This window comes from Pagrus major, chromosome 5 (genome assembly GCF_040436345.1).
Source record: "Pagrus major chromosome 5, Pma_NU_1.0".
Lineage (NCBI taxonomy): Eukaryota > Metazoa > Chordata > Actinopteri > Spariformes > Sparidae > Pagrus > Pagrus major.
In genome coordinates, this window is record NC_133219.1 from 27,631,013 (window position 1) to 27,919,370 (window position 288,358).

The 288,358-nt window shown below is 40.2% G+C and overlaps 15 protein-coding genes across 21 annotated transcripts; 9 read left to right on the top strand and 6 right to left on the bottom strand.

Moving 5' to 3' along the window:
* Positions 1–1,875: 1,875 nt before the first annotated feature.
* sobpa (sine oculis binding protein homolog (Drosophila) a) lies at positions 1,876–39,999 on the bottom strand. Its single transcript, XM_073467298.1, is given in 9 exon segments — positions 1,876–3,912; positions 10,822–10,917; positions 21,607–21,630; positions 23,468–23,619; positions 27,062–27,155; positions 27,157–27,254; positions 27,812–28,021; positions 29,057–29,177; positions 39,904–39,999. Coding segments are annotated over 9 exon segments (2,928 nt in total).
* Positions 40,000–45,404: 5,405 nt separating this feature from the next.
* Positions 45,405–74,709, top strand: pdss2 (prenyl (decaprenyl) diphosphate synthase, subunit 2). Its single transcript, XM_073465407.1, has 8 exons — positions 45,405–45,875; positions 53,276–53,410; positions 59,212–59,410; positions 67,328–67,402; positions 68,570–68,743; positions 70,302–70,433; positions 71,110–71,145; positions 74,304–74,709. Exons 1-8 carry the CDS (start codon positions 45,628–45,630, stop codon positions 74,457–74,459), a joined length of 1,155 nt encoding a protein of 384 aa, XP_073321508.1. The 5' UTR covers positions 45,405–45,627; the 3' UTR covers positions 74,460–74,709.
* Positions 74,710–82,599: 7,890 nt separating this feature from the next.
* On the top strand, positions 82,600–87,039 carry bend3 (BEN domain containing 3). The gene is made up of 4 exons (XM_073466749.1): positions 82,600–82,740; positions 83,657–83,711; positions 83,983–84,161; positions 84,281–87,039. The coding sequence occupies exons 2-4, from the start codon at positions 83,660–83,662 to the stop codon at positions 86,510–86,512; spliced, it is 2,463 nt and encodes an 820-aa protein (XP_073322850.1). The 5' UTR covers positions 82,600–82,740; positions 83,657–83,659; the 3' UTR covers positions 86,513–87,039.
* Positions 87,040–87,323: 284 nt separating this feature from the next.
* Positions 87,324–89,747, bottom strand: mtres1 (mitochondrial transcription rescue factor 1). Its single transcript, XM_073466750.1, has 4 exons — positions 89,642–89,747; positions 88,198–88,654; positions 87,812–87,884; positions 87,324–87,702 (listed from the first exon to the last, which is right to left on the bottom strand). Exons 1-4 carry the CDS (start codon positions 89,658–89,660, stop codon positions 87,520–87,522), a joined length of 732 nt encoding a protein of 243 aa, XP_073322851.1. The 5' UTR covers positions 89,661–89,747; the 3' UTR covers positions 87,324–87,519.
* A 3,817-nt stretch (positions 89,748–93,564) lies between these two features.
* LOC140996732 (transmembrane protein 151B-like) lies at positions 93,565–95,609 on the bottom strand. Of its 2 annotated transcripts, XM_073467210.1 has the most exons (3): positions 95,532–95,609; positions 95,040–95,042; positions 93,565–94,974 (listed from the first exon to the last, which is right to left on the bottom strand). In XM_073467210.1, the coding sequence occupies exons 1-3, from the start codon at positions 95,607–95,609 to the stop codon at positions 93,565–93,567; spliced, it is 1,491 nt and encodes a 496-aa protein (XP_073323311.1). The 2 variants fall into 2 exon arrangements, with proteins under 2 accessions (XP_073323311.1, XP_073323312.1); XM_073467211.1 differs by lacking the exon at positions 95,040–95,042.
* A 6,799-nt stretch (positions 95,610–102,408) lies between these two features.
* Positions 102,409–109,786, top strand: utp25 (UTP25 small subunit processor component). Its single transcript, XM_073467252.1, has 12 exons — positions 102,409–102,557; positions 104,017–104,056; positions 104,165–104,348; positions 104,434–104,673; positions 104,842–104,930; positions 105,054–105,464; positions 105,891–106,107; positions 106,194–106,396; positions 106,655–106,837; positions 107,144–107,253; positions 108,006–108,251; positions 109,136–109,786. The coding sequence occupies exons 1-12, from the start codon at positions 102,457–102,459 to the stop codon at positions 109,389–109,391; spliced, it is 2,280 nt and encodes a 759-aa protein (XP_073323353.1). The 5' UTR covers positions 102,409–102,456; the 3' UTR covers positions 109,392–109,786.
* Positions 109,787–110,229: 443 nt separating this feature from the next.
* On the top strand, positions 110,230–122,675 carry LOC140996467 (b(0,+)-type amino acid transporter 1-like). The gene is made up of 6 exons (XM_073466885.1): positions 110,230–110,928; positions 121,210–121,343; positions 121,747–121,876; positions 121,970–122,094; positions 122,211–122,298; positions 122,391–122,675. Exons 1-6 carry the CDS (start codon positions 110,230–110,232, stop codon positions 122,619–122,621), a joined length of 1,407 nt encoding a protein of 468 aa, XP_073322986.1. The 3' UTR covers positions 122,622–122,675.
* A 4,958-nt stretch (positions 122,676–127,633) lies between these two features.
* On the top strand, positions 127,634–131,295 carry LOC140996757 (b(0,+)-type amino acid transporter 1-like). The gene is made up of 6 exons (XM_073467239.1): positions 127,634–128,350; positions 129,370–129,503; positions 130,367–130,496; positions 130,590–130,714; positions 130,831–130,918; positions 131,011–131,295. Exons 1-6 carry the CDS (start codon positions 127,634–127,636, stop codon positions 131,239–131,241), a joined length of 1,425 nt encoding a protein of 474 aa, XP_073323340.1. The 3' UTR covers positions 131,242–131,295.
* Positions 131,296–131,509: 214 nt separating this feature from the next.
* adprs (ADP-ribosylserine hydrolase) lies at positions 131,510–136,632 on the bottom strand. Its single transcript, XM_073467216.1, has 6 exons — positions 136,306–136,632; positions 135,473–135,569; positions 135,147–135,354; positions 133,135–133,322; positions 132,863–132,963; positions 131,510–132,519 (listed from the first exon to the last, which is right to left on the bottom strand). Exons 1-6 carry the CDS (start codon positions 136,490–136,492, stop codon positions 132,128–132,130), a joined length of 1,173 nt encoding a protein of 390 aa, XP_073323317.1. The 5' UTR covers positions 136,493–136,632; the 3' UTR covers positions 131,510–132,127.
* A 1,873-nt stretch (positions 136,633–138,505) lies between these two features.
* On the top strand, positions 138,506–161,580 carry LOC140995577 (zinc finger MYM-type protein 4). 3 transcript variants are annotated; one of them, XM_073465634.1, is made up of 29 exons: positions 138,506–138,641; positions 140,873–141,440; positions 142,928–142,980; positions 143,076–143,222; positions 143,381–143,444; positions 144,758–144,951; positions 145,088–145,212; positions 145,888–146,122; positions 146,290–146,505; positions 146,756–146,906; positions 147,164–147,279; positions 147,390–147,752; positions 148,352–148,502; positions 148,794–148,969; positions 149,143–149,320; positions 149,943–150,056; positions 150,329–150,372; positions 150,557–150,695; positions 155,950–156,095; positions 156,206–156,323; positions 156,479–156,736; positions 156,911–156,987; positions 157,234–157,366; positions 157,485–157,627; positions 157,747–157,861; positions 158,011–158,268; positions 158,474–158,585; positions 158,688–158,756; positions 158,889–161,580. In XM_073465634.1, the coding sequence occupies exons 2-29, from the start codon at positions 140,909–140,911 to the stop codon at positions 159,031–159,033; spliced, it is 4,572 nt and encodes a 1,523-aa protein (XP_073321735.1). In that variant the 5' UTR covers positions 138,506–138,641; positions 140,873–140,908; the 3' UTR covers positions 159,034–161,580. The 3 variants fall into 3 exon arrangements, with proteins under 3 accessions (XP_073321735.1, XP_073321733.1, XP_073321734.1); XM_073465632.1 differs by lacking the exon at positions 138,506–138,641 and adding an exon at positions 138,789–138,967; XM_073465633.1 differs by lacking the exon at positions 138,506–138,641 and adding an exon at positions 138,789–138,967 and having other exon boundaries at positions 157,488–157,627.
* Positions 161,581–163,114: 1,534 nt separating this feature from the next.
* LOC140995578 (tubulin beta-4B chain) lies at positions 163,115–166,743 on the bottom strand. Its single transcript, XM_073465635.1, has 7 exons — positions 166,617–166,743; positions 166,309–166,417; positions 165,524–165,634; positions 165,044–165,288; positions 164,602–164,924; positions 164,163–164,507; positions 163,115–164,012 (listed from the first exon to the last, which is right to left on the bottom strand). Exons 1-7 carry the CDS (start codon positions 166,671–166,673, stop codon positions 163,865–163,867), a joined length of 1,338 nt encoding a protein of 445 aa, XP_073321736.1. The 5' UTR covers positions 166,674–166,743; the 3' UTR covers positions 163,115–163,864.
* A 1,912-nt stretch (positions 166,744–168,655) lies between these two features.
* nrde2 (NRDE-2, necessary for RNA interference, domain containing) lies at positions 168,656–179,810 on the top strand. 2 transcript variants are annotated; one of them, XM_073467072.1, is made up of 19 exons: positions 168,656–168,731; positions 169,050–169,155; positions 169,835–170,044; positions 170,153–170,293; positions 170,487–170,752; positions 171,132–171,358; positions 172,159–172,383; positions 172,705–172,894; positions 173,120–173,253; positions 174,359–174,479; positions 174,591–174,763; positions 174,892–175,063; positions 175,190–175,410; positions 175,509–176,034; positions 177,225–177,640; positions 177,802–177,941; positions 178,286–178,427; positions 179,105–179,176; positions 179,381–179,810. In XM_073467072.1, the coding sequence occupies exons 1-19, from the start codon at positions 168,656–168,658 to the stop codon at positions 179,504–179,506; spliced, it is 3,684 nt and encodes a 1,227-aa protein (XP_073323173.1). In that variant the 3' UTR covers positions 179,507–179,810. The 2 variants fall into 2 exon arrangements, with proteins under 2 accessions (XP_073323173.1, XP_073323174.1); XM_073467073.1 differs by having other exon boundaries at positions 175,509–175,995.
* Positions 179,811–182,561: 2,751 nt separating this feature from the next.
* On the top strand, positions 182,562–189,927 carry calm1a (calmodulin 1a). Its single transcript, XM_073467313.1, has 6 exons — positions 182,562–182,682; positions 187,636–187,666; positions 187,795–187,938; positions 188,034–188,140; positions 188,388–188,523; positions 188,791–189,927. Exons 1-6 carry the CDS (start codon positions 182,680–182,682, stop codon positions 188,817–188,819), a joined length of 450 nt encoding a protein of 149 aa, XP_073323414.1. The 5' UTR covers positions 182,562–182,679; the 3' UTR covers positions 188,820–189,927.
* Positions 189,928–193,563: 3,636 nt separating this feature from the next.
* On the bottom strand, positions 193,564–218,661 carry ttc7b (tetratricopeptide repeat domain 7B). The gene is made up of 21 exons (XM_073467312.1): positions 218,534–218,661; positions 215,987–216,141; positions 215,824–215,899; positions 215,613–215,705; positions 214,811–214,974; positions 213,527–213,648; positions 212,772–212,850; positions 211,908–212,083; positions 211,659–211,722; positions 211,420–211,557; positions 210,997–211,185; positions 210,696–210,813; positions 210,279–210,336; positions 209,560–209,632; positions 209,223–209,383; positions 209,028–209,144; positions 207,076–207,173; positions 200,803–200,943; positions 198,456–198,658; positions 196,053–196,126; positions 193,564–195,566 (listed from the first exon to the last, which is right to left on the bottom strand). Exons 1-21 carry the CDS (start codon positions 218,652–218,654, stop codon positions 195,419–195,421), a joined length of 2,568 nt encoding a protein of 855 aa, XP_073323413.1. The 5' UTR covers positions 218,655–218,661; the 3' UTR covers positions 193,564–195,418.
* Positions 218,662–244,161: 25,500 nt separating this feature from the next.
* On the top strand, positions 244,162–253,517 carry LOC140996171 (uncharacterized). 3 transcript variants are annotated; one of them, XM_073466463.1, is made up of 7 exons: positions 244,162–244,303; positions 246,900–247,048; positions 247,736–247,788; positions 248,445–248,795; positions 248,891–248,959; positions 251,187–251,360; positions 251,468–253,517. In XM_073466463.1, the coding sequence occupies exons 3-7, from the start codon at positions 247,743–247,745 to the stop codon at positions 251,572–251,574; spliced, it is 747 nt and encodes a 248-aa protein (XP_073322564.1). In that variant the 5' UTR covers positions 244,162–244,303; positions 246,900–247,048; positions 247,736–247,742; the 3' UTR covers positions 251,575–253,517. The 3 variants fall into 3 exon arrangements, with proteins under 3 accessions (XP_073322564.1, XP_073322566.1, XP_073322565.1); XM_073466465.1 differs by lacking the exons at positions 251,187–251,360; positions 251,468–253,517 and adding an exon at positions 249,057–249,508 and having other exon boundaries at positions 244,165–244,303; XM_073466464.1 differs by lacking the exon at positions 247,736–247,788 and having other exon boundaries at positions 244,167–244,303.
* The last annotated feature ends 34,841 nt before the right edge of the window (positions 253,518–288,358 follow it).

A 288,358-nucleotide genomic window follows, 5' to 3' on the forward strand; every position in this document is an offset into this window, starting at 1 on the left:
GTCGTCGAAGGCGATTTGTGGTGCTGGTAGACTGGACGATGAGTGAGGACAGGAGAAATGTTTGTGTGTGTACATGTGCGGTGGTGTAGTTGGGAGAGGTGGGAATTGGAGGTGGGGGGTGGACAAGTGAGTGTCGTTGATGGCACTGTGGTCCTCAGAGCGTCCATCTGTGAAACAGAGTGGGAGGAGAATTAGACTGTGTCGCTGGGCGAGCAACCCCACGAGCAGGCAGCCCCAACTTTAATTTTAAGGGAGGTGGGAGAACAGGGGGTGTTGAGTTCAGAGCTCATACAAGGACCACACAAGAACAATTTTAGTGTTAAAAACACTGAGGATGAAAATGAAAAATATGCAGATTTTCAGCAGTGCTTCCTAATTTTTGGTTTACTCTCTTTGGTATATGTAATTAGTATCAGCTTGAGGACACCTCTTGGCAAATAAAGAATGAAATATTCAGCGTCTGCTTCTCTGGCAACATAAATCTTACATGATGTTTTAGATATTTCATCATGAATACCTTGTGATATTGCAGACAAGTGCAGAAGGTGAGATACAACAAGATACAGTTAACGGAACACTCTTCCTTATCAGTAATCAAAACCTGGGTTTCTTTAGATATCTGAAGGTTACAGTACATTTTCTCCATCACATCTATGATTCATTTCAGCTCCTTTTAGCAGTACTAACGGTGCATGGGGCTTGATTTCCATCTTTTGTCGTTATTAATTACTCTAATTCAGAGCACTCGCCTCATGTTACCACAACTTGAATTGGCCTTCAATTGCTCTTGAATAGAATTTCATTTAATTAACACCTCGAGGAGTGCATCATTAAATTTGTATTAATGTGCTGAATAAATCCCTTGTCAAGAACGACTTCCCATTTCTATTCTGAAGCTCGTGGAGGTAATCTGTCAGTCAAATTAAAGCAACAAGTAATCTTTCATGTTGCTGCACATTCTGAAGCGATGCGCCGGCTCATGGGGAAATATACATGTGTAAATTTTAGAAAATGTATGTGTTGACTACACGGCAAGAAATGTATTAAAACAAACAAACAAATGCACATGCATGATATCAATTATGCTGTCATTCATATTAATTTATTTGATAACCTAAAAACGTATAAACATTATAAAATATTTTAATGTAATAAACAAGTTGAGTTATGGTGTGTGTGTGCAGGACACTTTGAGAAATCCTGGCATATCCCCCTCCATACCCAGATGTATTAACGCCTCCTTTAAAGGTGTGCTTGATCACTTCATCTTTTTAAAAATGGGCTTCAAATCATGTCTTTTCCTGGTTCATTAACCCCTTCAAGAAGGAATCTATGCTCCAGGTGACATTCAAACACATCACTTGCACACCCTCTGTCATGGTGGATTTAAGGCTTGGGAACATGCATCCATGTTCTGTTTGGGTTATAGAAATTAAGCTGCTGCTTGTTTGACCTCTTCAATACTGTCTGTGGGAGGACACACTGCGTCTACCCTTGAATCAAGCATCCAATCGTGAAATTCTGATGAAGTGACCAGCCATATTGTGCGATTTAAAAATGATTATGCCACACTGGTCAGAACATAAATAAATGCCAGAATTTTTCAAATTTAAGAAATATTAAGATTCAGTAAGAATAGTAAACTACTCATTAAAGAACCCCTGTGGAAGTAAAGTAGATGAATTCAAAGAGTTTATAGATATACACTGGGGACTGAGAGACATTTGAGACATCAAAACTGACTGATTATTTGATGGGTATCCTACAGTGAATTACAAAATGTCACTGAATAAATCTATGTAAATCTGTACTAAAATACAGAGTGCACACAACTGCATGTAAGTGTTACTGAGAGCACAGTGGGGTGAACTCACCTCATTTGTTTTGATTGCGGATTCGCAGACACCTCCTCTTCAGTGGCGGCTCCAGCTCAGGGCTCCCAGCTGCTGATAAAGGTGCACTGATGGAGCAGGACAGGATGGCCGTCTTGTCAGCGCCGGGCTTTGGCACAGGCTGGATGACCACACAGCCTCCGGTAGACAGCAGCGGCAGGGCATAGGCGTGCTCACCATCCTCCAAGTTGGAGTCAGGGTCTGGCTTACCCTCCACTGTGTCTGCCATCTCATCTTGCACTGGGCCCCGCTTCCCTGCCTCCCAATCTCGAACCGAGCAATTGTTCTCTTTCAGTGCCTCACGCTCCAGCTCACCATTGGCTGGCTGCTCCTCTGCCTCTCCTCCTTCAACACTGTCTCCTCTTCGGTCAGGACAAGACTCAAAGGCAGAGGTGAGAAGCGAATGCCATCCTGTACCATTGACTATGACGTTACATGGGGCAGCAGGGTTAGTTTGGAGCTGGGGTAGGGGTTGGGGCTGGGTCTGTGCTGTGCTGGGTAAGGGCGGCGGGGTAACAGCGGAGATACAGGGATGTAGCTGGTTCACTGGAGGATCAGCATTGCGAGAAGGGCTGCTGTTGCTGGAGGGTGGGCCTGATGATTCCAGTGTGTTTAGGAGTGTGGCCCCTTCCAGCTCTGTAGCACTGAGGAGGCCTTGTGAGTGTGCCCCTTCCCCCCCATTATGACTACCTTTCCCTTCTCTCCCCAACCCAGCAACTGGTGGAGATCTTGGTTCAGCCTCTGCCTCTACTTTGACCTGGACCCCAGGTAGCATTCTCTGAATTACCTGCTGTTGGCATGGCCTCTGGCCCACAGTTAGATCAATCACCCCATCCATCAGTCCAGGGCCGCTGGTTAGACACAAGCTGCCCGAATTGTCCTCTGCCTTTACAGTCAAGTCCACCAGCCCTGTCCTGCGCACAGGAGAAAGATGCTCTCTACCAGGCTCGACTTTCTGCTCACCTCTGTCACCTCCAGATGACCCTGGAGAGTGGGGCCCAGAACCTGAAGCTTCAGAGGACTCTGGAGCACCATTGATGGAGCCACTTTTCTCCGTCTGGTCCCTAGAAGCTTTGGGGCTGAGGGGAATCGGGATTGGAATAGGGATTGGGACTGGGAGGGGCACAATGACAGGGTAAGGGACCAAGAGAGTTGGTGGGGGTACCAATGGAGCCAAGGATGGCATGCCGAAGTTCATCATTGGGGGTAGAGGAATGCGTCCATTGGGCATCATGTTGACTGGGGGGAAAGGGGGCAGGCCTGGCATGGGGATACCAGGGTGGGGGGGCATCATGCCAGGGTTGGGATTGGATGAGGGGTGGAGATGTGGGGACATCATTGGCCTGTGCATTGGGCTTGATGCCTGACCAATGGTCCTAGGAGGAGGTGGTGGACCAATACCAGGGATAATAGGGTTTGACAGGGGGCTATTTGGCCCCGCAGGGTGGCCAGAGGGGCGAAGAAATGGTGGACGCATCTGCTGCATCATTTGATGCTCCATGAACAGTGGCAGGGGCATGGGTCCTCGGGGTGTCATCACCATGGGGGGGCTGCCAGAGGGAATCCCAACAGGTGGGTGCAAAGAGGGAACAGGCGGAGGAGGAAGTGTGGGGCTCTCGTGGGGTCTGGGTGTGGGGATCTTGGCTGAGGAGGAGGAAGGGGAGCAGACAGCAGGAGTGTCTGAGGGTGAGTTTGCAGAAGAACTTGAAGGGGCCAATGCAGAAGTAGTGGAAGGCCCCCCTGGTGAGGGAGCTTTACGCCGGAGGTCCGTTAACGGCGATCCCCATGATTCAGGAGTGAGCAGCTGAACCCCTCCACCGCACTCCAGTTTACCCTCCCCACCAGCCCCATGTCCTGGGTTACACAGTGCTCCAGGAAGCGCAGCCTGGGTCTCCTTGTAAAAAATGTCCATCTTATATTGGTTCAGGCATTTGGCACTGCAGAACTGCAGCCTCCGCTCACCAGCACCAAAGTCCAGGTACTCCTTAGTGTGGCGAATATGTTTGCACCAGTCACACACCTGCAACAGAAAACAAACAGTACACATGCTGTATCAGCACCTGTCACCCTGCATACAAAAGTCTTCTAATTTGTTCTTGATGAAATACAACACAATCTTCTCTAAAGTGCCCTGAAAGCAGAAGCTCAGCCTCCATACCATCTGGAGATACACATTTAAAAAAGATTATTTCTAAGGAAACTGATTCTGTCTCTAAATACTTCAACAGACACTTAACTTTGAAGCTTGTATAACTGGACTTGCCTGTATTTGATTTATTAAATGTAGGTGTATGTTTGTGCACATCTTAATTGATGTGTTTTCTTCACTAAGAGGTAAACGTGCACCTGATTGCATTCTGCTGCTAAATGCTATTGAAGTGACTTTGTCTTTTCTGTCCTAACAAGGAATTCCCATTTACACCTTCTGTTGGCAATAAAGACACTCTCAGTCTCATTTAAGCACAGATCCCTGGGAGACTGATGAGACTGGCGCCCCAAGCAAAAGAAGACAAAAAGATTATTTCACAAAAAATGGGCCTCCACACTTGGTTTTGAAGCGTGTGCCAACTAGGACACATAGTTAAGCCAGTTAAAATGCTAGAAAGACACAGTATAATGTTATCCTAAAGAAATGATCAATACTGAATTACATGGAAAGTTTCAGCTTTCAAGCAATTTTGCTCCCATTTTGCTGCTCACCAGATCAGTAATGATCTGAGAAGGCTTTTTGACTGGTGTATTGATTTACTTTAAATCTATATCAGGTTTCAATCAGGATTGTCGCAACAGTTATTGCAGAAGTCTGTAATTTTGCCATTTAAGCTCTGAAGTTCACAAAAAAGTATAACCTTTGCTGAAATTTTCTAATTTCTATGGATGACTGGCTGAGCATACATGATATGACTATTTTGGTGACCACTCCAGTGCTGTAGGGCCTGCATATCATCAGATTACCTCTAACTGCTGCTTACTGTAGTTGCTGTTAGCGATTTAGCTTAGTTAGCTGTGCAGCTAGTGGTTCGGACAGGGAGCTTGGGACCAGGGTAGTGTTAGTGTTTGGACTGAGACAGGCCAGGGATAGCTGGTTAGCATGCTAACTTCAGTAGATATCTCTATAACACAAAATATAGACAATATACTCTCAAAATGGCTAATTCCTCACATTCTGTTGATAATTTTAGTTAACTTCTGTATGTTTTTAACTAAAAATCTTACATGTTGCCCCTTTAGGTTTCCATGTCTGTTTGATTATAAAGCAGGTCTAGATGCTAGATCAATACTCCAGAATATTAAAATGCTCAAGAAATGCAGACAGCCTATACTCGAAACTGCAACTTTAAACAAGCTGTCAGGACTTCTGTTATGTTGTGATAGCATAACTATACAGTCACCGCCCTCAGCCATGACCCCAGCATGGCCATAGTTGCAAAAACACCTGTGTAAACACGGTGGCGTTACCTGCTCAGGATTGTGAGAGCTGACTAATCAGCACAGACTGGGCTTTTTGGGTAGGAGTGCCTTAAAGAGACAGGCACTTAAACAATTTGTTCAGACAGAGGCCGAATAGAGGTGCTGCAGCAATGGTCTGGTATGAGAAGATACTGATTTTTTTAAAATACAAAAGCATGTAAAAATTTTCTTGTAGACACCCAAAACCTTAATGATAAATGTGATGTTTCAGTGTCAATTAAAATCAAAATGTGTTTCTCTCAGACTTTTTAACCAAGGATCTCTGTCAGTACTGCCATTTATGCAGTAATGGAACATGTATGGTACACATGCATATTGTCTAAGAGGACGGTCTACATACTATATTATGTTGAAAACAGCAATGTTTGTCAAACATAAAGCTGCCATTTTAGACCAGTGTTCAACAATGTTAAAAGTCTATTCATCCACTAGCAGTAGCTTCAAAAGACCAAAATACAATGCAGCCATGGCTTCCATCTTTCTGTGAAAAACAACTACCTTGGCACTACCTGGCACACCAACATAGTATTGCTCTCTTTCTCCCAAAAAATAGAGACTATGAATAAAGTGCTAGTATAAGGTCTGGACAATATGAACATCTAACAATATAACACCCCCAAATTCTTCTTGAAAAACTGCAATAGAACTGTGAACACTTCTCAAACCAAACTTGGGTGTGTATATGATAGTATAGTGTGTAAACTGACATCCAATCATTTTACGATAAATTGTCATTGCTCGTTTGTTTGATGGCTAGAGACAGCAGTAGACGTTTTCTTCACACTTCCAATGTCATTCTCTAATTCTGAAGTAATATGTTTTTTTGAAACTAATCCAAATCAATTATTGTGCTTTATGTATTACTTTAGCTATTAGGATCACATTTAGATGAACTTTTTTATTCATAACATTTCTAATCATATGTTGTGCATTGAGGCAGGATCCCCTCTGTATGCAGAGAGTCAACCAGAACTAGATCCACACATGAGGAGGCTAAACTGAAAACTTGTCCTTCTTACTCACTGCAGTGGCAACGATCCCAAAACACCCTGCCGCACTGTTTCATCACCGTTGTACACCTTTCCAGCACAAAAAGTGCAAATTTTCCTTTGGGAAGAAAATGAATGTGACCCTGGTAGAGCAGATAGCAGTGGGCGAGCCCTGAACACGGCGTTACTCGTCAGGCCACACACAGCTCACTCTGTCAGCTCTGGGAGGAGTGGCAGGTCCTCGCTGGAGATAATTAAGGCATTAATCAGTTGTCAGACCCCTCAACGACATCCATCCATCACACAGACCCTTAAGCCCCCCAGCTGAATGTTAATAAGTTGAGGGATGCGAACCGGAAGGTGGATAAACTCCTTTTGCACGCTGCATAGCAACATTAGTTTATTTGGCAGGATCCTGTCTGGCAGCAGCTGAAAGACAGCGGACTCACATGGGCTGTTTGGGCAGATGCACTGTAGCACTGGCCAGGATTTCAAAAGAATGCATTGCATGCTGTCCTGCAGCTGCTACACATGTAAAACATCAGGTTCTCTGCATAGATCATGTGTTTTACATCAGAGCGTCCGCTGCAAGGTGGAATGAATCAAGAAGAAGCATCTTTCAAAAGGTATAAAAGTTTTAAAAGGTGGATTGTGGTTCTGCATTTGTAATAAGTCCAAAGTCATTATGCAGTGAACTCAGGAGGAATGACATGCCGAAATGTAATGCAGGTGGAAATTCTGAAACAAGCATACGAATATAGCTCGGGACAAGCAGCTAGAGAACATGAGGATCCACAGCAAAAACAGATCAGAGGCTACTATGCTTAACCAGTACGCTGGTGGTGCTCAGATGTCAGTCCCTTGAATTCTACACGTTTTAACTGCCCATTTAGTCCTGGCTAATTCAATGAGCCATGACTGAGTAAAAGTCAAAAAGGTGCTCTGGCAAGTTGAGCTTGATAATGGTAGGCCCAGGATATTCTAAATAATAAATGTGCTGAAATTTTCCTCGACTCAGAAAGACAGATGGAGAGCACTTAACGACTTTCTGCACTGTGAGTGAAATTTCACTGCGCATTACGCTAATGGAGTTGTGCTTTTTTTTCCCCCGCTCTCCCTCTCGCTCTATCCCCACTCTGTACACAGATGTTTGCAGTTGAATGTAATTATGGTCATTTATTTCCATCGTGGCCAACGAACCAGTCCTGGTGGTGCAGTTTAACCATTTGCATTACAACAATTATCATGCTTCCAAACAAGTGCAATCACCTCAGCAGTCATCGTTTTCATCCCCCTCTCGCCCTCTGACCCAGCGACAAGGCCAGTGACATTTAAAAATCCCAAGATCAGGCAACAGCTCGTCTTAGTGTATAATTCGTTTACATTAACAAGTTAGGTGAGGTGTCTCTTCATTCTCAGGGGTTAAGGGTTTGGATGAAGAGTATAAAATTGCTGCAGCCACAGAGGTGAAGGAGTAGGTTGTGGACCAACAGGTTGCAGAGGAAGATGAGGAAGTTTCAGGCAGTGAAGAAGACGAAAGAGATTGCAGAGGATTTAGATAATGAAGAGGAGGAAGAGAAGGAGGCTGCAGAAGGTTAAGAGGCTGGAGGGATTGAGATGTTGCAGAGATTGTAAGGTTTCATTAGAGGCTGAAGTGGTTTTATATGGAGGAAGAAGAGGTTTCTAAGAATGAAGAGGGTTAAGCAGTTAAAGTGCATAAAGGGACAGGCTTGTATATCCCCCTGTTAAGGTCGATATGTGATGCTTTTGACACTTCTCAGATTGCCAGTATAATCACGCAGTGCAAAACACAAGGATTAAACCCACCAAAATGAACCAGGTGCTCGAAGCGAGCCACTCTCTTCGTTTTCGGTTAAGTCGTCTCTCACTCCAAACAATCTGCAGTAAAGTATCCACTCCCGACGATTTAAGTCAGTGATGTGAAGAAAGCAAACAGAAACACAGTGCTTGTTGCATTGTGGATTCAGTCCAAAAACTAGATTATGTAGCGAGAGACTGCTAGCGTAAAGCACCTGGTCCACTGGAGAAAGAAAACAGAATAAAGCTTCCACTAAAGTTTACACAAGAAAATTAAATTGTGGCATTGCTTAACAGACCATCTGCAACATGTGGACTCGTTACTATGATTGGCCAAAATATTAGCTTACACTGGCCTCATTTATTGAAATATCTATCATGATGGTTATAATTACCTGGCTTGTAAAAGGGGACTCATATCTGGCTCATATTATTTTCCACTGTTATACAGTATACTGCCTACACTGTGTGCTTGACTTCTTGATTCAGCCCAGTCACCAGGATAAAATGTTGTTACTTAACGTTTCTGCAAACCACTGATATGTTCACATTTGTGTGGTTCATAGGCTACATAACATACTGACATTTCAACAGATGTGTCATATCATCATCACATTACACGTCTGACTGTCATGTCTGGAGTTGGATGGATGGTGGTGGAGTTAGAGCTGACAAGGCTACGAAGCCAGTGACCTCAGGTCAAGACTGTGTTTCCACATTGGTAAGTGTCACACCACGTTTGTACCTACAAAAACTGATATTTTTAATCAGAAGTCAGGACATGTCCAGCCATGTTTGTCGCATCCAAAACAGGTATTTTACGACAAATCACGATGTTTTCCTAACCCTAACCAAGTGTTTTTGTGCCACAACCTAACCAGAGAACAAGCACAGCATTTCCACAACAGAAAATTGAAAACTGAACCTAAAGAAATGTAAAGTTTCAACATGGAGAAATTGAAAAAATTCAACATATCTGTGGTTTTGCAGAAACATACATTGAGAACATTTATTCTGCCGATTGGGTTGCTTCATTAAAACCTGAATGGAGCATGAAGAGTTTAAGCAGTAGCTCAAAGCCAAAGAAGACTAGCAGTACTCTCACTGTGAGGCCTGCCTCATCACAGCCAGCCATCACTATCAGTCATTATAGATGTGACATACAAAGGCCATTCACACTTGGCCAGGTGAAGCTCAATTGCGCTATATTTCACAGCACACACTCATGCACGCACAGTAAGTGAAATATATCCAGCTGTAAGAATGATGAGACAGACCTGGTGGATTGTGTTTGAATGTCACTGCAGCAGACTGGACCTCTCTGAGACCAAACATTCTGAAGGCCTATCTGTAGACATTTGGCTGTGTGGTGCATGTTTCCTTTGACATATTTTGTAAAATATGTTTTTCTTTCTTGCAGAGAGATAGATAAGTAGATCATTACCATTTTAACAGCTGTGAAGCTACAGTATGCAGCTGATTGGCATATTTCAGCATAAAGACCCGAAATGAGGAAGCAGCTAGCCTGTTCAAACAGAACAAAATCTGCTTATCTGCACTTTTAAGGTCAGCAATGAATGTTTTGGCCAATATTTCTTTATTATTATTATTATTATTATTATTATTATTATTATTATATAGTTTATTTCTTAATTTTTGTTCGTACAACTTTTAACAATTTAATGTATAAATATGTTTGAACTATGAACTATGTATATCCCCGTCCCCCCACCCATGATTACAGTCAGAGGGTACACAACTTAAACTATGCAAGGAAAGGCCACGACGTTGGACATGTGGAATAAGGCTGCCTCTGTTATAACAGACCTACTTGAGACAGAACATAAAATTGTACTGGTAATGTAAATCTAAAGTGAGATGGAAGGAGGGAAGGGGAAGATTAGGACGCCAGAGGTGAGTGGGGAAGGGGGGGAGGGTAGAAATGGGGTGAAAATGTAAGTGTATTGTAATTTGTTCTGTGAATTTGTAATAAAAAAACAACTGTTCACAAAAACGTAAGTAAATAAATAAATAAATAAGCTGTTTGGGGACTAGAACAGTACACCCTACAGGGTGCTAACATGCATAGAAACAAGCACAAGAGGAAAGCAGAAAAATGTGAACACTGAGACATATCAGGGATATTAAATGCTTCTTTTCCACAGCTACCAGTTGTCAACACTAATAAATAGTCTTTGTGAAAAATATACAATGCTAAAAAAAATATATAAATCCATACTATTCACCTTATGTTTACTATAAATGTGTTGTAATTACAATAATATAACAATTTTGATTTGTTTTTTGTACAAATCCCCAACAGATTTCATGTACAAGGAAAATGAGCAAAGCAAATGATAATGCATGAAAACAGTTTTGAAAAGCTTAACTTAAATGTTTGCAAAATTTATGAAAAACATGAGAGCTGCTGATGCACTGTCTTTTAATTTTAGGCTGACCTGATTCTGATGGTTGTTGTCTATCTTTACAGTAATGCCCCAAACAGAACCAGTCCACTGACATGTTAGTAAGAGTAAGAGTAAAATGACTTGAAAATTACACACTTATAACAAAAAACAACATCAAAACATATTTGTGCAGTATCCATCAAGCTTAAACTCTATCTGGTGTTAAATGGTTATGGTCCTTACAAGCACATCGCTGTTTGTCTTGAAGACAAGCCTGGGCGTGTCCTGAGTAAAGCTGTGCTGGGGTAATTTCCCACCGAGGCCATCGTCGTCTCTCGCCTGGGGGGAGAAATAATGGCTGCTTTTTACGAATGGACAAAATAAACAGGTGAACAGAGGCAACAAGGAAACTCAGAAATGGAAAACAACACTGAGAAAGATGAACAGAAATGGTGACTATAAAATGGGTGAACAGTCATTGGTTTGCGGACAAACCAATCAACAGGATTCTCTGCAACAAAACTGTGTGTGTGAATGTGTGTGCATGCATGTGTGTGGTTGAGGAGTCTGCAAGACATTTAGTTCAAACATTCAAAGTGCTGCCTACTAATACAGCAGTGCACGTTCAATCAGACGACCATTTATTTAAGATAAAAAGGGGAAATTTAACACATTTGAATAAAAGACTAATTAAGTAATATCATTCTACAGCAACACGAATGAGTGAAAATATCTGGAGGCTCCGAAATCTGTAAAAGGCCTCTTTTACAGATATTACACTGCCCTGTTAAAGTGCAGCGTTCAAAGCAGGAGCCAAAGCAAAACCTCTTCAGTCATAATTGTGTACAAGACAAGTAAACAAGTCATGTCAATGGCAACTCAATGGGAGGTTTAATACCTTATCTAAAGGGCCAGCACACCCACATTTTCCTGATTCTTGCTGATAAAACTTCTGGTCATGTTGAAGCAAGGTGTAAGAAACTACACGATTTCATCAACTCTTCTTTACACTTTCATGTAGGAAAAGCACAGGTGTTACTGATGACATTAATGATGGCTTATTTATACTGCATTCAATCTCAGCAGAATGAGAAGAACAGAAAAAAAACAGCAGTTATTCTGGCATGACTCCACTGCTAAGGTTGTAACCACACCAGACAATGTTAAACAGCCTAATTAGCTATAGCAGCGATTCATTATCACGTGAAACCATTTACAATCAAACAGTGTACTCTGTACCCTGTATAAAGTGACTGTGTCGACTACTGCTGAAACTGCCATCGTTGGTACACTGCAGCCATTTTGCCAACAGTTTATTGACAATTATTGCTATTCTAACCTGAGCACTTTGTTCGCAGTTCGTTCACAATTAAAACCAGACATAATAAAATTATGTATTGCTTGTTTTTAATTGGTTAAATCAATTGAATTAGACCATTTTGGCCCCGGTTTGCTTATACTTCTGTAGTTATATTCACTAATATCTTAGCTGTCAGAAGTTTCTGATATCTCCGGCTTGGAATAACAACTAAAAGTGACTTGGATGGCTCACTGACTCACAGTCTGAATGACAAGATCAAATCAATCAAATTAAGTGAAATTCCTGCATGGGTGAAAACTGAGTGTGGCCGCACGGTACAAATGGAGAAATTCATAGGCTATTTCAGGTCTGGCTTTAATTGGCAGGGCATTTCAAAATTGAATGAACTAAATTGAATTTTAGATTGTGGATCATGTTTGCGATTCAAAAGATTGTGATGTTATTTTTTTTTAGCCAGACAGCCCACAGTTAAAACAGGGTGGATAAAACCTCAACACAAAGAACAGAGTTATTTCCTGGGTACTTCCTGGACAATGTGATAGGTACTTTTTCTGAGAAACAGTTTCTGTTTCAGCAAACCCACAGCAAAACTACTGCTCCGCATCTACCAACACAAATCATGCAGACTATAACATCATGCTGCTGGTTTATGCTCTGACTTAGTTCAATACTCTGTATAATACATGGAGATTAATCTAACTATTATAGCTGTAAAAACATGAGGTGCTGGTTGACTGCTAATGTGACTTAATACTATTCTAAAAATGTGCTGCTTGTTAACGGTCAATATTTGAGAGAATTTGACAGTTACATAATGTGTTCTTGGATAAATAACAATTACATTAGGTAAACTAAGCATATATGTAATTTGCTCAAATAGTAGCTGTTGTGAATTGAATCCCCCATGCCTTAATATTACAATACAAAACTCCTTTAAGTGTTTCTACCAGCTGGAAAAGGAGCCACCTTCTCCTGCACTCTGTGAGTCATTCATTATGCGCAGTGTGAAAACTGAGGCAGTTGACGCTGTTATGCCAGGTGTGGACAATTTTGTTACAAAGAAGTTATTGGAAGAGCTTTGCCTGGCGCGATGCCAAATTGCTCCATTGTGTTTCATTAAATAAAATGCACTTTTATATAATACAGATTTCCGTGCGTAGAAAGTGGTTCATATCTGTTATCAGAAACGGAGCTTCAACCTCAATTAAGCATGTTCATCATGCCGTTTGCAGCCCCTCAAGATGACATTTCATACTGAGCCTATGCCACTGACAGGTGAGCCATTGGCCTGAGCAGCTCGCTTTCATATCATGTTCCCTTTAAATTGCTTGCTGCAACCTTTGATTTGTCATGGGTAATTTGGCCTCCAGCTCTGTTCATCTCTCGATGATACCAAAGGGCAATTCTGGTGTATATTTTACATTTTTTTGTCCAAAGACTGATTGACTTTGCCTCTCCTTCCATCTGCTTCCCTCACCTCCAGGTAGGGTTTCCCATTCCAAGCACGACATAAATCAAATACTGCTGTCTTGTGAAGAGCACTGTTATTTCTACAGAAGAGGATACAGTTAAGAATCTGACAAGAAACATTGTTCAGCACTGACATTTTACTACATAGATTTTTTGTTTTTATCTTTGTTATAAGGTTGCAGGAAACAAAACCAGAGATTATTGGGTCATGGTTATTTAGAAGCTGTCAGCGCACTAAATGAACAGTAGGTGCGGGCTGATCCATTTCAACTATGTTATGTCCCTCACACGCACAAACACACACATGTGTGCCATGTCAGACACACTGGAAGACAGGTAGACACACATGAACACACACGAATCTGGGCAGGCATTTGAGGACACACACACTCTCTCACACACACACACACACACACACAAAGATGCACCATTGTGCTATTATTCTGTCTCCAGTTTGTGCTCTGACCCTCTGGCCCTGCGCCAGTTCATTTGCATATTGTACTAATGAGGTGTTGGCACTGTGAACGAGGCGTGAGGCGCACACAGGGAGCCACACACAGATAAAGGAGATGGGATTAAGAGATAGATAGATAGATAGATAGATAGATAGATAGATAGACAGACAGACAGATAGATAGATAGATAGATAGATAGACTTTGTCATTGCATCTTAAACACAACCAAATTTTACGAATTAAATACTAAATATTACAAAAATAAATATATCAAAATCATCACTTTGCCTTAGCACACTGGGGAATTGCAGCTTTAGTGCCAGTTGTGTTACTTTGTTTAAAGGTGTTTTTTTTTTCTTATTGCCACTCCATCATGCCAGCAAACTGCATCTGCCACCCAGCTGAAGTTCCTTATAAGAACGACAGAGCAGGACATCGGCCGCCGAGCTCCCCTTTGGCGGCTCCACCGTCCTGAGGGGACGTCACACCAGCTGCCACCGCGCTAGCTTCCATCTGGGCACGGATACGTGTCCAGGTGTGTGTGCCCGTCACCTGCCAAAAGAGCTGCATCTTCTCAAAGAAAGACGCTCGCAGGCAGGCTTTCCAAATCCAAAGACAAACACAGACGAGCGCGGCAGAGCTCAACCCAAATCCTGAAATAAAGGTGCAGGCCTGGCACTATGCATACAACAGGCAAGAAAAACCTACTTTTCCAAAATAAAAGACAAGTCTGTCTCTATTTTTCCTGTTTTGAAAAGCCATCCCAACACCAGTTTAATTCTGCTTGCAGGAGAGATTTTCACACACATGCAAAATAATATTTTAAGATTACCAAGGCCATGATCTTTGTACTTCAATTTTGTGTGTGCACACACAAAACCTATGGGTTGTCTGGTAAGAGTACCAGTACTTTATGCCTCTATATAAGCATAAGTGTGATTGAAAAATGAATTGTGCTGCTTTGGAGAACTGTCTTTACAACAACCTATAGATCTTATAATATCTGAACATATTGCTATGGCTGTAAATTTGGTTTTAATCTAAATAAGAATGAGGCAGACCAATTTAATGAACTGAATGCCTTTTTTCAAAGGGAAATGGCAAATGGTATTCTCACTGTAAGTCACTGTTTGTGAATTTTGAATTGGCAAATTGTTCCTGGAACTTCACAAGGTTGCAAAGAGTATTTCCTTGCTTAAGGTCATCATCACAACACAACTGAAATATGGGATAAGAAAAAATGAAGCACATTCTTTACTCCACTTTATGTGCCAGTCTTGTTGATCACACCTACAAGTTTGACAAAAGACACAAAGGCATGCAAGTTCATGTGCGTGGCTCCACTTTTACAATCTCAACGCCTAGTTAGCCGGAGTTACTTTTGTCTTTATTTGAGCTGGATGGCTGGCAGCTATGAGATAATCACCTTCCTCTCTGTGCCCTGAAGCTGTGTCAGGCAGGCCTCAAGGCTTCCTAACCAGCAGTGCGCCTGAGCTGCAATATGCAGACACATTACACACTTCATCACGCACTCAAAATTTCCACAAGCAACTACATTCATACATGTACAAGCCAGAGTTACACACACACATGTACACATGTGTCTTTTCTCTTATTCATTTTGCGTGCGAGCCCTCCTCAGCAGCCAATGCGGATGCAAACTAAATTGCGGAGTGTTCGGAAGCAGGGCGGCAACCGCGGGGCTGTGTGTGGAGGAGACATTTGTGTGTGTGTGTGTGTGTGTGTGTGTGTGTGTGTGTGTGTGTGTGTGTGTGTGTGTGTGTCTGCATGTGTGTTTGAGGTGATGTGACATTTCTGGGCTGACATGAAGCGACACTCTGCCCCCTCGCGCCTGGAGGGAGCTCCCGGGGAAAGACACTGATGGAGGTCTGGGGTCTCCGGGGGGGAATTTCATGGTGTGAACAAAAAGCCCTGCGCTGCGGCAGAAAAGACCTGTAAAACACAAGCTGGAGTCTCCTCACTACCTGCTTCATGCTTTATTGAATGTTGTGGAGGCAGATGTCATGGTTCACATCTTTATTTGCATGATGTCTAAAGATATATATTATCAAGATATATTATATTGTAAAAATAAAATAACAATGCAATCCTTGTGTGTTTCTGGTTGTTTTTAATTTTTCAGGAAAAACATGATAAATCACCCTATTGTGACACATGATAAGCTGATTTTAACTTCTTTTCAACTGGATTTTGATTTAGTCTTTCTTCTATCTGCTTTCAAACACAACATACCAGTATACAGCAAGAGCAACATCTCATCACGATCAATGTTGCAGCAACAAACTTCTGCATGCAGCATTTGAAACCCAACCCTGAATGTGGACAACATGTGTTAGGCTGACTGACTCGATGAGAAAGCAAAGCATCCTCTCCCCTACACCTATCTGCCGCCGTGCTTCACCCTAACAGAGGGTAATTCATCACTGCTAATTGCCTAAGTTAATCTTGGCAGTGTGTCCAATGAGCAAGCATGTTTATCGGTGTTATGTGTGGGTGTAAAGAGCGAGAGAGCGAACGGCTGCGTATAAAAGTGTGACAGTTGAGCGGCTTCTACCTACAGCTGAAAGCAAAGCTCCACCCTGAAATTAAATTTCATTCACTTTAATCCCTCAAACTGTCTAAGATCGTAGCTGTTGTACATGGAAATTCTCACTGAACGTTCCCTTCAGTTGGGATCTTTCTGCTCAAACTGTTTTTTGCCAACCAGCAATACATGATAGGTTGCAGTGCATTACAAAAAGCTCCAAGCTATGTCTCTGAATCAATAGTGGCCAGTTAAAAGGAGAATACGAGTGAGCAGGCAGAGTGAGGTGACAGACAGAATAATTGAGTAGAGCGAGTGGAGAGGAAGCAGCACCTTCCATACAAACTAATCCTGAAGCTTAAGGCATACAGTAAACAGGCACATAAGTGATTAGCCCGAGTTAAACTATCAATCATCTTTCACCACACACAAACACACACTTCATAATATACTGTAGGGTTATGCAGAGATGTGAGAAAGTAGCGACCATAGTCACCCTAGGAGGGGATTGGGTTTCATGGATGAGGCAGCTGAAGATATTTCATGCAACATAATGCCAGAGCATTACCTCCCCCCCCCCAACACACACACACGCACACACACACACACACACACACACACCCCTTCCTCCCCCACGTCTCCTCTCTCCCTATCCAAAGTACACGCAGACATGAGATACTTTTTTCAGCCATGACAATTTTTTTTTTCTATTGGAAAAAAAAGAAAGCCTGCAGGCTGTGTTGTTGTGGCCAACCTTGTGGGTGCATGTGAAAAGAAACGTGGGTATCACTTACACAAATGGCCTGCATGAATGTGCGAGAGCCAGACAAAATATAGAATCTGAGCCGCTGTGGCAGTGTAGGCCTTTCCTGTGTTTGTGATGATGTGAACATGTGCATTCTGCTGATGGATGAAGAAAACATCCAACATGAGGCTGAGTGGCCTCTAACAGGAATGTGGATGGTATTAATTCTAAAAACTGTGTGTGATGTCCTCTTTATCTGTGCAAAAACATTGATGACATTTGTTAGACTGTATTTGTACATTTCTGCTCTGCTGAAGCATAAATCCAATAAAGGTGCTCTAGTTATGTAGCTCAAATCTCACACAACACATTCAACAATAATTAATGTCAATTTAGACCATCACATAGAGGATTGATAACGCTTAACTCTTAACACTGCTTGATTGTCTAATTTTGCCTACTAACTAATACTAACTTGTTAATTTCAGCCATAACTCAGCCATCTCGGCAGAACTGAATAGACCTTGTTTAATTTTTTTTGCAGAAAAATAAAAACTACAAATGAACTAAACGATTTATATAACTGTGTATGCATAAAGTTAGCGTCTTAGCTGTAACCCCGTTGTATCAGGTCACAAAGCCTGAAAATGTTCTTTTCCACATTGGTAAGCTAAAGACATTAGGTAGGCCTACAGACTAAGGCTTGCATTATAAGTAGGCCTGGATAGTGAACTGGCGAGTATCTAGTGAGTTTGTGAGAAGCTAATGAGTTAGTAAGAAGGCTAGCGTGTGAGTTAGTAAGTAGCTAGTGAGTTAGTGAGCAGGGTATTAAGTATATGAGTATATGAGTATACTTAAGTATTAAGTGGATGAGTTAGTCGGTAGACTAGTGAATTAGTAAGTAGATTGTGAGTTAGTAAGTTGGCAAGTGAGTAAGTAAGTTGGCAAGTTAATTAGAAAGTAGATTGTGATATAGTAAGTAGATTGTAAGTTAGTAAGTAGATTGTGACATAGTAAGTTGGCTAGTGAGTTAATAAGTAGATTGTGAGTTAGTAAGTAGATTAGTGAGTTAGTAAGTTGATTAGTGAGTTAGTAAGTAGACTAGTGAGTTAGTAAGTTAGTAAGTTGACTGGTGAGTCAGTAAGTAGACCAGTAAATTAGTAAGTAGATTGTGAATAAGTAAGTAGACTAGTGAGTTAGTAAGTAAATTGTGAGTTAGTAAGTAGATTAGTGAGTTAGTAAGTAGACTAGTAAGTAGACTAGTGAGTTATTAAATAGATTAGTGAGTTAGTAAGTAGATTATGAGTTAGTGAGTTGACTAGTAAATTAGTATGTAGATTGTGAGTTAGTAAGTAGATGAGTTAGTAAGTAGACTAGTAAATTAGTAAGTAGACTAGTGAGTTAGTAAGTTGATTAGTGAGTTAGTACGTAGATTGTGAGTAAGTAAGTTGACTAGTAAATTAGTAAATAGATTTTGAGTTAGTAAGTAGATTGTGAATTAGTAAGTAGATTCGTGAGTTAGTAAGTAGATTAGTGAGTTAGTACGTAGATTGTGAGTTAGTAAGTTGACTAGTAAATTAGTAAATAGATTGTGAGTTAGTAAGTAGATTGTGAATTAGTAAGTAGATTTGTGAGTTAGTAAGTAGATTAGCGAGTTAGTAAGTAGATTGTGAGTTAGTAAGTTGACTAGTAAATTAGTAAATAGATTGTGAATTAGTAAGTAGATTGTGAATTAGTAAGTAGATTCATGAGTTAGTAAGTAGACAAGTAAATTAGTAAGTAGACTAGTGAGTTAGTAAGTAGATTAGCGAGTTAGTAAGTAGATTGTGAGTTAGTAAGTTGACTAGTAAATTAGTAAATTGATTGTGAGTTAGTAAGTAGATTGTGAATTAGTAAGTAGATTAGTGAGTTAGTAAGTAGACAAGTAAATTAGTAAGTAGACTAGTGAGTTAGTAAGTAGATTAGTGAATTAGTAAGTAGATGATGAGTTAGTAAGTAGATTATGAGTTAGTAAATTGACTACTAAATTAGTAAGTAGATTGTGAGTTAGTAAGTAGATTGTGGATTAGTAAATAGATTAGTGAGTTATTAAGTAGACTAGTAAGTTAAGAAGTAGACTAGTGAGTTAATAAGTAGATTAGTGAGTTAGTAAATAGACTAGTGAGTTAGTAAGTAGATTAGTGAGTTAGTAAGTAGATTATGAGTTGGTAAGTAGACTATTAAATTAGTAAGTAGACTAGTGAGTTGGTAAATAGATTGTGAGTTAGTAAGTAGATTGTAAGTTAGTAAGTAGATTGCAAGTTAGCAAGTAGACTAGTGAGTTAAGTAAGTAGATTAGTGAGTTAGTAAGTAGATTGTGAGTGAGAACGTAGCTAGTGAGTTAGCAAGTAGCAAGTGACTTAGTATGTAGCGAGTGAGTTAGTACATAGCTTGTGATTTAATAAATAGGTATATAATAGTAATTAGCTAATGAGTCAGTTAGTATGCTAGCTAATGGGTTAGTAAGTGGCTTGAGTTAGTAAGTAGATTGTGAATTACTGAGTAGATTGTGAGTTAGCAGATAGCTTGTGAGTCAGTAAGTGGGCTAGTAAGTTAGTAAGTAGCTAGTAAGTTATTTAGTATGCTAGCTAGTGGGTTAGCACGTAGTTAGTTGTCTTTTATTAACATTAAGATTGGTTGGTTTGCTTGTGCCTCCTTCTGGCTGCCACATTGTCCTTAAAGTGAAGAGAGATGGCCTCTCTTCAGAGTTCTACCAACTCTTCACAGTATAGCTTCCCAGCACGAAATTATGGAAGCCCATTTCTGCCAATCTAAAGTTTGTTGATAATTCAGTACGTCACTTAGTAGCCTATTTATGACATAATATGTTGTTATCATAAAAAACAAACCATCGTAATAAAAACATTAGGTTAGTGGGTTTCCTTTTTGGCAGAAATGATACCACACATGATAGCTATGTCCTTCATTTCCAAGAGGCTGCCAGTCATCCTGATTGTGATTGTGATGTGTTTATAGTAATAATTTCAACATACATATTTTGTCACAGTGAAGGAGCGAAGTGTAAGCTATTGATACAAAGAGATACGAGAGCTACCTTTTTATGATTATTTTATTTTATTTATGTATTTATTTTAAAATTTTTACATGCATATATATGGATAACATGCTTCGTTACGCACTGCATGAAGTGGATCATTAAATCAAATTTTATTGTATAAAGCAACTGAATTAATAAACATAGTGTGTTTGAAGTAGCATAGTGACTGCTAATATTCACATGTTGCATTAAAGGATTATACCGTATCTAATTAAACAATAAAAATGTGCATTATTTGGGTATTTTGGAACTATTGGTTTATAGGTTCACTGGGATGGTGTGGCTCAGAGCTTGTAAGGTAAAAGATTTTCTCCAAGACTGATATGATCTAGCCTGTCACTTTGAAATTCAGACTTTTCTACAACTATAACTTGCATGAAGGGCTGTCAGCGCAGTGAGAGAACATGCTTTGAAATTTCTGTCAAAAGTCTGAGGCTGATTAATGGGGAGAGCACAGAGAAGTGGAAAGAGTAAAGCTGCATCTTTGTATTTTTTTCACGCAATTTTCTCACCACACTTCCGTCTAACTTCAATGCCATCATATTTCAGCTCCACTATCCATATTAAATGCCAGCCGTAAGGTCAGACCATAATGCAGACTTAACTAAGCTTGAAACAGATGTCACATCTGAACTAGACCAACTCCAAATGTGCATACAGGCATAATTTCAATTTTGTTAATTTCTCTTACTTTTCTCTTACACCTACTTTATATGTAAACCTATGAACTGCTTTTTATTTTTATTTAACGATAGACAAGGCTCTTAGATTCATAGCAGAGACCTTTGTTCACATCAGCTTTACATTTGATGTCATGTTTACAGCCTCTCTGATTGATCTCGGATTGATATGGAGCTGCCTTGTCAACTTTGTAGCGTGTCGGATGGCATAGACCCGTATTTACTTTTTTCTGACCTTCTCTGGAGCTCAGAGATCAAAATAAAACCAGTTCAAAAGCTGATTTTTGATCTGATATGAACCTCTATAGCTCTTGGAACTGTCACACTTTCTCCCACGAGGTTTCAACATGTCAAACTCTCCCTGTCATCTACAGGACCAGACAGATCATTTGTCATCATTTCAACATTAAGTACAATGAAAACTACAAACTTACTATAAAAAGTAAATGAGCTAAAATGTTAAGGTAGAAAATGAAAAACACATAGTATGAGCAACAGTACAGTAGACGCAAGGCTCAGCTTGATTCACATGCTTTGGGAAAAAGTGTCAGAAAACAAAAGAAACTGGATATCACTAACTGAAATGAACAGACATACTCTAAGTGCACCCCTGTCTTGTTCCTGCTCCAGTGCAGTGCTTGAAAAAGTGATTATGTTTAGATGAATAACTGACTTCAGGACAGACAAGCGGGAGAGTAAAACACATCATACTCACAGCGTAATTCCTTACATATCCCAGCTTTGGTACAAGAGAGAAAGGAGATTGTTTAACTACAGTCATCGGGGGGAAAATGAGAACACAATAACAACTTTGATGTTGCGTTTTAAGCACCACGTTGATCAAGTCATTTTGGAGTTTATTGCCTGAAGCTGTTTTTTTTTTTGTTGTTGTAAAATCCATGATTTATTTTTAAGGGTTTCTGGCTTTAATGTATTATGTATTACGCATTTTGTATTCAAGCCGAACCTGAAAAAGTAATGAGAGGGTTTTAACGTTGACATTTTTAAACAAGATTTTTAGTTAAAATGACCTTTCGATGTCTTGAGTCAGAATTAAGTGTAATAATTGCTGAAGCTACAAGAGATAAACCCCCTGCTCGCAGTATACAGACTATCAAAATGTCATGAAAATTCATTTAGCTCTGTCAGAAGCATAATATACTGCGTTTTTATATAGAGCTTACCGGATGATGTAACATTTTCTGGCAGCCATATTAGAGGCTCTCTGCTCTTGGCAATAACACAAATAGGCCTATAGGCCAGTAATTGCACATCTGAACCTTGCTACCCTACTGATAAGCCACAGTTTATTTGTGCTCTTTTTACACACAAAAAAATGAAAACTGCAAACTAAAATGACCAATTTTGTGTGTAAATAATGTTAGCATTTTTTCTAGTACACCATAGTAGCACATTAGCTAACCGTCAGTCTTACAAATCTTGTTTATCCATTAGTAAAGACAGACATTAGTTAACTGTACATCATAGGCAGCTACTCAGTGTGACCATTAAGATTGGTTGTTTTGCTAAATATTTTAGGTGGTTGTCTATAAATTAGGAAAACCTCTTTTTTATGCCTGAAATTAATGGAGAGCTCTAACAGTTCAGTCTGTGTATAGCGGTGCTCAATTTGGCTAACGCTACTGTGTACGCTAGATTTGGAAATAGCCTTTGACTTTGAGCCTGGTATCATGAAATTTTGTTAGTGTGTCTAAAAAAACAAGTAAGAAAATAGTTTCCCCTACAAACAGAGTAAAAAAATAAAGGATTTATGACTAGAGATAGGAAATAGGATATACAGTACACTAACATAGCACTGGAAAGGAGTGTTGTCAGGGTGGTAGAATGCAATTTATGTTAAAAAAAATGTTAAATTGTCATGTTCATTACAAGCATTTTATTTTTCCCCATTAACACAGCTTAACCATCTAACTTAACGCTAACTTTATTGAAAGTCATTTTACTTCCATAAACTGAAAGAAATAGTGCGCCATGTTGGGAAATACGTGTATTTATCCAAAAATCCTTACAAGTAACTTCCTGTGCAACAACAAATTATAGGTTTTAAATATCTGTTTGAGTTGTGGCAAATGAGATACATCACGTTGATTGTTAGCTTTAGACGTGTTCATATGGACAGATTTTTGAACTGGAACAGAGCTAGGCTAGCTGTTTCCACACAACCAGTCTTTGTGCTAACCTATGCTAGTCTCACCCCAACTGAAGCTGTGTACTTCACAGACAAACATCAGAATGCGATCATTCTTTTCATCTAACTCTTGAAAAAAAAAGCAAACAAGTGTATTTCCCAAACTGTCAAACTATTCCTCTAAATGTTTGAACCTTTTCAGCTGATGAAAACTCTGACAATAGCATCATGTCCAATTCAGGCTATTCTCAATAATCGTTCACCACATGGTAACCATAGATTTCACACTTACACATATTATCAGGATATATAGATTTGTTTCTTTATCACATGCAGTTGCCAGGAGATTTGTGGTATACTGTGTCTGCAAAGTCTCTAAAAGGTGTCATATCAAAGTGTCCAGCTGATAATAAGGAAGGAATTTTACCTTGTTTCTCTTAAAATAGGCTCTGCGGCAGGCAGCAAAGCACTTCTCACTGCAGAAGCTCTTCAGCTCGCTCCCCATGCTCAGAGAATAGCGTTTGACTCCGACCTTCTGGCACCAGGCGCACATGATCTGCACGTTGGATGCATCTTCATCTAGAAACAAACAACCGTCGGTGAAAGTGAGTTGGGATGGAGCTCAAGTTTCAGCATGTAATTTAATGAAGACAAACTACTACTCTTTCCTTATCAGATAATCATGACACCAATCATCTGAGAAGTAGTGTGTTTGAGGTTCCTTGACCATCCATTGAAATGAGACAGAACGTCTTACCCTTCAGTATAATCTTTATATTTTCCTTTTGAGGTCATACAACCACAAATGTGTCACGATTCTGGTGTCTCTGCTGCTTCACTTGGATTGAAAGCTAGCAGGCGAGGCCTCCGATTTGTTTTCATTCTAAAGTAAGGCAGCTGCGTTCATTATCTTTGTTGGTATTTTACCATCTATGGTGAAGAACCCAAAATATTTCCACAAACAATGACCCGCATGTCACAATTATCCTGGTTGTATTCCAAAAGCAAGAAAATAAGAAACCCTCTTTCAAAATCTTGTTGACATATGCAACAACCTTAGTGAATTACATTACATTACATTAATTACATTATCTCTTTTTAAACTACAGACGATAATCCTGGACATAAAGGCCCAGGTGTCATAAAGGCCCATTCCAAATACTTTTAAATTTGGGCCTTATTTTACAAGCCTAATATATAAGCGTCTTTTTCAAAAGATCCTTATTTGGTTTACTAGAGTTTCACATAATCATTAATAGCTGGAAATGCAAGAACTTTCATTCAACACTCAACCAACAGACTGTTAACCTTGTGGTACGTGTCTGATTCTGGTTACAGAATATGCTTCAGCAACAGGAACATCAATTATATTTAAATGTAAGTCTATGGTAGAGAATATCAACAAGCATGCAACGACCAGATGTATTAAACACAAGGACCAAAAGGCATTAACTCCGCTGATTCAGCCATGCTGCTGGGCTGGCTAAATCCGCTGAAGACTCAAGCCACAAAACCGCTGGAGGATTTATAATGAAGCCCTGCCATGGGTAAATGCAGCAGAACCGGATGAGCCAGGGACAAGGGAGGATGCCTGCTTGCGGCTGTGCTCTGTAGGTATTAGAGAACCTGAAGTGGACACAAGGATGTACTCTGATGATGCTGAGGGTTCACACAGGACACACAGAAGGTGTGGTCTCCCTGCTGATTACTACACCAGGTTCACAGAGAATTCTCATAGTTTTTGTAAGCCAGCAAATTCAAGAAGGTATTTGTAGGACAATTTAGACCACTTTACTCTGACTATGAAGTTACACAACTCTGACCTGATCTGAAGGTAACTCCACCCATCCATCTACCACTGCACACAGAGACACCAAGATCAGACCACTGTGTAATTTAGTTTTTTAGCTCTTGCTTTTTCATTCCCAAATTAGTCATGATGAGGGCACAGCAGAGAGAGAGACGAGGGAAAAGGAAAAAATTAAAAAAACATGAGGGGGAAAAGGAACCATAAATAAATAAATACATGTACATGTTTTTTTCCAGTGGCCCATAAGGACAGACTCATTAACAAACAAATATTTACATTATAGACAAGACTGGACATAAAGCGGAGCTTGGATGAAATAGAGTCATCGTCATACTGCTAAATTATGGCTGTGAGATGTTAATGAGACAATGAATTGCAAGGTGCCTGAAGATATTAACGGTCAAGTATAGAAAGTAAGTAGACAATGAATGAGCACAGTTAGGAATATGAATCAGTGATAATTAGTGGTTTTCTTTAAGAAATTCCAATATGAAAGTTTAAAATCATGTTATTGTAATTATGTATTATTATCAGCCCAAAAGTCATACTTGTGTCAAAGTAAAGATATTGTGTTAAAAGAGGCTATTACTTTGGTAACTGGTATCAAATGCACTTAAGTATCAAAAGTGCAAGTAGAAGTAAATTATACATATATTTATTTGTATACTGTATACTGTGTGTCCACCGTGTACCCATCCGGCTGATTATCGGATCTAATATTCAGCATTTTGCTGATTATTGAAATCATTGCTTGTTGATAAAATTAAGTAATTTAAAGTGTGTTACTCAGGAGTAACTAATGCTATCAAATAAATGTTGTGGAGTAAAAAACTAAATATTTGCTTCCAAAATGTAGTGTAGAGTATTAAGCAGCAGAAAAGTATCTCAAAATTATACTTGAGCACAGTAATTGAGTAAATGTACCGTATTACATTCCATTACTTATTTTTATGTAAATTTTTTAAAATTTAAGATATAAAATACAAAATATATGTAGAACTGAAATAGAAAAAAACATTATATTGCCAATAACAACTACTACAGTAGTTTTTGGCTGTCATGATATGTATGTGTTTAGGTGTTTAGGTTTATTTCTCAGTTAATGCTGAGTGCTAAATTCATGACCCGTGTGGGAAGGCAGCCTCAGGTTGTCCTTCCAAAAGACAAAGAGAAGGCTTTCTACAGAATAATTGTGGCTTTACGGGTCAAAATCTCTTTTGTCTCTTATGATTTATGGCTAGCCCTAAACAATCTCTGAGTAAATCTACAGCTGACCTCTGCACATCCCCTCTGGTGAGTGTGGGCAACAAATTATTTTTAACAGACCCTCAGTGACAGTGAAATGCCTCTTCTGTGGCAAACTGTGACTGCCGGTGATGAGCTGCGGGCTTTTAGTGCCGTCGCTGCTGCAATGAGAGAGATCCTCCGAGATTCCCTCCAGTATCTCCCAATTATCACATTATGACTATGCGGGTGTGAGGGTGAAAAAACGCAGGCCCATTAGTCTTTCACCCCTGCTCACCTCCTTATCACACGCTGGCCAGGCTTTTCACCTCTTGTTGAGCTTAATGGATCTACAGGGCCATCAGATTTTTAAGTACAAACTAACTCACAATTAAGGGAATAACTCCCCGGGGCCCTAAAGATAGCAACGTGGACCCAACATGCATATTTTATGTCTTTCCTCTCATCTGTGCTCCATCTCATTCCTATAGTCTCTCTGCCTTTTTCAGTCTATCTGGACTGTTGCCCACTGCAGTGATAGCAGACAAACTAGATTCATTCTGAGCTGGCTGGGTGGGTGGATCAGGGTTTGTACATTTCTTGGAATAATGTATGTACCACAGCGTAATAAACAGGATCGAAGGCCAACGTGAAATCACAACATCTTTCGCAGTGTCTCAACATTTTCATACAAAGAGACATCTTGAGTTGGAGTTGTTTTTGCCTTCCCAAATCCTGGCACCTCACAACAAGCCCATCTCAAAACACTCACATCTGCATGAAGGGGGGAAAAAACCCTGTCAGTAATTATGCAGCCTCCATACTAAATGCCACCATCATCCAGCGTACCTGCACCTCAAAAGGTCCTTTGTCGGATTCTGCGGGGCACATGAATAATTCAGCATATGTGTGAGGGTGGGGGGGGGCAAGTTGAAGGGGGTGTGGGCCGGGTGGTGGGTTGGTGCTGGGCTTTAAGTGGGACCACACCATCTGTTTCCCCGCCTAGGCAGGGCCAGCGGGGACTCCTCTTGGGCGATGCCAAGGCGGCTCGCTCCCTCCGCCGGGGCGTACCAACCTCCTGTGCCACAGCAGACGTAAGGGATAATGAAGCCCTCTGTCTGGCCAAGGAACGCGGACATTTCCTCAGAGAGTTGATGGGGTTATATTGACACTTGGGCAGGTGGAGGAAAACAAGGTGTACAGCAGGTAGCTAGCTCATTAGTCGCCTGTCCCTGCCTGGTTCGGAGGCTTTCAGGCCATCGCAAAGACAGAAAGTTTCCATGTTGCATAAACATTCAGTTTCCTGCTAAGTGCCGGAGAATAAGCAAGTAGGTTTAACTTTCTGTTCAGTTTCATCTGTCTGGAGAACAGCTGTGGATGAAGTCTCTGCCAGTTCTTCTACTTGGGTGTTTTGTGTGTGTGTGCGTGTGTGTATGTGCGTGTGTGTGTTTGTGGTTGAGCATTTGGGCGAATATATCAGCAATCTGCGATGGGCAGAAAATGACCTTGATCTTTTTGGAAATTTAAAATGTAGTATTGTTCAAACACACAAAGGGGTGAGTATTAACATCTGAAACTTTATGTACTGGCTCTGGAGGTCGACTTTTTTGTGCATTTAAGTATACTGTGAAACTGGATTTTGCTGCCAGATATTATTTTGAGGACTTGTATGAGCCTAAACTACTTTTCAGTCATCTACTATGAACTGTCTTTTCAAAAAGGTGCCGTGCTCCCTACCTGCAGGAGGCTTGATCAGTGGTGGGGGGATCATGGGGACTATGATGGGCAGGTTGCCATGTTCCTTGGTGCTGGGCGTGGAGGTGGACGGTGTGGTGGAGGGCTCTGTGACTCCGTTCCTGGAGGCTGGCAAAGACTGGGAGCTGTTGGCTCGATCAGGAGAGCCTTCGCCGCTCTCTGCTGAAGGTTGGATTTTTGGCAACAAGTTTTCTAGACAGGGGAAATTGAGCAAAATGAAACGTTACTGAACAACTGATGAGATGCTGTGGCACTCGCCACAAATCCTGTCATAATGTTTTTCAAGGTGGGCAAGGTTTAAATTTAAAGCCCCAAAATATTAGGGACTAAAAAAGCAACAGTAAAGGTTAAAGCTGCACTTAATTAATATTCCTTTATTAGCAGTGAATCAAATGAAAAAATGTAATGGGGTCCCTCAAGGAGACAAATCCACAGAGAATTATCATCCAATGCTGCACTGCCCATCAGAAGAAAAAAAAACCTTGAATAAACTGACTGATTGTAGAAAGACAAAGTTAGGGACTGTCTGGTGAACATCGCGTAATATTTAGCAGCTAATGAGTTGGATATTTCCTTCAGGACTTGGGCCCAATCCCAATACACCCCTTGCCCCTGCCATACCCTTCCCCTCCATTTTGCGCGATCATGGTTCAGGTGTCAGGTGATTCAGAATCTACAGGTTTGAAATGGGTGTACTCACATCACAAAGGAAATTCCCAACAGCGAGAAATGAAACATGTTTTCAAGTATTCATAATTTAGCAGACTTTGATCATTTGTCTGCCATGTTTATTTAAAAAAGGGTCTAGGCTTTAATTGTTTTTGGAGCAGGGAAATATGTGACATCAAAAATACAAAAGAAAGTTTAAGGCCTTAAACTTATACAACTTTGGCAGAAAGTGAGTTCAAGTAAGTGATGAGTTCATGGGGGGAGTGCCTACTTGTAATTAAAAGCTGTTTCAGAAATTAGGTATTTAAGGCCTTTAACACAATTATAATTAAGAGGTGTCACAATCATGTTTAACATAATGGATTAGCCACCATTTCATGATCCATTCATGAGCACTTAATATTTCTACTAATTTCATTACCTTTTCATGCAGCACATGATCCCATGGTGGATAATGAAGCAATTGAGAATGATGACTGCCGGGCCAGCCAGCCAAAAAATACACACATTTTTTAATAAATGAAAGAAAATGGTGCACTGTGTGTTAGAGTCCCATACCTTTGAGGACAGAGATGTGCTGCGGCGTCTCCCCTATGTCCAGGTTGTCAGAGTCTCTCAGCTCCACCTTGTCGTAACCGTACCAGCCCAGCAGCTCGTTCATGGTGTTCTCTGCAAAACTCTGCAAAACAAACAGTTGGCAAAGGTCTTCATACAAGAACCACTCTGACTTAAAGTGGACCTGCTTTGATGTAGACAATATCCTACTTGACTTGCAATTGTTGCACTGCAAGCTGTTACAGTAGTGATAAGCAGTGCTGTAGTAAATAAGTAGTTGCACGTGAAAGGTGAGTAACCTTTGAGAATATCACATAAAATATACATGTTACTCAAGCAAACATCTTTAACATTTGGAAACTATAAATGAGATTTGAGGTCACTTGTTATGAAAGCACATACAACAATCTGTTACTGCATTTGCTGTGCTTCTCCTGAGACCTTGACTTTAAGACTGCCTCCTTAGATTTGTCTACAAGACCGCATTTCTTCAACTAATTATCCAAACATATTGCCATGCGCCTCAATATCTAAAGCTGTTGCATGAGAAAACCACAATGTATTTTTTTCCTCCGGGTCTTATTCATAAGTGTAGGTCAACCTAATTGGGGCCAGCTCTGTCCAAATGCTGTCTTGTGTGTACCTAGACAAACTAATGGCCCCTAACACAGCACAATAAAAGAGGAGGATGATAGTAGAGTGTAATAAAGCCTCTGAAGGAATCGTATCACAGCACACTAACCAGCATAGAGATAATAATACAGTAGAATAAACCACAGCACAGTAAAGAAGACACAGTGAGATGAGGATTTGACTCATGAGGTTTTGATTCTTTTACAGATATTCCCACATCTCTCTTACGAAGTAGCACAGAGGTTAAATGGACCAGAGGGACCACCAATTTATGAGGCCCAAAGCTGAGACATCCAACAACAACATTTCAAAGGTTGCAGATAGTTTTTGTGTCAGGGCTGTTATTGAGCTATTCTATTGTTTCGTGAAAACAGAGATATTCTACTTCTTTATAATGATTGATATGGATGTATTTGCTTTATGGTAATCATTCATTCATTCATAGTTATCATTCTCAGTGGGTTTTGACCCCCAAAAGAAGCCCACTTACAAAAAAAAAGACCTGAACATACAGTACTGTTTTCCAATGTTGTTTCCACTTAAATAGCAATAGATTGTGCAGCATGAATTTGTAATGACTGACCAATCGCTGGGCTGAGAGTAACATCAATGTTCTCATCAAATCTCTGCAAGGAAGCGAATAAACCTGCTTCCCAAAACGTTGAACTATTGCCCTGAGTAGATTTTCGACATTTAAAGGTGTAATTTGTCAAATTCAGATATCTCTAAAATACAATACGCAGATGTCTTTGGCATAACGTCAACACTGTTGTTTCTTGACATTCTGTTGATAACGTTCTGGCCATTCTCACAGGTTGCTTCTTTAAAACTGAAACAGACAACTTTCTCCCCCTAGTGTTTCCAAGTGGTAGCCTATTAATGTTGAAGCCACTGTCGCAAAGACAGCTAGGTCTTTTCTGTTTTCCTCATGGTATCGACTACAAACAACACACGGTAAAACCTGAGCTTATTCATTCATTTACTCTTTACTTTACTAAAGAGACAAGAAAGCAGATGAAGTGAATAGTAAATAAGTAAACACAGTACACGACAAATAACAACAGTGCATTTCAGTGCACTAATCCATCATAGTGAACAACCAATCACAGTAAAAACACTAATATATGGTCAAATGATATTACAGCTGTCACTGAGCAGTAAATAACACGTAGCAAATATCATAATTCAGTAACAGTATGCCATTTCATGTCTTGTCACAGAGTGCCACCCAAGTTGCTTTGGGCAAGGTGGTGCCAACATTCTCCACCAGCACAGCAGTGCTGGTGGAGAATGTTGGCACCACCTTGCCCGAGAGTAGAGTGAGAGAGTTAATGCAGGTATGCAAAAATAAATAAAACTCTATGCAGGTGACACATAAAAGTACTTCCTCCATAACAGCTTCTCACAACACAGTCAATAAACACTGTACCCAAAACAAAAACATAACCCTGCTAATGCACACAGGCCATTATCACCACACACCTCTCAGCTGGAACATTCTGTGAAGCGTCTGTTCACTGAACCCTAAACTATGGTAAATGGTTCAGCTATCATTGGACTCGGAAACATAGATGAAAATGTTCTTTCTGGAAACAAACTATAGCATCAACTGAGGATGAATCAGCTGTAATTATCTGGTTTGTGTGATAAAATATTAGTCACAGGTCACTAAACTATAAGCTTACAGGAGACACTGGTCCTCCTTGTTCTTAAGTAATGTTTTCCACATACTGCTGCTGAATACATTTGTGAAAATATTTCTTATGATGATAAAGAAGTCAAGCGCATTTTTTTTTCTAAGCTAGACAGCTAGAATAATCATGTTACAGGCTCGTCCTGCTAAGGACAAACCCACTCGCCATGCAGTGATGTACTGTTCAGTACGCTGCTACCGAGTTGATCCACTCGTTGCCAATGGTGGGCTTGCTCCAGATCAAACTGACACGTTAGTCCAATCATTTATAGCAAGGTCAACTTCTACTTCTCTGTACGTTATCTCATGATGGCAGCAGTCGTCACTCATCAGTCACTTCATCAAGCAGTTAAAAGTCAATTACAAACAGCTCCTGTCGATATGTCAGAGCCGGAGCGATCATGTCGGAGTGGCTCAGCACCACCCAGCACATCTGACTCTTGACTGTAAGCTGATCTAAATTTAACAGCAAAATATACACACACACATCTGCAAAGAGTACGTGCATCTGAAGTTGTCTTGAAAGCTTTGCTATGTTCTGATGGAAAAAGTGCAAAAAGCACATTCAGATTGTGGTCTGACCTGATGTCCCCTTCTCTTTTAAAATATTTCCATCTTACACTTACATACAGCATAGCTAGCACCCGTATTTACTTTAAAGGTTCAGATTCATACTTTTATTTCGGGTGTCTACTAGAAAATGTTTGCATGTTCCAATGTTCAAAAAAACACAATATTTTTCTCGAACACTGCTGCAGCACCTCTATTCAACCTGGGAACGCTCCATTTTAGTGCCTGTCTCTTTAAGGCCTCTCTCTCAAAAAGCCCAGTCTAATCTGATTGGTCAGCTCTCACAGGCCTGAGGAGGTACTGCCCACGGTGTTTCTACATCAACTCTGCTGGTGCTTTTGCAACTACAGATGTGTTGGGGACATTTCTGAGAGGCAATGACTCGATAATTGTGACATCACAACCTTATGGAGGTTGTGACGGCTTGTTTGAAGGCACGGTTTCTAAACACGGCTTGTTCGCTTTTCTCCATGTATTGAGCATTTGTATACTTTCACATTATTTATATAGCACCAGGATCTGCTTTAATAACATGGACATGGGAATCTCAGTCTGTGGTGTTTTATACAAAGAGAGTGAGAGAGAGAAAAAAGTTTGAACTTGGCCGGCTGGAGATTGTTCACTCACTGCTGGAGGCAGGTCTGAAGTATTGATTCGTGATTTTCTGTGGGTGGAAAAGTGACTGTATCTGAATCCAGAATTTAATTTGGGCAAATAAAGTGCAACTACAAGGTCTCAGTCGTGATGGGTCTGATGTATTCTGGAGTATTCTCACAATAAAATACAACAGCTTTAAAAAAGGAAGAAATAAAAGTGTGGAATGGCTCATCCTATATGCAGACACAGTATGGAGCCCGCAGAGCCTGCAGACAACAGGTTGGTCCACTGAATCAACGACTTGATACAAATTCAATTAACAGAACACCAACACAAAGAGCAGTTTGGATATTGCTTACAGTGGTATTATAGTGAGAGAGATACAAGTGGGAATGAGCCCACACACACACACACACACACACTTGTTTAGACTGAGGCAGAAGTATCTCTTTGCATATTCGAGACAGTGTGGCACACGATAGGAGTGACAGGGGCAGATTTTCTCCTGCTTCATCAGCATATTCACTCTGTTTCTAAGCATTTTGGAGAGAAATTCATGATGTGTTGTATTTGTATCTGGAAGTAGTAGCGCTGCTCAAGGATCAGTTTTGCTTTGTTCAAACAAAGCATATAGTTTCTGCTATTCTTTGCAGAAGTGAATTTGTGAATAAGTGTGGAGGGACTCGGCCTTAATGCCGGTAAGGCATTATTAATGAAGAATGACAGGCGTTATTGATCTGCCTGTTATGAAACACCACTGTGGCAGCGTGGTCAATGAAAGTGCTCCGCACCTTTGCACGGTACAGGTCAATGATAGGTGAAGTCAAAGCACCATTTTTGTGGAGATGAGAACCCTGTATCTGCAGGATCATTTCAGTGCCTATCATGCGCAAACATTAACATCTGGAACTTAAGGTTAATGTCTGACAGTGTCAGCCTTCAACAAGGAAAGGATTCGCAGTGATTATTCACGGTAATTAAAGTCTAATCCAAACACTTATAATCTAAGCCTTTTTGTCACAGGGGTTTTTAAATGGTGGTAAAAGCAGTGAAGGCTGTTAATGAGGACAGCTCAAGTTTGCAGATGTGACAGCAGTGCTCGCTCTGCCTCAAGGTTCCTGGAAGTCAGATTTAGTACCACTTCCTGAGCGGAGCTAAAGTTAGGTTCTGACAGCTATATACACAACCATGTTTTTTCCATGGTGACACCCAGCGAACACATCTTAATAGCATTTTGCACCACATTAAGCAACAGAAACTTTAAACTATTTAAACTTTGGAGGCAGTTCAATGCATGCATACATGGGGGATCATATGAACTGGATACAAGAAATAGTCCACAGGTGTAGAATGGTGTTTCTGGGAGAGATTCTTTAAATAATTCTAATTAATTAGGTCAACAAAATGAATGATCTCTAAACAGAGAAGCAGATAATGCTCCAGAAGTTTTCTAATACAGTCACTGTATGTCGCATACATGGCCAACACATCTATTCTTAACTATTAACCAAAAAGTGACAATGCTCTGACAGACTCAAACATCGGCAAGTACCACTGTAGCAGTTAGTCAAGCTGTGAAGATGGAACCCAAATGAGTTGGAGTATAACCCAAGTACTCCTGAGTACAGCGGATGTAGCTGTAAAATAACCTCATCACAGTAGACAAAAACACAGCATCGCTCTGTCTTCCCTTCCTTCCTACCATCCTGTCCTCTGTGTCACCCTACTACTTTGAGAAAGTGGGAGTAATATTAAGAGTGGAATCTAATCCCAGTTGGCGGCTCATCAAAGCAGCGGCACCAACTTTGGCTCTGGGTGAGCTGTGGAGGAACAGAGAGGCAGCTACAGATGTCTATATGGTACACTGGGTGTATAGCCTTTTCATCTGGTTTAACAGACTAAATTTCTTTTTATCAGCTTTATTCAACACAAAGTCTTCTAAGAGAGTTGAACAGAACAGAGGTCAAAATGAATTGCAGTTTATGTTTGAAGCTGCCAAGAGATTTTTATTATGTATCAAGTCAGAGAAGTTCAAAAACTGCAACCTTTGTTAAAATGCATGGCCATGGGATGGTGACTTCAATGGGTCTGTCCATCTGTCTGTGCAAAACTCTGGCCCAGAGAACAACTTTCACAATTATTTTTGTTGAACCCTGGCCTTTTGTTTACCACCACCAACAAGTCAAAATGACACCTTCACCCATATTTTGGTCCATGACAGAGTAACCCTTCAAAAACGAAAGGCAGGAGCTATACAATTTGTAGTGGATATTCATGGTACCCAGAGAATTAATATAAACTTAAAAACGTTTTCTATAGAACCATCATCAGATCAGTAAGTCCACTTGTACACAAAACAGTATACACATCTAACTGACGGATTGCCGTGAAGTTTACTCAGCGCATTCATGCTCCCAAGAGTAAAGACCCTTTCCATTGTTGACACTCTATGAACTTTCCTCTAATGCCATTATCAGACTAGAATTTCATCCATGAAATTTACTGAGCACATTTCCCCCCCAAGATATCAGTGAGACTGTGCTCTCCCCTCTGATACCAACCTTGGAATAAACTTTAAATGTCTTTAACCCCACAGACGATAAGGCTCCCAGAATAGCAATTTCATCACCGTATTGGTTCATCCACTGGTATTGTGGTAAGGGTGGTGATGAATATTGCAGCCTGCAGGGGTCACGGCAGGCTTTACATGTGTAGTCTGATTTTGTGAAGAAAGCAGTAGAAATGGTAGAAATTGACTGAACAAAAATAATGATAGCAGGAACTGACTGCTTGCTAACAAATAAAAAATGAAAAGAGCCAAGAAATGATCAAAGACATAATCGAATCCTGTTTTCAAAGTGAGACTTGTCACTTTTGATTTTTTTTTAAATGGCGCACTCTTCTTCGTACAAATGAAGAGTTGGATTCATAAGTAATAAACGCACCCTTGCTCGGTTCAATAGACTCAGGGGTTTTGTTGCTACAGCCTCACTTGGTCTGGTATTATCAGTAGCTTAGCATGACCAGTGTACACTAATGTTAGCTTACTTTAGATAAGAATTGCTGTGTAACTGACAGTACTGAGTCAGTTTGCTAACTTTAATACGTGTCTTCACCTGTACTGGTGTTACTGTAAGTTTTAGAATTTAACATTATACCGCAACTATATGTAAAATCACTGCAACCCTGCATAAGTGATGGATTATGATACATATTTTTTTGACATATTTTTTTTTATTTTGTTGTACCTGTTATCTGTTCATGTTTACAAGATGGGTTTAAGATGGCCTTAAATGTCGTGTGTGACTGTAGGTTGTTACATTTTAAATATACTTGATGATTTGTTTTTTTCCTTTGATCACATTAATGAGCCAATTAATACCCAATCATTCTTCATTTTGTCATAACTGTACACAACTATGTATCATGTTAAGAAATCTGATTTATTCCACTGAATCCAACATATAGAAGTTTAATTATCATATACAATACATCTGGATTGTAATAAATCCTGCTTTAATGGAGCTCATTATATTTCGTTGATACTGTGTCAGAACAATTTTGAGACAACTTTGGTCTCTTTCAATTGAAATATGTTGGAAGGTGTTTCTAACATTTTAAGAATTATGTCAATATTGGATGACACCTGCTTGGTGTACCTTATAAACAGGCATCTCAATGTGCAAACAGTGTGTATGATCTTTTATGATTATTGTGTACTGTTAAGATTATATCGTCACCTTTTAAATCGTGCTGCCTCTACTGATGTCTTTGCTGTGCACTATGGGTTAGAAAATCTTATTTGATGATGATCTTTTCGTGTATTTATCTGCAAGAAACCATCAGCAGAAAAATACCCACGTTGTCCACTTTAGAAACACAGTTAAAGACAAGATACTGTATTTAAAGAGCCTTTACAGGATAATTACTGATGTAAAGACACAATTCACCAGCTGGCACTTCTCTGCCATATATTCAGCAGTGGATAATGATTAAAATACATTTAAATTCCTGCTTCTCCACAGACTTCCTCTTGTTTCCCTCCAGTAAGACCCAGTCATGGCCAGTCGGGCTTGTGGTAATGATGGTGGTGGGAATTGGATACCTTGCGGGTAGAAACCAGAGCAGGTCACTGTACACCGTGATAACATTCCCAAATCCACACGCCAAGTTTCCCTTTGCCTCCTCCTTCTCCTCCACTTTTCCACTCCCCTGATCCCTCTTTCCTCCTCTGCCTCTCCCTCTCCTCTGCTTTCATTTCCCTCTACTTTCCTTGATATCTGATCCAGCAGAGACACTCAGGTTACAGTTTTTACAGCTTAGCCAGCCCAGTGCTGTATACATTCCTTTCTCCACTGTTTCTTACCCCACTCTCCAGCCTCTCATATCCCCTCCATGCCCACTCCTCCTTCTGCTTGATTACTCACCATGGCTTACTTTACTGTGGCACACATTAAGCAGCCAGATGAAGGAAACACTGTCAGACTGTTTCAGAGGAGTATGATCCCTCACAAGGGCACATTGTGTGTCTGTGTGTGTGTGTTTTCCTCCAGCTTTGGTCTGAAATATTGAAGATGAGGGAAGAGAACAAACAGGGTCTATTTGTTCTGAACACTTGGAGACGAAGAATCAACGATTTGTCTACGGATAATCAATTCATTCGACATCACTCACTGGATTTACTGTTCAGGGGCAGGCTATTATCATGCAACCATGATATGGTGTTAATTAACTGCAACTCTGTAGGTCATACGGCTGGGTCCGGGTTTACAGTTTGATTTGTATTGAGGTTTAATACTCTCATAAACATGCGGTGACTTCATGTTATATCACATCAAAGCTCCCATTATGTCACAATAACAATGAATGTTTTTAAAGAGAGGCTGCAGCTATTTTCTAGTCCTCTAGTTTCTTTCTGTGGATCGCTATTTTACTAAATTAAATGTGTTGACAGTCGCTTGTGTGTGTGTGTGTGTGTGTGTGTGTGTGCGTGTGCGTGCGTGCAATAGGAGATGAAATTCAAGGTTTCGTAATGAGCTACAATCGAACTTGTTTAGCCTTCGAAAGTGTTTTGACACCTTAACCACATCTGCTGCTCCATTCAGTAGCTTCCCCCAGTATTGATGGAGATAACTGGAGAAGTCGCGGGAGAGTGTTGTTTTTCCCCACGCACCAACAATACAACACTATTGACAATAGTTTTTTTTTCTTAAAAAAATAAAATAAAATCACAAGCTTCTGACATTTTCATTTGGTCGGTTCAAAACACAGATCCACAATTTGACTGATTGCAGTTACAATTCAAATGACAAATGAGGCCGCTCTCATTAAAATGAGATGTTGAACTGACACATCTGCTCTCCAAAACATGTTGGAAGAGATGTCAATTCACTGAACCCTGAAGGATGACCCGTGTCACAGCATCTATCATCCAACAACTTGCAAACCTGCAAATAAAACATCATTTCTGACTGATGACTGGCACCATATAATTACCCAGTCAATCTGATAAATTACAAGAGGAGATATTTGATTTTTTTTTTTTTCCTCAGAATGAGTCCAAATAGATTTATGGCAATGAAGGTTTTTCTGTTGTAATGATAAAAATGAGCAAATAAAACCTGGAATTGTGTTAAAATATGGAAACACTTTATTGCTCATAAATATTTCCTCCACTCTGAATGCTCCACTGAGACCTCCTCAAGTGCTCCCCTGATAAGAAACAAGGAAATTTCTCCACGGAGAGACCCTGCCTGACACCCCTTACCATCACCACCCTGCATCCCTCCCTTCTGTCAGCAGGACCAGACAGCAGGAGGCTGCATGGGCTGACTGTTTCTTCACAAACTGAACACCATGAGAAATATTTTTTTTAATTTCATCAAGAAAAAAAATGCAATTAACCAGCAGCTATAATTCTATGTTTTTTTCTCTGGATCTCTAATGCATTGTTAGGTAACACGAAAGGACAACTCTGACAGGGTTTGCATCTGTTCAAGGTAGCTACAACTAAGGAAAACACCTACAGTTAATGTATGTGTGTACTGTAGATCACACTCCTAAAAACTGCTTTAAACAGGCTGCATTATCTCGCTATATTCCTGCTCCTCACTGCTCTGTGATGATAATAAATGCATCTTTGGCAGCTGAGCTCACCAACAAAGCATCCAGATAGTCATCAATGAAATGATTTTTTTTTTTTTTTTTTTAACAGTAATAGAGAAGCCGCGGTGACAGAGCGCGGCTGTTTTTTTTGGACAGGTCTGAACACAAAAAGGCTTTTATTCTAGGGACGTTTCAGGACCCGCTCAAAGCCAGCACCCTCCTCTGACAGCCTAAAAATCACAATATCCTCTGTTATTCCCGATGTGATCACCTGCATATGTGTCTCCAGCCAAATGTGTACAAACAATGAGGAGATGAAGACAAAGCGGACACACAGCCTCCCTCTCTCTCTCTCACACACACACACACACACACACACACACACACACACACACACACACCAGCCAGGAACACTTTCTTTCTCCACAATGAACCGCACGGAGCTCAGGGCTCTCAAATATCACAATGTGCACCGTGAAAAAAAAAAAAAATAGAAACAACGTGTGGCTGATTATTGGGATAGGATCATGCGGGCCCAGCGCGGGAGACAATGTGCTCTTGTCGAGTGCGTAAAGCTCACAGACGCACATCTGGATCACACGCCTCTGGGCAGCTGGGCAAAACACACACACGCACGCTCACACACGCTCTCACACACACACACACAAACACACGCACATCTCGAGTCAGAGGCAAACCCACGCAGTCGACATGAACCCGCAAAAGCATCGTGGATATGCGAGTGTTCCCCCATTGATTTATACTAATTATGCACACTGGCTGCCTTCCGTTGCGCCGTGGAGTAACAGTATTAATAGTAATAGTAGAGGCACTGTTGACGCCTTCACTGACGCACTGGATTTTCCATTAACTCTGGGCAAGCCGTGAAAGGCAGGGCACACAAACGGCGAAATTATGACATGAAGCGACAGGAACGTACCCCGTATTCTTCATTGATTGAAAACTTACTAGTAGAATAGTAGCAGTGAATGGGTGCCGCATCCATTGTGCAAGGCTGTAATGTTGGCAGGGTGCGCTGCTGAGGCTGGCTCTCAGCGAGGATACATGACAATAGAACTTGGGTAAAAAATCATAAATCAAAGTTTGACTATCATGCAGCCAATTGCACTTGAGTGTATGGTATATTCACTGAGGACGCCTGGTTAGTGCTTCAACAGACATGCATGCTCCTCACAACCACTCTGTTTCCACGCGTAATCACATGCAACTGGGCACAGACCCCTTTCTTTACCTTCATCTCTTCATTTATTTCCCTTTTCACCGGGTGAGCTGGTTTTCGGCTTCTTTTATTTTCCGGAGGTCTGCCCTCTTTTTCCATCTCTGCCATGTTTTCTCTGTGATACTTCTGTCAATATTGGCGGTGAGGAAGGGAGAGGAGGGGGTGAGAGAGGCAGCGGCAGCTGTTTACAGTCGCCAGACGGCGGGTGTCTTGCAGCTTTTCAGCGGCCCGTGTGACGCTGGCGATGCCGCCGAGGGCTTGCGGTGCCCGGCTAAGTCAGCCATCTTCTGCCCGTATCCTCCACGGTCCGTGCACCAGTGGTGAGCCGCCTCTGTGAGTCAAAGGAGAGGTTGAGTGAGGGGAAAAAACGAGACAGGGGGAGGGGCGTCCGCTGAAACATTATATGACGCGTTGGTGATCAGAGGTAGGCTATTTCTTCTCGCTTTCCCATGGAGTGCAATCAGAGCAGTCACATCCACTTAGCGCTGCTTCCTCATGGTGATAGACTGCGAGCAGCTAACAGGTGCCCACACACTCATCCGGTCCCACATTGTTCTTCAGGGGAGTCTACAAGCTGCTGGTGCTGCTCATAATGAGATTTAGTCTCTCTATCAGTTACAGACTCCACTGCTTCAGTCATTTAACACCAGCAACTCGAGTCAAGACTTGAAGTTCCACTCTGTTCAGATGCGCAGAAAGACATTTTTGCTTAATCAGAGCAGCTGTGCAGGTGTAGTGCCTTGCTCAAGGGCTCATCAGTAGGTCGATGGATGTTTCTCTGAAACGCTCTTACTGGTTGAGAGAATGAGATGTGCGCGCAGCCAGAAACACATCCTTCAATTTAACGAGAGAGAGAGAAAAGGTTCAACACTGTCTGGAGGAGGCCAAAGGAAACATTTGAGGTGTGTCGAGTTGTTATGACTGAAGCCTAAAGTTTCCATTTGGTCTTCAGAGAGTCGCGTCTTCTCCCTCAGGTTGTTCCATCGGGTTGTTCCCTCAGGTACCAAACGTGCATGACGCAAATAAGCCTACAGGTGTCTCAGTTTTGTCATTCTTGAACTTGGAGGAGACGAAGACTGAGGACAAAGATGGAACAAAGGTCTCATTGGCCACATTTAGAGCTAAGACATTACACATTTTCCAAAAAAAGAACTGGGCGCCTCGGATCAAAATTTGAGGGAAAAGCAATTCTGAAATGGATTAATAATGGTATGGTTTGCTGTCACATATAGAATTACATACATACAGGCGAAATATTTAGGTGGCCATCTCCAGAACGAGTCAAACAAATAGATAAAATACAAACAGAATTTAAGATTGTTATAATTGTTATTATTAGCATTACCGGACTGATCAATTATGACCTGAACATCAACATCTCCCTTTCAGTCTTGAGTTAAAGGAGAAGTTCACTTAAAAATTAAAATTCAGTCATTATACTCACCCTCATGTTGATGGAAATTCGGGTAAAGTTTTATTGTACACACAACATTTTTGGAGCCTCACAGTAAAACAGCTTTGCAGCATTCTCCTAAACAAGTGAAGGAGATGGGGACTTGTTTGAAAATATAAAAAAGAAATCCGAAATCTCTCCATACAGCTTGTCCAGCAAAATCTAGGGCACGAGATCCCAAATTGATTTTAAAAAAAGATGTCAATGGGCGGTCAAGCCCGAGCACCCACTTCAGACAGAATGATGCTTTGAGCTTATAGCTTAACAGTTACAGTGAAGATTTGGGCTCAGGAAGGGGTGGAATAAACATCTTTTCAAATCACTTTGGGATCTCCTTGGATAACGTCGGTCAAGACTTTTAAAAAAAAGTTTTTTAAAACATGTCCCCATCTACTTCAGTTGTTTCGGACAATGCTGCAACACTGTTTTAAGGCTCCAGAAATGTTTTGTGGTCTATAAAACTTCACCTGACTTCCATCCACATGAGGGTGAGAAATTGGAATTATGGACCTACTGTAACAGTCAATCACCCATTCTTTTATTATTATCCATTATTCCATTAAATACTACTAATTATTAAAGTACATAGTCTTTATTCATTCATTTCTACAGGGGGATTTCTTACCGCAGCCTGCTTGCTACAGACCAGCTGTGGACGTGTCAGGAGAAAGCACAAGTGTAAATGATAACATTAAAAAACGACTGCATTACATGTAGGTGAGCCAGTGCCAGGGTCCTGGTATTGTGCATGCTCCTTCACTTTCATGGCTTACTGGGACACGTAATGGAACTGAGCCATTGTTAATGAAATTAGTTTCACTTGTGCTTTTCCTGCTTTCACAAGTCAAAATGTCTGCAGTGAAACAGGACTTCACTCTGTAACAGTATTTTTCGATCCTGGTCCCGGTGGCCCCCTGCCTTCAATGTTTTAGATGTTTCCCTGCTCCAACACACCTGATTCAAATGTTCAGCTTGTCATCAAGCTCAGCTGAAGCCTGATAACAACCCATTCATTTGAATGAGGTGTGTTGAGGCAGGGAAACATCTAGAACATGCAGGGCATTGGGCCACCAGGACCAGGATTGAAAGACACTGCTCTATAATATACACATGTTCACATACAATACCTATACATATACATTCAGGCACATAACGCCATGTATTTTTCTAGTCTGTACAGACACCGATCAGCTATAACATTAAAACCACTGACAGGTGAAGTGATTAACGTCAATCATCTTGTTACAATACTATATTCTGTTGGGAAACCTTTGGCCCTGGTGTTCATATAGATGCCACTTGACACGCAAGACCCACTCAAACACCACTGCAGACCAAGTGAAGAACCTCATGGCAATGGCACTCTCCAATGACATTAAACCTATAGATTCTGCTGTGCAAAATGTATACGCATAATGTATAATGGCATATAATGTACATAATCCATCCACCTCATGTACACACATTCATCCATTACAATTGGACTTTTATGGCTGTTTTGGTACTCATGGCGTTGGCTATTGGTGATCTTAAGGGTGCAATATGTAATATCTATGTCAGAAAGAAAGTTTATAACATTCAAAAATGAACTTAACTTAATTAACTAAAATGACATAAGTTTTGGCGTTATGTCAAAGATAGAGGCTGCTGATCCCAGTTCAGTTTCCAGTGGTGTGACACCAAGACTCCCCTATTGCTCCGAGCTACTTGTCTGCGGACACTCGAGTCAGCTAAGGGCCACTAGTTACATGGTTAATTGAGCTAACTAGCTAACAGCAGCAAGTAGTTACAGCCATAGAAAGCTACAGAAAAGAGTACAGCCAGCAGCAGTTAGTGGTTCCTCTGCTCTGCCAAATTCCTTGTATGTGTGTACATAGACTTGAATGATGAAGCTGATTCTGATGTACGTATGTACACATGCAGTCAGATATGTAATAATTTGCTGTTGCTTTTGAAGAACTCCCATTTTACAGGGACCACTCAGTCAATGCTAAAACAGGGTCATTAGGGCATGTAAAACAGATCCAGATCCCTTCAATGAATGATTTTAGCTTCGGGCATGAATTTACCTGTTTCAACTTGTGTGGTACATGCTGTCCTCTGACTTTTGCTGGAATTACAATGAATTGGCAGGTGGAAAGCCAGTGACAGTGCCAGGGGATGCTGCGCATGGCATTGTGACACCCATTTGAGCCGGAAAATCAGCGGGAACAGGAGCTGTGAACCGTGATGCAGGGTCAGGGTGAGATGACTTATGTGTTACAGTGCTGCTCTTGCAAACCAGCGGCTCACCTGCATCCCAAGATTCCTTCTTCAGGCTGTCCCTCCAGCTACGGCAGTTTGGTGTAGTGTCATATAACTGTAGAGTTTCTGCTAATTCACTAAAAGCAGGAGATGAGGAATCAGAAAATTACTGTTTTTTAACATGTTGGCTGGAAGTGCAATACAGCATGTGTAATCTAAATAACTCAGGTAGTGCTAGATAAACTGGTTCAACATATATTTCTAAAAACAAAAAAAGTGTTTGTGTCTCCAGTTAAGACAGTCTAATGCTGAGAGTGGATGGACCAACGGCGAGTTAGGTAACAATTTTCCTTTAGCATGTAATAAATGAATAAACAGTGTTTGTGTTTGTTTTCTAAGTCTATTCAGTAAGAGAGTCTGCAGCTCCATGTTATGTAAGCTGTCCTTGACTTTCTCTCCAGTCCAGTAATAAGCAGATGGTGTAGGACTCAATGAGAGCATTGTTAAACCTAACACTGCAGGGGCATTTCCCTACAATACTGTGGAGCTGTCATATTGTCACAAGGGTTGTATTATATGAACTAGAAAAATTTGTTTTGTATTTGTGGCTTTGATTTATGGCTTTGCCATAATGGAAACACATGATGAGACAAGAGAAAACTTATACAAAATTGTTTCCACAGTGGTGTAAATCTCACCAAGCCTGTTCTTGGTTTTACAGTAATAGGACTTAATATGAAACATGCAGCCGTCCCTGTAATTTACCATTATTTGACAAAAACTTTGACAAAATGTTAATCTATCAAAGAAAAGACAGAGAATATATCAGGAAAATATTACCACTACATTAAGGGGTCTTCTACACTAACTGAAAAAACCAAAAGTAATGTTTCCTAATGATCAGACATTATTAATGCACCAAATCACAGGTCGATGCTGCCCTCATTCAGCAGCTTTGCAAATGTGATAATAATAATATCCACAAATGAAAAGCAGATGAGCCCTCACATTACTGAACCATGGATGCTGTTTAAGACCGCTGATACTGGTATTAACCTTTTTTTTACCATCAGCCCCCTCCTGGATATCCAATCTTGAGGTAATTAAAAATGTAGCTAATCTCCAGAGTAGTGGGCCTATATTTTTATCTAGGGTTTGTAACAATTCAAGCATCTATCTTTATTTTAACCCCAAAATATGGTCAGTTTATTGGTTTGTCCACTCCATCAACTGTTCATCTATAATGGCCACATTTATTGGTTCAAAAAGATTCAAACAAAACTATACCCTTACTGGTTTACCAGATTATTACTTATAACAAAATATGAACACATTTTCTAAAATGTGTATAATATTCTATAATATCCATCTGACTGAACTTCATGTTAGATTTAAGATTCAAGAAGGCACTAGATATTGGACTGTCGTGGCACCTGTGTGACTGTTTTTATTTCTTCACAGCTGAGGAGATTTTTGGCAGAATAATCGTTGACACGCTTGACATCTTTAATGACAGTGGTTGACAGTGACAGCAGGTATGAGCCAACTGGAAAAGTTTGTTTTAGTCGAGGCTAAAGAGACATTTTATAAATGCTTTGCCTGCCGAATTGAAGCAGTGGAAACTAAAAGTGTATACATGTTCTATCAGTGTGGACATTTACCAGAAAAACGTATGGTAAGGTAAAACTCTTCATTTTCTAACGGAGTTCAGTCGGAAGTGCTCTCCTCAGAACGGGGCGTGTCGGAATTTGACAGCAGCTGTCATTACGTTTTACGACGTAACGTATTACGTTGTTTCAAGATGGCGGCGCACAGTGTCAGGTCGTGTGTTGTGAAACATAGCTCATAGTGGCAGTATTTTAGCTCTGTTAGGATAGCAAATTACACGTTTTTATAAGTAATGCAAATGTGGCACAGTTTAAGAACGTGTCACAACGTCAGCGGTTGAATCTGGTGTTTAAACTTAAAGATGGCGGCGTGTACCTGAATGGCACTTGAAGCAGCTGTGTCAAACTAGAAAAACATAACTGTCAGACAAAATGTTACTTTCTACGTGGTCGCGGCTGTCCTGTGGGGCTTTGTCCAGCGGAGGACAGAGGACGCTGAGCCTGTTCTCCAGCACAGGACCCTCGAACTGGAATAAAGTGGTCTCCGATGCGGAGAAGATCGTCGGATATCCCACCTCCTTCATGAGCCTGCGGTGCCTGCTCAGTGATGAACTCAGTAATGTTGCCATGCACGTCAGGAAACTGGTCGGGACTCAGCACCCTCTGCTCAACACTGCCAGGTAAAACTGTTGAAATGTTTCCTGTGTCTTCTGAGTGAACGCCACACCGAACCATACTGACAGAAACTGTCAAAGTAACAAAAGACAGTGATTTGTTTTTCACTCAGGTTAATATATAAATCACTGTTTTGGCATTAATTTAATCCACCATCCGGCTCTCAGTTTGAATACAGTTATAACCTTTCATGTTGTGTTCAATTAATACTCAGAGATAACTGGTTTGTTTCTATCATTTTACTCATGAGACTTTGCAGTTGCGATAAGCCACCGTTTTATTCCCAGAAGGTCATCTGGCAGCACTCATTTCATTGTTGATATTTATTTGAAGACACGCGCGAACATAAACACACTTGACCCCACCTGCAAATACATCCACAGTATCCCCTTTCATTGATCCATAGGCATGTGGCTAAACAACTATTGTTTGCAATCAATAGTTTTGTTTTCCAGTTGAGCACCGTGCATCGTCAGTGATTGGTGTCTCTTAAGATAGCTACCAGATGCTTTATTGTGCATATTGTTGTTGTGAGAACCATCTTAAAAGGACAGCGGCATCACCATCTATCTTTGTACAGTTAATAAAATGTTATCATTCACTTTGCTTTGATTTGTACACTCTCACTATTACTTATTTGGATAGATGCGTTTCCTTTGCCGTCTTTCCTTTTAAACAGGAAACTAGAAGCAGTTTTTATCCCAACTGAATGGGCAACATGTGTAAAGGCAGCACTTCCTGGTGCTTTTTTTTATTTTCATTTCATATACTGATGTGCCAATGACACCTTGCTCCAGTCAACACTTCACATAAACATTCAACATTTGACGCATGGATGTGAGGAAACAGAAATTTACAATCCTGTATAGGCTATTAAAAGTGCCCTGTGGAGTTTTCTTGTAAATGAACTTAAGGGTGTTTTTACATCAGCAGTTTGGTTCATTTGTACCGAACCAAGGGGGAAAATGATACTTTCTTGCATTTAGTTCTGATCCAGTTATTGTTTATGCAGCACTTTAATGTTTCTGATGTATATTCATGTTCTATGGTGTCACAAAGAGCTCACAAAGTAATAACACATTTTAAGCATTATTAGTAATATCAGCCTGCAGATCGACCACACGTTATGAATAAAAACTAGCAGGTAGAGACAGAACGTGAAGCAGGCTTCTTATACAGTAATGATTCGAGGCTTATTACTGTGGAATCTGTGTTTAATGAACTGACAGAGTTCATGGACTAGAACATAGCACGGCAGTTTTAACAGCTTTTGACCTATTAATCAGGGAAAATACCCGGCATATGTGTTACTATGAAATGATTTTACATAAATACACACTTGGCTACGGATTGATCACTTTCTGAACAGTTCACGGTCAGAAGATGGATCACAGAATGAAAGAATGAAGGAAGGAAGGAAGGAATGACTGACTTTATTTCAAGCCAAAAGCTTAAACAAAATAATGAACAGTGACTGAAATAGTGTAGAACCATTTGTAGGAGTGAACCACATCACCAGCATGTGCATCCAACAGAAGCACCTCAAAAATGTCTTCTATGATGAAAGTAGCAACATGTCTTATGATAGTCAGCAACAGTCTTACTAGAAAAAAGCCCCCAGAAAGAAAGAAGCAATGAACTAAATCTAGACAGAAACAAAATCAAATTGCTAACAGTTCAATGGGTAATATACAGTGCATCTATCAGACTAAAACATACATACTAACAAGAAGAGTGGAGTCACTAGAGAGAAATTGTGGAGATGTCAAGAGCATTTTTGTGCTGAATTGTGGAAATTTTAATTAAAGGAAGCAAAAGCAAAGTCATGTAATTGGTTTGTTTTTTCATGAATGCTTCACTCTCAGAGAAATTCAAAGAAAGATAGAGACATTACATCTATGCAAATGCAACTTTTAATACTAGCACCACCACTGATTTATCAGTTTGTTGGATACATCCTGTAGTTTTTTCTTCTGTGAAGTAAATATCAGGATTAAGGGAAATACTGCCCATTGATTTCTCCTGCAGACAAAGGCAGAAGACACAACCGTTTGCCGTGTCAGTCACTTCTTTTCTTTATTACAGCTTTATTACAGATGTTCTTAAACAGACCCATTGCTGCACCAGGCATATATTTTCTAAATCCAGTGTTTAGCTGTATTTGCACCAAGTCAATAGAGCTAATTTGTGACATAACTGCACAGGTATAGTTATGTAGTAATGAAAGACGAGCTAGAACAGCTCACATGGTCGGCTTTCTTATGTTCTATCAAAGAAATTAGGAACTTAGAGAACCAGGGAAAGAGAACGAGAAGAGAGAGTCCTCAAACTCAATCCCGCCATGCAGACGGGTGTGTTGGAAACAGGAGCCCAAGGGTGTAATAACCTATACACCTAAATCTGATATGACAATCCATTTGGGTGTTGTAGCAGGGGGGCAGGGGTGGTGGCAGTGGTGGAGGGAGCAGACCTCTTGACAGTCTGACTCCTCACTGTCAGCTTGGGTTGGCTGGTTCGTATTTCCCACTGTGTCTCCGCCTTAGACGCGCGGCAGATAAAAATATCCACAATAGCAGACAGGCAGACCCTCGTGGAGTTGGGTTTCGGTTTTTCCTTTCCTTTCATTCTCAAAAACTGCAGCTCAGCTAACTTTGCCCCAAAGTGTGGAGTTACAGCGAGAGGACTGCGGCCCAGGAGGAGAAACTTAACTTGCTTTAAGGACAGTCCTTGAGACTTTGACTTAGACTTGTATTTCCTTCCACTGTTTTCGCACATTTTTTTTTTTTAATCGCAACTTTGATCTTCAATATCTTGATCAATACGATGACGATTTGTCTGAATGGATTAACCTGCATGTTTCAACTACAGTGTGGACATGAATGATACTCTCCGGTCTGCAGACAGGTTTAAGACACTGGAAATATTCCGCATGGAATAAAAATTTGTGTCTTTTATGGTTTCTCCTCAAAACAACTGCAGTTAACTTATTAACGTTTCATGAATGTACCTCACCACCAAATTTCCCTCTTCAGCAGCAGATGACTTTGAAAGCAGCCTTTAAATATCAAACTCTGCTCATACATCATTCTGCACAGAGAAGCTCAACCAAGTGTAGTAACAATATGTCTGAGTGGATGTGGACTGTACATTATGGGAGAAAGAGTTGATGAGACTTAACGAATCTGTGCTTTGATTGAGTCAAGAAATGTTTGCTGAATAGACAGAAGCACTTCGAGCACTAAGCTACCTCAAGATATTTAAAGCAAGTTATCAATGACATGTTGACATGTATTTGTAAAAATAATGTCTTCTTGTTTCTTGCCTCACCCTGCCCAGTTCAAACCAAAGAGTAGAGCATGGAGAAAAGCACATACAGAAATCTCTCTTTTGCAGCAAGTTGTGTGTTGGATCTCTTCGCTGTTAAGAAGCCGATGAGAAAATATGTTTTCAGGGTGTTTAAAGCCAACGTCATGCTCCCTCAGAATATTTTGCAAAGTGTTTTCAAGGCAAGAGGCACATTGATCCCACACCACAGAGAACTCACTGCTGTACAAATGGCTTCTTGGAGCGGTGTGAATCCAATCCTGTCATGATCGTTATCTATAAAGGTATCTGCTGTGCACAGTCGAGACAGCTGTATTGCATTGGATTTTGTCCTTAAGCAAAATGAATGTATATCGGGTACATTCTTTCATTCATTAATTCATTAATTCAATACTTAGCCAGAAAAAAGGCAGACAGAGGATCAATGTAACACTACGAATGTGAGGTCATACATTTGCATGCATTAATTCCAGCCCCTTCATACGGCAGCTTAAGTTCCCAAATTCCTGCGCTGCAATTGCGGAGCAGAAGGCGGGGTGACCTGTTCACAACCCTTTAAAATGACAGCAGCCCATTTCTCTCTTTCCGCTCCCTCTCTCCCTCTCTGTAGCCCTCACTATCTCTCCTTTTCCACATCATCTAAGCCCCACCCCTTTGCGGGAGGGCGGTTGTGATTGATTGATGTATGCTGGTGTGGATAGTGACATAAATATTAATCATCTGCCAACCTCAGGCCATGGGCTTACCTGGACTCCCCAAGAGGAGAGCAGCTTCATAATTTTTGGCTCTCTAGCTGTTTTCTATTCAGTGGGTGATGCGTCTGCGTTCATCAGTGCACCCTATTTTCCAACTCAGTAAAAATTTAGAGTGACCATAAATAAAACTGTAATGAAAGACAGCCCTCCATAATGTCAGCTGTATCGTAATTTTTTTTTTGGAAAAGCAGTGTGAAGTATTTTATGTGTTTTTGGGCAGGAACAAATCTTCAGGGTATGTGTATTTTTTTCCTTTCAGCACCACACAAGCACAGTGAATCACTAATGTGTTTCTTCTGTCATCTTTTCTCGCATTCTCATTTCTGTCTGGCCTCTATTCCCTCCATTTCTCCCCATCTCCTCCCTCTCTTCATGCTTTATCTCTCACACCCACTCTCTGTCTCAGGTTCCTCCACCTCCTACCGTGGTGCAGGGGTGGGTCAGAGAGGGTGGGGGTGGAGGTTGGGGCCGGTGGTGGGCTGGTGAGGCCGCTGTCTGGGCATCGAGCGGAGGGGGGCGTGGCCGCTTGTCTGCCTCGGAGCCCCTAACGAGAGCGTGATTCATGGCACAAGGGGCTCCCATAGGGACAGGATTAGAGGTGCTCTGTCTAACCGCTCCCCGGAGAGAGTAAAAAGATATTTAATCTGCCCACCACGCAGGCAGCTACCACTGGGCTTCGTGTGTGTCTCTGTGGGTGTGCGTGCGGGTTTCTGTGAATGTGTCAGAAGCTTGTTGGCTGGGGGAGGGAGTACCCCCACCACACACTCCCCAATCCCAAAGACACATACAGTCCTGCAGCAAAACTGATCAATTATTGTCCTGTTGTTTTTTTCTAGCTTGCACGATGAACAATCCTGCATAGATTGCATCGTGTCATCATGTTGCAATAGTATTTATGTCGTTTTGTTTCATTCTTTGTCCACAGAATGAGACCGGTCTATAATACATTACCAAGACCTGAAGTCCATTTAACAGCTGGAATAGCATTAATATAGTAATATAGTGAGTATAAACTGTATATACAGTATATGTCTTAAATTGCCCTGTACTGCTACTGCATATTTTATTCACATTTTGAAGCATTGCAACAGTTTGATGGAAATGGCAAAATTCGAGAAAAAACAAAAAAAAAACACATCCTCAACTATGGTTGAGGTGATTTTTGCCCTTTTGAAAAAGATTTAAAGGGGCTCTGTGGAACTTCTATGTTGTGCTGGAAGCTGGTAGTTAGCAGACTCCATTTCAAAACTAACGTTAGCTACTCTTGCTCTGTGTTAGCAGAGGGGAGAGAGACACAGAGACGAGGCAATCGAGAACGTGCATCCTTTGGACTGTCGCTGGAAGTCTGACCCGAGTCTTCCACAAAGAAATCCATAGTCCAGCATCCAGTAACTTAAGCAAATCGTCCACAGGCTTGTATAGACAACTGGGAGAGACTGGGATGGGGACGGTCTCATTTTTCACGTCACGTTCCAATCCATTTACATTTGGCCAATAAAAAAGTGAGCAATACATGTATATTGCTACAAATTGTTACATAGGGCCCCTTCAATGTGTTTAATGAGATATGGATACACCTTATCTGAATAAGTTCTGATGTAACAAACATTAAACTCACAGTAAACCCACAGAAAATGAGCAAAGGAAAAACATCTTTAAACCCAGTTCTTACAAATATGCATTTACATGCACATCTTTTCATCTTTAAACAAATCTGTTGAAACAAGTTTCCATTTACCATTTTACGTTATTAACACCTTGTACCACAGAAATAATTTTACAAAAGCAAATTGGAAAATACACAAAATTAGACATCTCAGCAGAAACTAACCTTGCTCTACAATTGAAGCAAAGATTCTCACCTTATTCACTCATGCGCATACATCAAAAGGGAGAATTTAAAAAGCATTAACGGTCCCTGTTGAACTGTCACTGCTTGGGGGCTGGCGCTGGCAATGAGTGTTGTGCACGTCAGTCATCTATGAGCACGCAAAGGGGCTTTTGTGCAAAAGTCTCACATTAATGCACGACACAAACAGAAATGTCATATTTCCATTGTGTTTTCAACATTTTTTTTCTCCCCCGTTTGAGGTTCAACTGGTATTTTAATTACATCAGTGTTTTTCAATCCTGGTCCTGTGCTTCTATATGTTCCTCTGCTCCAACACACCTGATTCAAATGAATGGGTCGTTATCAGAGCTTGATGACGAGCTGATCATTTGAGTCACCAGAATCACAGCAAGGGCACATTGTGTCATAGATGTGAAGCAATACACATTCATATATATCGAAAATGATTCCAGGATAATTGAAACGTTCACTTGCGCTTCAGCTGACTTCTTTACCCAGCGACATTTTCTCATGAGTGCCTGATCAGTACGACGCACGTCCAACTCTCAACAGAGATGAGAAGGAAGCAAGATGGCTCCTTATCTTCTTCCATCATCAAATCCGATTAATATAACGTCCTTGCATCAGATCGTTGTTAGTTGCTAGATTTACTAGCCTGACAGCATTTCAGGGTCTTTTACCAGCTCAGTACCAAGGGCAGTCAATGTAGCGGAGCATGTAGCAGCTAAAGAGTTGGTGGAGACCAAAACAGAGCTCAAAGAACAGTAACTATTGGTTGGCTCTAAATGAACACGTATGTTGTCGACTTCAAAGGTGACAATATGTCAGTTTTGTGTTTACAGCTCTATTCCACTGCCCCCAAGTGGCACCATTTAAGTCTGTTTTGTGTTACATTTTTTACACCAGTAATTCATTTGCATATTACTGGCCAAACATAATTACAACGAGCCATGAGGATTAGCAGCCTCTGCTAGCCTTTACACTGCATTTCACAGTGAGTACCTCCTTAACTGGAATTTGCTTGAAATTTGTAGTACTGCTTTAGCACAAAGAAGGAAGAGTCTTACTTTGGAAGTAATATGTTGGCCAGCGGTATTTTCTTTCCACTAGTTTTTAGCTATGTCGTTTCAACAGCGCATACTGGCTGTTTTCAAGCTGTTACTGGTTCTCAAAGATCATTCATTAAAACAGGCTGACATATGGCAGTGGGAGCAGGAGTAACTGGAATCAGGCTCTTCACAACAGTAGTGAGCAGGGTGTAGGGAAAGATGTTAGAAAAATAAATGTCAATTGTTCCCATTGCTGTTTAGCAAGATTAGACTATACAGTATACTGTACTATGGCATTTTGTAAATGGTGTCACTGTGACGGACTACAAAGAAAAACTTGTCTACCATGTAAACTATTACTTAACATGTACTTTTGAATAATTGACACACTTTTAATGTTTGTCTATTTGTATTTTTCTTTGCAGGGGCTTTGTCTATGACAGCAAGAACAACCTTCAGATGAGAGGACTGATCGTACTGCTCTTGTCGAAAGCCGCAGGGCCGAGCCATGCCTCCTCTGATCTCCTGCCTCAGGACATGGTCAGCGGCATCTACCCTAGGTAAATGACCGGAAGTTACAGTGTTACATTGTTATATTGTTTTACATTGGTTTGAGTCATAAGATGGCAAGTTAGTGTGTAGACTGCAGCTTTGTGTGTCACTAATTAGATCCATCAAATTTCCGTTAAAGCTTCCACGATCCAGGAAGCTGTTTTTCTGGCTTCTGGCTGCCTTATCTTTGTTGATGTTTCTCACACTCCCTGACAGCTGTTACACTTCCCAAACACTTCTACTTGTTTGACTTTACAGCTCTTGATGATGCAGGTAGCAACATCAGCAGGATGCACTGATGAATCTTCTTCCTATGCAGGAAATTCCCCAAAGCCTACCTAACTGTTAAAATGTAATTGGTTGCTATTGCTTTTGTGGTAACTACGGAGCTAATTGGCAAAACATTGTATAAAAGATATTATGCCCTTGAGGATTTTCTTAAATGTTCTACCAACCTTAATCACAGCCACGGCGTCGTCTAAGGAATTATGACCATATCATACCACAGCTCCACCAAGCAAATTCTTTTGGTCCAAAACATTAAAACCAAGCTGGTAATCCAAATCCATAGTTTTCAGTTTGACAATATTTCTGGTTCCTGATTTTCCATTCTCATGCATATGCTGCTTTGGAGAAAACTGTAGGCAGTAAACATGTGTAACGTTGCACTGTCGAATCATAAATGTGCATGGCAAGCAGACCAAGAAAGGCGATGCCGCCACGATTGTCCCTGTTACATGGCTACTGAAGGATAAATAGAGAAATAAAATACTTGTGTCAGGTAATTCTATCTTGTCCTCTGTGGTTATCATCCATATCAATTCCTGTAAATGAAGCACTACATCATCTTGCGAATATGATGGAATGTGGGGGCAATACAGCCACAGTTACAAGATGGGAGCATTTTGTTTTTATTTTATTTGGCTGTATTGAAATTGTAGCTAATTGGAAAACAACTTTTCAAAAAGTCCCTTCAGTAGCATCAGCCTTGTAGTTGCTGCTTTGTATTTAATTTGCCAGACAGTGAGATAGTCATGAGATGTACTGGATTGAAAAGCCTACTCAACTGTATGTTGAGTTAAAGAAAAAAAAAAGAAAAAAAAAAACTTTCAGGACACAACGCAACCATCATTCAGCAAAATCCAGACACATATTCACCAAATAAATGTTTGCATGTCAATGACCATCTCTCGGTTCTTGCTATGGAAACTAAAATACACCAGCCTGAAAGTATGATCCCTATTGAGGCTTCATTAATATGATGTACAGTATGCATTCATTTGAGTTTTTATTTATGCTAGTTGCATGGCTCACAGGATGGCAGTGTCAGTCAGTCTGTTACCACCATTTTGGTTCAAATACTTAAAAAAAATAGCAGGAGTGATAGAGTGCTATGAAATATTGTATAGACATTCATGGTTCCCAGAGGAGGAATTCTGCTGACTGGTGATCCTCTGACTTTTCATCAAGTACCACCAAAATGTCAAATTTCTCTTTATCCAAATAAAATAAAATATGTCTACGTCAAGTAGATGGATTGGCACCAAATTGTAGAGACATTCATGTTTCACAGAGGATGAATCTTAATGACATGGTGATCCTCCTCCCCTTGCTTTAGTGCCACCGGCAGGTTGACATTAGTGGTTTTGAGTGAAACTACTAAAAAATGGGTTACCATGTAATGTGGCAGATGTTATGAAGGGAACTTTGGCGGTCCCCTGACATTTATTCATGCACCATCATTAGGACAGTTCAGTTTGACCTATACTTTGGTCTATCACTAAACAGCTGCAAAAATGTTGACATTGCTATCAGTCTCAGCTGTACTTCGTTTTAAGGGTTAGTTTGCATGTCAGAACATTTGCATGCTTACATATTGACACAATTAGCTGGAGTGGATGTGGACTCTTGTCTTGTTATGGGATAAATTAAAGAAAATTCATTTTTGATAATTTCTGGAATAGATGTAACAAACTACATATATTGATTTATTAATACATATTTTAACTGTAACTTGGAGTTAAAATGCTTTAGGTAGCACCCTGAGGTCCCCCCTGGCTTTCTCACACACATCGACTTCCAGCACGCAGCTCACAACAGGGATGTGGGTCTGTGCCAAGTGGTTTCCAGAAGTGGCTGCTGTGTTTGGCGTGGCTGTGTGCTGGGTGCCTGAAAGGCTTCTTTCTTACTGCAAGCTGGCACAAGGCACATGTGTGCAGTGGAGCCATGTCTGTGCAGAAACATCCTAATATTAGAACTAATTGGAATAACCTGGGCGCCGCATGGAAGCGCTTCAGCCCGGTCCCTTTCAGGCTGTGAAGGCCGAGCCGTGTCGGCAGGTTGTGTCTTACTACTGGACGAGTTCTTACACACTCACCTCGTGTCACAACCTGGCACTCGCATCACTGCGACACTGGAACACCAAATCCAACATGCATCATTCCCTCACTCATGGTGTGATGGATAGTCCAAACCCAAACACACACACACACACACACACACACACACACACAGCATGACTTGATCACCTCATTTGCACTATCTTACTCTCTCTTTCTCTCCCCCCACCTCTCCTGGGCTCATTAGCACCTCTGATGGAAGAGATGGAAGGATGGAGGGAGTCGAGGTGGGGCGGGTTTGGAGGGGTGATTGAAACCTCCGGGGGATGGTCTCCTCCCTCCTGACAGGCAGCATTTGTAAAACATTTCCCACTCTGCTGCCTGACACTGATGATTCACCAAAGCACCACCATGATAGATAGATGGATAGATAGATAGATAGATAGATAGATAGATAGATAGATAGATAGATAGATAGATAGATAGATAGATAGATAGATAGATAGATAGATAGATAGAAAGAAAGAAACACACATACACACTCACAGATAGTCGTTCTCATACACACCACACCTCTTAATTCTTTGTGACAAATGAAAGCCATGCCAGTGAACACATCATGCAGCCACACTGATGGACAGGCCACCTCTTTAAATCACACACAGGGACGCACTCACATCCACAAGGCTGTATTTGATGGTGAGGCAGACTGCGGAGGGAGGAAAATGGAACAGAACAGTCAGGACAAGGGGCGTGGTGAGGGGCGTTACACCTCAGCAAGATGGCATCGGTTGCTATGCAACTGGGCACTAAAGCTATTTATACACCGGCCCCCTTGTCCCCCTTTTTCCTCCCCAGGCTCCACTGCTTCTGATCAGGACTGCTAGATTGGAGGCAGAGCTTTGGGATGTGCATGCACCAGGGTTTGACTAATTTGGGTTTTTGGGAGGCCGGTACATTGTGCCATTGTTACACATAGTTATTAATATAAGATTTGAAGTTACTACATTACAAGACCATATACCTTTTAAATGGTTTGGCGATATGATGATATGAACAGTATCCTGCAAGAGGATAAAAAATTCTCACCAGAGATTTTGCCATGCTGTTAATGACAGCACAGCTTTCTGTCCAATATCTTTGGGTGTATCAGGACATTTTGAACAATTAAGCAAGGCAATGGCAATATTACATTTTTATGATTTTTGCATCATTGTTTTTGTTTGTTTTTTGGTGGATTTGGCAAAACCAGATGTCCCCATGATTCTTATTTCTCAAAAGCGTTTTCCAGATATTTCACTATAACACAAAACAGTACACTGACAGTGCAGAGGATAAAGATTTTGTCCATTACACCCACTTCTTCTCTGCAAAAAAAAGATTCAATTGTATGAGCCATTCATACAAAAGAGAAGATTTTGAAATTAAAAGGGAACTCAGCTGCATATGTGAAAAAAGTCGTATAAAGGCGTTTTGTGGCTCCAGAAGGGGATGAAGTTTAAAAATGAAAGAAGTAAGAGAATGAACAAAATGCTGTACAGTTACATCCTGCTTCTTCTGCTTTAGACCAAAAGCTCAAGGCAACATTAGCTGCTACAAGCATAACACACCTGAATCTCCACTTGAGCGCTGAATGATCTAGTTGCATTGTGGGTAATCTAGGCACTAGGTTCTATGAAAAGAGAATAACCATATGTCTGCCTCTGCTGCATCATTTTTGATGCTTTTTTTGATATACATTAGTCTAAGATTGTTATTGGAGTGCATTACTAAATCTATATTTCATATTTCAAGTGGTCTGTGCTTGGTCTGTGGTCTTTCCTCGTTAGTCATTCATATCAGATCATATCATATCACACTTTAATGTCTTAGACATATACACAAATTATTTATTGATGTCATCCTAACTTGTGTATGTAAGTTGGTATATATTTGCATCTTTACATGCATATTTGCATACATGACATGGAAAGCATTGAAAGAAGCTCTATCAGACATTTATTAGATGGAACGTAATGGCTGATTAAGACAGGAATGCTCCTCTTTAACTTTTCACACCTGCCTTAACAGCATTTTCCACCTTGATGGATTTGTTGTATTGATGTAAAGCCAGAAGCATGGGCAGATCAAAGGTTTATCACAGAAAATCATTATCATTTTTGTTTTTTGTGCTCAAGTCAAACAACCAAGTAAACCGTCACTGTAAGGCTGACCTTGGACTTGGACTAAAATTTAAAATGTTATTTTTATGACCTGGAATCAGCAACAGCTCTTTGTCTCATACCTCTTGTTGCAACAATGAGTCCTCCTCTTGAAACCCGTCGAGTGTAGCCATCACTCCGAGGCACCTTGAGAACACGACTGTCAATCTGTTAATTTCCTTTTATTTAAACCCTGAACTTATTAACTCTCATTCGGGGCGACTGTGTTGTTGCTCTGCGTCACCGAGCAGAGAAACCAACCAGACAATGGGTGTGATTGAGAGGCGAAATAGATGACATTATTGAATTTTAATCACATCTTTTCCACGCCGACGTCGAACACAGCAATTACCTGGCTACAAGATACGTGTGTGTGTGCGTATGTTTAAGTGTGTGTATAGGAGGTTGGAGCGCAAGGCAGACGACTGGCTCATCAGGTTCTCACAGCGGCTGAAAGAAGGTCGTAAGTGGCTATCAGCGCACCCAACCCTGTCTGGATGGATCCCTCCTGTCGCAGCGTGGCGAGCTCCTTCCATATGGAGAGGGGCCTAATTATCCCCCACCAATGGCTGAATCAACATTTGATTATATCCTCCCTAAGGCTGCTCTGAAAGCCTCTATTCAAATACCACTTTTATGTCTTTTCTCTCATAATCAAGAATGGCTGTTATTTGCTAATGATAAGTTTAATTTCTTTTTTTAACGCAGCCCCTGACATGCTGTGCAGCAAGATGTCTGACATATCTGCCAGTTTATGCCCTTGAGTACGCTGATTTTGACTTGGAAGGTTTTTAAACCAAATTGCAGTTGTAGAGAAATCTCTCATCATTATAAGATACACAGTAATTTGTTCTTTGAAGTTGTCTACTCAGTAAATGTTTCAGATAGCAGTTGAATGAAGTGTGATGATCCCGACAGTCTTTGTTTGGTGCCGTGTTTTATATTTTAGTGGAATGAAAAACAAGACTCCCCGTCTGAATATTGCAGTCTTATCGACTTAAATACCTGTTCATTGCTTTTCCTCAAAGAATGAAATGCGACCCACACGTCTTTTGTTTTGATTGATTCCTTTGTGGTCAGCCCACCTGTACGTGATGCTGTGATTGAGTTTTCAAACTTGCCATACCTGCGTATTTCAGCAGCATACAGACAATGACAAGGTTTCTGTCAAAAAGCTCTCTAACTGTCAAGTCTCTGAAATGCCTCTCTTAAAAGCAGTTGACAAAAAAGCTGTGATTTTTAAATATATCCTTTCTTTCTGTTTTATAGCCAGCGGAACTTGGCAGAAATCACTGAGTTGATCCACACAGCATTCCTGGTGCATCGTGGGATAGTCAATCTGAAGGAGTGGACAGTTTCAGATGGCCCACTGAAGGACATGCAGTTTGGGAATAAGATGGCCGTCCTGAGCGGCGACTTCCTGCTGGCAAACGCGTGTACAGGACTTGCCCAACTGGATAACACTAAGGTACCCGATCTGACAGTCACAAACTGTAGTCCTGTTAAATATCTGACTTGATATTAGTGATATTATTGAGAAACAATGCTGTCTTAATTAGGGCCCAACTGATATGTATTTTTTGGGGCCAATACTGATATAATGGAGTAAAAAAATCTGATAACAGATATATCAGCCGATTAAATTTTTACATTTTTAAAAAAAATATATAAAAACATTTTCACATTTTCTCTGTCATTCTGAACCATGAAGTCATCAAGAACCAAACTCCGACCAGAAACAGCTTTTCTTGCTTAACGTTATCAAAACATCTCATCTTTTGCAGTATTTCTTTTTTAGTGTATGGTCACAGACAGTCAAGAGATGGCCAGTGCCTCTGCTGTTGGTTGCAAGGGGGCCTCTAAAAGTCCTGTAAGTTAATCCAATGTAAAAAAAACAAACCTCAAGAAAACCATCCAGTGCGCTTATAGCCTTAATGTGCTCAGTCATAAGGTTAACGTTATATGGCAAAGTGAAATTATGATCAATAAGAGTGACATGACGGTTGTTGCAGAAGAGTAAAGGATGGAGACGTTAACGTTATGTTATTCATTTACTTCCAGGCCAGCAATACATTTCACTACGCACGATTCTCCCCCGCTGGCCTGCACTAATGTTAAGCTAGATTAGCCTAACTTTAATTTACTAACATAACAAACAGATAAGCATGACCGACACAACCAAGCACGTCATTACTCATGGACAAGTGGGTTGAATTGAAACAGGAAACTTATGGAGTCATTGTTTATTTCACAAATTAGTTATAAACTTACCGTGGAGGCAAATTCTATTCTGCTCAGCCAATACTGTACCATAGGAGACACTCGGAGTGCACTCTACTGGATAAATAGTGCAAGGTCATCATTTCTAAGTAAAACAAAGTCATATTCCCTGCACTTTATTCAGAAAAATAAAAGTGTTAACCACGGGGTCTATCGGTCAACTTTAAATCGGCCGGCAGATTAATCGGTCAGGCCCTAGTCTAAATACGAGCTTCCAGCACTCGAACGGCTCCACAGATTAGTGTTGGTCTTGATCCCTACATCTTTTTCATTTCCCCATGTCACATCCAAACTCAACATCTCACTTCTGCAATTATTATTTATTATAAAGTGTTTTCCTTGTTTTTCCACAGCGTACCCGCAGTGCAAACGTCCCATTCACTCATTTAATAGAGCAACATTTCGTAGTATCTACAGTATCCTCGCGTTTTATTTTGTCAGATCAATGTAATGTTTTAGGCTGCAATTTTCTAGATAATCTTTTCATTCAACCATTTTAGCCAAGTTATTTCCCAATTTGGGGGTTGGGGCCCCAGGCAGAGATGATCTACACAATTTGCTTGGTTTAAGGCCTCTACATTCACCACCACATATTTGTTCAGCAGCTCAAATACTGTAGGTCTGGAGTTGTTCCCAGCGATGGCTGTCTCTTCCAGTTAGAGAAACAATTATGCATTAAGTACTCAATATGCCAGATTGATTCTGGGGATGTCATTTCCCTCCATGCCAAACTAGCAACAATAATGAGAAATAGTGACAGAAAATTGGCATGGATGAAATTGACGCACTCTGGTGGCTGTTTCTGCCAGAGAAACAGTTATCAGACTGATACTGGGAAGTCATTTTCCTACATAGCTTGTTAGCTACCTACCAAGAATGATGAAAATGGCAACAGCTGTGGATGACATTGACACAGTTTATCTAAGTAGACCTACAGAAATAACAACTCTAAAATCCAAATTATAGAACATTAGAGGTAACCTGTGGAGTTTTACGACCTCTAGCAGTGCTATGGAGCATTGTTTTACTAGTGGGTGCTAGGTTTGTTTATGTTGTGCACACACGTGGGCAGTGTAATCCACATTCCAATTTCATGCTGTTCAGCTGATCAAAGGTTAGCAGTTGTCAGGCATCATCAAGCGGAGCAATGTGCCAACAAAGGCTGGGAAGAACAATGCGTCAAGCATACATGCATAGAATTAAACAAGGCACCATTTTAAATATTTGGGAAAAAAAAAAAAAAAATTGGCTTCGTAAATGTTTTATGAGCAGAGATATATATATATAACGTGTGTTAGACCCAAAGGAGAGATGCAATGCAACAGCCATTGATCATATAAAATATGGACAGTTGGAAAAATTACACTAGTGTGAAAGTAACCTAAGCCTCTCTAAGGGCCGGCAGGGGGCGACTCCACTGGTTTCAAAAAGAAGTCTGATTGTATGTAAGTTTATGAGAAAATGACCTTACTTCTCACTTGATTTATTACCTCGGTAAACAGCGTCATGAGAGTTTATGGTCTCAATCACTAGTTTCTAGTCTTCTTCAATACAGCATGATGTTCATTCTGTCAATTCTGGTCCCATTGAGAGTAAAATGGATGATAAAACAGCTGCACGTCCTTGGATCCTCAATCAGATCGAATCAGGATATCTTCCCCAGCTCCACCCTCTTGTCCAAATATGGTCACTGCTGCCAAGATGGCAACGGCCATAATGCCAAACTAAAAGCTTCACAGTGGTAGTCCACAAACCGATGGGTTTCATCACAGTGCTTTTACACTTTTGAACAACAGAACTTTTGATTGTTTACCAAAACATCTCCACACCACAGCTTAGTGTTAACTAATCCTAGTAACTACTACCACAGCTTCCATGTCAATGGACACATTAGTGTGATGGATAGGTAATTCTCCTGATTGGTACGGGCAAAACAAAACAAATTGATCTACCCTTGAAATCAAACATTGCAAATCAATATGTTTTTTTCTGTTTTTCTTGTGAACTGGTGAGTTGAACCTTTTCGAGTAGACAACGCAAATTTGGGCACCAATGGTTTAGGTGATACTATGAGATTATCATGTTATGGTACATGCAATTTCTGTAGGTGGCCCTTTTTTTTTCTTTTTTTTTTGTCTCCAGCCATGGTAAATATCATCCTAATACTCAGTGTTCAGTTCATCTTTAGTGTGTTGGTGGTTATATAAAACAAATCACTCCTCATCTGGAAAAGGATTGTACCCCAAAAACCTCTCAGACACGGGTCTTTGCAACAGCATGTGGAAGGTCTCACAATCTGATACATTTACAGAATTTCATACAAGGACCCTCGATTACTTACACTCAAGCTCTGACATTTCTGACAGGCGTTCAGCCTGTTTCTTATGGTAGAGAATCTGATCAGGAGACACCATAGACACGTCCCCCTTGGGAATCCTTCTTATTGAGTTATCAGTTTTGGACGTGTGTGTGGTGGTGGTCTTGTAAGTACACCACAGATCATATCTAGGACCTAGCGTGGTAACTCCTCGCTGACAGATGCTGTCACCACGCTACTCTGTCAGAATGCGGTTGCCTGAGTGGATCAAAATAACCGTTTCTCCCCTCGTGCCATCAGCCGGACCAGCCCTTATCGCCTTCCCTGAAGCTTCTTATTCAGCACACTCAGTCTGGTTTCATGTCTGCTTTATGGCAGCCAAGAGAGACGCTCTTAAAATATGATGTAAGTGGTATCCATGGTGCTGCTTCTTGTGTGGGAAACATAGCAGGAGTTATTACGAAGCAACATTTTGTTTAAAGATAATTCTGAAGGTGTGGCGTTTCCTTTACAGTGCTAATTGGCTTTCATTGGGATTTGCAGCATTACTATGAGAGATAATTAATGCTGTGTGGCTAAGCTACAAATTACAGTAATGGAATTGATATTGTTGTTTCCCTGGAAGATGAAAAACACACTGAGAAGTAAATGATGGCAGATCTGCTGATGACCTGAGCTAATGATGATTTAATCACTTTAAGTGTGCATTACACTAAACAAGTTAGCATCAGTTCAGTTGAAGTTTTGGAGCATCTGTTCCTTTAGTGTGGTTCATTATCAAGGTGAGAAAAATGTCAGACTCAGGTGACGGTGCATGAAATTATTAGTCTTTTTCTCCTAAAACAGAGCTGCAGTGCTGTTTTTAAGGAGTGTGAATGTAATCTGAGGCAACCACAGGAAACGTCCGCAAAGTGGACATTTTTAAGGGTAATAAGGAGATGGACATCCGATAGCCAGCAGTTACTCATGTTTGAAAAGGTTAGCAAAACAAAATGAACCGAGGGCAAACCACAGTATGCACCGATGCTCATGTACAGCTGTGTTTTCATGAAGCTGTTCTTCGCTGGTTTATGGACAGGAGGGAAATTAGATTATTGCAAACAGGAATGAAGAGTCCATCATGTTGAGATAAAGTTACAGGAATGGGATTTGTTTTTTAAACTGGTGGAATGATAGCTTACCAAGATCTAGTCCACTCCAGCTCTTTTTTGTTAGTTCATGGTGACTTTTGACCTGGTTTGTTATTGAATCTGTACCAAATATGTCACAGTTTTCCTGGTACAGATGACAGAAAATAATGTGTACATTGGATTTTATCTCAAGAAACAAAATTATTTAAATTAGGAAGACTCTAGGTTAATTCTGCCAGATATATCAACCTTAAGAAATGCATCTGTTTTTGCAACAGATCCTTTTCTTGAAAACAGTAGGAGACAAAACAACCTCAACTTAAGGTCCACCTACTTGCTTGTTTTGGAGCTTTCAACTGCATAAGATAGTCTTTATTAGCTGACTGAATAAATTGTCCAACTAAACTTTTGAGCCAAAATGAAAAAGATGTCCGTGCACTCAGATCAACAACATTTTCATGACAATACCAGCAGCGAAAGATGGTGTGAGATGGTTAAAAGCTCCAGAAAACCAAAATAAGGGGACGTTGAGTTGATGACTCTTTGTTTATCACGATTACCTACTTAAATCAATGCGGATTACATTTATAAAAGTCTGTCTGTGTGCAGTAAAACTTACAAGTGAGCATTACAAGTAAGTCAAAAAGGTGTGGCCATGGGTGTGGCTAATTCTGTACATCATTAGCATCAACCTTGGCGTCTATTTGCAGAAACTAAGAAGACTAACTCTCCATGACTGGTACATTCTGTAAAAATTAAGCATTGTAGAGATCAAACATACTATAGGCAGCATGGGAATAAAGACTGCAATCTGCTGAGAGCTACATGGTATATAGTTGCGTGGGGTACTGTTTTTGAAGCCTCAACTTTGACATTACGGCCATCGCCATTTTGGTTATATGGAGCCAGAAGTGACCGTAATTCGAAAGAGAGGGTGGAGCTGAGGAGGATACCCTGACTGGATCTGACTGAGAATACAAGGACAAACCATGGTAGCAACTTGTAATTCACAAGTAGCCAGACCCTAGAGCATATCCTGCTTTATTGTCTATTTAACTCTAAATGGGACCATAATTGACAAAATGAAGATCATGCTGGATTGAAGAAGACTCGAAACTAGAGATCGAGAACATAAGCTTATTAGGAAACTGTTTACTGAAGTAGAAAATCAAGTGAGATATAGGGTCATTTCTCATAAACTTACATACAATCAGACTTCTTTTTGAAACCAGTGGAGTCGCCCCCATCTGGGAGATTGCAGGTTCATCGTGTTTCGGTAATGGCTTCACTTTTCAGACTGGAAAGCTCTGTCCAACATTTTGTACAGCCAATGGTCAAACTCCAAAAACATTCGATCCTACATTTCCCATGATACAACTGGAATGCATCTTTCATTGGACTGCCTTGTCCCCGAAGATGACATCATCAGTATTATTGTTTCCAAATATTTCTTCAATGTTCCTGGAGAGTCACAGAAGACATTATACAACTTTTTGCACAGGCTGACTTGTACTCCTCATGATGAGTAAATTGAACTTGATGTGTAAAACTGGTGAAGTGGCCCTTTAAACCCTGCATCCGACCTAGTTTAGCTCCTAAGGATGAATAATAGGCACACAAATAGATTGTTGCAGATTTAAACCTAGAAATACCCCAAGGCAAATGCAATAAAGGCTGTAAATGATTGTCTATCTGCTAATTGTCTGGTATTTATAACTCTGTAGCACCTTTAAAGTGTGTTAATCTGAGGGCAGTCTGGCTGTCAGTATGCTAAACAGTGGATTGTCTCTCTTGTGTGTGGCCATTGTACCAAATCTTTATAATACACAGGGTGGCAGATGAGTAGTTCTGCAGCTTTCAAAGTTTTTCCTTATAAACCAGCCTTCATTTTTCTTTTAAGGCAGTGAGAGCGATGGAGATTATGTGTCGTGGCCTTGAGAGGAAACCTATGCCGCTACTTGTATAAACTGTAAAGTAATCTCACTGTGGGGCTCCGGTTTCTCCCCCCTCGCAGACCTGTCGGCAAAACACGATCTGGCTGGATTTGGGAATGGAGTAAGGGGGAGGCAGGGGGAGAGCTTATCTGATACTTTCCAAAAAAAGACCCCCACCGGCCCCCACTTCCCAAGGCAGGCAGAGACACCACATCTGGTAATACTGTAGGCACATTGTCCTTCCAGGTCTGTGGGCGAAGCTCGGGTTTCCTCAATATTTTCCCCCGGTGGATTCAGTTACCCAAAGGGCACTGCGAGGCTGACGGAGCAGCCAGCGTCACCAGACTTTTCTGATGAACCAAGGATGTCTGGGATGGGCTGAAGGAGCTCTAAATTTAACCTCATTCATCTGAACTGTACAGGCGTGGCCCCCACTCCTCCGTCCACGCTGTTCTGTGTGGCTGTGAATGAAGGACAGAAAGATCAGCTTCAGATTTTTACTCATTCATTAGATCCAGACTTTGAATAATCATTTGAAAAAATGCAGTCTCTCCTCTGGTGGCTGATAAGGGACCAGTCATGTTTCTGTAAGCTAAAATGTAGTCATGCATGCCCCCTGTAAGAGGAAATGGGCAACTGCAGTCTTAAACAAAGTACTCAGACCTCAACAAAGCAGGATGTGACAATTATTAGCTTTTCATTTGAGTCGTTGCCCCTTTTTTAAGGGGGGAAGAATTAAATATTCTTTAATGCCAGTTTCCCAAAATCAGTGCATTTTTCCTGTAGATTATATAGATCAACTTGTGCTGAAAAGAATCTACAGCCTGGAGATATAGGAAGCGGTTCTTTGTCAGTTTCCAATTTTCATTTTCTATTCCATCTTTTTGTGCTACACTGACAGAAAACCACAATTTTTTAGATCCTTAAAATATGAACAGATCAATATTATAAAGCTGCAATGCTCAAAGGCACAAATAAAATAAATCTTCATAGAATTTGGGGAGAAAAAGGAGAGCAAAGTGGTCCTCCGAAGTCAGATCATGACTCCAAAACGATGTTAACCCTTCTGCTCTCTGGACACTGTGTGATTTCTCACCATCTGCCTTTTAGCTCGATTTCAGCCCCTCAGACAGGACAGACACCTGATCCTGTCTGTGTCGACTGGACTCCTCTATAAATACAAAGTATAATGAATGAAGGCGATCTGCTTCATGAAATCAACAGGCGCTCCTCCACGGCCTGATAATGAGCAGCTGAGTTTACAGCAGTTCACCTGGTTTCCCGACCCTCCTCTCACCTCTGATTTATTCACCAAACCAGCTGTTCAGACGAGAGCGCTGTTAGCTCGTGCTTCAATCAGGGGAAATTGTGGTTTTTAATTACACATGTCACGGACGAACTGAGTAGCGTGTCAGTTTTGATCAACCTCATTTACATCTGCGTTTGAGGGGTTTAATCGATGCTGTTAGTCAGAGTGATTTATAATGAGGGTGTAGGTTATCGGTTCAGTGCCCCAGTCCAAGGACACTTCGACAGCACTCGTGGCTGTTGATGGACATGTTGACTATTGTGCAGATGAAACCTGTTATTTAACATTCTCTTTTCTCCATTCAACAGATTACAGAGGATGGTGTATGAATGTGAAACTTGGATTTCCTGATAATGCCCAAAAATTTAAATTTTAACCCAAATGTGTCATGGTTTTTTTTGTTTCTGTTTGACAGGTCGTTGAACTGATCTCAAGTGCCATCGGCGATGTAGTTCAAGGACTCTACTATGAGAATCACAATAATAATGAGGTAAAGCGTCTATTTCCCTTCTATTGTCTAACTTTGATGTGGGGCAGTAGAGCTAAACAACCTGTGAGAAGTGTTGGCAGAGTACATCAGACACAACGAAATAAAATATCCTGCAGTTAATTTGAAACCAACTTTTGAGTGATGAAAGAGTTGATGACTTGAGAATATAAATAGGAAGGAAAGGTAAATTCTTTGTATAAAACATTTTATATGAAATGGTAATTAAAAGCATAAAGGCTAGTGATATTCAGTATTTTTGTTATGGTCTGTATATGAAACAACCAGAACCAACAATGAACTGATCCTCCTAACTATGTATTGTCTGTGTATCCAAAGCATGATATATATTCTTCCTCTGTGCCAAAGAGCTTGATTCTTGTCATAAACATGAATGAGCCTAACCGTTGCACTGGCTGTTCCTATGTTCATTTTGAGTCAATTGCATATACACCATACCCCAAGGTACTGGAATGTCAAATTGTGATGACACGGGGGAAAGTGGCCCAACGCTGAGGGTGTGAAAGTGATTAAATTTTATTTAAAGATAACTATAAGAAGGCAGTACCATGAGAACCATGTTGTGGCTAGTAGCAGGGAACAGTAGAATGACTGCAGTAAACCTTAAATATCACACCTTTTTAGAAACATATTTTTTTCTCTTTAGATCAGGTATTCAGAAATGATTAACAGCTGTTAATTGTCCCCAATAAACACACTATTTACTGTTTGAGTAACAAACGCTTGAGGATGGCTCAACATCATGTGGTGGAGACTTTATTATCCAGATCAAACTCCAACGATGCCTACATCTGTGCAGAGATGTTCTATTTGACCTTGTTATACCTTTGGTGTTAATAATGTTTTATGTTGGACTCATTTGTTGGCATAAGAGAACATATTAAAAGTGTTTGCAGAGCTGTGGGACTGTTATTCCTGCTCTGGCTTGGCGTCCCTCTCCCAGCTTTCCTCGGTTCCAAATTACTGTAGAGCTTGTGGGAAATACTCTGTTGAATTGCTGTTACTCTCCAGTGCACAATCGGTTACACAGTGAAATCTGAAATCACAGAGCAAGGAGGGCTTGTTTGGATTGAGGTTCTCTGTCGGAAGTTTGAAACTGTACAGTGAGAGCTCAGGCCCATGGTGTCTCGGCCTCTGTTTGCTCTACAGGAGAATAGTCTCACCAATGGCATCGACGTGGCGACATGGGAGGAGCAGGCGTTCCTGTCCCACGGGGCACTGCTGGCCAAGAGCTGTCAAGCTGCGATGGAGCTCGCCAATCACGACAAGGAGTCCCAAAGATTGGCGTATAAGTACGGGAAGCACCTTTCGCTAGGCCACAAGGTAAGTCTAATCTGAGCAACCCACCCACCACACAGCCAGGGAAGTCAGTCTTTGGAGGATAAATCAGTGAGGGTCAGGTGCACCACCAGTGGGCTACTTGTTGAGGTAATGGCAGTTGGATGTCATAGTAAGAAGCTGACTGCTGATAAAGATGTCTTCAAGCCATGAGTAATGAGATAATAATATATATTAGACCTGCTTTGGTCATTTTACATGAAACATTTATCCATTTGTGTTCCTGTACTTGCTCTTGTCACTGGGTTTAAGTGGGTGGAGATCATTTGAAAAACTTGTCACGAACAACAATTTTACATCAAAGCTTCATGACAGTTGTGGGGTCGTTTGATCAGCCCTCACACATTATGAAACAAATTAGCTGCCTGACAGAGGATGCAGTCCCTTGATGTGGTCCCCGTTTTTTGGAGTGAAATGTCGAGACACAATTTGACTCTGTGGTGGCAAAACATGTAATACAAGACATCAGAAACTCCTGTAGGCTAACTAAACACTTTTAGACCAGATTAAATCTAAAAGATACGTTATGAACAAACTCACTAGCCGAGCAACATTAAGGCTATGAGCAGCCCATAATGCAACACTCTGTAGAAGCCAGCGTTCCACTGTAACTCTCTCCATTCAAAAACAAAAATGTGTGAGTGAATGTAGAAATGTCAGGTCTTTGAATATAATAACACTTTTTCAAATGTAATTTCCAGAAAGATATTGCCTATTCGGGCCAATATGGTACTAAAGATTTGAAAAAACAAATGTGGTACAGTCTGTGTCTGTACTGAGACTCTTTCTCTCCTGGCCACCGTACTCTTTCTTTCTTCTGTTTTTTTCTTATTTTAATTTTTAATTATTTTTTTTTTACTTGTCCCACTGATCTACAGTAAGGAGCAGTACAGACATTGTCCTTTTCTGCCTGGCTGAATAATTGGCCTTTTTTAAGTTTAACAATATTATTACGTCTTTTGAAGAAAACACTTCACACTGTAGCTGAAACAAATAATGATGGAAGAGGATATGGGGATACATATTTTTTGGATACTTTCCTTTCAGTGCATTAAATTTAAGTGTCTTCATATTCTCACATCTGAGACAAACATAAAAATGTGGGATGGGGAAAAAAGAAGGGAGGTTGACTTGCACCAGGCTAAAATTGGTATGTTAATGCTGCACATAATGCAGATGCTGAAACATTTTCCAAGGTTCAGCTGAATCATCTTGGTGCTAGCCTCAAAGTAATTCATAATGGTCCCACTCTCAGTGCTGTGCTCCTGCTGTGGCTCCCTGTAGCTGCCTGTCTGCAGGCCTCAGCAGCTACAGGGAATCTCAGCATGGGTGGAAACAGAAATGAGGTCTTTGAAGGAGAACCATCCTCATCAGGCTAGCTGTGTGTTTCATGCTGCTCATTAACAGGGTCACTCAGCATGTAGGTAGGCTGAATGCACACTCACCTGTTTATATTTTCACCACTGGGTCTGTCTAATTGGTTTCAAAGTAGAATCTCAGCCTGATCAATGCCTGATTGACAAATGTGCTCTCTCTTCTGTAGCTGAACTCTGACCTCCAGCCGTTTGTGAAGAGCAGCGTGGGGGAGCCAGTGACGTTCTGTTTGAGCGCCGCCCCGGTGGTTTTCCACCGTCAGATCGTTGGCACGGAAAGATGGCTTCAACTGCTGCAACAGGTACGCTTGGTTAATGACACCACTGCAGCAGCTACATTCATTTTGTTTTGCTTTTTCTTTCAGTCACTTATAATTCTGTCCATGTTACATGCATAACTTGAACAGATGTCTTAGCTGAACTAGTGAAGTCTCAGAGACTTCTGGCAGTCTGTCCAAACAGAAATATCTCAACAACTACTGGATGGATTGTCATGAAATTTTCTATTCCTCAGGCACCACCATGAGGCTGACATGTTTGGTTTTAAATGTCTCAACAAGCATGGGTGGATCAACATAAAATTTGTGAATGGATGGTGCAACCTCAAAAACCACTTGATTTGTTAGTTTATGTATTCATTTTTTTCTGGCTTGTACCTCTCTCAATTCTTCATTTCATTAAAACCTTGCATCTTGAGGAAAAATCATGTATTGCATTAATGTGTGACGTACTGATTTAGCAGGATCTAATTGAAGGATTTTGTCAGGAGTTCTTGTCTTGACAAGTTCAGGTTATTTCTCCTTAGTGTAGTTTAGATGTTAAGTTGATTAACCCCCAAAATGAAATGATTTTAAGGTCTTTAATTTCATATTATTTTGCCTGTTTAAAAGTCAATAAAACATTTTGACACTAGTGTTAAGGCAACTTTTAAACTTGGGTAATTCCACTGCTAATCATCTTTTCTCTGTTCTCGGCAAGGCAAAAACTCAGAGAAACCAACTGGATTACTCAAAGGTAAGCCCACCGGTTTATGTATTCCTCTTTACAGAATCTGCCTCCTCAGCTATGAAGTCTGTACTTCACAATGTTACACAAATGCTGTGCTCCTACCAAATGTTAAAAAAAAACAAAAAAACAATTCTTTCATGGTTTTATCTTGTTGTTTTCACCTGTTTACTTCCTGCCACGGCAGCTGACAGAGCCATCAAAGAGAAACAGGACGTCTTTTCACTGTAACCTATATCAAAGTTGAGAAATGAGCTTTCCAAAGTCAATGTGTGAGGGAAGGGGGAGGCGATCGGGGTGCAAGAAGAGACCGAAGCTACAGAGGAGGGGTCTGATGGTGTTGGGGGGGGTTATCTGGTCCCGTCTGAAACCAGAGCAGGAAGGATTAGTTACTGAGGCCTATTTGTGGAGGAGACACTGAGGCTCTGAGACAGTGGCATTGTGAGAGAATCTCCTTCAGCAGACCTGTCGAGAAGGGGACATGGGGAGAAGTTTGAAAGGAAGGAGAGATGAGGGGACACGAGGAGGAAAGCTGAGAGCAGGACACAGGGAGGGATAACATTTTGGGGAAGAAAAAGAAAGACCTTGGGCCACAAGTGTAAAACTTTGCTTTGATTCAGCACAAAGATGGGAACAGGTAATTACAGGAACTTTGTGCACGTTCCTGGCATTTCCAAATTATGTACATGATGTAGAATGTCTTTTGAGCTCATTAAACTGTTAAATTATCAGAAAGGTTTGCAGAAGCTCTTTTGCATTCAGTGGATTAGTCTTTTATCCCCAATTAGAAAACATCCCTGAAAAGACACTTCTTAGTAAACAGGTATTCCAGTCCAGTCTGGTTAGAAGTGAATATTGTTTGATTAATTAATTTCATTCATATTTTGCACCAATAATATAAGAACATCTGACAACATGAAAGAAGTGAGGATGACTGCAGTCAGCTGTTGTCTTCCAGCAGCATTCACTGAGACATAATGGCCAGTCAAAGCACAATTTACTTTCAAATTTATATGTTTGATATAAACTAAATTAATATTAAACCCATTTCACTACTATACGACCATATACTCAAGAACTCACCTCTGCTGCACATGCTACCTACCAACCAGGTGACAGCAGTCAGTCTGTGCCTGTAAGCCTGGTTTAGTCCTAAGCATCGAAGTAAAACACCAGCACTGGCAGCAGTCTAGCTGATATATCAGCGTTCCTACATTAATGTTGAGATTCTAAAGATAGAAAAGACACAAATCTTTCTTACTGGTTGACCGCAGCCAACATGAGTTATATAAGTGATCGGCAGTTGTCGAGCCTGCTGGGAGGCTGGAAGCATGTGGAGCATTAGCTTACATACCATATCTCTTTAATAATATAATTTCTACGAGCATTTGTTTGGAGACCTAACGCACCTGTTGGACCACAGACTGAAGAAAATGAAAGCTTGAGTTTAATCAAAACTAGCAGTTACAGATGAAAATGACAACATAAATAAACAAGTTAGCCGATTCCTCTTGTCTCCACAATGCAAATCAACTGCCCGCTGTCTAACCGGAAGTGACTGTTGTCAGCTGGACATCACAGTGATTCGATCTATCATGACATCATGACAACCTGTCCTTTAGAAAATGCCGGTATGAAACAAAAATGGACTTTTGATAAAGGGAATTTTCAAATAAAAATGTCTATAATTTAATAATCAACATTTTGTACATTTTGTACATTGTAATGAACATTTTATAATAATGCACAGTTTCTTGGTTCATTCATGAATTTCAGTTTCATTTATTTATGATTATTTGTTTGTTTTTGTCAGATTTATTTATTTGAACACTTTGGGCAACATAAGTATTGACGCAAATGTCAGCATAATTAATTGTGGTCAAACACTTTCTGTATAGTTTAGTCAGTGAGTAAAAATGGCTTAATTTAAAAAAGGACAAGAACATTTTTAAGCAAAAATACTTTTCAATTATCCAAATCCTATTTTATTGAAAAATATCACAGCTGGAATACTTTGTGGAATTAATATGAATCTTCTAATTTGTTCTGAAATGCTACACCTGCATATTACTGAGATCAGAATGCACAAGATGGAGTTTGAAGCTGGAAAGAAAGAAGAATCAGGTTGAGTGCATGTAGAAATATCAAGGAGGTCAAATATATGAGATTTGACTACTGTAACATGCAAACTGAGGAGAATAGGGGGATATTTGGAGATGGGGGGAAGAATAAGTTTATACAGAACAAAACAAGGTTAATGCATCAAATGGTGAAGCAAAAAAAAAAAAAGAAGCAGCCAGGGTGATGCAGAGTTCGGCACCTGCATTTTTTTTAGAGAAGGAAGGCCTACGGGGCTTTCCACCTCTAGAATTCATGAGGTAAAATGCCCCCAGCAAAAAGATGTCCCAACACGCCAGCAGTAAGGCACAAGGAGACGCCCAAATTCACTCAGTCTGTATTCTTTAGCTGTTGGTTGGGGCTGACCTGACTTGATGTTTTCCACTTCCTCATGTATGAAACGTATATGTTGTGTGTGTAAGTCCCAGGCCCTGTATACACAGACACATGGACTTGAATTGTCAAATAGTTTTATTGAGATTCAAACAGGATTATACTGTAAGTCAAACCATTGAAGAATGTAATCACACTGTGAAAAACAAGGACAAGTGTTCTAAAACTGTTCTAAATGTTGGGTGGGCTAGAGATTTTTAATTCCCATGCTTTGCTCTTTGTTCAGTTTATGACCTGGATTGTTGCATAAAATGTCCTGTCCTGTGATCTGGTGCCATAATAAGTAAACTGAAAAGCAAGAGAGACGTGAGATGCCTGGTAGAACCTACAGATAAATACAACTCAGTGCAAAGGCGGTCTGCCAATTTTTTAAAATATAACTCACCATGATGAGCCTGAAATGTTTCCCTTGTAGTTAAATATGGTAAGCTGCCTCCAGCGGTACCAGGGGCAGCATGCAAATACATGATTGTGTTATACAACGGGTTTTCTGTAACTAAGAGAAATGCTCTGCTTCTGTACAATCCAGATATTACCCTCATTTTAAGAGTTCGCTAACTTTGCCTGTCTCGTCACAGTTTGTTGTGTTGACAGCTGGATTGTAACAAGAGTGACACTAACGTGACAAACTAACATGTGTTTTCATCCCTCGACAGCTTTTGGCAGCAGTTAAGTCGGAGAAAGGCGTGAGCTCGGCTGTGGACTTATGCTGTTACCATGGCAACAAGGCTCTGGAGGCCATCCAGGCTTTCCCCTCCTCCGAGGCTCGATCCGCCTTGGAGAACATCGCCTCTGCCATCACCAAAATTTGACCTGGACTCACACACTCACACACACTCACTTCAGCCTCTAAATGCTTGAAGTGTCTTTGTCTGCAGAGGCAACAGGATGAGAACCAGTGAACATTTGACATTTCAGAGACAAATGAACTTCTTATGAGCCAGGTGCTGGCTCATGTCAGGAGAAACTGCTCTGCTCTGTTGTGGATGACAGTGTGCATCAGAAATGCAGTGCCTGTATCCATAAATGGTCATCATTAAAAAAAGAATTAAAAACACATTACTTCAGCATCATGTCATGCGTTGTGTTGGCTCTAATACGTAACCCTCCTCTCCTGTGTGGAGGAAATATCACGCCAAGCTGCATTTTAAAACCTGGCACTTTATTGTTACCTTGCTTATCAGCAAAGGCACATACCAGGCAGAACGTAATTTAAGATGTTTTGAGGAATTGTTATTGTCATCTGGAAAATGTGCCATGAACGGCAAATGATGCACCAAGCAGCAACAAAATTTCATCTTTTAGATTCACCCAGGTTCACCCTGCTCATTACTGCACACCTCAGATGATGCTGAAATCATAGCTGCTGGATGTAGTGGGTGTTTGCCAAATTGAAGAGCAGCTCCAAACCAGTTGTGAAAATGTCTCAAAGTCGTGTTCTACCAGGTATGCACCTCTGCTGATAAGCACAGCTGCAAAAATATGTATTTTTTTTAATGGTATTTGGCATGAAATCCTTTCCTCGCAGAGGGAAATGGCAAGAATCAGGAGTAATGTCATCTATGTTGCCTTATTATGTCTGTCCCCATGCCTGTGTATGTGATCCAAGTCAACCCAGGGGCGGGGAAAGGTCACACAGCCTCTCCCCTTGGCCCAGCCAGCGAGCGCATTGAAGCTCCGCCAAGCAGTAATTATTAATGAAGAGACCTGAGCAAATGGACAGGAAATGCAGAGGTATTGATTGGGCCGGCTGCCCTGCTCTAAGCCGTACAGGCTGGCGCCAGCCTGGTGGCCTGTGGTTTCCCAGGCTGCTGTATGCAGAGGGGGGACAGCCAAGGTGTGAAACCAGGCCACCGCTGGCAGCTGTCTGTCACATCCAGGCCACACCTGAAGGACAGAGCACAGGAGACAGGACGGAGGGAAAAGAAGCAGACTGAGGGTACACAGCTAACAAAGAAGACAGTGTGTAGTTATAGCAGTGCATGTTGGTACCACATCAGAACATGTCCCTGAGACTTTGAGTATTTGCTGCCTGTTTTCCTCAAGATATGAGACTCCTCAATTCATCCTCCGTATCTCACCTGAAATATTTTCTACCATTTTTTTTAGGATTTGTTTGCAAAAATACACTAGATAAAGCTCCCATGAAAATGTATTACCTCACTGTGACATTTCGAGCACAAGCCCTTCTTTGGACATGAAACAAGTGTAGAGACACGCCTTACAAGTACCTGTACAGAGGGGTCACCAGACAGGTCATGTGACTACAAAAATAAGAAAAGAAATACATTATTACAGGACATTATAAATACTCTTGATATGTCCAATGAGACCTGTAAGTACAATTCATTTCATTTATTGATTTTTCTAAACCACCTAAATATACCGTAACAAGATCATCAGGTATGAAAAATGTCATATTATTATGGCCTTTTATGATGATTACAATTTATTATTTAAGAACTTTCATCATTTATTATTTAATCATCCATTTAGATGTTTTTTTTTGTTTTATAAGTAAAGGGGCAACAATTATTGTTTTCTTGTACAATCCAGGTTGTTTAATGATAATTAAGTTGATCTTGAACCTTGACCCTCATTCAGGTTCAGCTGTACGTCATGTATAGCGCTAAATTCAAATAATTAGCAAATGTTTGGATAACACACTAAACAAAGTTGGTGAACACAGTAAACATTATACCTGATAAAACATCAGCATGTTAGCACTGTCATTGTGAGCATGTAGGTATGCTGATGTTAGCGTTTGGCTCAAAGCACCTCTTTGCCCAAGCCCAAACACACAGAGCTCTTAAAGGAAAACTGTCTCGTGTAGGGTGTTAATGATAATTACCAGATCAGATACCCCAATAAGTAACATTTTTACAACATGGGGCAGAGCAGCAGTTGAGAGGAAAGAGACTCAGAGGGTGAAAAGTCCATGAGGAAGAAACAGAGTGGAGGGTGAGGGGGGGAGGAGAGATGATAGGATGTAAAAGAAGAAGGCTAGAGCTGAAGAGCAAGAGACGATGATGTGGAGTGAACTATTTCAAAAACAAGCTCCTGTCTGTTGCTGGGTTGTACGTCCACTTCCTCTACTGTTTTGGTTTCCGCTGTTTGGGCTTCCTGGGTACAGCGAGGTACAGCATGTGCCAGGGAAAGCCTCAGGCTCCTCATGAAATATTTATCCTCGCCGTGAGGAGACATGAGGAAAGTTACATGGAAAGTTAAAAGGACCAAACAAGGAGGGAGGCTGGGGCACTGCCAGAATGACAAATATAGTTACTAAACAGAACTTTTTCAAAAGATGATGTCTGGCCAAAGCAATGAAACTGTTGCATAGACACTCCCAGTAGAAATCAACCAGGCACTGCAGAACAGGATTTGATGGGATGAGTTTTTTTGTGTTTGGACTTCAAGAGGAAAACAGAGTTCTTCCAGTGGTAAAATTAAATGTTTAATTTATAACAGAAATGTAGCCTCTTTCCCTCCCTGACAACATTGCTACTGCCAGCATGAATCTTGGTATCTCCCGCGTAGCCCACATAAAGAGCAGAACGAGGAAGGAGAGAGTTTTGTCAGTTGTATGTCCTGCACAGCAGAAACCCGACTCTCCGTCTGCTTACAGTTTCCAATTTGAGAGTCTTGGGTGTCATGAAAGCAACAGTTGGCAAGACTGTAAGTTTACATGCAAAACATGAAGTGGGTAACAGCGGCCTGAGTGTGCCCCGGCCCAGACGATGAGTGGTGTAATTACAGCAGGGTCCATGGAGAGAGTCGGTCAGCACAGATGCCATTACACACTTGCATGTATGAAGTTGACAGAGAAGATGGTGCTCTTTGAATCTGCAAAAAAAAATAAAATTGCATCGGAAAGTGTTTTTTGTGGCAATATTCTGTAAATTTGGCCATTTTCATGTGACAATTTTCCATAATTCTAGTTTTTCTACCAAGTAGTTAATTCTTGCCAGGGTAAAAAGGCTGTGAAACAGCGTTTATGTAACCAGCAGATGCTACGATTCTTCACTGAAACCAGACATTAATAACTATATTTGACATTGAGTTGAGCCACCCACCTACTCAAAAGCACAGACAACTCTTTACATTCCAAAATGTTGCCTTTAAATAAGAATGTCTTCTTATACACTCCAAACTGTAGTATCTTCTACACTCTGAGAAAAACTGCTTCATGATAAGTGCTCTGGTGCACTCTCAGTACTCTGGAGAACCTTTTCATGCTTGAGAACCTTTTCTTGCTTTTAAGGGTCTTTGTGGAACTGAATGCAAAATAGAGAAAATACTTCTTTAAGTCAAACATTGCACAGAGCTTTGAGGAACCTTTTTATGTTAAAAGTACACATGCTACCATTTCCTTTTAAAATCATTTATCAGAACAACTTTTGCCTTGCCTTTTTAAAAAAAAAAAAAAAAATCCCTTTACTAATCAAAATTGGAAGAATTGTTTACACAATAAACCTTTATTAAATACTTATAAGCATTCATGACTGCAGACTTGATGACTTATAGGAATGTGAGTAACTTAATGAAACTTCTTTAATGGATTACCAACATTTATTACTGCATCCTTACCAAATGGAGAATAAATGCCTGGAAATGGGATATTTCTCAACCTGGCAACCAGCGCTTGTTCTGATTCAGATTGACTGACTGATCAGTAACTACTTATCAAGACTGATTTATTGACCATTAATAAAGCCATTAGTTACTACTTCTTAAGACTTTTTGAAGTGCTTATTAAAAAGTGGTCCTGGGATTACATTTATTTGTAGAATTAAAGTTTGTTTAACTACACACAGGCTCCTGGATGTACTGGGTGTTTGCCAAACTGAAGAGCAGCTTTAAACCAATGGTAAAAAATGTCTCAAAGTCATGTTCTACCAAGTATATCTTTAGTGATAACAGCAGCTGTAAAATAATGTCTTTTGTCAATTAGTTTGGTGTATTTTCTCTACACTGGGAGAAATGGCATGAATCAAAACTGTCATGTGTTGACTGGAAACTCAATTTAAAGGATAAGTTCACCATAAAAATGAAAATTCAGTCACTATCAACTTACCTTGATGCAGATGGAAAGTCAGGAGAAGTTTAGTAGTCCACAAAACAATCTTAGAGCTTCACTTTAAGTAGATGACAATTTCAATCATATTCCCAAAATGTTTACATCACAAGCGTTTTTGTTCAGTTTACAGTTGTCTGATAATCTTTGTACTGCTGCTTCGATCTCCACACTTATATGTATGGATGTCAAATTACTAGAGTTCAAAGACAGTCAGGTAAGTGTCTCACATGTACATAACTGTGATGAGCTGATGCCTCGCCATGGTGTTTCCCTGCCTCCCATTCTTGTGCACGCTGAGATCAATTCCCAGCAGCCCCCGTGACCCTATTAGGAATAAGTCAGTATGTAAAATGAATGAATATGAGTGATATTAGAACCTCCATTTGTCTTCTTGTGAATGGCCTATCCGTAAACACCTGCTAATCTCATCATATAGCTGACGGTGATGGATGAAAGTCATTCTCCTGCGATGAGAACAGTATGGCTGATTGGCCTCCGCGACACAGACGAGCATATTGGCCAAAAATGACACTTTAACGAGCTCTTCCCGGTGTTAAGTGCTGCACGCCGGCCCCTCGTCGCAAGCCGTCGCCTGGCTGACCCCGGGCCGTGCTTCCCCCTGCACAGGGCCTGCTCGCTTCATTGGCTGACAGATCAGACTGCCATGGAGACAGCTCATTAGTCGAATAATGAGAACCACACCAGCCACACGTTGTCTTGTTATATCATCTCACTATCAACGTATTTGTGGCTGGGAACAGAACATTGGGTGCTAGTGTGTGCATGAAATAGCCAATGATTAAGATAGAATTATGGCACTGTGAGGTCTTTGGTTCATCTCTCACTGACTGAAATCTCTGTCCATCACAAGAAACCAGCTTACCAGCTCCGCTTAATGGCTGCTGCCTCTTACAAGTCCAAATTTCCCTCCGCTGCAACCATATGGTAAAGCTCCATATGATTGCCTTCTCTTACCCATCATTTGACTTTCAGCTGCCAGCAGCTCCAAGTTAATATATTTCACAGCTATGCATTTTTTAAAGCTTTGACCCCCAAATCGTTGAATGTGGGATGCCACATGATATTGTGATTACTGATGTACAGACGGTCAGTTGTAATTTGAGGATATTTGTAGCCAGAGTGGATGAACAGACAAAATCCCTAACATCAGAGCCTCTTGTGCACACACTAGTCTATGGTTATCCGTGTGTTTTTCTCAGCTCAGCAAGAGTAAAGTTGGTAACACTTTATTTGAAGGGGTGTGGATAGACTGACACAACACCATCAAAACCACAAATATGACACCTGTTGTGACCATGAAGGAGTCTTAATACATGTTTGTGACTGTTGAAGTGTCACTGGGTCAGTTACGTCACTTTTAATCCAAAGTTGACATTAACCAAGACAACATAATGTTGTGTTTTACTGTATATATAGACATGTAAATCATGTCACAGCCAGAAGTACAACAGAATGGAATAATAATTGTCTTTGATGTAGCATTTAACGTTCACTACCTCAATTTAAAGGATAATTACACCAAAAAATGAAAATTCAGTCATAATTTCCTCATGCAGATAGAAAGTTGATGAAGATGAAGTTTCGACTAAAAGTTCCACAAAACATCTCTGGAGCTTCACAGGAAAACAGCATTACAGCATTCTCCTTAACAACTGAAGTAGATGGGGACTTGTTTTCAGACATAAAAAAACATAAAAATGGTTCCATACAGCTAGTCGAGCATAATTCAAGTCTCGAGAAACCCTGAGATTGAAGAGATTTGTTTGAAAAGACATTATTTACACCCTCTGTGCACAGTCGAGCTTGTGCACCCACTACAGACAGGGTGTGTGCTAACACTTTTAGCTGTTTAGAGGAAGGGGAGGCTCCAGAAATGTTTTGTGGACCACGCAACTCCAACTACTCTGCATGGTGATGAGTAGATAATGACTGATTTTTCTTTTTTGGGTGAACTTATCCTTTAAGTAAATAATTGCATGGAGGAAGATGGAGACATCAGTGAAGTCAGTCCTCAGGAGACAATCAACCTCAGATGCATACAACCAAAACAGTAGAAAATATTTAAGCCAAGAATGTTATCCAGATACAGTGACAGAAAACATTTGTCAGCATAAAAGATGTGATTTGTAAGAAAAATGTGTGGTTTATGAATAAAAATAATGTTTTCTCCATGTAATAAAATGTGTGTTTAGGCACGTGTGCCAACTTGAAACTGCTGATATCCTCGAGGTTTACATGCAGCCCAGAAGCTCAAGGTTGACACATTGTTCTTTACAGCAGACAGGTTATGATCACGGCTCGTTCTCATGTTATTACAGTCTCTATCCACTTGAGGGCGATGTCGCCCATATAATTTGTGCTCTGTAGCTCAGGGTGAACAGAGATTATCCCTGAAAACAAGAGGTTTCACTCCTACCTACTTCTTTTTTTGCTTCACTGTACAATTCTTATGACTAGAGACAGTATAAAACTAAGACGGCTACTTATTGGGACGATTAAATCTTAATTTAAACAAATACATATATAAATTGTTTATATGCATATAATATATTTTTTAAATTGTTTTTTGGTATTCCTGTTCTGCATATGCATAGTTACCTGATGTTGAATATTGACCATAAATGACGGTCTTGAATAACTTGAAAATCTTAGTCGATCAGTGTATGTTTTCTTATCATTGACATAAATTAAGAACTAATAAAAGTTGCTCTATTATACTGTAGCTTGTTTCATAATTCTAGGTCTGTAACTCCATGCATCAGGCTAAATATGTTGCTTTTTGATGAAGCCATTATAAATCAACACAATGTGAATTAATGGGCTGTTTCTCTCCACTACTCAGCACCAATAACCAACTCTAGCTGATAAGAAATACACCACAATTGCAACTCTTTTGATGTTCTGTAGCACAGTTATTAACAATATACTGCATTTCAAAGGAATAGTTAGTTGGCTCTATAAATATTATAAAGACACAATAATATACAGAATAATACCATATGGTATTGCTCATAATTTATTTAACTGTGCCAACAAACCTCTGGAGCCAATCAGTATTCAGTTTAAGTCTTCACTAAAAACTATTCTTGGACAAAAGTACATAAGAAGCCTATAATCAGCAGACTTTACATAAACTATGGAGAGAAAAGCACCCATTACTACAGGTGAAATGACCTGTGTCAATGCTATAATGTCATGTATAATCGGTATTAGATAACTATCACTGATGCATTAACATGTAAACAACATTGTAATGTTGGCCAAGGTGGTTCTAGCTATTTTATATACTGCTGGATGGTTTAATTTAGTTTACAACAATGCATCATACTTTTATTGTAGGTTTTCAAAATCTTAATCTACAACATACCAAGTAACTGTTGCTGTCAGATACATTTAGTGGAGTTAAAACTACATCTCTCGCTTAAATGTAAATAATTAAAATAGTCAAGCAGGCTGCAAACACTTGATTGTACTTCAGTATTATAGTAAATGTGCAAACTAACTTCCCAGTACTGATTTTACATATTGTATCAACAATAAACAGATGTGTGAATATGTATGTTTCTCTTGTTTGGTCATTTTAATATGTGATGCAGCGAAGCTACAAATTAAGAGCACTGTGGGTAAACAGGCCGAGCTGCCCAGTCCAGACACTCACGTGAGGCTCAACATAACGACAGCCGTGATGGGACACTTTTAAAAAGGGCGGCGTTATGACAGTACTAGTTCAACATCAGATTTGTGTCCATGTACACGGTTTTATTACTGTTATTGTATTTCGGATTATTTTTTCACTCCTCTCTCGCCACAGCTGTGCGGAAGTGACACAGCAGGCGCGCGCCCCGTCACGTCACGCGAGAAAGCGCAGAAGCCCAGCGAGAAAAAAAATATCAACAACAAGAACAACATTTAGCTGCAAATAAAGCGCCGCGATAGTCCGCAGACATGTCCAGCACATCGCTAACAGTCCTCAAGGATTGCATGGACTCGTAAAGGTGAGCTCAAATCGTCGTCACGCGCGTTTACCGCTAATTTAACAAGAGTCAGAGCAGGAGGGGGACTCGTCCACGCAAACATTGCCGCGTCATTAAAATTCACAAACAAAATGTTGCACAACTAAAGCGACGTTTGGATATCCACAATGACCCGCCGTGGTGTTAACGTGACAAGCTTGTGCCGAGGCTTCGGAAAGAGTTACATTCTCACAGCTGGTTTGTGTTTTGGTTCAAGGGTTCATGGGCGGAAGAATGAGGAAGTAGCTGCTTAATAAAGGCTGGAGGAGAGCTAGGAGGCAACTCTGTGCACGGTGGCATGCACAGTAGTCCCTAGCAAAAAATCTAGGCCTACCTACATTTAGGTTGTAAAGAAAACGAGTTGGCATTGCAACAGATTTGTTTTAGCAGTTTAACCAGCTTGGCAGCATACAAGAGCAAAGTGCCTGCAGCTGATCACATGCTGTTTATCATAACGGTAGCATACCAGCCACTACATGTTAATGTTAACTAAGGAATAGTTTGAAGTTTATAATATGCTCACACACCATCATTTGAAACGTACAGTATGTATGTGTTATTCGTTGATTGGTCCATCATGCATATATTAATAAAACCATCACTGATCCAGTGTCATAATTCCAAACCCTCTGATGTATTTTCTGTCCTTGGTTGAATTTATTTAGGTTCTGGAAATGCATGCTACTTAGTGCTGCAACTAAGATTATTTTTATTATCAGTTCATGTACAAGCTCTTTTACCGATGAACCATTCACCATCTATGAAAGATCAGCAAAGAGTGGAAAAGGCCCATTACAAGTTCCCAGACGCCATCGTGATTTTTTATTTTTTTGCTTTAAAATGAATGTTTCAGCTCAACTGTTGCATCATGTATGTTGTTTGTGATTTATTTTTGTAGGCTATGAATTCCCCTGAGCATGGAGAAGTTTCAGATGAAGCAATGCTTGAGAAAGGTAACTTCTGCAACCTGTATCTGTGCCTCTGCAACTGCAGAAATTCAACATAGCTTCAACATAAATTTATATTTATATTCAGACACAGGATTATTTAAAGTAGTTGGTTGATTTTTCAGACATATCTGGGTCAACTGCAACTTTTAAAAGGAAAATATCAGTATTGAAGTGGAAAAGAAACAAAAAGTCTGATCACGTATGCTGATCTTGAGGGATATTATGCTTTTGTAATATTGTTATTAACTTTCGTTTGTATTTACAAATGTACCAGAACACAAGCATGAAGAAGACGTCAAGGAGGAGATGGAGGACTTTGCTATTTGTGAGCCACCAGAAGGACTTGGAGGAGGATCTCCTGGGGCCACTGAGGCTGGTAAACGGTCATCTGCAGAGATGGGCCCTCACACAAACCAGTCCACTAGCAGCAAGAGAGTCAGAATCTCTGGCGAGGTAAGCTAACCTCACACTATTTTATCTAACTAAAAACATTGATATATAACACAAACAATTTGCTTATATTATTTGTTGTAGAGGACAACATGTCTCTTACAGTTATTTACTCTGTCTAGATGAGACGGCACTTGATAGATGAGAGCAGCAGACATGAGCCTCTTTGCCTCACCACAACCGGAGAGAAGAGGGATTATGTCCATCAGAAATCCAGAGTCTCCTACAGAAAGCCTCTCTTCAGCATCTCTCACAGGATCTCTGACAAGAGGAATACACCAAGCCTGGAGCAGCAGGCCAGTCATGGGTCTGGAAATCAGCTCAACTTCAGCAGCATCCTCTCATCCAAGAGCCTGAGCTCAGAGGAAAATGGCACATTGGAGACTTTCCCGACAGCAGAAACCTTAGGCCAAGCTTCATCGGCAGACTCTAGCCTTTATCCTCTGATTGAGAAAATGTTTCTCATTCTCAATACCCTTAATTCAAGCATGACACAGCTGCATAGCAAAGTGGACTTGCTGACCCTTGAGGTCATGCGAATAAAGAAGCAGATCAAACCAGCCGACATGGTGACGGAGTTCCAGCCTCCTCCTGAATATCTGCTAACAAGTGACGAATTGAATCAGCTGATGGAGCAGACATCCAGCGCCGGGGAGCTTGGTTGTCGGCTGCTAGTGCATCTCTTCCCAGAGCTGTTCAAAGCCAGGGAGTGCTCTCATGAATGCATGGCAAGCAAGAGAACACTGGAGTCGCTACATCTGCAGCTGATCCGTAACTACGTCGAGGTATGCTACCCCTCAGTCAAGAACAACAGCATCTGGCAGGAAGAATGTCTCCTTCAGATTAATGACTTGTTTAATCGCTTCTGGGCTCAGAGGGACATGGAGAGCGCTCGGCTGCTCAGGAAGCAGACAATCACAGGTGCTGGGATAAAGGCTGAGCATCCTCAAACCTATCGCTTCATTAATGAGCAGGGCCAGGAGGAGCATATCTCTTTAGATAACCAGCAGAGCAGCCTGCCTGTGTCAGACCTTGCTTTCAATACACAAGCCACAGAGGAGCTGGATGAGTTCTCTTCCCCTGAGGACTTTGTTATTTTTCTAATGCACCGTCTCTTCCCTGAGGTTTTTGAAGAGGGGAAAATGCCAGAAGGCTCGAGCAGTTTCAGTAGTGTTGGGCAGCTAATTCTGGACTCTGAGAAGATGGAAATAATAAGAAAGTACATGGAAGCTAATTTTCCTGATGTGCCTGAGGACAGCTGGCTTCAGGTGTGCATTCAGCACATGGAGGATGCACTCGAAGGTCCTCACAGTAATGGCAATGGCAGCGAACCTGACAATATCAATGATGAGGGCTATGACCTGGCCAGCCTTCCAGAAGAGGTTTCTATTATTAAGGTTCCAGAGGTGGGTGATTATGAAAGGCCCAGTCGCAAGTCTAAAAAGTCACTGCTGACACCTGTGGATTTTGACAATCTGGAGATTCCTCTTCCTGACTTTACTGTTCCCAACGAGTACCTCTTGTCCAGGGAGCAGCTGAAGAACAACTATGAATGTAGCTTGTCCATTGGGAACTTTGCTTCTCGGCTGCTGGTGCTCATGTTCCCCGAGCTCTTCACCCACGAGAATGCCCGGAAGCAGTACAACTGCAGTGGTTCTCTTGGTAAAAAACAGCTTGACCCTGTTCGTGTAAATCTGATCCGTCATTACGTGCAGTTGGTCTACCCTCGGGCCAAGAACGACAGAGTGTGGATGTTGGAATTTGTGGGCAAACTTGACGAGAGATGCAGGAGACGTGACACGGAGCAGAGAAGATCCTACCTGCAGCAACGCAAGGTGTATGGTCAGGAGTCAGAGCAGGACTTTCTTTGCCAGCTAAACCCGCTCAATCCAGATAGCATGAGGGAGGATCCTGATATTCCCACTTTACCCCCTGAGAAAAGTAGCAAAGACTTTTGTAAAATTCCCCTGGACGAACTGGCTGTATCCAAACCTGACTTCCCTGTACCTTCTGTCTACCTGCTCTCAGACACTGAGGTACGGGAAATTGTCCAGCAGAGTCTCTCTGTTGGGAACTTTGCTGCCCGCCTGTTGGTGCGCCTCTTCCCTGAGCTCTTTACCCAGGAGAACCTGCGGCTGCAGTACAACCATTCAGGAGCTTGCAACAAGAAGCAGCTAGATCCCGTTCGCCTCAGATTGATTCGTCACTATGTGGAAGCAGTGTATCCTGTGGATAAGATGGAGGAGGTGTGGCACTATGAATGCGTGCCAAGCATCGACGAACGCTGCCGGCGCCCTAATCGCAAGAAGTGTGACATTCTTAAGAAGGCTAAGAGGTCAAGCACTGTGTCCTAGTTACAGTAGTCTTCAGTTAGGCAACACGTTTTGTCACAAAAATAATTGCACAGTATATAAGCTGAAACCGCATTGTTGAACTTTTTACAAACTGTCCTCTGTAGGATGAAGCCAAGCTGTTATGAGTTTCTTCAGTACTATTCTTAGTCATATTTTACCTTTCGACTACAGCATTAGATGTTTATGTAGTCTTACTATTGTTGGATAAAGAATTAAAACTGCTTCTATTTATAAGCCAAAACTGTCATAGCTTATCTAACATACTTTGTTGATAAATGTTGTAGCCTTAAAAACAATAACAATGATAGTAGCTAATAGCATAGATCTCACTTATGCTCTAAGGATAGAAATGAATCACAATGATGTGATATTTCCATTGCAGTTACTGATGTAGCATTGTGCCACCACTGTTTTAATAACAATGTGCTTATGTTAAGCCTTCTTATAGAAGTTTATATTATAAAAACAATAACATGACAATGGATCATGATAACCTATTTCTAATAAAATCACAATAATAAATATGACATTTGATTGTACTGTATTACATATAATAGCTCTTAAGTGTTCCTGCTGGTGTATCCGTCTTATTTTATAAGATGCCCTTTTCAATCCTGAAAAGTTCTGTACTATGCAAAACATATATAGTGCTTGTACTCATCATTTTATATATTTCCCTCAATAAAACATGCAATTAGGATGAACAGAAAAATATGAGGAGTAACCCAAGATATCACAAAGTTCATGATTCAGATGAAACTTCATTCACGAATGTCATGTGCTCTTCATCAGCCAAGTCATCAGGACATGATTTTCAGATTTTCCAAACTTATGTGCACCCTTTATTTTGGGAGTCTCACAGCATATTGGGGAAAGATAAACACTCAAAATCTCCCACCTGACTGCTTCATGTTTACAACCACTGAGACCTTTTTTTTTTTCATTTTAGCCAGTGCTGTCGCTTTCATTGGCCAATGACACTACAGTCACCACTGTCCTACTTCAGTTCATGGCTTGAAGGCCTCATCCTTGGAAAGCTCTATACTTTTCCAGCGCCTTATGGAAACTTTGTGCTTTTCTGTGGTATTTGATTCGCCATATACCCTCCGGGGGATGACTCTCATCAGAGTCACTGTGTTTGTTTCTTTGTTTTCCGACAGTACCAGATCCAAGGTGTCGCCAACTTTCACCTGAATAAAAAACAGCAAATGAGGAATGAGACATAAGCTTAAAAGACACAAGTGGAAAGACTTAGAATTTCAGTTAGGAATCTGTCACATGCAATAAAACCTCACTTACCGTTTTACTTTTCTTGATCAGTTTCTGTCCATTTAGCCTGAGCTTGTTGTCATAGAAGGCGTCCTCTATTTTACTGTGAAAAGACAGAGGAAAGTTAGTCTACTGTGCCATTTTCCAAAAAGGGAAAGTGTTTTAAAAGCCCAGCAGTTTACAAGTTACATTTGAAATTGGTCATGAAGCAGAATTCCCCTAAATCAGTGCATTCCTCTGAAACTAAAAAAAAAAACCCTGCATCCTGTTCAGCTTGGACAGCATTTACTGGATGATATCTTATATTGTTTTGACTGGGAATTAAAATGTCTAGCCCTTGTTTCTTTCTGTTAAGCCAGCTATAAAGATATGACAGTGTTCAAATCTGTGAGAGCAGCCATCAGACAGTGACTTACTTGCGTGCAATGTCCAGGCCAGCTTTCATAATGACATCATAGCGAAATGACTGCACATATTTCTCCATGTCTTTATAATCCTTTGGTAGATTTGGGTTCTCATCCACCTCATCTTCATAATCACTGTCCTCAAGGTCTTTTTCGTCCTCATCTTCGTCCTCTTCCTCCTGTGCTGTCCTAGCAGCACCTTTCTTCTTCTTGTTGCTTTTAAACCTCAGATGATGGACAGACCATCCCCTGACAGCATCTCTGCCATGAAAAGCAGGCCTGTGACAGCCAAGTGTGGGGAACGCTGTGCAGCCCCACAGCTGCCGTGTGTGGATGGCCCTGGGACACCATTCAGTCTGCCCCAGTCCATATCCAGCAGCCAGCAGGTGGCGGGGGTTCAACCTTCCTAGTTGCCTCATGGCAAGTGCCTGCACCACCAAACTCTGCATGTTGGCGCTCAACCCAGTCACTAGAAAAACATGAAGAGTGGGGAATCAGTATGCTAAATTACTGATGTTGTTTTGAAAAATGTAAGTATAAAAGACAGTGTGTTGAAATTATTGTGGTATCAACAATATCAGTACCCAGATTAAAATAATTAATATGAATACATCATCAAAATTCAAGACTTCAGAATTACTGACAGAAATATTGCCATCAGGTGTCGTTGTAAATCACCTCTTAAAATGATTTGTCAGCGTCTGTTTACAAGAATAAACTGTCAAGCTCAATATTTTAGACTTGCTGTCACATAATGCCCTATTTTGCCATATAACTTCACGATTTATACCACTAATTAATTTATTAAATTAGAGACATGTGATGTCCGTTCATTGATTGCTTTGTTAGGTTAAGACTATTTGCATTATAAAATCTGCAACACTTTCCAACAAATCAAAATATACCAATTTCAAAATAAAAGCCTGGCTTTATTTTATAGCCACGAATTGTGTCGCTAATGCAGTAGCTTTTAACATGAATGTTGAACTAATTATTCTGTAAAATGAAAAGAAAGAAATGACAGAAAGAGAGCCACAAACTGGAGCTCTACTGTTAAATGTTAAATTGCGTTTTTTGATCTTCCGGAAGTGATGTGTTTATGTCTGCATTTGAGCAACAAACATTTATGCTAGGATAAGGCCTCCCAGTTGAGGAATATCGTTCTTTTTCTTTTATTGTTAGCTGCTGTATACCTTTTCGTGTTAATTTAATGTAATACCTGTCTATGCTTGACTGCCATTGACATTTTAGAGGCTTAAGTTGAAACCGAGCTGAAGCAGAGACAGCAGCTAGCTTAACTTTTCTCCTGTCAGCTCGTGGGCTCATTATTTCGATCCACTTGCGACCCACCACGAGCTTGCTAACAAACAAACACAGTATGCGCAGCCTTAGTTCGCTGCTAAATGCTAAATATGAAGTTGTTAACATGCTAATTATTATTTTGCAGTCCACTCACCTATGGAATAACCTCGCATTGCTTCTTACTGTACTTCTTCGCCACTTCTGACTGGGTCACTTTTGTACCAGCGTGATTGTGCTGCCATCTACCGTCCTGGAGGAGATTGACATCACTTGGCCAAGCTGATGAGATAACAGTAAACCACAGTTGGTTTTTGTGCGTTAATGTAAAACATTAACCGGGACATTCTTTTAAAATTGACTAACTCCACTACGAATTATTAGTACATTACAAAGGACATACTGCCCTGCATGTTTTAGATGTTTCCCTGCTTCAACTCACCTGATTCAAATGAGCTTACCATCAAGCTCTGCTGAAGCCTGATAACGACCCATTCACTTCAATCAGGTGTGTTGGGGCAGGGACATAGGGCAGGGGGCCCCTACGAACAGGACTGAAAAACACTGCTTTATACTATGGATTGACTGGTTATTGGATCTGATATTCATAATTTTTCTGATTATAGGCATCTGTGTTTTTATCTGATTGCTGATCAAATAATTTTATTTTTTTTTCTGATTCAGCACGCAGTCTGCAAAGTAACTAGTAACTCCAACTAAATGCACTGGAGTAAAAAGTACAATATTTGCCTCCAGAATGTAGTGGAGTAAAGTATAAAGTAATTAAATACAGCTAGTGACTGTATAAATATAAATATAAATACAAGTAAAATACAAGTAGGACTAACTCAAAATAGAACTTAAGTACAATAATTGAGTAAATGTACTGTTTTTTTCATACAGTGTAATCAGCTGTTTTTATAGTATGGAAAGACTAGAATTTGTTTTAATGTTAGCTGTCATCAAGGTAAATGGGTAAGCTTTTTGTAGTTTATTATTGTTATTATTGTGCCACTGTCAACATGATCATTTCCATTTCATTTTAAATATATTTTAACCAGTATTTTTAATATTTATCTGCAAGGGTTTTTGAAAAAGATTTTCAAGTAAAAGTGAGACACCGCAGAAAGTTAAAATGAATATGGGCCTTTTCCATTGTACACATTTTGACTTGTCATAGTAGGAAACACACAGGTGTTACTAATAAGATTGATAAATGGCTCTGTTCCACTCAGGTGTCCCAGTATTTTATTATTTACACATTTGCTTTTCCTACTGTGACATGCCAAAATGTCTGTGAAAAATATTCATTGGTGTTCATGAAGCAGCTCCTACAGTAAACACACTCCTCACCCAGATTTTCCCAGCGACTCTGAGGATCCAAGCCAGCAACCTGTTTCAAATATACAAAGGTTTGCCCCAGACATTTATTGCAACTTTTATTCTTCCAGCATAAGATAAATTTAAATACATATTTTAAAAGGTAATCAAGTGATTTATACAGCCCATTTGATTATATTGATGACAAGAACATTTTAAACATTTTACAAGAAGCTTTCATTGGTCGTGTGTTGTTTTATGTCTGAGCAGTTAAGTAGTTGTCAATATATCAGTGTGAATACTTTATTACTTTAAGGGAATTTACATCAACATTCAGCTTCACTACAATTCATAATGTCTAGTGTCACTTCAAGTGCATAATACTGGTGTCACTAAGTTATTGAAAACAATGTAAAAACACAAGATGTTATTTGCTAGGATGCATACAATAAGTTCCTGTTAGATGTTATAAAATAGTCAGCGTTATAAAATTTGTTTGATGTCCATGTGAAACCCTAAGTGCATTTACATCCTTGCATATACTGCCTTTAAACTCTACTCGAAAGAGTCAGAGATCCTCTACATACATCAAATGTCGACATCCAAAGTCTGTTCAGGAAACATGGCGACATGTTGGTATGTGCTGTGCTCTTTCACTCTGAGCATATATAGTACACACTGGACAGCGAAATCACCATTTTACAAATGAAAAATGGAGCATTACTCCTTTACCACAGACACATAATGGACATATACTACAGAATATCATATATGCTGGTGGTTTACATTCAGGTATGTTTCATGATTTTTAACACATTGTCTTAGCAGAAGGGACTCATGCAAATTTGAGCGTGGATTTAATGACCTTATGATCTGTTTGCAGTTATAATGGTTGTGACTGATGTCACATTCACCTGTTCAAATCTATTGTTATTTTATTGTAAACCTGTCCCAGTCTTTCCTGACCCCGAGATTAATGTAATGACATGTATGTGTGTTGGTACCACAGTAGTTGCGGGTTTGCAGTGGCAGTATAGAAAAAAGTCACATTCAAGACTAAATGTACTTAATTGATCATGGACATTAAACTTTTCATAATGTGGCTAATACGACTAGACAGTGTTATTTGACAATTTCCAATTTCTGGGTCAGTCAAGACAAATCGTGCATCAAGTGTTAAAGCAAAAACCTACAACAGTTTCATAATGTTAAGCAGAACAATGCTCTGATTCCGTTTAGCGGTTTCTAGTGCTGCAACGATTAATCGATTAATCATTAATTGATTTGTTTTCAGCCATTAAATTAATTGCCAGCAATTTTGATGATGGTTTAATTGATCTGAATACTTTTTTAAGATAAAAAAGTCAATATTCTCTGATGATTGAATATTTTCTCTTATTTTTTTACCACTCTATGAAAGTACATTGAAACCTTTTGGGTATTAGACAAAACAGGTCATTTGAGGACATGATTTTTCACCATTTCTGATGTTTTACAGACCAAAAACTACTCGATTATTTGAAAAAATAATCAACAGAATAATCAATAATGAAAGTAATAGTTAGTTGTAGCCCTAATGGTTTCTTATTTCCTTGTGGACCCCCAAAATATGAAGATGTGGCATCATATTGAGATAATTCCAACATGTACAGTGAAGGTTTATAGGACAAAATGCTTTAAAAACATCAACTGTAAACATCAGGCTTAAGTGTCAGTCCATCAATATCCAAAAGAAAGGTGTGTTTCTCTCTGGAGCTGCCATATAGCACCAACAGTCAACAGTCGAACATGGAGATATCCATTGTAGAAGAAGCACATCATTAAACCACATTCTCCATCACATAGTTGCCTCAATAGACCAGAATGCAATGCAGCCACAATACAGGTTTGTTACTATCTTTATGTCACTTTCCACCAAGACATAAAACCCACAGCTGAAAATAAGTTTATAGCTGTTTTTTTGCAATTGTCAAAGGCATTCTGGGAAATGCAGAAAGCCTCTCACTGAAGTAGAGATAGATTAGGCATGTTGATTTAAAAAAATGTAGGTACAAGAATGAAGTAAAATTACAACACTTCACATAAGTAATGAAAATGTTCAAACATCAAAAATTGGTATAACGGCAAGTGAGAGTATCTGAGAGCTCATGTGTTTCTTCTGGATCAGAGGTTTCCATATTGACCAATGTAACATTGTGATATGCATAAGCGCAACTGGATTGATATTCCTCCTTTTACTATTTCACTTGAGAAGATGGTATCTATTTTCACAGTTATTGCAGTGATTAGAAGTAGGTTAATATTGTAAATACCTTCTTGCCATTCCTTATGGTGAAACAAAATCTCCATCTTGGTCAGCTCTGATGTTTTTATGATTTCGAGATTTCACTGAATGAATGAGATGTTTCAACCTGCCCATCCTTTCCGTGGCCTCTGAAAAGGTCTTGTGAGGTAACTTCATTTTCAGTTTCATATGTACGATACATATGAGAGCTATGGCAATGATGTACAGTGTAACAGTCCTTGTCTGCTTGGTTTTCATTGTAAGCCAGACAGATACCAGTTTGGTGTCTGTTCATGAACTACTACTCTGCTCACTTTAATCACTGTTATTGCTTTGGTGATTCACACATTCATTTGTTTCAGATAGTATGACAACACAGCATGAATCTCACATTAAGACTTGGTTACTTTGTTTCTGGTGTCCAAAGTGTTTGTATGCTACAGAAATGCCACTGTGTGCTGTCAGTGACTGCATAGTCATAAGGAAGTCTCCACACAGGAGCCGTTTCTGTGGAAAGACCTGTGGTTGTGGCAATTCTCGCTGCAATGAACAATGAGCACTGGGTAGCAAAGTGCGTCCTCGTAGTCTGGGGGTCCCTCATCGTCTGTGGTGTGGCGCTCTGATAGGCAGCGGGTGTTTTCGCTGGGACTCTCCTGGTCATCCAAACTGCCGCTCCTCCAGAAGCAGCTGCGCTGGGAGCCATAGCGTCGCGCCAAGGAGAACCGACTGCCGCTGAAGGGGATGCGGGAGCTGGCACCAGTACAGATGCTGAGGGCGCTCCTGGAGAACACAGAGGAGCAGCTGATGGCTCTGTGGCAGCGCTCGCAATTCTGACGTAACCCGCTGAAGCTGGTGGGGCACTGGGCCAGGTCCATCAGGCCAGCCTCTGAGTAACTGGGCACCAGCTGCTGGTTGGACCGAATGTGCCACTCCAGTTCTGTACTGTCAATGGTGTTAACACGAGGGATACGGCGCCAATATGGCCGTTCATCACATGGGGTCACAGGGAGGTAATCATGCCCAAAGAGCTTCTCAACACGATAGTGGACATATGAAGTGTGATATTCTGTGAAGACTCTGAGAGGCCAGGAGAAAGTGAGGAATGAAGCGAACCAGAAGACATAGTGGGACAGATACCAGGGGTGGCGCTCTGGATCACACAGTACCATGACATACTCCTTCAGGTCAATGTTTTTCAGGTGCATGCCCTCCCTGGCTTCCATGTAGTCATCAAGACCCTCATTGTCAGTGAAAAACCGGGCTCGTTGTGTCAGGTAGGAATTCTCAGACTCAACGTTAGCAAAACTAAAGCACTTGGTGAACCGCATCTTTGTCAGAGCAGACTTCTCCAAGCCCAGCAGCTGTTTTGAAACATCTTTCACACCACAGTGACTGTAGTCAAATTCAGCTTCTGCCACATGGGTGTTGACACGTTCATGGTAAACCTGGGTACTGGTGTAAGCATCTCCATTGCGGTAACGTGTGACTTGTCGTGTTCGGCGAACATAGTGATAGCTGATGGCCTTCCACCAGATGCATGGTTTAGCTTGCTGCATCCTTTGGATGCGCTCACAGATGCCCTCCACATCCACTTTGTGCTGCAGCTCATTCTTCACATGACAGTGCCAGCATTCCACAAGATAGACCAGATAGAGCATGCCCAACAGGGCCAGAGGGATGTAGATATAGCCATCAGTGCAGGGGCTTTCATGGTACATCATGGATTTCACTTTTGAGGCACTGTCAAAGGTGAAGCGGGTCACCTTGGTGACATGACACCAAACCATCACTCCCATGCAGCCATACATGAGAATGGACAGGAGCAGGCATTTCCAAAAGCTCTCCCGGCATAGTGACTTGCTCAGAGACTGCTTCAGGGGTCTTTGCTGTTGAGTCAAAGCACACACAAAACAAAAGAGGAAAAAATGTTACCACATCATTTATTACCTACTTGCTGGTTGCACGTCTGACTTATCACTGCAACATCTTCTGCACATTTAGAATTTTCAACAGTATCTAATGAATGGGTCATACAACCATAGCAGTAACACTCTCACATTAGGGTTAATCAGTCTGCAAGCAGTGGATTGAAACAAAAGTTCTATCAGCTCTTTGGACATGATATATTTAACTGTTGGGGAGATATTAAAATGAAATCAGAGCTACTGGACCTCTACAGCAGATGATAAAAACAGGTGAAGATGCTAGCATTACCAAGCACGTGTCCAACCATCTTACTATGAAATATTAATGAAGGCTACAAGATCAAAAAAATGTGTGAACACAGGGAATCATTTGTAAGACCAAACCCTGGCTAATAATCCACCTGCAGTGTGTTACATCCTTCTCACTGTGCACATGGGTTCATTGAACCCTGCGTCAAGATATTACAAACACATCAGACCTCAAATGCATTTGCTCACATAAGGGATGGAAATCATACCTCCTCCCTGGTGTCCTCCTCGAAGACGGTGGTCGTGCTGCTTTCACTGGCCGTCGCAGCCGATGCTGGAGGGGACATGGTGCTGGCCAGCGATTGATAATAATGACAGGGCGTGGAGTAGGAAGAGGAAGAGATTTCACTACCTCGCTCTGCAGAGTCCCTCAAGCGAGACGAGCTACTTGTCAGACGGGCAAAACATCTGTCCCCATTTAGAGCAACTCCACCCAAAGAAAAGCCCGAGACGAGTCGACGGAGGCATGTTCATCTGTGAAACCCGAACGAAGGGGATCCTTCCGGTGGCTGAAAATTCAAGAAAAAGACGGAGGGGGTGTCTAGTGGAAAGCCCGCATCCTGCCTTCTACGGTGTAGCTGTCAGTGCCGCAGTAACATGATCGTGATTATTCTGTATTAGCCTGATAGTCCTGACAAAATGAACGTGCCCTGCCCCTCGGGCCCCGCGGGGTGTTTATCAGGAGGCGATGGTGCGGTGGGCGCTCCACAGAGAGCTGGCAGGTCCGCTGTCCATGGTGCTGACTGAGGCAGGTGTACGGTGAGATGCTGTTGCATAAATCTGTCACTTAAAGGGAAAGTCCACCCAAAATCTGACGCTCAAGACTGTGCAGGTCAGGTGATGCTGTGGCAGTGAAGATAATATCTTTACAAATACAAACGAGTGTTTTGCTAAGATCAGGTCCATTAACACTGATTCATATGGTTATGACTGAACCTGTCTGCTCTCATTGACATATTTTCTTACTGGTATGGCATGTAAAGTAATTTTATTGAATATAGAGTTCATGGGTCGTTTAATCAGAAAATATGTTATGAAAAATCAACAGTGTTCAATGAGTTGCTTCAATGTAAAGGAAAAAAACGTTTTTTGATTTTGGGGTAGATTTTCTCTTTTAAACCTGACAAAACAAAATGCCCAACCCACTGAACACAGTAATGTTATGGTAATATTATAATGTGATGGTAACTTGAAGGATAAGTTCACCCAAAAATGAAACATTTCTACTCACCCTCATGCCAGTGGACAGTCAGGTGAAAAGAACATTTGTGGAGCTTCACAGCAAAACAGCATTGCGGCATTCTTCACAACAACTGAAGTAGATGGGGACTTGTTTTAAAATGGGAAAAACAGCTGATAGAAATACATATACAAGTCTCCTGAAGCCCTGAGATCTTTATTTACACCCATGACATGCAGTTGAGCTAGTGCACCCACTGCAGACAGGATGTGTGCTAATGCTTTTAGCTTAGCAGCTACCATGAAGATTTCAGCTTAAAGATGGGTATAAATAATTTCCTTTCAAATCAATTTTGGATCTGAGGGCTTCCAGAGACTTGGATTATGTTGGGTGAGCTGTATGGAACCTTTTTATTTTGAGTTTTTTGCTGTGTGGCTCCAGAAATGTTTTGTGAACTACGACACTTCACCCGTATTTCCAAGAGGATTTCCAACAAGGAAGTAAATGAATAAATCTAGGAGCGTAAAAAGTACAATATTTGACTTTTAAATATGATAAATACAAGTATAAAGGATAACAGTAAAAAACATCATTAATAAATGGTGAATTTATAGTTAATTAAACTTCAGTTAATAGTTTGGTGATGCTCTGAGAGCAGTGCTTCACCATTTTGGAAAAAAATACCTCAAGAAATTAAGTTTCTCATCACGTCATCTAATAAAGAGGTTGTTAAACATTCAAGAGAAATAATTTCCCACCTCAGGATTGAAATCTTTATCATTATTAGGCATTTCTCTCTGGCAAAACCTCTATTTGAGTTCAACCCCGTCACAGACAACCTGTAGCCTGTTTGATCTGAAAAGATATGTAAAGAAATTCTTTTACTTTCTTATCATTTATATGTCCCTTGTTTTAGATCACCAATTCAAATTAGAAATATGATTTTATAATCCACACTGAACAACAATGAATTAGATTTTTATTTTTGTTAACAATATATCCTGAACAATCGAGCATTTAACAGGGTTGAACACTGTGATGGGGTTGAACGTGATAACCGAGTAATTCAGTATTTCAATATGACATGGATTTGTTTACTCTTTCCCACTGACACCATCCATTATAATTCATTATTTAACAGTCAATAAAGAAAATGGACATTCAATTTAGTTGAAATAAGGTTTATTCAAACTGATAATGAGCTGTAGAAAACAAACCAAACATACTGAAGCGTTCATTTTGAATTTCATCATTAGAATTAGAAGAGCAGGCCAAGAAGCTGTTTGGTGTATACATTGTCAACACCATCCGGTGCCCCCTTAGCATGACTGACCTCAAAAAAATTCCAAGAACCTGCCTTGAAGCTTCTTTTCTCCAGCTCAGTGCTATAAAGGAAAAATACTGGGTACAAGACCCATCACTGAAAAAGTGTTTCACAGAGACTTCTGGGTGTGTTGTTTGCAGGTGGTCCAGCACAGGGTTCAGGTGTTCCCATATAGCTGCCTGACTTTTGTGCTTCGATGGAGATATCGTGCTGAAGCAGGTCGGCTCTTGGTTCCCACCCACGTACAGAACCCCTGTATGGAGTGTAGCCTGCTGGTGAGAGGAAATTGTATATTTCAATTTCTTTTGCAGTACATGCATAAATGAATGAATGAATGAATGAATGAATGAATGAATGAATGAATGAATGACTGAATGAATGAATGAATGAATGAATATGATTAAAAAGCATTTTGGTGGTTTACTTAAATTGAAAAACTTTTAAGCGAGCCTCTGGGACTTAAAGGGCACCGATTTCAGAGAACCACCCAGTTATTTCACTATCACCAAACAATGAAATGCTTTATAAACAATTTATTAATTAATTGTAAAACTTTCTAAACTTTAAAATGACCATCCAAATAATGTTTATAAATGAACTAGACAGTATTTATTAACCATTTACAAAGTATTACAAACATCAGTTGCAATTTTACCATAAACTTATCAAGTGTTTCCATATAAAGTAGAATAAAATGCAAATAAGTAGTACAAGTTCCTCAAATTAGCACTCAACTACTTGAGTAAATGTACTTACTTTTCACCAGTGTTAGTTGATTATTATGTAAAATCATATCATCCTTCACTGTCAGCAGCCCAAACTCTAACTTTACAGGCTCCAGGAGAGGCTTGATCAAGAGAATACTTTAAAATCACTTTACAAAGTGTTTGTGCCTGAATGAAGCCTTAAGGGACACCTCAAGCATAAATATCACTTTCTCTCTATCTCTCTCTTTTCGGGTGAAATTAGCCCTTTTCATTTTAGGTGTTTGACAAAAACTGGAGTGAACTAGATAACAGCAGTGATCTACATTACTTTGTATTTGTTAATTTTCACATGAAAAATCTTGGAAGCTGTGGACTGCAGTATTTCATGGAGAAAACGACCTTTCCATTACAGCTTTTGGAATTAAATATGAATACCAACGCGTACATTAATAATGTTACACCATGTTAGACAGAATGTACACTTTTTTCAAAAACTTTTCTTATTATTTAATACATGTAACAAACAAAGCAGCAACAGAAAGCAGTGAGCCTACAACAAACATAAAATCTACTGCAATATTAGTATATGCACCTCTTTAAAGGAATGTTTAGGTAGTTACTATATATGTGGAATTATGGATAAGAAATATTATTCAGCACACTCAATCTAATACGAACATCATTTTTAAAAAAAAGTACTTAGAAAAACATGCATGTTCACATAATTCAGCTATATGCCCACAAGAAACTACTAAATATCAAAATCATATGAAATTCTGAGTCACAATTATACTTATTTAAAAAAAATACAAAAATCTTTTCAGAAACCCATTCAAAGTCTTAAAGTGAACTTACTTGTTTAGTTTCAACACCAGCCAAGTTCAGACACCAACCCAAAGCATCATCTGCTATCTTTCTCCAGGAAGTTATATTTTGATGCTTTAACTGCTCTGTTATAGATTTAGATATGGTTCATATGAGATGTTTCAAATGTTGATAAATGTAGGAAATTTAAAAACAATTTTATTTGCTTACAATAACATTACACAGAGTTATATAATACATCCTCATCAGGGAGATGAATCTGAATCATATAATGTGAACAGACTGGACCACTGTTATTCAGTTAGGCTGTAGTCATTTTAAAGTAGTTGTAAAAGAAGACACAGCAGAGTTTCTTTTAACCATCAGTTGGTTCAGTTAAGTGAGTCCTGGAGTAGGTCAAATTGCAAGACAATCTTCAGCCACAGGGCTATATCGTCTTGTTGACCACAGTGTGTGAAACTGCTACATACAAACTGTTTACTCCTTTTCCCAGGGTCTTCTTTTCTGATGACGAAGGGAACCCTTAAAGGGAAAGAGAGTAAAGGTTATGACAAGACAAGCACCATGACCTCACCAAGGTCAGTTCTGTGTACAGAGTAGAGCTCGAGATACTCGATTTCTGGAGCCGATGGCAATATTAGTGAATGTATGTATATTTCAGCCAAAATACATACATTTTTGAAATGATCCCTGAAATGTTGTCATTGAACACTTGTGACAAAGATATGTAACGTAGGCAGGATATTTTACAGTTTAACAATAATCCTTAATGTCTAAAGGACACCAGTGCACAGAAACAGTAAACTTAACTGGGAAATTGATAATCATGAATTATCCTAAGCATATTTTTTGCATTATAATATAAGATAAATGTTGGCACATATCAGACAATATGCTGATACCAATATATCTGAGATAAGCCAATATTGGCCGAAAATATCGACAAACTGATATATATTAGTCGGGCTCCAGTACAGAGATTCATAGTTCTTGATAATATTAAAATCTGAGATGGCCACTTGGAAAAAAAACAAAACACAACCAAAAAGATAACAAGAAAAAATGTTGAGCTACTTACAGAGTACATGTTGGAGAGGTTGTTGAAAAGCACTTGGCCTGCGCTCACTTTGTTCCTCACTCCTCGTATGGTCCCATTCTTGCTGCAGATATTGATCCGTTTGTTGCTGAACAGCATCTCTCTCTTGGCACTGGCGTACAAAAGCAGGTCATCAGGTTCACAGCCGTTCTCGTCCTGACCAGTTTCCACCAGTAGACCGTTCAGATGGCTGTTGGCCTCGCTGGTGGGAGGTGGGCTCCCCTGCTCTGCCTCTGGGCTGCTGGTGCAGTCTGAGTCCACAGAGTCCGACACAGAGCTGCACCAGGCCGTTTCATCCTTGAACACCTCCGCCAAGACCCGGCCGCTGTTGGCAGATGCTACTCTAAACCGGACTGTTTTCCCAGCCTTTTCTTTCTCCTGTTTCAGTTTTGGCCCCTCCATTGAAATACAAGAATGTCTTACATGTTTCACAGCCCATTCAGAAAAGCGAGACACGCTCTTTCAGCCTAAGCCATAGTGGTCTGCAATTATCAAACAATAATATCCCCATTGACGTGTCAAAATGAGCTGAAAATACCCTGAGTAGAAAAACTAGACACCCAAACTGTTAATAATAGATGAGCTTGTGCCATGGTAACAGCTAAAGCAGGCAAACAGTAAATTGATATTCCTATGTTCAATAATTGATCAAGGTTAGATTTCAAACAGCAGATAAACTAGAGACGTGAGAAGCTACTGAGGGGCGGGCAAGAAGTCAATCAGGAATGACTTGCGAATAAATGAATCCTTAATGAGTAATTCCTGAATAACTGTGAATTGAGTACTAAAGATAATGATAAGTTAATAAAACTGGGAGATATTATATTGATAAAACATTTGCTAATGATTAGTTCATAAATATCTGTGAATCAACATACTGACCACTTTCTTCATGAGTGGTTCCTGGTTAGTAATTACTTTATCACGAGTTACTCTTTTTGTGCCCCGTCAAGTAAAGTGAAATGTAATACTGAACAGTTACTAAGTCGTCCCTCATTATTTCATAATCATGACAAGTAGCTACTGAGGTTTTCCTGGAAGTTACCATTAGTTCCATAATAACAAACCAGAGAAAGCAGGACTCTTAAAAAAATATTTGAAACATTTATTCAGACCACATAAACATTCACATCTATGTCATATTCTGTAGCATTAGTGCTGCTGAAAACTTCTCGGTAATATGTTTCACTTTACTTGAAAGTGCACAAAAAAGAATAACTCATGGTTAAGTGATTAGTAATTCAGTTGTCACAGTTTGTGCCACATTACATACATTATCTAACATCTTCTGCACAAAGGAACCCATGGGATTTCTATGCCCCGACAAACTCTTGAACTGCTCCTGCATTTCAGCAAACAGAGCAGATGTTTTACTTTGTTATAGAAAGGAAAGATTCTTCCTCACCATGAAAGCCCATTTCATATTTTCATAGCAAAGTTACAAAAGGAATATGTGAAAAAGTCATTATTTCGCTCACAAAGAATTGGAGGTCCAGAGACATGTGTCTTTACTTAAGGATTTACTAAAGTATTCTGGGTTTTCTGTGATTTTAAATGTATTCTTGTATTGTATTTTTTTTTTATTACAGTTGAATAGGAAGACACCGTTTTGCCATCTGTTTGATCAGATCATTCAACTTTAGAACTCCAATAGCTGATGACCTAAAACTAATAATCTGTGCAAAATGAATGGTCGTGGTCAGTGTTTTGGTGGTACACTGGAAAATGTATATTGTACAGTCTGCAGCGGCTTTACATGCAATGACATCGCTGGTTTTTAATGACCCTGTCCCTGTTACTAAAATTAATATATCTCTAAAAACTTCAACAAGTTGATCCCTTTAATATACAGCTATGTGCATAAATCCCTTCATGACACCGTGCAGAAGCAACCTGCAAACCTGTAGTTGTCCCCCGAGCCTGTAGGGGGCAGTGATACTACTGCTGATTCACCACAACCACCAAAGAAGCCGGACGACCACACGTGCAGCACAGTGTCAACATGGGGAAAAGAAGGCAGAATAAACAGCTTTTCACAAATTTATCCAAGAAACAGAAGAAACACTTGAAGGAGTTTGGAGAGGAGCATCCATTCCATGATGTGTAAGCAGTACAACACACTCCGGCTTTTCTTAAAGGAACAATGAAGCTACTTTTATGTTAGCAAATTAGCTAAGTTACATTCAGCCCTGGTCACAGTGGGTAGCCTATGTTAGCTATAGTTATGTTCGTCAAATGTACATTTAATACTGTTCAAAAAGTATAGACACAGCTCCTTAAGACGAGAAGAAATGCAAACAGTAACGTTTTTGAACGTTTTGAAGGTACACACAGCAGATACACACATGCGTGCATTATCAATCTTAAACCCTGTGTTTTATCCATTACCCATCCTTGATATTGACTGTAAGCTGCATTGAGAATGTTAAACATGTAGATGTACTCGATTCAAAGGAAACAAGCCTTTGTCCAGATGAATGGATCTCTTCATGGGAACACATCTCCTTAGGTAACAGCATTTGGGTTATCTGTCATTAACAACTGTGTGTACGATACAGAGGAAAAGTTGATGCAGAGACACTCATTTTTACTGTAATGTTAGTAATTGGCGAGACCTATGACTTCCCTGCTCTGTATGTTCTGTTAAACACAGAGATGTCATCCTCTATATGAATCAGCAACATTGAACCGAGAAGCATGGTGATAAACCTGATGCTCATTTCTAGGATTTCTTAATTATTTCCGTCCTCAACACTTCCATGGGCATGCTTCCTCTATTAACCCCAACTCATACCCTAGTTGTCATGTGCAAAAAGCTCAGAGCTTTACTACGTACTCTAATATCAATAGGTCAATAAACAGCCCAGCCAGAGACCTTTGTTAGATTAGTCTCTGAAATAACTTTGCGTATTTTCAGCCAGCTTTGTATCACTACAATATTAGTACAATGTTAATGAAACTGAACAATGGTAAACATCCATCCATTTTGCTTGAACCCAAAGCCCCCACTCTTTTACTGGTAAAAATTTGTCAGTCTCTGGGGATTTTGCATCAATTACAGATTGCTGTTCCACAATTTGTATGCCTCCATCCACGGACACAAATAGTACAGTCGGATTGAGAGAGAGAGCCGACCCTTACCAAACTCCAATCAAACTGTCTAAACTAGGCAGTGCTGACAAACTATAAACCACAATTCTTTTACTACATTGTCTTATCTATCGCCTAAAATGTTTTCAGAAACATATTTTAGTGCATTGTTAAGCTGTGTATTGGTCCACGTGGCACAGTGTATTCTGGTTGTTGTAGGTTTTCTACCTTTTGAGCAAAAGGGAACACCAATGTACTTTTCTCTGTTTCCTCTGGTCCTGTAGCACCAATTATATATATATATATATATTAAAAAAAGGTTTGCATCTTTCTGCTGCGTAGACAGCCGAGTTTTATGCAAGGGCCATCTTTCCAGCAGTGAAGAAATTCTGCAAGATTCCAGTTCGTATTTTTCCAAAGCATGTTTGTTGTCTATGTAGCTACATTTCCCTATGTGTTTTTTTTTTTACAGAGTCGGTGCAGGACCTGAAAGAACTGAAATAGTTGAACTGGTGAGTAGCTCTGTACAACTCCTGATGGAACAAGTCATAAAGCCAAATTTATGCAATATGAGATTGATGATCAAATTGAAGGATGTTCTGTCCTCACCTGTGTAACAGCCAGCAAGCCCAGAACACTCTGATGTTGAGTCTGATGGGCTTGAAGAGGAAGAGGAGGAACCAGAGCAGAAAACAGCCTATCAGAAACTTCTTTCAACTCTCAGCCAACCAACCAGTAACGACCAGAGTGAAGAGGAGAGCACTGATAATGAAGAGGAGGAAGAAGAGGAGCTTCTTGGTGAAGGTGGGTTGTTTGTTGCCAGCATGCTGAGAACAGTAGAGACCAAAATATTGCAGTCAGCTGTATATGGTTGTGCTTTTTAATTTAGGAGACAACGATGGAGTTGGTGATGACAGTGAGAGTGGTGAGGAAGATGAAGGTAGAGAGGAAGAACCAGAGGATGCAGATGAGGCTCTGACTGAAGCAGTAGAAGGAGAGGAGAAAGAGCCCGGAGCAGAAGAGTTCATAGACAAGGAGAATGAGTCTCAGTTCTGTCTGGAGACCAACTTCATGGACGAAGGAGGACCAGAGGACACCAACAGCACTGCCGAGCATGAAAACGGCAAAGGTAAGAAAAAAAGTTCAAATTACAGTTTTTCTTATAGTTTTGTCAAATACATCCCCCAACATTCCTTACTTATAAGAGAATTAAGAGATGTTTTTTATGTCATTTTAGTTTCCAAATGTAAATTTCAGAATACGATTTGAATCAAGTGTTTTTTTTCTGTTTATGCAGACATGTTTTTACAGCATTTGGACACCGAACTTGTTGAAGAGGATGTGCAGAAGATCACATCTGGCAGCAAAGCCAAGGCTCAGATTACGGTATTACCGGACAAAATTGACCTGTTTTTTTGTTTGTTTTTTTTGTTTGTTTGTTTGTCTGTGTTGTTTATTTTTTCCAGTTTTTTCTTTCACTTGACTATCTTTGCTTTTTCCCGCATTTAGCGGCCAAAATTGGGCACTTTACTCTGCACCCATCCCCTGGAGAAGTTTGGATCCATCGGCCCACAGAAAGACACAAACCTTCCAGTTTTCCACAAACTTTTGGAGACTCGCTGGGAGGCTCTGAACCAGGCCTCAGATCCTAAGGGGGTTGCTGAAGAGATCAGCCCATTACAGCTAGAACTGCTAGCTCTTATGGGCTCCTACAAGGACCTCTATCACCCAGAAACTTGTCCTCTGAACCAGGGCCCTCAGGTTCGATCTGCATACTGCCTCCACATTCTCAACCATGTGCTGAAGGCCAACTCGCAGGTCCTGGCCCACAACGCACAGCTAAGAGAGCAGAAAACTCAGGCTAAGGCTGGAGCTGAGCCACAGGACGAGCCCAGAGACCAAGGAATCACCCGGCCCAAGGTAAAGTACTGAATATATTATATTTGGCTTAACAGAGCTCTTTTTAACATTTCTAAACATTACCACTATTTGTAGTAATATAGAAGCAATTAATTAATAGTTTGTCTTGTGAAGTACCCATTTTTGTCATTCAGTTGCAAATTGTGCCTGTTTTAGTCTCAAATACCAAGAGTACTTTGGTAGTAAATGAAATGTTAATGCTTTGGGTGCAAATTCGATGTTCTGTGCAGCTGTCTCAGGCTGGATCACACTTTAATACATATTATTTCATCTGGAATCTCTCTAGAATCCCCTAGGGTATTTATGTTGTCTGGTTAATTAATGCTATTGTGACGTTTCAAAATGCTTCCACTTAGCCATAAATGATCAAAACACAAAAATATTTTTCTTTCTGCTCTAGTGTAACGATTATTCTGAATGTGTCAGGTCCTGATTCTCGTTCCATTCCGAGGTGGAGCTCTGCGAGTCATCCAAACACTCATCAGCCTCCTGGAGACCAAAGGCAGGAAGATAGTGGTTAACAACAAGAAGAGGTTTAAGGAAGAGTTTGGGGAAGAGGCAGAAGACAAGCCGTCCAATCTGCAGAGACCAGACGATTACAGTGCCATCTTCTCAGGCAATGTGGATGATCACTTCAGGATAGGTACAGTTTAACAAACACAAGTCAACCCACTTTTGGATGACATCCTAAGTCTTTCTGTCTGAGACCTTGTCCTCTCTCCTCACCAGGCATCTCCATAGTGAGGAGCAGCATGCGTCTGTACTCCCCTTTTTACTCATCAGACATCATCATTGCGTCTCCGCTGGGCCTCCGTACGCTGCTGGGAGCAGAGGGAGAGAAAAAGAGAGACTTTGATTTTCTCTCCTCCATTGAGCTACTGGTGGTGGACCAGGCAGATGTCTTCCTCATGCAGAACTGGGAACACCTCTTGGTACACACACCTGTTCGACATGACCCGTGACTGGTCGATGGCACTTGTTCAGCAGAATGATGTTTTTTAACTGCTGAGAAGGAAGTGGCGCCATCTGCTGTTTAATAATATACATTTTTAAATATAAACTGTAGCATGTAGGTAGACACTTCTGGAGCTTTGGCAGAGTGTCTCAGGTTAAGATTTGACTTGTTTGTCATTATGAATTTTGATACTATTGCTGACTTACATAAAATCACATGGTCCATCCCTCTACAGCATGTGATGAAGCACATGAACCTACAGCCCCTGGACTCCCATGGAGTGGACTTCTCCAGGGTGAGGATGTGGAACCTGAACAACTGGGCCAAATACTACCGTCAGACGCTGGTGTTCAGCTCCATCCAGGACCCACAGATCAACAACATCCTCACCAAGCACTGTGCCAACTACCGTGGACAGGTACTGTACACACTATTATACCCACTCCTGGGACTGAGCATTCAGTACAGGCTGCGGTTTGGTCGTACACATGACTAAGAGGCAGAAATGATCTCACAGATGGAGTAAATCCTCAGTGGTTGGAGTGATAGCCACACTAAGTTGTTTACTGTGATCAGCTGGATATCCCAGAAAAGCTCTGGTTAGACTTTTTCAGATCAAGAGGGTAAACAAGCAGTTTATATCTTAACCAGGGTTTCTTCATTGCCATTTAATGGTGTGTTTTTTTTTATTAAAAGTAAATTCTCTGTCTATTTTTTGTCCCAGGTTGCCACTAAGAACATGCCAAAAACAGGTTCCATCTGCCAGGTGCTGGTTCAGCTGCCTCACGTGTTTCAGATGTTCTCCTCTGACAGCTTCATGGACCATGATGCTCGGTAAGGTCCTCCCAAAGGTGCCATTTGTCAACTCTCTAAGATAGACAAGGGGGTTTTAAATGCTTTGGGGGAAATATGATGTTGCCATTGATTCAGCGAGTTACAGCTTGAACACTGTTTGTTATTGTCTTTTATCTAAAAGCAGTACCTGTTTTACATCCAGGGTTACATTGCAGACGGCTATCACAGAAGAAAACCTACAAACGTGATGATTCTTAGGCAAATTCTGGAAATATACAGAGTACAGAGAGGCACTCACATGTGCTAACACATACAAAACAATGAACAAAGACGCTCAGATCATGTCATGCACAGAAGGAGTGTCACATCATCCTCTGTTCAGGACACCACTACTCCACTATATCTTTACATAGCAAATAATCGTTTGCAGTTAATGTTCCAAATACTATTTATTTAATCTTTAAACAATAATGTTCAGCTCCTTAATTTGAGTGCATCTCGTCCTGGGAGTTTAAGATTTGAGTTAACAAACTTGACTTATTCTACTTTTTCCTTTTGCATGAAAACATGCACTTACAGTATACAGTCCTCCTGAACGTATCCACATTTATATCTCTCACAGAATTTCTTATCCATGTTCAGATTATTTGGTTATATGGCTCTTTTTATCTGTTATACAAACCAGTAGATCACAATGTATACAACAGCTCAAGAGATCTTGAGAAATGGTTGTTTGATCCTGACAACATATAAAGCTGTTTTATCCCCGCTGTTCCCCACCCCACCTGTAGATTTCAGTTCTTTTTAGATAAAGTGCTGCCACAGTACAGGGACTCCATTATGTCCCACACTCTGATCTACATCCCGTCTTACTTCGACTACGTCCGGCTACGAAACCACATGAAGAAAGAGGAAATCAACTTTGCCAGCATCTGCGAGTACTCCAGCAAGTCGGAGGTGTCCAGAGCCAGGCACTTCTTCCAGAAAGGGGATAAACAGTTCCTGCTCTTCACTGAACGCTTCCACTTCTACAAGAGGTCAGTTCTGTTTAATGTTTCTTCAGGTGGTCCCTCATGTGTCGGGCTCGTTGTTTAATTTGAGGGGGATTTTGTCTTTTCCCCAAACAGTTAAAAGTACAGGGTCAGTCAGCTAGTAAAGCTGTCTAAAGCTGGTTGTTCAGTGGATCAAACATACTTTACAACCACAGGAGTTTTACTTTAACCACTGAATGTGATGAGTATTCTCTTGATGTTGATTGAGTCACTACCATGCCATAAACAGTCAAGGGTTTAAAGATGGTGATCTTTATTACCTTTTAAGTAATAAAAAGGTAGAGTTAAAGAGTTAACGTATCACCAATTGCTATAGCACATGGAGGAGACGGTTGTGATCCTTTTTACAAAGTTCAAAAGTTAGACCTCAGATTTCAGCTGTTTATTTGTAAAGAGTCATGCCCTTCTCTGTAGTTTATTAATGTCACCACAAGATGAAATCATATTTTAACTTCTATTATGTAGCCTATTTTAAAAAAAAAAAAAAAAGAATAACAGAGATATATTTGTAATTTAACTAAAATTGCACTTCAAACAATAATGTAATTTGTCATACTTTTCGAAAGGTCTGCTAATAGAATAATGATTACACTAGCAACAACACCTTGGTTAATTTCCATTGTATGTACAGATACTGGTAGAAGTAGTAGTGGTAGTACCGGCAGTGTGTCAGGAATGATTATATACGACTGGAAGTACTAAATAAAATGTGATAAGATAATAAATATCTTTATCGTCCCCACTGGTTTCCCATCATACTTCATTCTCTGCCTGGCTAATATGTTTGTGTAACAGGTATAGCATTTTATGTAATAAGAACATTGTCTTGAGCCCTGGAGAAACCCTGATCTGTGACTTCTTTTATTAAGGTACACCATCAAAGGGATCCAGAACCTGATATTTTATGGATTGCCCTCCTTCCCCCACTTCTACAGCGAGGTGTGTAATATGCTGGCAGCGGGGGGTCAGGGGGAGGAGGCCAGCTGGACCTGCACTGCCCTTTACTCCCGCTATGATGCCCACAAGCTAGCCGCCATCACCGGAGCCCAGCGAGCTGGACAGATGCTGCACTCCAACAAGACTGTTCACCTCTTTATTACAGGAGGGGAGGATAAAGCCTCCTGATGAAGTGGAGTGCCATCACATCAGAGAAGTGTGCCACTTCAAAAAGCAGAATATGCTTTCCATTATATTTGGACAGTGTTACATTCACTCGTACATGTACCAAGGAATATGTTAATGGTTGAAAACATGTTTATCGGCTTTGTTTTATGGGTTGTAGATGGAAGCCATCCAGAAACAATAAGCCACAAAGTGAAGAGATCACAAAACACTGTATGGTTTTGTAAACATGATCACTGTGTTGTAAAAATATCACTCACTAGTTGGATGTGCGTTTACAGATTCAGAATACAGTATGGATATTTTACAATTTGATTATCTTGCCTATTTTTTTTAAGTTAATTTTTGTACCAATATCAGTTTGTATGGTGGTGTAACCAATACAAAATTGTCGAAAGTTGATCAAGAATGTGTTGCCCTTGTTTTTCTGTTCAATATTTTAGGAATTATTAGCCAGAAGGCTTAAAAGTAGTGCTTCTGTGTATGAGTGTGTGGGTATGAAACACAAACGAAGAACAATGTCACTTGATAGACTAGCAGAAGAGTGTGAGAGGATCTAACAGGTCTGATTTAAGACTTCTGAGTCCTGCTTACTCAGGTGTACTGCATCTCTGACCTCATGCTACAAAAGAAAGGAGCACAGCTGACAAAGATATGACCTACACTGCGTACACTGTTCAACAAAGTTAGAAAGCCAAACAGGCTCATATAAATACAATCAGTAGTATGACCAACCCACATAATTATTAACTCCATGAGTTGCTGCAAGAGTGACTTTTGCCACAGACTTGCAGTGTTTTGTGCACAGGCAGAGGTGTCAGAAATCAGACAGGCTGTGACTATGGATGACAAGACACAGAAACTCAACCTGAAGCGGGAAGTAGGGCTGTTGGGAGCCGTGTCCCTCATTGCAGGGACAATGATTGGAGCTGGAATCTTCATGACCCCGCAGACAGTGCTCTATTCCATCGGCAGCCCCGGAGCCAGCTTGGTGGTGTGGGCTGCCTGTGGTGTACTGGTGATAATGGTGTCTTTCTGCTACGTTGAGCTGGGCACTGTTATAAGAGAATCAGGTGGGGAGTACATCTACATCCTCAGGACTTCAAGTCCAGTCCTCGCCTTCATGTTAATCTTCAGCTCTGTGACATTTGTGAGACCTGCTGGTGTTGCTGGCCTGGCGCTGGGTTTTGCTCAGTATGTCGTGGCTCCTTTCTACCCAGACTGCCCCCCTCCGATGCTGCTGGTGAAGTGCATGGCTGCAGCATCAATTCTAGTGCTGGCTGTTGTGAACTGCCTGAATGTTCGCCTTTCCATGTCAGTCCAAGTGTTTTTTATGGTGGCCAAAGTTCTGTCCCTGGCAGTCATCGTAATTGGAGGTGTGGTGATGCTTGTCAGAGGGCACACTGAAAACTTTGAAGACTCCTTTGAGAACACAAATGTAGGAATAAATCCAATTGGCATTGCTTTCTACCAGGGACTGTGGTCCTATGATGGCTGGAATAATCTCAATTATGTTACCGAAGAGTTGAAACGCCCAGAGGTAAGTGAACAGGTGTTTTGGGTTTTATTGCACTGCAGGTTATTTGGTTGGACCGATTACACAGTCTATGTCACAGTGACACTGACCTTCTGCCCAATGATCACCATAAAGAAATAAAATAATAAATGTTTTTTTCCGAGGTGAAAAACTAAGTGCTATTCAATGAATGTTCAAACGTTTATCTCCACTGCCAACATGACTTGGTACAGTACACAGGACATGAGCAAAGAACAGGGGAGTCTGCAAATATGTTGCATCCAGATGACAACTAAAATGAAAATAATAACTATAACTAACTATAACTATAATAAAAATAATTATATTTGGCACCTGTGTGTCTGAAAAAAAAAGAAAAAGCAATACCAAACCTACTTTCCTCAGTGACATCAAATTCACAACTGCTACTGAAAGTGTTGAAGTTGCCAAATCAAACAAACCACTTTTAACTGTACCATCTCATATCTTGTACCAATAGGTAACACTTCATATCCCATGGCTCTGGCTACCAGTTAAACATTTCTGGGAAGAGAAATATTTCATCCTTAGTTGTAGCCTTAACTTTTGTCACAAAAACAAAATCCTAAATGGCAATGTAAGCATGTAGCTGAGGAAGGGAAATGAAGAAAAAGGGGGGAAGAAAAATAATTTTAAAAAAAGGCATAGGGGGGAAATGAAAACAATATGTATGTCGATGTGTATATATGTGGGCCTATGTATGAACAGAGAAAAAATCAATAATTCCAAACACTTAACCCATCCTCCAAAAGTTGCCTGCAATGCATCTAAACCCAAACATATCACGCCCTCCATTATTTTAATTTTGTCTCTGTCTCACTTTTCATTTTATCGTCTCCATTTCTTCCTCTTTATTTTCAGTTAAGTTATTTTTAAAATTATTGTGTTCATTTCTTGTCACAATGTCCCCTGTTTTGTTGTTTCCTTTTATGGTATTGTTCACTTTTTAAGCCAGCAATACAGTTTAGCGTCAGTTTTTCAACATCCAGCATTCACAAAGCAATTTATTCGAGAGATTGCCTTCTCTAGTCTGTCGCTGTATTTGTATTTGTAATCATGTCCACATTGTCTATATGTGTATGCACTAACTGCTCCAATAGCCACACTGAATAACACACTAAATTAACAAACAAGTCCTAAGGGCTGTATCGTAGACAACTGGACTTGTTTCAGTTTCTTGAAGATGTTTCACCTCTCATCCAAGAGGCTTCTTCAGTTCTAACTAACTGGAGGGGAGTTTGCAGTCTTTTACTCTATGTGGGTGTGTCCTTACAGAGTCATTAAGGACACGTGTGAGCCCTGAGATTCATTTTGAATTAACTGAAGCTTATGAATGTTTCCCTTACTGATGCCAGAGTACAGTGCAATACAGTAGTTGAATGAATAACCTTTCCTAAATCTGAAAAAGAGAGAAAGAGTCTAACCTTAGAGATCAGTCCAAGCTGATGGAAGCAAGACTGCCCAACTTTCGACCCCTGAGTATTAAAAGAGAGACCTGAGTCCAAAACCACACCAAGGTTTCTGGCCACGTCTTTTACATGGATAGATTAAGGGCCTTAACCACACATAAACTGATAGATGTCCTTCCAAGAATTGGAGGGAGTGAATATAATCATTTCAGTCTCAGAGTCGTTCAGACTAAGAGAGTTTTTAGACATCCAACATTTGATGTCATTCAAGCAAGACAATATAGAAGACATGTTATTACTACTTGGTTTCAGCGGGACATAAAGTTGAGTGTCATCAGCATAGCAATGGTAATTAATGTTGTATTTGCTGATTATCTGACCCAGTGGGAGTAAGTAGATAGAAAATGGCAAGGGACCTAAAATGGAACAAAGTGGAACCCCGGAGGTGAAGACTCACCGTTTTTAACAGAAAATTATGTTTTTGTCGGGTAAGAAATAAACCAGTCCAACGCCACATCACAAATGCCAACAAAAGACTCTAGACTGTTGATTAAAATGTTATTGTCACCTGTATCTAAAGCTGAGCTAAGATCAAGAAGAATTAAAACCAAGTAAAAACCTGCATCTGTATTGAGCAGTATGTCATTTGAGACCTAAACCAGAGCAGTCTCTGTGCTATGGAAAAAACAAAAACCTGATTGGAATGTGTCAAAGATGAGATTAGCATTCATAAAGGAGGTCAATTGTACAAAGAATATTTTTTCTAAAGTTTTTGAAAAAAAAAAATGGTTGCTTGGATATCAGTCTACAATTGCTTAAAACATTAGGGTCGAGGGAAGGTTTCTTAAGAAGGGGATAAACAGTTGCATGTTTAAAATTAGAAGGAAATTCACCAGTGGATAAAGAGTGATTTACAATAACTAAAATATCCGGACCAACTGTCTCAATAACTACCTTTAAAATCCACATAGGAAAACAGTAAGCTGCGCAGGTGGAGGAGTTTAGAACTCCAACGGTATCTTATAGAGTTTGCAGAGAGATTTGATGAAAGTGGGTTAAGTGAGAGGTACGACAAGAATATATGTCAATCTCTCTAGAGTCTGGGAATATAAATTGTCTAATCTCTGAAATTGTATCAGTGAAATAGTTGAGAAATTCCTCACATGTTTCAGGGCATGCAACAATGGAAGAGTTAAATGAAGGACTGACAACAGAATTGTTTGTCTTAAAATGGACTCTGGGGTTGTGACCCTGGTCAGAGATGAGATTTGAGAAGTACTGAAAACCAAGTGTTTTTGACAGCAACTTGGTCAGATAACATTCAATTTTTGAGAGATGCATGAGAGTCAGGAAGTTTATCTTTCTTCCACCTGTGGTCTGCTCTTCTGCATTGCCTTTTTAAAAGCCCCACACCCTCATTAATCCAGGGCAGAGAAGGTGGTTTAGCTTTTTTATATTTTAAGGGTGCTACGGAGTTTAAATAGTCGAGCTGGTGCTGTTGAAAATGTTTGAAATTGTGTAAATTGAAGTAATTGACATGTATAAATCACTTTTTTATTGGCTATATGTGAGCAGATTGTAAGGTGACGTGAAAAATCTGATTTCCCTGTCTCTCTTGGTTGCTTATACAAGCCTGTGGACAATTTGTTTAAGTTGTTTAATGCTGCTGGACTGTTAATTTCAAAGGATAGGACTAATGCACGTTCTCAAGTGCCTCGTCTCTGTGCCTCTCTCTGCTCTGTTAACAGAGAGCAACAGTAGCTAACGTTAGTTAAAAATGGAGTCCACATACATAAACTAACAACCGGCTTCCAGCACCACACAGAAGTTCCACAGAGCCCCTTTAAGATAATTAAAAAGATTTGACTGCAGTTGGCAGATCATGAAATCCTTTTTTTAAATCATATCTACAGGTCCATAATCTGTTCTTCAGCAGCCCATCAAAACTATATGATTTGTATTCTTGAACAACAGGCAGCTTATAATTTTGCTGATACATTATTCCCAAAACAATGTTGTTTGATGCACCAAGCAACATATAAGAAACTCAGAGAAATTTGGCTGACCATGTTTGTGTACAAGTCTTTATACGACAACATGAAAATCTTCCATTGTAATTATTAAAGTAGTAGGCTATATGATTGTATTAGCATGGATTTACATTACTATGATGTGACAATACATTATAATCCTGGTGTTCCAAGGTATTAAATAATGTGTTAGTAATTATTTATGCATTTTTATTTAGTTATTTCTGTTCACTGTGAAGTTGGGGAACATTTCAGGTCAATAGGCATACAATATTATATTTTCAATTTGTCTTTGTCTTGTTAATGGTTTAGAGATAAGCAGGAGAATCTTAAAGTTGGTGGTCTGTCAGCTAGAGCAATAGCTTCGTAAAAAACACACACTAAAAAAAATAATGGAACTTGGGTTGTTACTGTCAAATATGGAAAAACACAGCACTGGGTTAATCTGACCCAGAGTTGGGTTGCAGAAACATCTCAGCTCAATGGGAAGTTATACTTCTTTGCTGAGTTCAGATAACCCATATTTTGAGTTAATATAAGTGTTTTAAAGGACTATACTAGTTTTAGTATACTACTACTTTTATGCATGATTTTCTATTCCATTTTAGAGATTGTTTTCCTACTCAGCCTACTCATTTAGACTGACCCCTAAAAATGTACCAACAACTAAACTCCTAAATATCAAACAATGTTTGCTGTAAAAATGGAAAATGTGATTAAGGGAAGTAGTGAGCAAGGTTTAAGACCAACACCACACCTTGGTTTACTGTTTGTTGAAGGCTGATTTCACCTCCAACATGGCTCTAACATTACCTAACAGTGACCTGTTAATCTGTAGCCAGTTCAATCAGAGCATGTGTATGCATGCCTCATACTGCGAATGTCTCCGAGCAAGACGTAGCAGCTCTCAAACAATGGAGAGTGACAAACAGAGATTCAATCTGAGGAGGGAAGTGGGGCTTATAGGAGCTGTGTCATTCATCGCTGGAACCATGATTGGATCTGGGATATTCATATCTCCCCAGTATGTGCTGTCTGCTATCGGGAGCCCTGGGGCCAGCTTTGTTGTATGGGCTTGCTGTGGGTTGATAGCCATGCTGGGGGGACTCTGCTATGCTGAACTGGGCACAGTCATACCAGAGTCTGGAGGAGAGTTTATCTACATTCTGCGGACGGCAGGGAAAGTGGTGGCCTTCGCGTATGTCTTAACCTATGTCATCATCATGAGGCCTGCCAGTGCCACAGGAATTGCTCTGAGCGCTGCTGAATATGTTGTGGCCCCCTTTTACAGCGGCTGCACCCCTCCACAACTGTTAGTGAAGTGCGTGGCTGCAGGAGGTATCATGGTGTTGGCTATAGTTAACTGTCTGAACGTCCGCTCAGCCACCGCCATCCAGGTGGTGACCATGGCAGTCAAAGCGCTGGCACTGACAGGGATCGTCCTGCACGGTGTTGTGATGCTATTCCAGGGACACACTGAGAATTTTGATAAGTCTTTTGAGGGAACAAATGTTGATGTCAGCTCAATTGGCCTTGCTTTCTATCAGGGCTTGTGGTCCTATGATGGCTGGAACACTTTGAATTTTTTAACTGAAGAGCTGAAACATCCAGAAGTAAGAGTTTCAGTTTTTATTAATAATATATGATGAAAATACAATTATGATTTAGAAAATATTAAAGTGGAAACAGACAACTTTCCCACTCCTGTAGCATTTCCAATTGCTCTTATTGTTGATACTGCTGTCACAAAGACAACCTGGTTGCTTTTTAAACAGCAACTACCAACAACACGGGACAAAACATTAGTTGAGTTTATTCATTAATGTGGTCTATAATGATATATGAAGCAGATTGAAAGGATTCCAGGCTGCCATGGATTGGTTCTCCAGTCACTCTTCATTTTCATATTTTCACCAGGCCCGGTGGCGGACAACATTGATTTAATTGGAAACCAGTCTAAACGCCAGTGGTGTATATTGCCTGTTTAAATTGAGAGATTAAATACTTATGCAGTCAATCAGGCAATTACTACATTCAAGATCATACATCTTTTTTATAAATCATTATTTTATTGATTCTGCTGGTCAATCACTGATTGAAATCAAAGTACACAATGAGTTAAAATGCCATTGTTAGTGTTTGAGTGTCGGAATAGAGCCTCCACTGCTCTATGCTACAAGAATGATCATTTCCTGATAAGTGATAACGGGATAAGTTCAAATGTGAGTGAAGAATCAAGATCTGGATTTACAGTATAAAGATTTACAAGCATTAGACTGGAGTTAATATTCAATTCAGTACTGTATATTGTGTAAACTATTTTTACTTGATGGGTCATATGTTCATATATACTTCTTTATTCTCATTCTTATATAAATGATCAAGTTCACCCCAAATTCAGTCATACCCCAGAAGAGCAGATGTGCCTCATAGAAAATAATGGAAGATAGGGAGCCACTGTCCGGATCTTGATATTCGTTCTCATAGAGAGTAACTCAAGGCCATGAGATATCCGCGACTGAGGAAGGTGGACATTAATAGTATGATCGAGGGATGCACTGAACCAATATATATATTATCGGTATTGGTCCGATGTTGGCCAAAATTGACTGGAACGGATATCTGAGAGGGGGAAATGTATAATCCGTTCTGATTTATTAGCCTAAACTCTCCCATAAATGCGGTGTGTGTCACGTGACTAGCTAGAGCAAGCTTGAGTGAGACTGTCATCATGTCAGCTGTGTGGAATTACTTTAAGCTAGTGGAAGAAAGAAGCAAAACAGCTGAGTGCAATTTATTTAATGCAAGTATTTTGAGGAGTGGCAGCACCGCTGGAAACTTCAACACCATGAACTCGATAAAACACTTGCAGTAACACCATGGGAAGGAGTTTTGGGAATTGTTTTACGGGTGACAAGTACCAAGAAGAAAAGTGCATCGCAGCAACCAACCTGAGAGAAAGATGTTTTTAAGTGTGTTCAGCTCTCAGTACTTTTGTAGCTTCTAACTGAATCTCTTTAGTTTCTCTTGTCCTGTTTGTTCTTACATCTGCTGTGTTTTAATGTTTCATCGTGTTTGCTTTCAGCTGTTTCAGGAGTCATTTTTAGTTGCTGCTGGTGAAAACACAACATTTCCTGTAAAGCTTTTAAAGCTTTTATTATCGGCAGATGTAATGGAAAAATGGCACAAGTGTGCGAGTTCATTTCGGAATATTTGGAAAACGCTGACAATGTTGGTTTCACAACTGACATCTGGAGCTCAGGCGTGTGTCCATAGTCATTATTAAATCTGACAGCACAGTGGATAGATTCGAGTTTTACTTTGCAAAAAGCAGTGCTGCATGCTAAGCAGTGGCTTGTGGCTCACACAGGAGAACCCTGCAACTTGTTTTTGCTATGTCATTGAGGTATAGGCTACATTGAGTGTTGAGTTATGTCCTGTATTTTACACTGGGATTAAAACACCTGTATCATAAATACTCAAAAGCTAAAAGTTCTGTGTGCAAAGAAGTCAAAATAACAAGAAGCAGCACTACTGCAAAACTGATTCATGATGTAGTCTATGTATTTCTTCCTTTAGAGAAGTAGAATATTCCTTCTACAGTTTAAGCATTTTTTTTAAATGGCTAGTTTAAGTAAAGTGCTTCCATACACATGTATTATCTAAAGCGTTGTTGTTTAAGAGAGGGGGAATGCTGTATCGGATTAATATCGGTATCGGCAGATACTCAATGTTGTCTTATCGGCATCGGTATCAGACATGAAAAAGTGGTATCGAGCCATCCCTAGTTTATCTAGTCCCATGATATATAAGTAGTTGCGAGTTAACATGTCTCTTAAGAGGAAACATTCAAGGCCATGAAATATTTTTTTTATGACTACAGTTAACCAGTGTAGGTTACAAAGCAAACATTTGTGGGTGTGTAATTCTTAGAGACTCCCACAGAGGGATGGGATCGGTGTATGCTTGACTGTGTACGTTTTACAGCCTCTTGTCCAATTACTGTGTTGCAGGTTTAATGATTTGTACAGTCATCAAGTGTATGCCCACTTCTTCAGTATCTCTTCTGTGAGGGTGAATAACAACTACAGTACCTTCGTCTTATGACTTTGGATCTATTTAGCCATGGCGGACAAAGAACCACAAGCTCTGAAAATGAAGCAGGAAATTGGGTTGATTGGCGGTGTAGCATTTGTTTCAGGAACCATGATCGGCTCTGGTATATTCATGTCCCCACAGTTAATACTGGCCTTCGTTGGAAGCCCAGGAGCAAGTCTGGTGATCTGGGCTCTCTCAGGAGTTGTAACTATGTTTGCAGCACTGTCCTATACCGAGCTTGGAACAGTCATTCCTGAATCTGGTGGGGAGTTCATCTACCTACTGAGGATCTATGGTTCATGTCCTGCTTTCTTTGCAGCATACACTACTACCATAGTTTTGAAGCCAGTTGGGGCTACTGCAGCGGCATAGAATAGAATAGAATAGAATAGAATAGAATAGAATAGATATACTTTATTGATCCCAAGCTGGGAAATTAAGGTGTAGCAGCAGCATTACACACAGAGACAAATGACAACACAGTGAAATAAAAAGAACAACCTAGACATATTAACATAGCAATATAAAATGTAATATAAAAAATGTATATATATAAAAAATATGTATAAAAATGTATAAATGAGCAGTGTTGATGTATACACAAGCAGTATTAATTGTAGTGCAAAATAAAAGATAAGGTGCAGTGAACAGATGAGGTGCAGAACAGTGTAAAACATATAAAGTGCGTAGAGACTGTATTTTATGACCAGAGTTTCAGCTGTTATTATACAGTGTGATGGCATGTGGCAGGAAAGATTTCCTGTATCTGTCCCTTCGACAGCGGAGCTGAAGCAGCCTGTGAGAGAAGGTACTCCGCTGTCTGTCTACTGTGTGATGGAGAGGGTGCTGATCATTGTCCATGATGGATAAAAGTTTCTTCAGCGTTCTCCTCTCCACCACGGTCTCAGAAGAGTCCAGCCTGAGACCGAGTACGGAGCCAGCCTTCTTGATGATTTTATCAAGTCTGTCAGTGTCGCTGGCTCTGATGCTGCTGCCCCAACACACAGCAGCAAAGAAAATTGCTCCGGCAACAACAGACTGGTAGAAGATCTCCAACATCTTGCTGCACATGTTGAAGGCTCTCAGCTTCCTCAGGAAATAGAGTCTGCTCATCCCCTTCTTGTACACAGCCTCGGTATTAGTTTTCAGCATTGAGCATTGCAGAGTATGTGATAGCACCCTTTTACCCTGACTGCCATCCTCCTCAGCTGGTAGTAAAGTGTGCCGCAGCTGTGACTATACTGGTTGTTACCATAGTCAATGTCATGAATGTCCGGGTTGCCATCAGAATCCAAGTGGTCTTTTTGGTGGCCAAAGTGCTGACGCTGACATTCATCGTAATTGGAGGGATAGTGGAGCTTGTACAGAGCAGCAGTGTAATTGTGGAGAATTTGAAAGTTGAGAATGCATTTAAAGGCACTCAGTACTCTTTGAACAATTTAGGAATGGCTTTTTATCAAGGACTGTGGTCTTACGCTGGATGGTACAACTTGAATTATGTCTACGAGAAGCTGAAAAGACCTGAGGTGAAAATGTATATCTGTATTATATTATTTGTTATGTATTTTATTCAACAGTACAACAGTTACTCTAGTCAGCAGATGCCTTGTTAAATATTTAGCCAGACCAGTGTCTTGATGCCAAATTGGGAAACAAAACCCAAAAACTCATTTTATAACTTCTTTTTCATCAGCTTTCATCATGCTTATTTCAAAACCCGTTCACCAATCTGTTGACTTTTTATCAGTTCGGAGAATGCTTTAAAGTTTCTGCATGCACCATAAAGATACTCAAAGTGTGTTTTTATTGCTGCAATTGTGCTCTTATCTAACTGAGACAAATGTGAGTGCCTGCCAGCGTTGTTATCATGTGCATGTGTGCAGTAATGACAGTGATGTGAAAAAACAACATCAAGCTGCAAATCAAAGAATGTTTTTTGGCAGGAAAAGCAGGTCACATTGGCAATTTTCAATCAAGGCTGGCTTTAAGTAGTTAGGTAGTTATGGATTTGTTAACTCCTCAAATTCTTGACTATTTTTTGTTGGAAATTGATTTTTGTGAAATAATGTAATGTAATTTAAATTGGCAATAGACACGCTTTCTGTGCCAACAATAACATCATGGAAACACTAAGGGGGAAAAGTTGTCTGTTGCCACTAAATGATGTCATTAAAAATGGACCATGTAAGACAAGCAGTGACTCTATAGAATCACAGGTCAGCAAATGTGATCAACAAAAACCTTTTACAAGATAACACTTGCTGTTCAAATAGTTCAAACAGATTCACATATTTCTTTCAATCACTTTTGATGTTGCTTCACAAAATTAATCTCTTACTCTAAAATAAAAACAAAGAAAGAAAATGGATAAAACATTCACTTCATAGCTGACAGATCCTGAATATTTTATTTAGAACTTGGAAGATGTTTTATTCCTTAAATGAATCATTGTCATACTCAGTCATTGTGTTATCTAGTCCAACAACTTACCTTGAACATCCACATGTAACCTATGCTCATTTTTCTCAGTGTGAATATTGTGTGAAGGGTGCATAGGTGGTGCATTGTCATTTTTTCTGCTTTCCAGCTTCATTGGAAGTTTTTGTACAGTTTTGTAAATTGGGGCCAAAAAATTCTCAGATTTTGTTGGTCGAAGCCTAGATCATGTCAGCTGTTCATGTTTATATGTTTACCACAACATCAAAATAGTGCTGCCTTTTTTCTTTCAGGTGAATCTTCCTAGGGCAGTTATCATAGCCGTTTCTCTGGTGACTGGCTTGTATCTGCTGGTGAATGTGAGCTATCTGACAGTGATGACACCAAATGAGCTCACGTCCTCCAGCGCAGTGGCAGTAACCTGGGGGTAAGACAACGCTTCATGGTGTTCACCTCATTTTAAAAGAGTAGATCTACCCACCCCGATGACACTGTGGAAAAAGTGTCAAAACTGATGCAGCAGAATATTGTTCTTTTTATTCTACACCTGAACTTGAAAACATGGCACCCACATTACCCACATTGTTACTCAGTCATCTAGAGTTTAGTCTGAGTTTCAGGTGTTTTGTGTTGTGCTAGTAGCAGCTAATGTAGCCTCAAGCCACTAGCCTTAAAGGGACAGTTCATGCCAAAATCAAAAAAAATTTGATTTGTTGTGTTAATCATCCATCTAGATTGTTTTGGTGTACATTGTTTTGGAGATATTGGCTGTAAATATCTCTGCCTTCTCTCCAGATCCATTTTTTATGAACTTCAGCCTTTTCCCACAGGAATAAAGTGTTAGGGAGCTGGGGCTGGATCATGTCTGTGGCTGCAGCATTATCTGCTTTTGGTTCACTGAACGGGACGTTCTTCAGCGGCGGTCGTGTGTGCTTTGTTGCTGCCAGGGAAGGACACATGGTGAGAGTCTCTCTTCCTAATGGACATGTGATATATTATTCAGTATAAGATGGTTGTCACATAGTTTCACCCAAACTTGTGTTTGTTTTGTAGCCAGATATTCTGGCAATGGCTCATGTCCACAGACTGACTCCATCTCCAGCCCTTATCTTCACCACCATTATCTCTCTGCTGGTGCTTATCCCCGGAGACTTCCAGAGTATTGTCAACTACTTCAGGTGAAAGCCCAATCTGCTTGTCATATATTTAGTATGACACTTCTTCCTTATTACTTGTATTAAGAATAAATAACTTGTTTGCATTTGTCTGACACTCCTCTTCATCACTGTTGCAGTTTCACTGCCTGGTTTTTCTATGCCATCACCCTGTCTGGACTTATCTACCTCAAGATAAAGAAGCCAGAGCTTCCCAGACCATACAGGGTCAGTGTCACACACATTCATCATCATTATAAACACATATGTCTCTTTTTTTAAGTTAGACTGGAATCAGATGTCTCTTCCTCTCTCCACAGGTCCCCATTATACTCCCCATACTGGTCCTCCTTGCAGCAATATTCCTGGTGCTGGCACCCATCATAGACGATCCTCAGATTGAATACCTCTATGTGACCTTATTTATCGTCAGTGGAGCTATAATATACGTACCCTTCGTCCATTACAAGCTCTGCCCAGAACTGTTGACCAAGTTAACAGTGTTCCTGCAGCTGTTCCTAGAGGTTGCCCCGGCAGAGAAAAACCTCTGATTTAGTAGGTTTGCCGTTTGTGCTTTTTTTCAAACATTGCAGCTTCAAGGTGTGTGAAACAAAAAGAACCAAAGAATCAAACTGTAGCATCCTTTGTCAATAACCTGTGTACTGTTTTAAATACTATGTGTTATAATTTTAAAAGAACTGTATGTGACTTATGACTTCAATAAAATGATGCAGAAACAACTGTTTTTCTGAACTGTACAGTATGCAAGGACAAAATCTGCTTGTTGAGCCTTAAGTTAAAAAATAACACTCACACAGATTATGTGAATTTAAAAAAAGTTTATTAAATAATTGTTATCTGCCAAAAGGATAAAAGGAGACATGGCCAAATCATAGTGCAACTTTCACATGACAAAAGATCGTTCAACACAAAACGGGAAAGTGCAGGGAAGGGAGAGAGGTGTTTATGTGTGTAAATGTACTGGGTAAGCACACGGAATGAATATTTGTATGACAGTTATCATACATTTAATCTCATCTCTCTGGTGTTTTGGTTGGTTCAGCTTCCCTACTCACAGCTCACCCTTGACCACAGGTTACAACACGGTCCAAAACTAAAAAGATATTTTTAAGTTTACATGGGTAACTCTTAATTTGTGTGTGTGTGTGTGTGTGTGTGTGTGTGTGTGTGTGTGTGTGTGTGTGTGTGTGTGTGTGTGTGTGTATACACAAGAGTCCTTTTGTCAAACTCCAGTTGAAGAATCACTCAGCTCCAGTTTTCTTCTCTGTGCCGTTAGAAGCATTTGACTGGCTTTCAGCTGCGTCTGCACTGCTCTGCTCCTCTGTCCCACTCCCGCCTCCCTGTGATGACTGGTGGTACAGCATGTGAAGTCGCCCTGCGTTTATGTCTGCATCCTCCGCCCCCTCACAGCACCTTATCCACGACTGAGGAACTGCCTCGATGCCATAGTGGGCCCCAGCGATGGCCCCTGCCATGCAGGCTATGGTGTCAGTGTCCCCTCCCAGAGCCAGGCTGTAGGCTATTGTCCTCTCCAGGCCGCCGTAGTTCTCTGGAAGGCATTCCTAGGACTGCAGGCAGTGGAGGACGCAGAAAATGGCAGTGGAGACTGGATTTTCTGGCTTTTCACTTGTTAATATTTTATGTTTTTCTTTGATCTTCTATCATAGTAGAGTTAATATCTTGTGGCTTTGGCCCGTTGGTTGGATAAAACAAGCGATGTGAATAAGTCAACTTGGGTTTTGGGAAACTGTGAAGGGCATTTTTCATTAGTTTCAGATACTATATAGATCTGCATTGCCTTTTTAAAAGCCCCACACCCTCATTAATCCAGGGCAGAGAAGGTGGTTTAGCTTTTTTATATTTAAAGGGTGCTATGGAGTTTTAAATGGTCGAGCTGGTGCTGTTGAAAATGTTTGAAATTGTATAAATTGAAGTAATTGACATGTATAAATCACTTTTTTATTGGCTATATGTGAGCAGATTGTAAGGTGATGTGAAAAATCTGATTTCCCCATCCCTCTTGGTTGCCTATACAAGCCTGTGGACAATTTGTTTAAGTTGTTTAATACTGCTGGACTGTTAATTTCAAAGGATAGGACTAATGCACGTTCTCAAGTGCCTCGTCTCTGTGCCTCTCTCTGCTCTGTTAACAGAGAGCAACAGTAGCTAACGTTAGTTAAAAATGGAGTCCACATACATAAACTAACAACCGGCTTCCAGCACCAGACAGAAGTTCCACAGAGCCCCTTTAAGATAATTAAAAAGATTTGACTGCAGTTGGCAGATCATGAAATCCTTTTTTTAAATCATATCTGCAGGTCCATAATCTGTTCTTCAGCAGCAGGGGGGGGGGGCTCTGCTATGCTGAACTGGGCACTGTTATAAGAGAATCAGGGGGGAGTACATCTACATCCTCAGGACTTCAGGTCCAGTCCTCGCCTTCATGTTAATCTTCAGCTCTGTGACATTTGTGAGACCTGCTGGTGTTGCTGGCCTGGCGCTGGGTTTTGCTCAGTATGTCGTGGCTCCTTTCTACCCAGACTGCCCCCCTCCGATGCTGCTGGTGAGGTAAGTGAACAGGTGTTTGGGGTTTTATTGCACTGCAGGTTATTTAGTTTAATTACACAGTCTATGTCACAGTGACATTGACCTGCCTAACGATCACCGTAAAGAAATAAAATAAGAAATGTTTTCTTCTGAGGTGTGTTAAGTGCTATTCAATGAATGTTCAAATGTTTATCTCCACTGCCAACAAGACTTGGTACAGTATATGGCACAGGACATGAGCAAAGAACAGGGGAGTCTGCAAATATGTTGCAGCCATGCTGGGGGGGCTTTGTTATGTTGAACTGGGCACAGTCATACCAGAGTCTGGAGAAGAGTTTATCTACATTCTGCAGATTTTGTTTTTCAAACTTATATATATTTTTTTTCAGCTTTATTGCTGAAACATGTATTGCTTAGGGTAGAAATACTGTCATCAGTGTTGGAGAGGAACGCAGGCGCTTTGGATCAAGGGCATGCAGATTTTGAGACAATTTGTCTTCAACCTGACCATCCAGGGAGGAATAGAAATTAGTCGGAATAAGAGCTGTGCTAATCCAGCTTGCTCTTAAGGCTGCTCCTGGCTAATGCTCTGTCACAGGAAAAGGACAGCGGGATTCAGGCTGGCCAACAACGTTAAATCAGAGACTGTTGTGTCCACAGACTCTGTGGCCGTGATGAGAGCTGATACCGATATTTGTTCAGATGTTACTGCAAAGTTTAGTCCCTCCATTGGTTTGGGTCAGTCATTCAGTTCATGGTATATCTAAGTGGTATGCAAAGGCAAGACGGTAATAGACTACCTCCAAAAATTGTAAAAGGACAAAATCATTGATAGACCACTCTATTACCGACTGTACCCTGGGAGAACCACCCCATGGATTCCCCAAGTCACACAAAGAAGGAGCCCCGCTAAGACCAAGCAGTATCAACTCGGTTACCTAAAACATTTCACGCCTAGCTACTATCATAGCCCTCTCAGCAACAGAGGGGAAGAAGAAGGAAAATAAACATATCAGGGAAGCACTTAAAACCTGTGGCTACCCAAATGACAAAATCCCAATTTCTACATAATGTTGCTTTAACAATTCTGAAACTCTGAACTCACATGTGACCTCAATGACTCTGTAAGGGTTAACGCCCCCACATGGTTTTATACCTGTGACTTCCCACTAGTCAGTCAGAAGTGAGGGAGCTCTTCAAGAAACTCAAGCAAGTCCAGTTGACTTCGCATAACACTTAGATATATCAAGATCTTCACCGCATACACACTTGGGTGACTGCTGCCAAGTGTAAAGTAGATGGAAAGCTAATCAGTGCCAATGGTGTCTATTGCCTGTTTAAATTGAGAGATTAAATACTTATGCAGTCAATCAGGCAATTACTACATTCAAGATCATACATCTTTTTTATAAATCATTATTTTATTGATTCTGTTGGTCAATCACTGATTGAAGTACACGATGAGTTAAAATGCCATTGTTAGTGTTTGAGTGTCGGAATAGAGCCTTCACTAATGTATCTGATTTATTAGCCTAAACTCTCCCATAAATGCGGTGTGTGTCACGTGACTAGCTGGAGCGAGTTTGAGTGAAACTGTCATCATGTCAGCTGTGTGGAATTACTTTAAGCTAGTGGAAGAAAGAAGCAAAACAGCTGAGTGCAATTTATTTAATGCAAGTATTTTGAGGGGTGGCAGCACCGCTGGAAACTTCAACACCATGAACTCGATAAAACACTTGCAGTAACACCATGGGAAGGAGTTTTGGGAATTGTTTTACGGGTGACAAGTACCAAGAAGAAAAGTGCATCGCAGCAACCAACCTGAGAGAAAGATGTTTTTAAGTGTGTTCAGCTCTCAGTACTTTTGTAGCTTCTAACTGAATCTCTTTAGTTTCTCTTGTCCTGTTTGTTCTTACATCTGCTGTGTTTTAATGTTTCATCGTGTTTGCTTTCAGCTGTTTCAGGAGTCATTTTTAGTTGCTGCTGGTGAAAACACAACATTTCCTGTAAAGCTTTTAAAGCTTTTATTATCGGCAGATGTAATGGAAAAATGGCACAAGTGTGCGAGTTCATTTCGGAATATTTGGAAAACGCTGACAATGTTGGTTTCACAACTGACATCTGGAGCTCAGACGTGTGTCCATAGTCATTATTAAATCTGACAGCACAGTGGATAGATTCGAGTTTTACTTTGCAAAAAGCAGTGCTGCATGCTAAGCAGTGGCTTGTGGCTCACACAGGAGAACCCTGCAACTTGTTTTTGCTATGTCATTGAGGTATAGGCTACATTGAGTGTTGAGTTATGTCCTGTATTTTACACTGGGATTAAAACACCTGTATCATAAATACTCAAAAGCTAAAAGTTCTGTGTGCAAAGAAGTCAAAATAACAAGAAGCAGCACTACTGCAAAACTGATTCATGATGTAGTCTATGTATTTCTTCCTTTAGAGAAGTAGAATATTCCTTCTACAGTTTAAGCATTTTTTTTAAATGGCTAGTTTAAGTAAAGTGCTTCCATACACATGTATTATCTAAAGCGTTGTTGTTTAAGAGAGGGGGAATGCTGTATCGGATTAATATCGGTATCGGCAGATACTCAATGTTGTCTTATCGGCATCGGTATCAGACATGAAAAAGTGGTATCGAGCCATCCCTAGTTTATCTTGTCCCATGATATATAAGTAGTTGCGAGTTAACATGTCTCTTAAGAGGAAACATTCAAGGCCATGAAATATTTTTTTTATGACTACAGTTAACCAGTGTAGGTTACAAAGCAAACATTTGTGGGTGTGTAATTCTTAGAGACTCCCACAGAGGGATGGGATCGGTGTATGCTTGACTGTGTACGTTTTACAGCCTCTTGTCCAATTACTGTGTTGCAGGTTTAATGATTTGTACAGTCATCAAGTGTATGCCCACTTCTTCAGTATCTCTTCTGTGAGGGTGAATAACAACTACAGTACCTTCGTCTTATGACTTTGGATCTATTTAGCCATGGCGGACAAAGAACCACAAGCTCTGAAAATGAAGCAGGAAATTGGGTTGATTGGCGGTGTAGCATTTGTTTCAGGAACCATGATCGGCTCTGGTATATTCATGTCCCCACAGTTAATACTGACCTTCGTTGGAAGCCCAGGAGCAAGTCTGGTGATCTGGGCTCTCTCAGGAGTTGTAACTATGTTTGCAGCACTGTCCTATACCGAGCTTGGAACAGTCATTCCTGAATCTGGTGGGGAGTTCATCTACCTACTGAGGATCTATGGTTCATGTCCTGCTTTCTTTGCAGCATACACTACTACCATAGTTTTGAAGCCGTTTGGGGCTACTGCAGCAGCATTGAGCATTGCAGAGTATGTGATAGCACCCTTTTACCCTGACTGCCATCCTCCTCAGCTGGTAGTAAAGTGTGCCGCAGCTGTGACTATACTGGTTGTTACCATAATCAATGTCATGAATGTCCGGGTTGCCATCAGAATCCAAGTGGTCTTTTTGGTGGCCAAAGTGCTGACGCTGACATTCATCGTAATTGGAGGGATAGTGGAGCTTGTACAGAGCAGCAGTGTAATTGTGGAGAATTTGAAAGTTGAGAATGCATTTAAAGGCACTCAGTACTCTTTGAACAATTTAGGAATGGCTTTTTATCAAGGACTGTGGTCTTACGCTGGATGGTACAACTTGAATTATGTCTACGAGGAGCTGAAAAGACCTGAGGTGAAAATGTATATCTGTATTATATTATGTGTTATGTATTTTATTGAGCAGTACAACAGTTACTCTAGTCAGCAGATGCTTTGTCTCAAAGTGTGTTTTTATTGCTGCAATTGTGCTCTTATCTAACTGAGACAAATGTGAGTGCCTGCCAGCGTTGTTATCATGTGCATGTGTGCAGTAATGACAGTGATGTGAAAAAACAACATCAAGCTGCAAATCAAAGAATGTTTTTTGGCAGGAAAAGCAGGTCACATTGGCAATTTTCAATCAAGGCTGGCTTTAAGTAGTTAGGTAGTTATGGATTTGTTAACTCCTCAAATTCTTGACTATTTTTTGTTGGAAATTGATTTTTGTGAAATAATGTAATGTGATTTAAATTGGCAATAGACACGCTTTCTGTGCCAACAATAACATCATGGAAACACTAAGGGGGAAAAGTTGTCTGTTGCCACTAAATGATGTCATTAAAAATGGACCATGTAAGACAAGCAGTGACTCTATAGAATCACAGGTCAGCAAATGTGATCAACAAAAACCTTTTACAAGATAACACTTGCTGTTCAAATAGTTCAAACAGATTCACATATTTCTTTCAATCACTTTTGATGTTGCTTCACAAAATTAATCTCTTACTCTAAAATAAAAACAAAGAAAGAAAATGGATAAAACATTCACTTCATAGCTGACAGATCCTGAATATTTTATTTAGAACTTGGAAGATGTTTTATTCCTTAAATGAATCATTGTCATACTCAGTCATTGTGTTATGTAGTCCAACAACTTACCTTGAACATCCACATGTAACCTATGCTCATTTTTCTCAGTGTGAATATTGTGTGAAGGGTGCATAGGTGGTGCATTGTCATTTTTTCTGCTTTCCAGCTTCATTGGAAGTTTTTGTACAGTTTTGTAAATTGGGGCCAAAAAATTCTCAGATTTTGTTGGTCGAAGCCTAGATCAGCTGTTCATGTTTATATGTTTACCACAACATCAAAATGGTGCTGCCTTTTTTCTTTCAGGTGAATCTTCCTAGGGCAGTTATCATAGCCGTTTCTCTGGTGACTGGCTTGTATCTGCTGGTGAATGTGAGCTATCTGACAGTGATGACACCAAATGAGCTCATGTCCTCCAGCGCAGTGGCAGTAACCTGGGGGTAAGACAACGCTTCATGGTGTTCACCTCATTTTAAAAGAGTAGATCTACCCACCCCGATGACACTGTGGAAAAAGTATCAAAACTGATGCAGCAGAATATTGTTCTTTTTATTCTACACCTGAACTTGAAAACACGGCACCCACATTACCCACATTGTTACTCAGTCATCTAGAGTTTAGTCTGAGTTTCAGGTGTTTTGTGTTGTGCTAGTAGCAGCTAATGTAGCCTCAAGCCACTAGCCTTAAAGGGACAGTTCATGCCAAAATAAAAAAAAATTTGATTTGTTGTGTTAATCATCCATCTAGATTGTTTTGGTGTGCATTGCTTTGGAGATATTGACTGTAAATATATCTGCCTTCTCTCAATGTAATAGAACTAGATAGAACTTAGCTTGTGGTGCTCAAAGCCCCAAAAATACATTTGAATAACTTAACAGCAGTGTCTCTTTCCAGAAATCTTGACCCAGTTACTCAAGATAATCCACAGACCTTGTTGTTAACATATTGAACATTTAGGAACCATTTTCTGTAGTAGTGTTCAGATCCAACCAGTGTTGACTTCTGAAGCCACAAAAAGGTTAATGCAACCTCTTTCACATGTGCAGTAGTACACTACAAGACCTGTAAACAGACTTTTATCAGTTAAATCAGTGAAGTTTATTAACCTTTAATCCGATGAGACGTTTTCATTACCACTGTCATCAAACTGGAGGAAAAGGACATCAATTGAGCTTACAATGCAATTAAGAGAAGATTGAATGGTATATTTGGCATGAACACAATTGAAAGTCAGATAAAGAAGTTAGAAAATTTGAGAGAATTTAGATATCAATTTTTTATGAACTTCAGCCTTTTCCCACAGGAATAAAGTGTTAGGGAGCTGGGGCTGGATCATGTCTGTGGCTGCAGCATTATCTGCTTTTGGTTCACTGAACGGATCGTACTTCAGCGGCGGTCGTGTGTGCTTTGTTGCTGCCAGGGAAGGACACATGGTGAGAGTCTCTCTTCCTCATGGACATGTGTTATATTATTCAGTATAAGATGGTTGTCACATAGTTTCACCCAAACTTGTGTTTGTTTTGTAGCCAGATATTCTGGCAATGGCTCATGTCCACAGACTGACTCCATCTCCAGCCCTTATCTTCGCCACCATTATCTCTCTGCTGGTGCTTATCCCCGGAGACTTCCAGAGTATTGTCAACTACTTCAGGTGAAAGCCCAATCTGCTTGTCATATATTTAGTATGACACTTCTTCCTTATTACTTGTATTAAGAATAAATAACTTGTTTGCATTTGTCTGACACTCCTCTTCATCACTGTTGCAGTTTCACTGCCTGGTTTTTCTATGGCATCACCCTGTCTGGACTTATCTACCTCAAGATAAAGAAGCCAGAGCTTCCCAGACCATACAGGGTCAGTGTCACACACATTCATCATCATTATAAACACATATGTCTCTTTTTTTAAGTTAGACTGGAATCAGATGTCTCTTCCTCTCTCCACAGGTCCCCATTATACTCCCCATACTGGTCCTCCTTGCAGCAATATTCCTGGTGCTGGCACCCATCATAGACGATCCTCAGATTGAATACCTCTATGTGACCTTATTTATCGTCAGTGGAGCTATAATATACGTACCCTTCGTCCATTACAAGCTCTGCCCAGAACTGTTGACCAAGTTAACAGTGTTCCTGCAGCTGTTCCTAGAGGTTGCCCCGGCAGAGAAAAACCTCTGATTTAGTAGGTTTGCCGTTTGTGCTTTTTTTCAAACATTGCAGCTTCAAGGTGTGTGAAACAAAAAGAACCAAAGAATCAAACTGTAGCATCCTTTGTCAATAACCTGTGTACTGTTTTAAATACTATGTGTTATAATTGTAAAAGAACTGTATGTGACTTATGACTTCAATAAAATGATGCAGAAACAACTGTTTTTCTGAACTGTACAGTATGCAAGGACAAAATCTGCTTGTTGAGCCTTAAGTTAAAAAATAACACTCACACAGATTATGTGAATTTAAAAAAAGTTTATTAAATAATTGTTATCTGCCAAAAGGATAAAAGGAGACATGGCCAAATCATAGTGCAACTTTCACATGACAAAAGATCGTTCAACACAAAACGGGAAAGTGCAGGGAAGGGAGAGAGGTGTTTATGTGTGTAAATGTACTGGGTAAGCACACGGAATGAATATTTGTATGACAGTTATCATACATTCAATCTCATCTCTCTGGTGACAGACTATGTTTTGGTTTGTTCAGCTTCCCTACTCTGTAACCTTACAACTGCCACCTTTGCTTCATTTTTAGAGTTATTTTGCATTTTTTACAAGCTTGGGGTTCTGAACACCTGCTGATCCATTTAGGAAGAAGGGAAATTGAGTTGTCTTTAAATAAAAAAAAATAATGCTGGGATAGTGATAACATTGAAACAGCTCATCCTTGACCACAGGTTACAACACAGTCCAAAACTAAAAAGGTATTTCTTAAGTTTACGTGTGTAATTTGCAATTTGTGTGTGTGTGTGTGTGTGTGTGTGTGTGTGTGTGTGTGTGTGTGTGTGTGTGTGTGTGTGTGTGTGTGTGTGTATACACAAGAGTCCTTTTGTCAAACTCCAGTTGAAGAATCACTCAGCTCCAGTTTTCTTCTCTGTGCCGTTAGAAGCATTTGACTGGCTTTCAGCTGCGTCTGCACTGCTCTGCTCCTCTGTCCCACTCCCGCCTCCCTGTGATGACTGGTGGTACAGCATGTGAAGTCGCCCTGCGTTTATGTCTGCATCCTCCGCCCCCTCACAGCACCTTATCCACGACTGAGGAACTGCCTCGATGCCATAGTGGGCCCCAGCGATGGCCCCTGCCATGCAGGCTATGGTGTCAGTGTCCCCTCCCAGAGCCAGGCTGTAGGCTATTGTCCTCTCCAGGCCGCCGTAGTTCTCTGGAAGGCATTCCCAGGGTTGCAGGCAGTGGAGGACGCAGAAGATGGCAGTGGGGACTGAATGGAGCGCTGCAATGCCGTTACCTGGAAGGAAAGACAGGAAATGTTGAGTGATGAGAAAAGATCAGAAAAGCAAAGTAGAGTTGAATGGTTAAGGGTTTTTAAGACCCTTAAGGAGAAAGCGGACTTGGGTTTTGGGAAACTGTGATGGGCATTTTTCATTATTTTCAGATATTACAATTATATAGACGAAATGATTAATTGAGAAAATAAATGTCAGATCAATGATGAAAACTGTCATAGGTTGCGGTCTAGATAGTAGACAAACAGGCAATGAAGTGACAGAAAAGGATGGCTGGGTAAGAAAATCTCCTGTAAAATCTGAGAAGAAAAGTCAAGATAAAGTCAAAGATGAACAGATACTGACCCAGTTCAGAAATGACCTCCTCTATGCTGACCTTGCTCCTGTCCATCAGGTCTCTAACTCTGTGGAGGCGTTCACAGAATGGCTTCTCTGCTTCTTTTAGGCTGGACAGAGACACCGTGTTAAAGGAAGATTGACAATAAAAATAACACTGCCTGAATCGGACATTTCACCAAATCTTTCTTTGTTTCCTGACAATGACCCCCACACATCAGATCACAAGGCAGACCAGTTCAGATCTGTGCTACAGCCACCTTTATTCATGTGGTACTCACATTCTGGCATCATTGAGTGCCGCCTCGTTGCCCTCCACTTCCTCCATCTCTGTGATTAGCCTGCTTATGAACTGCTGAGGCAGGTCTAGTGCCCCCTGCAGGGAGAGGTGCACGGCTAACGCCTGCAGCACAGCTCCGTTATAGCCCAGAGAGCAGGAGTGGGTCAACATGGCACCCAGACGGGCAAACTGGAGAGAAAAAAAGGAAAGAAATCAAACCAGCTCTACACCAATAAGTTTGGCAAAGCAACCCAGTCGGACATAATAACATTAACCTTACTTTGTGATAATCTATGCAGAAGTGATTACTATTTACAAGCAGGTCATATCAACTTTGTCTGAAGACACTTTTCAGGTTGTTAGCTGATCACAGATGAACTACAATAAAACCTGAACAACAGTTAGCAAACCACGGTGTTGTACAGCTTATTAACACTGCTTTTTACACAAGACTACTGGTTGAATACATTTGTTTGAATTCACTGAGCTGGTGCTTCTCAAGCTACATCTCATGTACATGTTTTATAGCAGAGATTACAACCAAGGACAGGACTTTAACTCAAATCGGACTTCCATTAGGGCTGGGTGATTAATTGAATTTTGATTTTGATTTTGATTTAAGCTTCCCTCGATCATGAAAACAAGATAGTCGTAATAAAATGATCATTCTGCCGCACGCCGTGTCTTGTGTGGTAAATGCAGCGAACCTGAAAATTTTCGCTTTCAGCCACGCCGGTGCATATTGCTAGTGGGTGTTTGGAAAAAACGTGTAGAAGAAGACAGTAGAAGATGGCAGAAAGGCAGCCTTTGGTCGGGAAGAAAGGTAAAGCGTATTCTGTGGTGTGGAAACACTTCGGCTCTCCAACCTGGCAGGGAAATATCTTTGCATTCCAGCCACAAGTGCCTCATCAGAGAGGGTTTTCAGTACAGGTGGTAATGTCGTCACTTGCCTGCGCTCATCCCTGAAACCAGACCAAGTGAACAGACTGGTGTTCCTGGCTAAAAACCTTAAGAGGTTGCAGGTGGCAGATTGCAGGGAGCCTGGATGAGGGAGTATGGGACTGGGTGGCAACTACTTTTGTTTTTAAAAAAGAAGTTTTGGCAGCTGATTTTTCTTGTCAGTGCGTGTCAGTCAGTTTATTCTTGTTAATACTAATTTTGGCCAAAAGGGTGTGCCTCTACCTCAAAATATAGTTTTAACATGTTAACTGTTATATCATTGATATACTGATTATTACTACAGTGTTTTTTGCAGTACTAGGTAAGGCTGTTGTAGCAAGTGCATTACACCATAGTTGGAGTTGGGGTTTTTATGGTAAAGAGGAGTAATTCTGTTTCAGTGTATAGTACTTTAAGTCTGGGATAGTGTTTATTTGTTATTTTTACATATTATTTAATTCATTTTATTAATATATTTTTCTCTTATTTATTTGCATTTTTCTTGTTTTTCAGTTCAAACTTATTGTGTTAAAAGAAATACCAGAGTTAAAAGTTCAATAAATGCTTGTTCTGAAATCAATGAATAATTGTCTTTAATAATCGTGATTACAATATCAATCAAAATAATCGTGATTATGATTTTTGCCATAATCGAGCAGCCCTAACTTCCATCATTTAATTTATTTCAGATTCTGATTATGAAAGGAATTGCACTTGACTTGGCATAAAAGTTACAATCAACTTCAATTTGACTCAAGTTGATATCAGATACACACTAGTTTACTTGGTCACACAACAAAGGAAACTTTTAGCCATGGAATTAAATTCTGTCCCACATCTGTATTTAAAACTGTTAAAGCTTTTTATTATTCAGGGTGAAAAATAGAAAATTAGCTCAACTACTTAAATCATATTAATTCACGATAGTTACAAATAGTAAGTTCAGCTCTTTACTAACGCGCTACAGAATTACTCACGTTTTATACATGGCATTTCAATTTCAAAATGTGCACAGCTTCAACATGCATGACACCAAGGGTATGGTGTATTGCGCAAAAGATGTCCACTGCTCACCCTTTTAACATCAGCCTTATCAGGAAAAGCCAGTGCAAAGGGGGCTGCCCTCATGGCCCCCCCATTCCCAAAGGAGCCTCGACCATTAAACTGGTCCCTGGCCGGCTGGTACACATCACTGAGCTGAGGGGAGGACAGCTTCTTCAACACCTGGATCACTCCAGAACCATAACCACGACCTGGGGATGCACTGTACTCCTTTGCGAACCTAGAGGGGTGAGACACCAGGGCTTCAGTTTGTGTGTGTGTGTGTGTGTGTGTGTGTGTGTGTGTGTGTGTGTGTGTGTGTGAGAAGCTATTAATGTAAGCAGTGTTCATTCGTGTACCTGCGAGCCATGTCCCGCTCATCAAAGCCGGCACGAGTGAGAAGGGACTGGACCACACAACGTGCCATCGCTGTGTCGTCACTGTACTCAAGGATACCTAATACACACACACACACACACACAGAAATATAGGCAGTGCACAGTGCACAAACACACCTTGCATGACATATGACATTGTCCTGAGCATGAGCAAGACTGTCAGAAGTCCTGGTTCTGTCTATAAAGGAGCTATACAGTGTTATATACCAGTAAATGCAACTACTGTCCTGAAGAAATCAATCAGTCCTAATTTTAGTGTTAATTGTGAAATTAAATGTGTGCAGCTTGGTTTTCTCACTTTTTTAATTGAAAAATGTGGATTTGTGGACATCGCTTTGTAGAGCTACCATGATCTATCAATTAGCTGTCAACTATATTATTATTTGCCTACTATTTTGACAATCGATTAATTGGTCCTTGTACATTTTTAAGAAAAGGAAAAAGGTGTAAATTCTCTGGCTCCAGCTTCTTCAATGTGAATATGTTCTGATTAGTTTACCCCTCTGTGACAGTAAACTGAATATCTTTGGGTTGTGAACTAAACATGGCACCTGAGGATATCATCTTGAGCTTTGGGAAACGCTTGTGGACATTTTTCACCATTTTAAAGACCAAACAACAAATTAATCTGAGAAAACTGTGGACGCCTGGTATAGCATTCAGTCCTCCTTACGGACTGATTTTAGACTTTCAAGATGATCTGCAGCACAGCTCGGTATGAGTGAAGGGTAGCCCACAGTAAGTTGAGGACCATCAATACAAGTCTGGTATTGAAATGTCGCCCTTTCACTAACCATTTCCTTTGGTCTCGTCGTCCAGGCTGTTGAGGTGCTGCAGCACACTCTCCATTGGAACCTCCTCCGCGCCTTCAAACTCTCCGCCGACACAGTCTCCCAGCACAGCCGCGACCAGCGCTCCCCTAAACCGGGACAAAGACGCCGGGCCCCCCGCTGCCACTGCTCTCACTGCCGTCGTTGCCATTCATCCGCCGGTGAATTAACGTGAACGTACACCGAGAAAGCCCTCAGCTGGTCCGTTGACCAGACTGTCAGACAATGTGAGGATACAGTGCGAGTGACAACAACAACAAACGTCGACCCCACTCCTCCTCTCTACTGCTTCCTGAAAACGTCTTGATGCCTGTTTGACCCCAGTAAAAGGGTCGGGTCAGCGCGCACAGAAATACATGTACATAGACTGGGTTTTTAATCAGATACACGCCGCAGTCCGCTCTGATTGTCACTTTTCTATACAAGGAAGTGCGCTAGATACCCAAGTGGACATAATAAACGCGACACACTTTTATTAAAAAAGGTCACTGTAGCTACTTAGTCGTTAAAATATTAAATTGGGGCTCAGTAAGTGTCTTGTGTGTCCACTTTCTTTTGCAGTTTTTATCACATTCGTCTCATGTATGCTGTACGATTGTAGTTTACACATATACCCTCAGTTATACGGTACAGCCATACATTTATTAAGATCGCCCTCTGCTGGACCGGAGCCGATTTTGACAGGAGCGCTGACCCTATACACTTCTCACCACTGATTTTGAGTTATTTAAATAGATAAAGGAGGAGAATAGTGCAGTTGGGTCAATATAGTACAGATACAATACTGGACTCATTTTACATGGTAACTAATGGGTAGAAAAACTCCAGACAGAAGGGTCGTTTTGGTCCAGTAACCCAAGTGTAATTTTAAATTAACACCAACAATGGGTAAAAACAAAACAAAAACCCATTGGTAGTGGGTCAAGTTAACTAAGCAATGCGTCACTGGGCTAAAAATGTCAATGTGTGTGCTTTAACTTTTTGTTTGTCATAAGGATAGTAATGTATCTATGTAAACTGAATCTGGAAAATATTGAGGCTTGTCAAGGACTTTGAGAATCTTGGCTTATATACAGTGTGTTAAATCTACCAATTACAAGTGTAAGACTTGTAACATAACTCAAAGTTTTTGTTTTATTACATTTGAATTGAGTAATAATGTCTTTGGCCATAATTGTTATAGAAAGTCCAGTCTTGTCCTAAACAAATTCTCCATGTCTCACACAGATGGGAGGATCAGTGACACAACAAATGCGTAACTGTTTCTGACTCAGCACAACAAAAGGTAGCATCTACGTCAAGAAATTTGGAAATTTCTGCTTATGTTATGCAAGAATTTAAGAGGATTTTAACTCATCTTATGGAAACACAAAATTGGAAAGAGCATTTGTGCTAGTTTAGTTTATATATATTTAACTGGAAAACCTTTAACTGGCTGTCAGTAAGTTTTAATATCCATAGACATTACCTTGAACATCCACGAAACTGTGACAAAGACTACACCCCTTTCAACTCTGTTCTCTTTCTATATACTTTTATAGCCAACAGTAATTTTACTATTGTTCCAAATTCATTGAAAAGTTGTGAACACATTACAGTTTTTTGAGACAGTAGCCTATCAGCCTGCTGATAGCGCTTTGAGGGTTTTAACGGCAATTCAGAAACAGTGTAGAAACATCCCATTGGAAACTTGAAGCAGCTCCAAACATTTTAAGCCATTTGAGTGCAATTTAAATGTGCAAAATCTAATATTTCTAATCTTCTCTCTAAATGTTTTCTTATTAAAGGTGATGGCAACTATTAATAACTTGCAAATTTCCCTAAGGAACATATCACTAACAACAAGTGACACTGTAGGAGAAGCAAATCTAACCACTTGAGCCTTTTTCAGTAATGCCACTACTAAAAAATGAGTAAGTCTCTTGAAGCCGCATGTTAAGAACTGACTTGGTGTCCTAAATTAAGGAAGACAATTGAGCTTCTGTCTTCATACCCTTTGAAACATGGGTCTGACTGTCATTCACTGCATCTTTCAACCATCAGTATACTGTTTCATGGGCACCCCGAGCTGGAATTACCGTATTGACCAGAATATAGCACCACATATTTTCCAGGAACTAACATTTTAAAAGGAAGGGAACGTGCCATTTCAGGAAGGGAGAAGTCCATGTTGTCACTCCTCTACAACACCAAACTACGTTAGTGTAATACAATTATCATTTTAGCTGCGGCAAGCCAGTATCAAGGACAACTAAACACTACACGGCTAGTGTCAGGAGTGAAAGTCATCCAAAAATACGGTAATACTAGATCTAGCCCACCGAAGTGTTTCTTCTTCGTCATTGTTGTCGTTATGGCCGGTTTATATCTAACATGGTTTCTTATGTCCAAAAAGTATATCCGGACACATTTGGGGGGCGTCTCATGCATACAGTTGTTACATTCTAACTTGCTGGTGTTGGCCTGCTACTTTGTTTTTTCTTTACAGCAGCATCTTTTTGTTGGTAGCGGCTTGCATTCATAACCTATAACCCTCAGAAGTGGGTGGGTGTTTGGAAGCGCGCGGCGTCTGCAGCATAATTAAAACATGGCGGATTCGGAGGAATTTAGACTTAAACGATTAAAGGTAAAGAACACAAACCTAGAATGAAATTACAGCAACCGTCAGACCGCAAGCTAAATCGATAAGTTGATCCAGCTACATAATAAGACGTTTAGTTATTGTGTGATAGCTTCCGGTCGAGATGTGCATATTGATGCTAATGTTAGCTAGCTAGTTAGCTTACAACCCTGTAGCTTGCTGCTATCCAGCACTGATGCATGCCGCTACGCCAGGCTCCATTTAACAGCCTGACAAATTGATAATCAGCAAACGAATACATTCAGCACAATATTAAGTTGGACTTCTAGTGAACCCCAGAATCCCTCATTAATCCAGCACTGCACAATTGTGTTGCAGTTGGTTGCTGGCTCCACAAAGCCCTTGCATGGCTGAGGGCTGCAGCGAACAATAAAAAGTGGGTACTTAATTGCTATCATGCGATTCACTTACTTAAATGCTCCTTTTACCATCAGACTCCAGCAACAACTACATTGTCTTAATTGACTGGTTGATGTTTGTGTCTGTAAGTTTACGAATATGCTAGAATACTGCCGAATTTAAATGGAGTTTGGTGGGGCGCCCCCTCCATGAAACAGATCAGACAATATGAGGCCTATAGCAATTAGGATCAATAGACAGACACTAATAACATAAAGTCTGTAATTGCTAGTTTTCTTAAACGTTGACATGATGAAGTTATTTTCAGTGATGATGGGACGTTATTTGCTGTAATTGTGAGGGGTGTTGTTCCATTTTAACCCAACAGTAATAAGCCTATTATGACAGTGTGTAAAAACACAACGAGACAAACAATATACCTTCCTTTTTCCACCAAATTCAAATACGCTGCCTACTGACATTAGACTGTGGTGAGTATTATGCTTGGTACTGTCACTGTTGTGTTATTATTAATACTTGTGTTACTATGTAAAGGTGATGAGTACTATCAGCTTTCCAGCCAGTTGCATTTGAAATGGGTTAGTTCTGGAGGCAGACTATGTAAAGTAGATGAGGATAGAGCTGTGATGTGTGCAGATAATATTAGGTGGAGATTTGTGCAGCAGTTCAAAACCTGATGGATCATTAAAGAATAACTAAACCCCCAAACCGCTTTTTTTCAACTGAAAACCAATGTATATGGATGTTAATGTTGCTGTTGATTGATTCGCCTCCAAATCTTGACATTTTAGCACAAAGTATTTGAATTCTACGTATTGTGTTGTAAATATGCATAGCAGCTGCCCTCTTCTGGTTTAAACCTGGCTCTTGCAATTTAATTTTGCTATTAGCTTATCGAAAGACAGTTGACATATATGGGAGCAGCTTTCAACAACAACCAACCCTCCCTCCCTGCCACCTCCCATAAAATCAACGTCTCCAGACTTTGCAGACTGGGGAGAGGAGTGTCAGCGAAGAGTGGATAGAGAAATTCTGTAGATTGGGTGTAGTATTGGTACTGAGACAGACTCACGCACACAGCTCACCTGGAACAGCTCAGCTTTAGAGATGCAATAGGCAGTTTATTGTCACATAACATTACCTTAGACATCACATTTATTTTTCCCTTGCCCCATTGGACAACTGCATGAGGCATTCAACTTGCCCAAACACAGAGTTAACCTGCCCTGGGCAAGCCTGCAAGTGTTATGTTGAGCCCTGCATAGTGTTAGCATCCTCAGCTACCAGCATCAGACTATGGAATCTGGATAAGTACATGGATCTGTGAAATCAGTCTCATATCCAATGAGTGAATTGTGTCAGAATTGGATCCTCATACAATACTGCATCAGATCAGTCTCAGCTCTATTAAGTTAGTTCTATAAATTTGAAGGTCATTAATACAGGATTAGAGAACATAATTCCGTGTGTTCTAAACATACATTTGCCCATTGAATTCCCTTTTGAACTGACCTTTTTTTCTCCCTACAGCATGAGGAGCGCCTGTCCAGAGTGTTTGACGAAGTAATGGGGCTTGGAGACTTTGCTGACTCCTCCAGGGGCTCTGCCACCTCTTCTAAGAGTGGAGGTCAGGACGAGACAAAGGGAGCTGACAAAACTTCAGGACAAGAGGAACACCAACCAGTAGAAGAAGAGGATAGCAATGGCAGCAGACAAGAAGAAAAGATGGATGAGGGAATGGGAGACCCATCCTTTCCTCGCATTTCCTCCACTTCCTCTGACCGACACCCCTTGTTTACTATGGGAACCAATGAAGGAGGAAGAGGAGCGGGACGAAGTGGAGGGGCAGCATTTGATGACGCGCTGGATGGCCTGGAAGATGATGAAGACTGGCACTTTGCCTTGCCAATGGGCAGCATGGAGGATGGTAATATAGGTGACGCAAACCGTAAAAGAAGCCAACCAGGAGCGGGGAACAACTTAACTCGAGGCGGTCCCTTTGCTCATCAGCCCAGAGGGGAGGAGGAGGAGCAAGACAGGGAGGGGAGTAGTGGGTCTGCTAACACCTCCCACTCCTCGCAGACTGACAACAGCCAAGGTAAGGCTGTGTACACGTCAGAATTTAGACAATGTTCAAGGACAAGATTGATCACCAAGGCCACATTGCAAGTGTCTATCTGCTGTATTCTATCACAGTATCCTCACAGGGGCCTGACACCTCAGGGCAATTGGCTTTTGTCATTAAAGGGAGACTCAAGTTCAGTTAATTGGTGTGGAAACAGTTTTATAAAGTCCTCTGTGGCTCTGGAGTGAGCTCCCTGAAGTCTTGGACAATAACCCTGACAATGTCATAGTGATGTCTTCAGGGTTATTCGGGCAATACAGTTTGGACTTGTCAAAGCAGGAAAAGCACTTGTGGAATTTATAACATTATTACTGACTGTGTTTTATTTAGGTGAGATAGTTCCAGGGCTCTGGTGTTGTGCATGCTCACTTATTGACATGGCTTACTGGGACACTTAAGTTATGTTCAGACTGCCAGCCCAAATCCATTTTTTGGCATATCCAGATTGATTTTGGAAAGTCTAGATACCAAAAAAATCACATGAAATGCTATTTTTTGCAAATCAGATCCAAACCACATTTGGAGGTGGTTTGAAATGCGATTTAAGTGGGATTTCCACAGATGTGTCTCAGTCTGGACGCTTTGGCAGCCTACTGTTATCCCAGGCCTCTTTTTGCAAGGAAATGATCAGTGGCTGAAAACTACAGTGCAGAGCAAAACTAAACAATGCCAGTTGGAACTTTTTACTAGAGACATTTTAAATTAGTAGCCTAGGTTGCCTTGTTTGTTTAGTTTGTCTCTATTTTATTATATTTTGTTTTTACTTAACTGGTATCATGGTTTCTGTTATCCTGTAATGATCATCTTTTCAATGGAAAAATATTGAACTCTGACATTAAATCACTTCATAATTTTTCGGTGAAATAATTCCCTCTAGGCACAATTTGAATTGTATTAAACATGGAGTAAGCGATGCTGGAGAAAGATAGCTGATTGTTAATTTCCATCACAGATTGTCAAATACTGATACTTTGGGGTTGTTGATGCATGGCATCAGTGGTCTCTGTGAGTTGTTTTTTAAGCTCAAAAACCCAGGAATATTTAACTGGAATTTATCCCATTTGTGCGGGTCATTGAAATCTTTCAGGAGATGTGGACCCGCAGCAGAAACCCTGACTTGTAATTTTTGGAGCTTGTTCAAGGATCTGAGCTGCCACAATTTCAGTGTGCCTCCTCGGGCTGGATGGGTACATATTATGCATAGAAATTTGACAGTTTTCATTTGTCAACAAACAAAACAACAAAACGTGAGCTGCCAGGACTGTTCCACAGAAATAATCCAAAAGCAGTGTAAAATGAAGTGAAAAGTTTCAAAGTGCCCTGGAATTGTTTACAGCATGCATATTGTCCATTCTTTCCTGGCATTTATGGTGGACTGGGCAGAGCATGTGTAGTTGTAAACTCTTGGGTGAGGTGTGTAATGTTTTGATTGAACTTTTTTTTTTCTACCTTTCGATCAGATGGAGGCGTCCTAAACCAGACAGAGGACACAGAGGATAGCCAGCAGGGCGAGGTACAGTAGGAATCTGGCAAGACTGTGATGTAATTGCATCTGAAATAATTTTTCGACCACCGGTGGGTAATTATGGATGTTCTTTGTTATTTCAGACGTCAGAGGCAGCTCCAATGGAGGACAGTAATCCCCGCATGTCTCCTCCTATCAATATTAAAGATGAGCCCATTGATGAGGGCTACGATGCTGCTTTACTGCCTCAGAGCTCAATCAGACAGATCAAAGAGGAGCTGGAGCAGGAGGTGGGTGTAGAGCGACAAATTTATCAGTATAATTTTCTCTTTATGTTTATGTTCAGTACTAGGTGTAGATTTGTAATTTTCATGTTGAATAAAAGGAGAGGAAAACAATATTAACCCCGTGAACAAAATCTAATGTCTTTAATGCATTCACATTTCAGGAAGAGCTGCGGATCAGTTCTGTCTACTCTGTAGGTGGAGGGAACACCTTCGCCCCCCCTTCCAGTGAGTTTATGTGTTTGCTCATTATGATGTGTTTTTCTCTGATTTTAACATCATAGCTGACATTTTGTTGTGTTCATATTTTGTTCTAGGGACAACATATACGTGTTAGTTTGACATGCAAGCATTCACCAGTCCATAACTTTACCAAGATATGTTATTAAATATCTATTTCCAGTCCAACTGAAATTACATTTAGTCATCCCTCATCCCAAGTGTTTTTAAAAAAGTGATATTTGCAGGTATGTTTACATGCCATTTAATGGAAACAGAACAAGTGATTTACAGTGCTGATATGTATGATGCAGCAGACCAAAATATGCAGTTGATTTTAAGCTGGACTTTGAGTTGAAAAGTAATACAATACAAAGTTATATTTTAACGTTGGATAGACAGGTGTTCTAAGTTATCTAGTTACTAGACCTCCTCTCAGAACTGTGTGGGTTTGTACAGAAAATGTTTCACACATTGCAGCCAGAAGCAGAGGAAATGCTGTGGGCTGTCTGGTTACTGCCTGCAAGAGCTATTGGATTAGTTTGCCCATGCTTAAACGACCATAGCAGTGGTTTTGCATGTTTGATCCAAAAAACCTTAGTGTTAGTATTAGTCATTTCCCAAAGCATGCAACCATATTTAAGCTTTTGTAATATCTTGCCAGATTGTTTAAATGTTTAATATGAACTGTTCAGGTGGTACACCCACCTTACACTTAAGTGCTTCGCCTGCCAAAGCATATCTGCATTTCTCACTTTGCGTGATGATGATTTTGCTCATAGAACAATCTTTTATTAGTTTTGATTGAGCAGATTCTTTTCCATGTCTGACCAAAAAAATTGTAATGAGGAGGGATGAACAACTTTTTCTAACCAAACACATTGCACCTGCAATCAGGATGTGGGCACACATGTAGGTTCATCCACTGCATTCATGCCTCACTGTAAGTCCTTCAACAGGGCTTCCAAAATGTCCCGTCTGAGTGATTGTTAGGCCCAGTGTGGGGCTGTAGCTCGTACCTAACACCCCCTGACCCGAGTGAGTGAGTGAGTGAGTGAGTGAGTGAGTGAGTGAGTGAGTGAGTGAGTGAGTGAGTGAGTGAGTGAGTGAGTGAGTGAGTAAAAAACAAAACAAAAAAACAACGGAAATTTCCCCTAGAGGGAATGATCGAGTATGCCTCATCATCTTTGTCTTCTGCCTTATATTTACTAACTAGGTCATAAAGCTCAGAAGCATCAGCAGCCAGAGGTTTAAAACTACACATTTTCCATGTGTTATTGATCAAAAATAAAACCAAACCTTTCTTTTCTTATCCAATCAAGTGCCAGCAGCAATCCAAGCCCCCACTCCGGCAACCATTTTCATCCCAAGCAGAGGTGTCCTACAAGCCATGGCTCCCCTTCCTATCAGACCACCACTTCCAGTCCCCACTTCACTGCCAGCTCTGATACCGGTACCCCCACGGCCACCTCAGCCCCCTGTTCCTGGTAGTGTTCGCTGCAGTGGCTGCTCTAAGGTAATGCTGTAACTCTGTGCTGCTTACATTTGAAAAAAGGAAAAATGTTACAAGACCTTCCTATATAGACGTGCACATTAAGATAAAAACGTTATTATTAATGTCAAAAGTTAAAATGAACTGTAAATGCTTTTAGGTTCTGCTGAAAGGCCAAACAGCGTTCCAAAGAAAAGGTTCGACACAGCTCTTCTGCTCCACTGTCTGTCTGACTGGACATCTGCCTCCAGCCAACAAGGGTCGATCCTGTTTTCAGTGTAACAGGTACTGTCACTTAACAGACAGATAGCTCCTAGTTTAAAGTCTGTGAAGCTCAGTTTGTTTTTTGGCTGTTTGGTAGATGAATACATGAAGAGCTGGTTTTCCAACTGTAAATATGGGATTATAAAGGGTGCCTGAAGGGAGCAAGACATTTCCACCAGATTGCTGACAACAAAAGACTTCGATTTAGTGTTTAATAAAATGCTTTTGTAGATCACAACATTTGGTTTGTATAATTTATGACCCTTCTATTGTGGCCACATTGAAAAATTGTATATTCAGTGGCCCACATGTTAGAGTCTTGAATCCTATATATACACATATACACAGTCAAACACTATTTCTTCACCAAAACAATATGTATGTGTGTATGTATCACTATAACTCTTGCAACTTTTAAATAATGTGAAACTTAATTAAGATTAATCATACAACGCCTATGACAATAATGATTATGTTATTAATAATATAATAAGAGTCATCAACATGACTCAAAAATAGTTTCACACTGACTTTTGCCACTTTGTCTTGGTAATAAACTTGGTGGAATTGTTCCCTAAAACATATAAGCTTGAATCCATGATGAAACTAATGTCTGTCAATTTGAATCAGATATTTAATTATTAATCATCATCCTGTATCTTTCCACAATCATTCCTTGTGTGTTTGTCTTTGCAGGGAGATTCTGCAGCCCAGAGACATGATCACGATTCCAACAGAAGACGGCACCTACATGCACTTCTGTGGCCAGTTCTGTCTGTCTGTCTTTAGACACAAGAGGAAACAAGTTGAGAAGATTCCTGATAAATGGGCTGATAAACGACTGGAAAAGAAGCCTGAGAAGCCGCCTGAAAAAGCTGCAGAGCGACTGCCTGACAAACCCTTTTGCAGTGTCTGCAAAGTCTCTAATAGGGTAAGAGACATACAAGGCTGGTTTTTAGAGTAAAGAATTTTGATCAATAAGCCTGAATAGCCAAGTTAATAATATTGTGTCAAAATCAAAGTTGGGTCTGCCTCGTCACTGTTGGGTCTAATCCTCTTGTCCTCATGTTTGTCGTTTGTCTCTGATCATCTCCACAGCTGATTGAGCATGAGGTCACCCATCAAGGTCGCCTGCACAGACTATGTAGTAATGCTTGTTTTGTAACGTGGCGCAAGATGCGACAGTTAGCCATGAACTGCTGTGAAGGCTGCGGACTTTATTGTAATAGCAGCTCTGGCTCCTGTCACACACTCACAATAGAAAGAGCTCAGCTCAACTTCTGTGGTCCTACCTGTATTGGCACCTACAAACAGGTATGTTTGGTTATAAAATCTTTTTTGGTTTCTTTTGAGAAAAGGATGATTCAGTATTTATGACAGAAGAATGAAGGATAACCTCTTCTGCTATACTAGCCATTTTTGAATATTAGCGGCTCCAAATGGTAATAAGATCCAACTTTAAATCGTAGATTGAGTATCAAAATCACACACAGTACTCTGTCAAGCAAATGTATCCGATGCAGCAAAGGTAAACCTCTACAATACTGATTGTGTTTTTGTACAGACTTGCAGAAAGATGGTAGAGTGTGCCTACTGTCACAAGATGGCGATAGTGTCCACCACCATCATGGAACGAGACCAGAAGGGCAAAGTTCAGCTTTACTGCTCATCAGTTTGTGTGGAACAGAGTCGACCACCCCAACACATTCTCAGTGGTAGGACACATGACAGGGACACACACTCGCACACCAGGGTTAGCTGGTATATGCGTTCTATAATGCAGAACTTGACATCTAAGTGACTATGATAATCTATTTCTTACTTAGTTTATTGAACTTACAACAGGTAGCATTGATTTATATCACTGTGGCCTATGGCTCACCTAAAGTCGTGAAAAGTGTGTTTCATTATTGACAAATACAAATCAACGCATGCTCACATGGTAGCATTTTTGTTTTATATTTTTCCTTAGGTACTGCATTCCCCTGCTGCCAGTGCCGGGTGTCAGCAGTTCCTCAGTATCATCTGGCCATGGTGGACGGCACCATTCGCAACTTCTGCTCCTATGACTGTGTTTCTATATACAGGGTACAGCTTTTTTGTATCAACAGGAGTTGTTGATGGAGATCTGTTGGTCTTAACGTTGCCTTTTTATAGATCTGACGTTGCTGTTATTTTCTCTATCCATATTTTTACAGAAGTCTGGGAACACATCTCAGCCAGACCTGACCAATGGAACCTCGACTCTCAGGGAATCCTCCCCCAGAGATGCTCCCAAACCAGGTCCCTCTTCCGGAGCCAGCTCAGTCCCTCCTGTCCCTCAGGACTACTCGTCGTCAGTCCCCTACCAGGGTCACCACCCCAGTCATACCTCAGTGCCCCCATTGGTGTCTCCCTACCCAGCCATGTCCTCCCCCTCTGTCCCAGGGCAAACCCAAGCCAGAGCACCTGCTGGTCAGCCTCTGAAACCAGCAGAGGGTGGGCCGAGTGACACCTCCAAGCTAACCTGCCACCAGTGCAGCAAACTGTTTGACATCAAGCCGCTGCTATTAAGTCACCAAGTAAGGAGCTCAGCTCACGTGTACACACAGACACTCAACCCTAAATTTCTTATAGCTACCTAACTTTTTAAGATATACTGACATATTTTCAAAGGAGATATAGGTTGAGACAATACTGTTTATATGGATACAGGAGGAAGTTGCGCTACATAAACCCTTCTTCACTAAAGCCATGCCAGTCTGCATCTCTCCTCTCTCACAGTCCATGCAGCTCCCACAACTCACTCACAAGTTCTCCAGCAACACTGAGGGAGACACAGCACCGCTACTCTATTTTATTAAGTCTGATAATTACTCTACAGAGAGACATAGGCCTATATGTTACACGTGCTATGCAAAAATCTGTCTGTGCCATGAATTAAATTACTGCAGTAACACATTTGAAATAAAGCACTATGTTGCATGTGTCTGGGACAGAGCTCCTTGTTTGTCAGGTGAGGGTTTGTGTGTGAGGTAATCATAGCGTATTGCTGTTGTACTTTGGTTCATATCCTTCAGCCCTTAGCTACCCACATGATGAGTGTAACACTCACCATGATGGTGAAAACATTGATGATATGATATTATATATATATTCATGATGATATTTTTGCCCACAGGGTCGTATTTCTATGTTCTGCAGTAGGACGTGCTGCGAGCAGTTTAAAATCCAGAAGAATATCCTGATGATGTGTGAGTGCTGTAAACAGGAGAAAGTGCTCTTTGACACCATCAGCTACAACCAGCAGGACCTGATCTTCTGCAGTGAAAGTGAGTTTCCCCTTTATACTCTTCTCTACATTTTTTATAGTTTATTACACTGGTATTTCTTGTGGCTAAATGGACAAGAATTGTAGCCTTAAAGTTTATTAATAAAGTATAAAACTGCAAATGCAGAATGAGTTTTGCTTGTCGACTCTGTCGGCCTAAAAATATGACAAACGGCAAATACGGTAGGTCTGAATGCCAAATTGAATCCATGTCATTGGACTTGTGGGCTTAAATGTACTTACTTACTTACTTCTCTAATTTCTATAATATCCCTCCCATCCTGTGTTCCAGACTGTAAGCTACTCTTCAAACATGACATGACATCTCGTAACAAGGACCAGTCCTGGCGTCCCTGCACCTACTGCTCTGGCATCAGCCAGAAGATGCTGCACAGCCACTATGGAGGCAGGATGGAGGAGTTCTGTAGACCCCACTGCATGTCCCAGTACACTGTACTCTACTATGGGGTAAGGAGATAGATGTCCAACTACACTGTACAGCTTATGCCATTGAACCAAGTGGAGTTCCTTACTGTATATTCAATGTGTTTTGTGTTTATTTTTTGTTAATACCTCTGTCTCTCCTCATCTTCCCTCTCCTTCTGTCTTTTCCTCCCTGCTCCTCCTCCTCTCCTGTCCAGATGGGGAGATGTGACAGTTGTAGGAAACAGGGCTACATGAATGAGAAGCTTCAGTGTTTGGGTTCAGTACGTAATTTCTGCAACCTGCCCTGCCTCCTGCAATACTGCTACCTGCATTTTGAGACGAGTCAACACACCAGCAGTAACGGCACTGGACCGGCCCCGCAAACACCATATGGTAAATCACATCACTCTTACACAGTATGATGTCGAGTACTTAGGCTGTCTCCTGCTAGTTAAACTAACACATCTAAAATGCTATAATGACAAGGTCCAGCTAATAGGAAAGAAGACGTGTCTAGGTTATGTGTATAGAAATTTAAAAGCCTCTGAAAACTGAGGCTTCAAAGGGGGGACTTTGAAGCCTCAGTTTTCCAGTCAAAAAATTAGTTTTTCGTTCATGTTCCTATCGCTGAATATTGAGCCTCGCTGTGTAGAATGATGAATGTGCACAGTTTGACACTAGAAGGCAGTTTTCACATTCATTGCTCAAAGTGTAAATTGTCTCTGTGTTAATTGAAAATCTGATTTTAAGAGGCGAGCCCATGACTTTGTTTTGTGACATCACAAATAGCTAGGAATATTCCACATATACAAGTGTGATGTGAAATAGGAGACATCTTGTGTCCAGCATAACAAATATTGACATATTTATATATTCTAGAATGTTTAATAAGGGAGAAGGAGTGAGTGCCACTTTAAGGATTTTAATGTGTTTACTATGTTCAACTGGAGTGTAAACCAAATGTTAAAATGCCAACACTGTTCTAACTTTGGTTTTTTTTTCTGTCTTCCTCCAGCTCCGACCCAGCCCCACCACTCCTCAAAGATGAATCCTGTCATAGCTGATGTGGTGTCACTGGCCAATGGCTCGGCCACTCAGCCCAGCGTGTCAGCAGATACTACTCTGACTGGTAAGTAACTTACATAGGTCTGGGTGAGTGTTCCCACTCACCACTTGTCTTGGTCAAAGTAAACAGAGCAGTCTGAATGCTTCTTTCAGTTCCTGACAAATTTTTAAGTGCTCAACTTTTTCTTGTAGGAGGCCTCTTCCTAATTTTTGTATGTTGAATGAACTTATACAGGTTATATATTTATTTTAATTTATTGTTTATATATACTGTATTTATGGTATGCATTTCTCGCAGTTGGGTGTAAAGCACTGCTGTGTTGTTGTTTTTTGTAGGAGCACTTCCGACCTCCAGCGTTGATGGCAAGAACCTTGATCATGTATGTACTGTGTGTGTGTTTGCGTGTGTGTGCGCGCGTGTCTGTTTAAAAAGGAATAGTAAAAAAGTAAAGTATCTGATTTGAGATCTGGTTAGAAATAAGACCACGTCATATTTTTATGAAGAACTAGATCAGATCTTCTTCTGTTTATTTTTGCTGTTTTATTGTTAATGTCTGTGTCCAGGCCAGTACTCAGACTGACGCCATGCGAGTGCCTGTATCCCGTCGACGTCAGATGAAGAACAAGTCAGTTCTGTGCCGACCCTTCACTATGGACCAAGAGAGCTATTGTCAACTGCCAGGACCTTCCACTGGATCAGAAGGTAACTACAAAAAAACACTTCAACAAGTGTGTTTAGTTTCATTACACCTCATTACACAGGGCACAGAGCAGCTGCACAGCAGGATTTAGGTGCACAAGTTTAAGCTGGACTTCCTGATGCTATGATGCCCTACAGAGTGTCCAAATACCAGGTGATATTAAGTGCACATTGTTTATACAGATATTTGAAACATCAAGTGACTGTTCTAACAGCAATCTGTGCAAACAATCTGATGCTGCTGCATCTTTAGTCCTGCATGGTTTGTAGAAAAATCTCTCCAAAACATTTGCTGGTTTTTAATGACCAGCTCTTGGTAGTGGGGTGTTTGGTTTCACGACAAGGCACTTGCAATGATTTAATCTTTTGCTGTGACACAAATCAGTTGAATTTGAATTAAAAATGTTTTTTATCATCAAAGCAAAACAACTTTTAACTTAGTGCTTTGTGGAATATGATATTGAGCTTTCTTGACACAAGGTGGACAGTGATATACTGTACTTATATTGCTAATACTGATCTTCTATCATTGATCTTATATTAAATATAAAATGTCAGGCTTTTCTGCCAAGATCAAGGTTGTCAACACTAATGGTACTTAATTTTGCAAGCATTACCAATAATAATTTAATACTTTTAGTAGCATTAATATAAGTAGCCATTCTCCTTCAGGCCATGGCTGGTGTGTCCTTTTCTACACACCATCTAATTCATTCATCCATTTTCTTTTTTTTTTTTGGTTTATTCAATTGTTCGTTGTTCACAACCAGCTGTTTCAATAAGTGAACCAGCTCTGCTAGATATCTCCTCTCAACCTGACCAGCCATCTGTTGATGCATCCACATCTCCAGCACCATCGCCAAATACTCAGGGAGAAATACAGCCATGCAACGGTGTGCCAGCACGCCTAACTGGACGCCATTTCTTGGGCAAGAGGGAGACTGACTCTGACTGCAAAGTCTGCTCACATAATAAGAGGAAGAGGGTGAAGGAGGAAGAGCATGAGAAGAAGAAGAAGAAGAAGAAGAAGCAGAAGATGGAGAAGGATGAGGGGAGGGAAACAGAAGAAGAGGTGGAGGAGGCAATGGGAGTTAAGTCACATAATGAGAATGACGGTGAGAGAAAAGAGGATGAGCACTGTGAAATGAAGGACTGTGAGCAGAAGAGCGGGACACTGAGGACGCAGACATCATATTACTGTAAAACATGTTCAGGAGAGCCCAGCCTCTGTCCCGTGCCCTGTTTTGAACTCTACCACACAAGACTGATCTACAAAACAGCTCCTGAACTGGAAATACAAGGTGAGCATTCAGATTAACACAAAAAAATAACTCATAACTCTAAATATACAATAGCACCATCAAATGGTAAAAAACAATGTTTGTACCGTAGCTATATCCACTACCCAAGATTCCTATTTCGTTGGTGTGTAGCGTGGGTAAATTCTGTTGGCTGCAACTATGTTAATGCTGCTTCTGAGTAAATTCAACTGACTTCTTACGAGGGTCGAGTGTGTCACCCAAGTTTTTCTCTCCACAGCCTCCTGATCTGCTGACATGAGAAGCTGTCTTCTGCCGTGAACCTGGACAAAGATAAAACAACTGCAGGGTTAACTGCTGGTGCTCACACCAACACTACTTTAGTGACCTTAACTCTTGTTTTTGTGGTTGTCTGTTGAAATTTAACCTCAAACCTGTTTTGAAAGCAAAGGCAGAATAACCATTAGTTTACAGTAGATACATGGAAGTGTGTTTGCAAACAGGCAGTGCAGTGAAATGATGTACTTAAAGGGGGTGTTTTGTTATTTTTATAACGAGCTAAAGATAGCAGGATTTATTCTGCAGAACAGACTCTCACAGCTGTCTGTATCATCTTCCCATAAACGGTATTTATTTCATGTGGGGTATTGTAAAAGCTCTGTAACTAATAGTCAAGACAAGTTTGGGATACTTCCTTAAGTGCTTCACTGACCTACAGACGGTACTGTAACATGTTAGTAAAAAGAAGTTTTACCTCATTGATGAATTTGTGTCACAATACATAAACATGTCATTAAAACTCATCCCAATAATGGTAAATTTGTCAAGTGTCTAACATGGATCTGATGTGTCATGTGTAAATGGACTGTGTTACTACATTATTTCTGATTGATTCTTATACTTAAAAAGGTACACACAAGTGTGTTTTTACAACCCAGACATCCCACAGTAGACATAATTTATGTTACAGGCTGTCTTCCACTAGCAGTAACAACACTTACACGTACAGTATGTAACCTGATCCTTACATTTTATTAAAGTCACTCGTGCCTACCTGCTTACCCAGATGAAGCTTGTGAAAAACATCTGTCATGGTTTAGGTTTCTTATCAATGGGATATCACAGTGTTAAAGTCTACACCCAACCAAAATTCTGATTTTGAAATTAGTTCCTAAACCTATGTCATATACAACAGGGCAGACCCATTATGCCAAAATCCCCCATGGAAATGTTCTTCACCAGGAAGTGCAGGTTCATGGAGCTGGTCTCATGCAATCATGCTGCTAAATGTGCTTCTACTTTGACTGAAATACTTGAGTACTGAATTAGTATTATATAATTCTTTGTTTTATCATAATTACTTGTAGTGGGTTGTTTCAACAGGATTTTCACTCCATTGTAGATAAAACTAACTTCTGTCTAGATGAAGCACCATACTAGATGTTTTTTTTTAGACGGGCTGTCAAACCCAGTGGATGATGTTAAGTGGAGGTCATTTGGTACGGGATGACACTCTGTCATATGGATGAATCGACCAAACTAGAAGATCTAGCATTGTCAATAAACTTTGTTAAAAAAGAAATTGCCAGTGAGTCGCTCTTATCCTGGAGCCCTACCTGTAACTTCAGTTGCACATACAGAGTTTACATTAGGCTAAAAGTCTGCAATCACTTGAAATTTGTTGAAAGTGTCTGAGTGAGAAAACCACTTCTATTTGGATGTTCAGTTAACTTATTTCTACTGTTACACTACATTTTGATTTTTATTATGAATGTGTGATGTATAAACGTTGAAAATGGGATCCCTGGCTGTACCTCCCTACTGATGCAGTCATGTGAACCAAGGTTTACTTCAGTGGCTGCCAGAGTGAGTCTGCACTCTCTCAGTTGATGTTTAAGTTGAACATGAGTGTGATTCCAACCCTGTATTACATTAGTGATTACTTTTTTATGACTTCTTTTACAACCTACTGTGTGTTGTAAGTTTATGCGAACCTTGCATGTTTTAGTTTTGTCCTTATCTTTATGATTACACAGACACGGATCACATTGTGAACTTATGTTGCAACACTGCTTTTTGTTTGGTTTTAAAGAATAATGTCAACACCTGAACATGATGGTTTATGTTTTGGTACCTGAAAGAAATATGTCAATAAATTTAATTTGAGAGTAAAATTTTGCCTGTGTGTGTTTTTTTCTCAGATTTTCTCAGATCATAGAAAGGTAACGCACATTAAGGGCTTTAATGAAGTGCCAATCGCCGACCGTGTAGAAAGTGTAAAAAGTGTTGCACGCTCTGGCTCTAGTTCTCCGATTTTACCTGCTGTATCCCACACACAAATGGTTTCCCTCAGTCTAGTGATAATTGAGAATAGATATAAAATGTGATTTAAGAGGAGCAGAGAATCTCAGAACCATTTGAATGTAAAAAACAAGACAAGTTCATAATAACTGAATGTAAACCAAGCTATCAACTATTATTAAGTAACTTATTGTACCTTAAAAAATGTTGTGTCTGTGTTACAAAAGATTAAAGTCAATTTAAAATATTTAATGTTAATAAGCTGCAGAACCTGGATCCAAAACACAAACTCTACAAGATCAAGTCCCAACAAACGGGATGGAGGAGACAGAAATGTAGGATGGCTGTGTCACAGTCAGAGGAAGGACACAGTCAAGCTAACCACAAGCTTCATTTTAACAGATATGTAACTGATCAAATTAAAATAAAAGTACAAGCAAGGATTTATTTGTGAGGGGAATTTTTTTTCTGCAGTTGCCACTGTGTAATGACTTTGAAAATAGGTTTCCACAGACTGAGGTGTTTTACTCACAAATAAAAGTGTTTCCAGAGACAAAACTCTGCAATCTGAGGATATGAGGGATCTCTGAGGGCAGAGAATTCTGATCGCAGGAGCCCTAATAATAATTTCCAGTTAAGCACAATATCAGTATAAACTTTAAACATGGATAATGATCAGCCATGTGACAAATGCTATAGCACATGTTAGTGAAATCAAGCTTTTTTGTATCAAAAACTAAAATCATGAGCTAAAAGTTGGGAACAATTATCCAATTTCAGTCAGCTGTGTTGTTAACCTATTGAGACATTTAAAAGGAGGCTTAATTCAATGAGCACTGATCTAATGTCTGATAAGTCATAGATATTGTATGTTTGCTAAATGTTGAAAATCAGAAGCAACAGATGATGAAAGTACCCAAAATGAGTTTACCAAAATCACAAGAAAACTCCAAGACTCTTTTATTAACTATTAAAATGCCTTTATTTTTACGACATGGTCATGTAAGACCTTAAAACAAAATATTCTAGATCTGTCAAGAGATTTCTGAGGGGTCTATGGGAAAAAAGTTTTCTTAATTTTTGAGAATTGCAGATCAACATTACCTAACCTAACATTGCATATGAGATATAAATTAGCAGTATTCTCTGCCATGGTAATTTTTGATGTGTGTCAAACTAACTTAATACAGCATTGTGATCGATGACGATAAATATAATGTAGAGATCTTTTTTCAAAAAATAAATTTTAGAAGATTTTAGTTGCAAGAAATGAGAAAGACAAAAATATTTCATCCATCCTTAACTGGAATGTGTTGACAAATCATTTTACGAAGAGGAAAACTTGTTTTTATGTTCTCAAAAGTTTAATTTAAGTGTGACCCAGAGACTGCATGTTCATTCTGGTTACTCGTGTTGTTTTTGTGTGGGCAGCTGTGACTGTACATACGCAGTAATATGTATTATTGTGCGAGTTGTCATTAACTCATTTTACTCTTTCACCATTTGCTTAGTTTGTTTCTTTTAGAAAGTTTATTTATTTAATCTGTCTGATATCATTTGCAAATAGAAATTTTCAATTTTAAACATAACAGGGAAAGTTCTTGATTACCTCCTGTCTTACTGAATCTATTTCCTATTCATCTTTTTCCCATCTCTCTTCATCTCACCTTCATGATCTCTCCCCCTCCCTCCTCCAGCTCTGCCTCTGCCCTCAGTCAGCTCCTCAGCAGGAGAGGAGAAAGTGAAGGTGGTAATGGTTCCAGTCCCAATACCAGTCTTCATTCCAGTGCCTATGAACATGTACACCCAGCACACACCTGTTCCAATGACAATTCCCTTGCCTGTAAGTTATTATATTTGAAATTCTATGAATTCAGAATGATTAATGTACTTTGTATTGAACATTGGCTGCAGCAAATGAAATGTTCTTCTCTTTTCTCCTGTTTTGTACAGGTTCCAGTACCCATGGTGGTACCACCACAGAAAACGGACATGAAAGATGCAGCAGTCCAATCAGAGCCTTTTGCTTTGCAGGACGAAAAACAGAAAGTTGAGTCTGTTTCCAGTGCAGGTGAGGGCTTTGAAAAAGTATTTATCTTTTTGTCATTACTTTTGTTTTTGATTTTTATATATTTTAGTCATTTAAAACTAATGATATTTTTGCTATATTAATGAATTCAAGTATCCACAGTTTTCAACACATGTTTATCTTTATGCCTTCTACAGCCCAGGGCAGTTCTTACAGTGGAGACATGAAGTCAAATGTGATCACGCCCTTAATCTGTGAAGACGGAGGGACTCAAACAGCAGTACAAGTTGACCTGCCACTTAATGTGAGTTCAGAGAGGAGCACAGAGTCAACTGATCCCCCACTTGATACCCAGCCAGAGGAGAGCATGACGACAAGCGACCCGCCTACCAGCAGCACCGAGCATCAACCTCCCTCCTCACCTCTGATGGACTTGGAGAGTGACTTCCCGTCTGGTGAGACATTTAACCTGATTGTTGCCACAACTTGCACGATGTGTGTTTTTGGAATGGTAGCACCCAAAAAATATAACTTGTGCACTAAGGATAAACACCATGAGGAAACATACCCAACAGCAAACACACACATGCTGACTCTTACTCACAGATCTTTTGTGTGTGTTTTTGCAGAACCGTTGAATCAAAAGCCACCTGCTCCACAGCGAGGAGTGAAGAGACCCAGAGACAGTTCCTATAGCCGGAAACGGGTATGAGTCCCCTGATAGATCTGATTCTGATTCAAAACCCTTTATTCCACTGACTTTAGTTTGTGGGAAGAAAAATGTTCTTGCTCTGTGATTTTCTAGCTGACAGTCTCTGAACCTTTAAACAAAGAGTACCTCCCTCTCCAAAGTAAATTTTAGCCATATAAGTGCATTTTCTGCTCACTGTCAACCTTTCAGCCATGTAAACCATTTCCCCAACTAGCCAGTATTGCATTTTTGTCCATCCAGAGTCGAAGGCGAACTGCCCCTCCATCAGACCGGAATGCAGTGGTGCCTCCGGCTGCTACCAAAGTGAATCACCTGTATGGAGTTAAAGCCTGGAAGAGCTGGGTCCAACAACGAAACAAACAACAGAGGGAAGGTGAGCCTCAGTTCCCTTTACTTTTCCTGTTTTATTTTAGGATATCTGCCTCTTTCCAAATGACTGGTTCCATTATTTTAGTCAACACTAATCGTATTTTATGGTCTGTTCCATCCAGTAGATATTAAGGAAGACGTCATTGAGTGTGACTCCACTGAGCTGAGCTTTGCTCTGTCTCACTTCATCAAAGAAGTGAGACGGCCCAATGGAGAGACCTACAGCCCAGACAGCATCTTCTACCTCTGTCTGGGGATACAGCAGGTACACAAACACACACACACACACACACACACACACACAATGTGTCACTGGTTTCCACTGTGATTCTTTAGTGCATTTCTCATTGACTCCTTCATTTCTGTTTCATTCTCTTTGGACAGTACCTTTTCATGAAGGGCCGCATAGAGAACATCTTTACTGATGAGCTGTACAGTCAGTTTGCCACAGAGATATCTGGAATGCTGCAACTCTGGAAACCTAAACTACTCCCCAGTGGTATGATCACTGACATATTACAGCCAGGTTAAAATCTATCACAGCATGCAGTGAGGCAAAAGGCTTGGAAGCATGAACAGGTTGCCCGTCAACACCTACGGGTACTTAGGGTCTCTGATTCACTCAGCTGCTTCCTCTCTTTCCCCAAGGTGGTGTTGCTTCATCTCGTGTTATTGAGTCCTACCTGTGGGAGTGTAAGCAGTTGGGTGCCTACTCCCCCATAGTGTTGCTAAACACACTGCTCTTCTTCTGCACCAAGAACTTCCGCTTTACCACGCTGGCACAGCACCAAAGCCTCTCCTTCACCAACTTCACTCGATGTTCCAAACCCTGCAGCCGAGCCGGCAAAGTCCACTACCTCCGATACCAGAGAAGCAGGACAGCTACGTCCCGCCGAGAGGAGACAGGTGGGTGTTGTTTTTCAAACTGATCCTATTAGTACAGTGTATCTGTCCATAGCTATTAGCATCAGCCTTTAAGGAGTTTTATATTTCAGCTTCATCCTTTTCCTAAACATTAAAACCAGATTTATAAATAGACTCCCTGTCACAAAAAGCAAGGCGTGTTTGGAAATATTTATTAAAAAGTGTTGGTAATTATTTTGTTTTTTAGAGCGATTGAGAAAAAGGCAGGCAGAGGAAGAGGGAGACCTGGAGATGCTTGAAAATGTCACCAACCCTCTGCAATGTCCTGTCAGACTCTACGAGTTCTACCTCTCTAGATGGTGAGACACAAACACACATAGACAAACTAGGAAATTAAGAAAGCAGCATTTGTTAAAAATGCCCAGTACAGCTAATAAAACTGTCCTGTTGCTCCCTCACAGCCAAGAGTCGGTGAAGAAGAGAACTGACGTGTTTTACCTCCAGCCTGAACAGATTGTGCACACACACAGGTCAGAGTCAGTCCCTGTTACCAGGGCATCAGTGCTATTTGTGGACACAACATGCAACAGTGTCTCTTAGTGTTAATACTGTAAGAAGCATTTTTTTCTAAATGTTTAAATTTCCCTTTCTGACCTCAACAGTTCCCACTGGTACACTTCTCAACCACTAGAGGCCACCACTCTACAGAGCATGCTCACACGTATCTTGGCCGTCAAAGAGTGCCACCAGGAACAGAAAGCAGGCCAGCACCAGTCCTCAGCCACCGCTGAAGACAGTTTACAGTGATATGGAGCTCTGCATATTCACATCCTGCTTATGATCTTCTCTGCAACAGAAACCTTTTCTGCCACCAGACGCTTCACAGTGACATTAAAACTATACATTCAGCCATCAGTCATTCAGACTGAAGTTGGGATGGGGAGACAGAACAAAGAGACAAAATGAAAGGACACTTTGTCACAAAGTGAGACAAGTTTTAGGATCTTTCGAAGTGTGTGATAATTGTATTTAGTTACCTCAGTGGCCATCCCCTCCCCACATTGATGCATAAGGAGTTTACAAACATCTGATACTCTGAAATATGTGTTTAAGGGTACATTGTTAACACAGACTTCTTTTTTCATCAATGTCACACCAGAGTGATACTTATTCCTATCATTCATCACATGTGGCAGGTCTAATAATAGTCCATACCAAGCCTGTCAGATGTACTTTCATTTCAGAAACAGACCTCTTGCAATATTAGACTGGTGTGAGCAGCTTATTGCATTTCAGAACAGTTAGTGCTGATGTAGATGACGAGAGTTTACATCCATGAGGCACTGTCAGGTCTGTTCAAGGGGTTTTAATGTGCTGTTTTATTGTTATTGTCCATCTTTGCATCAGCACGTTTTAAAATGGAGAGTATTTACTGGTACTTCTTGTGCTTTTAAATTTCACCAAAAAGTCAAACAATGACATTTTAAGCAGGTTTGGTAATTCATAGGTGTGGCGTATTCATGCATAGCTGCACAAAACTTTGTTGCAGTGCCACTCAGTTCAAGTGAAGCACTTCCCACAGAAACATTAAATATATAGTTTAACAAACTGAATCATTGTCATCACATTGGAGGTGTATGACATTGACTGGTTGACATTGAGCATTTAATTAAAAGCAAATATCTGATTTAATAAGTTGTTAAACCAGTATATCGTATATCAGTAACCCTTCTTCTAAATATTAGAGCACTCTCATCTTTTGTTGTTTTGTTATTACCTAGTTATCTGATATTTTGTTCCACTTTTATATTCTTCATTCTTTGTGGCCTTATTTCCTTCTCAACAACTTTCCCCTCTCCCTCCCTCTTTAACGTTGTGTATATGTGAGGATTCCCCTATTTTCCCCTCCAGGGTTCCTTCATATATCTTCACTTATCCCCTCTCGAGGTAAAGTGTAAGATTGGCTCATGACCCACAACCAGTTTAAGCTCGAAGTCATTTACAGACTACTTTGAATGATTTATGAGAATATTTAGAAATACATTCTAACCATTATTATCAATGGAGGTGTTAGAATTGTTTTTATTATGATTACAGTGGGACCTCTGCTCTTTTATTGTATGCATTCCTCTATCTTTGCCATCTTTCTTCTTTCTAACAGTGCCATTATCTCCTCCTTTGTTACATTGATTTTATTTTTCTCTTCCACTCGTCTTTGTTCCCTAATTTGAGGGAAAAATGGAATTGGGGGACTTTGGATGAGCAGCAGACAACTCCAAGTACTAGCACAATACTTTACCTAACCCTGAGGTTTCGTGTATTATAACTAATGGTGTGTATGGATTTTGGTATAGTATCAATTTTGTTGGCCTACATACAATCAAAAATAAGTACTATAACTGTGTGCCTAAGATATTTACCACTGTGCACACAGCAGTGGTAATCAATTGTATTTCTATTCATTCCCGTTATCTGTAATAGACATTTGATGAAAAATGAATTCTGATCTTTCTGGCATATAGAAAGTTGTGCTGATGGAAAACAGACAAAATATGGAACATGTTTTTGGTCTATAGGGTTGCTGTGATGAAGCTGTGATGAATCCAAAGCTCATGTGTGGACACACTGAACATTAATCTTATAATGTCCATGTTACATTAATGCCATTTCATAGAATGTTGGATGGTAATTTGGAAAGAAAAATCTAAAAACTCTTTTCATTTGATTTTTCAAAAAGTTAAATATATAAGACACACGTTGCTAAGTTGAGATTTAATGAAAATATTACCATTTGTTCTTTTGTTTTGTGGTAATAATGACTCCACTACCCACAACACCATGTGGGCCTGTCAGGGAGCTGTTGCATTTTTGTCACTCTGTTGTAATGTGTTCTTTGCTACTTGCATCTCTTTCATTGTTTTAGCTGTTGTTATATTTTGTCATGAGGCCAACGTGCCTTTACTTTCGCCTCATGCTCACGCTTTATATAAAATCTATGTTACAGTGTAAATGAGTTAGATTCACTACATATCAGACCAGCCCAAAACTGAAGTTTGTGGATCTCTCCACTGCCCCATGTTAACATTAAGCATTCACAGTGTGGACCGATGGTAATCCATCAGCATCATCCAAACAAAGAGTTTGAATGTTGAATTTCTTTAAACAACATACTGTAACACAGTGTCACAGCTGCTGGTGCAAATGAAATATTTCTTTGTGAATATTGTCACTGCTGTTTTCAATATTATCACACCCATTCGATGATTGTTCAGAAAGAAGAGGCCAAAAGACAGATATTTTATTGTCATGCACAAGATGCTGTATTGCCATTAAGTATTAAAAAGTCATCTTATACCTTTGTTTCTATGATTGCAAGGCAAAGCACTGATAATGAAAGCATGACTAAAATGAAACGTTGGGTGTATAACTAAAGTCTGTGCTGTTTGAAAGATTCATAAAAAGTTATTTTTGTGTGTGTGACCATGTGCAAAACACACCAGAGCGTGTTGGCAAAGAGAATTTAATGCCAAATCCTTAATTGATGTCTTTATAATTGCATGCAAATTCCCTGTCGAACCCATACAGTGTGAAGAGGTTTTTAGCTAGATTCAGGTGATTCTCTTATTTCCTGTCACAATGTGATTACATGTTTATGGAGGTGATATTTAAACTTAAAAAATGTTCTGAGAACACACTTCAGAGACTAGGTTAATGACTTTTTGACCCCAAATGATTGACAGGGGTAATAATATCATGACCAAACATGGCAGGTCCAACCAAATATTGCTGATGAGACTATGATTACACTGCCAACAGGAGCCTTTACCAAACAAAGTTTGAATCTGTTCCTCGTGGCTAAGGGCAAATGTTGATATAACAGTGATTTTTATGGCTCAATTCTTTCAACTTTATGTTGTGTTATCCACAAGTCATTCAATATCCATATTAATGTGGTCAGATGATCTTCTCTCCATTCAGTGTCTTGAATAGACAATAGAATGAAGCAGAAAACAAATTTAAGCCTCCCAGGTAACCACGATCAAGCGATATGATAAAAAAAAATTCCCCCAATCAACGAACTTGATCAGTTCTGCCCGCATGTGAACAAAGGAAACAGGAACAGGAAGTTTTCTATCACAGTGAGGTCTACTTATCTGTCATTCAAATATTCAAGATCCTTTTCCTTTTACCAGACTCTCATGAACGCATCACAAGGCCATAAACACAAATATTTCAATACGGTGCAATTTCAGTACGAGCAATCAAGTATAACTTTTTGGTATCATCACTTTTAAAGGCCTTTCTACAATCAAACAATGTGTGACTGTGTTGTTTGATGGGAGTAAAGGGAAGTTCAACCAACTGTGACCCATCCTGCCAGATAACTTCCTTTTGATCTGATGGACAGTAACTTTGCATAACAGACTCCCATTGCTCATTTTGCATACATAAGACTATGATCACTGTATGCTTATCTTCCACAGATGTAAAGGACAGGGTGGATAAGAATATGGGCTACACATTGATAACACAACTCAAATAACCTGTTGCTCAGTCTTAGAGCAGCCTGCCACTTGAAATGTTCACTCATACACTGAACCATTTCTCATTTTATGTCACTACATGAGTCAGTGATGGACATTGTATCTTGCATCAGGAACAAATATGGAGAAATAAATAATTAATGGTGGAGGGAAAAAATTAATGTGATTCAGGCTTGATGTTAGTTCCCTGGTAGGCAGCTAGGTTGAAGCTCCATACTAAGACACTTGGGCAGTTTTAATCAAGCTAATACATGAGAATATGTGTATAGATGCTTTATAATTTTAGTGATGACCTTGCAGATCTCATGATATTAGGCTCCTGTAGACAAAAGTAATAGACATCCTCACAGTGTAGCACCAATTCAAAACATTTTTATTAAAACTCATCTACACTTTTGATGTGAAGAACATCAGAGAACAAGCACACCAATAATGATGTAGCAGTGACCAATTCCTGACACTATGTATAGTGTTCAGTGCATTATTGATAAATAAAATGTCATTCAGCTCAAGATTTACATTCTATATCAAACAGTGTCCAATTCAGAGAGTGCCTTGAACTGGTCAGTGTTACATTCTCTTTCACAAATATGTATTTTGAACCTGCAGCATAAAAAAAGACTTGACAAAGAACTGACAGAGTGCGATCACTTAAATGAACTCACACCAACACTGAGTTGACAAAACAAGTTAACAGGTGTCTGTTATGAAAGGAGAGAGCTGAAACCTGACATATGTTCACCAGGAGGTGCAAATTGTAACAGCACATTTGCCACGTAGGGTAGTAACATATAGGTGATAGCTTCTAAACAGAGAGGAAAGAGGGAAGCTTACAAACATTAATATCCAGAACATGGAGGAAGAAGAGAACTGCTGACAGCAAAAAAAAGAGTGAAAACAGAACAGACAACATTTGAAAACCAAAGCTAGAAAATTCTTTGTACTCCTGCTCAGGCTGGACGAGAATTCAATATTATCCTTTGTTAACTTTCTAATTATTGATTTTAAGCCAATTATTAAAAAAGCAACAATGACTTAAACCCTATGAACCAGCCCTAACTGTTGCATAGTAAGAAGGAGGTAATGGTTGGTGTTTAGGCCATGTCTTCTTCGCCCTCCTCCTCAAACTCGCCCTCTTCCTCAGCAGTGGCCTCCTGGTACTGTTGGTACTCGGACACCAGGTCATTCATGTTGCTCTCAGCCTCTGTGAACTCCATCTCATCCATGCCCTCGCCGGTGTACCTGAAACAAGTTCATAATTAGTCAAACAGGTTGTGTAATGAAATGACCCTCTTGCAGGAAAATCGATGTTAGTGTATGAATTCTGGCTAAGAACAGACCAGCACAAGTACAGGACAGACTTCTTCTCTCCTGACATCGTCTTCTACTCACCAGTGGAGGAAGGCCTTGCGGCGAAACATGGCTGTGAACTGCTCTGAGATGCGCTTGAACAGCTCCTGAATGGCTGTGCTGTTGCCAATAAAGGTGGCGGCCATCTTGAGACCACGGGGAGGGATATCGCAGACAGCGGTCTTGACATTGTTGGGGATCCACTCCACGAAATAGCTGCTGTTCTTGTTCTGCACGTTCAGCATCTGCTCGTCCACCTCCTTCATGGACATGCGCCCTCTGAAGATGGCGGCGACTGTGAGATAGCGTCCGTGACGTGGGTCACAAGCAGCCATCATGTTCTTGGCATCGAACATCTGCTGGGTGAGTTCAGGAACTGTCAATGCCCTAGAAAGACAGACAATTCAATTTCAATTTATTTCAAATCCATTAAAAAACATATTATATAGGGTCTAGTATTGTCTCTAAGAAGCCTCTCTACCTGTACTGCTGGCTGCCGCGACTGGTCAGGGGGGCAAAACCTGGCATGAAGAAGTGCAGCCTGGGGAAGGGCACCATGTTGACAGCCAGTTTCCTCAAATCAGCATTGAGCTGACCAGGGAAGCGCAGACAGGTGGTCACCCCACTCATGGTGGCTGAGACAAGGTGGTTGAGGTCGCCGTATGTGGGCGTGGTAAGCTTCAGCGTGCGGAAGCAGATGTCATACAGGGCCTCATTATCAATGCAGTAGGTCTCATCTGTGTTCTCAACCAGCTGGTGGACGGAGAGGGTAGCATTGTACGGCTCCACCACTGTGTCCGACACCTGGAGTGGGAGAGTGTGGAGAAGACAGAGAGGAGGAGGGGACAGCATTTAAGCACACAGAAACATGTGGAGGGACAAATATTTTATCTTAAATATTCTTGTGTACAGTATATATGAACCTTGGGTGAAGGCACCACGCTGAAAGTGTTCATGATCCGGTCTGGGTACTCCTCTCGGATTTTGCTGATGAGCAGCGTGCCCATGCCAGAGCCGGTGCCTCCTCCCAGGGAGTGCGTGAGCTGGAAGCCCTGCAGGCAGTCACAGCTCTCCGCCTCTTTCCTCACCACATCCAGGACCGAATCCACCAGCTCGGCTCCCTCAGTGTAGTGGCCTTTGGCCCAGTTATTACCTGCCCCGCTCTGGCCTGGGTTACAGAATAAGTCAGTTACAGAATTACAGAAATCAAAACTTCCTTGATTTAATTCTGCTTAAAATATGACTCCATCATTCATGCAAAGTCAAACACAATTTACTAGCAGTAAGCACTGTGGGATACCCAGCTTTAAAAGAGGAACGACTCAAGATGCCTTATCACAGTACAGCAATTTTATCAACCCAAAAATAAAAACACACATTAATGTTCAGATTTGAATTCTCACCAAAGACAAAGTTGTCTGGTCTAAACACTTGTCCAAAGGGACCAGACCTCACAGAGTCCATTGTGCCTGGCTCCAAGTCCACCAGCACTGCACGAGGGACATACTTTCCACCTGTGGAAACACAAGTGTTGAACAACAGAAGAGAAGAGAACACTAAGCTGTGGTGACTATTTCTCATTTTACTGGTGTGAAAAGCAGAGTGGAATGACAAGAAAATCCTGAGCTTAAGAGGCTAAAGCAGCTGCGACACTGTGCAACCTTTTTGACATTTACTACACAAGACTATTATCATTACAGCTGGTTGGCGTGTCAGTACAACCGAGTGTGCTTACAGCTGACAGTTACAGTAAAGAGACAGAAAAGACGGCACGAAACCTGCATGCAAAAGTGATTTATGAACTGTTCCCCATGTGATCTTGGGACAGAAAGAAGTTGACTACAATCTACTACTATAAAGTCTGTCAGTTATTAATAATGTTTCTTTCTTTTCTTTTTTTATTTAAGTTAAATCAAAAACCAAAAAAGGTTAGTCGCTTATAAGTTCTTTGAAAACATCACAGTATACAATATATTTTCTTCAGAGGGAGGTTTGTTGACTTGTAGTATCTTGGAAACGGGTTTCCAAGATACTACAAGACTGATTTCTAGTGGTTTCCAGTGGGACAAGCCCCCTGCTGGATGGCTACGGTACTTACAAGCCTTCCGGCTGGTATTAAATTACCTTGGCTCCCTTTGAAACTAGCAAGATTATCTGACTCTGTAGCTCTTAGCAAAGTGAAATTAACCTGTTGCCTCGTTGTAGTACACGTTGATTCGTTCCAGCTGCAGGTCGCTGTCCCCGTGGTATGTCCCGGACGGGTCGATGCCATGTTCGTCACTTATCACCTCCCAGAACTACAATCAGAAAATGAGAAGAACGGTCAAATCAGGTGGCCTTGTGGCTCAAAACCATCGGTGGCATGGACACCTTGCGAGGCTATGATTAGCTTTGTTGCTAAGCAAGCTAATTTATCTTCCCGCTCAAGACAAATTTAACATTCACGCTCTTTTTCAGTGAGTTGGGACTTCACTTTGAAACCGCAACCATTCTCACCTTTGCACCAATTTGGTTGCCGCACTGGCCTGCCTGAAGGTGAACGATTTCCCTCATTTTGGTCGAAATGTAAAAGTTCTTAACGACGTCTGACAAAAGTTGTTACCGCTCTGGCGCTTCAGCAACTGACGGACTAACCTGTCTGAGAAGGTAGGAGCAATGCCAACGACCGTCGGCAGATAAACGCAATTGGACGAGCTAAATGTCAGTCAAAGCACAACCGACATCTCATTGGCCGAGATAATTTGGTTTCGAGTTTTGATTGGTTAGTTCTGAGGTGGCTCCGTTGCCTTGGTAACACAAAATAGAACATGATACACAACAGTGTTTCTGCAGAGACACGCCTTATAGACCTCCAGAGGGGTATATAACGTGTCTCTGCAGCAACGTGCCAACAACACGAACCAACAAATCTAAGTACTATATCGTATGCAGCTGCACTTGTTTCAGTTACTTGAAGACGTTTCACCTCTTCAGTAGAAAACTGTTGATGAAACAACAAGTAGGCCATCTAACTAATCAAGTCAACATGGAAGAGGAATGAATTATTGTTACAACATGTTCAACTCACCTGGTGCACCAGGGCGTTTCCTCTAGGGATTGTGCTGGTGGTTTTCAGTTCATTATGGGTGGGGCCTGACTAGACATTTGACCTACATCTATGAATAAAATGTTTACCAAATTATTGAACAGAAAACCCCAAGTTTTTCATAAATAGTTCACAATACTTTGTTCATAAATACTCCAGCTTTGACAGACAAGACATTCAGTGTTGTACCTTAAAATTGCAGCCAGCTCTGAAGAAATAGCCAGTGATGCTTCTCTAATAGGCCTACATACATTCTACAGTCTCAGTATCTTTCTCACAAAACCCACAGGTAGGCTATCACCATCCCTTCCATCTCACTTTCCTCTACCTGTTGTTCCATATTTGCTTTTCACAATGAAACCATTTCTTCCATCTTCTCTCATGTAATTCTAAATTCCCTCTCAATTTAAATTTAATCTGGTTCACATTTTTCCTCTTATTCTTGGTAGAACAAGAATGCAAATTTTGCCTAAGAATTATATATATTTACGTTTTAAGGATTTCTTATTTGAAATTTATAACTTAATTCTCATAGCTTAATTTGGTAGTTATCATACAAACATCATACAGAGCCATAGGTAGGTACATATAGCTACAAAGAGAATTAGGAGTGTCGATAAATAAAAATAAATAAATACTGTTCAAGCTCTTTTAAGATTAAAAGTCATAATAAAATATAGGTATAGCATTATTTTTAAAGACAATAAAAAATGTGCCTTTATAAATGTGTTATTTAGCAAGAATAAAAATAAGATTTATGATAAAGGATCAGAAGCTCATTCTGAAAATTATGAAAACCAGACCATTTTAGTTTCTGTGTTTACATGCTGTGGCAATAAAACCCAACATCCATCAAGGAATGAACAATTTGTCATTTTTTAGTCTTTGGAGGAAGCATTTCGCTGGATAGACCCTGTGGGCATTCTTGAAAGAAAGTTCTCTCATTTTTTGTTCACACTAGAAACTTAAAAGGTAAACTCTTTATTCCAGGATAATATCTAGACTTATTACAATTACACATTTAGCGCAGAGCAGTTGTTTTTATACACAGGTCTGTCTATTTTATTTGTATATTTCTGTTATTAATTCTTTGACCATAAATAAATCACACTTGACCAACAAATATATTGATCTTGTTTTTCTTGTTGAGGACTGAATTTATCCAAAAAACATTTCCATTTTCCAATCAAAGTGTTAAACATTGCAAAAGGAAAGTACAACCGGTCTTTAAGAAAAGAAACATAAAATAGAAAGGACAAGGACTGCAATGAAGGAAAACAATGAAAAAAATACCATAAATAAATCAATTCAGTTTTAACCAGGAAAAAAGGGCCAATTGAATTCGAGTAGTACGAGAAATGTAGCTATGATATTGTGTGCGCCCTTTGATTGGTCATTTTATTTTGGTAAGCCGGCAGTCACTTGACGTCATAATCCTGCGACTGTTTATATGCGACATACCATCATGGCTCTGTTTCCAGCTTTCGCAGAAGTAGAAAGTGACAAAGTTGATGATTCGTCGAAAGGTGATCGCCTATTCATGTTTCACATACTTTAATATGGATTGTTTTTCGCCTCAATACTTTGTTGTTGTTATGTTGACACGATAACCCTGCTAAACCACGACCTAGCTGTTATTTACCGTCCAAAGTCTGCCTGTAGTTCATGCTAAATGATAAACATCATCGTTTACGTTAGATTCATTTCTTATCGATACGTTTACATTCCAACACGCGGATCTACAGCATATGAACATACCCTGTGAAGGATTAATAACCATCATGATCTCTCGATTCCCCTGATTACTGACTAAAACTCTTTGTATGGCCACTCTCTCCCTTTAGAGTTAGACTGGCTGAATAATAAGAGTTTTCAGACTGGAGATGCCCTCTCTCTTCACAGTCGGTATTTGGCGAAGAACAGTGAGAGGCTGAGCAAGAAGGAATCAAGGTACATGTTAAAAATAAATATAGTTTGATGGGGCTGTACGATATGGAAAAAAAATCATAATGCAGTTTTATTTTAACAGATATTATTATTTTGTTATCACAATTTAAATTTTCACTGAAAAAACAACAACTATTAAAATCATGATGATGGGACATTTGTTGTGGTCAGTTCCTAACATGTCATGTTTTGTACATCTGGAGAACTTTTTGTAGCTTTGTACAGTAGGCCTGAGCAACTCTACAGCACTACAATACTTCATTATAATGTTGTTTTGTCACCAATTTTACCTTTATCAAAAAACTACAGCTTCTGTTTGACCATATAGAGATTTTGATTGTAGTTTGATTAATTGTACAGCCCTATTTGCAGACACAAAACTTTGTAGTTTTCAACATCATTTAAATTTCCTCCTATAATATTACATAATGCATCTCTCCTTTTGTTTTTCTTGTGCCTGTCTTCTTATTCTTCTTACTTGCATCAATATTTCTTCACGTGAAACACTCTGATACTCTGTTTAGAAATCTGCTAAATAAATTGTTTTTCTATCTATATAGATTACTCTAGAGTACTAGAAACATAGTCGAATAAGTCTTTTGATTTATTTGAGGAAGGAGTTTAGTTTGAATATGTTCTCTTGCTACTCTCTTTAATGTTGAATCCACCTTATAATCCTCAGTGTAGGCAGAGAGGTGAGCTCTGAAGAGGAGCAGAAGGAAGAGGAGGAAGAGGGTAAAGTTCCATCCAAGAGGAAGAAAAAGAAGAGTGAGAAGAAGAAGAAAAAAAAGAAAAAACACAAAAAGAAGAGTGGAAGGTATTCCAGCAGCGGTGGGTCTGACTCTGAAACCATTTACCCAAGTGACCTTAAAAGGGAAGAAGAGGCAGACAGGTACAGACACACACTTTTACATCGCATTTGCTTACACTCCTATTTAATGCACAGATGCACTGGTTTACTGCTGCTCTGTACTTATGGTTGGTGTGTGCATCTGTGCAGGCCCCAGGCTGCTCCGTTAGCAAGTCGTTTCTCCTGGTTGGATGACCTCCAGTCGCCCACAGAGCAGCCGTTCTGTGTGGACCGTAAAGCGGACGCAGCCAACTGGACGTACAAGTCCCTGTACAGAGGGGATGTAGCCAGGTAACACACACATACATGTACACATACACACAAGCACTCTCCACCATGCTCTCACATCTTTCTCCTTAGATTTTTTTCATTCGATGTAGATAAGTGTCTGTCTTAGTGACTATTCGTATTCACGACCTACATTTTATTACAAATCAAGAACATTCATTTTAAAGGTAATTTTGAAACATTGTGTGTGTTTCAGGTATAAGAGGAAAGGCAGCTCATCCTTGGGTCTGGACCCTCACAAGCAGGAAGTCAGCTGGGATGAGTCGGAGTCAAATAAGAAACACAAAGGCGGGGACAAGAAGAAGGCAGCAGACAGATACTTCTCTACAGTCAGTCGCCAGCTGTTGAGGTCTGAGCCCCCTGTTCCTACATTACCTATGATTCCTGACTGCAGTGATGCCATCAGCCCCACCTCCTTCCTCCCACTGGGTTACAATGAGGACAACAAAGGAGGAGAGATGGGTAAGAGACAGGCTGTGAAGAGGCAAACTTCACGAGCTAAAAAATCCTAGCAAAAAACCTCAGTAGGTGTCATTTCAATATAAGTTCAACACACACAGCCAGTCTCACTCAAACAAAATTGAGTCAAAAAATACAAACAGTGCAAGTTTAAATGTCTCAATTGTAGCAGGAAGAAAGGAAATAAAGTTTTCATTCTTAACAGGTAATTGGTAAAAATTCCCAAAGTAAGGGTGACCTGATTTTTGGGATTAGAATAAGGGGTTTAGTTGCCCTATAAAGTGTGGAATGTGTCCTCAAAATCTCAGGTTTTGTGCCAGATATCTGTGGTACATACCTTTATCTTTTCAATTTAATCCTAATCCTTAATGTGTCAATCCAGGCAACAGAGTGCAGACATCATCAGTAAACCCCCTGGGTGTGTATGATGCCTCCACGGCCCTCTGGCTGCAGGGGAAGGGACAGCAGGAGCAGACAGAGCAGCAGAAGCAGGACACACAGACGGAGAAGAGTGCTGGGCTCTTGACTGGGAGGACTGAAGAGTTTAACAGGCGGCTCAGAGAGCAGCCGGCAGACACACAGCTGTGGATAAAATTCATAAGATACCAGGTATGAAGATTCTGCTTTTGTTACTATATTTACTTTCCTTACAACCAGCTTTGAACTGAGTATGTTTATGTTCTTATCAATATCTATGTGTCAGTGTTTGGGTTTGGGGTTTGCACAACTGTGCATTGTAATAAAGATGTCAAAGGATAAGGGAGGCCTTATTCTCGAGTCTTCTAATCATCAACAAACCCCAGATGAAGACCAAAACAAACAAAGTGTTTGGTCCATTCATTCTACTGAAGATGTAAATGTTAGAGTAAATCAGGAATATATGTTTTTTCTTCTCTTGAAAAAGACTGAGTAATTTTTCCGAAATGCTGGTCACTGTAATTATCATCAGATGTTACTTTAAAAAAACCCAGCACTAATAAACATCACATTATATATATATATACATATCTCAAAAATGGTGGCTGCTCTGCAACAGTTGACCAAATTTAGAAGCAGCTGACTACAGCCCAAGGCTGCAAGACAAATTTTCCCTTGAGGACAATAAAGTTAAAGTTTAAATTTGCAATCCAAGCCATATTTGTACTCACTGTAAAACTGTAAACTGTCGCACATAAAAAGCTTTAAATCAGGATGTTTTGAGGTCCTCTGTATTGGATCTTGCAAACACTTCATTCTTCTGGACAATCTATGTAAAGTAAAACTAAGAAATGCCCTTTCGAGGCTGCTGTCATTGTCATTTTAGCTATAAGAGACATATACCTTCACTTGTAAAGACATTTTAATGTGTAAAATTGGTGGAGTTACCCTTCAAGTTCCTATGCAGCTTTACTTCTCCTCTTCCTTTCTAGGATGAGCTGACTACAACAGCGTTTGGAGGCGAGGAGGAGCAACAGGGCAACAATTCGTCTGAGCGTCGTAAGTCTTCCCACCGTGCAGTCCTGGAGAAAAAGCTGAGCATCGCAGAGCGCGCTGTGGCCACCAACCCGAGCTGCGTAGCTCTGCAGCTGGAGAGGCTCAGGATCTGCCAAGAGCTCTGGGAGCCCTCACTTCTGACTAAAGAGTGGAAGAAACTGGTCAGTCTACAGTATTTTGTTTATATGCAACTCACTCAATGTTTCTGTATTTGTACTACCTGCAGAGCTGAACATTTAAGGTGCTATTACAGGTGTGGTTTATTTTATTTGCCCTTAAAAGAGTGGAATGGTTTGTTCATTTACTTTCACACTGTTTTATTACAAAGGTTCCTCTAAATCTTCTTCAATTTCCTCCTCTGTATAACCATGAACTGAATGCTTCTCTGAGCCTGGAAAATATTTCAGATTCCTACTTTTTTGTCACCGATAAAAACTCACAGACATTCAAACAGAGATTGTGTTTTATCTATTGCATTTCAGGTGTTTCTCCACCCAAACAGTGCCCCCTTGTGGAGAGAGTATCTATCGTTCACACAGAGCTACTTCAGCAACTTCACTGTGTCGAAGGTCAACTCTGCCTATGGGAAGTGTCTCAGCACGCTCAGTGCTGTGCGGGATGGCAGCATGGTCTCTCACCCAGCCCTGCCAGGGATTGAAGAGGATATGTTGGGTAACAGAGATTTTGTTTAGCCTTTAATCATCCGACTTTTATAGTTTGAGTAGACTGATTAGTAGATAATAGTTACATATTCAGATACCCTGCTCAGTTACTCAGTCAGCCCAGTTTTATGTCCACATATACAAATACACACATAGGTACATCATATTCGTTTCAATGCAAAATGTTTTTGTTTGTATGCTCAGAGTTGGTGAAAATTGTTTTCTGTCTGTCCAGATATCTTCACTCAACAGTGTCATTTCCTGCGACAGTCTGGTCACTCAGAGAAGGCAATTTCCCTGTTTCAGGCTATGATCGATTTTACTTTCTACAAACCTGACAGTGTACGAGAACTGTCCACCAAACAGCAGGTAAACACACACATACACATACAATAAAGCACTACATAGGCACTAATCATAATTTTAAAATTATTGTAAATCTATCCATAATGCATTCAAATAATCCTGACCAGAAGACAAAATTGTAATATACTGTATAATGACAACTAAAAGGAATAGTTCAGCATTTTGTGAAATACACTTGGCTTGGTGTAGTGACTTCCTGGAGTGTTGTGATCTATGTGCGGGTGCCAAAAAAAGACAAATATGCCTATTTTATTTTTGCCTCTTAAAGGAATAGTTCACTCTAGAACGAAATTCAGTCATTATCGACTCACCCTCATGCTGATGAGAAGTCCGGTGTAGTTTCTTATTCCTTAAAGTGCAGCTGGAGACCCGCGGGGGTACCCTCCAACAGCAATAATCCATATAACGGGCGTCAATGGTGTCTGAGACGAAAAGGTCCATAAAACTACACAAAAACTTTGTAATATTCCTCCATACTGCTCGTCCGCTGCAATCCAAGTGTCCTGAAGTGGCGACATCCAGAGTTTACTTGAAACGACGTCATTTAGTACATTTTTCTAGCCTAAACAGTCACTATACTATATCTGCATAGATACACACCGGTATTTACATCCTGCTGTGAGCGAACGAGCGACACACAAACACAAGAGGGATCTGCCTGCACTAGTGATTTGAAACTTTGAAACTCACAGCTGGATGTAAATACCAGTGTGTATGTATCGCGAGTTCTGTTGATCTTGTCTGGCGCGGCTTCTGTAGTGCAAGCGGCTGTGAGGGAGACTTGCGTGCACGCGGGAGCGTGCCTCCAGGCAAATATAGAAAAATTTACTAAATGACGTCGTTTCGAGTAAGCTCTGGATGTCTCCACTTCAGGACACTTGGATTGCAGCGGACGAGCAGTATGGAGGAATATTACAAAGTTTTTGTGTAGTTTCATGGACCTTTTCGTCTCGGACTCCATTGATGCCCGTTATATGGATTTTTGCTGCAGGAGGGTACCCCCGGACAGATTTGTTGTTGTTTTTTTTAAAACTACATAAGGAGTGAATATTTTTGTGTTAATGATGAGTAAATCATGTCTTCCCATTAATTTATGTTGTGTGTTCAGGTTGAGTTCTTTGAGCCATTCTGGGACAGTGGGGAGGCCAGGGTTGGAGAGCTGGGGGCCAGAGGTTGGAAAGCCTGGATGCTCCAACAAGAGCGAGGGGGGTGGCTACAGCCCAATGAAGGTACAGAAAACACACCCAGACATTGTTACAGCAAAGTGTGCCATGCTTTACTTTTAGTGTTGATGTGAATTCTGGAATAATGTGTGTGTGTGTGTGTGTGTCTCTTCATAGAGGAAGAAGAGGAAGAGGAAGAGGACGAGGAGGAGGTTAAGGATCGGAGCCAGCCCAGACACACAATCTGGTTGGATGTGGAGTCGTCTCGGGAAGCAGCTCAGTGGCTGCCCTGGAGGCCTGACAAAGCTAAGGGCCAATCAGAAGAGGACTGTGAGGACCCAGACAGACAGGTATGGGTTTAAGTGACTCTGCTCATGTGTGATATGTTTGGAAGTCATCTACACTATGTTTAAATTCAGACACAAAATAGATGTGACCACTTTGTTTGACTTCTTCATCTCTGTCTCTCCCGCTGTAGGTGTTGTTTGATGACATCGGTCCCTCCCTAATTTGTCTGTCTTCACCAGAGCTCCAGCTCCGTCTTCTTCTCCGTTTCTTGTCATTCCTGGGGCTGCCCATTGACTGTGTGCTCTCTGCTGCCCCCTGTCAGCCTGGTCTGCTGCTCGAGAACCTTTCTTTCCTCACTCAGGGTAAAAATGACATCATTAGTAAGCATAACACAAGTAGGCTATTTGTTTTTTAAAATATAATGAACAACTTAAAGCTTATAATTTAGAGGAACACAGTAACAAATCTGACTCAATGTCACATTCTAGGTCATGACCTCCGGCGTCCTCTGACCTCCCATGACCTACCTGACCTTGGGGTCAACTCTGTAGGTCATATGACCACTCTCCAGGGAACAAGGAACCTTGCGGGGCTCGGGAAGCAGGGCGAGACATTTGTCACCAATGTGTTAAATATGCTCCAACCTGTCCTTCCTGCCCCCCACCGAGCCACTCTGTCACTCAGCTGGATACAGTACGAAAAATTCAAGGTAGGAGTCAGTTTATCTGACTTTTGGACGAGGTCAAGGTCAACTCGGTCAAAAGAGTGTCTTATTTACTTGTCTGTATTTGTTTCGGTGTATATCAGGTCTTGCGCTGCCTATGTGGTGGCAACAAAAAGCGTCTCCGCTCTCAGGGCAAGAGAAGCAAGCGGGTTGCAAAGCAGCTGCTGAAAGAATCCGACAACCGCTCTTCGTTGGTGCTGTGGCGGGAGTACGCCCACCTGGAGTGGTTACTGGGCAACCTCGACGAGGCTCGCAAAGTCTTCACCACGGCCACAGCGATGGGGGGAACCAAAAGCCTTAAGAGCCCTACCCTCTGTGAGCTGTGTCTGCTGTGGGCTCAGCTGGAGGTGGAGGACGGGGAAGGTGTGCAAGGAGGAGGAATAACAGATGTCACCATGACCCCAGCTGTATGTGTGCTAACCAGGCTAGCAGAAGGAACCTCCTCTTCATCCTCCAAGTCCCTGTCTCCGGTTTCCATCCTGAAAGCCAGGAAGTCATATGAGCAGGCTCTGACGGCGGGCTTGTCAGCCCTGGACTCAAACCTCCACAACCCTCAGGCCAGCGGAAAAGGTTCACTTTATCAACAACTATCTGTCATCTGTCAAAGAGGTTATTTATGATTGAACCCATTCACTGCAAATCCAGTTCACTCAATGTTACTGCTGCAGTGTTTTCTCATCATTTTAGTACAGCATGCAAACTAACTTGCAGAGTTGAAACTTCTGCAAAACATGTAATTCATCACATTAAGTAATGTATTTAGTTGCCTTATACATCAATCATTCCAACCTTTAAGAGACAGTTTTGGACATAGGTGGTCAATAATGTGAGGTATGCAGATTATGATTAGAATTTATTGGTTTGAAACAACCTTCAACAATAAGTCACGATAACCAGTTATGCACCAGTCCAACATTTTCTCTCCATATACTAATTTCAGTACCTCAACTACCAAGTACTGATCCAATACTGGTGCTCCCTTTTTACTAAATTTAAAACTACTCACTGTCTGAAACTTGTTTGAGTCATTTTTGTGTTAGGTAACATGTGGCCAGGGATTGTTGTGGTGCTAAAACTGAGTTATATGCTTGCTGTGACTGAATACATGTAATCAGAAGGTTATCACTGACTTATATAATGATGCTGATAAATAACCTGTATTTATTGTGGATTTGTCACACCTTGTCACCCAAGCCACTTAATCGGGTATCTGTGCTGATTCTGGTCCAGCAGATCAGATTGGTGCATACCTTTTAAAATACACGAATGCATTGTCAAATTAATGATAGCCACTGGCTACTAGATTGCATTTTATCTTGCATACCACTGGGTCTGATACAGCAATGGTTACAACAGCAGAACTGTTTCTCTGAGTCAACCTAAAGCATTTTATTTTGTTTTGGTAGGACCAAAGGCCAATGAAAAAACTTGGAACAAGTTACTGTCATACATGAAACATCATGAAGACACTGCAAACTAAAGGGAAAAAAAAAAAATTTTGGGATGTGTCTGGGGATGGAAGGTTCGTGAACTGGTTCACCTAAATGGAATGCAGCCTGTCATTAATGTTATAAGTTTCACCTGTGCTGCTCTGACAAGTCAAAATGTCTCCCATGAAAAAGGTCTATTGTGCAGGCTGGGTCATTCTCACACTCACATGTCTTTGAGGCACACTCAGAGTTATTGTTGATGTTACTACTAACACCTGTGGTTTTCCTAATGCGATAGGTCTGATTGTCTCCTGTGAAAATGCAGACTTTCATTAATTTGATCCTCTCATCTCTTTATTCCACCACCAGGTCAAGAGGACCTGCTGGGAGAGAAGCTGAGGCTGAGGGGACTGGTAGGCTGCTACGCTTTGTTCCAGTACCTCACGATGGGCATCCAAGCAGCTTACGCCATCTACAACCAGGCTAGAGAGAGGATGGAGGTGCTGCACCGAACACTAATACTTGATAAGCAGCTCAACAGTAATGAGGAAGCCAACCTTGCTAGCACCGGTGCTAACCAGGTTGCAGCTGCTTCCAGCCATACCAGCAGGCTCCATGTTAACAGGCTAGCTTCTGAGTGTGAGGCATTAGCAGTGCAGCAGGCAGTGTTGCTAAGGTACCACAATAGCATCAGTGTGTTTCCACTGGCAATGCTGAGACAGACGTTGACCTCTTCCCTCTTCACCTGGCCCAGCAGCGCCCCTCTCTGGAGCATATATGTACAGGTAAGCCAGGGCCTCCTCACAAGATACCAGAAGTCATTTATGGGTTAAAATCAAAACAATCAGTCATTGTAGCTGTGTTTTTTTCCGGCTCTTTGCAATCATTCTGTACTGATTCAGCACATGATTTGTTTTGCATGACTTTCATGCCACCTGTGTTTCAGGTAGAGAACCGTTACCATAGTGCTGGCCGTGCACGACGCTTTTTTCACTCTGTAACCAGGAACAACAGCAGTGTGGTACCACGCCTCTTTGCCATTTTTGCTGAACAACAAAGGAAGCAGCTGGTGGACACTGCTCTGAGGTAAGGGCAGACAGGATGATGGGCAGGTGCAGGGTTATCCTGCACGCTTGGAATAAGCATTGTCACAGAGATGCAATTCAGATGCCACAGGACTGAGAGAAAAAAAGCACAATTACAAATCTGTCTGCTCATTGAGCTCCATGGAAAGCACCATGGATTTATCAATACATACTGTACTATAGCACACTTAGGCTGCTGATATATTTCAGAGCGATGGACGGGCCAAAGATAGATTCGAACTTGCATATAAAGGGACATTAAACAACCCCTGCACTCTGCATTTTGGTCATTTTGCCATATATATATATATATATATATATTTATTTATTTTATGTTCATTATAGGTCTGGTTTCCATGATGCTGCCTTGCCTATCCTGCCTGAGAATGGCCTCAGCAACCGTGTCCGTGGACTGTTTGAAAGAACCATATCAACAGAGATGTGTTCTCACTGTCCTTTACTTTGGAGGATGTACATGCACTTCCTGGTGAGACAGCAAATAACACGCACAAACTCACACAATTACAGCCCTTTTGAGGACACTCTGTTGACTTGAACTAATTTCCTATCATTAACCATTCAGCTGAAAGACAGACACACATTTGAGGAAATTGATAATCCTCTTCAACATTAGTCATCATACTCATTACAGCAGTTGCAGACTTCAATTTGAATCAACTTGTCAATAAGCTGATGGACGCATACACGATGGCAAAAAAGCAAAGAAATGTGTAGGATGGTTGCAAAAGTTATGTGTGTCGAGGATCTGTGAAACTAAGATAGAAGTGAGGTGGTAATGCACTAATAATCACAGCACCTGTCCAGAGATACCTGAAAGGCAAGTACAGGAATCAAATCCAAACATAAATATACATTGTAGTAATGATGGGCAAAGCCTGCTGTTCCTTTAAGAGCCCATTTTGTTCTGTATGTCATTCTGCTCGTTAATCTCTGACCTTAAAGCGCTGCCTTTTTTCCCCTCATTTTCCAAATATTGACTTAGAGATAGAAGTATAAGAACTAACACATACAGTAAGACCAGCCGGCACAGACTTACTTTGTTTAATTTGCACATTTGGATACACAAATATTGACCGTCAGTCAGTATAAAGTCTTGTGTCTGTGCTGTGTATATAATGTGTTTGTATGTATGTGTATTTGTAGTTGTCTGACGGGCAGGTGGATAAAGCCAAAGGGATCTTCTACAAGGCCTTACAGAATATTCCCTGGGCCAAGGTGAGTTTGAATCTTAACAGCAGTTGGTGTCAATCTACTTCATTTTTAAATAATAGAAATTAATTCTTGCCTTCTCTTTTTGTGTGTGTGTTTGTGTGCGTGTTTGCGTGCGTGCGTGCATGCGTGTGTGTGTGTGTGGGTGTTCAAATGAATGTAAATTTGCATTTTTGCAAATATGTGTATATGGCATGTGTGTGACATCAGGGTTTGTACATGGATGGAGTGCAGCTGTTCCCTGAGCATCTGCAGGAGTTTGTAGATCTTATGACAGAGAAGGAACTCCGACTCAGACTGCCTTTAGAAGAACTGGATATACTACTGGAGGACTGAACACACGCATACATACACACACACACACACACACACACCTCATTCAAGAACTTCAATTTGCTTTACTGGCAACATGCCAACCCACATATTGGCATGTTCGATGTCAAGAAGAGGAGACACATGCGGAAACTCAGATGCGTACAAACATAGCTGCAGTGCTAAACAGTAAAGTTTCAGTGATGTTATTAAAGATGGGCATGGAGCTATCCTTTGGACTTTATGTATATTACTTTATTTTCACAGAAAACCACCAGCTCTGTGTTTTTAGTACCAGATACAGTCAATAAATATGATTCTCAGTTGTCCTGTGTGCTGTATGTTTGTTTATGCATAAAAGCTTACATTGCATGCATGCATACTGAGGTTGAAGGCCTGTGTTTCAAATGAAAGATAAATATCAAACTTAATGACATGTTTGCAACCCCACCTTAGAGTCTAATGTATGAAACTCTAAACAAATACCGAGGTAAATGAGAAAATTAAGAAAAGGTAGACTAAACTGCCTCAGGATTTAATAGTCATGATGATTGTCAGGTTTTAAATGATCACATGCAAATGCCTGAACTTGTTAATACTGTTAATGACACCCCTGATAGTGAGGTTTAATGATATTGTATCCCTGCAGCTTGGTAAAAGACAACCATACCAAGATACCAAGAGTATAAAAAGATCAGATCAGTGTCAAGTTTAGAAAGTTGTCATGTTCCCATGTGGTGCTATTTTTTAAGTGGTTCTGGCTTTGAGATAGATTTCAATTTAATTTAATTTCAAGTTTCAAGAGAACAGTGCTACTGTATAACAAGTCACAGAGCTGAACTCTGCAGTGGCTGTGTGCTTTTTTAAAGGGGTTTAAAATTCTCATCTCATTAAAATGACATTTTAAAAGATAGTATTTAATCTCATTTTTTTATATACCTTTTTCATTTATTCATGTATTCCCTCTGTGCGACTCTGTTTGGCATCTCACCTGTGAGTTACCTGAAACTTTTCACCAACTCTATTCATACACGCTCTATATATAATAACACAGGATGCTCTGTGCGCAGCAGCGGTGGAGTCGCTCCCTCCTTCCATCGCTGCCGCGCCGTGGTCTGACGCATTGCAGATCCGCCCTGGCCTATCAGCGGCTTCTGTACAGTGTGCAGAACATTGCGGCTCTGCTCTGTCCAATCAGAATCCGCCTCTCAAAAACAAACCCGCAACTTCCCCAGTGCCGTCAGCCGCGATGTTTAAAACGTATCCTTCCGCCTGCATAAAACTCTGTGTAACATAAACTAGTTCCTCACTTTGTGTCACTTTCAACAGATTGAAAAAGTTGCTTAATTAGATACGAGGAACCCCGTTTGAAGTCAACTTTCACACATTTTTCAGTTCAAGGCAAACGACCACTATTATGAACAACTCCATTACTTTAATACAAGTTATGATTATATTTCTTCTGATACAATAGTCCTCTCAATAAACCTCCACTAAATTTCAGTTTAGTTTAGTTTTTATTTTATACCAATAAAAACACAATGCATTGGTTAAGGAAAATATTTTCTGCCTGATAATACAATTATTTTTTAGGTTGATGAATTTTTAGTGATGATAACAGTGGCATTGCATACAGATAAATGTAGATTCCTGTTGCAGTTGAACAGCTCCAAATTATGAAAATATGTCTCTGATTTTGATGCAGGATGTAATGGAAGCCAATTGGCCAAGAGGCATCACCATGATTGGCGCCAGGTGGGTGGAGCAAGTTGCCACATTAAAGATAATGTAATAATACATGAGACAGTCTCCCAAAGCCAAAATCTGACTAGTGACTCAGCATAAATCAGTGGTTTCTGGCTCTAAGACAGAAAGGCTCATGATCACATAGCCTAACACTATTCTGACTGCCCTAGACCATAACAACAGAAAATAATTAATTTCATTAATAAAATGTAATGGTGTGAAACTGTATTTTAGCAAAACTACACACAAATACATTTAGAATTGCAGAATCGCATATTTGTGTGAGTTGTGATGCAGCAAAAACACATTATCTTTCTGTTCTCCTTGTTGACAGATTTTGAGACAAAATTGTTGACATGTCCTGTGACAGATACAGTAAATCCCACGACTGTGGGGGTGAAAAGTGACACACTGAATGTGACTGATGAGAAATCAGAGACGTGTTTCCCTCTGATAAATATAAAACCAATTGAAGTCTTTCCACCGTTGTGTCTTCACTCTTCAGCCCTCATTACAGCTAAATGAGCTTTTTTATTCCTTGTATACTTATTTAAGTATTCAATTATGATTTCAGTTCTATTTGTATTCAACTGACTGCAGTTTAGTTCTTGTGTGTCTGATTTATGTTTGTGTATGTTCAGCAACAGAAAAACAGACTTCATTTCATTTTGTAAAGGCTAGTGATACTAATGTTACACACCAACTGACTTCCCTAGGTCTCCAATTACACAGCATCAAGACTGGATTACCAACAGGCAAAGTGGGCCCTGCCGTTGGGCTTGTCGTGCATGTAAATTTAAAACAGGGAAAGTGCAGTATCAACTTGGCCATGTCCTGTAGAGGGACTGTCAAAATCATGTTTTGATATGTCATATATGTTCCTAATAACATGATATTTAATCAAATAGCTACAAACTAACACTAATTAAGCATTACTGCAGCATAGGCTGGTTGCTCTGAACTTGATGAGAACATGAAGGCAACAGAGCTCACACTGGACAGGCTGTTAAATGGGGTGTCAGTAGCTGTTAGTGCCTGACAACAAATTCTCCCCCATGGCGCCATGACAGCCTAACCAGGCCTGCACAGTGTGCGGACCATCTCACATCAGACAGCTTGTTCAACCTTTACCTCACTTCCCCTGTCTGACTGGAGAATACTTTTGACAATTTAGAAAACCAGATAGGTTAAGAGTAACTTTCCTGTGTGAAACATGACAAGCCCAAAGACAAGTATGCGCACAGCAGCAGGCTCGTATGCGCGTGTGTATGTGCGCGCACTCAGGTTGGAATTGACGGAGCGCATATCCCCACACTGCGGAGGAATACAGTGAGCCATACAGCAGTGGTTCGTCTTGCCTGCCCGCCTCCAGCAAGCCTTGTTCAGTGGCATCCGTCCATTTCCTCTCTCTCTGTAGCGTTAGCAGACCAACGTTTCCATCTCAAACAGACATGGTGAGTATTGAATTTAAACCGTGGTTTGTGATATGTACGACTTAAAATTGTTATGAATTGACTGAATGTCTGCTAGCGGTTCCTACGTTTCATACAGAGAGTCTATATGTTAAAATATCCTGAAGTAGCCTTCATTGCAGAGAGCGCGAATAGAGTGGGATTGGGTGTAACGTTACTGTTGAGTTAGCTAGCTAACTAGCTGTTAACACTGGCGGCTAGTTAGTGGCTCGTCGCTGCAAGCGAGAAGCTTCTCACGTCTCCTTTACTTAAGCTAATACTCGCCAATGAACTTAGTAGTTGTAATAGTTGATATTACACGTAAGTGTGCTGCCTGTCACAGGTGCCCACAGTAGGCAGTAGTTGTGGCGGCTGTGTTGGCCGCCGAAGTTAGCATCACAGCTACTGTTGCATCCACAATGAATGATATTCCGTTATCTGACAGCTTTAACATCAGTCAACCATGCACTTTCGCTTCAAAAGTCGTACAATATATAAATATAGTTTATTTCTTGAGTGAATCTGGAAACGCAATTGTTTAAGATGAATGCACAGAATGTTTGATGCCGGTTTTGCACCGAAATCTGTGACCAATCAAATGTCTGATTTACAGTCATTAGACATTCAGCTTCGAAAAAGGCTGATGGATGAGGTGTTGGTGGGGTTCATGGTTTCTGCTACTGTTATATCAAATATTGTCAACATTCCAGTTGTATTTTTACTGACTCTCACATTTTCATAGCCATTGCCATACAATTTGATAACATCAAAGTACAACATGTAACCGTTGTAAAAACTGCAGTAGTCACAGCTGGCAGTCCTAATTAGGTCATTATGGTGTAACACCTATACATGGTCACTTTACCACAGAATAAACCAGATATATTTGAGCTACTTATAAACCTAACATTTGACAATATTGATTACATTTGGCTTGCTTCATTCTATTTGGGTACTAACTGATGTTAGAATGAATGTCTTTAATAAAGTTTGGTCGGTCTTATTTATCTGAAAATTCCCCCAAATGAATGCTGTTTTGTCATTCCTAAAATCTGAAACATTTAAACAGCATACATTTTTATAGAGCTTTACCTCCAGTTCTGGTACATAATCTGGTTTGTTTGTCCCTCAACAGTCCCCAGGGAGTGGTAGCATTATTCATCAGTCATGGTCAGTAGTTTATAGCTCATGGAGGGAGTTCCTTACATTCACACAAATACTGTGCTCTGTCGTCATGTGGCAAAATGTGATTATATGGTGTCATGGACCTTTTCTTCGAGATATCATAGGCAAATCTGAAATGGACACAAAACTCGTTTGACAGATGCAATCTGCTGAACACATCATAGGCTCCTGTCTCCTGATTACACAGGGAAAGCCCTCTATCAGCAAACTCCTTTACTTATGTAAATACCTTTTCAACAAAGCCCTGCAGCAAAATGTCACTGAAATTTCGCTTTGTAGTTGATTATTTCTGGGTCAATTCTTAAGTGAATTTTCATTATTTTTAGTATTTCTTGAGTCATCCTCCTCACATGCATTCCTTTGACTTAAACAGTGGTTTGTTTCCTAAAGTGCAGCTGGTTTTCTGTCTCAGCAGCTCATTAACTTCAGTAAAGTGTTATTTACGTGCGTCCTAGTCATTGTTGTTCCTTTTTACACTGAAGAATGGCTGGAGTTGCAGTCGGTGGTTGGTCATTGGTCTCAGCAGTGTGAAAATCCAGTTTTTCATTCGTGGCATTTGTAACATGACAGACATTACTTCTCCCAGATTATATTATTCTTTGTAGTTTATAACTTTTGGTTACCTCAACCAAAGTCAGATACATTAGCTTTCACCTGTTTTATAGTCTAGTGGTTATCAAGCTATAGAATTAGGTCATAGCCATAAAATGACTACTTTTAGAAATATTTGTGGTAATCGCTGATTATTCTTTATTTTTTGTAGCAGTGATTGAATCAGTAAATATAAATATAACTCTGTTCCATTTTTCCCTTAAATGTCTTAATACTGTCCATGGGTGCTGTCAGAGTATATCATTGGGCTTCCATGCTACATCCGCACTATCCAACAGGAATGTGGTCTGTATTGCCAGGCATTGCAGCGCCTTGAGAGGAATTTGGCCTGGGTATTAGAAGGGTTAGCAGCTTGTTAACCATCGCTAGAGCACACACACACATCATCGCTGTCATTATCATCAGCTAAATTCTGAAAGCCTCATTATTATTGCTTGACAGTGCTAATACCTTTGTGGACGAAACAAGTTTTGACTGCTATTGTCACCTCTTGCTATTGCTTCCTCTTACTCTCTCTGTCCTCAAGGTCAGACAAACACAAATTGTAGTTGACATCAGATATCAATATTTGGAGTATTACTTACCATGAATACCACTGTGCTTTCATTTCTTAAGAAAGCTTAGTTTCTACATTGTATTTAATGGGACAACATTCTGGAAAAGATTCAAGACATCACAACATGGGTCCTTCTGTCTTATTTGAAACAAAAATACTATTACTAATGCTCAAAACCTACTCATGATTGTAGACATGTCATGGGCAATGGGAGGGGAATATGTTAAATATTTCTGGCAGCAGTATCTTGCAGAGGACACACGATCTACTTTGTCCTTTGAACATCTGGTTAGTCCATTCTTGCACATTCATCTGTAAACTAATAATTGTGACAGTATGGATTGAGTTTTGTAAAAAAAAAAAAAAAAAACAACCCGTCCATTTCTTTGCCATTCTACAACACAGGGTTTGCAGAACGAAATGCAAGTTGTAGGCCCTTTATGCTGCACATTTAGGCTCATTTACTTAAGACAAATCTTAACTGACTCATGACGGCCTCCCAGGGAAAAATGGTATGTTGCTCACAGACACTGTCGTAACTGTGTGGATTAGGGGCCCCTGTCAGAGGGGGCCATTTGGTGTGACCCATGATGCTGTCTAGGAGGTCTGATGACCAGCCAACTGATCCTCCCTAGGAGATGCAACTGTAGCAGTGAGATGACAGGCCACAGATTACCACATGCACGCACACACATAAAACCCCTGTGACCTCCCCCAGTCTGGACACTGTTACTGTCGCACACCTTAAATCAATTTTCCTGACCTCCTCTAGCCTGGCCTCCTGGCCTGTTCTCACACACACACACACACACACACACACACACACACACACACACACATTCTCTTTCTCTGTCAAAGCGTTGAAGGCTCTTCATCTATTGAACTACTGCAGGAGGTGGACACTTCATCTGTGCATCCACCTTTACCGTACATCTGCTGGGGAGATGGACAGGCTTACACAAACACACTGACATGCAGGCACAGGGAGTGTGGTTCTCCAGTCTCACCCAGTTGGAGTCAGATGCAGCCAGGGAAGGACAGCGTCTGGTCACGTACACTCACAGCCTTGCAAGAAAGATCAACAGTTAAGCAGACAGATTTATTGAGAGACAGACAGATGGACAAGTAACGAGGAGAACATCAACAGAAGGACCAGCATTTCCATCAGCTCTTCCTCCAGCTCATGGAAGACGGAGACATCGCCTGTCAGGTCAGTGCCAATCCACTGACCGATGCCACTCCAGAAGGATTGTGAAGTCTTCTGTCATCTATCCAGCCATCCACGCACTCTGGACCGATTGAAAGACAAGGCCTGCAATTATCCTGTCAGCTGATCACGGTTCATGTGTCCATCCAACCATCTAACTATCCAAGAGGACTTAAAAACATATTCTGTTCTGTCATTGACTCAAATCAAGTGTCAAACTCACGTTTTTTTTCTCACCAATACAGTTATGTAACTATTCAGAGAGATGGCAAAATCTGTTGTCCATCATTCCTATTGTCCACCCGTTTTACAAACCAGAAACGACTGATAGATGTCTGGTGATCATTTTTTTCATCCACCTGTTCCTCCTGACTTAAGACATCATTGCTGCCCTTCTTGCTATCATTCCCTCGTCATGCTGCCTAAGAAAGTCCCTCTGTACCCAGCAGAGGATGAGCTGGTGAGCCTGTCCACTGTCTATGACCTCTTGGACGAACAACAGCACTACTACAAGGAGCTCATACAGCAGCAGGAGAGGAACTACCGAGCCTTCCTACAGATGCTGATGGACACGTCGTCCAGCCGCATGGACGGCCTGGTCAGGGAGATGCAGGACCTGAGGAACTGTCTGCAAAGAGCCAAGGCTGAGCTGGCTGAGGTTAAAAAACAGGGCGTCCAGAACAACAAGCGGGCCGAGTGCCTGGCTGAAGGCTTGGTGATGGTGCGGGGGGCATTGGATGGCCTCAGCATTAAATCAGGAATAATTGGGGGAGGTGCAGGAGGAAAAGGCATGGACCTGAAGCAGCGCAGAGGAGGTGGTGGGTTAAGGCTGGATGGAGGAGGAAGAGGAGGTGGAGAAGCAAAAAAAACAGCACCGAAAGCAGTAAAGCTGGTGGCAGACCTCACAGATATCCACTTTGATGACATAAAGGTTGTACACAGATGCACACAGAGTGAAATGAAGGGGTTAGCTAGAGCTTTTAGCATTATTAGGTGTTGACTACAACTGGCAATGTATGCTGTGATGAGATGTTTGTATAAGTATGGTCACTCTAGTTGACACCAGTTTCTGATCCCAATTTTTTCTTTGTCTGGTCAATATGGTCGCATCACTTTAACTGTGACACCTGCTACTTTTAATGGTGTGTCCTCGCTGCCTGCAGCTTGCAGTCTTCCCTCTGACTTTTGATTGTTGCACAAGTGTGATGGTTTTTCTATTTTTTGGAGTGAAATGATAAATTGTCTCAGACGTGGACATGAGTTTATTAAAATATGTCACTATTTGAGTCCCAACCTTTACCTTAAGGACAAAGCTAATTTAGTATACAAGAGTGTATTTATTTTTCTCTTCTCTCTAACCCTATTCCTTCCGTCTCCTTCTGTTTTTGTTTTGTAGGCTGATCAACTAACAGAAGAGCAGATTGCGGGTAAGGCTACAATATAACAACACTACCATCTTTAGCAATTAATACACATTTCCTGCATAGGTTGACTTGCAATATCAGTGTTGTTGCATCTGCTGTTGCTAATATTTTTTCTTCTTGTGCCTGTACAGAGTTCAAGGAGGCCTTCTCCCTGTTCGATAAGGACGGAGATGGGACCATCACCACTAAGGAGCTGGGCACTGTCATGAGGTCACTTGGTCAAAACCCAACTGAGGCTGAACTTCAGGACATGATCAATGAGGTGGATGCAGATGGTATGCTGATTTTTGTTAAACCTGTCTTTGTAGACCCACTTTAACAATTCAGACAAGTTGTGTTATTAACGTACATCTGGCCCTCTCTCTGCCAGGCAACGGGACCATTGACTTTCCTGAGTTCCTTACAATGATGGCGAGGAAGATGAAGGACACTGACAGTGAGGAGGAGATCAGGGAGGCCTTCAGGGTTTTTGATAAGGTAAGTGTGTATGTTTGTTTTATGTTGTAAAGTTAAAGAGAAAAAAAAATAATGATTCTTTAATGTATATATTTTTTTAATCAGTAGTTTAGCAATATTACACAAAACTTGGTCTAAAATCACAGTGATTTTTTAGCTAAAGTGGACAACTAAGGAGAGGACTGCTTGCTCTGTTTGGCATGACAATGATATTTGACTAAGACCGTGTGTGACTAATTATAATGCTGTATGCGTGTGTGTTGGCCAGGATGGCAATGGTTACATTAGCGCAGCAGAACTGCGCCATGTGATGACTAACCTGGGGGAGAAGCTGACAGATGAGGAAGTAGACGAGATGATCAGAGAAGCAGACATCGACGGAGACGGACAGGTCAACTATGAAGGTACAGAATTGCAAAGTCTCCCTGGATACTTGAGACTAAACACCACCTCCCTTCATCCATCATTAGTATTATGATTAATTATGTTTATGGAGCAGTGCTAAATTATGTAAGCTGAAACACTGTTGATAGACGAGCTCTGTGTCAGTCTGTGTGTTTGATGGAGTGTCTAATCCTGCTTTCTATTAGTCTGATTCTGATTTTTTAACTGTTATAGTATACAAGTTAAACACTGTTCCTGATGGGTTTTTGTTTTTCTTTTCCCAACAGAATTTGTTCAGATGATGACTGCCAAATGAACTGGGCTCACATTAAGACAAAGAATCAGTCAAATGTTTCACTTACCTCTTATTGCAAAAATCTACATTTATTCATACTGTTCTGTATAGACAACTTAACTGAATGTTGGAAAAACTAAAAATCTGTCCATATAAACAAGCTCAAAAAAAGGTAAAAGACAAAAAGAAAAACCTAAATGAATCTGCATGTACTGGCTTGTATTCCCCGCCCCCCAGCGCTAAGCTGCCCAATCAGATCTCAACTCGTTAGCCAAGCAGCCTCTCTGCAGCTGGCTGGTTTGGCCGCTGCTCCTCTGCTTCCTGGTTCCATCTGCCTGATGTCATGATGATTATATGGGCTGGCCAATCGCCTTTCTTCTATGACTTCCTGTTTCTTTTTTTTTTCTGTTCTTCATGCATGCAGCTTTAGATGGGTTACTGTTGAGAGCCCAATGGCAGAAGGCTGTTGTTGGGCCTCAGGTTGGCCTGGGACCCACAGAGGAGGGGAGGGGGTTAGTTGACAGATGGATGGGAGTGAGTGAACCAGTGATACCTTTGCAGTTTGCTTACCTAAATGAAGTCAGTAACGACAGAGATATTTTTAAGAAAAATATTAAAATGGAATAAATAAGAACTCATTTTAGATTCTGTGTTTCTGGCATGTCAGGATACTCGCTTTATCCTTTGTGTGTTTACCTTTTTTGAGGTCTGGGCGGGGCATAGGTTTGACCCCCTTGGCATTGGGTGCATACTAGATTATTTTGAGGTCTGGGGTGGTCTTTAAAGGTGATGATATACTAGAGCAACCTTTGGGGTAATATCATCAAACAAGAATCTGTAGTTATTCCTCACTGAAGCATACTTCAGTTAAGCATATTGCCTCACAGGTTGCATGTGTATCATGATTCTAAGCGGTTGTTAATTTCAGTTTAGTGGGGACGGGGTCGGTGCTTTGCGGCATTTCTATCTTGTGTTTGTGTGTGAGTTTGCGTGTGTAAGTGTGTGTGTGGGTGCGGCGAGGCCCGGCCCGGCCCAGTCCAACTGTTCTGTTCAGTTCAGTTGATCTGCATTCCAAGTTGTACATGCTAGTCTTTACATTTTGTTTTTCCAATAAAATACCATGAACTAACGTGTGGTGTTGGTTGTTTTTGTGTTTGTGTCCTCAAAATGAGCCGACTTTGTGTTTTCTCAGTGAAGGCTGATTCTGTGGGGGGAGTGCTGCTTAAAATGACTCATCTGTGCTACTTATTGCATGTGATGTCTTTCTCAGTGCGTAAGTGTAAGCACAGACACTGAAGCCCACTAAAAAACGTTTTGTGAGGGTAACTGGTCAGCTCCTACATAATTAGATCTCATAAATGAGCAGTTATCAGAGGATCATACAGTTGGTCTGGTTTCAACAAACACTAGACGCAAACAGAAATGCTACAAAAAGTTGCTGCTCGTCAGTTTTTCACACAAGTATTTGTATAGCGGCTAAGTATTTGCACAGTATGGGAAATGGGATAAGAAAATCAAAGGTCAAGAAGAAAGTAATGGTGAATAAACCCACTCCATCTACATAAGTCACCATGGTTACTGGAATTATCTTTGTACAGCTGTTAACAAAAATCACTTCAAAAAGACAGCAGATAAACGTGCAATGTCCTGTCAATATCCTTTGTTTCATATGAGGGAAAGTTGGGTTAAAGATGGATTTTCAAAACATGGGTCTATTCAAAAGTCTGTTCTCAAGTTGCCCAACATGTCAGTGTCCCCAACACTAATGACCGTTATGGACACCAACATGCCGCCACTTTTCTAATGGTACAATTAGTGTCTATGTAGGGGTGCCACAAGGACTTCTCCAGATCGTCTGTCTGCAGATGAGGAGGTGTTGCTAGGCAACAGAGCCAGGCATGGGGTGGGTGGAAGTGAAAGAGAGGGAGCAGAAAACCGTGGGAGTTTGAGGAGAGAGCAAGAGAGGAGACAAGTGGAGGGGGGGGATGAAGAGGTTGAAAGACAATAATAGAAACCCAGGACTTGAGGGAGAGGAAGCGAGCGAGGGATGAAAAGAGAAAATGAAAACAGATTCACAGTTCATCTTAAAACCCAAAAAATCTCCTAAAATACCTCCCTCTACCTCTGATTCAGAAGCTGATATTCTGGCTTTTTTAACAGCTGAAGCTAGTGGAAGTTTTAAACCCAACAAAGGCACCACAGGCTTCACTCTTTAAATACTGGATATGTATGTCAATATGCAGTATTACTTCATGTTTGTCATACTGGGACTGATGCTACTTCCAAGAATACATAAAATGTAGCTGATGACATTGATTGTGGAGCAATGAGAAGCAGATGTAGAGAGAAGGGAAGGTATTAGATGTATCCATGTATCTCACAGGCAAACGCAGTTAGAAGCTCTGGTTATGTCACTGTCTGAAGAGTATTAATACATCTTGCTGCTCACTGCTTGCTATTAGTGTCGGCAAAGTTTCCAATCCAGAAAGTTCTCTTAGATTTGCTTTAAATTCATCTCACACACATTTACACACAGCGTATCCCTCACACACACATGCAGACACACAATCTCCCACTCCTGGCTCCAACTTTCACCCACATAAATATTTCAGTTTTTCACCTGACAGCCTGAAGGATGGAGTGGTGTGTTAGGCTTGGGCGTCCCATGCTTCTGTGTGGGGCATACATTATATTAGAGGTCATTATATTTCTCTTTTTCATTCTAAATTTGTTTTCCCATTCATTAAAGTCACAAAACTTCATAGTAAATTTGCCATTGCAGATGTCAGATTTTAATATTTTTGTCAATGTTGCACATGCACACCCAGTTATGACTTTATATTAACAAAACATCAGCCCTGATAATCACCTTTTAAAAACACTGGTGTGACTTCCCATGTTTTACAAAATAAATACGTACACTCTTATCCCTGTTTACGAATCTGTCTGTCTCTCTGAATATGAAAAATTTTAATCACTTTCAAAACAGTAGTCATCAGGGGCGTTAAGTCTCAGGAGAGACGAGCCAATTTGGATTCAGTGCCAGCAATCTTTATGAATATTGCTCAGTGTTTTTCAGTTCTTGGGGCCCCCTGTCCTGCATGTTTCCCTGTCCCAACACACATGATTCAAATGAATGGGTTGTTATCAGGCTTCAGCAGAGCTTGATGAGGAGCTGATTGTTTGAATCAGGTGTTGGAGTAGGGAAAACAGCTAAAGTATGTAGGGCAGGGGGCCCCCCAGGAAAATGATTGAAAATTACATTGTGTATCAATGATTAGTATATGTAAAAATCCTCAAGTACCTTTAGTTGAGGTAAAAGTATCTTATCATATTAGAAGAATAGGCTTTTACAAATCTAAGAGCATTTTACTGAAATTTGTGACCTTGATTTGTTTCCCCCCACAGAACCGAAGGATTTAAGTATAAATTCACCCAAAAATGTAAATTCAGTCATTATCTACTCAACCTCATGCCGATGGAAAGTTGGGTGAAGTTTTGTAGCCCACAGAACATTTTTGGAGCTTCACAGCAAAACAGTGTTGCAGCATTCTCTTTAACAACTTAAGTAGCGGGGGACTTGTTTTAAAGATAAAAAAAAAAACCCAGCAGATTTGATTTGAAAATAAGTTATTTACATTGTGCTCCCACTCCAGACGGAGTGCGTGCTAACGTTTTTATCTTAGCAGCTACAGTGAAGATTTCAGCTTAAAAAGTAAGTAAGTAAGTAAGTAAATAACGTCTTTTCAAATCAATTTCGGTTCTTGGAGGCCTCACACAAACTTGGATTACACCGGACATGCTGTATGTAGCCATATTATGTTTTTATTCCATTGTTTTTTTTACGTTTACATTTAAAGCAAGTCCCCATCTACTTCAGTTGTGAAGGAGAATGCTGCAACGCTGTTTTGCTGTGAAGCTCCAGAAGTGATTTGTGGACTACGAACCTTCACCCGACTTTCCAGCAGCATGGAGGGAGTAGATAATACATGAATATTCATTTTTGAGTTGTCTTTTAATGAATCTTAATCTATTTGAAGGCCATTGGATTATCTGAAATGGCATTGTCAGGTTGAAAATAAATCCATAGATATTACAAGTCAAAATGCTTTATTACCTAGCTGAGATAAAATATTTATACATGAAAGATATAATTAATTGAGCTAATTTTACATTAAAATGTCAGATAAAATGTAATGGAATAAAAATTCTGATATTTCCTCTGAAATGTAAATACAAAAGTAATGAGAGGAAGGTAAAAATTGGAGCAAAGCCTCCTCCTACATTAATACAGGTAGAAAACCAGTTGTCAACCTGTCTTGGATTTGCATTTTAAAATGGGTGTTAAAGTCCAATCAATATGCAATCACAAGAACAAGTATCAGCTCTATCTACAGTACATCTCTCGGCTGAGGCCATGACCTTTAAAGGGGCCTAACTGTTACCTGAGAATCCACCAGGGAACTCGGGGGGGCTGTAGTGTGTGTCAGACTGAACTGCGGCTTCCTGACACTCTAGGACAAAACCTGTCAGCGCTGTAATCCTCTAATAAAATACACACAAAAGAGGCACACCTATCCACTGACAGACACACACCTGAGAAAGTAACACACACTGCTGGCCCCGAGGTCACAGCTATAGGGAATACCACACACAGACATGTTTGTACGGACCAAAATATTATTTTTGTCTCATTTTTAACCATCAGCATAAATATTTTCAGTATTCAGCATTTCAAATGTGACAAACAGACCAGAAGTCCTGCTTGTTTTTAATCACTTTTATTATCGTTCATCATTATATCATCCTAATTCCAGTCATTCATATACAGCACAAAGGACTCACTGACTGACCGCAAATCAACAAACTGAATCAGTACATCCTTTAATTCCTCCAACAGCCTCTCAGTAACATCACTCTCCAGAAAATAGAATTTATAATTTACTTTCTAAAATAATAACATCAGAATACACTTAGAACAATCAAATATACAACAATAATTCTTTGTATTTATAATCAAAAATATGGGAAAAAAAAAACTATATTCATCTAGTTGTATGTAACAAGACTAACAGGACACAAAGACAACACGATCACTGGTTGCATTTACACATGACAGAAAATCAGATCTTTTGCGACGATGTGTGTAACAGAGACATCCTATTACATTGAATTTGATCAAATCTAAATGTAACACAGGACCTCCAGTTTACCACCAGTCTAAATTAAACTGCACTGGTTATCTGCAACATTTTCAGGTTTGTGTTGGTGACACTTTTATGTATTCAGAGATTGTGACTACGGCTTCTCATGCTAAAAAAAAAAAAATCAGCTTTTCCAAATAGTCAAGGATTTAAAAATGTACAATTATGAATATGGAAATGGGATTTGTTTTGCAGCAATAATTTGACATCTTGCTGATTTGCTTTCTTACTGAGAATTAGATGAGATGATTGATACCCCACCTGCATCTGTATGGCAACTATAAAGCTAAAACTAACATCTGGTTAGCTTAGCATAAAGACTGGAAACAGGAGGAAATGGCTATTGTTGGGAACAAAATTGGCCTATAAGCACCTCTAAAGCTCACTTATTAGCAAATGTTCTCTTTTTTTCTCTTCATATCTTGTAATCATGGTTATTTTTCCACTTGTATGACATTTGTTTTATCTGTACAGAAACTCAACTTGTTAATTAACGAGCTTAGCTGCTGATATGCTGATTTTGTCATCTTCAGACAGGCTAGTTCTGTTGTGTTCTTCTGTTCTCCTGTGTGTGTAAATGCAGCCTGTGTTTTGGCATTTAAACTTTACTGATCGATTGATTCCTCAGTAATCTGTTGAACATGTCTGTCAATGTGCAGTTGATTCCCAAAGATCTGGCTGTCCTGAGCCAGCCATACAGCAAGTGGAAGTATATGTGTGTGTGTGTGTGTGTGTGTGTGTGTTTGAGATTATCAGTAATATTTGGCTTATGAAGGAAACATTAATAAAACAGCTTACCTGCTAATTATCCATCTTTTGTCAAATTTGCTTGATTTATCATCAGTGTGTGAACGGAAAATGAAACTGTGTGTGTGTGTGTGTGTGTGTGTGTGTGTGTGTGTGTGTATCTTTTTGGACTAAATAACATGTAAACAAAATGTAAACTCTTAGGCTTCTGAATGCTAGGAACTCAAACTGAATCTTATTTACATCTTTGAATGAGACATAATAAACACACACATCATACTATAAATCACATACAACCGGACAAAAATGCACAGGCAACACAGACATGGGTGCACATGTACAGACACAAACAGGCCCACAAAAAGTGCAGATCGACACGACACACCCTCATACATGCGCGCGCACACACACACACACACAGTCAGGGGTCACAGACACAGCAAGGCATTGTGGGAAGGGCGGGTGGGCAGGGGGGCAAGCGTGGATGTATGTTCATGTGCACTATTTGCATTTGTATACAGTGTGAGTGTGTCTGAGGGCTCGGCAGTAAAACCTTGTGTAAGTGGCATGCAGGCATGCTGTGTGTGTATGGGGTGTGTGCAGCTTGCAGGTCCATCATTTGTGCCACTGTGCTACAGTACTGAGGCTTTCACTGTGAAGGTGTGTGTCTCATAGGGCTCTGGGTATGATGGTGAAGGGCAGGATGGGGCTGCTGGCCTCCAGCTCCAAGGCGGTGAGGAAACACTCGGTGGCAGCGGCAGAGTTTCCCTGAGCCTGCAAGACCTCACCCAGGCTATTCCACACATCGTGAGCCGTACTGAGGAGAGGAGAGAAGGAAAAGATGAGATAGGAGAGAAGAGGAGTGGAGAGGTGATAAGAGAGAAAATGAAAGCAGTGGTGGAGAGGGGAAAAGGGGAAGAGGAATTGAAATCAAGAGGATAGAGGAGGAAAGTGGGAGGAGAACAATGAAAGAGAGGAGAGAAAAAAAGGGAGGAGGGAAAGAGAGAGGATATGTGGAAATAGTAGAGAAGATGAGGAAATAGGACAGAAAGAAGGAGTGTGGAGGGAAGGAAATAGGAAAGGACAGAAGAGGAAAAGTAAGGTGAGGAGAGAAAAAAGGAGGCAAGGAGAGAAACGAGAAAAAATACTGTGGTGAGTACACTACTCAGAATGAGTTAGGGATATCAGGATATTTTAATGTTTCATTTGATTGTTTACTCTGTGACATATCTGAATTTCTATTTTGTGTTTTGTAAATATTTACACACACACACACACACACACACACACACACACACTCTACCTGTTGACCTGCACTGCATCCCGCAGGACCTTCTCAGACAGACTGTAGCGCTGCAGCTGGTGAAGAATCAGACCCTGCAGAGAATAAAGAAGAAAAAAGGTGGAAAGAAGAAGACAGAGGAAGAACAATATTAGGCCCACAGTCTGTTACTGTGTTGTGATGAATGTGCACTGCAATGCATTTTAATTCAGTTTAAGGCAGTACAACTGCTGGTGATGATTCTTGTTGGAACTTCGAGACACTTTTATGGGAATTACTTACAGCAACAATTCTAGGTGCTGTATCGTAGGCAGCTGGACTTTTTTTCAGTTTTTTTTGAAGATTTTTTCTAACTAACTGGAGAGGAGTGGGCAGAGTCGTTAAGGACACGTGTGAGCACTGAGTTTCAGGGGTTTCTGAGTCGTTAGGGCCACTTGTGGGTCGTTGGTCCAACAGGCCTTCATGTGGGTTGCTAGGGCTAGGTGAGCCCAGGTGTGAATGGTTGTTCAGCTGTCTGGGGAGGGAAATCAGTACAGCATTGTAGGTGGGTGATAAGTAATGTCTTAGGCCACCTCCTCTGTTCAAAGACGGTCGTTCCAGTTTGACATAGATGGATTCCTTTACTCCTCTTTCAAACCATCTGTCTTCTCTGGACAAGATGTTTACATTGTTGTCCTCAAAGGGATGATTTTTCTCCTTCAGATGTAGGTGGACATCAGAGTCTTGACCTGAGGAGTTGACCCACCTGTGCCTTCCCACAAGTGGCCCTAACGACTCCACTTCCACACAGAGTTTAAAAGTCTGCAACTCCCCTCCAGTTAGTTAGAACTGAAGAAGTCTCTTGGATGAGAGGTGAAATGTCTTCAAGAAACCAAAACAGGTCCAGTTGCCTACGATACAGCACCTGGAATTACCATGACCTGGATTACTGAGAACCTTCATTAACACTTACAGCGACAATGAAATTGCTTTACTTTAACATTACTAGTTTTATTATTAATTCTCTAAAGAACTATTCTATTCTATCTATATTTTATTTTATAGCAGAAATTAAGTCACTGACATGTCACCAAGTAGGGAGTGACATTATTTTCATATGTCATATCCTTTATGATGGAGCCACAGGTGTCCATATATGATGATGGAGCAGAAAAAATAACTCTCCTAAATTGCTTCCCCTTTTTCTCACACATCCCCTCCGCTCTGAACTTCCCTGAAGAACATGTGCTATAAAACAGATGTAAGCTCTTTTTTTAAATGTTAATTTAAGCATGGGAATAAGACAAGTCAGGGAATTTCAGAACAAAGTGGTGTTTTCTCTTTTTGGTTTTAAGTTTCCTACATATGCTGCAATTTTGGCAAAACCTATGAAAATGTGGTGTTCAAGTTTTATTTTTTTTTGCCTATTTCGTGGCTTTATTACATGGAACAGCTTCAACAGTGACAGGAAACAGAATGAGAGAGAGCGGGGATGACATGCAGGCGTCCCTGTGGTGTTCAAGTCCGACCAAAATTAAGGACATGTACAGTTTGTGCATATTAAACAAAAGTACGGCTTTGAATCATATCTTACATCTTGCTTATCTTGAATAGTGGTTTAAAAAATCAGGTTGGTGTGACAGACCTCGATCCTCAAAGTGCCAAAATTAAAAAGAGGGTTTGTTTGTGTGTGTGTCCAATCAGAACTCCTTCCCCAGTATGTTTTTTTTTCTTTTTTTTTCTCCACAACCACCTGGCGACCCCTGAAAATTAACTCCTGAATCCCAAGATCTCTGGTTGCATAGTTGAAAGCTGGTATTCTTCTTCTGACCACTGAGGTTAGCAGATTACAAAATGTTCAGGAGGAAACCAGATTGTGTGACTTGAGAGAAGTGGACAGTGAGTCTCATTTCACAGTAAAGTGTAAAATTTTCATGTAATGGATCTACAAAACCCTGAAATATTCTTCAACTTGAAAGCCTGGAAAAAAAGGCAAGTTGAATTACATTTTTTTATTTTTTATTTTTAGGGCATTTAGCAGACACTTTGTTCCAAAGCGACTTACAGTAATCCATATATTCATACACTGATGGCGGTGGCTGCCATCATGCAAGGTGCCGACCAGCACATCAGGAGCAGTTTGGGGTTCAGTATCTTGCCCAAGGACACTTCAACATGCAGACCAGGGGAATCGAACTAGCTTGCTTCAGATAACAAGCTGCTGGCTCTACCCCTGAGCCACAGCTGCCCACAGAATTATTTATGTTGTATATGTTCTGATGCATTATAATTATAAAAAATACAGGTTGTTTAAGTGATTTTGTTGTAGACATGGCAGATTTTTTTTAACTGGACTGTTGTATTGTTTGAAAATGTATATGCTCAAGAGACCAAACACAAGGAGAGAGCAGAAGAAGAACATCAGAGTCTGAGTGTGTGTATTACCAGTCTCTGCATGGTCTTGACATGCGTTGGGTTGATGGACAGGGCCTCTTCATACCAGCGTTTGGCTTCGTCCATGTTCCCTCTCAGCTCGGCTATCTGCCCCCTCATGTACAGCACGTTATGGGATGTGGGGAAGAGGTTAGCGGCCTCCTGCGTGCAGGCCGAGGCCTCAGCAGGCTTTGACATGCCAGTGTACACCTCAGCTGTCACAGAAACACAGACATGGAAGACAAGGGGCGAACATGTTTGTGTTTACCTATGAGAGCAGCAAATTTCCTTTTGTTTTATTAGTTTGTGGAACATTCAGCTGTTTCCAGCATCAGTATCTTTGTTTAATCAACTGGTAGCCCGCTTTAATGACTGTAAACAAATGAGATTAAGGCCATTATAACCAGTAGCTTCTGTCTCATAAAATTAAGACCGCGCTTCCCATAAATGCTGTTGTTGGGTGGTACAAAGAGGTGCTGCTCCATCACATTTTTTAAATCTCTCAAACTGACGTGATGTATTAAAAATAAATATTTTAACAAAAGTCTAGATATTTGTAGTTTAAGTAAAAGAGCCATGAACAGAAAGTGATTGTATTTATGAAGAGATATTTGATGAGAGAGAAAAGGCTGCGAGAAAGCACAACCTAGTTTCTCTCCCCTAAATTACATCAATAAGATAAACATTTTCAGCATCAAGGTCACCTAATGCATTCTGTACACTGCTGTGATGGAGACAGAAAGATCCAAACAAAGAGTGAGACAGACGGAGGAAATGAGTTTGAACGGTCTGTCTGTCTGTCCTGTGACTGGATGATTATATTAGCTGTATCGCCAAGCTGGAAATGACCACCTCTGACAGGAAGCAGCTGGAGAGATAAACAACAGCATAAACAACTTCTGACTATGGGTGTGTGTGTGTGTGTGTGTGTGTGCGTGTGTGGTATGTGTGTGGTGCCTGCATCTGTTTATGTACACTCTTCAGTGTGCTTATGATTACGTCTGCTGGTGATGTAGAAATGAGAATCAGGGCTCCAGTGCACTCCAAAGGAAATTTAATCTGGTGTGATTGCAAAGATCATCAAACTGCTGCTGCATACAGTCTTATGAGCTAACGCCTGTACACTCACCAGACTTCAAGTCTATTTGTTAGATGATGTCTATGCTGGAAGGAAGATCATGTGTGTCATGAGGGAAAATGTTAAGTTGAAGGGTATGATGCAGGTTTGTATTTGATAGTGGACAAACATAGCCTTTTGGTTGAGCAGGCAGTACGACCCGCCAAACGTTTAATATTATTATAAGCCACTCCTCCAAGAGCAACGCAGTGCATTAATGGATTTATTATATAATTTCAACAAGTATAACAAGAAATGCTTCTATAAAACCTACACAAGCTTTTAATAGACAGAAAATATAATTAACTTTATCCCTCTGGGCAGAACTACAGTGCCAGTGCTATCATGAACTGCTTCGACCACATCCAGGGTTTGCCAAGCAAGATGAAAAAAATGTTGGTGTATCTTTGAAGCAGCATCTGTGCTGGGTATCAGACAATCATCCAAACCAGTAGCCCTCTGATGTTATTTATCCTGTAACCTCAAAATGAAGCAATGTCTCCTTGTGACCATTAAATCACAAGTTAAGGCCTTTTCGTCTGAACCTGGGTCATCGTCAGCAGGGATTCTCCTTCTTGGACTTGTTGTTGTATATAAAGGATTGTTTCATGCCTGAATAGGTACATATTCTGTATTTTTTACTTATTCAGAGAATTTTGAGAGGCCTCAAGATATACATAAAAATTTCACGAAAAGTAGGAAAACTATTTTCTGTAACAGATTTTCTTCTTTATTTCTTCAATTATGTGGTAACCACACAGATTTGTCTTTGGACTGAAGTCACTGTGATGGAAATGTCAAGTTCTTTCTAATATACGCTGATGATACTATTTACTAACATAAAGGAATTTTAATTACAGGTTGACTAATAGAGTAAACAAGGCATTACCTACAGCATGTTTACAAGTCTGCTGACTTATGCGTCACCACACGACCAGAGGCGTGTGCCAAGACAGCTTCAGAAGGACTAAATGCTACATAAGCCAACAGGATGTATCGGGCAGGTACAACAAAAAGAAATAATTTTACAGCATGTTTAAGACATAGTAGTAGTTTAACTGTAAGGTAACATTAGAATATGCGTTTTTACAATGCTTTTGCGGCTGTGATCAAACAGGAACCAGATCATTATCTCATCTAGTCTCTCTCTGTAAAGCCTTTAAATCTAACTTTAAAATAAAGAAATTAATACCAGCCCACTGCATTTGTCTGTTGCATTTTTCTGTATGTACGTGTACATACCTGCATGCAGCCAGATCTGAGCCAGGGTCATCCATGGGTGCAGAGGCCCCTGTTTGGGGGCACTGCTCTGCAGGGAGGAAGCCACCTCAGACAGAGCCTGCTCTACACGGCTGGCTGCTATAGATGTAGCATGAACCGAACCTGGAGGAAGAGAATCAAACCATCACACAAGTGTCTCCTACAGGTACTGACTTCTACTGCAGCAGTGTTAGGCAGCCATGTGCCACAATGCAGGGTTTTAACTCTAACCAAACACAGCAGCAGGTTTCACTGATCCCCACAACTTGAGAGAGAAAAGAGGAACAGTGAAACATGGAGTGTTTGGTTGCAGTAAAAAGCTCAGCCCACATTGGCACATTGGCACACAGTTTCCTGTTCCTGCACTAAAGCCTTTAATCAGTCCACACCATTCCACACGCTGCGACACACAGTGTTATGGCCCTGGATTAACCAGGTTAAAATGAATTAATTTCTGCACCGTCATGCATAAACACTGCACCAATCTGCACTCTGCTGATTAGTAAGTGAAAGAAGTGTGCCTCTGATTTTGTCACTGCATTTAAATGACAACAGATTATTACAGGGATGCAAACAGGACTTCAGATGCATACTGCAGTTCTGTGAAAGCAAAACATAGTATGATGTGTGTATTATCAAGCCCTGTCAATGTTACATAAAACAAACAGTATATATGAAGATTTCTGACTTGCCATTTATCTTTCCTTGTCTACTTTTCTTTTTGTTATATTCTGTTTGTCTGATCTTTTGTTACAACTAATTCCACTGATTTAGACACAAATGTCTACTATGATCTGTTCTATGTGTGATCAAATCATTTATATTAATAATTCCTAAGTAATTTCTTTTCTCTTGGCCTAATTAAATGCTTCAAACATAGGGTTAGGGTTAGGTTTAGGCGTTAGTGTTAGGGTTAGGCTACTTGGATGTACTACACAACGGTCTCACCTATGGGCTAGTTTTGTTTTAATGAATTGCTGTGTATACTGAGGTTGAAAGGGATTAGATAACATAAATATGTGCCTTTCATAAACTAAAAATTGAGTGACAGTCGCAGCTCAATGAAATAAGACCCTTACTTTAATAAAAGATATCACATCTATTATTATTCTGCTCTAAACTCCCAAACGCTCTTTCCACCTTTCACTACTTTGATATGAAGTGTGTGCTTGTGTGTTACAGGACAGGAAACTACCAATGTGTACGATAGAAAATATGAATATTAAAGCTCTGTGTGACAAGTGGATTTATGGAAATGACAAAAAAGGTTGCTTTCTCTTAAAGGGACATTGTGGGAAGTAATATATTAGATGCCAGCATACAGCAGCCCAGACTAGTCCAGCACATTTTAACAGTATGTGGAAGAAAACAAATTTTTCATAAACCTAAATATTGATGAAAATCTCAATACATTTTGTTTAGTGATGTGTCAAGTGAATCTGAGTGAATCATAAATCACTACATCGTGCCTTTTACCTCCCTGAAAACACTGCTCTTATCATGCACAATGCCTAGATCTCATATGGACAGGAAGGTGCATGGCCTTGACAATGACAAAGTACTGTGTTACAAAATGACAAAGTGCTACTCAGTCAGTGATTAGTCAGGGTCAAAGAAGTGGTCCTATGTAATTTTATATGGATTGCTTTCACTTAAACCATTTTGTGCCCCTAATATTAAATTAAATCTATAAACTGGATATTTGTATCAACTAAAAAAAACAAATAAAACTAACCAAACCTTGAGGCAGAAGGAAATTCTTGTTTGAAATATGTAGAATCACGTTTACAGATTTGCTGACAGGTGACTGGGGAAGTTATCTGCAGGGGCTTGTGCCTAAAATGTGGACAATTCACACAGCAACACATGCACTTAAGCTGCTCACTGAATTAAAGGAATACACTGACAGGGAAAAAATACCATTAATCGCCACAAAAAGAAGCTGGTTAGTGTGCATTTCCCCAATGTGCTTCCAGTGTAATGAATATTTCAATAGCAGCATCATGAAGAACAGTTAATATTATATATCGATAAAGTATGTAACATGTGCTCAAGTATAAGTAAAGGCAGCAAACTAACTGAGTGCATTTTTTATAGATCTATAGAGTATCTCATTATTAATTCTTTATAATTTTTCCACAATACCTTTCAAATGCGGCAAATCAGTTATGACACTTTGGTAAAAATGACGGCAAACAGCAACACTTGATATTAGGGTGCACATGTTTAACTAGTAATAACTAGTAGTAACTAGTAACTAACAATTTAACTAGTTGCCTAATAGCACTGATATTAGCTCTTCAGTCAGTATAAAGTAATGCCATAGTATGCATGACTATATTCTACAACTACTAGGCCATTAACTAAGATTTTTCCCTCAATAACCTAATTCTTTCAGTTCTCGCGTTGTCAATAATTGGTGGTGGGAATGCATCATGAAACGGAAGAATAGAAGATGATGCAGAATCTAGCTAGCAAGCTACTACCACTGGTGGCTATTAAAGAACATGTTGGCGGAGATGATGGACAAGAGCAAGACACTCAGTACCCAGTGTGGGTAGATATTGCAATAATATTGTTATTGTGAATTGTTGTTGTCACAATAATCTAAAGTGAAAATCTGATATCATGACAGCTCTTATCCTTACGTAACAAAGGGCAGAACTACAAATTACGACACTTAATATTGTCCAAATAACTCTAAATTAAGTCTTTTAAACTCACTTGTGCAGTGTTTTTCAATCCTGGTCCCGTACTGCATGTTTTAGATGTTTTCCTGCCTCAACACAACTGATTCAAATGACCCATTCATTTGGTTAATGCTTATAATGACTAATTAACAGCCAATATGCTACTAATAAACATGCTAATAAGAAACTAGTTAATGGTTAAAATGTATGCCTGAATTTAAAGTGTTACCCTGCAAACAATTCTTTCTCATGCCAGCAGTACTGTTGTTATTAGTATATGTCAGTATTCTAGCCACATTTCAATCTGGAAGCTGCTGCTTCTTGCTCTCCTTTCTGGTTTCTCTCTGTATCATTTGCTCTTTCTTCTGCTTTACTTAAAAGGATAAATATGTCAGAAATGGTAAATTTATCCGCTTTTACATCTCAGTGTGCTGTAAAACAGCACCATCATCGCGTATTGTGCTGTAAAGTATTCCAAAAGATTTTTGGAGAGATATTCCCTCAAGTCTTTGTATTCCTTTAATTGTATTGTATTGCATTGTATTCCATATACTGTACCACCAACAGGATAATAATTCAGTACAATTTTCCAGGAAACTGGCTGCAGACATCACGTTAAAGCAGAGGATATATGTACATATTTTCTTGGTACGGATATTGTACATATATCGGAACCTCGTCAGGAAAAGGAAGGTCAACGGGGACCAAAAAATGGACGGAACAATGGATGAAAAAAAGGAAGGTCAGATGGAGGTTAGATGGCTACTTACAAACAGAAAACATGGAGGAAAAACCAAGAGTGTTAGCGTCCTGAAGGCCGCCTTGAAAAACGGAGGGATGGGAAAAAACAGAAAAGACGATTGTTAATGATTGAGAGAGAGGAAGAAATAGAGAAGAAATATCCAAATAATAACGATAAAAAGAATGCTGATCCTAGAGGGAATACTGTAGGGCTCAATGAGATTTTCATATTTCGCAGTAGCCTTTCTGACCACATGACTGCATGAGACAAGCTGCTCCCACTTGTGCCTTTTTATAAAATGAGCCGCTTTATAACTTGTGTGAAACGAAGTGCACTCTCATCAAAGTTGTATACATATACAGTAACCAAAGAAACTCCTCGTAATTGTAATCATAGTGATCGACTTACTGCCACAGTTTTAATGTCACTGTCCTCCTGCTGACTGAGAAAAATTACGTCTTGAGAATTTTGTAATGTAGCTAATTAATTTATCTAAATAACTAACATCATTAGAAGATGGCAACGAGGACAGACAACATAAGGTTGGAACCGGGAAACGAGACAAATTACTGTTGGCTCAGATGAAAAATCTTCACAGAATCACAGAAAGGGAGAGAAAGGAGGAGGATGCAAAACAGTAATATAAACAAGAGACCAACGGCTTGGAAGAGCAGAAAATGTGAACAGACAGTGAAGCTGTAATATGTAAAAGGAATTTTCGGTAATATCGGTAATTAATTCGGTAATATCAAAAAGAGCCCAGCTGATCTCTAAATCCTAGCTGCAGGTGGAAGTGTGTGGAGTTTGAACTTGTGTGAGTCAAGTGAGTAAATTCACCTGAGAATTTAACTGCAGCAGGATCGACTGCACTCTAATCCACATATTGTATATGTTATCATGCAGAGATTTACAGCAGGTCTGAGAACTGTGACTATGAAGCACAACTATTACTCCCTAAAGGTTAGTCAGCTTAGTTTTAAACTCCCTGTCCATGCTGGTGAGGTCAGTCAAATTGAAGATTCATCTTCTCAACAATCTTAGGGATTGGTCTAATAAAGGAGCTTTGTTTTGGGGCCATTGGCTTATTGGTCATCTTACTAGTTGAGTCAGTGATGAGAAAAATTCCCAAAATGATCCACATGTCTCTGACAATATGTTCACTCCCATGCTCCCTGCTAAAACTGTAGCAATGTCAGGTGAGAGCACCACTAGCAAGTAAGATAACGCAAACTGAAAAACTCTTTTAAATGAAGTAATATTATATATGGATTGGTCTGACAGTCACACTTAAGAATACTGAAATGAATGTAGTTGGCACTTCCAATAATTGGTTTCAAGAGTCCAGGACTCAAATATGACTTTAGTTCCAGCCTGGTGATGGTAAACTGTTAAATTGAAAGTCATTGAAAGTGTCAATAATTCATTTATACATATTTCGAATGTTTTTATTGTTTTATTTGTCAAGTTCTGTTAAATATCTGGCATATGCTTAAATGGGTTTAAAGGTTACCTAACATACCATGTGGGCGTTCAAAATAGGATCAATTCTATATTGCGTTATGGGCAATATTACTGATTATATTATTCAGTGACTACAGAATATGTCCCCCCTATTCCAGGAGCTCTGTCCTGCCCCTGTGAACTTGGCTCGGTGACTCAAATGCAGCACAGCCAGATAGGAAGTCCACAGCAAGTAAAACTTCCCTAGTGTAGTAGGAGTTTAAAAAACAGCCTACATCAGTTACATCAGTTCATTTTTCAGTTTCTGAACTTTCATCATATACAGCTGTATAACTGTAGTCTTCTACTTGGAGTATTTCTAATGGACTAGTATTTATCGACATACTTTTTAACACAGAGCACCAGAGCAAAAATATATTGGGAATTCTCTCATTACTAAAGGTTAACCAATGAGCCAATCTTCCAAAAAAGTGTATTCTTTAAGGTCACTCTCCACACCATGCTACAGGCCAACGTGGAAGTGAAGGCGGATACAGTTGGAGGAGAGCTGGCGGAGAGTGACGTGGCTGCAAAAGGAGTGAGTCCTGGTCTTGGTGGGCACAGGAGGAGGAGGTGGAGGAGGAGGAGGAGGAGGGGGAGGAGGAGGAGGGAGGAAGGATGGGTTTTTAGGCGGAGGGAGAGGAGGAGGCTGAAGGATGAAGTCAGAGGAAGAAGGGGAGGACAGAAAGGAGGAAGGGGAGGACAGAGAAGAAGAAGGATAGGATAGTGGGGAGGATAGGGGGAAAGATAGTTGGGAGGAAAAGGTGGAAATGGTGGATGGGGAGGTGGGAGTGAGCAGTTCAGAACCAGAATGAGAAGAGGAAGAACCTGAGACTAGAACAAACAAAGGAAACAAAACAGAAATGAGTGAAATTAATCGAGGCATAAAGAAACGTAAACAGGTCACTGGTTCTCAATCTGCATACACTTTTTACAGACTGGAAACAATATTTCTTACTCTCCTATTTGTGACAGCTAATAACATGATAACTCCCAGACTAAGCAGCAATTTAATAAACACAGAACAAATCAAAAATCAATAGAAAATCAATAAAACGAGGAGTGGGAAAGATTTTTTACAGACATTTTCCTTCAGTATCTGTAGAGATGAGAGAGAATGATTCAATATAAAGACAAAAAAGAGGAAGTCATATCTCCCTCTTGATGCCCTTTCATAATTAAATCATTACTTGATAACAGGTGATTTTCCTTGTACAAAAAAACCCCAAAACAAACAGCAGGGTTTCACTGGGGCAGTCCTGAAGGTCCCTGTCTAGGAATGAAATGGCTTGTCTGTGTGTTTGTGTGTGTGTATGTGCATACCGGTCTCAGGGTCACTGAAGTCGGGCAGAGTCATGGCGTTGAGCTGTCGTCTGTCTGCGATGGCTCGGTCCAACAGACTGCTGCCACGCCCGGAATCACTGCAACAAACACAGGTTTTTAGTTCACTAAACATTTACACAACATGGAATAAAAACCAGGAAGCGCCTCACAAACTATTTCTTACGTGGAGACAAGTTGTTACTCCATATTTACACCCAGTTTGTTGTGTAGCTATCTGAATCAACTGAGCTGATGCATGTAATAACACTACACAGTATTGTTTGAATTACAAAAAATGCCATTAGACTAAATGACTAAATAGCATTGGTTAGGTTACAATTACAAAGAAGCTTTAATACAATCTCAGAACCAATCGGCTATGGTCCTACAATGATTTAGCCTCTGAGTGCAATGGCAAATAGTCTGGGGCTTCCGGTGTAGCCACCGGCTATCTAGATAACAGATATCTGATCCAAGACTTCCTCTTCCTCTGTGCGCCAGTCATCAGCCCTTATTATACAGAGATTCCGCATTATCGCCGCAACGAAGGCTCACCTTTACGCTGCCTTTGTTTGTTCACACTGAACTGAACAGCGCCGGCATAAAGCCGCTCCAGCGTGTCATTTCATATAGCATGCCGGCGACGGGGAATCAAAAGAGGCGTGCCGGTACACATCATGGCGATGAGATCTGTGTTTTTTTTCCCCCAAACTGTTTCCCCTGGTATCCATCTGTTAATCTAAACATGTATCCGCCGACTGTTTATAATCATATGGATGCTGTTATAATGTGTTGTGATTGAGATCCTGACCCACCATGCATCATGGAAAGTGACAAAGTTAATTTTTTTGCTGTACATTATATCACATAAGCACCATCAGTAATTGTCTGTAAAGTGTCTGGCTCTCCTTTGCGAGGAGGGATGCTGTTTTTTCAGGGGGAAAGTTCACTGAAGTCTTGGTCGGGAGGGCTGACCGTTGCGGTACTTTTTTTCTATACAAGTTGCCAAAGACAGTTACTACAACAACACAATAGTATAAGGTGAGACATGGTGAGTTAAAGTTTTTTGCTTTGAATCATATCACATAATCACTGTATTCAACTGCGGGAGCAGCCTGGCTCTGCTGCCTGGGACAGACACTGTTTTTCAGGCAGAAATGTGATGAAGAGTCTGTAGGACAGACAGGGTGACAGACACTTTTCCACATATAAATGCGGTATTTTTTTCCCTCATATAAGACGCTGAAGATACTACCAGTTACCACATTACTGTTGTTTGGTCCTGTAACTTTGCTTTGTGGGTAGATGTGTGGGATATTTCTCTTTTATTTGATCCTGTCCCGCGCTGCCGGCATTTCGATTCACACAGAGGTCGTCTCACCTCTGTTACTACCTCCAGAGGCGGCTCAGAGGCGGAATGAAACTATCCCCCCATTTCGCCTCAGTAGCTTTCACACAGATGGCAAGGTGGACTATCGGCACAAGATTCCTGCCTTCCCACCAGTGTGAATGGGGCTATGTTGGCACTCTGATTAGCAACTTGAGACACGAGAATGGAGTTGCTGTTGAGACACAACTCTTGATTTACTCAGAATGTTTACGATACCAAATCTCGTCCTTTCCTACAGATTCTGCATTCATATGTAGTTACGTTTATATAGATTAGGTTTAATATATTGTTTGGCCTCCCAAAACCTTTATTTTGTCTGCGTGTGATTCTACAGACACTTCCTGTTGACAGAGTTGATTGCTTTTGATTGGACAGAATCACAGATGTTTCCTTGCAACTGATTTACACATTAAGTGTTTACTGGCTGCGAAATTCATCAAGTTTACTGGTGCAACCCGATTTAGTTGATTACTAGTTTGAACGGATGAGACCAAAGCAAACATCAGGATTACTATTTGCATTTGGGGTGTGTGTGTGTGTGTGTGTGTGTGTGTGTGTGTACCTGGGGTTGGTAAGGTTGTAAAAGCTCTTCCAGATCTGCAGCATGTGTTTACAGGTGAGCAGAGCTTCCTCTGGTCCTCTGCACATTGACTCCAACTTCACCTTGGTGTACAGCAGACTACAACACACAATAAGATGACACTCAGCCCAGTGAAACAGAAAGAAAAACACTTGAATGGTGGTGTGTGAGTCTTACTTGAAGTTCTCAGGGTACTCGGACAGAGCCATCTCTATAATATTTAGAGCGTCATGGTAGTGTTTCTGAGCAGAGAGCAGCAGGGCCAGCAAATGAAGGGAGTGGACATCGTCCCCTTGAAGCTGCAACGCCTGTCGAACATAGCCTAGTGCCTCGGGGATCTACACACACACACATATACAAACTACAGGTTCACTACAGTCGGGATACAAAGCACCATGTAAAGTGACTGGTGTGCTATTCCCAGATCTCCCATGACTTTCTGTCTCTGGCAGCCATGACTTTTACATACATGTACATGGTGATTTTATCCTGTTATCACTAGACACTGTGTTACCTGTCTGGACACAGCAAGCTGCAGTGCCAAGTAGAAAGCTGCTAGATGGTCAGTTGGAGACAGACTCTGAGCTCTACGGAGAAAGAGAGAGATTTTGTGTGTGTTCAGACATGCTGAATAAAAAGTTAAATAAGATTAAACTTTAAAGATCCCTGCGGGAAACTGGGTCGCTGCAGAAGCAAAGACAGCAAAGTAATGGAACATGTAAGAAATCAAACCAGAGGCTATTTAAACATTTAGACACATTTAGAAAGTGTAACACCATATTAATAAGCAGAATGACTGCATATAAAACAGGAGGCTTTACTGCAGCATTTTATCAATGTGATAAATTATGTATATTAGGACCATTTCACCTTATTAATAGATAAAACATAGAGTGCACTCTGCGCAGTCTGGGTGGCAGACTTTATCACAGTCTCCAGGAGGAATATAAACATGTGTAGAAATATTATGGTATGTGTGTTATTAAAGCTTTTTTCCAATATAAACCTCACTCTCAGAACATATTCATGAAAGGATGTCACAGTATACAAGTCATATGACGGATGACAAACTGTGCAAATGATGCAGGTAAATATAATGGACTGATAAGAGAATAAATTTAAAGCAGTTTTCTCACATTCTGTAAGTCTGTAAAGCTGTGCTGTGACACAATGATTCTGAGGGAAATGTGGGTGTAAAAGAGAAAACAGAGAGCAGCATGGCTCAGTCCCAACCTCTGGAAGGCTCCCAAAGCTTTCCTCTGGTACTCCTCCTGTGTGCTTCGCAGTGATGCTACAGAGACGCAGAGAGAAGGAGTCAGAGAAAGAAAGAGGAAGACAGAACACAGTCAGCTGCATTATTAATAATACAAGAAGAGCAACTGTCAGTGAAGGCATATAATAATATAATGTAAGAGAATACTTGAGGTCTTGATGATGTATTTTCTAAATTTCACATGAGATATGTGACTTGCTTTCAACATTGTCATCACTCCCAAACAACCCCTTCCAAGTTTCCTACTTTAACACCACACTAACAGACATCCTAATCCTAATCCTAATTCTTTTAAAGTAAGAAGCAACAAAGTGTCCTGATTTGGCAAGATTAATGTCACTTCTAGTCTACAAGAACACATACAAACAGAGACTTACCGTCAGTGGCTTTGAGGCTGTAAACCAGCCCGATGGCCAAGTAGCCTTTGGCTCTGAACTCAGCTGCTTTCTCCCCCATGTCAATCACCATTTTTGCAAAGCACTCGCCCTCATCCAACTGGATTGTGGGAGTAGACAGACATAAGAGAAGAGTGGACAAAAATAGAGAAGACATTTGGGGCCACATTAGATTAATTAATTAATGTATATTTCACACTACACTAGCTTAGGAAAAGCTCACCAAAAGTCTTTAAGATGCTTCAGCAACTGACCAAGTGTATGTTGATATGATGGTCCTTACCCAGTGCAGAGGTCCAATACACAACTTGACAGCCAGCAGCGGGATGGTGGGGTCGTCAGGCTTCAGACGAATACACTCTTTAAGGACTTTAACAGCACGAGCTGATTTCCCAGCTGCCATTAGCGACAGGGCAAGCTGGTACCACAGATGGAACTCCTCAAAGGCGAACTTCATGGCTCTCTCCAAACACTGGAGACGTGAAAAACACAACACATTTCATCACTGTTATCAGCTGTTAGCTCCATGTAGTTGTCTACTGTCATTTCAGAGCAAATTAGATTGTAACATTACCTTGCTGGGGGGAATGAATGTGCAAAGGAATTAAGGTGATATTTCATGTGGGTGTATTATGGGTGTGGGGTTTTAACACTTTTTTACGATCACTATGGTTGTGACCATGCAGCCCACACAGGGATTACTCACCTCTGACAGCATCTCGTACTGCCCTCTCCTGCCCAGAGCTATAGTCAGCAGGTCGTACACCACAGAGGCCGACTGCAGGCTGATGATACGATCATTGTTGTGTTCAGGAATCCTGCTCAGGACAGCGTCACGGTTAGCCTGAAACACACAGAAATAGATGTAGGTGGGACAGTGTCAAAGTTGAGGATTCAGTGTTGTTGAGGGGTGTGAATATTCTCCAAAGAGTGTTTGATTCTTACCATGGACTCACTGATGAGCAGCAACAGCAAAGCTTCCTCTGTGTTCTCTTGAGGGCAAAACAGACTGAAGCAGAGAAATGCACACAAAGATGGAGTTGGACAAGGAGAAGAGAAAAGGGAAAAATGGAGAAAAAAGGAATAAGAGAAGATGGAGAGAGCAACTGATGAAAAAGTACATTGGCAACAGTTTGATTTTGGCTATTTTCCACTGTATTCCCACTTTAGCAGCAAACACACATTATCACTTACTTCTCCCCCGAGTACACTCGTGGGCGTCGGCTTAGGCTGTAGTTCTTGCTGTGAGTGTGTCCTTGCCGTGTGGGATCGTCCAATGGCGACACTGTGGGAGGGTCTTCCAGAGGAGACCAGTAACTCTGTTCGCACATTCCTCTGAGCAAGATCTCTGCAAGCTGTCTTGCTATGGTCTGCACGCACACACACATGCATACACACACATGAACATTTGGCAAAGACACTGGTGCCAACACAGCAGCAATCTGTTTACTTGGGTCTTACTTTGCTCCTAATATACTCAGAAAGCATTATATTAATGTCATTTTTTTTTAAATTATTAAGTAAACTTTGCCCGAGAGATTTGAATCTACATTGATAAAAGTCTGCATTTAAGTTTTGCATTACAGCAGTGTGTAAATAGTTGGGTTTTGTTGTTAAAGTAGCTATATTTACAGGAATAGTTTGAAATGTTGGGAAATTAGTCTATGCGCTTATTTGACAAGAGTTAGATGAGAAGATTGATATGACTGTAAATATGAATCACCAGCAGCCAGTTAGCTTAGCTTACGATAAAGACTGGGAACAGGGCCTAACACCTAGCCTGACTGTATCAGAAGATAACAAAATGCTCCTTGAACCACCTGTAAAGCTCACTATCTAACACACTATATCAATATAAAGAAACCAGCATAAAAATTACTAGTTTGGGGCTATGTGCTGGACTAGGACCTTGTACAGAGAGCAAAAACACATACGTATAACACGAAATGTCAAACTATTCCTTTAAGTAAGTCAAAGGGGAAGCCTGAAGTGATGCATAAACATCTCCTGATCTCAGACCAACATAAAAACAAGCCAGCCTCTCAGCCCATCCCTCACCATGCGCAGGCTCTGGGTGGTTCTGTTCTCAACAGCTCGAAGAATCTCCCGAAAGCGGCCCACGCCTCGTGTGAGGTTGCTACGGCAACGTGGTGAGGAAACAGGAAGAAAAACACTTGTCAGAGTCTGTAGTACGTGTATGTGTGAATGCAAGATATCTCAGCAGACGCATGTGCATATCTATGTGTGTGAGTCAGTGAAAAGGTCAGTATTTAGCAGCATCAGCAGCAGATGATTCTTTAGCAGTTTGTGAGATGGCGCAGCAAAATCTGGTCTTTAGATGATGCTGTAAAGCCGAGTAAACTACATCTCCTGACACTAAAGAGGATCCATTGCAGGATCGATGGGCTAGCAGTGAGCAAAAAACCTAAAAAACAGACAATTGTACAGATTTCATCCACTAAAAAGTTTTTTTTTTGTCCGGCACAAGGCTTTAGCAGCTGCTGCAGCCATCAAACAACAACACTGTGGGAACAACATTCCGCTGCACTGTGTATGTTACTTAACTGCGTTCACACTTTTCTGCTTTTATCAGGCTGTCAGCAGCTTTGTAACACCATAACTGCAAAGTGGGTGGAGAGTGCCCACAAAGGATTGCTTTTGGTTTCTGTTGGGCAACTGACGCCCTTTCTAAACTAGAAGTTTACGAGAAGTGTATATAATGTTTTAAAAGTTTTTGTGACTGACAGGCAACCCTCGATTTCCCTTTCTCTCCTGTATCTATCCTTCCATCACCAGCTGTTTCCCTCTCTCACCCGTTCTTGAAGTGGATGACGTGGGCTCTCTGCAGGCCCGTCTCCAGGAAGTATCCCAGTTCCAGGTCCTGGGCTGTTGGTCCGGGCTTTGGGCTGCGGTTCTGCATTCCTGCTGACAACGCCTGAATAGACAGACATACAGGGATAAAAAAAGGCATACAAAAACTAGAATGGCATTCAGTAGAGCACACACCTCCACCAAGGCCCAACAGTCCCCTCTTGTACTCACTCATAGATACCAGCAACCTAAATATGTCTGTTTTTTTCATCAAGATCCAGGCATTATTCCCTGAGAAATTTACGAAAATGTTGAAAAACTCTCGCAATGTTAAAGAGATTGATTAAAAATTACTGGGTATGTCCCTATATCTGGATTAGGACCAAAAGTTAGTGATTAGTTAGTGTTTCTGTCTTCTGCGGGACTGCATGAAAAATGTATTTTTCATCATTAATGGTAACACATAGCCTTATTGGCCTAAAGTTCTGTTGTGTTGGATTATAAATCAAGGTATTACAGCAACATAATAATTAGGCTATCGTTGGAAGACACATATACTTCTGGTAAATCTGCTGGTTTAGTTCATGTGTTAGGGGCATTTACGCCAAGTTGAAATGTTCACAACAAGTGTTGTCAGAACGTTTATTATATCATTGTTTACATTCATGAATAATGTGTACTTTTAAATTAATATTCTCAGAATGACTTAAAGAAGTGAAATTACTAGAGCTGAAACAGTATGCCGATTTATTGATTAGTCCATCGACAGAAAAGTAGAAAGTAAAATAGTACTAAGAAAATATTCTGATAATCAGTTAATCATCAAGTCAGTTTTGAAGACAGTCTGTGTCTCCAACCTACATCCATGTTTAGTGACATTATCCAGGTGATATCACTTTCTTTTATTACAACTACATACTAAAATGATGGTATCACACCTTCTATTGTATTCAGGCATGAGTTTATTGAATATATCTCACATGAATGAACGTTTAACATTAATGTTGAGACTGTTTGATTAGTATCCTTCCTGTAATGAGGAAGAGATCTGTTTGCCATTTGGCTATCATGGGCTGTAACGCATTAGTCAAACTTGCACAATGTCAGCAGATTATTCATCACACACCCACGGTGATGGCTGAGCACTTGGGAGTCCTGGCGCTTACAAGATATATGGTGAGTGCTTCTGTGACACCACGTGAGGAAGTTATCAAAAAAGTGTGCCAATTACACATATCCTATCTATTTTAACATAACAAAAACCAATCAATCCCACAAACACACACCTTCTCAGCCTCCTGCAGGTAGAGTAGAGCAATGTCTCCCGACTTCTCATAGCAAGTGATGATCTCCTGCTCCCGGTCTGTTGTGCTCCTATTTGATGCTGGAGACCCGGTGTTCTTATTGGATAGAGATGGAGAGGCAGCTGGGACCTTTTCTAGACACAATCCTGACAGAAGAGAGGAGTGCTCAGGGTGACAGACAATAAACAAAGAGTGACAAAGGCCGAAAGTCACTTATCAATATCTAGTAATCATTTTATCCTTTCAAACCATTTCATGTAGATATCTTTAGTATGGTATTGGTGTAGCTGTTGACATCCGGGTAATCATCTTCTCCTACTGATGATTGGTTTTCAATCCAATCAGCTTTGTGACTCAAAACGTAATAAATAATATATCATTATCATCACCTGAGTTCAAAACTGCTCAAGCTGTTACACTAAAAAAATCCAAAAATAATATAATGGCATAAAACAAATGCCAGCCAAATATCTATCATTCCAGGTTAAACTAGAGGGCCTGATGTGTGACTGTGTGTATTTATTCATATTAAAGTTGATCCCACAGCTGGTGATCAGCAGTGACACTGTACTGCCACCATGTGGAGGAAAGCAATAGTGCAGACTGGACTGATTCAAAATTGATTGAAAACTCTGTGCTATATGTAAACCCTCAACAGTGTGAATAATCCTTTCAAATTGATTTAAGATGTCAGGCCTTCCAAAAAACTTGATGATATTTTCTTTTCTTTGGGTGAACTTATGGCTGGTTGACTGGGTATGTGTGTGTGTGTGTGTGTTTATACCTTTAGTAGCATATGCCTCAGCTATCATAGACAGCTTATACACAGGAGCTCCCACCAACTGCATGTCATCCAGGTTCACCTTGTTGTAGTGGCCTGTCAGTACATCAGTTACGTATCCACTATTACTTCAAGCATACAATCAATTCCATTTTTTTGATTAATATGAGTAAATAAACAAAACAACAGGGGGGGGGGGGGGGGGGGGGGTTACCTAAAGCATCTCTGTATTCTCCCTCCACGTAGCACAGTTTGGCCATCAAAAGGCTGGCTTCCTGCAGGTAATCAGCCTGGAGGACGATAATATAAGAATTTAAAAAGTCCAACTATGTAAGTCATTCAGTCAGTTTGTCTAACATGTCTCCATCTACAGTTACCTTGAGGTTTCCTCTGTCCAGAGCAGCAGTGAGGTGTTTCCTGACCTCCACGAGTTTAGGTCGTGGGCCCCTGGGACTGGCACCCTGTTTGATGGGGTTCTCCTTCAAGTACGTCTGAAGCTTGCATTCCCCCAGCAACAGCTCCCCTAGGTCATCTACACACACACACACACACACACACACACGTTAAGAGAAATCATCTCATCATCTCCATCACACTGACAAGCTTGGGGTAAATAAATAGTCAGTCTTGCATCCATCTGCCAGTTTAGATCTAAAATCAATTTCTGACCAATCTACAATAAGTCAATACTTAATCTAAGGGAGAGGTATATGGAGGATAGCTGTACAAGGTTTGAATGTCAATCTAAATTCATTCTAAGATCAGTCTAAATGAATTGATAGGCATAGACAGTTTAAGGTCCCAATTAGATAAGTTCCAAACACTTAAAGGACAAAGGACAGGATCTAATGACACCTTCTGGCTTTTCCTGCTGGTCAGCTTGACTGCTGCTGCAGTGACTTAATCTACATACACCAATCAACCACAACACGTATTAGAATGTAATGTTCAGCTGGGAAATCTGAAGTATTAACATTCATGTTAATGCCACTTCGACATACACCACCGCCCAAACACTGTTCACCCCCAACGGCAAATTCCCTCAGTAAGAAACAGGAAATTAAAGAAGAGCTCAATGCGTCAACCTGAACTACAAATTCCCCAGATCCCAATCCAAATGAGCATCCATGGGATGTGCCAGAACAAGTCTGACCCATGGAGGCCCCACCTCGCAACCCACAGCACTCAATGGATACACCGCCAGTGCCCTGGTGGCAGACACCACAGGACAACCCCAGAGGTGCTGTGTCCATGCCTCGACGGGTATGAGCTAAGATCCACACTGATCCACAATGGGGCTTCCCACTGAGGGTTTGGAATCCAGATCGATGCCTTGGGTTCTTTTTCACGGTCCTCGGGCCAATTCTGAGCAGTTTTTGTGGCGTGACAGAGCATATTGTCCTACTGTGAGGGGGGCACAGCTATCTCTGACTGCTGTCATCATGTGGGGGTTTACTTGGTCTGCAACAGTGTTTGGGTGAATGTCAAGAATGCAATGACCCAAGGTTTCTCTGCAGAACATTGGATTGTAACAAGATGATCAGTGTCCTTTAAATGTTGTGGCTGATCGGTGTATGGAGAAACACTGCTGTGCTTACACACATACCATCCGGAATTATGTGCAGCTTTAACAAGCTTCTAAATCATGTGGGTGTGTGTGTGTTCAAAGGGTGGAATTAGCAATAATCCTGTTACTGATCCCAGTCAGTGACCAGAGCTCACAGCACTGATGTGCTAAAATTACATTCCATAATGGCAGCAGCCATTTTTTAAACACCGTCCAAATTATACTATTATACATTTATTCTAAGCAAGAACATGTCAAAGCATTTCCCACCAAGATCAAAATGATAAAATAATGCTCTAAGATCTAACATCAATGCTTTCTGAAGTTATTTAACTTAAAGTCAAAAGATCTCCTGTGCTATTTGGCCATCTTGCTGCATGTACGGTCAGGTTTATTTATTTATTTATTGGCTTACATCTACAAAAATCGATAAATATTTGTGTTTCAAGATTTCTTCCAAGGACCTAATAGGAGACATCAATCACACCTGAAATATTTACAGTAATCAAATGCATTCACCACCATGAGCAGTCTGCCATGGCTATTTGCAGGGGTGACAAGTAAGAGCAACATCTGCAGCAGAAGAGCAAGCACATTCATGACAGCATCTAGTTATTTGTCAGGTGTCAGGCGAATTTAATATGTGATAGCGTATACATGTAATTATTTTAAATCTGTCCGAATGTAAGGCAACCATGTCACAAGGCCAAGACGTGTCACAGCTACATATCGTACAGGGAGGAATTGGCTCATTCCTTTAGTATTTCTTAATATGTACACTCAAATGTCCCTCTGTCGTTAACAGATATTAATATCATGATGCTGTGCTGCCAGGAGTGCAGTGGGCAATTCAGCATCAGCCAGGAGTTTGGCAGCTAGCATGTAGTCATCACACATCATAGCCACAAAGCTAACTTAACTGAACCTAGTTGCTATGCCGAGCCATAATTAAGTATCCGACCATTTAGAATGTGATTATTCTATCATACAAGTCTAGCAAAGACGACGTTAAATCTACTGATTTTTGAATGGAGTTCCGCCTGACGGGAGAGCAGAGTGAGCGAGGGGGGACAACTGTCACACCATAGGAACTGATAGTTACATTGTGACTTCTCCCCATCATAAAAACAATGTATCTCGGTGTGTACACACCACACTGCCCAAAAATGGTAAAATCCCCTGTGGAAAAAGGCATGTCCCTTTCTTGACCTTTGCTAGCTAACTGGCTCTAACCAGAGCACAGTGCTGGAGAACTCCCAGCCACGGCTTTCGCTGTCAGGAAGTACCGTGGACTCAGACCAGGGAGAAGGCCTTCACACACTGAATGAACGAACAACAGGGAAACCCGCACATTTACCGTTGGATATTAGTTTGGCTGAGAGCTGTCGCACCAGCTCCGGTATCTTGTCCCATTGACTCTCTGAACGGCACCGCTCTATCTCGGTCTCCAGTCGTGAGCCAGACTTCCTCGCTGTCATTTTGGTGAGTGGGCTCAACTGGACCAAAACACTACAGAGGAAGGATCCCTCAAACTAACGCGTACGGGGAATACAGCTTCCGGTCGCTACTTTCGAAATAAAGCTTTGATTACCACTGGTAAAAAAAAATAAAAATATGACAGTATCACCTTGAGTAAAAATTCAAATATGACGCAATGTACACTGGTTGAGATAATTTGTATCCCCATAACAAAACAGTGAGAGAGTAAAGAGTAAACACATACTTTACTGAGGTGAAATGGGGACATCTAGCGGTCAAGAGTATAAACTACTGATTTGCTGAATTGACTGAAGTCTCTTATTAAATCCTTGTTGAACACTGTATGTACATACTATATTAAACCACACACAGCTTGAAAATCATGTCTGTAAGAAAACACAGTGGCTCACACAACAGCCGTCTTTCACAGGAGACATTTGGACATGTCACAGGAGGAAAAGCACAGTGTCTAATTAATGAAATTAATGATATATGACTGATTTCCATTTGGCTGCTGTAGTTTTAGGATCCTGGATTGTGGATGCTGGTTCACTATTGCGGTCATGTCTTTCTGGGACAGCTGTAGGCTACTTACTACTACTACTTACTATTGAGTCAAACATTTACTGTGATAAAGGTTAATGGTTCAACATAGTTCAAAGGTTCTGAGGAAAAGTGTGGGTAAAGAGGTTATACGTATTAATTATGTAAAGCCATCAGACTTGCTCATAACTGTCATCAAATAACTAGTTATTTCAAGAGACTCAGTTTCACAGCATAATTTTCTATCTTCAATTTGTGGCGTGGAGAGCATTAAGGCATCCATATGGCATATATTTAATATTTCACATTTATTTTATAGCAGATTAAAGGATAACAGAATTTCTGTCGGATGTGTAATTTTGGATAGAATATGTATATTGAGCATGAGAGGAAATATTCAGATTTGCTACTTAAAAGTCCTATTTGTAAGAAAAGTTGATTTGATTCTCATCCCCAACTGCAGCAGCAGCAACCACATGTAAAACCATTCTGTTTTTGGGGGTGGTCTTGCTTTTGCCTCTCCTGCACCTGTTGTCACTTTCATGTGCACCAAAGCAGGTGAAACTGATTCTTGATCAAGTGTGCTTCATAAATGCACAGATTGATATCCCTGAAGTTTAACTGACTTGGTGTTATACTGTGACGATGAAGTGTTCCCTTAAGTGTAGTACTTGAGTCAAAGTCTTAAAGTATCTGATATTAAATGTACTTAAGTATCAAACGTGAAAAAAGTAAAATAAACCTATTTTTACATGTATGTATATACTGTATACTATGCAACCAGTTATCAGCCTGGCTGCAGATAAAATAAATATATTTAAAATGCAATTCAGCTCTGACAGTATAAAGTAGCAGAAAATGGAAATACTCAAGCAAAGCACAAGTACCTCAAAATGTACTAAAGTACAGGTTAAGTAAATGTACTTATGTAGTTACATTCGATCACTGGGCTGTAATTACAAGTAATAGTCCTGCATTCAGAATGTTACTTCAGTAAAAAGTACAAAAAGAAAAACTGTAAGTAAATGTATTCATACAGAATGTTAACTCTCAGAGTATTATGATTCTAATTCTGATATTTTGAGTTCTTAAAGTACTTTAAATGCACTTGAAGCACATTTTTCTGATGATACGCCCGTAAAGTATGATTTTGAATGCAGGACTTTGACTTTTGATTGAATATATATTTTATATATAATATTTATATTATATTTCTTCTTTTACTTTATAGGATTTGGATAATTCTTCCACAATGTAGTTAATGTAGGGAAAAACTTAACATTACCACTAAATTCACATCCTTGTCTTTTAGTTCTGGATATCTCAGGAATGTGAGCAAATACATTTGTTTGATCTCCAGTCAGAACAAGATGAAGTGCAACAGTACACAGATACGACAAAAAGGAAAAAGAAAAATACAATCAAGAACTTTCCAAACACATGATGCTGATATTCAGCTCACAGATGGCTGGATGAGGCTGATAAAAAGCTTCATCAAATCAGTGCAAAACATAGCCACATAAAAACACAGCAGTCCTGCTCAGATATACTTAGCAGATATTAAATGGACAGTAACAGTTTGATAAGAGCATGAACCAGTTTCTCAGAACCAGCTGGAGATTAAAGTTTTCTTACTGATGATGTTTTAAAATGATGCAAAGCTGCTCTCGTTCTGCGTCAAGGCACGATGTTATTGACAATATTAAAAACAGTAGGAAAAGTTTATTAAAAAAACAAACAAACAAACAAACAAAAAAAAAACACGGCTGTGTTTTTGGTCAGCCATTACAGCCTTAAATGCACTTGTGCTGTGCACTTTAGATCATGCGCCATAGATCGTTTAAAAAGTGCCCAAAGTTTTACCAAAAGTTTTTAAAAATCCTCTTTGTGAATGTTTTGTAAGGACGGAAATGTATTTAATTCTTTTCTCTCAGTAACCAGATGAAATGTGAGCAGATTTGAAACAACAAGTCTTCAGCCAGCAGCTGCATTAAGGCAAGGCAAGTTTATTTGTATAGCACAATTCAGACACAAGGCAACTCAAAGTGCTTTACAGGGGCATAAAATTACATTAAAAGACATTCAAAATTGCATTTAAGGCACAGAGGTGATCTGAGCTAAATGCTAACGTCAGCATGCTAACACACTTACAGTGGCATGGCTGACATCCTGATGTTTAACATGTATAATGTTTACTGTGATTTTATGTGTTAGCATGCTAACTGAAACACAAGGTGAAGCTGAGGCTGATGGGAATGTCATTTGTTTTGCAGGTATCTGCTCTTAAACCGGAGTCACATTTTGACCTGATGATGGCGCTAGAGAAAAGTCACAGGAACTCCAAAGTTATTATAATTCATCCTGAGGGGGAAACATGAACGTCTGTAGAAAATTTCATGTCAATCCATCCAGTGGATGTTGAGATAATTCAGTCTGCAGCGCCGTCATTAAAACACGTCTCCAATTAAATGGATTATTTATATTATACAAGTTGACATGTTGGTTATTTTTGGTATGTAGAAAATATTCTTGTATATTTGGGCCCTGAAGTCAGAACTGGGGTTGACCGACAGGTCTTGTTTCTATTTAATAGATGTATTTATTTAGAAGTTGATTGTTCCTACTCTGATATAACATGTATGTTATCTATAGGATGTTGTTGACTGACTCAAAAGATCTATGAAAAGTTCCTTTTTTAAAACGTCTGGACCAAATAAAGTCATTATTGCTGTTGTGTCTGAGCGTGTAGCACATTCACTGGCCCACGTGGAGGTTTAATGGTTGTTTATCCAGTAACTACTTTGGTAAAAAATGGTGACATCAGTGCGCTTCATGGTCATCGTCGGACTGCCATCCATCCTTTCACCTCTCAGACGATGTTTCACGATGGTCTTCTGCAGGTCTCTACAGCTCCTCCTTCGCTGCTCCGGCGTTCAGCCTCTCTGTACGAACCTCTGACACAAAGAAAAGAAGTTTGTCACACTTGTTAAAGGACGTTGGAGTTAACTGCAGAGGAAACAGAAGTAGAGAGCAAATACACTTTTCACATCTTGGCATGAAATGAAAATGAATCAGAGGATGTTCAGACGTATTAAAACCTCCTCTATGAAACAATTTCCTGAAAATAAGTCTGAATTACTGAAATACGCCTGGTTTGGATAATCTTGCTTCATTAAACACCATTCAGGACTGTTGATAACAAGAAAGCTTGTTTGTATTTTAACTTACGTTTCCTCACAACCAGGACAACGATGACAACGAAGAGAAGAATGAAAAGAGTGGAAATGATTCCAGCATGGACAGCGTTCCTGTTTTCACCATCTGACAGAATATCAGAGAAGAGGTTGGGTTGAGAAAAAGGAGAAGGGCTCATGATCATAAAGCCAACTCTCTCCCGTTTCCAGCTAGTGTTCCCTTTATTGTGAATAATCAACATGACTAAGAGACATCTGAAAACCTCCACATGAAACACAAACTATTTGCCCCACTAGGTGTCGCCAAAACTTTACGGGAGGTTCGGGAGACCTTTTTTGATGTTCAGCTACATTAAAACAATGGCCAAGCATCAGGGAGAAGAAAACACTAAATGTGTTGATAAAGAAGCGTTTTAAATATTGTTGATTATCTAAAAAATACATTATACAGATAGAGAATTATGTAAAACTTCAAAGGAAATCTGAAAAACTCATCTCTGATACTCAAAATTCAGTTTTACACAAAGTCCCTGAAGTGATTGTGTTCATTATTTGAAATAACTGTATATTTAAATCAGTTGTTCTGTTCTGTTGTTATTATGCATGAAATATCCATAAATGACGTCACTTAGTCAGGAGTCATCAGTTGACTGCCTTAAGGGGCAATATGTAAGAATTTTAGCTGAAATCATTCAATAATTAACTAAAGTTATTAGCAGAATGTGAAGAGATGAAAGTTTGGACCACATGTCAAAGACATCTTCGGACTGTGTTGCAGAGATATCTACTTAAGTTAGCATGCTAACCAGCTAGCCCTGAGTTGTTTTGTACCTCAAGAGGTGATAGTCCGATCACAAACACCAACACTCTGTTGAGTCTCTGAACTCCCAGTCTGAGCAGAGTCGGCTAATACGACTGCTAACTGCATGGCTAGCTGAGCTAACTCGCTAACTGCAGCTACAGTTAACTGTAGCTAGCAGGTACTCTGGGGATGCGCTACCTCCCCGTTTGTTCGGCCAGTTCTTACATATTGCACCTTTAAGGAACAACTCAAAGTTATTTACCAGGGTTGTCTGGCTCAGTCACAGGATCCAGTGGAGGTCTCGTTGTGCTGGGTGTCTCTCTCTTTCCTGTTTAAAATGACAAACATGATTTCATTAAACGCTGGCTTAATTAACTAGTGGCAGTCAGACAAAAAGACCTGACTGTCCACAGAGGTCGTCTGCTTAGTGATGAGACGTCTTTCGGTCCATGTTTGAAACTGCAGTCATATCGGCTATTTTGGCCCAAAGCACTGAGCACTGAAGACTGCCACACTATAACTGCCCACTTTAGAGATTTTATAAAAATATACATATAAATTCAACTTATCAAAAACATTCATTTTATCTCCTCCTCAGAAAAAGAGCATTATTTTTTTCTCTCACTATGCTTTAGTCATTTACTAAACACTACCAAAGGTGATGATAGACTACTTATAATGAAGTCAATTTTATTTATATTCCTGAAAATCAAAAGTTAAAGCAAACATTGACTTAAAGTTACTTATAACCAGCTTGTAATGTATTATATCAGCCTATAACACAGGGATCTCATTACTTTACCTACAGTAACTTATCATAACATTACAATACATTATAAATGCATGATTCTATATGATTATAAATTATTACAACCAGGAGAATTTTAATACACTATAATTGAAAACACAGTGAGTGACCAGCATTTATAAAGTATTAATATTTGACCTTAAGTCATAAGTCTTTATAATGTTATATGATTATTGTTATAAAGAATCATGAATACTCATGATTGTTAATAACCACAGGCACATTATAACACATTATTAAGTTTGTCTATAATTCATTGTGATTATTGTAATGAAGCACATTGAATATTCATGAGCTATAACACACCGTAAGTATGTTCGTAATGCTTTATAATGCATCATAGACATGGGCTTCATAGGAAGTGTTACCAATTTGGTAAAACCGATGAATCAATGATCTAATAGTTGGCAGCTCATCAACTAATCGATGTATCGTTGCAGCAGTAGCGAGCACTAAATGTTTGTTTGGTTTGAAACCTTTGGGCCCAAAGCTCATAATAAAATAATCACCAACACATTTCATTATCATCTTAATATCCACAAATACAGCAGTTGTACTTTTTGACTCTTTGCATCTGAACTCTAAAGAGTTAGCATCATGAGAGTTACCGACAGTGAGGTTAATGATGCAACCTGCCTTTAATTTTGGGACAAAACATCTGTACAGTCCAGCTGGACTGAGGAGATCAGCAGGGTCAGGACTCCTCTGCTCAGGTCTTCATGGATGAGAGTCATCCTGCCTCTGTACAGATCCAGCTGTGGACCAGGATCATCACATTTGTGTCGATAGACGTGAACAAACTTATTCAGATCATCTCTTTTCCAGTCAGATATGTGACCCACCAGGTTGACCCTGGGATCCAGAAGACACTGAAGTGTTACGTTCATACCTTCCTCGGCTTTGATCGGCTCAGTCGGGCAAACAGCCCGATACCCTGCTGAGGAAACAAACATTATATTTAGATTGTTTTAAAGCCTCCAGATAACAACTCATCTCATTTCAGGGAAAGGATCCTCGACTTTGAGAAGCACCTACTGACCTACCTATAAAGGCTAGGGACAAAAAAATGGACGTTTCCACAGAAAGACTCAGGTCCACTTTAAATAAAACTGCCCTCCAAATGACTCAAATCACAGGGGACCAGAAAAGAGAGGCTGCCTCACTAACTCACAATTTGACTTAGGCATTCTCGGATCATCATGAAATTTACAGGACTCATGGGTCTCAAGGATTTAGCCAGGAATTATTTTTGTCGGAATTTTTGCTAGAACAGGAAGTCGGCCATCTTGAATGGCGTGCGGCAATTTTTATTTTTCCGACAGTGTTTTCGGGACTTTAGGACGCCTTTTAACGCCCCCCTTATGGCTTTTCCCATTTTGTACGGACCCATTTCTATGCCTCGTACTTTATTTAACTTGTCCTACAGATTTAACGCCACAGACTTCACACTCACTAAGTCTCATCCTCATACATGATGATAAAAAAGTTTTCAAAAGCTTTCGCCTACGTTGTTCCTGGTGGGCGTGGCGGTGCGCTTTATTTCGATGACCCCCTTATGGCTTTTCCCATTCTGTAGGAACCCATTTCTAAGCCTCGTACATCATTTAACTTGGCCTACAGATTTAATGCCTCAGACTTCACACTCACTAAGTCTCATCCTCATACTTTGATGATGACACCTTGTCAAAAGCTTTCACCTACGTTGTTCCTGGTGGGCGTGGTGGTGCGGTTTATTTCGATGACCCCCTTATGGCTTTTCCCATTCTGTACGAACCCAATTTCTAAGCCTCGTACTTTAACTAACTCATCCTACAGATTTAACACCACAGACTTCACATTCACTCAGTAGCATCCTCATAACTTCAACAGCCTGTGTTGTACCTGGTGGGCGTGGCGGTGCGGTGAATTTCTTTAGCTTTAATTATTATTTGGATTTTGATGTCTTTTTCAATGACAATCTTCTAAATTTTCCTTCATGTATCAGTATTTTCTCAGTGACAGGATCTTTAACATGTCTGTGTTTCCTAGATTGGATTTAGACTGTCAGACTCTGCACCGTGCAGCCATATTGCAATCAGAGGCAGATTTAACTCCGCCCTGCAGCCTTTTGATTGGCTAGCAGAGATTTAATTGAGATTAAGGGCCGGATCTACTAAAGGTTTGCGTGTATTAAAAACTCCTTGCACACGCAAAAAAATGTACAAACTGATTTACTAACAGTGTTTACTAACAGTTTGTTTACTAACAAAAAGGGTTGCGTCTGTCAAAATAGCGCGTCTGCATCCAGTTAGTACGTTTGCAGCAATAAATATGCAATATGGGGCGTTTACATGCAATTGTGCGTGTTCTGGGTGGAGAAAATGTAAATATATTAATTTAGCACACGCAAAGTGATTTATCAAACCTGAAAGCAATTTTGCTAAGAGAAACTGCTTCTATATTTAACACGTCTCAAAGGGAGGTGCAAACGTTTGGATGCGTAATTGCGCACACATGGCTGCGGTTATTGTTGCAAGAAGGAGACACCGAAACAATGGAAGGAGACTCCGAGAACGCATTTTTCACCCTCGTGTGAACATTTTTGGGATGAATGAGGAAACTATCATTAGAACATATCGCCTATCCAGCCTTGCCATTTTGGAGCTGTTGGAGGAACTCAGAGCGGATTGCACCTGCTCCTCAACGCTGGTCAGAGGCATCTCATCCACGGTGCCCCCGCCTGTTTTGTTTGCAGACCTTTTATTATACGCCAATTTTCTTTTGTTCTTCTTCTGATGTCTTGGCATCTCCTTTTCACTTCATCCACTGTTCACCTGTTTTTTCCAACAGCATTAACTTTTTCACCGATTTTCTCCCACACGGCGTTCCTTTGCGCGACCGTCAGATTCCTTTGCTGCAGCTCATTGAAATGTTTATTCGCTTCCACTACCAACACTTCTAATTCCAAAGGGTCGAATTTCACTTTGCGCTTTCGCTCTCTCAAACTCGCCATGCTGAAAACCATGAAACACGCTAAACCCTCATTTAAATAGGCGTGTCTTCAACACGTTTGCACCTGTTGTCACTACGCAGTCACTCTTAGTAAATCGCCCGCAAACCGCGGTTCAACCCCACACGCAAATTTCTAGATTGCGCACGCAGATTAGTACAAGCAATTTGGGATCTTAGTAGATCCGGCCCTTACTGAGTAAAAGATGTGTTGAGGTTTCAGTCCGTCAGTGTGTGATTTGGAAACTTCAACAGTGTTGATAATTAAGATGATGCTTGTAATGTTCTGAGTATTTTACTGTAGCAGTATGAAGTTGTTTTTGGTGGGTTTCAGCTGTGTGGCTCTTCCCAGCCAATCGCTGTGGGAGAGCGCCTTATAAAGGCGGGCAGAAGGCACCTGTTTATTTATTTTTTTATTGAACAATTTATTGAACAATTTAAATGTACAAAAATACAAGGTATACAATAACAATCAGCACATTGGTGACACAAATAATAAATAAATCAAAGAGAGTACAAATTGAAAAAAAAACCCAAAATAAAATAAATTATAAATAAATATATCAAACAGGTGCTTCAGGGAAAAACTTTTCATAATGATTTAGTAAGGTATTACTTTTTTGTTATTTAACAAAATCAGAGATTTAAGCAAAGAGCTCAGTTCCAGGAGAAAAGGAGCAAATTTAGGTAATGATTTTGCAAATTTTTGTTTGTGAATAAAAAAATTTTGCATATAGGATAACAAAGTTCATCAGGTGTTTAAGAGCATTATCTTCTGGGTTAACATAGTAGCAAATAACATCTTTAAGGGTAAGAGAGTAGACAGAGTTAGCACCATCAAAAAAACCTCACTAGTGGCAGTGCCGGCCCTGACCAATTTGGTACCCTAGGCAAGATTTTGGCTGGCGCCCCCTTGCATCACAGTCAATTTCACAATCAATTTTCATACACTCACACAGAAACTACATGTATGTATTCAAGATTTTATTTCTTTTAAGTCAAAAATATCATACCAAATAAAAACTGAAGAAAGAAACAAGTGATACATTAAAAATACAATATAAATAAGGTATTGCACAAACATATTAAAGAATATTCTATTTACATACAAAAAAACAGTCTGTATTCTTTGGGAGGAAACCTTTTGCAGCAGAAGCAGTGCAAGCTATCATTCTTTCTTGAGTACATCAGCCAGCTTCTTTTGATTTTTCCCCACTGACTAAGACTCTGGTAAAAAAGTCATGTGGACACTTTCTCCCATCTTTGTTTTTGGGATATGTGTAACTGTTTTTTATTTGAAATGGTCCTCTGTGAACTAACTCCTTTCTTACTTTGTCAGTTAGAAGAGAGGCCAGTCAGCAGGGTCTATTGGTGCAGCCTTTAGTCCTGATGCTGTGTCACTCTGGTGTGCTGAGGCTGTGTCACTGGGGGTGGTGGTGAAATATTTTAAAAGTGCATCTGAAGAGAGAAGAGAAGTATATGTGACTACTGGATGTTACATTTTAATAAAAAAACAGATGCTTGGTGTGTGCTATACATAAGACTAATATAGACTAAAGTAAAGTGCAGTGAAACTTATATACAGCTATATATATATGTAGCCTATGAATGATATGGGAAAGCTAAGGTATGGAGTATTAACAGTAATACACTTTAACTGCACTTTAACACTGATGTAAACTTTAACAAACATAAACTGTGACACAATAAACCAAAGTCTTACAACTGCCCTATTACTTATAAAGTGGATGGAAAACTCAGAGCATTTTAACTGACATACAAGCAGAGAAAAAACAGTGAACAGGTTAAAATAACACCTGAACAGGCCTAATGTTAACTTTCCAAATGTCCCTCATGAATTTAAGGTGGAGTAACATTAACTTACGTCGACTCAGCTATTTACTGATTATTAAACAATGCTACTATCGTCCGAAGTAAGCTAGCAACTTAACATTCTGCTCCAACAACAGTAACTACGATGCATATTAGTTTCATTCACTTCATCACATTGACGTTACTGTACCTTTTTCCTTTTCACGTGTTTCTTCCTCTTCTTTCCTTCTTCTCCTTCCCTGGGCTCCGGATGGTTTCAGTCTTTTGGACATTGTGTTTCCGCTACAGTATCAATAAATGTCTCTCTTGGGTCACGGTCCGGTCACATTCAGGCAGCTCGCCTCTCGACCCCGCCCCCCACCCTCACAGAGGGCAGGTACAGTGCAACGAGCCAGGAACCCAGAAGAAAGGCCTCTCCATTATTTAATAGGCTTTGCTATGAAGTTATGTTGCTGTGGGCTTATATAATATTTCGAAATAATATAAGTAATAGCACTGGTAAAAAATATTATTATTATTATTTTTTTTTTTCTCCCCCCGTTTGCGGCGCCCCCCGTGGATGACGGCGCCCTTAGCATTCGTCAATACAGCCTATGCCCAGGGCCGGCCCTGACTAGTGGTGATACAAAGAGCACGAAGCCCGCCATCTACACCAGAGCCACGCGCACATTACTGACCAAACAAACGGTGCGTCAACAGGTGCGTCAACGGTGCGTCAACAACTGTTCCGTGCCTAGAACCGGCCGATTTGGTCCTTGCGGGTTGCAGGTAAATGTCATTGGTGATTATGTAGATTTTGTTAATTCTATTTGATTTGCTATTGTGTTTAATTATTAGAAATTTCGTGTATTTAATTCCTTGATTTCTTATGTGTGTTTTGTGATTAGGTACATCTAATTTTCTTTTGTTTCTCACCTGCTGTCCTTTGACTCCCCCATTCAGGTGCTGAGCCTAGGGTGGCGGATTGGTGTCCCTCTTGTGTTAGCACTTGTTTTTGGGTTGATTTTGTTTCACTTTCATTTACTTCACGTGTGGTGAAGAACACATCTGCCCCAGTAAGTCTCAGCCCTGATTGGCTCCCCATTTTGCCCCAGTGATTGACTTCATAACGTTGGAGTTTTAAAGATTTTGAAATTTAACTAATAAATAATATTTTTGTAGCCAGAAATGCTGTCTCTGCCTCACTTGTAAAACGGACCTGAGTGCCTTCTTTGGTTGAGAAATAGTCCTTTAAAAAAAGGGGGTACCTGGGTGAAAACCCCAGGGTGGTGTTGTTTGGCGTGAAATTCATTCTTAATCAAGTGCTGCCCAAGGCGCGCTCCTCGTGTTGCCACATTACCATTTGGTCAAATGATCACAGGTAAGTTTATGCTTCATTATCATTTTATACATATTTACTGTCAAAGTGTTGAAACTCAGTAATCCATGTTTATTGACTACTGTTTTTAAGTAGGGTTTGTGAGTTATGGTATGCGGTATATATATATGGAATGGGTTTTAAATTAAAGTTCAGCAAAGTATAGTTAGAAAACAGAACATCATAATTTCTATATACTGTATATTGAAGTAATAGTAGTACAATTTCAGCAATATTGTCAGTTTTCACATTGAAATGGAGGATTATAAAAAGTACAAGTGCTCTGAAATAAATGTAATATTTTCATATTCATTTTCTGTACTTCTACTACTTACTATTGAGTCAAACATTTACTGTGATAAAGGTTAATGGTTCAACATAGTTCAAAGTTTCTGAGAAAAAGTGTGGGTAAAGGGGTTATACATATAAATTATGTAAAACCATCAGACTTGCTCATAACTGTCATCAAATAGCTAGTTATTTCAAGAGACTCAGTTTCACAGCATAATTTTCTATCTTCAATTTGTGGTGTGGAGAGCATTAAGGCATCCACACAACAGCATATTTAATATTTCACATTTATTTTATGAACTGTATTTTATAGCAGATTAAAGGATAACAGAATTTCTGTCGGATGTGTAATGTAGGATAGAATATGTATATTGAGCATGAGAGGAAATATTCAGATTTGTTACTTAAAAGTCCTATTTGTAAGAAAAGTTGATTTTTGAGTCTCATTCCTAACTTGCTATGTGATTTGTGTCTGTTTTAGGTGTAATGAGATATTTTTGACAAGAAATTAGAAAAACATCCGTCAGAAGTGTACAGTACGTTATTTCCTTCTTGGTTAGAGGCTAGATGGTTTAAAACTGAAGATAAACATACCAAGTTACGTCACATTACGCCTATTTTAAAGTCTTCACACTAGTTGCCTGTTAGTTTTCGTATTGAGTTTTCATCTTTAGTGTCAAGCTCTGGACAACATTGCCGTTAAATATGAGTCATCTGTTTGTATGATACCAGAGGAAACCATCTTAGCTTCTACTTCCCGAGACCTTCCTCGTATATGTACGACAGTAACCTCAGCATGTCAGACTTTTAGAAAGAGATCGTCTGATCTGTGTTCTCCAACCACACAGGTCTGTATTTCCGGGTGTATTCAAGTGACTCGTTGGTTTATACAGTTTTTTATCACTATGATGCAGTGTTGGGGAAGCTACTTTGCAAGCGTAGCTTGTAAAACTACATGTAGTTCAGCCTGGCAGTAGTTTGAACAAACTACATTTCTACCCCTGGAGAAATGTAGTTTGTAAAACTACTGCTAAAAAAAGTAGCTTTAGCAACTACTTATACTCATTATACTCATTTAACTCAGCGTTAAATAAATCAACATATGGTTTATATGAAACAAAATATAATAGCCTACAAAAAATTCACATGCCAGCAGAAATATGCCTCTCAACTCAAGTTTTATTTTTTAAAGAACAAAAGCTGACATTTTTGGTCAACATCGCAGGAACTTCAGAGGCACTAACACTTAGGCACTAGAACTAGATGCCAGGGCAGAATTGCTTGTTGACACGACACATCACAGTCTCTCAAAGTTTTTAGATGCATCTATATCCAACATGTACATGCTCAAATATGGCCATGGTTGGGCTGGTGCGTTCGGGGGCGCATCGGGGGTAGCGGGAGGGGTGTCCATGACGTGCTTGTGCCATATGAGCACTGCCTTCCTTGGCATAAAGACCCATCCACTCTGTGAAGCATTTGAGTGCTGCCAGGGCAAGCCAATCAGAGGCAGCCTTGGCTTAGCATGTCACGACATGTTTCATGCCTTTTTTCAAAGAAAAAAAATATATATATATTATATAGGTCTTTTTTTTAATAAAAAAAATTTCATGTTATTGGCCAAAATTGTAGTTTGTAAATTGAGTAGTTAAACTACAAAAAAAGACCCAAAAAGTAGTTTAAAAACTTGACGCAGCACAAAATATGAATGTAGTTTAACTACCAGCAAGTTACAGCAAATCGTAGTTAAGCTATGTAGTTCAACTACATGTAGTTTAAGTCTCCCCAACACTGCTATGATGTTACTTTATGTTCAATTTCAACAAAACGACACAGTTTGAGTTCTTTTCTTTAAATGCTGTAAAACATCTCAAATCAGGATTTCATGAAGTTTTTAAATGTCGTCAATGACTTCAGACTTTCATGAGGCATTTAATGCTTGAAGCTTTATGATGTCCTGAACAATATTTTCAATATTATGATTGTTGACCAATTTTATTTATCAGATTACCTTTTTCAAGAAGCTGATTTTCAGGTCACATAAATTACTAGAATATGGAGAGACATGAATTTTTATTGGATCAGTTTGTTACTGTTTTTATCTGTAAATAAAGATTGTTATTATTATGACATAATAACAATAATACACGAGTACCCAGACCCATGTGATTGGAGAACACGGATCAGACGATCTCTTTCTAAAAGTCATGACATGCTGAGGTTACTCTCGTACATATACGAGGAAGGAAGTGGGAGTGTGCAGTAGAGACGGGCCTCCTACTAAAACACACCGGCAGGCTGGTGTGATGTCACAAGCTCAGATGAGTTTCAGTGGCGGTAAAACAGTCGTTGTTGACGCACCGTTTGTTTGGTCAGTAATGTGCGCGTGGCTCTGGTGTAGATGGCGGGCTTCGTGCTCTCTGTATCAGCTGCTGCGATTTAAAAAATGGTCAAGTTGCCAAAAACCTCTGGTCGATATGTCAATCCATTTATTTCACATTATACCAAAAAAAGAACATCTCTCAAAACAAACACCAACAGACCCTCACTGTGCCACACCTGTTACAATTAGTGCTCCACTTAGACTACCATGATTACACACAGCCACACTCTGAACGGCTCTAACACGTTTCACTTCACTGTTATAGTAAAGGCTTATTCTGACGTGAATCTCCGCTTCTGTATAGACTTAAATGCCTTGTGCTCAAATGCCTCATGTATGTTCTAGTAGCAGCTAAAGCTAATACTGTGCATTGGAAGATTATGATACAATATTTGTGATCATTATTATGTTGTAGCCTATATTGATAGTACTAATTGTATTTTCACACAGACTCGAGATAAATACAGTGTGAAATAAAGCGTCTTGTGAACATGACATCTCTCCTCTGGAGTCTGACTGCTGGATGTGTGGGTAATCCCCGGTACTCTGTACCCACTGAAGGCTCTTCCTCCTGCCTCCTGCGAGATCACGCCAGGAGCTAAGCCCCGCCCCTTCATTCCTCATAATACTACACTACGGTTCATCTGCGAGGCACATTTTTCTTCAGGCAGCAGAAGAATCACAACAAGGAGGATGAGTCTCGACCTGTGGTTCTTATTCCCATGTGAGTTATAATGATGTTTCATTTAAATGATCAATTGAAACTAAAGTCTGTCACGTGCATAAGAAAGAGTCAAGACTTCAGTGTTTGAACAGTGTCACAACTTTGTAGCGGGTTTGTATTGCGTCAGTCAGCTGAGTGACACACAGCTTGTTGTATGAACTGCACAGTGGATATTTCTACATTACTATGTAGCGTTTACAGTGTTGTGTAAGTCATTATTTCACGTGTATGTCGATCCAGATGAGGCTTTATCTTATCAGTCGGAAACGAGAGAGAGGCTTGTTTAACAACACACACACGTGGTGTGACGTGCAGTGGAGTGTAGTATTGTTTTACAAGTGTCTGTTTGAACGTTTGAAATAATCGTATTATTACATTTGTCCACCATGTACGGGTCTTGCTCCAGTGTTTGGCAAGTTACTTTCAAAATGCAATACAGCATGTATTACCAGTTAGTAAGAAGTGATATATTACGTTACAATATTACTGTCTGCGTAGAGTAATTAATTACTTATTACACCACTTTTTAGTTACTAGTACTTTCAGCAAAATGCCCAAATAACCTCTACAGAACAATTAAATAGTGTAGATGTTTTTAAATAAACGAATGGTCTTGGACTCAGGGATGAGCAGGCAGACAAAGGATCAAAGTCTGATATATTACGAGATAGGAATACATATTTTTAACTGCATTCTCCTCATATGAAACACAACAGACCTATACCTTCTATAATGTATATAATGAGACAAAAATCTCTTTTTCTATGTTTTTAATGTAAGTCCACAGAACAAGGAATGCATGATGTGATTCAAGAATGTAAATTAAAGTGTGCTTATTTCAGTCACACAGAGACTGAACAAAGAACTTATAGGCTTGGTTCTATTAAACACACAGGGTCTCATTCATGAAACGTTAGTAAATTTGTGCGTAGATGTGCACATAAAAGCCTACGCTACTAAAAACCTACTCCGGATTCATGAACACCGCGGGAAACTCAGATCTGATCGTAAACACGTGTGTATGATCTCGAATGCCAATCCATCGTAAAGTGACAGCGCGCTCCCGGTAATCAGCTATTAGCATAAATCCCCGCCCATGAATTGCCAATGACCACCATATAAGGAGGTGTAGCTGCATCCGGTCGACCTGTCAGTCATGGCACAAACGAAGAAAGGGAGAGAAAGAAAAAAGAACTTTGCGGAAGCGGAGATAGAAATACTTTTGGGTGAAGTGGAATTAAGAAAAAAAAAATTATTTTCATCTGTTAGCAGTGGTGTGACAGGGACAGGCAAAGCGAAGGCCTGGAGGGAGGTGACAGATGCCGTCAATATTGTCTCTGTAGTCCAAAGAACCATGTCCGAGGTGAAGCGTAAATGGTTTGACATGAAACTGGAGGCAAAGAAACGCATAACCTCACACAAAAGAAATATATCAGCCACAGAAGGAGGAGGCTCACAGTCGCAGCTATCAACTGCAGACGAGCACATCGCGGGGATAACTGGGGAGACCTCTCTGTCAGGAATTATACCTGGCGGAGACAGCGACATGCCTCCACTGGAACCTATATTTTTATTATCATCATTCAACATGTAGAAAGAACGTGTAATCTATTGAGTCGATTTACATAGATAATTCACAATCACGAACCTAATCTGGATCTTAAACCTGCCAATTGCCAACTACTTTAACTAAATGTGTTATATTTTATCATATGTTTAGGCTATATCACGTGTTTCAAAGGCATCTGCGTATTGTGTACATAACAGAGCGCAATATGAATTTAAATTGTAATTTCCAATAGTGACAAGCATTATTTATGTGCATTCTTAAATTTACACAAGCACTACGCGTGGTCAGCAGCATGTGTAGATTTTGTTAGTAGCTACGAAAAGATCGGAGCTACTAAAATATTGATGAATGCGAGATGCACGTAAATTTCCGTCTGCGAACAGTTTACACACAAATTCGTTCTGCTCACGTTTCATGAATGAGACCCACAGAGTCCAGGGCCGCCCCTGGCCAAATTGGGGCCCTAAGCAGAATTTTATTTTGAGCCCCCCCCCCCCCCCCCCCCCATTACAAAATGACTGTATCATGAAAGGCCATTTAGGTTTACAACCTTTATTAGTAGGAACAAATCAAATGAACAGCCTCTTTCAACAATGGAACAAGCCTTTTACAGATGCAGGCTGCTTCAGTAGACATGGTGCTTGATGGCCCTTGTGACGTACTGGGCGCTGGCTCCGTGTCACCCTTAGTAACAAACTTAAGCATTGACCCTGTTATGACAAGAAATCCATCATACAAGCAGATTATTAAGATTTGTTTTGGTCTTAATGGTAAATTACACAATGAAATTAATGTAAACACTAGCCTCACAAAGATTAAAATTAATGCAAATAATAATTATATTCATTATGATTTTATTTTATTATACTATTTTAATCCCACAAGGCGGCGCCCAATGAGCATTGTTAGGGGTCGGTGCCTTGCTCAAGGGTACCTCGGCAATGCCCAGGATGTGAACTAGTATTCTCCATTACTAGTTCACATCATACTTTTTTTTTTTTTTGTCTGAGCGGGACTTGAACCGGCCACATCTGAGCCCCCAAGCCAAGTCCCTACGGACTGAGCTATTGCCGCTATTTGATACCTCTATATTTAAATATTTTTATATACTTATTTTTACATTTTGTACTTAGGTTCTATATTCCTATACTGCTGTTTGCTGCTGCAACGCTTTAAATTTCTCCATTGTGGGTCAAATAAAGGATTATCTTAAATTCACCAAGAGATGGCGACATTTTACCTCCATAAAAATAGCCCAAAACTTCTATTGATAGCATAGATTGATAGGCTATAAACCTGAGCCAACATACGACCACCAACTGGTCAATTAACCACTCCTTTTTCAACAGAGGTGAATGTATATGCAGTTAACAAGACATTCAATAAATGATAATCAGGGCCGCTGGAAAATTTAATCTCCAGTCCAGAATTATCCTCTCTTCTGTCTCATGATTAGCAGGCTAGCAGCTGGGGTGTTCCTCCTCTTGTTTTGACTTTGTCTTTCTTTTGCTTTCTCCCGATTCATATTGCCGTTTGGAGGCCATCTCTCCACCTGCATCCAACTGCCTGTCGGCGCATCTGACCGCTGATTGGTCAGATGCTGCGTGCTGTCAATCATTGCGCCAACGTGTGCGGTGTCAGATTACTCGTTTTTTTTTTTTCTCTCCTGCCTCGGGCTGACTTGGTGCTCTACGCGCGCCTCACGGCAGCGATGCGCATCCTTTGCGCATTTGCAGAGAATGTGTCCCCTTGCGCAAAATGGGGCCCCCCATGGATCGTGGGGCCCTACGCACAGCGCGTGTTCTGCGTGTAGGGAGGGGCGGCGCTGACAGAGTCTATATTAATATGGTCATGTTGGTGTGGATGGGTTCTTAAAAAAACAACAATAAATGCTTCACTTGTCGGTAACGCAGATGTAACGCGTTACATGACATAACTGTAGTAATACCATACTGAAATATTCTTAGTGACGTGTTATATTACTCTGTTACTGCTAAAAGAAATATATTACTTTTGTAACACTGCTGTGTTTGTCTTTTTGTCCCCAGGCTGCTTTCTGACACTTGGCAATGCACTCAACTGCAGTGTCACTCAGGATGATGGCCAACCAACTTACATCATCTCTGACTTGCCTCAAGACTCCGCGGGCAACTGGGACTACACATGGGCCAACTCAACTGTAAGTTAGACAACACAGAAGAGCTTACCTCATTGTTTTCTCACATTTCATTGAGATCCGAGAGCAGGGCCCTCCACGAGCACACCTGAAGTGAGCGCACAACCCTTATGTCCCAGTTCCTTCACTGGGATGGTCATGTGCCTGAGGTTTTGTTTTAGTTTGGTTTGTGCGATTAATTGTTTGTTTTTTCCCCTCTCTATGCGGACTTAAGGGATATGTGATTGTGCATAACAATCAGAAAATCCCTGGACTGGTGCTAAGAAACACCATCACCACTCTCATCACCTCCAGATGCATTGAAGAGGTCTTCTACACAGGGATCATTGTCTCAAAGGTATTACATTTTTGTACAGTTTACACTAACAAACTCTTAAATTAAGCTATTTGTTCTGATTCTGTAATGATGAGCTGTAAAAAGGATTCAATTAAGAATGATACTCTCTGGATTTTGTGAGCTAAACTGATACAGTCCAGAGAATATTATGACTTTAGGAGAAGCAAGAGTTAAAAACTAGATAGAGAATGGAGCAAAAGATATGAAGTTTAAAATAGTTTCCGCCATTCTTCAGACAATAATGATGTTGTGTTTTCTCTCTGTAGGGGGAGCGTTACGTTGCTCGCTGTCTGAGTGAGTTATCAGTTACCTTGTGTCTCATTGTCTTATCCAGCTGTGTCTTTGATGTTAATATTCAGTGTCTTCCTTTTATTGACAGTATTTTGAAATGTGTTTTCCCATCTATCCAATGTATTGATGTGAGGATTTCTTTATTTTTTATAGTCAGCTGCACTGAAAATGCTCGCTCTTGGAAAAACAAAGGTAGGAATAGAGTACAAGTCATACGTTATATAGTAATTAATCTTTGTGTTAGTGATGGGTTACATCCTACAAAACATATGAATAGCTAAGGAGATAAGAATCAGACATAAGAAATGATTTAAAGTGAGCAGAAAGGCCAGCAGTGCCCACGACAATGCCTAAGCACATGACATTCATAATGTAAGATTACATCATGTGTCTTCACTTCCTGTTTGACTTGTGAGTGAACGCAGTAACGTCTTTGTACTTGAGTTCAAAAGCACAATTGCAACATCACAGATGCAGCACTTTCCATCCATAAATAGTCGACGTCAATTGGTTCTCATTTAAGAAGGCCTCAGGTAGAACTGTTCGTCTTACTTTTGTAGAAAAGGTCCTTCTACCCCCACTCCACGGCAACGAAAACATGTTGAGGCTACAGGGACCAAACTTCAGACACTATTTGGACACACTGGGGTTAAATCTATTTACCAGGAGGGATGTATTTTGGTCGTTTTGCTAACAAAGGGGATGGCGTCCCCCCTCAAATCGCCCACTGACTGTAATTGTTTTAAGTAATGATGACATTTTTTGAATAAACACATAGATTCTGAGGTGAAGTGTCTGATGGTAGATTAACTGTCAAACTCTCTTTGCTCCTGACAGAATTTTCCCGCCACCGGAGTGCAGCCGTGGTTGTCTTTGTTTCATTTACCCTGTTGTTAATGCTTCTAGGTTTACTGCACTCCAAATTCAGAGAGAAAATTCCCAGGTATTTTTAAGTTCAACGATACAGGAAATGACATGCACTGCCCTCATGTGACATGTTTTTAATGATGCTCTGTTGTCATTTGTAGCTGTAACAGCTGGAGCCCACTTGGATGCATTTCACTGCTGTGAAGAAAGCTGACCCTGACTTGGGGGCGGGGAATGGGTAGGAAGACGTTCTTCTTATCACCTCACGACCATCATGTTGACAAGCTACAGCTGTAGGATAGAGTTCAAGGGAACTGCTTATATTACATAGCCTACATATATATTTCTGACAAATTGTCCATGAATGTAATCAGTTCATGACAATCATGTGCAGTGACGGATGTTGAGTTACAGTTTGTCATGTAGCTCCACCACAGTTGCCTGTAGACAGACGTAGAAATGACTGGATATGAGAGACTTAATATGCACAAAAAGTTTTCTCCTTTGCTAATTTAGTCCACCTGTGGCCTTTTATCAGCTTCATGTTTAGAAGATTAAAAAGCATTAAGCATTTTTACCTGCCCACTTTCCAGATAAAAATTGTAACACTTGACATAGCAGCATTAAAACTCAGTAGCACAGTATTAACAGTCTCAGCCTTGATACAAAATTGCACAGCCGGTAGCAGAATTGGTGCACAGGTGAACTGTTCTCGAGGCTGTGGAAGCTCTCAGACTCTTTGCTGCACCAGCGAGTGCACTTTGAGGCCCAAGGCCCAGTAGCAGCGCAGTAACCTCCCCATGTACGTTCAGGACCTCCTTATTGATTTACTTGAAACAAAGCTGTGAAAGCTGTGAAAGCTGTAATGCAGCACCAGGGAGTGCCCTTTCAGTGTCCTACAGCATTACAGCACCCCTCTGAAAGTTTATCTGAAGCCTTAAGATACCTCACTCATTCCCTGCACAGAGGAATACAGGTGGTATTATATATATGATCTGCCATGCACAGATGACTATCTGTTGTATATCATATTTATTTATATGAACTTATTATATATACTGTTTATATTTCATACTGTTGTATTATACACTAAATATAAATAATCTAATGATACCTAATATATATATATATTATTTCAATTTATATGGCTCAGATATTTGATTGCATTAATTGTGAGGAGGCTATTTCCAGTCATTGTTTGTCTTTTAGTCTTCATTCTTATTCATCATCAGTCCTTCTATTAACTATGATCATTCATCAAATCAATACTTTGTATCAGCTGATTCATTGTGATTTGTTTTCCTTATCAAAAAAAAAACATTAAAAGGCAAAAATGTGAAAATAAGTGTTGCTTTTATTTTTAATGTTGTCAAGTTTAATATTACAGCAGGTGTAGGGGTAAAAATCTGGGGATGTGCCTCAGCCAGTGTAGTGGGTGAGGAGACAGGAAGATACTTCTGCTTCACGAGGGTCATGTGACACCTACGTAGGTGGAGGTGTGTAAAACTTCACATGGTGTTGTGACCGGTTCAGCCAATGAGAACAGGAATTCCTCACAAACACAAGCAACATGATGATGTCACCTGTTACTCAAAGTAAGGAATGAGGTCAGATATGCAGATGTAATAAACATAACAATGCTATCTGGATTTCAAACAGCAGCTGAAAGAGACTGTAAGTTTAGTATTACACCTGCTGCGATTGTGTGAATCTGACTCTAAACAATAAGTTAATAAGACTACACTCAATAACAGTTCAGCTTTATTCAGGCACAACACTATATGTAAATGCTAATGCCAGCATGCTAACATGTTGACAGGCACAATGCTAACATGCTGATGTTCAGCAGGTAAAATGTTTACCATGACCATCATAGTGCTTTAACATTAGTTTAGTGGTGTAATCAGTAGGTGATTTGTTAATTTTTAACAGGGGGGATGGCTCAATGGGAGCACCACCCTGCCCCGACACACCAATGTACACCTCCCAAAGGACATTGTTGACGCCTTAACCATAACTGTGACACTTCTAATTCTACAATTCCATTTGATCCAGTTATCTTCCTTCTCTCCCTACTACAATTGTCTTTTTATAACTGTATTAAAGTAATGAGTAAATACACCTTTGAATTGTCTGCAGTGGACTGAGTTTTTTCAGGCAGGGTTTTCTCATGTTTCTCACAATACACTACAAGCAGGGTCATTTTAAGTTACATGACCCTTTGGAATTTTTTACCATCTAAATTCCTTGAAAGACACAAAATGAACATTGTGCAAAATAGTAGAGCCTGACTGATTTATCGGTAGGCCGATATTAGCCTATCACAGATGTATCGGCGTAATATTATCCGATATGTACCGATATGAAAACCTTATATTTCAAAACTATAATGCAGAAAAACATTTTTGGGGTAATTTAAAATTGGTGTAATGACAGAGTTTGTCCAGCAGAGCGCGCTTCAACAGGGGATAAAACAGCTGGTGTCAGGAAATGTAACAGCTACATCACTAATGGTTAAACTATAAACCAGCACAAAAATGACAATTACCAACAAAACATAAGCCACCATGTTCTGAACAGACACACTAAAAACACTTACAAAAAGCAACATTTTAGTTTTAGAACATAAATAGCAAACTTACTATTGATATTAAACTGTAAGAAAAAACTCATCTCTGAAAAAACTTGAACATACGGAAGAGGATTAGGGCCACATGTGAAATTTTTTTTTTAGTTCTGACTTTAAAGTCAGAATTCTGAGATTAAAGTCAGAATTCTGAGAAAAAAGTCAGAATTCTGAGATTAAAGTCAGAATTCTGAGAATAAAGTCAGAATTCTGACTTTAAAAGTCAGAATTCTGAGAAAAAAGTCAGAATTCTGAGATTAAAGTCAGAATTCTGACTTTTTTCTCAGAATTCTGACTTTAATCTCAGAATTCTGAGAAAAAAGTCAGAATTCTGACTTTAATCTCAGAATTCTGAGAAAAAAGTCAGAATTCTGAGATTAAAGTCAGAATTCTGAGAAAAAAGTCAGAATTCTGACTTTAATCTCAGAATTCTGAGAAAAAAGTCAGAATTCTGAGATTAAAGTCAGAATTCTGAGAAAAAAGTCAGAATTTTGACTTTAATCTCAGAATTCTGAGAAAAAAGTCAGAATTCTGACTTTAATCTCAGAATTCTGAGAAAAAAGTCAGAATTCTGACTTTAATCTCAGAATTCTGAGAAAAAAGTCAGAATTCTGAGATTAAAGTCAGAATTCTGAGAAAAAAGTCAGAATTTTGACTTTAATCTCAGAATTCTGAGAAAAAAGTCAGAATTCTGACTTTAATCTCAGAATTCTGAGAAAAAAGTCAGAATTCTGAGATTAAAGTCAGAATTCTGAGAAAAAAGTCAGAATTTTGACTTTAATCTCAGAATTCTGAGAAAAAAGTCAGAATTCTGACTTTAATCTCAGAATTCTTAGAATAAAGTCAGAATTCTGAGAATAAAGTCAGAATTCTGACTTTAAAGTCAGAATTCTTTAATCTCAGAATTCTGACTTTTTTCTCAGAATTCTGACTTTATTCTCAGAATTCTGACTTTAATCTCAGAATTCTGACTTTTTTCTCAGAATTCTGACTTTATTCTCAGAATTCTGACTTTAATCTCAGAATTCTGACTTTTTTCTCAGAATTCTGAGATTAAAGTCAGAATTCTGACTTTTTTCTCAGAATTCTGACTTTATTCTCAGAATTCTGACTTTAATCTCAGAATTATGACTTTTTTCTCAGAATTCTGACTTTATTCTCAGAATTCTGAGATTAAAGTCAGAATTCTGACTTTTTTCTCAGAATTCTGACTTTTTTCTCAGAATTCTGACTTTTTTCTCAGAATTCTGACTTTTAAAGTCAGAATTCTGACTTTATTCTCAGAATTCTGACTTTTTTCTCAGAATTCTGAGATTAAAGTCAGAATTCTGACTTTTTTCTCAGAATTCTGACTTTATTCTCAGAATTCTGACTTTATTCTCAGAATTCTGACTTTAATCTCAGAATTCTGACTTTAAAGTCAGAACTCAAAAAAAATTTTCACATGTGGCCCTAATCCTCTTCCGTATGAACATTACTGAAAATAAACATGAAATATTTGCACCGCTGATATAACCAGCAAAGGGAGTGGAGTCTATGAATAAAGAACAAGTCTGTGTTCTCTGTGAAAACCATTTTAAGGGGAACCCAGCGGGAACGTTTCAGAACTGAGCCTTTTGTCTGCCTGTTAAAAATGTGTTGTAGACAAATGTGTTGTAGACAAATAGTTTATACAGTTTCAGTTCAGTTTTATTCAGTCTCAAAATTGAGCGTTTTCTTAAGGGTTAGGGGTTAACCTAACCCTAACCTCATGTGACTTTCTCCACGGACCACAAGAATCTTATATAATATTGTTATAATAGTTCCTATTAACTGTATTTGTAAAATTTGACATGTTTACTCTCGAAAATGTCATATTCTTAATTAAATTTGGTGTAAACTATGAAACCAGTTGAAAAGGTGAGTTAAACAGCTGCTGGCAGGGAACAAACACTTCAGACACAGAAGCAGACAGGATGAACTTTAAACACGAAGAACTGACACATGAAAAGAAACATCTGAATGTTTTGTATTTAATGCCGAATTTACTAGAACGCATTTAGAATGTGTCTGTTTGACAAAGTTTGTTGACTTTCTCCTCATGAACCAATTCTTAAAATCACATGATTTGTAAGGGGAGTCTGGTGATATTGCCCTTACTGGTCACTTCCCTTTTACCGTTGTCCAAATCTGTGACTTTCCCACACAGATTAAAGGACTCAGGTGGGTACTGCTCCTGCTCCTGCTCCTGCTCCTGCTCCCATCCTCTGCTGGGATGGAGAGGGATACTGAGTGGGCTTGGGGCGCCCTCTGCTGGTCAAGGTTCTCCAGGACCAGGTAGGAGCAGGGTCACAGATGGAGGTGAACTTTAAACTGAACAAACCATCCGTGAAGTGAGAGATTATTGATGGAAGCAGACAAAAGACAGTGAGAGTTGTTCTGGTTGAGACAGGGTGAAACACTAGAACTGTCTCAGTAATATAACAGAGCTGTGCAGTGGGTTAGTGGAGCTGTCTGTGATGAATTAAATAGAAAATGTAACTTACAAAGTATTCTGTTCTTCTTCAAGCAGTGTTTTGGGAACTTATTTTCCTCTGAGAACAGGTTGTTTATTCACTTATGAATAAATACATATTTCTGAGTTTGTGTTATTATCTCATTGTAAACCGCCAGTACAGCTGAGCCAACTTGACTTTCACTTTCACCAAAATAAACAACACTGCAGCCTCATGATCACGAGTTGAGCTGATGCAACAACACAACAACTCTTCCTCTTCACTTCAGACACGTTGCTGTAAAGAGAAGCAGTTCTTCCTTCCAGCTCAGAATTAAATACTTCAGCTGACACAAAGTGGGACAGCTCGCTCTCATACGAACACGTAAGTAACTCAGAACATGTTGTGTGGTTTAGTTTGTGTTTTTGTGTTTCATCCACTGTTTGTTTTTACAGGACTGACGCACATAAATTCACCGTTGACGCAGATCGGAAAACTGATACAAATCAGCCTCAAGTTTTTACATTCGCTTCTTTATTCACCTAGTTATTGTTAGAGGGACAAACCTCCTCCAGGATTTAATATTCACAGTTCAGAGAGTTAATAACTGACAGGATACTGCGCACATTCAGCAGGGACAAGAACAATCAGGGGCGGTCCTGGCTAGATTTACGCCCTGGGCGAACCATCCCTTGACACACACACACACACACACACACACACACACACACACACACACACACACACACACACACACACAAAAAACAAACAAACAGCAAAACTACATATTATTTGTATTATTTTATTATATATAATCTTAAATACAAAAGGTAACAAGAACAGAGAAAAAAAAACAAGATAAATAAATGAAATACACTTTATAAACACCAATGTAAATTGCACAAATCCTTCATCACAGGATCTAATAACCATGCTTGAAAAATCCCTGAAGAAAGCTAAAAAAAATATTGTATTGTCATTAGTATACATGTTATTCACAGCATTTATAGCGTTTACAAAAGTAAATGGCTCCTCATCAGACTCCAGGACCATGTCTGTGGCTGCTGTGGAAGTAGACTCCTCATTTTGGCCAGTGGGTGCTCCAGCTCCAAAATATTTCAGAAGTGCCCCTGAATTTACAATTAAGATACAATATGTAAGTTAGATCACACTTACATCACACATGCATCAGTTACCCAATTAAAATGACCATAATGCACATTTTATTAACATTTGTTAACATCCTATTAACTAAGCATAACACACTACAAATTATTCAAAAAGCTATATCACATGTAGCTTACAAAATGCCATGTCAATGTATATTAGAAGTTATTTAAGTTAGCATACAGCGTATAGCATTAAACATTCCACAGTCAGGACGTCTGTGGGAATTTGCACTTGTTGTGTTGCAAACACAAACTAGCCTAGTTTGCTTATGGGTGAAATTAGTTGCATGACATGATGCCTCAATTCTAATAGTTGCTAGTTCAGCAAAACTAAAAAACCAAATACAGTCGTCTTCTGTGACTAAGTAGCAACATATTAGCAAGAGGCTAATAAATAGCCTATAGGCTACTGTCACCCACGTCACTCATAGAAATCTGCCTACCTTTATCTTTTGCCCGTTTCTCCTCTTCTTCTTTTCTTCTTTTTCTGAACTGGGCACCTGGTGGCTTCTTTGCTCTTTTACTTTGATCCATGATGAAGATGAAGACTCGACATCATTACCTTTTACCAACACCGTCCGTTCGCCCGTCAAACAACCGGAGTCACGTGATGTAAACAAATTCACGTAGATGCATGCACAGATTTTTTTTTGTTTTACATTTTTCATATAACCCAATTAATTACATGTAGGTATATGGGTCTATATTAATTTTAGGAATGAAATACAATTTATTTGGAAGCAATTTGTGTTGTGTGGCCTGGGATCATCAGTCTATCCCTCTCCCCCTCCCCCTTGCTTTGATCCAACCTCTGCAGTCGCAAGTTGATCCCCGCCCCCCTCCCCCTTACCTCTTCTGACACACACAACCTGTGTGACTCTCAGCAGCAAGTTGACGTGACAATGAGGGCGCCCCATCGCCCACTCCACTAGCTTGACATAGAAATGAGCGGTAGTCTAGAAAACTGGCGAGTTTTGTTTTGTCTTTTTTTTTTTTTTTTTTTTGAGGGCGCTTGTGTGCCCTCACATAGATTGCGCCCTGGGCGGTCGCCCACATTGCCCATAGCAAAAACCGGCCCTGAGAACAATACAACAACAAGGAAGTGCAGCTTTAACGTGAAGTGCAGCTTTAACACTTCTCAACTAACATTAACTATCTTTACATTTTTATTCATTTATATTTATAATTTATTTCTTTATTTCATCGGTGTCATAAATACACAAATGACACTGTTGTTTATCTGAGTCAAAAGAGTTTATGGATCCTGAATCTTTAGTCCCCAGACTCCCTTACAAAATGCTCAATTTTAAGAATTGGTCAATAGAAGGAACTGTATAAGCATTGTGAAACGCAGTCTACAACACATTCTTATCTATTTGGGCTTACTTGGTCATTCAGCAAAAATTTCACATGAATATATTTCTTTATTTGTGTAAAAAATGTTTGTATCTCTTTGTCCTGGTGCACCTGCTCCACTAGGATCCTGTATATCTGTCCCAACATTTGTTAGGGTTAGGCTTACTTTTACAGACCCCCGCAAAGCTCAGATTATAACTCTAACTCTGGAGAAAAGGTTGTTTATTTTTACAATTGTTTGGTATTTCAAAGTAATATTTCTGTTTAAAATAAAAAATGTCATCAGAAATGATCATCACAAGCCTTAAAAGGTAATTATTATTAATGTGTAACTCAGTGTAAATGCTGACAGCATGAACTGAGTGTCCACAGTGCAGCTCTGTGTGTGTTTTCTTCTTCTGTGTTCTTCATCAGTCACTTCCTCCTTCAGAAAATGAACAACTGTTTCCTTTCAGGTCAGAATCAGACTGAGGCGATGCATCCAGGAAGTTGCTCAGCAGGAAAACTGTGTCTTCATCTTCTTGTTTATACGCTTGTGGAGGCGTTCATGGTTCCTGGGAGCAGCTGACCGATCGACACACCTGTAACACAAACACACAAACAGGTGGGGTTTTATTTTAACACTCAGGCTACCGACTGCAATAAGTGTACACTGAGATTATATGAAACAAGACACTGTACTCTAACGTTAACAGGTGCTTTTAAATCTAGCAGCTAACAGTATATACAGTATAACAATTAGCCTATAAGGACGACATTGAGTTTATTAATAGAGGACCAAGACTACCAAAAAAACCCATAAAAAAGTAGCTCAATAAATAAATGAATATGCCATCAAATACACCAAAATAACTAACAATAAATGTAGAGAATCATTTATCTAATAAATCATTGTTTTTTAATTTACTCATTTATTTATTTGTCTGTTTTAATTTTCCTTTTTATTTACATTCTCAGTTTGTATTTATTGTCATTAAACATTATTTGAAGGTTGAAATTATTTATTGTCTTCAAGCAGATCTGTTAAATTAGAGTCGTGATAACGTATGACTGAGATAAAGTGTGAGAGCTGAAACATAAGTTAATACGTTTAATTTACTTAGACTTATGAACTGTCACTTGATCCATCGGGACGTGGGATAGAACACACACTCTCTGAAGTTTAATAGACCCAAAAGTACTTTTTAAATTTTAAAACCAGTTTATTATTTAATCTTTATTATTAAAACCTGTCCTGTTTGATGAAGTCAAATCTTCTTCCTCTAATAAAACTGTCTCTCCTATCTGACAGGAAGAAGATGATCTTGATTGTTCTGCTTGTCGTTCTGACCTCCTCTGTCTGTGGTCAGTAGTCCTGCAACTCACAGTTAATGATATTAATAGTTGACCGATAATATTCCTTGATTGATTAATCATCTAATTCTTGCAGTTCTATTGGCTGGTTTAATGTTAAGTACTTTTAAACCATGGTCTGGGCGAATTCTCGGTTCTGATTGGCTGCAGGGTGTCAATAAACCCCTGATAAACCGACACATATGAAACTACTCAAGTAGCTCCAGTGAACGTTTCCATTGCAGAAGAACCTTAAGGGATGGTTTGATTGTTCCAGCTATTAGTCAAACCCTCAGGTGATGCCAGGAGGTTATTGTTTATGAAAAACATAATATTCATCGCAAAATGCCTGAAAATATAAATAAATGATTGTATTTTTATCTTTGGCAAGTGACCATGGTATAACCAGGATAATGTCCTTCAAAGTGTCTGTTCTGGCCTCCTGATAATGGACAACTCAGCAGGCATTGTCCCTTACTTGACTCCTGGTGGACACTATGAAGACACACAGTAAAATCAAAATCTAAATTGCTTCATTAGTTCAGACTGAAAACTCATGTGGCTCCAGGATCTCTCAGTTCTTTGATAGAAATGTTTCAGGCTGATATGAGGTAAAGTTTGATGTAACTCCACATGATGTCTCTCTTTGCCCTCTCTCTTGTCTGCAGAGATGTTTGCTGTGAAAATGGCCACGACCTTCTATCAGGCAGAGGAGGACAATAACATCACCATCAGATGGGACAGTCACACCAAAACTGACATGTCTCTCACCAACATGGCTTGTTTCCTGCTGTCAAAGCCTCTGAAGCTTTTGTATGAAATGATTAACGGCGTCGAGGTCCCAGAGTCTCAGGATCAACAGTTTGCGGGACGAGTCCAGTGTGACAAAGACGCCCTCAGAGACGGACGGATCAGACTTCATGTGTCCAGAGTCAGGACTGCGGACTCTGGAATCTACTGGTGTGATCTGGCTGCTAATTATAACAAGATGACGAGGAGATGGGTGCTGGCGACCACAGGTAAGCTGAACTCTGCTGTAGTGCAGGATGGAAACATGTTACTGCCACACAGGTCACACATCAGAATCTAACAGCCTCCTGATTTACACCCACAGAACATTTTGTCTTGAATGTGACCTCTCATGGAGAGAACAGCGATGTGTTCACACCAGTGTTAACTGAAGGTAGGTCACTGTGGTTTCTCATAGAGAAATAATACATCATGGGAAACTGGCGCCAATACTGATTTTAACTACCCGACCGACACCTTCAACCACACAGACTCTCCTGGCTGCACCTGATTGGACGGACATCACTCGTTGGTTGTCTGCTACAGGGTTTCAAACCGGACCAACATGGCGGCACCTTTGGAAACTTCCTCCTATATTACAAAAACAACTCAGTGAAATGTATTTCTGAAGACATTTAAGCCATGCAGATGCCAAATCTGTCTTCATTTCAAGTCGACAAAGGTGAACTTTTATAACATTTTTCAGAGGCAGGGAGTCCTGCTGGATGCTTTAGCAACTTTATGAGTTATTTCTTGCTAAAATGTCTCCAGAAATTCATTTCCTTGAGCTGTTTTTAAGATATAAGAGTAAGTTCACAGATGAGCCACCACATTGTAGGAGGTAGTCGATTAAGCGTCCAATGCTGCCAGAAGTCCTGTGAGCGTACAGTAACTGGCTGCGAGTTGTGTAGTGTGCTTCATTCTGAGCCTGATGCCCTGTCTCCATTTTCAGTCCTGTCGTTCAAATTGAAAGTATGTCATGCATAAGAGTTATTTATACAAACACTGTCTCCTATTACTACAAAAACCTACATAAGGAACCAGCTGGCTGAAGGGAAATCATCTGTTAGCGAAACTTTATGATAAATAAAATGTCTGAAATGTATTTAAAGGTGAAATATGGAAGAATTGGCCACCTGTCAAATTCATACCCAAACCAATAGGGGGCAGAATATCCCTAAAGTAACCGCTAACTGCTGCTAACTGTAGCTGTTGTTGGTTCATCCACTCAATTAGCCATGCAGTGTTTGAAGCACGGGGGGGATGATGGTGATAACGATGCCAGAACAGGAGCTTTGGACTGGGATGGGCCGTTGCTAGCTGGTTAGCATGCTTACAGTAGATATCTCTGCATAACAACATATTGATGTCATAACGTCAAACTGTTATTTCGACATTCTGTTGATAATTTTCGTTAATTTTTTATGTTAGATTCTTACATATTGCACCTTAAATTTCCCGAGGAGAAACATCTAAATATCACAGTGAAAAAGTAGAAACGTAGGAAGACTCACCCGTCTTTTACTTAAGTGGTTAAGTCTCCAATCTGATCTCCAGCACACAGCTGATAGTTACATGCTTTGTTTACATAACTGAATAAATATTTTATGACGTGATGACATGTGTAATGTGTGCTGCGAAGATATCTACTCAAGTTAGCATGCTAACAAGCTAGCAACACCTGTTCCTGCGCAACATTCCTGTGCTAGCGCTGTAAACACAAATCCTCCCCTGATGCTCCAAGCTAATCGAGCTAACTAGCTCACTGCAGTTACAGCTAGCAGCAGTTATCGGTCACTCTGGTGATTTACTGCCTCCTGTTTGTTTTGATTATGAATTTGACAGGTGGCCAATTCTTAAATATTGCACCTTAAACAGTTGTAGTGTGGACAGCGAGTGTCTGATGCATATAAAGCAACAAAATGTAACTTCCTGGAGAAAGATGGTTGATTGTTAAGGTTCATCCCCAGGCTGTCAAGTACTGATGCGTCAACCCAAAACATTGGTATTTGATGACCTGGAGATGAGACTTAACAATCAGCTATCTTTCTCCAGGAAGTTACATTTTGTTGCTTTAATGTCACTAGTTGACCTTTTATCACATAAACCACTGTACCGTGTGGTTAATATGAACTTAATAGTTAAAGCTATTTTAAAATCTCTGTACACTGATTTTAATAGTGTATCAACATGAACTTAGAGGAAAAAATATTTAGAGTTTCACATTTTGGAGACACGTAGTAAAAAACCTGAGGAAGCAGAAACATTACATGAAGCACAAAACGTTGGATAATTCAATATGAACACGCTGAAATAAATCTCACTTGATCCAAGTAAAATTCAGAAGAACAAAGTTTGTTTCTGTTCAGCAGGTTTTGGTAAATAAGTCAGTAAATTTGCTATAGTGCCACCGTGTGGCCATGTGGTGTAACTTCTGTTATGTGACTAGCAGCTGGTTGTGAGACGGATATTTACTTGTTGTTACCTGTTTATTTAGTCACGTATTATCTCATTTCAACGTTTGCTGACTTGGTATAAATGTTCTTGATGTGGTGGTTTGACTCTGATGTGTTGATGCTCCTGATATCAGATACTAACACTGGTTTTCTGTCTTCATGCAGATGCAGAACACACACCAGGAGGGCTGAAGAAGGAAGTGACATCACATGACTGGAGCAAAGTCAAAATGGTTCTCGGAGTCATTAGCTGTGGAGTTGTCATAGTTGCTTGTCTATTAGTTGTCCTCGCTGAAGCTCAAAGTTATCTGGCAGCTCTCATTCGTCAATGTAATAAAGGTGTGTTTGCTCATCATATTGTTCTGAATGGAACTATTTTGTGTCTTGTGATGTGTTTGTGTCAGTGCTTTGTTTGAACTTACTTTTCTCTCATGTCAATCACACAGATCAACACCAGGACAGATGTGCCATCACTGAGTTCGTGATAGAGATCAATACAGTTCATTGTCTGAGCAGCTTACATCCACAGCTGCTCCGATGTGAGCAGATGTAAAGACTAGTCACTTTTTACATTCTGGGTCCCAATTAGGCATCAATTAAAGTATTATGTATTAATTAATTGTTTAAACCATGTGACAAAGGCTGGGCGATACAGCCCTAAAATAAGATTATAATATTGTTAGGCTGTATGGTGTATCAAATATCACAATATTTTTGATCAAATAACTCGAGGTGGATGACTATTGGTGCTTTCACACAATATTAACATGATGATTTCTGATCAATAATCATCAGTAATGAGAATATAATGACTAAGTGGGTAAAGACAAATATTAGAACAAGTAGAACAGTGTGGTAAGGTCAGAAAATGACATCACTTCACTGTAATGCAGCTTTTAAACATGGAAAATAATATTGTAGTGGCTAAATGCTAATTAGCTTTAGTTACTTAATTCATAATTGATACTGATAGTTGTAAATCTCTACCCTCCATCCCGCGTAGCATAGCAAAACATTCATTAGCTTTCAATAACTCTGAGATGTTTACAGCTGGATAGCTAACTAGCTTAATTTGCAAGGTAAGGGCTAATATGGCTAACGTGTGAGTTTAGCTAGGTTATGATAAAAGCTTTGTAATTTACTTTGGCCCACTTCCTCCTGGTCAGAAGAGATTTAGTTAATAACAGACCTAAAGATTTAATTTTAATGGGGATACAAACAGCTGTTTTCACTATCAATTAAAATATTGATTATGTATTCATTAATAGTTTAATCCGTGCAACATAAAGTAAAATATCATGTAATTTTGTGTTAAGGCGCTAAGTGAACTACATCATCTCGCTCAACACATGTCACTAACACTAACATGGCCGCCAACTGGGCTCAGAAAAGGTCGTACACAAGATGGAAATCAAAATAAATCTGCTCACATTGACAACTGCAGTTATGTGAAAGGAGAGCTGCTAATATACAGGAGCTGCTCTACAATGTTTAAGTTACAGGTTTTGGTGAGCGTTCAATGATACTACGTCACTAATGAGACTGTTGGCTGTGTCGTCTTTATAATGACGTATTTTCACAGTCTGATATTTAATTAGTTTGATGATTGACATTGACAAACATCATTTGTGTGATTCATGACACAATTCAAACAGGATCAGTAAATTATTTGTCTCTCTTCAAACCTGAAGGGCCGTGGCGTCCGCTCTCTATAGCGATACACAATATATCTTGATATTGATATTTATATATTAACATTTATTATATATAATCAAACATCACAACAGAACAAACATCAGTCTAACGTTGATCCAAACATGTTTTTAATGATTTGTTTACTCTGATGTTCAAACTTCTAACAAGTTTCTGTAACTTGTTTCTCAAACTGCACTGAAACAAGCTTGTGCTCCATACCAGCACTTTTATCTGCTAACATTGACTTTATTTCATATTATTCTAAGTACACTGTAGTGGTCAGTGTTTGTATATATTTCATATTTAATACAGTAATCATACATGTATGTGAATGTGTCTGACAGCAGGCAGCCCCTTGAAACTGGAGTCAGTGAACGTCAGGTCTCATCATGTTGTACTGCAGCTGTCAGGTCAAAGTGCAGATTGATTTGAAAAGGATCCACTGCATTATAACTCAGCTTAACTGAAACATTAATAGCAGACATGATATGGAAGCAGTTCACCAGCATAAACACATTAAACACTGTTTAAAACTTGTGATTCGCTTAGTTTTGCAATAATTTGTGTAAATCCACAGTTATATTGTGTGGGAATAAAACCACAGAACTCTGAAATTTCAGATTTGAAACTTTTGTTCTTGTATTTATTTGTCTTTGTATTGTTTTTAAATGATCCCTCAAACTAAACTCAATATTGTATCTTCTGCAAAACACTTCTGACTCTGTGAAGCACTTTCTAACTTTGTGTTGAAACATGAAATGTGACTGTTTTATACCATGCTAAAATAAACATTTTCACTGTCAAACTCCTGTGTCTTGTGAAAATCCCTATTTTTTCTTAATATTTGATAAATGTTATTTTTCATTAAACATCCTCAGTCTTGAGGGACTTTTCTAACTTATTTTAACATTTGACATCTGAATATTTTAATCATGTGTAATAATGAACTTGGTGAATGAGTCTAATCCAGGAGAAGGACTGCATTTCTTATGAAGATAATCATTTCTCAGTTTGATCTCTAATAAAGTCCAGCAGGTCAGCAGGCAGCATCGCTTCTTTGTGTCCTTCAGACCTCAAACACACAGATTCTGTACAGAGATGGTTCATGGTAGGAGTGTCCAAGGTCAAACACACTTCCTTTGACAGCTAACAACTCAACTCAACTCAACTCAAAACACTTTAAAATCTATTTGCACTGTGTAAGAATGTTTACAATTTCATTGTCATAGACCAGTTTAGACCATTTTATACTGTCATATTTATATCAAACTGCCATATTTATATCTATATTTATATCCAATCCCAATACTGACATACCTATTCCACACTATTTATATCTCCGGACTTTATATTCCCGAATGTCTCTTAGCTGTACATATTTTATTTTTATTTTTATTTTTAGATCTATATTTCTATTTTATTTTATATTCTTATATTTCTTATTTCTGTCTGGATAGAGGGAAACACAATTTCAATTCTCTGTATGTCTTGTACATATTGCAGTTTTGACAATAAAGTCGACATTGAACTTTGAACTTTGAGTGTTTGATCGCAATAATATCTCAAAATAATGACCTGCCCAAAAAGCTGTACCTAAGCATTTACACCAAGTGTATTAAAGAATAAAACATATTGATGATAAACATGTCAAATTTTACAAATACAGTTAACAGTAATTAATTTAAGCTGCTTCTTGTGGTCCGTGGAGATAGTCACCAGACTCCTTTAAAAAGACAAGAGAAACTTTATAAACCTTGTGAAACGCTGTCTACAACACATTCTTAACTATTACAGCTTTCTTGTTAAAAACATTATGGTGGTAAAAATGAACATGGTCAAATATAATCATGTAGTTACATTTAAACATACAGAACTTCAGATCAAACTTCTTTCCATCAGGGGAAAAGTCGAGTGTTTCCCATCATGCATCATGAGTTCTGTGGAGAGAAGAGAAAAATCTGCAGCTGCATCAAACACATATCGATATATACGAGAAGAAGCTGCAAACCAAACAACATAAACTGATTTCACAAATAGACTGAATGTGTGCAGGAAACTTAGACCAGAGAAACACTGAGGTGTTCGATCAGAGCAAAGAGGGATGTAAAGGACATCAACATAGTGCATGTTGGTTTTTATTTACTATGTATTATCTTAGGTATTTTATTTTGACACTTCCTGTTAAACGGATATATTTCATTTTGAAAGGGTTTGGTAAATGGAAAAGGAGCTAATTGACGCTAAATTGATAGAGAAAGGTAAACAAGCGTGACATGGATAACAGGAAATTCACGTATAAAGGAAAATAACTACGGTGTTGGACTAAACTACAAGAGTGATTTATTAGCCTGATTGAAAGTGGCAACAAGGTAAAGGCTTATGGTACATTTATGTTTGTGTTGAAATTTAAGTTAATTTTATGTAAAGCTAAATGCTACAAGCTAATTATAGATGTATGGATTAATGGCTTTTTATTTGTTTTTAGCTCTTACGTTGTTGTTGGTTGGATTGTAAGGCAAGGTCATAAAGAATTGCTGAAAGGAATAAAATACTTCAGACCACCACCAGTAAAAGCTTCATTAATTTCAACTGCTGCTACAGTAAGAGCTTGACCATGCTGCACAATGTGGTCTCAACGCTTCAAGGTTCAAACCCACAACGGACAGCAGGTGGCAGAAGTTGGTCTGAAAACTGAAATGGTAAAGGAATATGGAAGGTACACAGGCTTCATCTGTGAGCCTTAAGGACATTAATGAACAGATTGTTTGCCTGCAAATGGAAATTCAGGATTATAAAGGACTGCTTGAAAATGCAAGTGAAAATACAAGGCAGGCTACAGTGTAAAGTCCAGAGTACTACAGATGAACCTTGCCGCTCTGTACGTCCCAAGGTTCCAACAGAAAACATGCTTGCTTATCAGAAAGAAGAAGTAAGTAAAAAGGAGAAAAGGCTTATCAGCTCATATGAGCAGTGGAAAATGCAAGCGCGTGAGGCAAGAGAAAAACTCAAGTCAGACATAACTGAAGCACACGTCATCTCTTGTGGACATTTTAGAAAAGGGAAAGGATGACATTTTGAGACTTTACACTGAAATAGGAAGTCACATAGCACCATCAGTTGACTTGAGGAGAAGAATTGATGCATGTGAAGCGGTAACTCGTGACATTACCAAAATTATATATGAGACTAACAGGCATTGATGGAGATTTCGATGCTGAACATGAAAAAAGACATTGGCTGCTGGATCGTGAGTATGCAATCTCCATTTACGGTTCCGTCGCTGCACCGTCAGGTATCACTCATCATTCCTCATCTTCATGCATCGCTTTGAAACAAGCTGAGGCAGCAGCAGACCTTGTGGCAAAAGAGGGTGAATATAAGATTATACAAGACAGGCGTGCAAATCCCTCACCTTTCGGCGAAATTCGCCATTTTGAATCCAAAATAGGTCATCCACGTGAATCGTGTAGAGGAGGAAAATGTACCATATTTCCCTCTGAAATGGAATGAAGCAGTAGCATAAAACAGCATAAAGTGGAGACAGGAAGTGAAGGACTAGCCATTTACATTCCTCCACCTTAACAGACAGCCTGCATGATCGGAAAAGCAGAGACAGGCTGCTGTTTTTTTTCAACCCTCTGTCTCCACTGAAGAAGCTGCAGCGCCGCCTGGTGTCTGTAGAGAGAAGTCAAAAAGCTTACAGCACCTGGTATTCCCAGGCGGTCTCCCATCCAAGTTCCTATCGCGACCAATGGTTGAACGCTGTTCAGCACCGGCGAACGCTCAACCCACCAATCGTTGAGCGAGGCACATTCGTACGGCGGCCATGACAGTCTGACACCGCAGTGGACAGTTTGAGTGAAATATTGATTAATTTGTATTGACACACTGCCGTTTATAAGCCGAATAGTAGGTCGCGTGGCAGTTATACACAGAATTTACTTTTACGTCCCGGCATCATCTCCTTCATATTGTATTTCAACTGTCCTCTTTATTACCCTGCTTTTCTAACGGCAGTTCGGTCTGTAATGAGGCGCCATAGCGTACACTTCAATGGCGACCTCGCTGCATTACACAACACATTGGCGACTTGGCAGGCTCATAAACCAATTCTGACTTATTTATGTGTTGTGTAAACTACGCCGATGTCTCAGCAAACGGTGTTACGGTGTAACGCTGTGTGGTTGTCTCCGTTCCGATAATGGAGTTTGGCGTTAGTGACAGTGAACGCGTTGTTATGTTGCCATGGTTACTGGCCGCGTCATTATACATAAATATATATTATATGCTGTGATAACTGGTAAATCTCTTTCTACTGTGTGGAAGTCAATGTGTTTATGACGTTCACTGTCATATGTTCAATTCAACAGCAGATTTTGGTCACAGTGGGAATAAGTTACTATCACTAAATCACTAAATCACTATACATTCCCAACATCCAGCTCATGTACAGCATAAATCTAATGCTGCACTATGTATAGCCTATGTCACTACATTTGATAAACAAAATGAAGTAAAATTATACCATTATAACACCTGCCTCAAATACACACACTGTTACTGTTAAGGCAGGTCCTGCTAGAGCCTCAACAAGCAGAAGTCACTGGTAATGGTGTTCCTAGTTTTACTGGGATGGGGTTCGATTCCCTGCAGTGTCGCTTATTGTTGTGGCAACTACATCAGGTCCAATATTATTTTCATTCTATTAATTATTTCCAACAAATGTCACTGACTTTCATAACACCAGTTACTAAGAAGGAAAACATTTCATTCATATAATAAATTAGATGCAATACTATCTAATGATTATAGTGTTTGTACACATATTAAACTTTTATGTTTCTTTGTTCCCTGCCAACCTGCCAATCATGGAGCCCTGTTGAGGGTGGATCCACGCTCAACTCACCAACCATTGAGCAAGGGTCTCCCTCAACGGGCCAATCAGCATCATGCCGGCCGCTAACTGTGAGACAGCCGTAATTACAGCCGTCATTTCGCTGAGGTGAGTTTAATCTTCTTCACTTTTAACTTTTTTGTGTGCATATTTTAGCGTACATTAAACTATCTTGGTGCTGGTTTTGATGAATGAAAGGATTCTCTGAAAATCGGCAACTTTCTGCGTCAAAGATGCTATTGTTTACATAGCGCTAATTAGCATGTTGTTAATTTGTATTGACAATGTAGGCTAGTATAGGCCAGTATTTTGGCATCTTTTTGTTGTGAGAATTTCTGGACATTCTATCACTTATCATCATGGCAGCATTTTACTTAATCTATAACCTATTGTAAATGTGAAACAAATTATTGTCTATCTATTATATACCTAGTGACATCAGTTACCTCATCAGTAAATAACCTACTATTAAAACATGAGCTAGCTAGGTATCTAAAACATGACAAAACACGATACAGCTATATTCACTTAATTAATAAATATTTGTTCATGTTGTAAAGGTCAAACATGGAGAGGAAGGGACACGAATGCAGTGTGTGCAACAAGACCTTCACTGAGAGGTCTAACCTGACAAGGCACATGAAGCTTCATGCTCCAAAGGAGATTGAGTGTGATGTGTGTGGTAAAAGCTTCACCTTCAAAAATCAATTGAACTCCCACCTGAAGCAGCATCTGTATCCATGCATTCCTATGTATAGGCAGGGAGAGGCCAAGCTGCTGTGTTCAGATGCAGTTAAGACTGTGGCTGAGGCCCCCAGCAAAGCAGTAGACCCTGGATGGCTGGATCTTGAAAAGGCAGAGGCTGCTGCCAAGAAATCTGGAGGGGAAATGTGGAAAGGCCAGTTAGTCGTCACATTCGGCAAATACGCTGGACAGTCATTCAGATGGCTACTTGAAAACGATGTCGGCTGGGTGGTATGGTTGGTCTCTGAATATTGCCAGAAGGGTGAGAAGAATGAGCTTCTTAAATGGCAAAAGGAGCGAATGCTGGAGTTTGTTAGAGAGTTCCCTTCTGTCACATGTCATCTTGATAAGAGGTTGGAGGTAATACCTGTTTTTTTCTCCTTTACCATTACATTACCATTACCATTTTAACATTACATTATAATTACTTTAGACATATTAAGAACTCATGGGAGATGTTGGGTAATACAGATGTATTTTATTTTCTGCAGAAACAGGAATCAAAAAAAGAAAAGGCGGCTGAATCTACTGTTTCCGAGTTCCAACAGGAACCTGGCTATTTAAGTGATGCTGAACTGTTGGCTGCTGCTGGTAATATTATACTAAAATGAAAATCAAATAACCTTTGTATTATGCAATACATTAAATAATAATAATATAATAATAATAATAATAATAAACATTCACATCATATACTTTCTTGACTTAAGCTAGAGAAATTTTGGTCCTGTGACATATGTATTACAACGCATGCACTGTATATGTAAGGAAGGAATGTAAGCCGTAATGTGAGTATAGTAAAAAAAAAATAGACCAATTTTGTGTAAAATAATGCAGATTAAGAAAGGTTCTTTAGAACATTACAGCCATTTCTAATCTGAGAAATGTATGTGTTTTGTGAAATTCATTACTACATATGAAGCCATGTAGTTAATACATTTTTGTGGCATTTCTTCATCAGAAAAAGTCCTTGACGAGTCTGAGGTGCCGGTCTCCACACAGTTTACCACCTGGGGAGAGCTCGCTCCAGCTGTGACTCAGGACTCTGCCAACAGGCCCAGCACATCTCAGGGAAGACCCACAGCCGAGAGCTCTGCTCCAGAATCCAGTGGCATCGTGCTGGAGGGTTGGCAGAAATACTGGGAGCAGCCACCTGCATCTGCCCAAGCCCTTGGTATAGCCCCTCCTAACATCAGGTGGCTAAAATGCAATGAGAGGTATGGTCTCTTTGATGGCTCGTCCAAGTACAAGAATGCAAAAGGTGAGCTAGTGGAGAGGAAGCTCTTAAAGGAGAAGATGGAGTTCCACCCGCCTCTGCCTCCTGTATCCGTCAAGGGAGCAGTGCCCAACATGATGGCCTTTTTTACCACCCCTGCCTTCTTCTGGCGGCCAGTTGGTGTGATGAAAGCCAAGATCCGCTGCCCCAACACCAACTGCCCTGCACCGCCAGGGGAATACCTGGAGAAGAAAGGCTTTGGCAGTTACGCCAGGCAAGTGTGTGGGATGATGTACAATTACACCCTGTTGACAGAGAAACTGAAATGTTCTCACTGTGAAAAGATGAGGCAGGCGGTGAGCAAGACACATGGTGATGCAGACAGTGACCAGGAGGAGGATGATTCACATCACCTGCAACAGTACATGTGGTTGGCACACAGTCCCAAGATTCTGATGAACCTTGCCCCAGCCATCAGAAGCATGTTTCCTGCCATTCTCTGTGGGAAGCGTGCTATTGACAGAGGTGTCGTCACCCTGCTGAGCGACCGGCTCAATGCTGTGTCCATGAATAAGGTACAGAGACTGCTGCAGCAGGGCCATGATGAGTGGTATGTCCAGCGGCGTGACCTTTACCAGACTCTCCTGTACGAGGCCCACACAGCTGGATCTTCATCGTCTCAGAGTGGCATCCTGTCCTTTGTAAAAGCTCCTGGTACATACACCCCTCCCCTCCCCCAGTCTCCCCTTGCATCTGCCCGTGTGCTGAGGCATGCACACATGATCATGGAAATGGAAAGGATGCTTGTGTACAGAGCTGCCATCCTCAGTGTGACTGAAGAAATCCTCTGCATTGATGGTACAAAAAAGGTATGTATAAAATATCACTTTGATCAGTATTCTGTTGTGCTAATGCAGCTCAGTTCTTGATCAAGTTGAGTGAGAATACTTTGTAATTTATAGACATGATGTAGGACAGACTGGAAAAGTTGTTAAAAGACACTATAATATGTATGTTCTGCTTTGTTCTTTAGGTCCTCAAGAAGATATATGGTGATGGCCAGGGCACCATGCAGTATGTCACCAGTGTTCTGAATGAATGGGGCCAGTTCTTGACAACGGTGGTGGTGGCAGCTGAGTCTGAGGGGTGCTACAGGCGTATGGCAAACGGTCTGATTGCCCAGTTCCAACGTGCAAACGCTCCTGCACCAAAGGTCATATATGCAGACAACAACTGTTGTCGGTAAGTTAAATAATACCTCCATATAACTGATAATGAAATTAATAATTCAATTGATAGATGAAACAGTTAACATTAAATTACATCTTTTTACAAGGAACACATGCTGTATAAAATGTTGATATCATTTCAGTGACAGTGGTTCATCCTTCCTGGAGACTCTGTTCAGTGACTGGGTGCAGAAGGGTACTGTGGTCAGACTGGACATCCGACACTGGCTGCACCGCTGGGATACTGTTGTGATCAAACAGAGCCATGCCAAGTATGGGGCGTTCATGAGTGCCTTGGCAGGTGCAGTGCTGGCCTACAACAAGGACGACATGATGCTCTTAGTCAAGGCTGTCAGGAGTTGCAACCAGGAGTTGTACGCCACATATTCAGACGAGGAAATGATATCCTTCCTCAAGCCTTGCCAGATCAGGTCTTACGTCAGGCGCGTTACCCGTGGTGTTGACGTAAGTGTAAAATTAATCCACATATTAATTTTGTGAATTAGAAGCATCACACTGGATGAGCCCTAATTAATTATTATATATTAAATATACAGGAGACAGCTTCAGTGATCGAGTCCATCATTGCAGAGTTCAAGGGACCAGCAGGCCTTGATATTGATGGCATCCACCTGTTCAAGTCAACAGAGGCAGTTGATGCTCACTGGACAACTGCAAGCAAGCATCTTAGTTGTATGCAGGTGGGTTAATGTCTTTGTAATCACGTTATCATGTGTCATTGTAAAACTATCTAAACAAATATGGCAATATTTCAAATGACACCAGAATAAACAAGAAACTTGCGATTTGTCGTGTGTTTTACAGGATCCCCTGGCATACAGCTGTACGTCACTGTGAAGGTGGTGGTGCTGCATGGTGTTCGGCTGAACAAATACAGGTGCCGACGAGGCAGTAACACCTTGGAGGGGTTGCATGCACACCTGTACAATGCCATTCCTTCTCAGAGATGTGGTATTATGCCATTCCAAGTAAGTAATAAAAAATAACACTTAAATAGAGCAAAATTTCTTTCAATAATACATTTTATTTCATAGCTTTAATAACTCATGTGTGCTAAGCATATACATTAATACATATAATTGGTCTTGTGTTTCAGGTATATCTGGTTGCATTTGCTGTGCAGTGGAACAATTGGATGGAGTCACTCCGGGTTGCTGGTGGTCAGGGTCGGCAGACGTATGCATGGACACGCGGCAGATCCAACGCATGAATCGGCAGGCTGAGGTGCTCTTCGGCAAAGACCATGTCCTGGAGCCCAACTTCGCTGCTCCTATGCCCTACCCTGATCAATACAGGGACCCAGAAGAGGAGGAGCTCCTTGGTGTGGAGTATGCCATGTGCCAGTCAACAAGCTTCACTGCGAGGAATTACTATGCCCAGAGAGGTAAAGTTAATTGCACACTTCAACAATATACATACATATGAGGCTATACTATCCCTTTATTCTTCATGCATATTCTAACAATGACAGTAAACATCATATACAGTTAAATTTCATATTACCGGTAATATGAAACAATAAAAACGTGCATATTATTGGCATGTCTGTGTATGCATGAATCTACAAGTGGTTACAACTGGCCAGACACATTTGTGATTAGTACAATTACATATTTGCAGTTGAGGAAGAGCAGACTCGTGATAAATCGGAGTCGGCTGAGCAAAGCGAGGAGGAGATGGCAGATGAGGGAATCAACATGCCTGCAGAGGAGGATCCTATTGATGACATCTGTAGGAAACACGCTATCCTCACGCAAGCAGAACACGTGGAGGAGGAGGATAGTGTTATGTGCTTTATTTCTCACTGCGCATGTGCAAGTTACAGGTTTGTTCTGGGGGAGGAATGCGGAAGTCTGTCGTTGTTATCGGTGTGCTGAGGTTGCAGTAACGTCATGAAAACCTACAGTTGTCATCGTAGTTATTGAGCCAACATTGGTAGCAGAGGATGGCCGTTGGTAATTATAAAGTTCTGCCAGCGTTTGATGAGAATAAATCTTACGAAAGCTGGAAAAATGAGGTCGAAATCTGGAGACTGGTTACTGACTTGGATAAGAAGAAGCAGGCCCTGGCGGTTGCCTTGTCGCTAATGGGAAGAGCGAGGGACAGCGCGCTGGAAGTAGCCGCAGAGGATTTGAACAAAGATAATGGAATGACCACACTTCTGAAAAAAATGGACTCTGTGTTTTTGAAAGAGGAAAAGGACCGCCAATACGAGGCATACACGGAGTTTGACCGGATAACGAAAGACAATTCATTTCAATGGTGGATTACATTGTTGAGTTTGAACGGAGGTACAACAGAATTCACCAGTTTAAAATGGAGCTCCCGGATGCAGTGTTAGCATTCAAGCTGCTAGACACTGCAGGACTGAATGTTAAAGATAAACAGTTGGCGCTTACCGCTGGTCCAAGCCTCACGTTTGACAACATGAAGGCCGCCTTGAAGAGGATATTTGGCGATACTACGCCACAGAGGGGCGCTGATGCACTGCAGGTGAGTGGAGATGCAACTGATGCTGCCTACTACACAAAGTTTACCGGCAGGAGAGAAAGTAGGTCAAATATGCAACGTCAAACAGCTGTTCAAGGTACCAATCCGCTTGACAGATACGGTAGGAGAACGAGATGTGCAGTCTGCCAAAGCATATATCACTGGGCAAAGGACTGCCCCCACAAAAATGAACATGCTAAACTGACAGAAGATGAAAGACAAACAGAGTTTGAAGAATGCAACATTACTTTATTGTCTAAAGACACATTGTCTAACACAGAGATTTTCATGGTGGAGTCTTTGGGATCTGCTGTGATTGACACAGCTTGCACCAGAACAGTGTGTGGCGAAAAATGGCTTGATCATTATGTCAGTCAACTAACACAGGATGAGTTACTGAAAATGAAGGACATAAAAAGTGCAAGACCATTCAAGTTTGGTGATGGGAGAATTGTCCATTCCACAAAGAAAGTGAAAATCCCAGCTGTGATAACACAGACTAGATGTCAAATTGAGACAGAAGTCGTCCCAGCCGATATCCCTTTGCTTTTAAGCAAAACGTCACTGAAAAGAGCAGGTGCAGTTTTGGACATTGAGAATGACAAAGCCATTATGTTCAAGTAACCTGTGAAACTTGAACTGACATCGTCAGGACATTATTGTGCGAACTTGAGGGATGAGAGTACCCCAGATGGAAGTGACATCCAAAATGAAGATGACATCCTAATTGTGACAGAAAACATGACAAAACAGGAAAAACAAAAAATTCTATTGAAACTGCACAAGCAGTTTGGACATGCCTCAGTTGACAGACTGAAAAAACTACTGACCTGCTCAGGTAGTACTGATGAGGAGTGCACCACAATCCTGAAGGATATTGTAAAGAACTGTGAGACATGCATTAGATACAGTAAACCAAAGCCAAAGCCAGCAGTAGGTTTACCCATGGCCTCAACCTACAATGAAACTGTAGCTATGGACTTACATGAGCTAGAGCCAGGAGTGTGGTATCTGCATGCCATTGACCACTTCACACGATTCGGTACAGGGAGCATTATAACCACCAAGAAACCCAAAGAGATAGTGAAGCACTTTATTCACTGCTGGATAAGTGTTCATGGTCCTCCACGCAGACTGTTCACTGACAATGGGGGTGAATTTAATAATGAGGAAATGAGGGACATGGCTGAAAACTTTAACATTGAAGTGAAAACGACTGCAGCTTATAGTCCATGGAGCAACGGTCTCTTAGAAAGGCTATAATCAAACCCTCACAGAAAAACTCTATGCACAATGTACATGGCTACAGTCCCTATCAGCTAGTGTTCGGGCAGAACCCAAATCTGCCGTCAGTTCTCACTGATAAGCCGCCAGCTCTAGAAGGGACTAGCATGGCTACTTGGATGGCCCAACACATCTCAGCACTACATGCTACAAGGAGAGCATTCACAGAAACAGAATGCTCTGAGAGGATACAAAGAGCCCTTTGTAAACAACTGCGACCCACTGATGACCGATATGAAACGGGGGATAAGGTTTACTACAAACGGGTGGATTCTACAGAGTGGAAAGGTCCAGGTGTGGTCATCGGCCAAGATGGTGTGGTGATATTTGTTCGCCACGGGGGCACTTATGTTCGTGTACATCAATCCAGACTTCGAAAGGTTGATGGCTCGCAAGATATGCTGAGAGAAAGAGATAATCAGTTGATGGGAACTGAAAATGCTACATTACCAGAAACTGGACTCTATCAAAATAACACTGACAATGAAAGTGAGGAAGAGGCACCCTTAAATGATGAAGATGCTGAGGATAACAATGAGCCCCCTCACACATCAACACACTCAAATACTACTTGTGAAGGACTTAAGCTGAAAACTGGACAAGTAGTTACATACACAGACAGTGGACGTGACCAAGTACACACTGGAAAAATCCTCAGCTGGGCAGGAAAGGCCACTGGAACGCACAAAAACTGGTACAATTTACAGTACACAGAGCCTGAGGAAATTGCTGGTACAACTGGATCAGTGGACATAGGACAAGTAGACAATCTTCAACTGGGTCCATCTGAACATGTTGAGTTATGTGCAGACTGCCATAAAGAGGACGTACTGATTGTGAATGATGATGCCTTCATACCTGCCAAACACGCTGAACTCAGCAACTGGAAACAGAACAATGTGTTTGAAGAGGTGAAAGATGAAGGTCAGAAATGCATCTCTACAAGGTGGGTGTGCACACTCAAGGAGACACCAGATGGTGTTGTCCCTAAAGCCAGACTAGTTGCAAGAGGCTTTGAGGAAATGAACACTGAGGACCTACCAAAAGATTCACCTACGTGTGCTTCAGAGTCCCTAAAAATGATCATGGCTGTTACATGTCAAAAGAAATGGCAGCTGAACTCCATGGACATTAAAGCAGCCTTTTTGCAAGGTAAAGAGTTAACCCGAGATGTCTACATTCGGCCTCCCCGAGAAGCTCAGAGCAAAGGAACTGTGTGGAAGTTGAAGAAGTGTGTTTATGGCCTGACAGATGCTTCTCTGTACTGGTACAACAGGGTAAAGGACATTATGCAGCAGTCGGGAGGTACTGTTTCAAAAGTTGACCCAGCAGTGTTCTACTGGTTGGATGACTCCTACCATGTGATGGGAGTCCTTGCTTGTCATGTGGATGACTTTATCTGGGGAGGTTCGGAAACATTCTCCATGACAGTCATCTCTCACTTGAAAGCTACTTTTCAAATTGGATGTGAAGAACACAACAGCTTCAGCTACATTGGAATGGAGGTACTCTCTGTAGAGGATGAAATACAGGTGCAACAATGGATGTACATAAAAAATCTCCAACCCATTCATGTGGACCCCACAAGAGCCACACAGCGAGAGGCCCCCCTAACAGACACTGAATATGATATGCTTAAGTCAAAGATTGGTCAAATATTGTGGGTGGCGAGGCAGAGCAGACCCGACATAATGTGTGACATATCCATCCTGGCGTCAAGTACAAAGCATGCCACTGTTCAGACTCTGCACTGTGCAAATAAACTGATCAGAAAACTGAAGTCAGAGGAGGTGGTGGTGTTCAGTGATTCATCCATGGGAAATCTTCCAGATGGAGGCACTCAAGGTGGGCACCTGATCATGCTTATGGGAGAGGTTGGAAGATTCTCGCCTATATGCTGGCAGTCAAAGAGGATCAGGAGAGTTGTTCGGAGCACTTTAGCTGGAGAGACTTTGGCACTTGGAGATGGCATCGACAGTGCAGTCTTCCTCGCTACACTGTACTCAGAGATCACCACAGGTGACTGTACAAGCAACAATTTGTCTATAGTGTGTGTAACAGACAACCACTCTCTTTTGGATGCTGTCAAATCCACCAAATCAGTCACAGAGAAAAGACTCCGACTAGAGATCAGCAGTGTCAAGGAAGTCATCCACTCTGGGACTATTCAGCAGATCATGTGGTCAGCAACTAAGGAGCAGGTCGCTGACTGTTTGACCAAGAAGGGGGCATCTGCACTCGTTTTGCTGAGGGCTCTCAGCGAAGGTGTATGGCAGCTTAAAAGCTAAATGGACTAAACAACAAAGTTTTTTTTACTGTTCTACTTTAGTTATTAAAGCTAAAACTTAAAGTTATCTGTTAAGGACACTAAAAAAGGAGAAAAATAAATATTTTCTTTGCACTGTTTTTCTTTAAAGAGAAAAGGGGAGTTTGTTATGTGCTTTATTTCTCACTGCGCATGTGCAAGTTACAGGTTTGTTCTGGGGGAGGAATGCGGAAGTCTGTCGTTGTTATTGGTGTGCTGAGGTTGCAGTAAAGTCATGAAAACCTACAGTTGTCGTCGTAGTTATTGAGCCAACAGATAGTCCCGCTCTGCAGGATGTGCTGATGACCCGGCGACATCTGCATCTGCCAGGAATAGAGGAAGTGGAGGCGTTAGCCTTGCTGATGCTTGAAATGGCAGACAACAGTCACCACCACCTTGTGCCAGCTGACCTCAGACAGAAGATCGTCACTGCTACCGGTTCTCTTCAGGAGCATGACAAGACTGCTGCCAACTTCGTGAGGAGGTATGAGTCCAGGTGGGGCTACACCCTGTTTGGCCGGTGTCTTGGGGCTGACACACCCGAGACCAGAGCAGCCCAGAAAACAAAGTTTGGGTGGATGAGGTACCCTCAGGCAGCGCAGGTGACAGAGGATAGTCGTCTGTTGTACCTCGTCATCAAGATGCTCAAAAATCAGCCACCAACCAATCGCCTCTCCTCCCCCAGTAAAATAACATCTTCCATAAAGGGGTAGTACAAAAGGATTGTTGACAGAGTTATAGACGACCCCATCCTCTGCACTCTGTCCATTCCTCTGCCCAATCTGAATGCCAGATCCATCTCTAATTTCATCACCAGAAAGGAGAAGAGGGCCAACTACAGGGCTACAGTAATACCAATAGCAAAGCCTCACCGGACAGTGCTCTCACATGAGCAAATGCCAGCAGCGCCAACTCTGCCAACATCCCTACCACCACCAGATCGATCTCAGGTGCAGTACCAGGACGTTCATCACGTTGCTGGTAAAAGGCGTGGTGAGAAGCGGAGGTAAGTTATTTAAGCACTTCATTACACTTGCTAGAAATGTGGAAATTTTGTAATGTGTGGACATAAATCATACTGACACTCATCATCACATGTTTAATATTCACAGGTTAGATGGTGAGGAACCGGAGCTGGTGAATCGGCCCATTCAGCCTAAGCCTGCTGCAGCCATGCACATAGCGCCCGGAGTGTTGCCAGCACCCGTACTCCTGGTGGTTCCTGCACAACCACAGGCTCCCTCCGTGCTTCTTCACAGGCCATCATGCAGTGAGGGTAGTGCTCGCTTCATACCTGTAGCACCGCCCCCTGCACAGCCATCCAACCCAAGCATGCCTCATAAATCCTCAAAGCCATGTGGGGCCTGCCAAGTACCTCAATGTGGTGGGCAGCGTAAGAGGTACACACCCTCCAAGGACAAAGCTGCTGGAAGCAGCCAGAAAATCTTCACCTTCTGCCCGGCAACAAGGAAATCAACCACTTCTGGTTTTGACGGTGTTGTCTATGATAGTTTTGAACACTTTAAAAATGTGGTTGATGAGGAATTAACAAAGAGGAAAGTCAATTAGAAAGCCAACATCTGTGAGCAGATGCAGACCCTCCCTCATACACAACACTACACACACTATATCAGCATTACATTGTAATATTGGCTGTTATTGTTTTGTTGAAATTGATTTGTTGTTTTTAACTGTTGTTTTGTTGGATCTGATATTGCTTTGTTCAGGCAGTTTGGGCTGCATTCTTGCATGAAAGGTGCTCTGCTCTATAAATAAAGTTTATTATCATTACTATTGTTATTAATATAATATAATAAAATATATTTTCTTGCACTATTGCATATTTGTTGGATGAGAATAATGTGTCTTTTTTTTTTTTACATTGTGAGCAGAAAGACATCCAGTGCTTTATCTGACTCTAGGCAATCTGTTACTGCCATTAATAAAATTCTTTGTTTGTACACTTATTGGCTGCATATTTGTATAAGATGTTACTGCAAGTTTTCACTTTCCACCAATAGACTAGGCAGGATTTCAGAAAATGGGCTTATTCAACATTTTTAGGGGTATTTAAGGTTGCTGAATCCAAATCTGCTATATGCCAGGCTCAAAAAATGAGTTTTAAGCCTCCTAATTACCACAATAACATAGGCCTATAGGCCTAATAACATAGGCAATGTGTTAGGTGAATAGGATAGAAAATCTAAGTATCACATATCTACATGAAACTTCCCTGGCTTGTTCCTTATGAACAACATTTGATATTTTTGATATTGGATGCAAATTAGTGCATAATTAATTATGTAACACCTCCCCAGCTGGCACCGGACGTCAATAGACGTTGGTCTTTGGTTGGATTCAAGTCATGACGTCAGGTGACCAAAAACCAACGTCCATTTAACGTCTACTTTCAACATCTTTTGACATAGGAATATTGACGTCAAGTGACCTTAATATTTTGTTGTTTTTATGTTGTGGTGTTAGGCAACCAAAACCCAACGTGTGTCAGACGTCTTGTACTAACAAAACTTTGATGTTGAATAATGACATTTTTGATGACTAAATTCTAACGTCTGGACAACATCTATCAACAACGTTAGTTTGACATAAGATATAGACGTCTAATGACGTTGAAATTTGGTTGGCTTAAAGTTTGGGTGTTACATAGCTGATTTCCAATGTCGGACCAATGACTGGTGCCAACGTCATTTTGACATATGATTCTGACATTTATGGTGACCAAAAACCAACGTCCATTTAACGTCTACTTTCAACATCTTTTGACATAGGAATATTGACGTCAAGTGACGTTAATATTTTGTTTTTATGTTGTGGTGTTAGGCAACCAAAACCCAACGTGTGTCAGACGTCTTGTACTAACAAAACTTTGACGTTGAATAATGACCTTTTTGATGACTAAATTCTAACGTCTGGACAACATCTATCAAGAACGTTAGTTTGACATAAGATATAGTCGTCTAATGACGTTGAAATTTGGTTGGCTTAAAGTTTGGGTGTTACATAACTGATATCCAACGTCGGACCAATGACTGGTGCCAACGTCATTTTGACATATGATTCTGACATTTATGGTGACCAAAAACCAACGTCCATTTAACGTCTACTTTCAACATCTTTTGACATAGGAATATTGACGTCAAGTGACGTTAATATTTTGTTGTTTTTATGTTGCGGTGTTACGCAACCAAAACCCAACGTATGTCAGACGACTTGTACTAACACAACTTTGACGTTGAATAATGACATTTTGATGACTAAATTCTAACGTCTGGACAACATCTATCAAGAACGTTAGTTTGACATAAGATATAGTCGTCTAATGACGTTGAAATTTGGTTGGTTTAAAGTTTGGGTGTTACATAACTGATATCCAACGTCGGACCAATGACTGGTGCCAACGTCATTTTGACATATGATTCTGACATTTATGGTGACCAAAAACCAACGTCCATTTAACGTCTACTTTCAACATCTTTTGACATAGGAATATTGACGTCAAGTGACGTTAATATTTTGTTGTTTTTATGTTGCGGTGTTACGCAACCAAAACCCAACGTATGTCAGACGACTTGTACTAACACAACTTTGACGTTGAATAATGACATTTTGATGACTAAATTCTAACGTCTGGACAACATCTATCAAGAACGTTAGTTTGACATAAGATATAGTCGTCTAATGACGTTGAAATTTGGTTGGCTTAAAGTTTGGGTGTTACATAACTGATTTCCAATGTCGGACCAATGACTGGTGCCAACGTCATTTTGACATATGATTCTGACATTTATGGTGACCAAAAACCAACGCCCATTTAACGTCTACTTTCAACATCTTTTGACATAGAAATATTGACGTCAAGTGACATTAATATTTTGTTGTTTTTATGTTGCGTTGTTTCGCAACCAAAACCCAACGTATGTCAGACGACTTGTACTAACACAACTTTGACATTGAATAATGACCTTTTTGATGACTAAATTCTAACGTCTGGACAACATCTATCAACAACGTTAGTTTGACATAAGATATAGTCGTCTAATGACGTTGAAATTTGGTTGGCTTAAAGTTTGGGTGTTACATAACTGATATCCAACGTCGGACCAATGTCTGATGCCAACGTCATTTTGACATATGATTCTGACATTTATGGTGACCAAAAACCAACGTCCATTTAACGTCTACTTTCAACATCTTTTGACATAGGAATATTGACGTCAAGTGACGTTAATATTTTGTTTTTATGTTGTGGTGTAAGGCAACCAAAACCCAACGTGTGTCAGACGTCTTGTACTAACAAAACTTTGATGTTGAATAATGACATTTTTGATGACTAAATTCTAACGTCTGGACAACATCTATCAACAACGTTAGTTTGACATAAGATATAGACGTCTAATGACGTTGAAATTTGGTTGGCTTAAAGTTTGGGTGTTACATAACTGATTTCCAATGTCGGACCAATGACTGGTGCCAACGTCATTTTGACATATGATTCTGACATTTATGGTGACCAAAAACCAACGTCCATTTAACGTCTACTTTCAACATCTTTTGACATAGGAATATTGACGTCAAGTGACGTTAATATTTTGTTTTTATGTTGTGGTGTTAGGCAACCAAAACCCAACGTGTGTCAGACGTCTTGTACTAACAAAACTTTGACGTTGAATAATGACCTTTTTGATGACTAAATTCTAACGTCTGGACAACATCTATCAAGAACGTTAGTTTGACATAAGATATAGTCGTCTAATGACGTTGAAATTTGGTTGGCTTAAAGTTTGGGTGTTACATAACTGATTTCCAATGTCGGACCAATGACTGGTGCCAACGTCATTTTGACATATGATTCTGACATTTATGGTGACCAAAAACCAACGCCCATTTAACGTCTACTTTCAACATCTTTTGACATAGAAATATTGACGTCAAGTGACATTAATATTTTGTTGTTTTTATGTTGCGTTGTTTCGCAACCAAAACCCAACGTATGTCAGACGACTTGTACTAACACAACTTTGACATTGAATAATGACCTTTTTGATGACTAAATTCTAACATCTGGACAACATCTATCAACAACGTTAGTTTGACATAAGATATAGTCGTCTAATGACGTTGAAATTTGGTTGGCTTAAAGTTTGGGTGTTACATAACTGATATCCAACGTCGGACCAATGTCTGATGCCAACGTCATTTTGACATATGATTCTGACATTTATGGTGACCAAAAACCAACGTCCATTTAACGTCTACTTTCAACATCTTTTGACATAGGAATATTGACGTCAAGTGACGTTAATATTTTGTTTTTATGTTGTGGTGTTAGGCAACCAAAACCCAACGTGTGTCAGACGTCTTGTACTAACAAAACTTTGACGTTGAATAATGACCTTTTTGATGACTAAATTCTAACGTCTGGACAACATCTATCAAGAACGTTAGTTTGACATAAGATATAGTCGTCTAATGACGTTGAAATTTGGTTGGCTTAAAGTTTGGGTGTTACATAACTGATATCCAACGTCGGACCAATGACTGGTGCCAACGTCATTTTGACATATGATTCTGACATTTATGGTGACCAAAAACCAACGTCCATTTAACGTCTACTTTCAACATCTTTTGACATAGGAATATTGACGTCAAGTGACGTTAATATTTTGTTGTTTTTATGTTGTGGTGTTATGCAACCAAAACCCAACATATGTCAGATGACTTGTACTAACACAACTTTGACGTTGAATAATGACCTTTTTGATGACTAAATTCTAACGTCTGGACAACATCTATCAAGAACGTTAGTTTGACATAAGATATAGTCGTCTAATGACGTTGAAATTTGGTTGGCTTAAAGTTTGGGTGTTACATAACTGATATCCAACGTCGGACCAATGACTGGTGCCAACGTCATTTTGACATATGATTCTGACATTTATGGTGACCAAAAACCAACGTCCATTTAACGTCTACTTTCAACATCTTTTGACATAGGAATATTGACGTCAAGTGACGTTAATATTTTGTTGTTTTTATGTTGCGGTGTTACGCAACCAAAACCCAACGTATGTCAGACGACTTGTACTAACACAACTTTGACGTTGAATAATGACATTTTGATGACTAAATTCTAACGTCTGGACAACATCTATCAAGAACGTTAGTTTGACATAAGATATAGTCGTCTAATGACGTTGAAATTTGGTTGGTTTAAAGTTTGGGTGTTACATAACTGATATCCAACGTCGGACCAATGTCTGATGCCAACGTCATTTTGACATATGATTCTGACATTTATGGTGACCAAAAACCAACGTCCATTTAACGTCTACTTTCAACATCTTTTGACATAGGAATATTGACGTCAAGTGACGTTAATATTTTGTTGTTTTTATGTTGCGGTGTTACGCAACCAAAACCCAACGTATGTCAGACGACTTGTACTAACACAACTTTGACGTTGAATAATGACATTTTGATGACTAAATTCTAACGTCTGGACAACATCTATCAAGAACGTTAGTTTGACATAAGATATAGTCGTCTAATGACGTTGAAATTTGGTTGGTTTAAAGTTTGGGTGTTACATAACTGATATCCAACGTCGGACCAATGACTGGTGCCAACGTCATTTTGACATATGATTCTGACATTTATGGTGACCAAAAACCAACGTCCATTTAACGTCTACTTTCAACATCTTTTGACATAGGAATATTGACGTCAAGTGACGTTAATATTTTGTTGTTTTTATGTTGTGGTGTTAGGCAACCAAAACCCAACGTGTGTCAGACGTCTTGTACTAACAAAACTTTGACGTTGAATAATGACCTTTTTGATGACTAAATTCTAACGTCTGGACAACATCTATCAAGAACGTTAGTTTGACATAAGATATAGTCGTCTAATGACGTTGAAATTTGGTTGGCTTAAAGTTTGGGTGTTACATAACTGATATCCAACGTCGGACCAATGACTGGTGCCAACGTCATTTTGACATATGATTCTGACATTTATGGTGACCAAAAACCAACGTCCATTTAACGTCTACTTTCAACATCTTTTGACATAGGAATATTGACGTCAAGTGACGTTAATATTTTGTTTTTATGTTGTGGTGTAAGGCAACCAAAACCCAACGTGTGTCAGACGTCTTGTACTAACAAAACTTTGATGTTGAATAATGACATTTTTGATGACTAAATTCTAACGTCTGGACAACATCTATCAACAACGTTAGTTTGACATAAGATATAGACGTCTAATGACGTTGAAATTTGGTTGGCTTAAAGTTTGGGTGTTACATAACTGATTTCCAATGTCGGACCAATGACTGGTGCCAACGTCATTTTGACATATGATTCTGACATTTATGGTGACCAAAAACCAACGTCCATTTAACGTCTACTTTCAACATCTTTTGACATAGGAATATTGACGTCAAGTGACGTTAATATTTTGTTTTTATGTTGTGGTGTTAGGCAACCAAAACCCAACGTGTGTCAGACGTCTTGTACTAACAAAACTTTGACGTTGAATAATGACCTTTTTGATGACTAAATTCTAACGTCTGGACAACATCTATCAAGAACGTTAGTTTGACATAAGATATAGTCGTCTAATGACGTTGAAATTTGGTTGGCTTAAAGTTTGGGTGTTACATAACTGATTTCCAATGTCGGACCAATGACTGGTGCCAACGTCATTTTGACATATGATTCTGACATTTATGGTGACCAAAAACCAACGCCCATTTAACGTCTACTTTCAACATCTTTTGACATAGAAATATTGACGTCAAGTGACATTAATATTTTGTTGTTTTTATGTTGCGTTGTTTCGCAACCAAAACCCAACGTATGTCAGACGACTTGTACTAACACAACTTTGACATTGAATAATGACCTTTTTGATGACTAAATTCTAACATCTGGACAACATCTATCAACAACGTTAGTTTGACATAAGATATAGTCGTCTAATGACGTTGAAATTTGGTTGGCTTAAAGTTTGGGTGTTACATAACTGATATCCAACGTCGGACCAATGTCTGATGCCAACGTCATTTTGACATATGATTCTGACATTTATGGTGACCAAAAACCAACGTCCATTTAACGTCTACTTTCAACATCTTTTGACATAGGAATATTGACGTCAAGTGACGTTAATATTTTGTTTTTATGTTGTGGTGTTAGGCAACCAAAACCCAACGTGTGTCAGACGTCTTGTACTAACAAAACTTTGACGTTGAATAATGACCTTTTTGATGACTAAATTCTAACGTCTGGACAACATCTATCAAGAACGTTAGTTTGACATAAGATATAGTCGTCTAATGACGTTGAAATTTGGTTGGCTTAAAGTTTGGGTGTTACATAACTGATATCCAACGTCGGACCAATGACTGGTGCCAACGTCATTTTGACATATGATTCTGACATTTATGGTGACCAAAAACCAACGTCCATTTAACGTCTACTTTCAACATCTTTTGACATAGGAATATTGACGTCAAGTGACGTTAATATTTTGTTGTTTTTATGTTGTGGTGTTATGCAACCAAAACCCAACGTATGTCAGACGACTTGTACTAACACAACTTTGACGTTGAATAATGACATTTTGATGACTAAATTCTAACGTCTGGACAACATCTATCAAGAACGTTAGTTTGACTTAAGATATAGTCGTCTAATGACGTTGAAATTTGGTTGGTTTAAAGTTTGGGTGTTACATAACTGATATCCAACGTCGGACCAATGTCTGATGCCAACGTCATTTTGACATATGATTCTGACATTTATGGTGACCAAAAACCAACGTCCATTTAACGTCTACTTTCAACATCTTTTGACATAGGAATATTGACGTCAAGTGACGTTAATATTTTGTTGTTTTTATGTTGCGGTGTTACGCAACCAAAACCCAACGTATGTCAGACGACTTGTACTAACACAACTTTGACGTTGAATAATGACATTTTGATGACTAAATTCTAACGTCTGGACAACATCTATCAAGAACGTTAGTTTGACATAAGATATAGTCGTCTAATGACGTTGAAATTTGGTTGGTTTAAAGTTTGGGTGTTACATAACTGATATCCAACGTCGGACCAATGACTGGTGCCAACGTCATTTTGACATATGATTCTGACATTTATGGTGACCAAAAACCAACGTCCATTTAACGTCTACTTTCAACATCTTTTGACATAGGAATATTGACGTCAAGTGACGTTAATATTTTGTTGTTTTTATGTTGTGGTGTTAGGCAACCAAAACCCAACGTGTGTCAGACGTCTTGTACTAACAAAACTTTGACGTTGAATAATGACCTTTTTGATGACTAAATTCTAACGTCTGGACAACATCTATCAAGAACGTTAGTTTGACATAAGATATAGTCGTCTAATGACGTTGAAATTTGGTTGGCTTAAAGTTTGGGTGTTACATAACTGATATCCAACGTCGGACCAATGACTGGTGCCAACGTCATTTTGACATATGATTCTGACATTTATGGTGACCAAAAACCAACGTCCATTTAACGTCTACTTTCAACATCTTTTGACATAGGAATATTGACGTCAAGTGACGTTAATATTTTGTTTTTATGTTGTGGTGTAAGGCAACCAAAACCCAACGTGTGTCAGACGTCTTGTACTAACAAAACTTTGATGTTGAATAATGACATTTTTGATGACTAAATTCTAACGTCTGGACAACATCTATCAACAACGTTAGTTTGACATAAGATATAGACGTCTAATGACGTTGAAATTTGGTTGGCTTAAAGTTTGGGTGTTACATAACTGATTTCCAATGTCGGACCAATGACTGGTGCCAACGTCATTTTGACATATGATTCTGACATTTATGGTGACCAAAAACCAACGTCCATTTAACGTCTACTTTCAACATCTTTTGACATAGGAATATTGACGTCAAGTGACGTTAATATTTTGTTTTTATGTTGTGGTGTTAGGCAACCAAAACCCAACGTGTGTCAGACGTCTTGTACTAACAAAACTTTGACGTTGAATAATGACCTTTTTGATGACTAAATTCTAACGTCTGGACAACATCTATCAAGAACGTTAGTTTGACATAAGATATAGTCGTCTAATGACGTTGAAATTTGGTTGGCTTAAAGTTTGGGTGTTACATAACTGATTTCCAATGTCGGACCAATGACTGGTGCCAACGTCATTTTGACATATGATTCTGACATTTATGGTGACCAAAAACCAACGCCCATTTAACGTCTACTTTCAACATCTTTTGACATAGAAATATTGACGTCAAGTGACATTAATATTTTGTTGTTTTTATGTTGCGTTGTTTCGCAACCAAAACCCAACGTATGTCAGACGACTTGTACTAACACAACTTTGACATTGAATAATGACCTTTTTGATGACTAAATTCTAACATCTGGACAACATCTATCAACAACGTTAGTTTGACATAAGATATAGTCGTCTAATGACGTTGAAATTTGGTTGGCTTAAAGTTTGGGTGTTACATAACTGATATCCAACGTCGGACCAATGACTGGTGCCAACGTCATTTTGACATATGATTCTGACATTTATGGTGACCAAAAACCAACGTCCATTTAACGTCTACTTTCAACATCTTTTGACATAGGAATATTGACGTCAAGTGACGTTAATATTTTGTTGTTTTTATGTTGCGGTGTTACGCAACCAAAACCCAACGTATGTCATACGACTTGTACTAACACAACTTTGACGTTGAATAATGACATTTTGATGACTAAATTCTAACGTCTGGACAACATCTATCAAGAACGTTAGTTTGACATAAGATATAGTCGTCTAATGACGTTGAAATTTGGTTGGTTTAAAGTTTGGGTGTTACATAACTGATATCCAACGTCGGACCAATGACTGGTGCCAACGTCATTTTGACATATGATTCTGACATTTATGGTGACCAAAAACCAACGTCCATTTAACGTCTACTTTCAACATCTTTTGACATAGGAATATTGACGTCAAGTGACGTTAATATTTTGTTGTTTTTATGTTGTGGTGTTATGCAACCAAAACCCAACATATGTCAGATGACTTGTACTAACACAACTTTGACGTTGAATAATGACCTTTTTGATGACTAAATTCTAACGTCTGGACAACATCTATCAAGAACGTTAGTTTGACATAAGATATAGTCGTCTAATGACGTTGAAATTTGGTTGGCTTAAAGTTTGGGTGTTACATAACTGATATCCAACGTCGGACCAATGACTGGTGCCAACGTCATTTTGACATATGATTCTGACATTTATGGTGACCAAAAACCAACGTCCATTTAACGTCTACTTTCAACATCTTTTGACATAGGAATATTGACGTCAAGTGACGTTAATATTTTGTTGTTTTTATGTTGTGGTGTTAGGCAACCAAAACCTAACGTGTGTCAGACGTCTTGTACTAACAAAACTTTGACGTTGAATAATGACCTTTTTGATGACTAAATTCTAACGTCTGGACAACATCTATCAAGAACGTTAGTTTGACATAAGATATAGTCGTCTAATGACGTTGAAATTTGGTTGGCTTAAAGTTTGGGTGTTACATAACTGATATCCAACGTCGGACCAATGACTGGTGCCAACGTCATTTTGACATATGATTCTGACATTTATGGTGACCAAAAACCAACGTCCATTTAACGTCTACTTTCAACATCTTTTGACATAGGAATATTGACGTCAAGTGACGTTAATATTTTGTTGTTTTTATGTTGCGGTGTTACGCAACCAAAACCCAACGTATGTCATACGACTTGTACTAACACAACTTTGACGTTGAATAATGACATTTTGATGACTAAATTCTAACGTCTGGACAACATCTATCAAGAACGTTAGTTTGACATAAGATATAGTCGTCTAATGACGTTGAAATTTGGTTGGTTTAAAGTTTGGGTGTTACATAACTGATATCCAACGTCGGACCAATGACTGGTGCCAACGTCATTTTGACATATGATTCTGACATTTATGGTGACCAAAAACCAACGTCCATTTAACGTCTACTTTCAACATCTTTTGACATAGGAATATTGACGTCAAGTGACGTTAATATTTTGTTGTTTTTATGTTGTGGTGTTATGCAACCAAAACCCAACATATGTCAGATGACTTGTACTAACACAACTTTGACGTTGAATAATGACCTTTTTGATGACTAAATTCTAACGTCTGGACAACATCTATCAAGAACGTTAGTTTGACATAAGATATAGTCGTCTAATGACGTTGAAATTTGGTTGGCTTAAAGTTTGGGTGTTACATAACTGATATCCAACGTCGGACCAATGACTGGTGCCAACGTCATTTTGACATATGATTCTGACATTTATGGTGACCAAAAACCAACGTCCATTTAACGTCTACTTTCAACATCTTTTGACATAGGAATATTGACGTCAAGTGACGTTAATATTTTGTTGTTTTTATGTTGTGGTGTTAGGCAACCAAAACCCAACGTGTGTCAGACGTCTTGTACTAACAAAACTTTGACGTTGAATAATGACCTTTTTGATGACTAAATTCTAACGTCTGGACAACATCTATCAAGAACGTTAGTTTGACATAAGATATAGTCGTCTAATGACGTTGAAATTTGGTTGGCTTAAAGTTTGGGTGTTACATAACTGATATCCAACGTCGGACCAATGACTGGTGCCAACGTCATTTTGACATATGATTCTGACATTTATGGTGACCAAAAACCAACGTCCATTTAACGTCTACTTTCAACATCTTTTGACATAGGAATATTGACGTCAAGTGACGTTAATATTTTGTTGTTTTTATGTTGCGGTGTTACGCAACCAAAACCCAACGTATGTCAGACGACTTGTACTAACACAACTTTGACGTTGAATAATGACATTTTGATGACTAAATTCTAACGTCTGGACAACATCTATCAAGAACGTTAGTTTGACATAAGATATAGTCGTCTAATGACGTTGAAATTTGGTTGGTTTAAAGTTTGGGTGTTACATAACTGATATCCAACGTCGGACCAATGACTGGTGCCAACGTCATTTTGACATATGATTCTGACATTTATGGTGACCAAAAACCAACGTCCATTTAACGTTTACTTCCAACATCTTTTGACATAGGAATATTGACGTCAAGTGACGTTAATATTTTGTTGTTTTTATGTTGCGCTGTTACGCAACCAAAACCCAACGTATGTCAGACGACTTGTACTAACACAACTTTGACGTTGAATAATGACATTTTGATGACTAAATTCTAACGTCTGGACAACATCTATCAAGAACGTTAGTTTGACATAAGATATAGTCGTCTAATGATGTTGAAATTTGGTTGGTTTAAAGTTTGGGTGTTACATAACTGATATCCAACGTCGGACCAATGTCTGATGCCAACGTCATTTTGACATATGATTCTGACATTTATGGTGACCAAAAACCAACGTCCATTTAACGTCTACTTTCAACGTCTTTTGACATAGGAATATTGACGTCAAGTGACGTTAATATTTTGTTGTTTTTATGTTGCGGTGTTACGCAACCAAAACCCAACGTATGTCAGACGACTTGTACTAACACAACTTTGACGTTGAATAATGACATTTTGATGACTAAATTCTAACGTCTGGACAACATCTATCAACAACGTTAGTTTGACATAAGATATAGACGTCTAATGACGTTGAAATTGGTTGGTTTCAAGTTTGGGTGTTACATAACTAATATCTAACGTCAGACAAATGTCTGATGCCAATGTCATTTTGACATATGATTCTGACATTTATGGTGACCAAAACCCAACGTCTTTTCAACGCCATAATTTAAACGTTTACAGAACGTGATATTCTGACATCCTTTGACATAAAAATTTTGACGCTTTTAAGTTGTGGCGATAAGTAACTAAAATCTAATGTCTTGCAAACATCTAAAACTAACATCAGTCTGGCATAGAAAACTTCAACTTTAACGTCATAATGATAACATCGAAACAATGTAATATTCTAACATTGTTTGACGATATTTTGTTGGTTTTAAGTTAGGGTTAAGTAGCTAACTAAAATACAACATCATAATAATGTCTGATGCCAATTTTGACATAATAACATTTATGGTGACCTTTTTCTAACGTCTGTTAAATGTTTAATATTAACAAGCACATAATTCTGACATTGAGATTTTGGTTTTAAGTTGTGGTGATAAGTAGGCCTAATTAAAATCGAACCTCATCCATACGTCTTTCACTCTGATATAGAATGATGACCGAAACGTTAAAAGTCATAATGTTAATCGTTAATTGTTGGATGTTGATGTTGTAGATGTATCGTGCCAACATAATATCGACGTACAATAATGTAATTTTATGTTGACCAAAGAAAGTTAGTGTCAGTAGTGGATCAGCGTCAGTAGCGGATCTGACCATGCATGTCTGGGGATGTGATTTAAGAGCTAAATATTTTCATAACCCTTGATGTTAAAATGTATCATCCCAAGTTAACTTGGGATGATACATTTTAACATCAAGGGTTATGAAAATATTTATTTATATCAAGCAAGAGAAACTCTTTAAAGTGTATCTCCATCTACAATTTACACTGTCGGCCTGTTTTGCTTGACACAAACTGTGAACTACATTTCCTGTTCATAATCGATCTGTAACCAGTGTTGCCAGAATGAGTTTAGAAATAGAATTTTTCAGTCACATTCAAAATAAAATTATCCAACTAAGATACAGTCTGATAGCTCTGCTGTGTTTTGGTGATCACTGTGGTATTGGGCCTATGCATTGCATCTTTACAAGCGGCTCCTTCAGTTCAACCTGCATATCACCATCCACAGAGCCCTGTGTGAGGAGATGAGCTTGTAAAACTGTATGGACTGTCATGGAGATATTGCGGATCTCACTTCAACCCTGGTGCAGAGGTGACAGACTAGCTGTTATGGGATAGGGTTAAATGGGACTGTTTTATTTTTAACAATTTAAAAATAAGCCTGGCAGCAGCAGCTAGCTACCACCAGGCCAAGCTCATGCTCCAGCAGCAGTCAGCTTTCACCAGGCTCAGGCTCCAGCAGCAGCCAGCTACCAGGCCAAACTCAAGCTTCAGCAGCAGCAGCAGCTACCGCAAGGCTAAACTCAAGCTTCAGCAGCAGCAGCTACCGATAAGCTAAACTCAGGCTTCAGCAGCAGCAGCTACCGCTAGGCTAAACTAGGCTTGAGCAGCAGTACCACCAGGCCAAGTTGGCTCCAGCAGCAGCCAGCTTCCATCAGGCCAGGCCGAGGCTGCAGTGCTAGTACAGGAATTCGGGATGCCTCAGGCATGAACTCTTGGTGTTGATTGATGATTACAATCACATGATTCTAAACACATCACTGTATTATTGTATTAGGTATTTTTTGTTTTCTAGTACAGCTGTAACCATTATTGAATTACAATATTATTTTCTGTTGATGTATTTTTCATCACAGTAATTTCCATGACATTCACAAAATATTGCTCTAGGCCACCATGAATTGTGGGACATATTATCATTATTATTATTATTTTTTTTATTCATCAACTTTCACCAAAAAACCCATTCAAATGTAACAGACAAAACCACAAAAACATAAAAAAAACAAGATTGAGTCGGCAACCAAGGGAACGCCCACAAAAATGTCACTTCCGGTAAGCGCCGTGGGGGGTCGTAAAGCGCAGATCATTGACCCAGTATTTTAAAATATACGGACAACAATCGACCCCGATTGTACTGATTTTTTTTATATACAGCTCTTTGTCAGCAGATAAAAGTGATTCAAATTACAACATGACAGCGGACAAGACAAAGGTTTAAAATGCGGACGGGGAGAATGGTTCGTTTTCCCCCACGGCTCTTGCCGGATGTGACGTTTTTGTGGGCGTTCCCTTGCTTGCTGACTCAATCCAAAAAAAATTAAATAAATGAACCAGAGGAAAAAGCAGAAACAGATGGTCTGGCTGCAGACCTCCACTGTCAGGACCCTTCATTGCAGACCAGCACTGTGAGGCCACCTCCACTGTGGGGACCGGAAGTTGATTCGAAGCTTTTCAATATAAAAGTGAGAATACCGGAAGCACGTATTTGTGAAGTGTGGAGACTACAAGGTGAGTAAAAGTCAAGTGACAACTTTTCGTCATACGAAGAAACAGAAACAGTCTTTATTCACTAGAACGTTACGTCCTACAATATATATAGCCCTGTCAAGTTATATTAATTTGAAAGAATCGAGTTTTGGACTTTTGGGTAGTTTTTAGCGTTGTTATCGTAGCTAGGCTAACGGTGTCTAGCGCTAACTAGGTTAACTTTAGGATTAGCCTCTAAAGGCACTCTAGGGATATATTATTTAGATATATCTATGGGATTAGCATGACATCAGAAGGCTTTCACTGTCGTTTGCAAACAGCATTTGTATAGAAATTATTCTGTCCCAGGCATTTTGATCCATATAAACGGTAGCCAAACTGTCTTGGAGACAGACCCGCCGTATGAAGACCCTGCCCACACACGACGACAAGTTAGCACGGCACGACAACACCAGAGGAGACTGCCTGCCATCACTGCGGTCTGCCATCGTAATTACCACAGGTGCCACAGGTAATTGTCTTCTAAATGTTGAGCATGTATGTGTGGGTGAATGTAATGAGAGTTTGCTGTTTTTCTCAATTCATCATGCAAGTGCGGGAACAAAGTTGGAGGTTTGTTCATTGCCGTTTGTAAACTAAAACATTCAAACTGAGCCCCTTCTCTCGGGCTCAACTGCAGCCTCCTGCCAGCAGCAGTTCTCAGGGGTGAAAAGAAAAAAAAATACAGTCCAAGTGAAGCTCTGTAGCTGCAGACCGATACCTGGCCGCCACCAAGAACGGGAGCCTCGAAGAGTAACGTTAGGGTAGTTAGCGTCGAGTGAGCAGGTTTTAGCGGTGGCGGCTAGCATCCGCCGCTAGCATTGGCTTCCCAGCTCACCACAACAGACCTCTTACTCGTTACCACCGGGCTACCATTGCTCGTGATGGCCGGCGCGTCGTTAGACCTGGCCCCGGATGTTTTGGGAATAGCCCAAAAAATCAAATGTAATCGCCTAATGATGAAAATAGCCCCAGAGGTTTTTATGTGGTTGCATTATCAGGGATGGAAATTAGCACCCGCCACCCGCCAAATACGGCTGAATTTGTGTGCTGGCTGTGAATTGAATCAGTTTACCAGCCACTGTGGCGGGTTCAGTCCAGTCAGGTATGATCCAATTAATCTTAATGATCGATATCTTGGTGAAGGCATAACAGTGCGCTTTCCACAACCCTAGAGTTAGATCCGGTCAAATTATATGTTTCTGATTGGACCAAAGTGTCAGTTCAGAAGGGGTTACTAGAACGGCCGTAAGCGACCATTTAGACTGCTAGATTTAAACTCTATAATCTCTCATGTAAATACTCAACTGAGTGATGAATGAATTCATTGTGTCATGATATTTTTTTAAAAAACGAAATAACACTAAAATGTACATTTTAACAAGCTTAATTATACATTTATCAATATTCATATCATCGCACATAGTAAACCGTAATTATTGCATATTTACATAAGATTTTAATAGAGAAAACTCTGAACAAGAAAATTAACAATTAAAAATAAGTTATTTGATTAAGCAACATTTTATTTTAACACTTAATATATAATTAAAAAATAATTTTAATCGAAAAAGCTGGAAACAAGCTGATCTAAAACAAAAACAGAAAAAGATCCGTTGTGATTACTGGTCAGTCTACAGATTACCTCCGCTCTCCTCGCACAGTACCACACACGGGCTTGTGGCATTTCAAGTGCCCAACGTTTTGTTGTGTTTGCAGCTCTTTCGGACCGGCACTGCCTCCGTCTCCGTGCCTACCGCTGCTGCGGTGGTTGGCTCCGCTTCAGTTTCTAGGCATTGTACTGTAGCTACACATCAACGCTTTAATATAAAAATGGCTGGTAAAAATGTTGAGTGGCAGGTGGACAAAAAAGTTAATTTCCATCCCTGTTGCATATCAATGGCCAGCAGCCACAAATGCAACATGTCACCAGCGCAAATCGCGCAGAAGCTGACCTGGCTTTCCTTATGGCATATGCTCATGTATGGGCAGAGTCAGAATAATTTGTTGCAAATTCAAAATCAGTATTATTCTTTCCCCCTGGAGGAGTACCGTTTGCGGACAGTGAGCGCTGATGGCGCAAAGACTCATGGGAGCTAATTGTTGTTGTTGTGTTTCGGTTTGATGCTTCCTGTACATGTTCTAATGTTGTTGTTGTGTCCCGTTGTGTTCTGAGGATGTTTGATGCTGAATTAGCAGAGACAGTGATTTTGCACTGTGCACCATGGCCAAGTATGATAGGGCGGGTGGTGATATTCATCAAACGTTCGTATGTATTCGTTAATATTGATGCGGCGCTTACGTATTGCTACGTCAATAACGTGGATTCTGTGATGAAATTTTGAGTGTAACTCGTGAGACTGGCTGCCCCTTGGGTTCGCAATAGTATGATGGTCTGTATGACCGTGATTTTGCAATTGTATATTAGTTTGTATGACCGTTGTAGGAGATACACTAATGATAAATGTAATTTAAACACTCGTTAATGGGGCACCACCTCCGTTTTCGTCTATTTGAATAATCCGGAGGTAATTAATCAAATTCGACTGGACAAGTTTAACTTGTATCAATTCTAATCAATTTCAGATTCCATCTCATACATGAAGTAGGTGAATTCTACACATATCCATCGGTTCTCCACATTAAAAACAAACCTGCACAGACAACGACATACGGTTAATATGTTTATTGACTAAATAATTCAGGTTAAATAAATGAAATGGCAATTTAAATGAATAACAACAGGTAACAGAAAATATGGAATAACTAAGTAATGGGTTATTAGTGGAATATGGGCTGATGGTGAGATTATGAGTTAGGTTGAAGCATTTAAAGATTACGAGAGTAATTTTTAATACTAACGAGACCCTAACCGAATTGCTTTTAAGCTAAAAGATCAGAATCAGAGCCATAGACACCATCTCACGTATCATGTGTGAATCCAGCTGTTGTGAGTGATGGAGAGCCTACTTTCACCGCAGAGGTGTTGAGTCCGCGGCGGCGGATTTCCTCAGGTGTTTTGCAGCTCTAGCAGTCAGTCAGTCCCGGTCCGATGGCCGGGGTCAGCTCGTCCGGTATCAGTCGGTTGGGCACCTCGGTCCGTTGTCTTAGGAAGAGGGCAGCTGGTCCCGTACCGATCCGGTGCAGATCTTGGCTCAATGCCCAGCGGGATGATACCGCTAGCGAGCGCTGGGGGCTTGTCAAAGAGTCTGTCTTTCGTTGGAAACCGTTTGCACGGTCTCAGACACCGCAAGTTGCTGTAGTGTCTTGATGATGATTGTGATAAAGATGTTCTTCTTCGTTTCTTCGAGTGGTTTTCAGGCTCTGACTTTGTAAACTAGATTTAACTTCTTGAATAAAATAACTGAGGACGATACGTTGATCAGGCGGATCTTCCGTTGTTAGTTAATGCAAGGTAATCTAAATTAAGTTCACTTCTTCAAAAGCGGGTTACGATACTTAACGGTATAAAACAAATTAAAACAGAACTTCGTTCTGGTACAAACTTAATAAAAGAAGCTAATCAATACTGCGAAAAATATAAAATGAGAAAAATCAACGCGTGAGCACTTCTGATGAGATCGCTGTCTTGGAGCGTGTTTCAAAGTAAAGTGAAGAGCTTCAAAATAAGTTACAAAAGAAAAACTTAAACAAAACTTTTAAAAACAAAACAAAAACTAAACTAAACCTAAACCTGTAAACAAAACTAAACAAAACTCTGACTCGAGAGACGTGATCTCTCCGTTTTATTATTCGCAAATCGAGGCGTGTCTAGGCGGGGCTTACCGGCTTTTATCTCCAAGATTTAGTGGAGGTGTGAAGATTCACAGAAACTCACTGAACTAAACCGTGCTTCACCTTCTCAGTTTCTCACCATGGCTCAATAGATGTACTTTGTCTATCATGACAAGGATTATGACGTGATTAAACATTAATTATACATATTCAGCTTAATACTTGTTAAAACAAAGACATATCAGAGTCATTTACTGGTTATAACCATGACCATATTAAACAGAATATTTCTCGTCCAACTGTATCAGGACTCACCATCAGGAGGTGCTGTGGTTCCACCGAACACAGTACAGATTAAACATTAAAATTTGATCTCAGTCAATCTTAATCGTAGAGAAACGGGAGAAAGACCAGTTTTATGAACTTCTCTTACTGTTTCTTAATGTGTTAGAAATAAGATTGTGAGATACTGACTTAATGGTTAATTAGAAATGGTCTGAAATCTGGAAGAATACAGAGACCATTTGGTTTGGAATGTGAGCAGATAAGGTACCAGGCATAAGTCGTAAATTAAAAAAGACAGAGTAACAGCATGGAAAAACACGTCAGAAGGTGTCCGATGTCCACTCTGTGGGTGTTTGTGGATCAGAAGTCGTAGAGACAGAGAGAGAAATAGGTAGAAAGTGATCAGGCGTGTTACTTAATCTGCAAATGTAAAGACATTGTATTAACACATTCTGAAGACATTCGTTCGTCCCTCCTGGTGAACTGTCACAGGTAACTTCATGACCTGTGTGAGGAGGTTCTGTTCAAAGGGGAAAGAGAGTTCAGAAATGGGAGTTTAGTTGTAAATTAATTAAAACTGTCCTCGTTTGAAGTCTTTATGGTCCAGAGAGGCACTGTCCTCTCTGCCAGGAGATAAGATGTGCCTGAAAGGCGCCTCCTTCATGTAAATCTTCTTCATCCAGATGAAAAGGGTTAACAAGAACAACAAAGCCTCAAGCTAATGCAGAGGCGATGGACATAAGTTCCTACATATCCCCCACTTCGATCTGAATGACCGTAGTAGCGGGAACTTTGGATCGATGAAGTCATGATGTCCATCGTCGAGGAGCACAGGTGGCACACTTTATGATCAGAGATGGTGTCTGACTTTGGCATGTGCTAAGGTCTAATCATATAGTAAGGAAAGAATAAAGGGAAACAATACTGATAATACTAACTTGGTTAGTGGAAAGTTCTACTCTTAATCTTATAGAATTAAGGAGCCTGTTATAGAACTGTCAATAGTAACAGTTATCAACTAACTGTGAGAGTCGCTATCAATAACTGATCACTGCACTTGAGTAAGAGTGTTTTGCTCTAACTCAAGTGTGTGTTTGTCGAAAAATTTAGATTTCTTGATTTCATATTGGTTTGTGTTCAAATGATAGAGCTAAATTTTCAATGTATAGGATAACGTTCTCTGGTAATGGTGGATAAATTTACTTCACCAGAAACAGTGGGATAAGATGCAG

What these genes read in the sequence shown, in the direction of transcription:
- mtres1 (XM_073466750.1), bottom strand. An exon ending in GGCCTGGACATTGCACGCAA is followed by an intron (nt 87,885 to 88,197) that starts GTAAGTCACTGT and finishes GTCTTTTCACAG; the next exon opens with TAAAATAGAGGACGCCTTCT. An exon ending in TGATCAAGAAAAGTAAAACG is followed by an intron (nt 87,703 to 87,811) that starts GTAAGTGAGGTT and finishes TTTTTTATTCAG; the next exon opens with GTGAAAGTTGGCGACACCTT.
- LOC140996171 (XM_073466463.1), top strand. Translation starts at nt 247,743, where the DNA reads ATGATCTTGATTGTTCTGCTTGTCGTTCTGACCTCCTCTGTCTGTG. An exon ending in ATGGGTGCTGGCGACCACAG is followed by an intron (nt 248,796 to 248,890) that starts GTAAGCTGAACT and finishes TTACACCCACAG; the next exon opens with AACATTTTGTCTTGAATGTG. An exon ending in CATTCGTCAATGTAATAAAG is followed by an intron (nt 251,361 to 251,467) that starts GTGTGTTTGCTC and finishes TCAATCACACAG; the next exon opens with ATCAACACCAGGACAGATGT.
- LOC140996732 (XM_073467210.1), bottom strand. Translation starts at nt 95,609, where the DNA reads ATGTCCCCTCCAGCATCGGCTGCGACGGCCAGTGAAAGCAGCACGACC.
- LOC140996757 (XM_073467239.1), top strand. Translation starts at nt 127,634, where the DNA reads ATGGCGGACAAAGAACCACAAGCTCTGAAAATGAAGCAGGAAATTGGG. An exon ending in GCAGTGGCAGTAACCTGGGG is followed by an intron (nt 129,504 to 130,366) that starts GTAAGACAACGC and finishes CTTTTCCCACAG; the next exon opens with GAATAAAGTGTTAGGGAGCT. An exon ending in AGTATTGTCAACTACTTCAG is followed by an intron (nt 130,715 to 130,830) that starts GTGAAAGCCCAA and finishes TCACTGTTGCAG; the next exon opens with TTTCACTGCCTGGTTTTTCT.
- adprs (XM_073467216.1), bottom strand. Translation starts at nt 136,492, where the DNA reads ATGGCAACGACGGCAGTGAGAGCAGTGGCAGCGGGGGGCCCGGCGTCT. An exon ending in CGACGAGACCAAAGGAAATG is followed by an intron (nt 135,570 to 136,305) that starts GTTAGTGAAAGG and finishes TGTGTGTATTAG; the next exon opens with GTATCCTTGAGTACAGTGAC. An exon ending in GAGCGGGACATGGCTCGCAG is followed by an intron (nt 135,355 to 135,472) that starts GTACACGAATGA and finishes TCACCCCTCTAG; the next exon opens with GTTCGCAAAGGAGTACAGTG.
- utp25 (XM_073467252.1), top strand. Translation starts at nt 102,457, where the DNA reads ATGGGGAAAAGAAGGCAGAATAAACAGCTTTTCACAAATTTATCCAAG. An exon ending in AAGCCAAGGCTCAGATTACG is followed by an intron (nt 104,931 to 105,053) that starts GTATTACCGGAC and finishes TCCCGCATTTAG; the next exon opens with CGGCCAAAATTGGGCACTTT. An exon ending in AAGGAATCACCCGGCCCAAG is followed by an intron (nt 105,465 to 105,890) that starts GTAAAGTACTGA and finishes TGAATGTGTCAG; the next exon opens with GTCCTGATTCTCGTTCCATT.
- LOC140996467 (XM_073466885.1), top strand. Translation starts at nt 110,230, where the DNA reads ATGGATGACAAGACACAGAAACTCAACCTGAAGCGGGAAGTAGGGCTG. An exon ending in AAGAGTTGAAACGCCCAGAG is followed by an intron (nt 110,929 to 121,209) that starts GTAAGTGAACAG and finishes TTTTTCTTTCAG; the next exon opens with GTGAATCTTCCTAGGGCAGT. An exon ending in CTGCCAGGGAAGGACACATG is followed by an intron (nt 121,877 to 121,969) that starts GTGAGAGTCTCT and finishes TTTGTTTTGTAG; the next exon opens with CCAGATATTCTGGCAATGGC.
- calm1a (XM_073467313.1), top strand. An exon ending in CAATGAGGTGGATGCAGATG is followed by an intron (nt 187,939 to 188,033) that starts GTATGCTGATTT and finishes TCTCTCTGCCAG; the next exon opens with GCAACGGGACCATTGACTTT. An exon ending in CGGACAGGTCAACTATGAAG is followed by an intron (nt 188,524 to 188,790) that starts GTACAGAATTGC and finishes TTTTCCCAACAG; the next exon opens with AATTTGTTCAGATGATGACT.
- ttc7b (XM_073467312.1), bottom strand. Translation starts at nt 218,654, where the DNA reads ATGACAGCGAGGAAGTCTGGCTCACGACTGGAGACCGAGATAGAGCGG. An exon ending in GAGTACCCTGAGAACTTCAA is followed by an intron (nt 209,145 to 209,222) that starts GTAAGACTCACA and finishes TGTGTGTTGTAG; the next exon opens with TCTGCTGTACACCAAGGTGA. An exon ending in TCAGATCTGGCTGCATGCAG is followed by an intron (nt 198,659 to 200,802) that starts GTATGTACACGT and finishes TTTCTGTGACAG; the next exon opens with CTGAGGTGTACACTGGCATG.
- pdss2 (XM_073465407.1), top strand. Translation starts at nt 45,628, where the DNA reads ATGTTACTTTCTACGTGGTCGCGGCTGTCCTGTGGGGCTTTGTCCAGC. An exon ending in AGAATCACAATAATAATGAG is followed by an intron (nt 67,403 to 68,569) that starts GTAAAGCGTCTA and finishes TTTGCTCTACAG; the next exon opens with GAGAATAGTCTCACCAATGG. An exon ending in GGCTTCAACTGCTGCAACAG is followed by an intron (nt 70,434 to 71,109) that starts GTACGCTTGGTT and finishes GTTCTCGGCAAG; the next exon opens with GCAAAAACTCAGAGAAACCA.
- LOC140995578 (XM_073465635.1), bottom strand. Translation starts at nt 166,673, where the DNA reads ATGAGGGAAATCGTTCACCTTCAGGCAGGCCAGTGCGGCAACCAAATT. An exon ending in GCAACCAAATTGGTGCAAAG is followed by an intron (nt 166,418 to 166,616) that starts GTGAGAATGGTT and finishes TTCTGATTGTAG; the next exon opens with TTCTGGGAGGTGATAAGTGA. An exon ending in CGCAAGGCCTTCCTCCACTG is followed by an intron (nt 164,013 to 164,162) that starts GTGAGTAGAAGA and finishes AACTTGTTTCAG; the next exon opens with GTACACCGGCGAGGGCATGG.
- nrde2 (XM_073467072.1), top strand. Translation starts at nt 168,656, where the DNA reads ATGCGACATACCATCATGGCTCTGTTTCCAGCTTTCGCAGAAGTAGAA. An exon ending in GTGGCTACAGCCCAATGAAG is followed by an intron (nt 174,480 to 174,590) that starts GTACAGAAAACA and finishes GTCTCTTCATAG; the next exon opens with AGGAAGAAGAGGAAGAGGAA. An exon ending in TCTGGAGCATATATGTACAG is followed by an intron (nt 177,641 to 177,801) that starts GTAAGCCAGGGC and finishes CCTGTGTTTCAG; the next exon opens with GTAGAGAACCGTTACCATAG.
- LOC140995577 (XM_073465632.1), top strand. Translation starts at nt 138,929, where the DNA reads ATGGCGGATTCGGAGGAATTTAGACTTAAACGATTAAAG. An exon ending in AAGAGGAGCTGGAGCAGGAG is followed by an intron (nt 143,223 to 143,380) that starts GTGGGTGTAGAG and finishes TTCACATTTCAG; the next exon opens with GAAGAGCTGCGGATCAGTTC. An exon ending in CAATGACAATTCCCTTGCCT is followed by an intron (nt 156,096 to 156,205) that starts GTAAGTTATTAT and finishes TGTTTTGTACAG; the next exon opens with GTTCCAGTACCCATGGTGGT.
- bend3 (XM_073466749.1), top strand. Translation starts at nt 83,660, where the DNA reads ATGAATTCCCCTGAGCATGGAGAAGTTTCAGATGAAGCAATGCTTGAG. An exon ending in TGAAGCAATGCTTGAGAAAG is followed by an intron (nt 83,712 to 83,982) that starts GTAACTTCTGCA and finishes CAAATGTACCAG; the next exon opens with AACACAAGCATGAAGAAGAC. An exon ending in GAGTCAGAATCTCTGGCGAG is followed by an intron (nt 84,162 to 84,280) that starts GTAAGCTAACCT and finishes TACTCTGTCTAG; the next exon opens with ATGAGACGGCACTTGATAGA.